Here is a 288,358-nt window from a genome sequence, read left to right on the forward strand (position 1 = left end):
TAATGTGGGGCTGGGTGATGATTTTGATTAGATGCTTGGGAATTCTCTCTCACTCATCTCCCATCTCTCTTACCTCTTCTCGGTGAACCCCACATCATATATAGTCCAATCGATGTCCAAACACCTATTATCATCTACATGCACTATTATGTTCTTATTCAATCTTTATGGTTAGGACAATCAAATCTAATGACTTTTAAGAGGGATGGGCAATCAAGGGTTTCGTAGCTTTTTTATTATTTTCTTTGTCAGATAGCTTCTTTCTCATGAAACGAATTCTCTTGAAAGGTGACATGATGATGAATTTCTATGAATGCCTGGGGTGAAAGCCTAAAAGAGGCTTTTTATAGGCTTCTTTATTCACATCAGAGTCTGGCCAAGTATAACCCCTTTAATAAATAGGTTAGTAGTGACACCAACTTGAGGTTGACCCGTGAAGAATCTAATCTATGCAGCAAAAGCCTCGGGATGGATGTAAACACGTCAAGTTAGGCTCTTTAAACCATTGGGATATAACATTCTATCACACTCAGTCGATGTTCATGGCAGCCCACTCACTTGGGCCTCTAATCCAAGTAGCCCTTTTTCAAGGTATGGCAGCTGCACTCTAGTTACTCAAGTATGTCACCGTTTTCATGCTGTGGCAGCTTTCACGATGGTCTAGGTTGCCCTTTTCAGAAGTTATACCTTATGTGACTTGAACATAGCATGTGATGTTGGATCTAATATCAACTTTTAAGAGCCTAACCAATATGTTGAAAATTCTAATATTGGTTGAACGCGTCAAAGCTAGGCTTTTTAAACCATTGGGACCGTAACATGACTTGTCTCCCAATGACCCGTGGTGTCAAACCGGGACGAGTCTGGTCAAGACTAGGAGCTTTGGTGTTACTGGCAGTGTGATGGATGATACACAGGTACTTAGAAATTGCACACGTGGCATATAAATAGTCAAATTATGGGACCCAATTTAGACTTATCATGAAACAAATTAAACCTATTTGATTATTTAAGTCTTGGATTGATGGATATTTATGGGTGGTTAAAAGTGAAAAATATCCAACAGTCCTATTTCCACAAACAAGTGTACAAAAATTAAAGGATTTGATTGTTCAACTAATCTGATCGTGGGATTGTAGCGCGTAGTTTATGAGTGCCTGTGCATCAGGCGTCATGGCAACCTGAGTATCATATGATGACTCAAATAAGAATATGAAACATCTCTTATTGGTGGTTGACAAATGCTGTAGTGCTCTCGCAACTCTAAGTTATAGTGCAGCTAGTTGCATCAGGACATTTGGACTGCCCAATCAATTGATCTGAACGGCCCATTAAATTAAGAGCATATTTTGTAGGCTACCATGAAAAATGGCACTGATCAAAGTATCAAAACCGTCCTTAATTTGGCCTCTTTTTTTTTTCTCCGTAGCCATCCTTTTTTCCAAGCCATGAATGGAATGGTTAAAATTGCCTAACAAAAGCCATTCTTTAGAAGGAAAATTGACTGTATTGACTTCGAAGTTTGGGCAAATTACTTAGAAAGCCAGGCCATTCCATATATCCTAAGAGTGACCTTCTGACAAGCTTTCGAAAATTACTTGGACCAAAATGTCATTGTCCTTATGTCAGTAGTTATACGGTTTTCTAGGGAATAAGAAGTTCGTAGTATTTAATGCCACAAAAGTGATGTATGCAGAACTTTTTTTTGCGCGTGGGCAAGGAAGCAACTCATGGGGCCCACATTGATATATGTGTATAATTCATGCCGCTTATCCTTTTTGCAGTGTCATTTTAGGGCTAGGGCCCAAATATCAGCCTGATCCAAAGCTCATGTGGGTCACATAATAAAAAATAATGGTAACAATGGAACCCACTGTTAAAACTTTTCAAGCTCACTGTAATGTTTGTTAGAAGTGGACATTGCTCAACTCAGGACTTTTTGGGCCTACAGTGAACTGGCCGATAAGGTGGACGGAACGGATCTTCCCATTGTTGGCCTTAGGCTATTGTACCAATGGCTATCCTTCCATTTGATAGTAAAGGAAGTGAACATGTAACAACTGCGACCCATATAACATGAGAACCACGACTCATATACCATGACTTATATAACATGAGAACCACGACCCATATAACATGAGAACCACGACACACAACCTTTATTACATTACAACCACGACCCTTACCACATTACAACCACGACCCAGGCATGGGTCGTGGTTGCCATGTTATATGGGTCGTGATTTTCATGAGGAAATGGTCGTGGTTGCCATGGGTCATGGTTCTCATGTTATATGGGTCGTAGTCTTCATTTTATAGGCCTTGGTAAGGATCAACTAGTGGAGCCTACATTGATGTATGTGAATAATCCATGCCGCCCATCCTTTTTGTTGTGTCATTTTATGTCTAAGCTCCAAATATCAGCCTGATCTAGAGCTCGTCATGGGTTGTAGTTATTATGTTATATGGATCCACAACCCATATAACATGAGAACCATGACCCATGATAACTACGACCCTTACCACATTACAACCATGACCCTTACCGCATTACAACCATGACTCGGGTACGGTTTGTGCGGTAAATTTTCTATAGTCCACGTGATATTCATTTTCTATCCATGCCATCTATCCATTTTGCGAGCTCATTTTAAGGAATAACGACAAAGATGAGACAGATTGAAATCTTAGGTGAATAACACAACATAAAACAGTAGCGATTGAACGTCAATCATTACAAACTTGTTGAGGGCCCAAAAGTTTTAGATCATGCTGATATATGTTTTTTCCTTTCATCATGTCTTTCTGACATGATCAACGGGTTGGATGGCAAATAAACATTTCAGCGGGCCTAGGAAGCTTTTAATGATGGGAGTTCAATCACCACTGTTTGTTTGGAGTGGTGTGGTCCACCTGAGATTTGATTCTTCGCAAAATGGATGGCAACGTAGATAAATGTGGTGGAGCAGACGGAGCTTTTCTGTGGTGGACGGTATCAATGACAAATCCGAGTCCGTCCAGAGTCCTATCTCCTAGGGAAGCATATTGGCTGGTGTACCTCACACCGGATGCGGACGCGGATTGCGTTCACACCTCACACCAGCTATATAACTGCTGTATTGACGTCAGCAAGTTTTGTGGGTCTGATCACGAGGTATGTGTTATATCCAAACTGTCCATCTATTTGGCAAGCTCATCTTACAGCTTGAGACGAAAAATAAGATAGATCTAACTATCAAGTGGACCACACCGCCAAAAGCAGTGGGGCATTGAACGTCTACCATTGATACCCTTTTTGGGGTCACATAAGTTTTGGATTAATATGAAAATTTTTAACCTCTTAATTTAGTTCTTCGTGACCTTATGAACAGATTGGATGGAAAATTAACACGGTCCTACTATTTGTTTAATGGGGAAAATCATTATCTCCACTACTATTTGTGGTGTGGTCCATGATCTTTGGATATAATTCATTTTTAGATAACGCTCTAAAATGATTTATTTTTATGGATGAACAACTGTGGAGCCCTGTAATTGTTCATACAACTCGGAGCTCGTGGAGCGTCTCTTTGCACGACACTACCGACAGTAGCTAGGTAGCTGGTGTGTGGTACACGGAAACGGATTGGCTACTCCCCGCCACCAGCCCAGTGGCTGGTGGTCGGTGCTATGTGGGCCCCACCATGATGTATGTATTTCATCCATTCCATTTATCCGTTTTTACATATCATTTTAGGCCTTGATCCCAAAAACTTGAGGGATATAAATCTCTGGTGGACCACAAAACAGGAAAACAATAGTGATTATATATCCACCATTAAACTCCTTCCTAGGCATATTGTACTTTTTATTTGACATCCAATTTATTGATTAGGTCATACAGGCCCAAGTGAAGGGATAAAAAACAAAGATCATCTTGATCCAAAACTTTTATAGCCCCTAAAAAGTTTTTAATGGTCGACACTCATTCAGCACTCTTTCCCATAATGTAGTTCACTTGAGATAGGGATATACCTCATTTTTTGTTTCATACCATAAAATGATATGGAAAAATAGATGGACGGAATGGATGAAACACATACAACATGTTGGGGCACACGGAGCACCGACCACCAGCCATTAGCTGGTGGGGGAGTAGCCAATTCGTTTATGTGGTACACCAGCCAATTAGCTTCGCATCCATCCGCAACACAGAAGCTATATAGATGCTATACGTCTGCAAGTTTTATGGGTCCCATCATGAGGGATGTGTTATATCCAAACCGTCCATCCATTTGGTCGAGCACGTCCTAAGGCTTGAGACTAAAAGTAAGACAAATCAAAAGATAAAGTGGACCACACCGGATGACAACTACGACCCAAATAACATGACAACCATGACTCGTAAAACATGATAACTACGACCTGAATGACAATCACTACCTAAATAACATGACAACCACGACCCATATAACATAAAAACTACGACACACGACAACCACAACCCATATAACTTAACAACTACGACCCATGACGACTACAACCCATATAACTTGACAACTACGACCCATGACAACCACGACCTATATAACTTGATAACTACGACCCATGACAACCACGACTATATAACATGACAACCTCGACCCTTCCTACATGACAACCACAATCCATTCGAAGGGTCGTGGTTCATATGCATAATGGATCGTGGTTTTTATCCACAAAAGGGCCGTGATTGATATTTGACTCTACTCCTAAAATGACACAACAAAAAGGATGGGTGGCATGGATTATTCACATACATCAACGTGGGCCCACTTGGGTCGTGGTTTGCATGGGTCATGTTGCATGATTCGTGGTTTGCAACGTGTTCACTTCCTTTTCTATCAAACCATTGGTAACATAGCTTAAGGCCCATAATGGGGTGATCTGATCCATCCACCATGTCGGCTAGCTCGCTATGGACCTAAAAAGTCCTGACTTGGGCAGTATCCACTTCTAACAAGCATCACAGTGAGCTTGGAAAGTTTCTATAGTCACCATTATTTTCTATTTTGTGACCCAAACGAGTACTGGATTAAGCTAATATTTGGGCCTTACCCCTAAAATGATACGATAAAAAGGATGGACGGCATAGATTACACACATATATCAATGTGGGCTCCTATGGGTCGTTGTTTGCATGAGTCATAGTTGTCATATTATTTGGGTCGTGGTTGTTATGTTGCATGGATCGTGGTGGACCACAACACAGGAAAACAATAATGATTGAATATGCACCATTAAAATCCTCCTAAGGCCCATTGTACTGTTTATTTGACATCCAATATGTTGATTAGGTCGTGTAGACACAAATGAATGGAAAAAAACAAATATAAGCCTGATCCAAAACTTTTATAACCCCCAAAAAGTTTTTAATGGTCTACGACAGTCATTCAGTACTCTTTCCTGTGACGATGTTCGCTTGAGATTGGGGTATACCTTGTTTTTGGACTCATACCATAAAATAATCTCCAAAAATATATGGATGACATGAATGGCATGGATGAAACACATACATGGTGGTGGGGCCCACAGACCGCCAAGCACCAGTGATTGGCTGGTGGTAGGGGGAGTAGCCGATCCGTCACTTTTTCAAGTTTTGAAAAAGAAGGTAATTTCTCATTCACTCCAGGACTGTACGACCTCTGAACTAGGGATAAGAGCATTTTCGTTCGAAACAATCTTAAGCGTTGTCAGGATGTCGGCAACGAGTTCTTTTTCTTCCTTTTTTGGTTTTTCTTTTCCTTAGTTTATTTTATGCTTTTATTTAAGAGATTTTAATCTGTTTATAACAGGCTAAACCTCTTAGTTAGGGCTAAGAGGTGAAGCTTGTAGCGTGATTAGGATGATAACTTTGCTTTGATTCATGGTTATTGAACTTTTATGGATTCTAGCTTGATTATTAAGGAATGTTTTTAGTTTTTAATGATTTATTGTGACTCAAATTAGAGTAGATCTGCAATAGCTTTGAGTATGTTCTTTTCATTATGAGATTGTGAACTTAAGAGGACATGTTGTTCACCATTGTCTCCTGGGCATAGTTGGGTGATGGAACCCTTTCTAACTTTCACAATTCTCTTGTGATTGGCTGTGAGATTGGTAAATTGTTATTGTTTGCCATAGTCTCTTGGGCATGGTTAGGTGACGGAATCACTTCTAAATGTTCGTCATTCTTATCTATTGATGATTAGGCTTATGAAAAGTTCAGAGATCTGACAAATCTCTTCTTACCAACTGGATAGGATATGACTCTAATTCCAGTTGTGTCCTTGAATCATTGCTAGGTAGCTTCGCAATTACTACAAGTGGATCATTTGCACCCTAGTTTTTTACCTTTAAATTTATAAGTTTTAGATTAATATTTCACTATTATTCCCTCATACTCACTTGATTTAGATTTCATCTTATTCTGGTTTTAGTTCTACTTAATTTCAGATTACATACAAGTTTCAGTCTCTTAGAATTCGACCTCGATCTCACCGAGTGAACAAGTTTTTGGCACTGTTGCCACTCTTAGGGTATATGAAAGGCCTAGCTTTGTAGGTAATTTGCCTAAACTAGGAGGTCAGCACAGTCCATTTCCCTTCTCTAAAATCATAAGCAATTCATGCTGGCGTGACAAATAGAAGTACCAAACTGTTGACTGGACCTATTTTATGTAAATGATCCTCACCGTCAATATTCACTGCTATTGATTAAATGGTTAATATTTGTTAAATTAGGCGTTGGACCTAGACAACCATATTAATCAATGGCTTGGATTGCCTCTGTGCACCAAGGCAACTAGGAGCAATGTAATTTAGTTCTCCCAGAGCACTGGATGTATTCGTTGCATATCCACGTCGTCCATCCATTTTGCTTAGGAAACAACAGTGAAACGCATATCCACGTCGTCCATCCATTTTGCTAAGGAAACAACGGTGATTTAATCCCCACTATTAAAAACTTCATAGGGGGCACCAGGATGCTTATTTGCCATCCTACCTGTTGATAAGGTGACAAAGATCTAGATGAAGAGACCACACAAAAATCAGCTTGATTCAAAACTTTTGTGGCCCACAAGAAGTTTTTAATGGTGAATTACCACTGTTTTTTTATTATGGTCCATCTGAGATTTGGATCTGCTTCATTTTTTCGACCATGTCCTAAAATGATTTTTTAATGCGGATGGACGGCGTGGATGTAGTCACATACCTCGTAATGGGGCCCACAGTCGGGGGTCTCACCCACCTCGGTGGATGCTGGGTCTCACCTAATCCGCTCCCCCCAACATTTTGACATGAGTCTGACTGGTTGAACCAGTTGATGTGCCTGCGGAGGCAGGGAAGAAAATGGAAGCCGATGGGCTAGTGAACCTCGCACCAGCTATGTATCTGCTGCATTGACGTCAGCAAGTTCCGTGGCGTATGGTAGATTATGGTTATATCCAAACGGTCCATCCATTTAGCGAGATCATCTTTAGTATTGAGACAAAAAATAAGATAAATCTAACTATCAAGTGGACCACACTGCAAAAGGCAGTGGGGGATTGAACATTTACCATTGAAATCCTTTTTAGGATCACGGAAGTTTTGGATCAATATGAAATTTGCTTTTCCTCTTAATTCAGGTCTTTGTGACCTTATGGACAAATTGGGTGGAAAATAAACGTAACGCTAGCCTTACGAATTGTTTAACAGCAAAAATCATTATCTCAGCTACTATTTGTGGTGTGGTCCAGATGATATTTGAATATGGTTCATTTTTTGGATAATGCTCTATGATGACCTATAAAAATGGATGAACGGTGTAGATATAACAAATACATCACTGTAAGGCCCATGTAACTTTAATCTCCTTTGAACCGTTCGTACAACTCGGAGCTCGAGGAGCGTCCGTGCTCGCCTTCTCACGACACGTATCTACAGCAGCTATATAGCTGGTGTGTGTGGTACACCAGCCAATCCGCTTCCGAATGGAATTGCCTGTCAGGAGGAAGCTATGTGGGGCCTACTGAAATCTCAGTGAGAAATCGACTCCGTCCATGAGTTTAGCAAGATCACGTCAGGAAAGGAGCCCAAAATTGAGGCAGACCCAAAACTCAGGGGGGTCATGCCACACGAAAACGGTGGGGATTGAATGCAAAGCGTTGAAACCTTCGAGAAGCCACGATAGTTTTGGATCTAGCTAATATTTATGTTTTCAGTTCATCCCAACGGGAATAACTTTATGAACGGTTTCGATGAAATATAAACATCATGATGAGCCGTGAAGTTTTCAACAGTGGAGGTTCAATCACAACTGTTTCTTTTCCTGTGGCTCACTTGGGCTTTGGATCTGCTAACTTTTTGGGATCCCTTACTACTGTAAAATTGCAAAATTGATGAACCGAGTGGATTTCTCACGGCCATCACGGTGGGTCCCACGTGGCTTCCACAAGGAGCTTCTGTCGGCGGGGCACAGGCGATTCACGTCCGAATGGCGGGTCAGTGGTTCAACGGGGGTTTATGAGATGACGCACCGAGATAGAGAAGGGAGAATTGTAAAAAATTCCTCTTAGTTTTATACAAATTTAAAAAACGCCCCTTTATTCTGGACTATTTTATTTGCCTCCCCTATTTTAGAGAAGATGATTGTATTAGCCTTCAACTGAGCAGACATCACATCACATATAATTCACAATATCAAAATAAGCATTTCACCGTACTTACTTTCAAATCTCTCCTTCAATAATTGATTTCATTTACCGTCATTTCATTTTCATGCATTCACTGTCGTCAACCTCGAAAGTCATTCACCTCTGTTAACTCCAATCCCATCTTAACAGCCCTATGCATTTTGCTTCTCAAATCCAATGGGCTAGACCACAAGGTGCAGTCAGCTAAGTAGATAACCTTCAAATTGTTATCTGCATGTGAAACTGAATCCTTTCAATAGGTCGGACCTGCCGGGAGGATTGCTTGAATAAAAAAAAAAAAAAAACATATCTACAGTACTTATCAAGTGGGCTACACAATAAAAACAATGTGTAGCCGTTGATAAATAGCAAAATATAAGTGTAGCAGCCTGAATGAGTGGATATGGATTTTTATTTTTATTTTTTACACAAGGCAATCCTCATGACGGGGTTAACATATTGGATGAACTGGATTGCACAAACACGAGAAAAATTCGAAGTAATTCTTTGGGTGGAACATACTTTGGTCCAACTGACTGTATTTAAGACCACCTCCCATTTAATTTGCCACTTACTCCTGCCATTTGAGGCCCGAGTCGAGTCAACTCAACTTCAAGAGGGTTTGCCTCTGCCCAAACCACCCCTATGTCCAATCCCATGGATTGGCTGTTGATCTGACTCTGTGGGCCCCATCACGGTTTATGTGTTTTATACACGCTGTCCATCCATTTTAGGGCATGAGCCCAAAAATAAGAGAATCTTGGGCTGAACAAGAGAGATATTAGTACATACAGTTGACACCTTTCTATGGCCCACCATGATATCTATTTGTCATCCATCATGTTTTACCTTTTTAATGCAGATCCAAAACTCTCTTAGCCTTCAAGAAGTTTTCAATGATAAGGGGTCGTTTGGCACCATGGGTTTGATGAGATTTCAAATCCCTGATTATTTGACACTATAAAGTAATTGGGGGTTCAAATCCAAGAGGTTCAAATCCCCTACAATAGAGAGTTTGAAATCCACTGTAAAAACTTGGATGACATTTAAAATCCTTTATTAGAGAGTTGCATGTATAACATGTGTATCACTAGGCTATTATTATATTGGGTACATGGCCGACTAATGATATACCAAAACACTTAGATTATTAATTATAGCACTTTAATTACTTTAATATGATGATAAGCGTTGTCCAAACATATTCTATGTAAATCAATAGTTAAAAATCATTGGTTAGTCACTCAAACATGATCCTATGCTTGTGGCCTATTCAAGACTTGGAATTTCATCATTTTTAGGTAAATCATATATTTTAGCAGACTTATTACAACCATTGTGTTAAACATTAGGTATGTTGACTAAATAGAGATATTAAAGTTGATTTAAGAATTAAATTCAAACCAGCATAAATATACCATACATAACTACTTTTAGATTAAAGTTGATTCCCAGTCCAGTGTGCAAAACACAATAAGGAGGATTTCGAATCCAGCTGGTTCCGAATCCAGGTTCGGAATCCATGCTCTCAAACTGGTTACAATGTTTCATGTGGTATGGTTCACTTAAGGTTTGGATCTGTCTCATGTTTTGCTCATGCCCTAAAATGACATGTCAAGACAGATGCGGTATGGATAAAAACACATACATCACGGTGGGCCGCGCCAGGACAATCTACTTCCCTAACATGGGAACATTTGAGAAACACTAGCGACTCGCGCGAAGAGCGATGGTGAACGTGAACCGCATGAAGTGGGCCACATGAGCGTTTTGTATATGAACTGTCCTCGATTCTCTTTTAACCGTCCATTATCTTCAAACTGATGTGAACAACCTCAGCTTATATTTTATTAGTCAACGCACATTCAAGGTCGCTCCATATAACTAGTGGTTAGAATCTCATATACGTGTGCAGCGACTTCCGCTTCCATCTTCAACGGTCAGATCAACCTTTACGAAAGAGCCCCTAAACAAATGTCTTTCTTCTCAGACGTCCTTGTATGTAATGACCTTTTAGTCCCTGTCTTAATGAGAAATGAAAAGAAAGACGTAGACGAAGACCCCTTTGATTTTGACGAAAACCCCCCAGCGTCTTTCTCTCTTCGAACAGCTCTCTGACAAGGTACCTTTTTGTATTTTTATTTTATTTTATTTTACCTTTCGATCTTATTTTCCTGCAATTGGGGGGTAATTTGTTTGATTTTATTTATTTATTTTATTTTATTTTTTGCTCTTTGTTAGATAAATTTAGGGTTTTTTTTTTTGCCTGAAATTTTAGGGATGTTTAGCAATTTATGTCGTTTTTTCTGGGCTGTTTTTCGATATTTAATTTTCCAGGATATAGGGGTTTTTACAGATTTTCTGGAAATTGAAGGGGGTCGTTGAAATTTGGAGGTTTTTTTTTTCTCGTTGTTAGGGTTTTGGCTTTTTTCTGAAAAATTCAGGGTGTTTTCTGGTTTAGGTTAGGAGCTGGGGTTAGGTTTCTGAGAACTCAGTTTAGCGTTTTTGGATTTCTTTTCTGTTCTCTTTTTAAATTTAAGGTTTGGGGTTCATGAGTATTCTGGGAGTTTTAGTTCTCTCTGCCTGATTAAGGTTTAGTTTTAGGGTCTGTTTGGGTGCCACTTAAAAATGAGTTTCGGTAAGGGCAATCATGATCTCTGATACATAATTACGATTAACTAAAATAAGTTGAACTCATTTTCAAGTGGCACCCAAATAGCCCCTTAAGGATTATCTGAAAATTTAGGCCCTGTTTGGTAGACGCCTAAAAATGAGTTCATCTCATTTTAATTATCAGTAATTTTGTATTATGATGTTGATCTCTAATACTTAACGAGTTCATGTTGATTTTGGTTATGTATCAGAGAATGAGATCTATTTACAACTGAAAAGGTATTGTACACGGTAAAACACAATGGTCGATACACACTCATGGGGCCCACTGCGATGTGTACATCACATTCAAATCTGTCCATCGTGTTCATTCCTTGATGCTTTCCTATGCCCCCCAAAAAACACAGCCTGATTGATCATCAGATGGACCACACGTGATAACATCCACCGTTAAAAACCAATCATCAGATGGACCACACGTGATAACATCCACCGTTAAAAACCAATCATCAGATGGACCACACGTGATAACATCCACCGTTAAAAACCTTCCAGATCACGTCCGGGACCTATTGTGATGAATGCAGGACATCCAATTCTTCCAATGTGTGCATACTTTGATGCTCTCCTAGGCCTAAAAAATCGAGCTCTTCTTGGTGAGATTTACCGCCACAAGCTCTCTGTGGTGTGAATACTTAATACATTGTAAATACTTTATAAGTTAGCCAAACACAATCTATTTACCTATTAACAAATTACCACTTAAAGGCCAAATGGAATAGCATGTAAAGAGTTTACTCCTGAAACTCTTTTAAAGTGTAAAGTGTTTACAACTTAAAACTTTACAAGCTTCCAAACAACCCCTTTTTGGTTTGGGAGTTTAAGACTATGGTTTTAATATAGCTCCAAAATTTAGGGTTGTGAGGACAAGTTATTTTTTTGGTTTAAGTTGCCTAGTAGTTGAGGAAAGAAATTTCGAGATAGCGATTTTCCAATGCTTTTGGAGTCTTAGCCCATACATCTAATCTAGTAGGTCGGGTGGGATTTAGGATTTTGAGATAATGTAGGAATTAGGATTATGCATGGATGATCTATCTTTAAAGGTTTAGTAGAGAGACATATACAAGGATAGAATAATTCATCTTAGTAGTTGTACGGATGTTGACCCTGGAAGTGGTGTTTTATCAATGAATTTGTATTTGAGAATTGAACAACTAAAACCAGTCTAGCCTAGGGGTTTGTTGGGCTTCTGGAATTTAAAAGGGCCTAAAGAATATGTTTCGAGGAAACAAAATCCCTGAGAAAAAGATTTTATTTGTAGTTTTGTGGGACTAAGAAATGGTGTTTGGGTGCTAGGAAAGAATTGATAGGAATTATATTCATCATTATTGTCATTTAAGCCTTATCCCAAGGTGAGCTACATGAACTGTTTGGCCATTCACTCTATCGAGGGCCATACCTTTAGTTAGATCATAGGTCATCGAGTCTTTTCTTACTACCTCCATCCATATCCTTTTTGGCCTTCCCCTTGACTTTTTAAAGCCTTCAACTTGTACCAACTCACTCCTAACAGGCACGGTTCTTGGTCTCCGGTGCACATGACCAAACCATCTAAGTCTACTTAACCTCATTACTTATTGGTGCCACTCCTAAGTTCCCTCACAGGCATTCATTTCTAATTTTATCCTTGTCTTGCCACTCATTCATCTCAACATCACCATTTCAACTATACATCCTATGAACATGATATTCCTTAACTATCCAACATCGTTCCATAAAGCATGGCTGGTCTCATAGCTATCCTATAAATTTTTCCTTTCAGTTTGAGTGGTACATGACGATCACATAAAATTTTAGATTCCACCCATCTTGAATTCTATGGGCGACATCCTTATCAATCTCTCCATTCAAGGTATTGAAAGTGGTCAATTTGTGAAGCTTCTTGGTCAACAATCTTAACTAATTCCTCATTTTCACTCCTATTGTTACTACTATTTTAGTCCGACTGTTTTAGTCTTAACTAATTCCTCGTTTTCACCCTCCATAAATCTAGCTTTGTTTTTACGCACTCCCTCATGTTGTCATTTAAAACTATGTTATCTGCAAACAACATACCCCATGGGATCTCTTCCTATAAATGCCTCGTTAGCTCATCCATAACAAAGAGAATAAGGTACATACTTAATGTCAACCCCTGGTGCCAATCTATGATAATTGGGAACTCACTTGTCTCTTTGCCAATGGTCCTCAAATTTGTTATCGCTCTCTCATGCATATCCTTAATCACGTTAAGATATCCTCTTGAAATTCATTTCTTTCCCAACATCCACTAGATTAACTCTCTAGGGACTATTATATGCTTTCTCTAAGTCAACAAAGGCCATATGGATCTTCCTCCTCTCCTTGTATTTCTCCATCAATTATCTAAGTAGGAAAATAGCTTCAATAGTGGACTTCTAATGCAGGGGCATTTTCACACCGGGCTCGAGTCGGGTCGCCTGTGGGATGCAGGGGCACACTTGGGTTGGGCGGGGCCTACACGAGAGGTCTCGTGTTCGAGACTCCTCACTGGGGGGTGATTAGTGCACATTTCACACTGGGCTCGAGTGGGGTAGCCTATGGGATGCTGGGACACACTTGCGGTGGGCGGCCCATGATTTGGAACCCACGAGGGGGGTTCGGCCGAGGTCCTAACCCAGGAGATGTGGGGCCGGGGCTATGAGATAAAGGGATTAATTCGTCATACTCTAGTAGTTCGAGCTTTTAGAGCAAGTGGTTAATTGTCTTGCATCAACTTCCTAGGCATGAAACTAAACTGATTTTTTTAGTCTTATGCCTTAGTCTTTGCTCATTCATTCTCTCCCAAAATTTCATAGTATGGCTTATGAGGTAATCGCGCAATAGTTTGTGCAACTCTGTATATCTCCTTTTCTTTTCTTATAAATAGGTACCACAATAATTTTCTTCTATTCGTCTAGCATTTTTTTTGATCTTACAATCTTCTTGAACAACTTTATCAACCAAAATAACCCAATATCTCCCATATAGTTCAAAACCTCCATTGGTATACCATTTGGTCCAATGGCCTTTTTTGTTTTCATCATTTTGAAGGCTTCTTTCACTTCAGATATCCTAATCCTATAAAAGTATCTATTATCTTCGACATCATTTGAGTTTATGCTTCCTTCTATCCTTGCTCTCATAGTGGTGGGACAAAGTTTGCAAGCCTATCAATGAAGGGGGAGCTGGCATAAAACCCTTGGCTAATATGAATACGACTCTCCCTTAGAATTAGATTGTCGATAGTTGAACGGGCTTCCTCTGCTTCTAAGCTTAAGGGGTGTAATATGGAATTCCTTGGGATGTAGTTTAGACGCCATCTCGACGTCCCTCTTTGCTGTTTTGCTCCTTCGTGTTGCTTTTTTTTTTTTTTGTTTGCTTTTGTTCTATTCTTAATAAAATTTTGTTATCTTTCAAAAAAGAAAAAAGAATATGGCTCTCTTAGGGAAATGGATATGGAGATTTAATGAAGAGGAGGGCAAACTTTGGTGCAGTGTTCAAATTATCTCCGATATTATCTTTATTTCCAGCTCAACGATACTAATAACGCTAGTAGCAATACTGATAATGCTGGTAGTATAAGATATTTCAGGTATTAGCAATGTATCACTAAGTATCGCCAATGTATCAATATCGCTAATGTAATTGCAAATATTTTTAACTATGTAAATTCTAGGTGTCTCTTGTATTGCCAATGCATCAATATCGCCAATATTTTCGACTATGTTAATTCTAGGTAATGCTTGTATCACAAGTTTATCAACGATATTTCAATAATATCGGCAATGTATTGATATCATCAAAATTTTATTTATTAGAAAAAAAAAAGTATTTCAATTTTTTTTTTCATGGGCACATGGTTGTATGTAGTGTTCAATTTTTCATTGATCATATTAATAACATCTCGATATTATCGATATCACAACATGCGCGATATTGAGACCACAATCTTTCGTTTCCTTTCCAACTGTTGATGATTTCTTGGCGAAATATCATGTGTTGTTGATATTTTGCAATATCAATGGATGTTTAGATGGAAGGTTGGATGGTTAAATAGGCCGGATGGGATGGTTGGAGTGATTTCTTACAATAACACATGCTTTTAAGGCCTCATTAAATGGAAACTTGTTATATATGCATTCTTTGTGCAATTTTTTATTTCTAAATATGCAAATATGTATATTTTAACTTCTCCTGAAGTTTCGTTGAAAATTCCACCGTTTTCCCCATGTTTCCTCGCATTTTCGGTTATCAGCGATATTATCGGCGATATCGATATTATTTTCGTATCCTTGGCCAATGAAAATTGTAGCGATACCGATACTTCAAAAACTACTTTGGAGAATCATGATAGCCACTAGGTATGGTTTGCAGGAAAGTGACTTTCTTGTAAAAACCTCTTTATATAGAGCATCGGGTGCTTGGAAAGCGATTGCAGGTATGCAACGCCTTTTGAGTAGGGGTATCTCTTTCAGGGTCGGAAAAGGATCTTGAGTCCGATTTTGGGTGGATGTTTGGTGCGGCAGTTAGGCGCTTTAGGACTTGTTCCCAAGGGTCGCTAGGCTCGCTTTCGACCGACTTGTTCGTGTGGTGGAGTGCTTATCTTGGGACGGCGAGAAGCATTTTGCAGGAATTTGGTAGATGATGAATTTGATGAGTTTCTTATCTTGTTGGATCTTCTAAAATCGATGAAGCTTGATATGCTAGAAGAAAGGATTGTATTTTAGGGCAAATCGGAGATGAAACTGAGAAGAGTGCTTGTTCTTCCCAACATATGCTTAATGTGCTTGGACAAGGAGGAGTCAATCGACCATCTCTCCATTCACCGTCCTTTTGTCACAAGAGTTTGGGATTATTTTCTTTGTGGTTTCACACTAATTGGGCCATGCCGAAGACTATGGAATTTTTGTTATGGGCTTGGCATGGAGGCAGAGTTGGCAAGCCTTGGAAAGCTATATGGTGGTTGGTAATCATGGTTTTGTTATGGAATATCTGGGGATCAAGGAATGGCCATTGTTTTCAGAATGAGAGTGAGGGGGTGAACGAGTGTATGTAAAGGTAGCTTCAATTGCCCTCCCCCTTTGAGATTTTCTGTTTTTGTTTCCTAGGTCTATAATCTTTCCTTGCTTATTGTTGTCAATCGAGACAGCATATATTTAGCCATAATTAGGTTATCTATTTATGGCATGATTGTATATATCTTGTACAGTTATTGATTGTATATATCTTGTACAATTATTGTTTCCTTGTTTGTTAGCCTAGATTGATGTTAATGGTTGCAATTCAGCCTTGTAATTAGCCTAGAGTTTCTATATAAACAGAGGAACGTCACAATGAGGACATTCAATCCAAAATATTTACATGGTATCAGAGCTTTCTATTACCTGTTCTGAGATTTCTGGGTTGGGTTGGGACTAATCTGTTGGTCTCCTTGGCTGTCGATACCTTCAAAGGAAGGTGTAGACAATTCTGGTGGGTTATAAACTGCTGTTCGGTAGTTTCTGTTGAGGGTAGGAAGTTTCTCTCTTGCTGGAAACTCTCATTTTGTGGTGATTAGTGGTTGTCGGTGTGTCCAGTTCTTGCTAGAAACTCTCATTTTGGTCTCCTTTTGTTTTGGGCTTGCTAGTTGTAGGCTTGTTTTTGGACTAGGGGTGAGGTGGATTTAGTATTATCTGTCTTTATTACTGTGTTCCAGGCACCATGTCTACTAGCAACTCGGATTCTTTTGGTGTGCGCTTCATGGGCAAGAATTATTCTGCCTAGGATTCCAATTTTGCCTATTTGTCCTGGGGAAAGAGTTATGGGGTCACATAGATGGAAGTGATTCAACTCCTACTGAACTTTCTAAATTGGCTTAGTGGAAAGTGAAAGATGCTAGAGTCATGACATGGATTTTAGGATCTGTTGATCCTCTAATTGTCCTAAATCTGAGGTTGTACAAGACTGCAAGAGATATGTGGGAGTATTTAAAGAAGGTTTACAATCAGGACCACACAGCCAGACGCTTTCAGTTGGAATATGAGATCGCCAATTACACTTGGGGCGATCTCTCCATACAAGATTATTTTTCTGGGTTTCAGAATTTGTGAGGTGAATTTGCTTACATTATTTATGCTAAGATACCAGCTGCATCTCTCGCTGCTGTTCAGGAGGTTCATGAACGGAGCAAGAGAGATCAGTTTCTAAGGAAGTTACAGCTGGAATTTGAGGCAACTCGCTCCAATTTGATGAATCATGATCTTCCTCCCTCTTTGGATGTGTGCTTTGGGGAATTACTTCGTGAAGAGCAGCGTCTTGCAACATAGACTACTTTTCAGCAGAACCACATGACCTCTAATGACGTCGCTTATGCAGCTCATGGGAAAGGCAAGGGTAGGGATATGTGGAAGGTCCAATGCTTCAGCTGAAAGAATTATGGGCATATTGCTGCTCACTGTGCCAATAAATCTTGCAATTATTGCAAGAAGCTAGGGCACATTATCAAAGACTGTCCGACTCGTCCCCAGAATCGCCAAACTAATGCCTATCAAGTTGCGGTGGGTACTTCTGCTTTTGCTAATTCCTCTACAGCTGGTGATCCCTTTGTTCTTGCTCCTGAAACAGTTCAGCAAATGATTATTTCAGCCTTTTCTGCCTTAGGGCTTCAAGGTAATAGTACACTACCATCTTTACCTTGGCTTGTTGATTCTGTTGCGTCTAATCATATGACTAGTTCCTCCAACACTCTTACCAATGTTCGGAATTATCATGGCTCATCGTACATTCAGATTGCTGATGGTAGTCAGTTACCTATTCATGCTGTTGGGGATATTAATTCATTAGTTAAAGAAGTTTTTGTATCTCCTGAGCTTTCTACTAGTTTCATTTTCGTCGGACAATTGGTTGATAACAACTGTAATGTTGGGTTTTCTCGTGATGGTTGTATTGTGCAGGATCAGGTGTCAGGGAAGATACTCGCAAAGGGGCCTAAAGTTGGACGATTGTTTCCTCTACATTTTTCCATTCCTTCTTGCGTTTCTTTGGCTTGTACTACTGTAAACAATAAGGGTGAAGTATGGCACAAACGTTTGGGTCATCTTAACTCTATTGTTCTATCTCATTTAGTAAACTCTGGTTTGTTGGGTAATAAAGATCAATTTTCCTCTCATCTCTCTTTTGATTGCTCAACATGTAAATTAGGTAAGAGCAAGTCTCTTTCCTTTCCCGCTCATGGTAGTCATGCTGAAAGCTGTTTCGATTTGATCCATAGTGATTTGTGGGGTATTACTCCTGTTATATCTCATGCAAATTATAAATATTTCGTCACGTTCATTGATGATTATAGTAGGTATACCTGGATTTATTTTCTTCGTTCTAAATCTGAGGTATTTTCTGTGTTTCAACAATTTGTGGCTTATTTTGAAACTCAATTCTGTTCAGGCCTTAAAGTGTTAAGGTCCGATTCGGGTGGTGAATATATGTCTCATGAATTTCATGCCTTTCTCAAGCAGAAATGAATTGTTTCTAAGCGTTCTTGTCCTTATACACCTCAACGGAATGGTGTTGCTGAACGTAAGAATCGCCACCTGTTGGAGGTTGTTCGAACGTTATTGCTTGAATATTCAGTTCCTTTTAAAATTTAGGTGGAAGCCTTATCCACAACGGTTTATTTAATTAATAGATTGCCTTCAAGTGTCTTGCATTTTGAAACTCCTTATTATCGTCTTCATCATCAGCATCCCAACTATCTTGATATGCATACCTTTGGTTGTGTTTGTTTTGTTCATTTGCCATCACATGAACGACACAAACTTTCTGCCCAATCTGTTAAATGCGCTTTTATGGGTTATAGTAATTCACACAAAGGTTATGTTTGCTATGATCCATGCTCTAACAGATTTCGTATTTCTCGTCATGTTGTTTTCTTTGAAAATCAGTCTTTCTTTTCTACTCATGTTGCATCCTTGCCTGAGATCAATGTTCTTCCTCATTTTGATGACTTGACTCCTATTCCTGAGCGATTCAAACCTGGATTTGTGTATGAACGCCGACGATCGACTTTGCCCCTTCTTGAGCCTGACCCGACATCTAAGCCTGTTCAGACCATTTCTTCTGCTGCTGATCCGAGTTCTGACATTGTTCCTCGTCGGTCTACTAGAGTTTCTCGTCCTCCTGATCGGTATGGCTTTTCTCATACATCTCTTCATGCTACTTTGTCCTCTATTTCAATTCCATCATGTTATTCCAAGGCTGTTGAGCATGAATGTTAGCGTGAGGCGATGGCCGAAGAACTTCGGGCTCTTCGGGATAATCACACATGGGATGTTGTTCCTTGTCCGACGAATGTTAAAGCCATTGGTTGTAAATAGGTTTACTCGATTAAGCTGCATTCTGATGGTACTCTGGATTGCTATAAGGCCCGGTTGGTTGCACTTGGTAACAGACAAGAATATAGGGTGGACTATGAGGAGACCTTTGCTCCAGTCGCCAAGATGACTACGGTGCAGATGTTTATTTCTATTGCAGCGTCCCAAGGCTGGCCACTTCATCAAATGGACGTTAAAAACGCATTTCTTCATGTTGATCTCAAAGAGGAAATTTACATGGCCCTGCCACCTGGCTCGACCTCCTCCTCTTCTTCTGATGTATGTAAATTGAAGCGATCTCTGTATGGGTTAAAACAGGCTCCCTGGGCATGGTTTGATAAATTCCGGTCTACCTTGCTTCAGTCTTCTTTTGAGCAGAGTCAATATGACTCCTCTTTGTTTCTTTGTAAGGCCTCTGCTGGTATTGTTCTTCTTCTTGTTTACGTTGATGATATTGTTATCATCGAGACAGATTCAGACTTGATCACTCGTCTATAGCAGCATCTTCAGGCCTCGTTTCATATGAAGGAACTTGGTCCTCTTACATACTTCTTGGGATTGAAAGTTCACATAGATCCTTCTGGTATCATTCTGAATCAACATAAGTATGCACAGGATTTGATTGCTTTAGTTGGTTTTCAGGATACTTCTTCTGTGGATACTCCTCTAGAAGTAAACACGAAGTATCGTCGTGAGGAGGGTGATCTCCTGTCTGATCCTACTTTGTTTCGATAGCTGGTAGGCAGTTTGAACTATTTGACTATTACTCGGCCTGATATTTCCTTCGCTGTCCAGTAGGTTAGCTAGTTCATGCAGACTCCATGCCATCTACATTTGGCTGCCATTCGTCGTATCATCCGATACCTTCGAGGGTCCCCTAGCCGTGGGTTGTTCTTCCCAACCGGCTCTCCTCTTCGCCTTGTTGTATATAGTGATGCGGATTGGGCTGGATGTGATACTTGACGGTCTGTCACAGGCTGGTGCATGTTTCTTAGTGATTCCTTGATCTCTTGGAAGAGTAAGAAACAACCTCGTGTTTCTAAATCTTCTACTGAATCCAAATACCGTGCCATGTCTGCTGCTTGTTCTGAGATTGTCTGGCTTCGTGGGCTTCTGGCTGAGCTTGGTTTTTCCTAGTCTGATCCTACACCTCTCCATGCTGATAATACTAGTGCCATTCAGATTGCTGCTAATCCCGTTTTCCATGAACGAACGAAGCACATTGAGGTGGACTGTCATTCTATTCGGGAAGCCTTAGACACTCGTATCATTTCTCTTCCTCATGTTTCCACTGACCTTTAGATAGCTGACGTATTTACCAAGGCCATGACACGACAGCGCCATCAGTTCCTTATGGGCAAATTGATGCTTCTTGATTGACCAACATCAATTTGAGGGGGGATGTCAATCGGGACAACATATATTTAGCCATAATTAGGTCATCTAATTATGGCATGATTGTGTCAATCGGGACAACATATATTTAGCCATGATTAGGTCATCTATTTATGGCATGATTGTATATATCTTGTACAATTATTGTTTCCTTGTTTGTTAGCCTAGATTGATGTTAATGGTTGCAATTTAGCCTTGTAATTAACCTAGAGTTTCTATATAAAAAGAGGAACCTCACAATGAGGACATTCAATCCAAAATACTTTCAAAATGTTGTTTTATATATATATATATATATATATATATATATATATATATATATATACACACACACACACACACCCAATTTTTATTAATAAAATCCTATCCCTTTCCTAACATCTACAACTTTATCCTTTAAAGTTGTATCTACCACTATCCCCACCCCATTTCTATTATCGTCCTTTCCTATTTAAAATATTGTATCCATCAATTTCTCTAGTTTTGGCCTTTTTCTGCTTGGTCTCCTGAATGTAGGCCTAGCTTTTGAATTTGTTGGACGAGGCCTTTGGGTTGGCCCTATTCAAAATTTTAATTTTGATGGCCTAAGCATAGCCCATTGCCAGCCTTACCCGAACGCAAGTTTGAACTCTCCTTCATTTCATCGTATTTACTAACTCCATACTCTTACCCGTTAATGATCCTATATATGTAGCAAGATGAATCCTATTGTCCTTGACTAGCTTTATTACCCGCCACATCCAAAATGATGCCGGAACTCTTGCTTACTCCTCATAGCAACCAGGCGTTGTTGCAGCATGTCGCTTATAGGGGACACCCTAAGCAACCCTTCCCCATTTCTCACTACACATGGGTTTAAATGCAGCACGTTGCTTACAAGGAATGCCCTAGCATGAGTTTGGAATGTCATATTGTTCGGATTCATGATGAAAGTTATGGCATAAGTTTGATGTTGGCTGCCAATCTGACGCAGCCCTCCTTTATCTAGGCTGGGGAATAGCGATGAGAGCACAAAACTCCCATAGGCCCTATGTAATAGACCATAGCATAGGTCGTTATAGGTCGTTTACAATCAAGCAATATCTTATAGACTATTATAAAGGTTGATTACAATCAAGCAACTATCTAATAGTCTATTACATATATTGAATACAATAAATGAGTTATGTTGGATAAATTGTTATACTTTTTCTTCTTTTTTTTTTTGTGGAATTTTGTCGAAGGGCACCTACCTTTTCGCTATGGACCAAAAACCTCCCGCTTTTAAATCCCACTTACCTATTTCATATACGTCCTGCAACCGCCTACACTAACGGATTGAGCCGTTAACTGCAGAAAAGTCTTTTTTATCCCTGCTTGTCTGCATTTATTACTGTTTGACCCCTTTTCATTACATTCACCAAATGACCATACTACCCTCCATTTTGCCCTCCCATTTTGCTTCGTGGGGCCATTGTGATGTCTATGTTTTATCTACACCATCCATCCATTTTTCCAGATCATTTTAGGGCATGATCCCAAAAATGAGGATATTCCAGGGCTCAATTGGGTCACACGATGGAAAATAGTGGGATCGAATGCCCGCCATTGTGGTTGTTTGACCATGGTTGTTTTCATCTTTGCATATTTTTCAATTGGTGTTTCTACCACTGGATTGTGGTTGTTTGACCATAGCTGTTTTCATCTTTGCATATTGACAATGCAAACCTTCTCATGTTAAAGATGTGTGAGAATCAACTTTGTTGTCCTAAATATGTGCACATTCAGAGCTAGTTTGTCCTTCCCTCTAGAAATCTAGTAATAAAAGAATATATGGACAACCTGGCCAGGAATATAGGGTTTTCTTGGGAATTTTGTCGCTACCATGAATTTGGGTGATAAACGATCATATTGTTCTTTGGGTTTCATATCTCCTTATTTGTAATTGACATTAAATTCCTCTTAGATTGCTTGTTCATAGGTAGTCGCAGTCGGAAAATGGGGAAAACTGTTGCTATTTGCCAGGTTGGTGGCGAGTTTGTAACAAACAATGATGGATCTATGTCATATACCGGTGGAGAAGCATATGCAATACCGGTTGTTCCCAACATGAAATTTGATGAATTCAAGTCAGAGATAGCTGAAATGTGCAATCGTGATATCGCTACAAGTTTCACTGGCCGGGAATAAAGATAAAATATTGTTATCACCAATAATATCGCCAATAACCAAAAATACGGAGAAAAGGGGGGAAACTTGTGGAATTTTTCAGTGAAACGTCAGGAGATGTCTAAATACATATATTTGCATATTTAGGAATCAAAAAATTGCAAAAAGAATGCATACATAATAAGTTTCATCCATTCATCCAGCCATCCCAACCCATCCATCCCTATAACCATCCATACAACCATCCATCCCATCCCATCCCATCCATGCATCCATCAAAAACTTTTGTGGCTTTAAAGAAGTTTTTAATGGTGGGCATTTAATGGCCATTATTTCTTGTGATGTGGTCCACTTGAGACATCAAATTTGTGGGCATTCATATACTTGTCCTACGTGACGTGAATAGCCTATCATTTGACATAAAGCATCTACACAATGGGTCCAATCTAGTGAGTGGCTCGGATCTCACAAAAGGATTCCATGTGTCAAGGACTGGTGCTATAAAAAAAGTATAAAAAGAAAGAAAGAAAGAAAGAAAGAAAGTGTACATGTTCCCATACCATGCACTGGAAGCAGTGGGGATTGAAGTCTTACGGTTGAAAACTTCTAGGGTCCATCGTGATGTTTATTTACCATCCAACCTATTCATTTAAGGTCACATAGACCTAGATGAAGGGAAAACATAAATATGATCTTGATCAAAACTTTTGTGGCCCCAAGAAGTTTTCAAGGGTAGGCTTTCAATCTTCACTGTTTTCGTGGTATGGTCCACTTGAGCCTTAGATTTGCCTCCTTTTTAGGCTTTTCCTAAAATGATATGTCAATATGGATGAACATGGATCAAATATATACATCATGGTGGGCCCCATAGATCCCTTGACAGACCATCTCTAGCTAGGTGTTAGTGGGGGCCGCACCCAATACAGGCCTCATAAGCGCCTGGCTTGAACCAACGATGTCGGGTGGACCCTAACCATAGGGCCCACCTCGATGTATGCATTGTATATCTAAGCCGTTCATCTATTTTGCAATCTTATTTTAATGCATGATCCCAAAAAAGCACATACAAATTTTATGTGGACCACACCACATAAAAGAAGTTATTGACCATTAAAAACCTTTTGTGGGCCACAAAAGTTTTCAATCAAGCTGATATTTGTTTAGTCCTTTCATCCAAGTTTGTGTGACCTTATCAATAGGTTAGATGGTCAAAAAACATTATGAAGGACCATACAATGTTTTTAATGGTGGGCGTTTAACCACTGTTGCTTCCTATGGTGTGGCCCACCTAAAATTTTTATATTCTTCATTTTTGGGACCACACCCTAAAATAAGCTGGAAAGACACGTGGACGGCGTGGATACACAATGTATGCATCAAGGTGGGCCCTATTGTCAGGTTGCACCCACATTGCTGGTTCCAAACTGCATCCAAGTCGCGATCAAATAAGGGAAGATATGTCTCCCGATTTCTCTCTCTTATCTCAAAATAAAGACAAATATGAAGGGGGGAAAAAAAATCGGCCTTCCAGTGAAAGCTGAAGGTATGTTTTGGAAATCTGACAATTGCGGGGTATTTTTGGGGAAAATTCCTTTGATCTAAGAAAAATATGATTTTTGGGGGGATTTTTTTCATATTTTCCAATTCCGACCGAACTAAGCTTCAATCCTCAATTTCAGCCCCACTTTGTGCTCGAATCCATTGATTTTGTAAAGCAGTTGCCGAATTTGTCTTTACAACTTAGATTTGTAGAGAGATTTTTTAAATCCTTCGTTTTTCTTCTTTCTTTCTTTTTTTTTTTTGAATTTTCAGTATTTACACAAGCTGCGAAATATCTTTTGAGTTTTGAAGTTTTTGGAAATCTTGGTGAAATAGTTCGAAAATTTTGACAAAGTTAGAATATTGAATTTTTGGGGATTTTTTTTTTTCATATTTTCCAATTTCAACTCCACAGCCTCATGTCGAATCCATTGATTTTGGAAAGGAGTTGCCGATTTTGTCTTTACAACTTAGATTTGAAGATAGATTTTTCGAATCCTTCGTTATTCTTTTTTTCTTTAATTTTTATATTTACGCACACCTGCGATATGTTTTGAGTTTTGAAATTTTTAAAATTTTTTTAAAATCTTGGTGAAACAGTGAAAATTTGGTCGATTATCCAAAAATATCGACTTGAAAATTTATGTGAATCTCGTCAATTTCCGTAAGAGAAACAAAAAAGTGACTATTGGTATTCTTTGGTTCGGCGATACCAATATTATCGCCAATAATATCGACATTTCGTCGACAATTTAATCTAGGCTTGCCCCTTTGTATCGGGAAGCCAGCTAAGCATTTATAGGACAAGGTTGTAGGGAGAATTGAATAAATCTTTAAAGATGGAAGTGTCGACATTTGTCTTTGGGAGGTCGCCTTACCCTTATCAAAGTGGCCTTCTCTAATATGTTGTTGTACTATATGCCCCTTTTCAAATGTTTGAAGTCCTTCCTAGGTCGGTTGGAAAAGTTAAGAATGATTTTTTTTTTTGCGGAAGGGGGTCGAGGCCAAGAACAAATTCCATCTCCTCAAGTGGGAAGAGATGTGCAAGCCGTTTGCCGAGAGTGAAGTGCATCAAGGATTTGGAAGCTATAAATTTGGTTTTGTTGGGTAAGTGGTTGTAGAAGTTTGGAACCGAAGAAGGTATGTTGTGGAGAGTTAATTGCATGTAAGTTTGGCACCCACCTTTGTGGTTGGAAGGCTAAGAGATCTTTGCTTTACCGCACCTCCCGTCTTTGGAAAGTTGAGTTGACATCAGTCAAATTCCATTAGGGAATCGCGTTTTTACGAGGAGATAGGAGTCGTATTTGGTTCTAGAAAGATGTGTGGTATGGGGATTAAAGGTTGCAGGAGATCTTCCCAATATGGCATTTGACTAATCTTGCAACAAACAGGAACATCACAATGGATTGTTGCTTTTCCATTTATGACAGTTCTGTGGTGTTGTCACGCCTTTGCTAAAGAGATATGACCGATGAGGAAGTCGAGGAATTGGCATCTTTTTTTAACACTCTTAGACATTTCTCACCCATGATTAGGGGAAAGGATTCTATGGTGTGGCACGTGCATAGGTCGGGTCGTTTCTTCACTCGTCCCTTCTACATGGTATGTATAATATCAACGATATTATGGATGTCACACAATACTGGTAATATCGGCTAATATTATCGATATCGTGCAATACCAATACAATATTGGGCTTTAGTTGGGACACTTCCTAGTATCAGTCGATGTATCCCAATGTATCACAAATCGCTATGTATTGCAACGTATCAATGATACCTTAAGTGTTATGTATCGCAATGTATCGCTATGTATCGTCAACACCCAGTGTTTTAAATAGCTGTAGCATGTTGCATAGCTTTCAACCCTCTATAGCGTGTTGCATAAGCTACATGATACTTCTATTTTTCAATTTAAAAATAGAAAAAAATATGATAAATGGTAAGGAAAAAACAAAAAATAAAAGAAAAATGCCTAAAAGATGATTCATTTTTTCAAGTATAAGCAATGTTCAAATAAGTTATTAATCATCATTTGTCAAAAACCAATTCACATACATAAACCAAATCAAATTATTATCACATCAACAACTTTTAAGCAAACTATAATTAATAATGTCTAATTAAAACCACAAGTCACAAGATATAAAAAGAAATTAAAATCTCATAGGTTGAGAGTATTAAGTACAAAATACAAAATATAATTGCCATTAAAAATACAAAATATAATTACCATTTAAAAAAAAAAAAGGTGTAGCAAACAAGGCGTAGCGTACGCGCACACTACATACGCTATGCATGCTACGACACACATATGCTACAAGGGATTTACACTATTTGCTAATGCTACGTAGCATCGTAGCTATGCTATGGGCGCTATTCAAAACACTGGACAATTCCTTAAGTATGTCAGTCCCCTTTGCGAAAATATTGGAAAATTTGCAACAACAAAAAAATCTGTTTTTTCTGTGTTTTTTTTTTTAAAAATTTTTTTTTAATTTTTTATTTTTAAATATTACATTCCCAAGGAAATCTTGACCACTCCTTTTTGATCGTTTGAAGAGGATAGGAGATTTGGTGGCGGAAATCAAGATTGGAGAGGATGCGGTAGTGGAACCCAAATTGTGAGTCTTTTTGAATTCCAATAATTTCTTCTTGTTTAAATTCCTTGGAATCGGTGGAATGAAGTTCATAGTTTATGTAACGATTTTGTGTGCTCAATCAAGGTTTTGACCTTCGATTTCCGAATTTGGGAAAATTGGGAGAAATTGTGGAAATTCGAAATTTCCTCCATTTCACCCACTCAACTTGCAATTTGAGGTTGAAAGAATCACATTAGTCTACTTAGAGGTCCAGATTGATAGAACTTTTTGAAATTATTTTAAAAAATATTCTTAATTAAAAATGTTGAAAATTAATTCAAAATAATTATATTTGAAAATAGTTAGATTAACCAGATGTTATATAAGCCCAATATTTTGTATTTATGAGTTTATATTGATCTTAACATCAACCACACTTGTTTATTTATTTTCAGAAATTAATTTATGTTTTAAATAAATGCACCATATATTGTAAGACATATTTAGTGTCAGTATTTAGTACATAAAATATGCTAATAAGCGATATGAATTATAGAAATATTAGTGATTTCTTTATTATTATTTTATATGAACTGATTTTAATACAACTGTATCACTTCTACTTGACAGCACATAATTTGGTACCCTATATAAAGAAAACTTGTTGTGTACTTGGTTTTTGTAATCATTTGAGTTCTAAGTGTGTAATGATGTCTTTTTTAATATCCCTTGAAATTTTTTACTGATTTCCCAATGTTTCCCAAAAACAGCGATACATTATGCGACACATCCGATATTTCCCATGTGATACCCAATATATTTCCATATCCCAAAGGTGTGATACATCTGCCATACCGATACTAAAAACATTTGCTTGCCACCTCTTTCGTTTTTTGTGTTACGGAGGTCCTCTAGAGTCGTGTCCTTTGTGTGGTTCGTGGAATGAAAAATGATGCTAATGATCGACAATCTTCAAAAGAGATCTACGATCCTTCATAACATATGTATTTTGTGTATGGGTGATGCAGAATTGATTGACCATCTCCTTATCCAGTGTCCCTTCGCTTGTAGGGTTTGGGACTGCTTTCTAGTTATCTTCAATGTGGCATAGGTGAGGGCGAAGTCGAGGGAAGATCTTTTATGGGATTGGCATGGGGGAGGGCCCAAAAAAGATGGTAAAGTGATATGGTGGCTAGTAATAATGGTAGTGTTGTGGGTGACTTGGGGGGAGAGGAATGGTCGCTGCTTCCGAAATAGGAGCACCTCGTGGAAGAGGTCGTTAGGAAGGCTAATTTTGATTTGGAGGGCTGAGCCTCCAATGTAGAAGCGGTGAATTCTGCCAATCTTTTCTCATTTTTTGGCTTTTAGCTTTGTGTTGTATTTTTTCCCTGCCTTGTGTTTGCTTTGGTGGGTTTCCTAATAAAAACTCTCTCTCTCTCTCTCTCTCTCTCTCTCTCTCTCTCTCTCTCTCTCTCTCTCTCTCTCTCTCTCTCTCTCTCTCTCTCTCTCTCAAAAACAAAAAAGGTTTATGTTATTTTTCCCCTTCTGTTACTCTTTTCAATTCTTGCCATAGGAGGTGATGGAGTTGATTGCTCAATTATGGTTCATGGCTTGGAATTTTGCTTTCCTAGATGTTTGAGGTTTCTTTTAGTAGGTTGAAATTTGCAATTGAAACTCTTATGGACTTGCGTTATGGAAAATGCATCCTTCCTATCTTAGAATTCTTTTTTCTATGGTCTCTTTGGGCAATAGCAAGAAATTTATGAAGAGGATCCATTACAAAAACAACTTTTTGGAAAATATAAAATGATTTGGGCCCAGCGAAACATGTTTTAGAAAACATCTTTTGATCAAAGGATGGAAAGCTAGTATGACTCAAAACTGGGCAATTAACTTCATGTAGTCAGTCTTCTAAGAGACTATTGTGTGGATCCCTTTTGGATACACATGGGCATGTTCTGCTTCTGTTTTGGTAAACCCAAAATACAGGTTTTTACCCCCTGTGAAGCTCATCTTGGATGAATCAAAGTTAGCTAAGAGATGTCTTACCTCAGGTCAAGGGACTGGTAGATTAGGTAAAGGAAGCGTGTGCTCTCACAATGAGGCCCAAAGAGCAGTTCTTCAATGTGTTCCTATCCGATATGCCATATGACCCAGTATTTAGATTCAGGTACCGATGTTGTGAAGAGTAACAACTAACAAGAACCTAAGATCCTCAATACAAAGGCTCTAACTAGGAGACTACATCTCTAGGTAGACCGCCAAGCCATTAGGTTCTCTGTCTATGTGATTAAATGATGCTTGTCTAGAGACCACATTATGTATATCGTTGAAAATAAAAGTGAGTATCCAAGGAATGGCCCACCGGATGACGTCCTCCAAATCAGCCTATGCAATGAGTTTCCGGAGAAAGACGAATAAAAAACCTGGATACACTGTTTTAACATTAAAGCTTACACCCAAGTCAAGTACCCAATACCTGCTCGGGACAGCTAAAGGTTTTATTAACAAGCCTAACAATCGATGGACTGTGCCCCAAAAATCTCCTGATTGGATGGCCTTTCTTCAGTTGAATGTGGACATTGGTGTCTGATTCTTCTTATCCGTCTATCTGCAGGCCACAAACTGAAAGATCAGGATTGTTTGCTTGAGGAGATTCTTTGTAATGGACCATTCACAGTTGGTCCCAACTAATGATTGGTCTGGATCACTGAATCATAGTCCTAACTCGTCCAAACTGAAAATCCAAGTATACTGTCCTATTCTGAGGTCAGGATCATCCTTCCATGTATTTAAAAAGTAGACTAGATAGTGTAGATTAGAAAAGAAATGATCATATTGTTCTTCGGGTTTCATATCTCCTTATTTGTTATTGACGTTAAATTCCTCTTAGAATGCTTGTTCATAGGTAGTTGCAGTCAGAAAATGGGGAAAACTGTTGCTGTTTGCCAGGTTGGTGGCGAGTTTGTAACAAACAATGATGGATCTATGTCATACATTGGTGGAGAAGCACATGCAATACCGGTTGTTCCCAACATGAAATTTGATGAATTCAAGTCAGAGATAGCTGAAATGTGCAATCGTGATGCGAGTACCTTATTCATAAAGTACTTCCTCCCAAGCAACAGACGAACCCCGATCACAATATCCAATGATAAGCAAATGCAGCGCATGATTAATTTTCACGAGGATTCAGCGACGATAGATGTTTTCGTTTTGGATGGAGAGACCATTTCTCAGAACACTGATAAAACAGATAACAACAGGTAACATTTCCTAGATCAACTCCTGTTTGTGACAATTACAGGGTCCTGCTCCTGTGGGGCCCATGGTTCTGTGATCAATATCACTGATTTTACAGGCCGCACTATGGATGGGTCACGCTCTGAAAATCCTCGTGTCTGACGATCCTGTTTGTGAGGAATTACAGGGTCCTGCTAATGTGATGCCCCTGGTTCTGTGATCCAGAACATTGATTTAACTGGTCTCACTGTGGGTGATGAAAATCTCCACATTGGGAGATCCTAACCCTTAGATCTTTTTACTAAACTCCCATTGAGTGGGGACTGTTCCTGCATTCTTCTGCTTAGTTGTGTAGGTGTAGACCATTGACTGAAAGGTTGGGATCTTCCAATCTGGAAGTTTTTTCAAGGCGGTCATCAGATCAATGGTTTTGATTACAGAACCATGGCCTCTTGCATCAGCGATATGTGATTGCTATGTGAATTATACTTTTTGCATGAAATTAAATGGAGTGCATTCTCTTGCAGGGCAAACAGAGCCACAAGTAGAACAAGTAGACCTGTAGGTAGGACCACAAAAAGGGCTGCAGCCATTAACTCAATCACGCAAACTCCTACAACCATTGAGAATGATAGGAAAGGAAGGAGAACTACAGTCACTGATCCAGTGGCTTCAAATGCTATCACCGTTGCCCCTGCCAGTCGTAATAGCATCGCAAGTAGGACCAGGAGCAGGATTACAGCAATTGCCGCTCCAGTCACTGACCCAATTACTACAATTGCCACCATCACTACCGTTGGCAATGATAGGCGGCCAGCACAATACAGTTCACCAGTAAACACTATCATTGACGTGGGCCAAGAATTTAGTAGTGTCAGTGACTTCCGTGATGCATTACGTAGGTATGCCATTGTAAAAGGGTTTGTATGCGTATACATTAAGAATGAAAATGCCCGTGTGACTGCCAAATGTAGAGCTGAGGGCTGCCCATGGCGGGTGCATGCTTCCAGACTTTCAACCATGCAGAAGTTCAAGATTAAAACGATAAACAATGTGCACACATGCGGAGGTGGGGTTGGAAAAGATGGCCATCCTTATGCAACAAGGCTCTGGGTTGCGAGTATTATAAAAGACAAGCTACGAGATAAGCCGCAGTATACGCCGAAGGAAATCGTGAATGACATATATCGGGAGTACGGAGTCAATCTGAAATATCATCAGGCATGGAGCGGGAAGGAGGTGGCCCAGGAGCAGCTTCAAGACTCCCAGTCAGACGCATATAGTCAGTTGCCTTGGTTCTGCAATAGGATCAAGGAGACAAATCCGGGTAGTATTGTAACTCTGACAACGACAGATGAGTTGAGGTTTCACCGCCTTTTCATCTTGTTCCATGCTTCACGGCATGGGTTTGAGAACGGTTGCCGCCCCCTCATTCTTCTCGACGGAACATCTCTAAGAGAGAAATGCCGAGGGACGTTGTTAGCTGCAGTATCAGTTGATGGGGATGATGCTATCTTTCCCATTGCCTTCTCTATAGTAGATTTTGAATCCTATGATAATTGGATTTGGTTTTTGACAGAATTGAAATCGGCAGTGTCAACAAATCGGACCATAACATTTGTATCTGATAGGCGCAGCGGTTTAGATGAGGCTGTGCCTCAGGTTTTTGAGGATAGCTATCATGCCTATTCTCTGCATCACCTTACTGAGGACTTCAAGCGGGTGTTGAAGGGCCCATCACAGCCAGTGAAGGATGCACTGGCTGATGAGATTAAACGTGCTGCGTACTCGTGCAGCATTACTGATTTCAATGCTTGCATTGACAGCATCCGGAATTTCTCACACGATGTTGCATCGTGGGTCTTGGAAAGCAAGCCTGATCATTGGTCGAATGCATTCTTTAAGGGCTTGCGATATGACCACCTATCATCGAACGTTGCAGAGTTGTTCTACGCTTGGATATCAGAGGAACGCGAGCTATCAATAATACAGATGATTGACATGATACGATGTAAGATGATGGAGATGATTTATGCCCGTCGAGAGGCTTCAAGCACATGGTCTACGATTCTCACACCTTCAATGGAGCACAGACTAGATTTAGAGATATACAACTCACACTCGCTCAGTGTGTTGTTTTCATCAGGGAGCGTGTTCGAAGTCCGTGATGATTCAGTCAACATTGTGGACGTCGAGACATGGGATTGTACATGCCAGAGATGGAAGATGTCTGGGTTGCCGTGCATTCATGCAGCTGCGGTTTTCGATCGCACCGGCAGAAATACTTATGATTACTGCTCAAGGTACTTCACAGTCGATTGTTACCGTTTGGCATACTCCGAATCCATCCACCCAATACCGGATATAGAAAATCCTGTAAGTGAAGATTCTAACACTGAACTGATTGTTCGTCCACCCCGCAGCCATCGTCCACGCCGTCCGCGCGGCAGGCCAAAATCAAAGCAGACAGAATTGCTTGATCCGAGCAAGAGTTTAAGGCTTCACCATTGCAGTAGGTGTGGTGGGTCCGGGCACAACAAGAAGAGGTGCAGAGAGGTGGAATAGGGAAATCGCTAGTGTTAATTTTAGTTGTATTTAGGAGCTATTTAGTTGGATGTAAATACTAATGCCTAGGGGTGATTGTATTGTTGTTTGAGTATTTAGATGGTAAAAACCAGATTGAAGATCGACCCTTGGATCTTTTGTCCAAAATGAACTTTGCACTCTTAATTGTGAAATATGGGACTGACTTTTCAGGAGTTGAGGCGCGTCTGGATTGTAAGTCGTTTTGATCCAGCTACTTGTGCGTCCAGTAGCTAATCTCAGTTTAACTTATTCAGTGCACAGGTATTTTTGGTAAACAGCATACTAAATCCAAAAAAGAATCCATAAATTACCTTTGCAACATCGCTTGATGTGGATAGATCCACCTTTGTTTTGGGGCCATTCATCATGTGGGGTCCACCTTTAATATCAACCATCCATCATGTGGGGCCAGCTTTGATGTGCGTCATTCATTATGATGGGTCCGCCTTGGGCCTATCTTCAATGTAAACCATCCATTATGTGGAGCCTACCTTCATTGTAGACAATCCACTTTGTAAGGCTCACCTTCGATGTGGGTTATCTATTATGCGGGTCCCACCTTAGATGTGTCCATCATGTTGGACATTGGATAATCATCCATCATGTGGGGCTCACCTTTAATATGGGCCGTCCATCATGCATGACCTGCCTTGACTGTGGACCAGCCATCATAGTCTGTCATGCTGGCCACCTTGCCGTCCATCCCATGGGGTCCACCTTGATATTAGGTGTCTATCATGTGAAGCCCACCTTCGATCCCCCTTCTCTCTTATCCCTTTCGTATTTCCCTTCGCAAAAGTAAAATAGTAAGGCTTTTTAGCATAGCCATAAGTAATTTTAAGATATTCAACAATTTTCAAACAAGATTTTATCAACCTAATCTTATGAAAATCCATGTGCATCGAAAATAGATAGATTGATGGTAGGACTCTAACCTTGAATTACAGAACATGTGTTTGCTGAATTGGACTGGTGACATCTTTTTTTCTTCTTCTTTTTTGGTTATGATGGCCATCAATCCAAGATCATTTGCTCAAGTATATGTTGTAGGTGGAAACCACGTACATTTGCAGGCAACAATTTTAATGGTTTGGATTGAAATGCAATTGCAGCTTGCATTGATCATGTGACATGGAGGCTAAGAGCTACTTCTAGTTATGAGTGAGTTGGTTCATGTTGAAGGTTCTAAAAGAGCAAGAGAGGCTACAAAAGACATGGGTGGAGGTATTATGATAAGATTTGATTGAGGATAGGGTCCTTCTCATGGTCCAATGCTGGAGTTGGATTTGTGTAGTCAACCCCGCTACTGACATGGCTTGGATGATTATGATGATGACTGCATGTGGTCCATAAAGCTCGAAGATTCGAGTAAGGGCTTAAGGCTGGATTGATGGAGGATTCTAGGATGATCTGAAATGAGAAGGGAGGGAGTTATTTATAATCAATTGGCTCGATTTTTCGATAATTAGTGAGAAGTTTAGGGGTTAAAAACGCTTTAAGGGTTGAGATCTGAGATTGCTGCATAATGGATTCTCAATGGTTAGATCAAGGGTATGGTTTGTAATTTAGGCAAAAGGGAGGACCCACAATCTTTTTCCTTTGCCATACACTTATGGTCGAATCGGAATAACCCCGCATGTTGTGCACCGTCTCCTGCCAAAGCAGAAAAGTTGCCGTGTGGTGGGCAGCACCTGGACTCCTCAGATGGTTTGTGGGCCTCTGGTAAGTGTGGGTTTGCTTTATGGTGGTTCTAAAGGTGAATGGACCTAATTTTGGGCTTATCTTGGGCTTGGCTTCTGGCTAGGGTTGGCTCTAATTTGGAGTAGGTACATGGGCTGAATTGGTTGGGTTTAATTGGGGTTGAGTTGACTGGGTATGACACGGTGAGTTGAGGTTCCGATAAGTTTATCAGCCTTGAGTGGGGTGTCTACAAATGCCCAAATTAGTATATGTGGTTAGGGGTGTACATCGAGTCGAGCTGGCCTCAACTCGACTCGGCTGGCCACTGGCTGACCTCAGCTCGAACTTGGCTCGACTCGATTCTTGAGCCTGACTCACTAGCTCGGGCCAAGTTCGAGCCAAGATCGAGCCAAGTTCGCCATTGAGGCATTTCTATAAACACCTGAACTGCGACTTCAAAATCTCACTGTTTTACAAATAGAGGCAATGGTTTTACAGGTATTTTATCAAACACCTTCTAAGCAATATAAAAACCAAAAAAAACAAAGAGAAAAAAGGTATTTGTTTCATGTACATACCTTCCTTGCCACCATCGAAACCAAAGAGGAGCAGGATCTGGCTACGGCCTTGAAACGGTGCTTCCCTGAAGGCATAGACATCTACTTTGAAAATGTGGGTGGACACATGCTCGATGCAGTTCTGTTGAACATGAAAGTCCACGGACGGATCGTCGTTTGCGAGTTGATATCTCAATACAATCTCACCCAACAAGAGGGTGTACACAACTTGTTCTGCCTAGTAACAAAGCGCATCAGGATGCAAGGATTCATCGAGCCCAACCACAAGCACATGTACCCTCAATTCCTTGAGCTTGTGATTCAGTACGTTAGGGAAAAAAAAATACCTTCCTTGCCACTAGCCACCTTTGTTGAATCATTTTATCAAACAGTTGGTGAGCAACATCAATGGCAAAGTAACTGAGTCACCAAAATAGTTCGATCCAAGTTCGATTCAAGCTGGATTCGATCCGAGTCGAGTCGAGCTGGGGCCTGCTCGAACTCATTTTCGAGCTCATAAAATCAGCTCGACTTGGCTCGAACTCAGCTTCGAACTGAGTCGAATCAAGCTTTTTCAAGTCGAGTCGAGCTAACCGAGCTAGCTCGGTTCGTGTACACCCCCTATATGTGGGATTTAACATAATAATAATAAAATTACTCGAACACACACCCTCACCCACACACACCACATGGGCACTTGAACCAATTACCTTAGTGTTTAAAGCACTCTTATCTACCACTAAGCCACGAGTAGGGATCCATTTAACATAATGATTATAATTAGCCTATTAAAATATATACTCTAGCCAAAAGTAAGGAAATTCGGAGCCTTGGGTGGACCATAAAAGTGGGCTCATTTTTAAAATTCCGACCCTTCTTGACAATGCATTCAAGTCTCAGTCTTTCAAGAGGATTCCAATTCACATGATTTTGCACATTCCATTTCACATTGATTCCAATTACCGTGGTTAACCATCAACCATACGGCCCTTTTACCTATGTACATCTATTTAACCAGCAATTACAATCATTTGCCATCAACCAAGCGACCCCCTTGCATAAACATCATGGAGGGGCGCACCCAAGCAGCCGACCCATTTGCTTGCACGCCCACCCACCGAGCCAAAGGTAGTGAAATGATAATTAATATCAATTAATAAGGTAACTTTTTGAAAACCTTTTTAAAAAGTATCGAAATGTAAAATTTATATTAATTAGGTAGCTTTTCATAAAAATTTCTAAATTTAACAAATAAAAACCCCAACCAGCTATTAGAGATCCCAAGAAATCAAGGTTTCATAGGTAATTGAGATTGGAAGTTTGACCAGAGAGTACCAATAGAAATGAGACTTGACATTCTCAATTCCACTCTTAAGGTGTGAAATGGTGTTACTATGGCAACGTGAGATAGGCAATTATTATAGTGGGAAATTATTTACACAATGTCCATGGTAGATTCACTTATATAAGTGTGGAAATGGAACTGCTTCATGTAAATTTTGGAGTTGAATTTCTAAAGTGCTTATAAAATAAAATTTTGTTGTACACATCCTATTTTAAATGAGATTAAAACTAATTTTCGACTTCAGTTAAGATTTAATCAAAAGCTAATCAGAAGTATACATATAGTTAGGCACTCATTGTACGACCATATGAACTCAACAAGGTACATCTTAGGACAAGTTTCAAAAGTAACTAGCAGATTTGATCGACCAACATTGGAGCAGGTGAATGGTACAGCCAAGAGAAACACCATGGCCCCGAAAGACCACAAAGCACCAAACTTGAGGGGGTCGTCGTAAAGGGCCCTTTCAAAAAATGGCCTTGACATATGGCAACTATGCGTTTACAAAAGCTTATGAAATAGCATGACCAATGAAGCAAAAAAGGGCCAAAAAAGGCCCATGATGGGTCGTTATTTGGCCAAATATGGACTATTTAAGGGGCATAGCTGTGAGCCATTCGAGAAGACCAAAGAGAGACAGAAGGCCGTTTGAAATCAAGGCCGTTGTTGGGAAAACTCCTAGAACTGTTTGTGAGTTATCCCGAGCTTAGCCGGGGTGTTAGCGCACCGACACACACTCGAAGCTATTCGCGCTGAAATCCATTGCAATCACATGCCAGCTCTAAAAAAAAGTCTTGACTGCATTGTTATGCATCCAACTAAGAGCACGAGTATTCCAAGTCAAAAAAGTTACTAAAGTCAAATAATAGCCTTGAAATCAAGGATTTCCGACCATCCCTTGTATATAAAAGGGTGTCGGGTTTTCTCTTTTCCTTCTCACATCTAAATTAACTTGCCTTTCAATCCACATATTCCAAACACATAGCATAGCACACATATTTACCTTTTAGTTTATTTCTACATTCTTCTTTCTCATCTACTTTATTTTTCATTTTATTTGCCTACTTGAGATCTTAAAATCTACAAAGTAAGGCTAAGTGTCTTTTATTTTCTTTTTGTCTGCTCAGAGTCTCAGGCTCTGCAAAGCATGGCTAAATGCCCTGATACTGAAATTTTGTGGAATCTTTAAAAAACTGTAAAATTCAGTAAAGTAGACATCGCACATTGTGTCGACGGAAAATTATACTTAACCCTCTCATTTTCCATAACCGATGTCTTTACTTAGAATCTACAACATAAACCAATTGCAGAAGGTATATGAGTCAAGAGATCTTAGAATTCCCTGACCTTTAATCAATTTTAGGATTTTTGGTCGACCGTAGATTCTAAAGCTTCATTTGACTAACGATAACTCCAAATCAAATAGACTTTTACCTTTGAGTCAATACCTCATATTCCAACTGCAACAAAACTAAACCAAGAGAGAGAGAGAGGGCATTTTGCGTCTTCACACGTGGGGAGCCATTCACATTTACACATGGACTGAGTTAGTTATAAAAATTTACTGCTTGAAAAATATGAATGTGTTAACTTGAAATAGTGAAATATCTATAAAAATTTAAGACTCAGTTCACTAAAATTCTTATAGGTTAAATCACATATATAATTTCGAATAGTGAAATATCTATCACATCTAGTAAAAAATATATCTAAAATCATGAAAAAGATTACTGTGTTTATAGTGGTTTCAAAACAAACGTGATGGTGTTAATTTAGTTATTATGCTTGTCTTATGTTATGTATTAAATAAGGAAGAGCTTTAGCCTCAAGAAGCATGGGGTGTGTATGCCCCTTGTTTTACAAAAATTAAAGGAGAACCATTTCACAAATTATTTGGTTTTTAAATTTAAAAATATTGATATCTTCCGAAAATCTCGGGTAGAGATTCAGAATTTTACTAGGTAACTTCTGGATATGGAGTGAAGCTCGGCCGTTTTTTATCTCTCCAACACTGTCGTAGCTGACTCTCCGCCTACTCTATTGGCCGACTCAATCCTTGAGTCGGACTAAAGCTTGGGTGGTTCTAGGGTCGACTGATCTTAACCTGTTGATTTAGGCTTTCCTTTATGAAGTTTTCGATTGAGCCTTGAGGTGCACTTCCTCTCTTAGAGGTCTCGCTTCGTGGCTTGGGACACTCAGGTTATGACTGGGTTAGGGACCTCACGGTCCGAGCTACGTCTCTCCATCCAGCGTTCGTATGGACTTTGGACCTTCTTCAGACTCGGCGTCTAACGAGTCCAAGCCATTGCTTCACTATTCTTTCGATCCTCTGGCCAACTCAAGGATTTGTTATATTTTTTCCCCTAACAGAAAACATTAATAAAACAAAAACTACTCAGTCTCTTTTCGTGAGGACTTTTCTATTATCTATCAAAGTAACCTGGTCCCACTGCTTAAATAAAAATAAAGAGATTTATCTTTCTTATCATTCTTTAATCAGTCATGGACAGGTGTTGGCGATGAGGTTGCGTCCTGCCGACTGTGGCAGGCAGTCCGCGTCTCCATACCATAAACATTTATTTTTAACACAATTGAGAACTGCTGGTGACTCTTACAACCCACTGCTATGTATCTGTTTATTCATGTCATCCATTCCTTCTATCATATCTTTTTGAAGTACCTTCTGGTAAATAGGCTGATCACGTTCTTGAGTAGACCACACCACAAATGACACAAATGACTCATACATTTAATACAACTTGTATCGAATGCTTCATGCATTTAATGCAATCCAAACTTATTTTATGGTTTGATCCTCTTGAGTGTTAGATTTACCTTGTTTTTTTGCACATACCTTAAAATGATAGGAAAAAGTGATGGACAACATGGATAAATAGATACATCGTAGTGGGCCCACCCATAGAACTGCCCATTTATGACTAGAGACGGGTGGTGTAGGATGCAATCCATGTCTGGACACCGAGTGTACCAAGTGCTCTTTGGGGCCCACTGTGATGTGTGTATTATCCATGTGAACCATTTATTTTATGAGCTTATTTTAGGGTATGATACTAAATTAATTAAAGCATATGCAAAGCTCAAGCTCAAATGGACAACTTAAGAGGAAATAATGGGATAATGATGTCCACTATTGGAAGGCCCGCAGTAACGGATGAATGGAAACACAAATATCTGTCTTAATCCAAAACTTCTGTGGCCCTTCAAGAAGCTTTCAACGGTCGGTGTTCAATTCCCACCGTTTGTTTCCTGTAGTTTATTCCACTTGAGAATTGGATATCTTTCAATTATGGGGTCATACATTAAAATAAGTTGATAAAACAGATGGACGGTTTAGATAAGACACATACATCCCTTTGAGCCCCACTGAGTTTACTCGGTACGCAATCCACTGTAGTTTGCTATGGGGAACGCATGTGAGCACTGCTGGCGACTCGCACGAGGAGAGAAAAAAGTGAAGCGCGACGACATGCTGTGCGACTTACCGAGCATGCGCCACTCAAGTGGGCCACATAAGCGTGTTGAAATTAACCAATGGTGATTTTTTCTGGAAACGGAGATTCGCTACTCCCCCTGACACCAGCCAGTGGCTGCTGGTCGGTGCTATGTGGGCCCCACCATGATGTATATGTTTCATCCATGCCGTCCATCTATTTTTACAGATCATTTTATGACATGAGACTAAAAATTAGGTATATCCCAATCTCAAGTGGACCACATTGCAGGAAACAGTGTTGAATGCGTTGATCATTAAAAACATTTTGGGGGCCATAAAAGTTTTGGATCAAGCTGGTTTTTGTTTTTTGCCTTCATCTGGGCCTGTATGACCTAATCAACAGATTGGATGTCAAATAAACAGTACAATAGACCCTAGGAGGATTTAATGGTGGATATCCAATCACTATTGTTTTCATGTGGTGTGGTACATATGAGACTTTTATCCCTCTCATTTCTAGTATCAAGCCCTAAAATGATCTATAAAAATGGATGAACGGAATGGATGAAACACATACATCATGGTGGGGCCCACAGAGCACCGACCATCAGCCACGGGGCTGGTGTCAGGGGGAGTAGCAAATCCGTTTCCATTTTTTCTGCAGCAGTTCATCATCTTGAATCGAATGTGGCCCACCTCAGCTTAATTTACCAGCATGTGCGTGTTGGAAACGGATTGGCTACTCCCCCGCCACCGGCCTCAGTGCTATGTGGGCCCCAATATGATATATGTGTTTCATCCATGCCGGCCATCTATTTTTATAGATTGTTTAATTGTATGATACCAAAAATGAGGTATATCCCAATTTCGAATTGACCACATTACAGGAAACAGTCTTGAATGAACGTCAATCATTAAAAACATTTTGGGGCCATAAAAGTTTTGGATCAAGCTGATATTTTTTTTTCCCTTCATCTGGGTCTGTATGACCTAATCAACAGATTTTGTGTCAAATAAACAGTACAGTGGGCCTCAGGAAGATTTTAATGGTGGATATCCAATCACTATTGTTTTCCTACGGTGTGGTCCACCTGAGATTTATATACTTCTCATTTAACTAGGCTCTAAAATGATCTGTAAAAATGGATGAACGGAATGGATGAAACACATAATTATGGTGGGGTCCACAGAGCACCGACCACCAGACACCGGGCTGGTGGCAGGGGGAGTAGCCAATCCGTTCCCGTGCGTGTACGACGTCGGCCTACCTCACTAATGGTTCGGATCTCATACACATCCCTCACGAACAGGTGTTACAGGGAGTTCGTACAACTCAAAGCTCTGTGGAGCCCACCGGCGATGCCCATGTGGAATCTACTCCATCCATCAGCTTCGCCAAGGAGATTGACTCCAGTGAGTCGCACCACAAGTAACGGTGGAGATTGAATGTCCACCGTTGAAAACTTCATGGGGCCACAGAGGCTTTAGATGAAGCTGATTTCTGTGCTTTCGTCCCTCCGTCGGAGTCTCTTATGAACGGCTTGGATAGACATCACGGTGAGCCCCTGGAAGGTTTCGACGATCAGCGTTTTTATCCTCACTGTTTCCTGTGGTGTGGCCCACTTTAGTATTTAATCAGCATAATTTTTGAGTTCTCGTGCTAAAATGAGATTTAAAAATTATGGACGGAATGGATTTGCATGTAAATCTCTGTGGGCCCCACAGATCTTTGGGTTACATGAACTCAAGTGGTGTCATGCAGCTCTTCAACGGTCAGGAGCTCTCTTTTTACGAAAAAGCTCCTAAACCCGATGACTTTGTTCTAGGACGTCCTTGCATGTAACGACCTTTTAGTCCTTGTTTTCAACAAACGAAAAGCAAAATGTAAATGAAGACCCTCTGATTTTGCCAAAAAGCCCCCCAGGGTTTCTCTCCCTCTTCGAAAAGCTCTCCTCCAAGGTACTCTTTCTTCATTTTTATTTTTTAATTTTTACTACCTTTCGATCTATTTTTTTCCATGTGCAATTGGGGGGATTTGTTTGATTTTTTTGCCCTTTCTTAGATTAATGGATGGAATGGTTTCGATTTTAGGGCTGATTTTTCTGAAATTTTAGGGATGTTTAGGGATTAAAGTGGTTTTTTTCTGGGTTATGTTTCGATTTTTATTTTTTAGGGGTTTATTTTCTTGGATTTAGATGTTTTTAGAAATTTTCTGGAAATTTAAGCGTTTCCTCGAAATTTTAGAGTTTTGGATCGTCTGGAAATTTCAGTGTGCTGGATATTTATTGTGGGATCTTGAAGCAATTCTGAAATTTTAAATTTCGAAAACTTATTAGGGTTTTCTTTCTGGTTTAGGTTAGGACCATGGTTTGGGTTATCTGGAAACTTTAGGGTGTGTGTGTTTTTTTTTTTTTTTTGGGGTGTATTTATGGGTTTTATGGTTTTATGCTTAAGGAGTCTTCTGGAACTTCTTTCCCTCATCTGAGGTTTAGTTTTAAGGAGATTCTGGAAGACTATGGTATTCTTTTGTTCAGGTCTCTGATCTTCTCTGATTTTTTTATTTTTTTTTTATTTTTAATTTTAGTCATCTAGCACTTGTGGAAAGAGATATGGAAGTAGTTTTTCCAATGTGTTTGGAACATCATCACTGGCATCTTGGGTGTTGGGCTAGATCTTAGGATTTTTGGATGTTGGACTCAAAAGATCTAAGATCATGCATGGTGATATGGTCCTTGTTCCAGGAGTAGGGACGAGTGCTTGATCCTCTTCAAGTGCACAAGACACTCAATGGTTTTATGGGAATCAATCTCTATTTTATTATTTGATAGCAAGACATACAGAAAAATTTAGGACCTATCCAAGATTTAGATATCCCAAAGATAGCGACAAATACAATATATCACCAAATATAGTCTATTCCTTATCCCACTACCCACTATCCAGCTGGATTTAATTTTTATTTATTTTTGTGTCAATTTTATTTTATTTTCAGATCCTACAACATGGCTTACCTATTTCTATGGGTTTAGTAGATAGACATATATGGGCATAGCAGAATTCATCAAAATAGTTGTATGGATGCAGATCCTTGTTGTGTCATTATATCCAGTGTTTTAAGTATCGATGATATTGGCCAATATATCCTACGATATATCTTATATCCCACATATGCAATACGAAACGCACAAGTAGTGCGATGTATCTCACATGTTCAATCCGGTGAACATTTTCGATTTTCAATCCTTTTTTTTTTTTGGAAAAGTAGTCGAAACCATTCCATCCATTAATCTAACAAAGGGCAAAAAAATCAAACAAATCCCCCCAATTGCACAAGGAAAATTTTCGATCTTTTTTGTTTTTTTTGTTTTTTCTATAAATCATGTTAAATCAGTGTCAAATTGTTTCAAATCCATAATTTTTCATGTTTTGCAAGAAAAATAATGAATTAGGAGCTTCAATTTCGAGATTTTAGGAGATGGGCCAAGTTGCGAAAAATTGAAAAAAAAAAAAAAAATTCAAAATCAAAATTTCCCAGTTTCTCTCAAATCGGTTGCAATCTGTGTCCAAACATAAAATAAAAACTGTATGTAACCTGATCTAGTGATTCTTCTTTTGCTTTTAAATATATTGCTTATGTTTCCATACGTCTTCTTATATTTATAAATTATATGAATAGACTTCGAATATATTTGCATCAATTCAGGTAGACAACCCATAGATTAAGACCCCATACAAAGAAAACCTATTATGTGCACTTGTTTTTTGTAATGTTTTGATTTATAAGTGTGTATTGATGTCTTTTTTAACAATCACTGAAATTTCATTGAAAACTTTGACCAATTTCCCAATGTTTCCCCATGTCTCCAACAACAGCGATACATTACACGATACAACCGATGTATCCCATGCGATAACCGATATGTATCTGTATCCCAAGGGTGCAATACATAACGCAATACCGATATTTCGAACACTGATTATATCCATAAGTTCGCATTTGAGAATTGCATAGATAAACCCAGTCTAGTTTACCTTTCAAATTAAAAGAAAAGGCCAGTCTAATTTAGGGATCATTTGGCGTCATGGAATTTAAAATGGCCTAAAGAATTTGTTTCGAGGAAACAAAAATCCCTAAGAAAGAGATTTTGCTTGTCATTTTGGACACTCCGAATGTTATTATGTGGAATCTAGAACACTGGAGAAGTCATGTGTCAAGTCCAACCTATCATATGTGGGTTTGCACACTCCAAATGTGATTGTGGAGTCTAGAAAGTGTTTGGGTATACGAGAGAGGGGAAATCCAGAATTTCCCAATGCTTCCTAATGTTTCCCAAAAACAGCAATGCATTATGCAATACATCCAATATTTTCCGTACAATACCCGATATACTTCCATATCCCAAAGGTGTGATACATCTACCACTCCGATATTAAAAACATTTGCTTGCGTCACATCCTTCACATTGATATTAAAAACATTTGCTTTCGTTTTTTGGTACTATGGAGGCACCCTAGAGTCACATCCTTTATGTGGCTCGTGGAAAGGAAAAGAGTGCTAACGATCAACAATCTTCAAAAAGAGATCAATGGTCCTTCCTAACATATGTATTTTGTGTATGGGTGATGGGGAATCGATTGACTATCTCTTTATCCACTGCTTCTTTGCTCGGAAGGTTTGGGACTGCTTTCTGGGTATCTTCAACATGGCATGGGTGATGCTAAAGTCGGTGAAAGATCTTTTATGGGCTTAGCATGGGGGAGGGCCTAGAAATTATGGCAAAGTGATATGGTGGCTAATCATAATGGCAATGTTGTGGGTGACTTGGGGGGAGAGGAATGGTTGTTGCTTTCGAAATAAGAGTGCCTCCGAGGAATAGGTCGTTAGGAAGGCTAATTTTGATTTAGTGGGTTGGGCGTCCAATGTAGAGGTGGTGAATTCCGCCAACCTTTTCTCCTTTTTTGACTTCTAGCTTTGGGTTGTATTCTTTCCCCACCTTGTGTTTGCTTTGGTGGGTTTCATAATAAAATTTTGTTCTCTCTCTCTCTCTCTCTCTCTCTCTCTCTCTCTCTCAAAGAAGGGGAAAAAAGGTTTATGTTATTTTTTTCCCTTTTGCTACTCTTTTCAATTCTTGCTTTAGGAGGTAATGGGGTTGATTGCTCAACTATAGTTCATGACTTGGAATTTTGCTTTCCTAGATGTTTGAGGTTTCTTTCAACAGATTGAAATTTGTAGTTGGAACTCGTATGGACTGGCATTATGGAAAATCCATCCTTCCTATCTTAAAATTCTTCTTTTCATGGCCTTTTTGGACAATAACAGGAAATTTATGAAGAGGGATCCAATGCAAATCAATTTTATCATAGTTTTCAACCATTCAATATCTATACACATGATACACTTGTACAAAATTCAGACTCCCCATCTTTTGGACCCTACCATGGATGGGTGTACTGTGAAAGTAACACTAACATTAGCCACTGATCAGAGGTCTCTTAATGATTAACACTATAGGATGCTAGGAATAAGGCCAAACAAAAGTTGGTGTTCAATGGTCGAAATTCATTCATTTGATGGCTACAATGATCTTATTGGCATGCTGTTTGGCATATGGCCTATCTACTGCACAGTAAATAAACAGTCTAGATTTTGCATGTGTGTGCCATAGAGATTGAGCGCTTGAAACTAAGATATTAGCGTTAGCATTGGATACTCTCATTTATTAATTACGTAAAATCCAAATTTATGAAGGAAAACCAGTAGCGGTCGCAAGTGTTACTTTTCCCTAACAATCTGGAAGAACCATCTTTTCAGCAACTAACATAAGATATTAGTGTTAGCATTGGATACTCTTATTTATTAATTACCTAAAATCCAAATTTATGAAGGAAAACCAGTAGCGGTCACAATTGTTACTTTTCCCTAACAATCTTAAAGAACCATCTTTTCAGCAACTAAGATAAGCATGTTGAGCCTTCAATTTTCATACAAGGTACTGCTTGTGCTCTTGTGATTATTTCACCATCAAAATTGCCATGAATATAGCGTGTTCTTGGGAATTTTCTTGTTACCACGAATTTGGGGTGAAAATTTTCATGAATATCATGTTATGGTATTCACCACAGTGTTTTCTTTATGATATTTTCCCCTGCAATACTCTTCATAAATTTCACTTTAGGTGGTGATGGGGTTGACTGCTCTGTTATGGTTCATGACTTGAAATTCTCCTTTGCTAGATGTTTGAGGATTCTTTCAACAGGTTGAAATTTACAGTTGGGACACCTATGGACTCACATTTTGTTACGGAAAATTCATCCTTCCTATCTTCACATTCTTCTTTTATCTTTTTGGGTGATAAGAAGAAATTTATGAATAGTGGATCAAATGCTATCAATTTATGAAAGTTATGGACCATTAAGGGGGTGTTTGGATCACAAGTTACTTAAGATAGGCTACTTATGCCTCAAGTAGCTTATCTTGGTTTCTGATTAAGTAACTTCACATAAAAGAAAGTTACTTATAATTGATCTTAAACCAAACTTACTTATCTCAAATAAGTTACTTATCTACTGCTGTAAGTAGAAAAAGTAACTTATTTGGTGGTATCCAAAAGGGCCCTAAATATTCATGCATGTGGTACAGTTATACAAGATCCGGACCCTTGATCTATTGGACCCTACCATAGATCGGTCTGTCATCGAAGTGACACTATCCCTAGCCACTGATTGGAAGACATGTGGGCTGCTAGGAAGAAGTCCAATCAATCGTTGGCATTGAATGGGCTAAATTTTTTCAATTGATGCTAGGATTATCTGAATGGTGTGATTTTTGGCATTTGGCTTTTCTCTTATAGAGTTCAATAAATGAAGAGTCTAGATCTTAAATGTGTGTGCCACTTGTATAGATATTGAGTTGTAGAAAGTAAGATATTAACACTAGCTTGGATAATGTCAGTTATTATTTATTCAAAAAAAATCTCAGTAATTATTTAATAAAAAACTGAATTTCTGAAGGAAAGCTGACAGTGGTTGCAATTGTTACTTTGTTGTAACATTCTTGAAGAGCCATCTTTTCAGCAGCTAGTGCAAGCATGTTGAGCTTTCAACTTTGATGCTATGCTCTTATGATCATTGCACCTTCAAAATTCCAAACATTTCATTCTTTTCTCTTTGGCATGCGATGCATTGTTCACGTCTACTTTGTCTTGACACTAGAAAGTTCTCCTTTTTCTTTTCTTTTTTTTTTCCTGAGTTGCTTGCTTAAAAACACAACAAAATGTCGGTACCTCTGATGAAGATTCCCCAACAAGGTCGCAATAACCAAGAAATTCTAGTTCATGATGCTTTGAGAGGGATTAGCATTTAGTATCCTTGCTCCCTGAATATACACAAGTGTGTCCTAGATTATTTACTAACTTATTTCATTGATTCCACTGCCCCAAAAATTCCTAGGGCAGGACAATCCAAATGATCCAACCATTGATCTTTTTAAAGTGTGTGTGTGTATATATATATATTATTGATCTTGAACCATTGATGTACTTTTTTCTTAATCATTGTATTTTGAATCATGTTCTAAATCACCAACACATTGGCCCCACCTGTACAAACTCCAGGTCTGAGGATACTAGACATATCCTTGGGCCTCGATTTACATGGTTCGTCATGAATTGACTGGTGATATAATTCATTTTAGTTGGCAGTCACTACTCAGAAGAACTGATTTTTCCATGGTTTTATGATAATAAGACTATATGTTGATGGCATGCTAAAGCATTAGGGATGCTTTCCATGTTGTTAACAATGACGGCACTAGAATCAATCTTTGTTTTAAGGCTAAATCAATTGAGGCCTCCACCCAGGATGGGTTGTATGAACATGTAGATCAAAGGCAAACACAATAATCCTGTTTTCAGATATGGAGACGATAAAAGGGCATTCAGCCTCTTAATTACCAAGGTGCCGTCAATAGCTAAGAGCTAGAATACATGTTTGATTGGCTTTCTAAGTCCAGCAAGGTATTCTGTATCGCTAACAGTGGCTATAACGATCGCCACCATTACCAATACGGGTATCGGCCATAAGGGTCGATATGGGGGTGTAACAATCATTACAGCCCCCATAGTGGTTGTTGTTGTTTGTTTGTTTGTGTTTTTTTTTTTTTTTTTTTTTGCCTGAAATTCTGGAAAATATCTAGAAAATCCAGAATAATGTAAATATTCCAAATATGTATTCATTTTTTCGTTTTGAACATGTCTATGGTAATGTAACGGTCCACTCTTTGGGGAGAGTAATATATCTAGCTATCTAGTGAATTTATAAACATGGTTATGTGTCTCTGATGTTTACACATTACAATCAAGTATTAGAAATAGAAATCAGAACAAAAAAAAAAACATAAATACCATTTTATTTTATTTTTTTGAAAAAATGGCTTTCAGAGCTTTTATTCGCCCAAATCGCTTCAACCTATGGTTTTAATCTTAAAAACTATGGTGAGAGTGGTCAAACTCTGTTGTAAAATGATCTAGGAAAGTTTTTGGAATAAGAAATGTAAGAGTGAAAGTGGTCAAACTCTGTTGTAAAATGATCTAGGAAAGTTTTTGGAATAAGAAATGTGAGAGAGAGAGAGAGAGAGAGAGAGAGAGAGAGAGAGAGAGAGAGAGAGAGAGAGAGAGATGGATTTAAATAGAAAAAAATGGCCTTTTTCGACCGTTATGTGGCCTTTTTCGACCGTTATGAGGGTAACGATCCTTATGCCCTCCTAACAGTTATTATGGCCTCGTAACGGCCGATACGGTCCTAAAAAAACCAATTGCCCCATTTTACCCTCGTATTGCAATGGTCACAGCCGTTACTGATATGTATCGGCCTTTATGGCTGTATCGTAATGGATATGGAACACCTTGAAGGTTAGACAAACTAGAAGCCAATCAAACTAACAATCACAGTTTTTGGAATCCTTTCTTAGGGACCGACTTCAATGTGACATATCCCCATCTCATAAAGATAGTTGGAGAGTATCTAACAAATATTTCAAATGCTAATATTCTAAAGCTCATTTTCAAATGTGTGTTAAGATTCCCACTCACCATTAGGGGTGAAAAAGGGTTGGGTTTGGGCTGTGTTAGGATATGTCAGATTCTGGCCCAGTTATTCATCGGGCCGAAATCTCAGGCTGTGGTGGGTCCATTTATTGAATGGACCTTTGATTTCAGTTCCAAGACCGCACATTAACATCATAAATAGGCCTGTACTTGGGCTGGGCCTTAACGACACTTTTGTAAAACCTAGGCCCATTTATTAATCGAGCTGCACAATTAGATCCATATCCAATGCACATACCTCTATTACGTGCCTTGTTCCAACATATGCCGGGAAAGGTCCTGAAACCCAATGGGCTAGCCCAACCTATCGCCACTCCTACCCGACATTAGTGGATGGTGGGAGATGTATGCCCCAACTTCCAGTGCACTGTGGTCATAAGCTTTTTCCTTTTATTTCTAGCATGTTTGGTACCAGTTTTGCCAAAAATAGCTGGTGCATGGAGTAGTGTTGGTTATTGCCATGTTTGAAGGGGTTGACGGGGCTAACTTTGTCTGAAGTTTGGACTAAGTTGGGGTGGAAAACAGTAGTAATTTTGCTGCTAGCCTATTAAGATGGATGCTTGAATTCATAGAAACTAGCGTATATATACATCTGTTTTGTTATGCACATACATATGTTTTGTATGAGAACATTTCATGTCATTACATTGCTTTTTATGTTAAACTTCCACATTGTATGAAGAATTGTACAATCCTTGCCCCAGAGTATGTACAACATATCAGGCTTCCGTTTTGACAACCGAGGCCCATGGTTTAGTGATCTAGACTTGTGGTTTTTTTTTTTTTTTTTTTAAATGATCGGTGAAGATTTACTAGGAAAACAGGAAGAGAAACAACCAACAAGAACTGAAGATCCTCAATACAAGGCTCAACTAGGAGACTCCATCTCTAGGTAGATACAAGGCTCAACTGGGAGACTCCATCTCTAGGTAGACCGTCAAGCCATTGGCTTCTCTGTCTATATGATTAAATGATGCTTTGTCTAAAGACTACATTGTGGATATCATAAAAGATCAAAGCAAGTATCCAAGGAATGACCCACCAGATGACGTTCTCCAAATCAGCCTATGCAACAAGTTTCCAGAGAAAGACATATAAAAAAAACCTGGATACACTCTTTTAACATTAAAGCTTACACCTAAGTCGAGACCCAATGCCTGCTCGGGGCTGCTAAAGGTTTTATTCAAGCCTAACTATCGATAGATTGTGCCCCAAAAATCTCCAGATTGGAAGGCCTTTCTTCAGTTGAATGTGGACATTGGTGTATGATTCTTCTTATCCGTCTATTTGCAAGCCACAAACTGAATGATCAGGATTGTTCTCTTGAGGAGATTCTATGTAATGGCCCATTCACAGTTATCCTAACCAATGTTCAAAGCATTGGTTTCACTGGCTGCGGGTACAGAAACAATATTGATATCTCGTCAATAATATCACGGATAACAGGAAATGCGGGGAAACATAGGGGAAATGGTGGAATTTTTCAGCGAAACTTAAGGAGATGCTAAATACACATATTTGCATATTTAGGAATCAAAAAATTGCAAAAAGAATGCATACATAATAAGTTTCCATTTAATGTGAGCTCAAAAGCACGTGTTGTTGTAAGAAATCAGTCCGATCAACCCATCCATTCCATCTATCCTTCCAAACATCCATCGATATTTTAGAATATGGATGACACACGATGTTTTGCCAAGAAATCGTTGACAACTGGAAAGGAAATGAAAGATTGTGGTCTTGATATCGCCCATGTTATGATAACGATAATATCATGATATTATCAATATTATCGTCGACAAATTGAACATTGCATACAACCATGCACCCATAAAAATTTTGAAATGAAATTTTTTTTAGCAAACAGATTTTGGCAATATTGATACATTGGCGATATTCTCGAAATATCGCAAATACACTGGCAATACAAGCAACGCTTGAAATTTACATAGTCGAAAATATTGGCGATGTATTGGCAATACAAGTGACACTTGGAATTTACGTAGTTAAAAATATTGACGATACATCGCCAATACCTAGAATTTCTGATACTAGTGTTATCGGTATCACTGAGCTGGAGATATGGATAATATCGGGGATACTTCAAACAATGGTCCCATCTAATGATTGGTCCAGATCACTAAATCATAGGCCCAACTTATCCAAACTGAAAATCCAAGTATACTGTCTTCTGAGGTCAAGGTCATCCTTCCATGTATTTAAATGCATGTTCAAGTAGACTAGATAGTCTAGATTAGAAAAGAAATGATCATATTGTTCTTTGGGTTTCATATCTCCTTTTTTGTAATTGACATTAAATTCCTCACAGAATGCTTGTTCATAGGTAGTTGCAGTCGGAAAATGGGGAAAACTGTTGCTGTTTGCCAGGTTGGTGGTGAGTTTGTAACAAACAGTGATGGATCTATGTCATATACTGGTGGAGAAGCACATGCAATACCAGTTGTTCCCAGCATGAAATTTGATGACTTCAAGTCAGAGATAGCAGAAATGTGCAATCGTGATGCGAGTACCTTATTCATAAAGTACTTCCTCCCAAGCAATAGACGGACTCCGATCACAATATCCAATGATAAGCAAATGCAGCGCATGATTGATTTTCATGGAGATTCAGTGACAATAGATGTTTTCGTTTTGGATGGAGAGACCATTGCTCAGAACAATGATAAAACAAATAACAACAGGTAATTTTTCCTTGGTCTACTCCTGTTTGTGATCAATTACAGGGTCCTGCCAATGTGATGCCCCTGGTTATGTGATCAAGAACATTGATTTAACAGGTGTCAATGTGGGTGACAAAAATCTCTACATCGGGAGATCCTAACACTTAGATCTTTGTACTACTCTCCCATTGAGTGGGGACTGTTCCTGCATTCCTCTGCTTAGTTGTCTACATGTAGAACATTGACTGAAAGGTTGGGATCTTCCAATCTGGAAGTTTTTTCGAGGCATTCCCCATCCTTGGTGGGGCCATCAGATCAATGGTTTCGATTACAGAACCATGGCCTCTTGCATCAGCAATACGCAATTGCTGACATGCTGGCCCCTATATGAATTATACTTTTTGCATGAAATTACATGGAGGGCATTCCCTTGCAGGGAAAACAGGGCCACAAGTAGAACAAGTAGACCCGCAAGTAGGACCACAAAAAGGGCTGCAGCCACTGACTCCATCACGCAAACTCCTACAACCATTGACAATGATAGGAAAGGAAGGAGAACTACTGTCACTGATCCAGTGGCTTCAAATGCTGTCATGGCTGCCCCTGCCAGTGGTGATAGCATCGCAAGTAGGACCAGGAGCAGGATTACAGCAGTTTCCACTACAGTCACTGACCCAACCACCCCAATTGCCACCACCGCTGCTGTTGGCAATGATAAACGACCAGCACAATACAGTTCACCAGGAAACACCATCATTGACGTAGGCCAAGAATTTAATAGTGTCAGTGACTTCCGTGATGCATTACGTAGGTATGCCATTGTAAAAGGGTTTGTATGTATATACATTAATAATGAAAATGCCCGTGTGACTGCCAAATGTAGAGCTGAGGGCTGCCCATGGCGGGTGCATGCTTCCAGACTTTCAACCATGCAGAAGTTCAAGATTAAAACAATAAACAATGTGCACACATGCGAAGGTGGGGTTGGAAAAGATGGCCATCCTTATGCAACAAGGCTCTGGGTTGCGAGCATTATAAAAGACAAGCTACGAGATAAGCCACAGTATACGCCGAAGGAAATCGTGAATGACATATATCAGGAGTATGGAGTCAATCTGAAATATCATCAGGCATGGAGTGGGAAGGAGGTGGCCCAGGAGCGGCTTCAAGACTCCCAGTCAGAAGCATATAGTCAGTTGCCTTGGTTCTGCAATAGGATAAAGGAGACGAATCCAGGTAGTATTGTAACTCTGACAACAACAGAGGAGTCGAGGTTTCACCAGCTTTTCATTTCATTTCATGCTTCACAGCATGGGTTTGAGAACGGTTGCCGCCCCCTCATTCTTCTTGACGGGACATCTCTAAGAGAGAAATGCCGAGGGACATTGTTAGCTGCAGTATCAGTTGATGGGGATGATGCTATCTTTCCCATTGCCTTCGCTATAGTGGATTTTGAATCCTATGATAATTGGATTTGGTTTTTGACTGAATTGAAATCGGCAGTGTCGACAAATCGGACCATAACATTTGTATCTGATAGGCGCGACGGTTTAGAGGAGGCTGTGCCGCAGGTTTTTGAGGGCAGCTATCATGCCTACTCTCTGCATCACCTTACCGAGGACTTCAAGCGTGTGTTGAAGGGCCCGTCACAGCCAGTGAAGGATGCGCTGGCCGATGAGATTAAACATGCTGCTTACTCGTGCAGCATTACTGATTTCAATGCTCACATTGGCAGCATCCAGAATTTCTCGCACGATGTCACATCGTGGGTCTTGGAAAGCAAGCCTGATCATTGGTCGAATGCATTCTTTAAGGGCTTGCGATATGATCACCTATCATCGAATGTTGCAGAGTTGTTCTACGGTTGGATATCAGAGGAGCGTGAACTATCAATAATTCAGATGATTGACATGATACGGTGTAAGATGATGGAGATGATTTATGCCCATCGAGAGGCTTCAAGCACATGGTCGACGATTCTCACACCTTCAATGGAGCAGAGACTAGCATTAGAGATATACAACTCGCACTCGCTCAGTGTGTTGTTTTCGTCAGGGAGCGTGTTCGAAGTCCGTGATGATTCAGTCAACATTGTGGACATTGAGACATGGGATTGTACATGCCGGAGATGGAAGATGTCTGGGTTGCCATGTGTTCATGCAGCTGCAGTTTTCGATCGCACAGGTAGAAATACTTATGATTACTGCTCACGATACTTCACAGTCGATTGTTACCGTTCAACATACTCCGAATCTATACACCCAATACCGGATATAGGAAATCCTGTTAGTGAGGATTCTAACACCGAGCTGATTGTTCGTCCACCCCGCAGCCATCGTCCACACCGTCCACGTGGCAGGCCAAAATCGAAGCAGACAGAAGTGCTTGATCCGAGTAAGAGGCTGAAGCTTCTTCACCATTGCAGTCAGTGTGGTGGGTGCGGGCACAACAAGAGGAGGTGCAGAGGTGTGTTATAGTGAAATCACAAGTGTTAATTTCAGTTGTATTTAGGAGCTATTTAGTTGGATGTAAATACTAATGCCTTGGGGTGATTGTATTGTTGTTTGAGTATTTAGATGGTTAAAACCAGACTGAAGATCGACCCTTGGATCTTTTGACCAAAATGAACTCAGCACTCTTGATTGTGAAATATGGGACTGAGTTCTCAGTAGGGGTGTACAACGAGTTGAACCGAGTCGAGCTGAGGCCGGTTCGGCCACTAGCTGACCTCAGCTTGAACTCGGCTCAGCTCGGCTCGGTCCTTGAGCCTGACTGGCCAGCTCGGTTCGGTTCAGTCAGCAGCTCAGGCCAGTTCAAGCTGAGTTCGCCATTGCAGCATTTTCACAAACACCTGGACTGCACCTTCAAAATATCACTGTATTTGAGACAGCAACAATGGATTTTACAGGTACTTTATTAAACAGCTTCTAAGCAACATAAAAATCAAGAAAAAAAAAGGTGTTGGTTTCATATACATACCTTCCTTGCCACCAACCACACTTCTTTGAGTCATTTCTTCAAGCACTTGGTGAGCAACATCAATATCAAAGTAACTGCCGAACTGGTTCAATCCGAGTTTGATTCGAGCTGGGTTCGATCCAAGTCGAGTCGAGCTGGGGGCCAGCTCGAACTCATTTTTGAGCTAAAAAAAATCAGCTCGACTCGCTCGGACTCAGCTTCGAACCGAGTCGAATTGAGCTTTTTCGAGTCGAGTCGAGCGAGCTAACCGAGCTAGCTTGGTTCGTGTACACCTCTAGTTCTCAGGAGTTGAGGCGCATCTGGATCATAAGTCGGGGTCATTCATCATGTGGGGTCCACCTTTAATATCAACCATCCATCATGTGGGGCCATCTTTGATGTGCATCATTCATTATGATGGGCCTATCTTCAATGTGAATTGTCCATTATGTGGAGCATACCTTCATTGTGGACCATCCAATTTGTGAGGCTCACCTTCGATGTGGGTTATCTATTATGCAGGTCCCACCTTGGATGTGTCCATCGTGTTGGACATTGGATGTGGATCAACCCTCATGTGGGGGCCCACTTTTAATATGGGCTATCCATCATGTGGGGCATAACTTTTAAGTCAGCCGTCCATCATACATGGCCTGCCTTGAATGTGGACCAGCCATCAGAGTCTGTCACGCTGGCCACCTTGCTGCCCATTCCATGGGGTCCACCTTGATATTGAGTGTCTATCATGTGAAGCCTACCTTCGATCCCGTTCTCTCTCTCTCTCTCTCTCTCTCTCTCTCTCTTTCCCTTCCGCAAAAAGTAAAATAGTAAAGCTTTTTTGCTAAGCTACGAGTCATTTTAAGATATTCAATAAATTTTAAATGACTTTTTATTACAGTTTTACAGTTTATGTAAAATAGTCAAGAAACCAAAATGTTATGTATAAGCTGAAGCACCTGTAATCATGTTGTCCGTAAAACGTTATTCAACAAGTTGAAGCATGTATGATCATGTTGTCCTTAAAATGTTATTCGCCTATTCTCAGAGTGATTGAGAATGCTGATAGGTTACAGGCAAATAACTTATAAGATACGACAAGCTTGTATATGTGGTTTTGGGTTCAACAAACACCAAAAACCATGAATGGAACTCTATGTGCACAAATTTCTTTCTGGCAGATAAATGAAATAAAATCCTAGATCATAGAGAAAATTAAAAAATTATTGTTAGTTTACACCACTACTTTGGTATATTTATGGAGGACTGCTGGCTAAGGTTTGTATTGAACCTAGTTGACTTGATCACTGGTCATTGTTGCTCATCTTCTTAAGTCGTATGTGAGAATAGTCCGAGTTGTTGGTGATGGTCTAATGAACCACTCAGGCACCGTTTATACAGGATAGGGTCATAACTTCATATGATTGTTTTTGGCTATTAGTGATGGTCCAACGAACTACATGTAACAGTTTAATGCTACATGTGTAGTTAAACCTTTCTCAAAGGTTTAGTTTTAGTTTTTATAGGAGACGGATTTTTTCATTCAAACCACTCACCACTAGCACGTCTCTACAACCACACCATCTCAACATGCCCATGCCCTTGCACCGAGCCTGTGTGTGAGTATTCCAATACTCAGACACGCAAGTCCTAATACTCTATGAATCTACCAAGCAAATGATAAAGTACTCCACACCCCATATATAACCACATTATTTTCTTCTACACGGGACTATTCCTAAAACACCAAAAAAACTAAAGTTTTTCGGACAATTTTTAATATACATATATATTTGTCTATTTAAAATAATTTTTTATCAATAATTTTCACAACATTAAATATGCTTTAATTTTGAGTTAATCCCATAAACTTAGCTGATAAAATGGATGAACCACGTGGATAAGACACAACTTATTACGGTTGCCCTAGAGTTTATTCCCATGCCTTTCCACTTACCACGGGGTTACAGCGGAGCCCACTTTGATTTACTTATCATGTACCCAAACCGTCCATCCATTTTTTTCATATCATTTAAAGACATTATTCAAAAATGAAGCATATCCAATTATCAGGTGGACCATACCATAATAAATTGTGGTGATTAACCATTAATGAGCCACTAAAGTTTTAGATAAAGCTGATATTTGTTTTTTACCTTTATCTAGGCTTACGTGACCTTATCAACTGATCGGATATTAAATAAGCCATAAAGAAACATTAAGTTACTTCCTAAGAAGTTTTTAATGGTAGTATAGTCAATCATCACTGTTTCTTATGTTATGGTCCACTTGATAATTGGATCTGCTTCATTTTTGGTGTTATATGTTAAAATGTTCTCAAAAAATGGATGGACGGTGTGGATACATGATACATCCCTTGAACAGGTGTTACAAGAAGTTCCTGGAAATGGAGTGGATTAAGTGAGACTTTGAATGATGTATGTGGAGCTCACAACGATGTATATGCCTCGAATGTGGGTGAGACCCCTGAATGTGAGGCTTATGGTGATTCATGTGCCTTAAATCCACACTGCCTAACCATTTTGAAAGATCTTTTTAGGTCATGAGCCCAAAAACGATGCTGAATCAAATCTTAGGTAGACCACACCACAGGAAACAATTGTGATTGAATCTGCACCGTTAAAAACTTTATGAATTCCACCATAATGTTTGTTTGCCATTTGATAAGATCACAAACACATGGATAAAAAGAGACCACATAATTATAAGATCTAAAGCTTTTATAGCCCACAAAAAGTTTTCAATGGTCAATCACCACTGTTTCCTGTACCATGGTCCATTTCAGATTCGAAGCTACTTCAGATCATGCCCTGAAATAAGCTTTCAAAATGAATGGACGGCGTGGATGTAGTCACATGCATCACAGTGGGCAGCACAGTCAGGGGTCCCACCCACCTCCGTGGATGCGGGGTCTCACCTGATCCGCTCTCGATCGAAGACTCAAGTGAGCCACACCACAAGTAAAGGTGGAGATTGAATGCCCACTGTTGAAAACTCCTTAGAGCCACGGACGCTATAGATGAAGATGATATTTGCGTTTTACGTTCCTCCACGTCGTAGTCACCTTATGAACGGCTTGGATAGCACAGATACCTCACGGTGAGGCATTTCCGTCCCCACTGTTTCATGTGGTGTGGCCCACTCCTGTCTTGAATCTTCATTAGTTTTGGGCTCTCATTCGGAAACAGATTGGCTGCTCCCCCTGCCACCAGCCTGGTGGCTGATGGTCGGTGCTCTGTGGGCTCCACCATGATCTATATGTTTCATCCATTCTGTTTATCCATTTTTACAGATCATTTTAGGGCTTTATGAAAAAAATTAGAGGGTTATAAATATCAGGTGGACCACACCACAGGAAACAATAGTGATTGGATATCCACCATTAAAATCCTCCTAAGGCCCACTGTACTGTTTATTTGATATCAAATCTGTTGATTAGGTAATACGGGCCCAGATGAAGGGAAAAAACAAAGAAAAGCTTGATCCAAAACTTTTATGGCTCCAAATTTTTTTTAATGGTCGACGTTCATTCAACACTGTTTCTTGTAATGTGGTCCACTTCAGAGTGGGATATACCTTATTTTTTGTCTCATATCATAAAATGATCTATAAAAATAGATGGACGGCATGGATGAAACACATACATCATGGTGGGGCCCGCAGAGCACCAACCACCAGCCATTGGATGGTGGCTGGGGGAGTGGCCAATCCGTTTCCCTCTCATTCTACATGAGCTGTAAAACCTGATGAACGGAGTGGATTTCCACAGGCATCTTGGTGGGCCCCACAGAGCTTTGGGTTACATGAACTCAAGTTGCGTCCCGCACCTCTTCAACGGTCAATTTCCATCTTTTTACGTAAAAGCCCCCAGACCCAATGACTTTGCAACAGGACGTCCTTGCATGTTACGACCTTTTAGTCCTTGTTCATAAGAAATGAAAACAAAACACACGTAAATGAAGACGCCTCTGATTTTGCCAAAAACCGCCCGTGGGTTCTCTTCCCCTTCCAAAATCTCTCCTCCAAGGTACTCTTTTTTATTATTTATTTATTTTTATTATTTTACTACCTTTCGGTCTATTTTTTTCCTTGTACAATTGGGGTTTTTCCCCCTTTCTTAGATTAATGGATGGAATGGTTTCGATATTAGAGCTGAGGGTTTTTATCTGAAATTTTAGGGATGTTTAGAGATTTAAGTGGGTTTTTTTCTCGGTTATGTTTCGATTTTTTTTTTTTTTTAGGGGTTTCTTTTCTAGGATTTAGGCGTTTTTTAGAAAATTTCTGGAAATTTAACGGTTTCCTCGAAATTTTAGAGTTTTGGGTTGTCTGGAAACTTCAGTGTGCTTTTCTGTAGATTTAAAGATATGGATTTTCTTGAATTTTTCCGCGAAATGATGGGGTTTTCTGGATATTTATTACGGAAACCAGAGAGGCTTTACAAAAAGTTTTTTTTTTTTTTTTTTTGGTTGTTGTTGTTTTAGGGCCTGTTTGGATGCCTGTAACTTTTTTTAGTTGTAAGAAAGTTATATGTAACTTACTTCGTGAAAGAAAGTTATAGGTAATTCTGTTTGGATGTAAGTTGTAACTTACAAACTTAGTTCTTGTGTTTGGATAACCGGTAACTTTGTTACATGTAATAAGTTGTATATTCATATTTAGTAGAGCTTGAAATAGGAAATTGTTGAAAAATCAGATTGATACATAAAAAAGATTGGATAAAATTATTCCATTTTATTAAGCCCATGTAAATTAATAGTTTGGCCGATTCTTAGGCTAAAATAATTAATAGGTGGGCCATAAAAGTGGGCCCACGTTTTCGAAATGTTTGTAATATGGGAAAAAAACTTGAGGTAACATATCCAAGTAAAAATTTTGATTTTCTTTATAAGATATGTTTACAATGTTGTAAGGGAAAGAAAGACAAACAAAAAACATCGAACTAAAGTCATTTATTTAGAAATAATGTTCTCCAACCATACATACATTTGGTTTGGGGACACATTATGAAGGAACCCATGTATAAGATTGAGTTGATTCGAAAGGAACCTAAAAGCCTTACACATTATGTCTTCATCAATAGTTATCGTGTTCTCCAACTCCTTCCATAATCTCATCATCATAAGTGCAGCATCAGTTGATGACTTGAGGGCGACAAATTTGTCTATTGACCTGCAAAGGCCATCAAATCTTTCTACGACAGTCGATTCGAAAGTAAACTTCTTTTTCTTCGATAGCCCTCGAGTTAAGGTTCCAGTCCTTTTACTACTTCCTTCAGATTCTTGAGTTTAAGATTGTCCCATCCTAAAATGGATAGTCCATGGGCGCGAATGGTGCATATGTTTCGGAGTGAATTGAAGACAATTGGATATCATCAAAGGCACGAATTAGGATAACATCTTCTTCATTAAGATCAACTGGAGTTCATGCATAACTCCCTTCCGTATATAAACTCGAATTGCTTAAACAATGGGAATGACTTATTTCTAATAATTTTATTTCAGGCTTTGCCTGTGAAAGAGGAAAAGTTCATAATTAAAATAATATTCATAAGTATATTTTAAGAGGTGTGTTAAACATTATTTTACCTTTATTAATTCATTCCAAACCGCTGGTTTGACAATCATGTATTTTCTTTCATCATCCCAGCCGAATCTACTCTTGCTCAGCGCAAGCTTATTCAACAGATATTTACTCTTCAACAGTCGTAATCGATTCCTACAGTTTTCATTACTCACCTGCACGAAAAATATTTTTTCCACTATTTTGCATACTTTATTAATTGTGACCTCTCTAAAAGTATTATCGATTTTTCTTCCTAACAATGCTTTATCAACTAGTACATTAGCTATACATTCATCCATATAGTCGGTCCAATTGATTTGTGCCTTTGGGCCTCTATTACTTGGATTTAAAAGTTATGCAATTCCTTACAAAGATATCACATTTGTAAATTACTTAACATATATCAATTGCAAGAAAAATGAATTTAAAAAAAATAACTCTAAATTGTACATGCAAAATATTACATTCGTATAAGAAGACTAAAATCAGGATATGAGCATTAATATTTGTTAAAAATAATTAAAAAGAGACATTTAATTATCATTATGTCATGGATTATAGTTTGTCCACATATAAGATGGGATGCACTTTACAATTTATCTGATGAATAAACTGGCTTAAATTTTTGGCAAGGCCTCTTTAGCCTTCATTCCGTTAGACCTAGTTCATTCCAATGGTGCATCCCGCAGTGAGAAGAGCCTTGTAAAAAATTTAGGCCAATTTATTTATCAGATAAATTACATCTGATATATGGGCAAACTATAATCCACGACATAATGATAATTAAATGTTTCTTTTTAATTATTTTTTGACGAATATTAATGCTCATATCCTGATTTTAGTCTTCTTATACGAATGTAATATTTTGCAGATGCAATTTAGAGTTATGTTTTTAAAATTCATTTCTCTTGCAATTGATATATCTTAAGTAACTTACAAATGTGACATCTTTGTAAAGAATGACACAACTTTTAAATCCAAGCAATAGAGGTCGAAAGACACAAATCAATTGGACCGACTATATGGATGAATGTATGGCTAATGTACTAGTTGATGAAGCATTGTTAGGAAGAAAAACCGATAATGATTTTAGAGAGGTCACTATCAATAAAGTATGCAAAATGGTGGAAGAAACATTTTCCATGTAGGTGAGTAGTGAGAATTGTAGGAATTGATTATGATTATTGAAAATCAAATATCTATTGAATAAGCTTATACTGAGCAAGAGTAGATTTGGCTGGGATGATGAAAGAAAATACGTGACTATCGAACCAGTAGTTTTGAATAAGTTAATAAAGGTAATGCACACCTCTTATAATATAATTATGAACTTTTCTTCTTTTCTAGGCAAAACCTGAAATAAAAAAGATTAGAAATAAGCCATCCCATTGTTTAAGCAGTTCAAGTCTATATACGAAGACGATTCTGCCACGAGGAGTTATGCACGAATTCCAGCTAATCCTGATGAAGAAGATGTTATGTCAACTCATGTCTTTGATGATATCTAATTGTCTCCAGTTCACTCCGAAACATATGCACCATTTGCGCCCATGGACTCTCCATTTTGGGATGAGACACAATTTGAAACTCAACAATCCGAAGGAAGTAGTAAAAGGACTGGAACTTCAACTCCAGGGCCATTGAAGAAAAAGAACGCTACTTTCGGATCGACTGTTGTAGAAAGATTTGATGGCCTTTGCAGCTCAATAGACAAATTTGTTGCCCTCAAGTCATCAACTGATGCTGCACTTGTGATGACGAGATCATGGAAGGAGTTGGAGAACATAATAACTATCGATGAGGAAATGATGTATAAGCCTTTTAGGTTTCTTTTAGATCAACTGAATCTTATACATGGGTTCCTTCATAGTGTGTCCCCAAACCAAAGGTATGTATGGTTGGAGAACATTGTAAAAATAAATGACTTTAGTTTGATGTTATTTATTTTTGTCTTTATTTCCCTTACAACATTGTAAAAATATCTTATAAAGAAAATGAAAATTTTTTCTTGGATATGTTACCTAAAGTTTTTTTCCCACATTATAAGCATTTCGAAAACGTGGGCTCACTTTTGTGGCCCACCTATTAATTAGTTTAGCGTAAGAATCAACCAAACTATTCATTTACATGGGCTTAATAAAATGGAATAATTTTATCCAATCTTTTTTATGTATCAATCTAATTTTTCAACGATTTTTTATTTCAAGCTCTACTTAACGTGAATATTCAACTTATTACATTCAACAAAGTTACAGGTTATCCAAACACAAAAACTAAGTTACCTGTAAGTAAGTTACAGCTTACATCCAAATGCCATTACCTATAACCTTCTTTCACCCGTAAGTTACATGTAACTTTCTTACAACTTTAAAAAGTTACAGGCTTCTAAGCAGGCCCTTACCTGTATCAAAGATACAAGTAGCTTGAAAAACGACTCAAGTGCCTGTATCATTTTCGCCTCTTTCTCCTATAAGAAAGTCACAGGTTGAGAGAAAATTACCTGTGACTTTCCTCCCCCAAACACCAACTGTAACAATCTCACCTGTAACTTTGTTACATTTTAGAAATGTTACCGGCATACAAACAGGCCCTAAGGGTTTTGGGGTTGATGAATCTTCTGGAACTTCTTTCCCTCATCCAAGGTTTAGTTAGTTATAAGGAGATTCTGGAAGACTAGGGTTTTCTTTTGTTCAGGTATTTGATCTTCTTTGATTTTTATTTTTTATTTTTATAGTTGTCTAGTAGTTGTGGAAAGAGATATGGAAGTAGTTTTTCGAATGCGTTAGGAGTCTCGTCATGTACATCTTGGAGGTTGGGTTAGATCTCAGGATTTTGAGATGTTGGACTTATGATCTAAGCTTTTGCATGGTGAGATATGGTCCTTGTTCCAAGAGTCGGGATGGGTGCTTGATCAATCCTCTTTGACTACACAAGATAATGGTCTGTGAATTAATCTCTCCTTTATTATTTGATAGCAAGATATATAGAAAAAATCTAGAATCTATCCAAGATTTACATATCCCAAAGATAGCAACAAATACAATATATCACCAAATCTAGTCTAGTCCTTATCCCACTGATCTCTATCCAGTTGCAATTTTACCTTGCATTTTATTCATTTATCTGTCTATTTTATTTTATTTTCAGATCCTACCACATGGATTATCTATATCTATGGGTTTAGCAGATAGACATACATAGGGCACAAAACAATTCATCAAAGTGGTTGCATGGATCCGGATCTTTGATGTGTCTTTTTATACGTAAGTTTGCATTTGAGAGTTACACAGATAAAATCAGTCTAACCTAGGGATCATTTGGGTCCGTGGAATTTTAAATGGCCTAAAGAATTTGCTTCCAGGAAACAAAAATCCCGAAGAAAGAGATTATGCTTGTCATTTTAGACACTCCGAATGTTATTATATGGAATCTAGAAATTGTGTTTGGGCACTGGAAAAGTCATGTGTTAAGTCCAAACTGTCTTATGCGTGTTTGGACACTCCAAATGTGATTGTAGAATCCAGAAAGTGTTTGGGTACGAGAGAGAGAGGGAGAGTGTTTGGGTACGAGGGAGGGAGGGAGAGTGGGTATCAAGTCCAACCAGTTGGACACCATAAGTTTTCATCCATCCAGCATATAACTTCCCACCTGTCATGTGTCAAGTTCAATCTGTCATGTGTGTTTGGGCATGGTGAATGTGATTCTGTGGAATCCAGAAACTGTGCTTGGGTACAGAGAAGGGGTGGGAGGGAAGGTACAAGTCCAACCGGTTGGACCATAAGTTTTCATTCACCCAGCATATGTCTTCCAACCTGTCATGTGCGTGCTACATCCAACATGTCCAATGTGTTGTCCCCATCATGAGGATCAGCTTACATGAAAAAAAAAAGCCACATCCACCCATCATATGGACCACACTTATATTTTGTTATCTCTATCAGAAGCTAGAAATTATTTTTCTATGGTGTCACCCACCTGATGAGTGAATAGGGCTGATCTTTTCACAAAGTGATACTCATCGATGCAACTTGCACCCACACAAAAAGTTGGAAGTTATTTACTGGGTCTTAAATCTATGTGCTAAAATTCCTCCACGCCTTGAAGTAATCTTTCTTCAATGTTTCTTGTAGTCCTTGCTCAGATCCCACGCAATATCTATGCCTCTATCTTGCTTAATGTTGTGTGAATTATCAATGAGAATGGTGTCACAAATCGTCTTTTTTTGTGGAAAATGTAGTATCCTTGTTATTTTGTTTGTCTACATTACCAATAGAGGATAGATTTTCCAAATAAATAAATAAAATAATTACTAAGATAATTATAAAGGTCTTAAAATCTAGGACCTAACATTCCACCAGACCTCAATATAACCTTTTTCTCAAAGATTGCTTCTGTCCCTGGCCTAGACGGCATGCAACTTCTACACCAGTGTCCTTGATGTTGAATGAAATCACTGATGATTAAAAAAAAAAGAAAAAAAAAGAATGTTGAGTTTTGCTATGGGGTCCTAAATCGATCTTTTTTTCTTTTTTTCTTTTTTGTCGCAATTGTAGTATATCCCCCATTCTCGGCGTTCCTTTGTTTGTGCTGGCGTTATCCTTTCAATTGGTATTCTGCTGCTGGTTGAAACTTTCTGACTAGCCATATTCATCTTTGGTTATTGTCATTGCAAGCCTTCTTGGGAATCAGTTCATTCTTTAACCTTTATAAAACTAGTAATGAAGGAAGATTCGGACAGCCAAGCCATGAATATAGAGATTTCTTGGGAATTTTGTTGTTACCATGAATTCAGGGTGATGAAGATGATGGATGCGATGTCAATTTAAGGAAAGATGTTTTCCATAGTTCTTCGTTATGTTTGAGGTTTCTTTCAACAGGTTGAAATTTACAATTGGGACACATGGACTTGCATTTTCTTATGGAAAATTCATCCTTACTATCTTCAGATTTTTAGTCTCTTTGGGCAATAACAAGAACTTTAAGAAGGGAGGATTCAATGCTATCAATTTTATGAAAGTCAGCTAGAATTCGATGCGGTACACTTGTACAAGATCCAAATCCTCCATCTATCAGACCCTAGAATGGATGGGTGTATCATGAAAGTCACAGTAACCCTAGCAACTTTGGCATTCAATGGGTAAAATTCTTTCAAGTGATGGTGAGGATTGTTTGAATGGCATGAGGTTTGGCATATGGCTTATCTACTGTAGAGTACAACAAATGAATACCAAGATCTTCTCTGTGTCTGCCACTTGTATAGAGTTTTAAGTGCTTGAAACTAAGATGTCAGCATTAGCATTGGATACTCATTTATTAATTTATCGAAAACAAAATTTACCAAGGAAAACTCATGGCGGTTGCAATTGTGTTACTTCGTCATAACAATACCTAAAAACAATCTTTTCAGCAGCTACACTAAGCTTGTTGTACCTTCAATGTTGATGCAAAGCACCATCTATGCTCTTGTGATTATTGCTCCATCAATTTCAATAATTTTAATTCTTTTCTATTTGGCATACAAATACAATACATGTCCACTTTGTGATGACACTAGAAAGTGCGACTTTTTTTTTTTTCATAAGATGCTTGCTCAGAGAGCATTTCTTCAATGTGATACCTGTTTGATGCGGCATATGACCCAATGTTCACACTCATGTACTGATGTTGGGAACCCATCAAAACCAGCCAAGAATAAACCATATTGCTTAGATAGACATCCAGTATCATGACAACCTTCCTAATGAGTTTTCCGGCAAACCAATATAAAGGAGGAATTGGTCACCAAATTTCTTTGCGACATTGCCTCAGATCCAATGCATTTTAGTTGGCTACAATGTCGAATCCATTGTATTAGAAATACAAGCCATATTACAAACCCATAAGATGCAAATGTATTAGAATGAGAATAGTTAGTTACCATTTTGCCATTTAAACAGAATATGTGTCTGATAAGTTAACATGTGTTTGATTGGCTGTTGGCCTTCTCTGCCTATATGATCCAGAGCTCGCGCCCACATTACGGAGATTACTGAAGATAGTAGTCTCCAAGGCTCTGAACTGGCTCCAATGCCTAACCATGACATTCCCCCCCCCCCCCACAAAAAAAAAAAAAGTTGACTCCTGGAAGGCCTTTTGTCAGTTGAATGTGGACCATTGCCATGTTATTCTTCTTATCTGAAAGTTCAGGATTGTTCTCTCAATGAGATTCTAGGTAATGGTCCATCCACAGTTGGTCCCAACTGAGCCATGGTCTGGATCACTGAAACATAGACCTTACTGGTCCAAACTGAGAACCTGAGTAATACTCTGCATATTTTAAGTTGAGTTCCTCTTTCATGTAGTTAAATACAGTGTTCGAAATATCGGTATTGCGTTATGTATCGCACCCTTGGGATACAGATACGTATCAATTATCGCATGAGATATATCAGTTGTATCGCGTAATGTATCGTTGTTGTTGGAAACATGGGGAAACATTGGAAATTGGTCAAATTTTTCAATGAAATTTCAGTGATTGTTAAAAAAGACATCAATACACACATACAAATCAAAACATTATTAAAAACAAGTGCACATAATAGGTTTTCTTTGTATGGGGTCTTAATCTATGCGTTGTCTAACTGAATTGATGCAAGTATATTCAAAGTCTATTCATATAATTTATAAATGTAAGAAGACATGTGGAAACACAAGCAATACATTCAAAAGCAAAAGAAGAATCACTAGATTAGGTTACATGCATGTTTGATTTTGATTTTTTTCAATTTTTCACAACTCGGTCCTTCTCCAAATCTCAAAATCGAAGCTCCCAATCCATGATTTTTCATGCAAAACATGAAAAATCATGGATTTGTAACAAATTGACACCGATTTAACTTGATTTTCAGAAAAATTGATCAAAAATAATAAAAAAATGTGCACCGGATCAAACATGTGGGATATATCCCACTACTCATGCGTTTCGTATCTCACAGGTGAGATACAAGATATATTGTGGGATATATCGGCCGATATCGTTGATATTTAAAACATTGGTTAAATACATGTACAGGTTGACTAGATTAGGAAAAACATGATCGTGTTGTTCTTTGTGTTTTATGTCTCCTTATTTGTAATTAACATCAAATTTCTCTCAGGATGTTTATTCATAGGTAGTTGCTGTCAGACAATGGGGAAAACTGTTGCTGTTTGCCAGGTTGGTGGCAAGTTTTTGATGAACAATGATGGGTCTATGTCATATACTGGTGGAGAAGCACATGCAATACCGGTTGTTCCCGACATGAAATTTGATGAATTCAAGTCTGAGATAGCTGAAATGTGCAATCGTGACATGAGTACCTTATCCATCAAGTACTTCCTCCCAAGCAACAGACGGACTCTGATCACGATATCCAATGACAAGAACATGCAGCGCATGATTGATTTTCATGAGGATTCAGCAACTATCGATGTTTTTGTTTTGGATGGAGAGGTTGTTGCTCAGAATGCTTTGAAAACGGTTAACAACAGGTATTTTTCTTGGTTGACTCATGTTTGTGAGCAATTACAGGGTCCTGCTCATGTGGAGCCCATGGTTCTGACCAAGAATTTCATAGGCCAATCTGTGGGTGGGGCATGCCCTGAAAATCTCCACATTCAAAAATCCTGTTTGTGAGGAATTACAGGCAGGGTCCTGCTCATATGGGCCCTGCTGTGGATGGGGAAATTCTTCACACCCTTTGATCTTTGTTCTACTTTTCATTGAATCTGGACTCTGGCTGCATTTCCCTGCTTAATTCTCTACTTGTAAATCATCGAACAAGAGGTTGCAATCTTCTTTCTGGAATATTTTTTGAAGGCATCCCCCATCCATGGTGGGGCCATCAGACCAATGGTTTTGATAACAGAGCCATACCAACATGCGTACAGGATCCCACACATCAGCATTACGTTTGCTGACATGCTGGACCCTGTACATAGTTTCTCCCAGGTAAAACCCATGAATTGTACTTTTTGGATGACATTACTTGAAATGCATGCTCATATAGGGCAAGAAAAGCTGCAAGTGGGACCAAGAGAAGGACGACGGCCACTGATCCAATCATTCCAACTGCCGCCACCATTTATACCATCAGTGGTGATAGGACTGCAAGAACTCTATCTGTCAACCCAATCACCCCAATTGCCACCATCATTACCGCCTTCGGCAATGATAAGGGGCCAGGACTGTCCAGTTCAACTGACAACCTTATCATGGGCGTGGGCCAAGAGTTTAACAGCGCCCATGACTTCCGCGATGCATTACGCATGTACGCCATCTCGAAAGGGTTCATCTTTGTGTACATGAAGAATGAAAACACCCGTGTGACCGCCAAATGTAAAGCCGCGGCTTGCCCATGGCGGGTGCACGCTTCCAGACTTTCAACCGTGCAGAAGTTCAAGATTAAAACGATAAACAATGTGCATACGTGTGGAGGTGGGGTCGGCAAAAACGGTCATCCTCATGCGTCAAGGCGCTGGGTTGCAAGCATTATAAGAGACAAGATAAGAGATAAACCAGATTATAAACCAGCAGAAATTGTGAATGACATATATCGGGAGTATGGAGTCAATCTGAAGTATCATCAGGCATGGCGTGGGAAGGAGATAGCCCAGGAGCAGCTTCAAGACTCCTGCGCGGAAGCGTATAATCAGTTGCCTTGGTTGTGCGAGAGGATAAGGGAGACAAATCCGGGCAGTCATGTAACTTTGATAATGACAGACGAGTCAAGGTTTCATCGCCTTTTTATCTCTTTCCATGCTTCGCAGCATGGTTTCGAGAATGGTTGCCGCCCCCTCATTCTTCTTGATGGGAGATCTCTAAGAGATAAATGCCAAGGGACATTGTTAGCTGCGGCATCAGTCGATGGGGACGATGCTATCTTTCCCATCGCCTTTGCTATAGTGGATTCTGAGTCTTACAATAGTTGGCATTGGTTTTTGGATGAATTGAAATTGGCAGTGTCAACAAATCGGACCATAACGTTTGTATCCAATACACGTAATGGTTTGGAGGAGGCCGTGCCACAGGTTTTCAAGGACAGCTATCACGCCTACTCTCTACATCACCTTACCGAGGACTTCGAGCGGGTGTTGGTGGGTCCATCACAGATGGTGAAGGATGCACTGGTTGATGAGTTTAAACAGGCTGCTTATTCATGCAGCATTAACGATTTCAATGCTTGCATTGAGAGCATCCAAAATGCTTCCCATGATGCTGCTACATGGGTCTTGGAAAGCAAACATGAACATTGGTCGAATGCATTCTTTAGAGGCTCGCGATACAACCATGTATCTTCAAACATTGCAGAGTTGTTCTTCGGTTGGATATCAGATGAGCGAGAGTTATCGATAATACAGACGGTCGACATGATACGGTGTAAGATAATGGAAATTATCTACACGCGTCGAGAGGCTTCAAGCTCATGGTCTACAATTCTCACACCCTCGATGGAACAAAGGCTAGAGATGGAGATATCCAACTCAAGCTTGCTCAGCGTGTTGCTCTCTTCAGGGAGTGTGTTTGAAGTCCAGGACGATACGGTGAATATCGTGGACATCGAGACATGGAGTTGCTCCTGCCAGAGATGGAAGATATCCGGGTTGCCATGCATTCACGCAGCTGCAGTTTTCAATCACACAGGTAGGAATATGTATGATTACTGTTCAAGATTCTTCACGGTCGATTGTTACCGGTTAACATACTTGGAATCGATCTACCCAATACCTGATATTGGAAAACCAGTAAATAAAGATTCCAACTCCCAGATGATTGTACATCCACCCCACATACACCGGCCACACCGTTTGCGTGGCAGGCCAAAGAAGAAGTGGACGGAATCGCTCGATCCAAGTAAGAAGCTAAGGCTACAAAATTGCAGTAGGTGCGGCGGGTCCGGGCACAATAAGTTGAGGTGCAGAGAGCTAAAACAGTGAAAAGATTTCTGTTGTATTCTATGTAATTGGATGTAAATACAAATGACTTGAGGTGATTGTATCGGTGTTGAGTATTTAGATGGTTTCTACTTTTCTTGCAAGTTTTTCAAAGTTGGTTAAAGGTCAGGTAGAAGATCAACGGTTGGATATTTTTATTGGTAAAATGTAGAATTTAAAATAATAATAATAAATCAGAATTTCCTGGTGTGTCTTGTACTACTGCTTTGTCCTGCACTGAAGCTGAAATTGGATAGAGTACTGAGTTACTCAGTAGGCTTTTATTGTACTGACTAAACTCTGTTGGGCCCACAGTGAATGTATGCCGTTTATCCACACCGTCCATCCTTTTTTCCAGCTCATTTTAGGAATTTGAGCCCAAAATTGAAGCATATCCAAAGCTAATGTGGACCACATCACAAGAAACAGTGAGAATAGTGATTTCCACCGTTGAAACCTTACTAGGGCCCACAGTAATGTTTATTTGTCATCCAAACTATTCATAAGATCACACAGATATGGATGAAGGGAAAACACAAATATCAGCGTGAAGCCTTGAACCAAAACTTCGGTGACCCCCAAGAATTTTTCAACGGTATATGTTCAATTCAAGTTGTCTCCTTAAAATTATATGGTAAAATCTAAAATGGATAGATGGAGTGGATAAGATACATAAATCAGTGGACCCCACAGAGTTTACTCAGTGCGGAATCCGCTTCCACTGAAGTTTTGTCCCATATCGGTGGGCCCACAAAGGACGGTGAGAAAATTTAACTCAAAAGATGATCTTAAATTTTTCAATGGTTCGCATCAAACTCTGAAAATCAAAGATTAGCATCTTCTCTGAAGCATTATTATCGGAATATAGGTTACTTATGGTTATAAATTTAATATGGGCGGTTGAAATTATTGTACCACTCGGCATGTGGGCCCCAGAAGCAGTCGCACAGACGCTAGATCTAAATCGCGACGGAGGCAGAGCGAACTCTTTGTTTTGATGCAACTTCGTAAAATTTTCAGAAATAATTCGTTCTTTTGCGCGTCACTTTTTTGTAAAATCCGAGCCGTGAAAAATGTGGACTGAGCTATAGTGATCATCACAGGTGAAAAACAGTATGGTCCAACCATCAGCAGTCCTACACCGCCTAAATCAGTGGTCAGAGGTCAGTTTGAGTAACTTTACGGTTTCAGCTATAAATAAATAGCTAATGTTTTCTATATATGGTATCTATAGTATGTCTCACCTTTTGGACGGATCCGATTCTCGAATCGACTGAAATATTGGGGACAAGAAAGCGTTGTATGTGAAAGTTCAAATACAACTTCGTATGTTTGAACATCTCTTTTTCCCGGCAAAAGCCCAGCTTCAAAATCAAACCCTTCCTCTTTCTTGCCTCCCTTAAATGTCCCTCCCAACACACAAATGGAACAAAAACAACCCACTCTTTCCCAATCTGCCCCTCCATTTTCCAAAAATCCCTTCCAACTCCTCCCAGATCCCTGTCGTCCTCTCTCTCTATATAACCTCAGGCCTCCTCCTCCATTCCCTCTCCAATCTCTTCTCCTACAATTCGATCATCCGTTCCCTCGCCGCGGGCCCCACTCCTCATCTCTCCATCTCCCTTTACAATCACATGCGTCGAAATTCTGTCTCACCTGATAACTATACCTTCCCCTTCGTCCTCAAATCCTGCGCTCGCCTCTTGTTCTACCAAAAGGGGCGAGAATTGCATGCGGTGAGCCTAAAATTAGGGTTTGAATATGATGTTTTTGTCCAGAATTCGCTTATTTATATGTACTCCATTTGTGGTGAAATTGAAACGGCTTGCCGGGTGTTTGATTTTATGCCAATTTGGGTCCGGGACGTGGTTTCTTGGAATAGTCTGATTTCAGGATATGTGCAAAGGGGACATTGTGGTAACGCGTTGGATGTGTTCGTGAAAATGTTAGGGGTGGTGGAGGGGTTTGTTAGGCCGAATGAAGTGACTGCAGTCAGTGTTTTGGCTGCGTGCTCACGGGTTGGGGGGATTGAGTTGGGTCGAAGGATTCATGCGTTTGTTGTGGGAAGTGGGTTTCTTTTGGATGTTTTCTTAGGCTCGTCTTTGATTGATATGTATGTGAAATGTGGGCATGTAGATGATGCAAGATTGGTGTTTGATGGAATGCCTGAGAGGAATGTGGTGTGCTGGACTTCGATGATTTCAGGTTATGCACAGTCGGGGAGGTTTAGAGAGGCAATTGAATTGTTTAGAGTGATGCTGGTTGTGGGTGTTGAGGTGGATGGAGCAACGGTTGCTTGTGTTGCTTCTGCATGTGCACATTTGGGTGCGTTGGATCATGGGAGATGGGTTCATGCTTATTGTGACAGAAATGGAGTTGAAATGAATGTTACAGTGAAGAATGCATTGATTGATATGTACTCAAAGTGTGGAGATATTGGGGAGGCTCGTCGAATTTTTGATCGGTTGTTTCGGCGAGACGTGTTCTCATGGACTGTGATGATTTCCGGGCTTGCAATGAATGGGATGTCTGATGAAGCATTGGATTTGTTCTCACAGATGCGGTTGTTGGGTGATGTCAGACCGAACGAGGTCACATTTCTTGGTGTTTTATCGGCTTGTAGTCATGGGGGGTTGGTGGATGAGGGATATCACCACTTCAATTGTATGAAAAAGATCTACAATCTCACACCTCAAATTGAGCACTACGGTTGTGTGGTTGATCTTCTTGGTCGTGCTAACCTTTTGGTTGAGGCTGAGAATTTTATCAAGAACATGCCTATTGAACCTGATGCAGTTATATGGCGGTCACTGCTTTTTGCTTGTAGGAGTAACAGGAATATTGAACTGGCGGAATTTGCTGTGAAACATATTCTGGAATTGGAGCCTGGAAGATGTGGTGTGCATGTTCTATTGTCGAATATTTATGCTGCGTCTTTGAGGTGGAATGATGTGAAAAGGGTTAGAAAAGGTATGAATAATCATGGGATTCGAAAGCAACCAGGATGCACCTTCATAGAAATAAATGGTATCGTACACGAATTTTTTGTTGCTGACAGATCCCACCCTCAAACTGAAATAATATACGATATGATCTGGGAGATGAATAAACTTTTAAGATCTGAAGGGTATGTCCCAGATACTTCATACTAGTCTTCCACATCAAGCAAATTGAACTGTATTATATGTTAAGGTGAAAGCTATTCCTGAGAATGTATTTTTTTCCCATGACAATATGTTTGATGATTTTGGTCTCATGTTGTGCAACATCTGGTCATAATTTTTCTCACATGTCCGATTCTTTAGATGACTGAAGTATGTCTTTGAGTGGCCCTTTTTTTTCTGAATGAATATCTTTGAGTGTGTATGCGTGCATACCGGCGCGCGTACATGCGTGTGTGATCTAAGACCTTGAATTGCATCTTACCAACAAGGCATATTAAATTATAGTCATGTAAACATGCTTCATGAAATTGCTTTTTGGATGTCCGTTGCACACAGCAAAAGACATTGTGAGAAACAATTAATTGATCGGCAGTAGCTACCGAACACATTTGTGGCAGATGACATGCTATTGCTTCAAAGTATTAGTGTTTCTGAGGTTGGCCCTTTGATCCATGCAAATGAAATGGTTACAATTGTCCATGGTTCTTGGTGAGATAAATATTATCATGTTGATTGGGATTTTCTCTTAGGGGTTGTTTGGATGCCTATAACTTTTGTAAAATGTAACAAAGTTATAGATAACTTTGTTTGGGAGAGGAAAGTTACCTGTAACTTTCTCTCAACCTATAACTTTCTTACAAGAGAAGTTTGCAAAAATCTCTCAGGCAGTGAGGCTGAGTTTTAAGTTACCTGTAACTTTGAAACAGGCTAATGGATGGAAATTTCAAATCCAAAAATGCTTGCGAGAAACGTAGCTGGCAGGAAGGACACCATTGATGAAGATCCACCGACCTGGTGCTCCTCTGCTCTCTCTCTCTCTCTCTCTCTCTCTCTCTCTCTCTCTCTCTCTCTCTCTCCAGCTAGGATTTTAAAACCCAGCCCCGTTTTCTTTGATTTGAAAATGGAAAGGGTTGTACCCTAGCTATTGTAGGAACTTCATGAGACATGAAGCTAGGTGGGGCCCACCATGATGTTTGTGAGAAATCCACTCCATCCATTTATTTTTTCAGATCATTTTAGGACATGGGCCAAAAAATGAGGCAAATCCAAAACTAAAGTGGGCTGCACAACAGGAAAAAGTGGATAAGGAAAAGCCTACCATTAAAACCTCCCTAGGGTCCACTGTGATATTTTTATGCCATCCATACCGTTCATAAGGTCATTCATACTGGGATGAACTGAACACGCATAAATATTAGCTTTATCCAATACTTTTGTGGCCCTATGAATGTTTCGATAGTGTACATTCATCTGAATTGGTTTCCTGTCCTATGGCCCATCTGAGTTTTGGATCTGCCTAATTTTTGGGCCCATGTCTTAACATGATCTGGCAAAACGGATGGACGGTATCAATTTCTCACAAAGATCACAATAGGCCCCACCTAGCTGTCGTAGACAATTTGCGTCGGTTGAAAATGGGGTGGCCCAATTCAGTGAGGCCGTGATAGTGGGGCCCATTGTCATTTATTGTATGCTTGATCCACGTTGTCCATCAATTTTGCCAGCTGATTTTAGGGCTTAGGCCCAAAAATGACAGTTTACTCATCATATGGCCCACAGTGTCCGAAACATATTGGACTAATTTTTAACCTTCCATTGTGATCAGAAGTAATTTTTCTTTGAGGAGTGTTTATGTTTTTCTTGGTTGCCAAGTTTCCGAATCTATTTGACATATAGCTTTTATTATTATTATTTTTTTAATAAATGAATGGATCATATGTCGATTGGACCTACTTTTGTGAAAATTTTCTTGACTGCCCATATTAATGGCTATTGATCAAATGGTTTATATTTGTTAGATAGGAAGTGATACTTGCATGATAGCCCATTCTGAAATGTGAGCAAGTAAACTATTACAACCCATTCTCAAATGGTTCATATGTGCATAATGCTTGCATTGATCAAATGGTTCTTATTTCTCTTCACTTCCATAGTCTTTTAATTTCCTCTACATTATAGGTATTTCAAATACGTGGGCCCACTTTTATGGTCCACCTTGATGCAGGACATGAAAATTAGATATGATGTGCAAGATTTCAGGCTTTAGATCATAATAATTTAGAAACAATCACAATAATTCCACATCCCATATAAAGTCAAGCATTCAACAAGGGGAATATATGAGGGTCCAAGCCTACACATGTTAGGGCAGAATCAATTAAAAATTATAGACCAAACAACGCTCAAAAGATCATAGATTCATCCGCACATGCAAAAGATTATTTCCTAATCCAAGGGATTCTCATGTTTCAATTTGGGAAAACCTAGGGTTTCAAAAGTGGAATAGAACTTGGGGATTTGAGATGATCTAGGGTTAGAGTTATGAAAACAAGGCGAAAGAGGAGTGAAATAGAGACGAGAGGGAACCTGTGATCAACCTACACGTGTGGACAGCAAACCGGCCTGACGCACGTGCATGAATGACGGCCCGCACATGTGTGGGGCTCACGAATCTAGAATCATAGCTAGGGCCTGGTCGGCCAGGGATGGGCTACCTTCCCTCCAAATTTCAGGTCAAACGGATGATCGGTTTGAACACGATGCTCCGCCGAAGTTTCAGCCCTCCAGTAGGGCTAACTTCTAGAAATCTGCTCTAGGGGAAAGATTAGCTACAAACGTGGGTGGATTTTATGAGGAGACAGTTGTGGGAGATGAGGAATATGGAGGGTAGGAGATGGGGGCGATTTAGGATGGGCGTGGCTTTGCACCATGGTAGTTAGCCCTTCGAAGAAGGGAGGGTTTCACACCCAATTAGGTTTCCACGACTCAGAGAATTAGAGAAGCAGGAAAATGCAGAATTTTATTAATCATCTTCAATGAGAAAAAAGACTGCAAGGGGTGCATATTTATAATAAAATCCGATACCCCAAAACTCGCGCCATGTGCGCAACCTATTACTTAGAGATGAAGTAACCACAAATAACAACTAATCAAAGTAATTTAGACCGTCCATGATGTTCCTATTAACAATAATAACCAAAACTCAAAGTGCTATATCGTTTGGAATAGTGGGCCATGATCATGAGAACCCATGATGGGATTCACATGACCATCGAGTCTACTCCAAGGAACCAAAACGCAGTCCTATAACTAGGAGGCCCTCTCTGGATGTCGTCATAGATCCAGATCGATGGTAGGGCTCTCCTCCTCCTTGCGTACATGCGTAGGTGGCGTGCGTATGCGCGCGATGTCCCCATCAACTCTCCTCGGCTGCGAAGATTTCGCCACTGGTGAAACAAAACTCCTGAACCGCTACAAGATGTCAGGATCAAGTCTCTGAAGCTCCTCCTCAGTGAGCCACATACTGTTTGAAGCTGGGCGTGACTTCCACTTGGCTAGGTACTTCTGAAACCCGTTGTCCGACGTCAGTACTATTTGATGGTCCTGGATATCCTCTATCTCCTCTCTAGGTGTGGGAATGGTAGGTATCGGAGGTAGAGGCTGGGAAGATGGGTCGGGAGGGGGTCATAGATCAAGGGAAAGGTCTGGGGAATCATGATGGTTAAGTGACAGGCTGGACAATGTATCAATGGTCCCCTTAAATGTAACTAGATCCTCCACATTGAATGTGGAACTAATTTCCATGGAAGGCGGAAGATCTACCACATACGCATTGAGACCGTTTCGTTTTATAATTTTGAATGGTCCAACGCTATGCACGTGTAATTTATGAACGGCTCCTTGAGGGTACCGCTTTGGCTTGATGCAGACCATCACAGAGTCCCCTACATTGAATTCCTTGAATCGTTTATGTTGGTCAGCAGGAATTTTGTAATGTTCATTTCTAGTATTGATTTTTCGCCTGATTTCTTAATGCAATGAATGAATGTGATGTGCAAAGGACTTTGCAGACTCTGATGGCGTATGGGACAGGGACATAGGGACAAGATTAATAGGCTTCCTGGTTTATAACCAGTAACGACTTCAAAAGGACTTAAACCTGTAGATCTATTGACAGAACTATTAAATGCAAACTCGGCGATAGGTAGTGCAGTGTCCCATGTCCTGATGTGCTCCCCCACTAAACACTTGAGCAAATTTCCCAGACTCCTATTGACCACCTCATACAGGTTTGGTAGAGTTGCCCTAAGGACTAAATCAATGACGTGCTGTATATCCCTCATAGGGGGAAGCTCATCCGGTAGATCATCGGAAAAGACATCACAAAACTCATCCACTACCGGAATGGCCTCAGTGGGTAACTCTGCACTAACCTCTAGTGCACTTTCCCTAGCCACGAGGGCATACACCATCGAGGCCGACTTAATCTCTTGCTCAAAGTCTTTGGCATTTCGAATATGGAGAGGCTTAGAATTGGACTTCAATTCCTCAACCAACTTCAAGTAATAAGAGAAAGGGAGGTATTTTTCCTTGAGAGTTTCTTTCATTTCTCCCCAATGGACTATTAGGAGCTTCCTCGCCCTTTCTTTCTTTCGCTCTACAATAGCTCAAAACCTCTTTGCTTGGCCCACAAGCTTCATTTTGGCGAATTGGATTCGACGAGCATCCGACCTGTCATACCACTCAAAATAGTGGTCCATATCCGCCAACCAATCTAGAAAGCTTTAGGGTTCAAGTAGCCATCAAACACGGGGGCATCTACTCTAACTCCCTTGAGGAGTTGCGCATCGGGGTCATAGTGGTCTTGATGTCCCTCACGGGGTGGGTGCACGGGTGCGAGCCCATAATCGATTCCTTAGCCACCTACATTCCTTGGTCTATCCTCTTGACCACCTGCCTGAGATTGGGCATCTTCCCCAATGGTGGGGTTTGCCCGGGTGGAGGTCTCTAATTGGGTAATGCGCACATTAATTTGTTTAAGGCGATGGTCAATACGTTGTTCCAAGCACTCACTCAAAGACTCAAACTACCGGGTTAGGTTGTCCATTGATTCTTACAATTGCTCCATGTTTAGCGTAGGGTGCAAACCAAAACCGAGACCAGTATGTGTGGGCATACAACTACTCCCCAACTCAAACACCCTCTAACACAACTATATGCGTCTAAATGAGACTAAATGATCCTACAAGATTCTATGATGAGAGTTAATGCAAACTAAATGTGAATAAACCAAACCCTAAACATGCAGTGCATTCCCCTATAAGAACCCTAGGCCCTGATACCAAATTTGATGCAGGACATGAAAATTTAAACATGCTATGCAAGATTCCAGGCTTTAGATCATACTAATTCAAAAAAAATCACACAAAATTCCACATCCCACATAAAGTCAAGCACTCAACAAGGGGAATCTATGCGGGTCCAGGCCTACACATGCTAGGGCTGAATCAGTTAAAGTTATAGACCAAACAATACTCAAAGGAGAGTAGATTTAGCCAGACATGCACAAGAATAATTTTCCCAGGATTTTAGACTTTGTAGACAAAATTGGTAGCAATTTAGGGTTTGGTCTGATACCAAACATGCAATGCAATCCCCTATGAAAAACCTAAACAAGCAATCAAAATTTTTTAGGGAATAAACTAATCATCTAAAGCCTTTGATTAGTTTATTCACTGCTAGCTCTGATACCAATTTATGCATGTACGCAAGGAGGAGGAGGGCCCCACCATCGATCTGGATCGATGACGACATCCATGGAAGACCTCCTAGTTAGAAGACTGTGTTTTGGTTCCTCGGAGTGGACCCGATCATCATGTGGATCCCACCATTGGATCTCATAATTGTGGTCTACTACTCTAGATAATCCAGTACTTTGAGTTTTGCTAATTATTGTTATTAGGAATATCATGGATTGTTTAGATTTCTTTGATTAGTTGTTATTTGTGGTTACTTCGTCTCTAAGTAATAGGTTGCGCACATGACGCGAGTTTTAAGGTATAGGATTTTATTATAAATAGTCATATCTTGTAGTTTTTTTTTCTCATTGTTGATCGGAATAAAATTTCTGCGTTTTCTTGCTCCTTTTTGAGTTGTGAAAACCTAATTGGGTGCAAAGCCCTCCCTTCTTTGAAGGGCTACTACCGTGGTGCGAAGCCATACCCATCCCGATTTGCCCCCATCTCCTACCATCCATATTTACATTTTCCTACAGCCATCCAACCTTCAAATCCATTGTTATTTTGCAGTCAATCTTTCCCTACAGCAGATTGCCAAAATTTGGCCCTTTAAGAGGGCTGAAACTTCGACGGAGCACCACGCCCGGGCCGGAACTCGGATTGGGCTGAAACTTGGTGGTTGTGTGGTCCAGCCCTGGCCGACCAGACCCAAGTTGAGGTTTTTTGGGTTCGTGGGCTGCACACACTTGCGGACAACCCTCAACGCACGTGCTTTAGGCCTGGTTGTTGTCCACACGTGCGGGCTGGCTTCTGGTTCACTCTCTCCTCTCTTTCACTCCTCTCTTGATTTCTCTAACCCTAACCTTTTATTGTCTTAAATCCCAATTTTTATGCCCCTTTCTTCGACCCTAGGGTTCCCCGAATTGAAACCTATGAATCCCTTGGGTTGGGGAAATATTTTTGTGTATGTGTGGATGAATTTACTCTCCTTTGAGCATTGTTTGGTCCATAACTTTAATTGATCCAGCCCTAGCATGTGTAGGCTTGGACCCTCATAGATTCCCCTTGATTGAGTGCTTGTTTTGAACTAGTATGATCTAAAGCCTAGAATCTCGCATATCATGTTTAAAATTTCATGTCCAACATCAAATTTGGGTAACGCGCACATTAATTTGTTCAAGGCAATGGTCAATACGTTGTTCCAAGCACTTACTCAAAGACTCAAACTGTCGGGTTACGTTGTCCATTGATTCTTGCAATTGCTTCATGTTTAGCGTAGGGTGCAAACCAAAACTGCGACCAGTATGTGTGGGCATACAACTACTCACTCAACTCAAAGACCCTCTAACACAACTATATGCATCAAAATGAGACTAGATGATCGTACAAGACTCTATGATGAGAGTTAATGCAAACTAAACGAGCATAGACCAAACCCTAAACATGCAAGACTTGGGCGCCTTTAAATTGCTACGTACGCGTGACTGGAGCTTCGGTCATCCTGACCTTTATCTCCTTGAAGGCCTTCGAGGTTGCCTTTGTCCATTGAAACTCTCCCTTTTTTATGCAATCCGTGATGGGAGCCATAATGCAACTGAAGCCTCAAATGAATCGCTTATAGAAGGTGGCTAAGCCGTGAAAGCTGCACACCTCGTGAATATTGCGGGGTTCAGGCCAATTGACAATGGCTTTGACCTTCTCAGGATCTGCTAATACGCCCTTAGTTGACATAACAAAATCTAAGAAGATAACATTACTAGACAAAAACGCACACTTCTTTAGGTTGGCGTACAATTTCTCGGTTCTAAGGATCCCACAAACCTGCCTCAAATGGTTGAGGTGTTGTTCCTTGGTCATGCTATAAATCAAGATATCATCAAAGTATATGACCAGGAACTTCCCCATGAAGGGCCTCAACACTTGGGTCATCACACGCATGAAAGTAGTTGGGGCATTAGTCAGCTCAAAAGGCATAACTAGCCACTCGTATAGCCCATCCTTCGTCTTGAAGGCCATCTTCCACTCATCACCAGGGCGTACACGGATTTGGTGGTAACCACTTTTGATGTCAATTTTTGAGAAGATAATAGCATTGGCCATCATATCCAACATGTCATCAAGACGCGGTATGGGAAACCGATACTTGACTGTGATTTTGTTGCTGGCCCTACTATCAACACACATCCTCCATGTGTCATCCTTCTTAGGTGTAAGAAGGGCAGACACGACACATGGGCTCATGCTCTCTCGAATGAAACCCTTTTTTAGGAGCTCATCAATCTGTCTCTTCAACTCCGCATGCTCCTTTGGGTTTATTCTGTAATGAGGGAGGTTTGGTAGAGTCGCCCCAGGGACTAAATCAATGGCGTGTTGTATGTCCCTCATTGGGGGAAGCTCATCCGATAGATCTGTAGGAAAGACATTACGAAACTCATCCACTACCGGAATAGCCTCAGTGAGTAACTCTACACTAGCCTCTGATGCACTCTCCCTAGCCACAAGGGCGTACACTATCTAGTCCGACTCAGTCTCTCACTCAAAGTCCTTAGCATTTAGAATATGGAGAGGCTTAGACTTGGATTTCAATTCCTTCAATTCTTTTGATCCGCTCACACCACTCTGTGTGGTGGACTCCTTTCCAATCGTGTTCTTAGGTAGAAGTGGATTTAGCTTGACCTTCTTGCCCTCAAACCAGAACGTACACACATTCGAACGACCAAATTTGGTAACGTCCCTGTCATAGAGCCAGGGCCTACCCAAAATGATATGGCCAACATCCATAGGAACCACATCGCACTAGAGTGTCTTTATATGATCCAAACTAAATATGAACAAGACAACGGTGCGAGACTGGAATGGAAGTCTCATCAACCTAAGATACTCTATAGGGTTGAGGATGAGCTTCGAGCTTCAAGCCCAAATGGCTCACCGTACCAGTTGATACCACATTGGCATAACTACCACTGTCCACGATCATCTTGCAACTCTTATCCCCACACTTCGCATAGGTATAGAAGATCGTGTTACGGCGCCAATCATCGATATTCTTTGCTTGAGCAAAGGCATAACGCACAACTGTTAGGGTCGTAAACTCTTGAGCTCCCTCTTCCTCATCACTAGGGGTTTTTGCTGGCTCATATTCTTCCTCCTCACTGTCACTTTCTGAGGGCACTGCTTCTACTTGCCTATCAATAAGGAGCACCTTGGTGCCCTCTCTCGTGCCGCACTGGTGGGCAAAGCGACCAAACCCTTGACACCTAAAACACCTAGTTGCTTTACTCTTACGTGAGCTAGACCCGATAACCTCTTTACCCTTATCATCCTTGGGCCTGGACTGAGAACTACTGGAAGGTTTGTTTTGGTACCCAATGCTAAGCTTAGCCCCAAAAGGGTTGTCCTTAGCGCCAGGATCGCGAAACTCAAACCGCCTTCCCATAGATGCTTTGAGGTATTGCTCGACCTCCGACACTACTTGATACATCTGTTCAAGAGTGTCTATGTCCTTGGCAAGCAACTCCCTCCTAATGTCAGAACGGAGGCCTGTCTTAAATCGAGCAAGGGTGAGTACGGCAGGGTGTTCGGTATCGGTTACGTATCGGCTGTATCGGTCGATACGTAATGGTAACAGTCGACACCGTGGCACCTCCCCACCCCCGATTTTGTAGCCATAACAACCTTGTAACGGGCGTTACTGCCCAATAACGGTCAGAAAATGGATACTTTCTTTTTTTTCTCTTTTTAAGCTTCGATTTTTCAATTTTTTTTTTTTTTTAAATATTTCTTTCTTCCAAACTCTTCCTAAATCGTTCTATTGCAATTTTCGACTACCCTTGGCTTGAAATTAAGGATAGCAACAACTTATATTAAGGATTTTCTTGATTTAAAGCTCCGTGTGCCATTTTCCAGAAATTCCTCAAAATTAGGTATTTATACTTTTTATTCAATGTGTTGCTGTTTTAATGGTAGAGTATGATGTGTTAATCATAGTAGAACATATTAATGTCCATTTCACAGATTTTGGATGTGATTTTACATTTTTTTCTATTTACGCACTATTTTCGGCCTTTTTTTTTTTAATTCGAAAAATCATTTTTTTTAATCTGTTATTGTTTTAATGGTAGAATATGATGTGTTAATCACAATAGAACATATTAATGTCCATTTTACAGATTCTTATTGTGATTTTATATTTTCTTATATTGGATGGGTTTTGGAGCTTATTAGGGTTTAGAACATAAAATCATCTTTATTGATTAGATTCTGAAAATTGTATATAAATTTAGAATAGCGAGTAGACTCACAATCTCACATAGATATAGGTCATATCTAATTTATATCTAGTATCTACCTGAAATGTTTGGGTCTGGCCAAAAAGTGAGGATATTGGATGGTAACATTGTCAGAGGGTTAGTGGTACTAGGCACCAAATGAAGTGCAACTATTGTGATAGATTAATAACTGGTGGAATTACGCGTCTCAAACAACATCTGGCACATCAAAAGGGTCAAGTTGCGAGATGTACTAGAGTACTGAAAGAGATAATGATTTTAATGCAAGCCAGTCTGGATGAGTCGAAGGGTAAACGTGCTGCTGGACAAAAGAAGAAAGATGAGATTTTGGATGCAGCTCGACAGGAGGTGTTTGGTCCTGAATATATGGGCGTTCGTGATGAAGATATTATTGATTCTGACGAAGATTCAAATTGGGAATTAACTATAGCTAGGAGAGAGCTTGCGTCTAACTCGTAAAGAGGAAGAATGTCGTCATATGTTTGGCACGAGTGGGTCAATACATGATACCGGGGTGGGGGGCAGTGGGACTGGGAGTGCGACTGCTTCTGCAAGTGGGGGTGGGAGGGGGGTAGGTTTGGGAGCTGATGAGAGACATCTTTACGTGATGCCCCTATACATTTGGATGAAGAAGTAAATGAGCCTAGGAGACCCTCTATTGGTCCAATCCTATTTAGAAAAGAATCAACTAAACAAAAGAAGATAAAACAAACGTGGAGTAGAAAGGTCAGCAGCAAAGTTATTTATACATGCCAACATACCTCTTAACACGGCCAATTCTCCATATTGGCAGGTGGTAATTGATGTAGCAGCAGAAGCAGGTGAAGGGATATTAGGGGGAAATGGACAGATGCAGAGTATGTGGATGTGAAAGCATACGTGGTTACTTTTAAACCTGTATGGTAGGCCAGAGGATGCATGATCATGTGTGATGGTTGGACTGGCCCAATCAGACGCAGCATGATCAACTTCATGGTATATTGCCACTTAGGAACTATATACCACAAGTCAATTGATGCCTCAGAAGCAACAAAAGATTCTAATTATATTACTGGACTAAAGGATAAAGTTGTGGATGAGATTGGAGAGGAGAATGTAGTACAGATTGTAACAAATAATGAAGCATCATATAAGCTTGTTGGACATAAGTTGATGAAAAAGAGACCACATCTTTTTTGGTCACCATGTGCTGCCCATTTTATTGATCTTATATTGGAAGATATTGGAAAAAAGAAGAATGTTAAGGAAATGGTCAAAAGGGCAAGAGAAGTGACGACGTTTATTTACAACCATAATCAAGTAGTCGCAATAATGAGGAAGTTCACGAAAGGATGAGAGTTGTTGAGGCCTGCGACAACTAGATTCGCAACAAACTTTATATCATTAGAGAGTTTATATCAACGTAGGGGAGAGTTGAGTGAGATGTTCGTTTCCTGAGATTGGCTTAACACAAAACATGGGCAGAAGACATCAGGGACACTGGTTGAAGTTGCGAACACCATACGGGACAATAAACGTTGGAAGAGGGTCAAGTTGATGCTAAAGGTGATGGAGCTAGGGTACTCCGTCTTGTTGAAACCGACGAAGCACCTACCATGGGCTTCCTATACGATGTCATGGATAAGGCAAAGTTGGCAATTCAACGTGATTGTAGAAGTTGGGAGTCTTATTGAAGGATGATCGACAAGAGATGGACAAGACAACCCGATCACGATCTTCGTGCAGTAGGTTACTACCTAAATCATAGGTACGGAAATGCCTAATCATTTGTTGCGGATAATGAAGTTTGTGTCGGGCTAAAGAATGTGATAAAGAGATTAGAGCCTGACTTAGATATTGTTGAGGGTCAAATATTGCATATTATCCCCCATTTATATTTTGGTTTTATGAACGTGATAATGCTTAATGTTCTATTTTACTTATGTTTGTGTCGCAAGGTGAATTTAAGAACTTGGATTGAAAAGGGTGCTAAAAGCATGGATTTGATGCTCAAGAGTTACCAAGGCAAGGTATGGATCTTAGAAGGCCAAGATTGAAGAATTCACATGCTAAAGATCCAAGAAAACCAAGTGAGGAATGAAGAGAATCAAATATTTGAAGTAAAGAAAAGGAATCCTAAAATTGTCTTAAAAACAAACATATTCCTGAAAGTGTCCTGACGAAGCATATTCTGAAACTGTAGGTCATTTTGTAAAATTGCGCAAAGTGAAGTCTATTTTGGAAAATTATGTAAATTTGAGTCAGTTTCTAGAATTTTCCAAGTCGGTGCGAAAGAAGGTGCTGCAAAACTATAAATAGGAGTCCTTAGGACGTCCCTAGGCATCATCTAGGGTTTGTGGATTGGAGCAAAAGCGAGGAGAAGCCGTCGCCAAGAGTTTTTCTTAGCTTTACTTAGTTATTTTTATGATTTTCTTTAGAGATTCTAATTCAATCATGTCTATGGTTGGCTAAACCTCTTAGCTAGGGCTAAGAGGTGAAGCTTGTAGTGTGATGGGATGTTTTTTATTGCTTTAATTCATGTTTAAGTTGAACTATCTTTGATTCTAGTTTGATTATAAGAAATACTTTTAGTTTTTAATAGTTTGTTGTGACTCAAATTACAATAATCTGCGATAGCTTTCGAGTATGTTCTTTTCATGTATTGAGATTGTGAAATTTGGCAATCCTGTTGTTTACCATCGTCTCATGGGCATGGTTGGGTGATGGAATCCTGCCTAATCTTCCCAATTCTCTTATGATTGGTTGTGGGATTAGTAAATCTTGTTGTTTGCCTTGTCTCCTGGGCATGGTTTTGTGATGGAATCACTTTCAGTTCTCACACCTCTCATCTATTGAGAATTAGGTCAAAGGAAGTTCAAATTTGATTTTACTGCGATATCTTCCAATTGGATAAGATGAGACTCTGATTCCAGTTGTGTCCTTGAATCAAGCATAGATCTCCCTGATCTCTACAAGTGGATCCTTGGAAACCCTAGTTATCACCTTTGAATTTGTTAGTTTTAATCACTTTAATTACAATTACTCTCATCAAATCAAATATTTCAGATTTAGATTTACATCTTTTTCTAGTTCTACTTCTAGTTGCTTTCAGAATACTCACGAGATTAGTCCCTGTGGATTTGACCTCGGTCTTACCAAGATTATTACTACATCGCAACCCTACACTTGGGGTTGTGAACAAATGTGCAAATAAAGACGTTGAATGAATTAGGTACATTTGGAAATCGTCAGGGTAGCTTTGGAGATGCTCTTGCACAGCATGCAGTATCTAGGTTGCAACCGGCCGAATGGTGGATGAATTTCGGAGAGAGTCCAAAATGCATATGCTGCGAAGGTCACGATGAGTTCACCCCGCAACCAGAAACTATCTCTCATCTCTTCTTATCTGGAGCACTAGCGGTAAAGGTTTGGGCAATGTTCAACACTCTATTCAATCTCCATATCCCCACCCAAGCTTTAGTCAGCGACAGGCTCAACTCATGGTGGAATGTTCAGCTCCCACACATTTCATCTTCCAGATTACGTCGCATCACGCCCTGCTTGGTTTTATGGGAACTTTGGAAAGCCAGGAATGCAGCCAGGTTCGATGGGATTAGCCCTACGGTGGGCAAAGTTGTGGCTCGAGTTAAATGGTGGTTGGCAAATTTAAAGATCAACCTCCCTGCCACCAGGCCCACCTCCATTTTTGTTAACTCCCTCCTCCACAGTCTAGGCATTCCGGTTAGGCCCACTGTTACTATGATGTCTCAGATTGTTAAATGGTCCAGACCAACCGCGGGATGGGTGAAGGTAAACGTGGACGGGTCAGCCCTTGGTAATCCTGGGCCCTCTGGGGGAGGCGGCATTTGCAGGGACCCAGCTGGGTCTTTCCTTTTTGCGTTCTCTCATGCGTACGGGACAGGTACAAATAATAGAGCGGAACTCCGCGCTCTGTATGATGCGATGGTTCTATGTGCGAATTTTGGTTATGATCAGATTTTGCTTGAATCAGATTCGAAATGTGTAGCTGATATCTTCAATGGGAGGTCCTCACCAACCTGGCGATGGAGATATTGGTGGACTCGGATCTCCTCTTTGAAGAGCAGGTGTACCTTTGCCTTTTCCCTGATCCCGAGGGAAGGGAACGGCCCAACTGATGGATTAGCAAAGGCAGAAGCTATGAGCCAGATTGATACGGTGTATGACAATGTGAATGCTCTCCCAAACTACATCAGGGGCTTGTACAGGTTAGATAAAATCGGCTTAGGGGCGCTCAGAAATTCCGTTAGGAGCATCACGTGTAGCTCTGCTAGATAGGCGGTCTTGGGGTTTTTTTATTCTTTCTTTTTTCTGGCACAGGGTGCCTGTTTTGTTGGGGTGTATATGATAGGCGTGGTCCTTATTTTTTTGTTGGGACCTGCTCGAATGTGTAGTTTCATCTTCAAATTTGAATGAATTTCTCGTGGCAAGAGTCCACTTAAAAAAAAAATCAATAAATAAAATTCGGAGAGAGTACAAAGGCTCTCCAAAAAATTGCAGTAAAAGTTTGGAGCCAGACAACATCTACTTCTAGCTGCAAAAGGAATTGGAGTTGTTTTGCGCTTATTCATTCAAAGAATAGGAACAGATTGTAGACTAGGACATTGCATAGACTTGTCTTCATACACTACAATATTAAGCTAAGAATGGGACGACATCATAGGAGTATTACAGCCGCCGATGACACAGACTATTGTCTAATAAACTTGAACAATATTTATGATGAGGATGACCCGCTTCTACCTTGGCTAGAAACAAGGGAAAAGTAAATTGAAGAGGATAGTGAAGAAATAAAAATTGATGACCCACTAATACACAGCGCTACAAGAGAGTCGTGCAGATGTGTTGGACCCAGTAAGAGGGGCAGCTTTTATGCCAAGTACGGCTCAAGATCAACAAAAGAGTACGAGCAGTGGTAGCGTGACCGTGTTAGATGATGGTGATGATAACGGCCCTACCCCTGGTGCTGGCACTTCTGGTGTTGCTCAGCACACCATACAACCGTCTACAAATCGCGATGCCAATGAACATCGACAAGATAGTACACGAGGTTGGACTCATGAGTGTATTGAATCACGATACAGCCAGCAGGAGGAGGGTAGGTCTAGTGGTGCATCGGGTCCGGGAGGTCCTGAACATTAGCAGGCTCATGGTCCTGGTTATTGTGATGGATATTCTTATGGTCAATTGGATTATGATTATAGTTATACTGAGCCCGTTCCATCACATTCATGTTGGAGTAATCATCTCGATCCATATACATATGATTATAAATATCCAGATCCAAATCTAAGTTACTCGTCACAGACACACTCTTAATCTCAAGATTCTCAACAGCCTAAATACAGGCACAATATGGCTATTCGACGGGCACTGGTGGATATCCTTACTCGGGGTCGAAGTCGTTGCCTAGTCAGGATTAGTCATCCTCTGGTTTCGTTGATCTAGTATTTCCTTCTAGCACTGGATATTATGGATATGCAGATGCAGCACCTCCACCTATTGGACGGCCTCAGCCTGATGATGACGATGACGATGATGTGGAGGTCGAGCAACCACAAAAAGGCAGATTTTCATTTTGGTGGTGACTTGTGATTGTAAGTATATATTTCTATTAAGGTAAGTATTTGTAGCAGACAACTCACAGAAGTATTATTGCAAGCAGCCAAGCACGCACTTGACACTGCCGAACTTGTATTTAAAATAACTCCCCTAACAACCAATCAAGTAATCCTTAATCAAGTTGCAGGGGAGTATATCAGACACTACTAATTTTATTTTATTTTTAATATTCTTGACTTGAGGATGACAGGTCAGAGGACAGGAATCACAGCCACAGCCACAGAGGTATGTTAAATTGTTAATAACTTAATATAGAATAAATTATGAAAAATAATTGCAAAAACTTACACATGTAAGATATTTTCATATTACATTCATTCTAATATATCTATCATTGATAGTAGATAGTTAGAAAATTAAATATATGAGTTTTGCAGTCAAATCCAGGTTGTCTGGTTCATAAATTCATCAGACAGTCCGATACAACTTCTCACCAAAGAGTGGACCGTTACACCACTATAAACATGTTCCAATTTATAAATGAATGCATATTTGGAATGCTTAAGAATAATCCGGATTTAATCCATCTGTTCTTGGCAAAAAAATAAAAATCACCATTACGGGCCGTTACGCCCCCGTATTGCCGTTACACCCCCGTAACCGTGTTGGTATCGGTGGACACCGTTACGCCAACCGATACCGTTACGGAATACCTTGGAGTACGGGGTCCTCATCAACTTCACAACGGGTCAAGTACTCTCCTAACTTTTCAATGTATTCATCAACACTCATGGAACCCTGCCGAAGAGACTGTTATTCCTCAACCAACCTTAAGTGGTAAGAAAAGGGGATGTATTTTTCCTTAAATGTTTCTTTCATTTCTCCCCAATAGACTATTGTGAGCTTCTTCGCCCTTTCTTTCTTTCACTCTATAGTAGCCCAAAACCTCTTTGCTTGGCCCACAAGCTTCATCTTAGCGAATCGTACTCGACGAGCATCCGACATGTCATGCCACTCAAAATAGTGGTTCATATCCGCCAACCAATCTAGAAAAGCTTTAGGGTCCAAGTGGCCATCAAATGTAGGGGCATCTACTCTCACTCCTTTGAGAAGTTGCACATCGGGGTCATAGTGGTCTTGATGTCCCTCGCGGGGTGGGTGCACGGGTGCACGCCCATAACTGATTCCTTGGGCACCTCCATTCCTTAGTTTATCCTCCCGACCACCTGCCTGAGATTGGGCATCTTCCCCAATGGTGGGGTTTGCCCGGGCGGAGGTCTCTAATTAAGTAACGCGCGCATTAATTTGTTCAAGGAGATGGTCAATACATTGTTCCAAGCGCTTAACCAAAGACTTAAATTGTCGGGTTAGGTTGTCCATTGATTCTTGCAATTGCTCCATGTTTAGCGTAGGGTGCAAACCAAAACCGCAACTAGTACGTGTGGGCATACAACTACTCCTCAACTCAAAGACCCTCTAACACAACTATATGCGTCTAAATGAGACTAAATGATCCTACAAGACTCTATGATGAGAGTTAATTCAAACTAAACGTGAATAAACCAAACCCTAATTATGCAATGCATTCCTCTATAAGAACCCTAGGCTTTGATACCAAATTTGATGCAGGACATGAAAATTAGATATAATGTGCAAGATTTCAGGCTTTAGATCATAATAATTTAGAAACAATCACAATAATTCCATATCCCACATAAAGTCAAGCATTCAATAAGGGGAATCTACGAAGGTCCAAGCCTACACATGTTAGGGCTTAATCAGTTAAAAATTATAAACCAAGTCTTGCATGTTTAGATCATACTATATGGGGTTTTTTTCCATTGAAGATGATTAATAAAATTCTACATTTTCTTGCTTCTCTAGTTCTCTGAGTTGTAGAAACCTAATTGGGTGTGAAACCATCCCTTCTTCGAAGGACTAACTACCGTGGTGTGAAGTCACACCCATCTCAAATCGCCCCCATCTCCTACGCTCCATATTCCTCATCTCCTACAGCCATCCCCTTATCAAATCCATCACGTTTGCTGCTAATCTTTCCCCTACAGCAGATTTTCATAATATGGCCCTGCTGGAGGGCTGAAACCTCAGCGGAGCACTGTGTTCAAACCGATCATCTGTTTGGCCTGAAATTTGGAAGGAAGGTGGCCCATCCCTGCCTGACCAGGCCCTAGCTTGCCGATTCCAGACTCGTGGGCCCCACACACGTGCGGGCTGCCATCCATGCACGTGCGTCAGGTCGATTTTCTGTCCACACGTGCGGGCTGATCACGGGTTCCCTCTCATCTCTATTTTACTCCTTTTTTGCCTTGTTTCCATAATCCTAACCCTAGATCATCTCAAATTCCCAAGCTCTATTCCATTTTTGAAACCCTAGGTTTTCCCGAATTGAAACGTGAGAATCCCTTGTATTGGAAAATAATCCTTTGCATGTGTGGATGAATTTACGATCCTTTAAGCATTGTTTGGTTTATAATTTTTAATTGATTCAGCCCTAACATGTGTAGGCTTAGACCCTCGTAGATTCCCCTTGTGGAATGCTTGACTTTATGTGGGATGTGGAATTATTGTGATTGTTTCTAAATTATTATGATCTAACGCCTAAAATCTGGCACATCATATCTAATTTTCATGTCCTACATCAAATTTGGTATCAGAGCTTAGGTTTTTCATAGGGGATTGCATTGCATGTTTAGGGTTTAGTCTACTCGCGTTTATTATACATTAAATTTCATCATATAGGGTTGTTTAGGACCCATCATTCACAACATAGATTGCTGAATTTTCTATTGTCAGAAATTCCCCAATTTTCATTGCTGAATTTTCTGTTAACAAACTGTTTGGACAGTTATGTTGCTGGAATTTTAGGAGCGTTGCGTAGTTTCCCTCATGTAGAGTCCTATAGGAGCATTTAGTCCCATTTAGACGCATATAATTGCATTAGAGGACCTTTGAGTTGAGTGGGTAGTTGTATGCCCACACGTACTGGTCACGATTTTGGGTTGCACTCTGCACTAAACATGGAACAATTACAATAGTCAATGGACAATATAACCCGGCAGTTTGAGTCTTTAGGTAGGCGCTTGGAACAATGTATTGACCAACGCTGGGATTAGCTTAATGTGCGCGTTAACCAACTAGAGACCTCCGCCTGGGCAAACCCTGCCATTGGGAAGATGCCCAATCTCAGGCAGAAGGATATACAAGGGAATAGGGGTGGCTAAAGAAACAGACATGGGCGCTCACCCATGCACCCACCCCACCAGGGGCATCATGATCATTATGACCCAGATGCGCAACTCCTCAAAGGAGTTAGAGTAGAAGCCCCTGCGTTTAATGGCCACTTCTAAAGCTTTTCTAGATTGGTTGGCGGATATGGACCACTATTTTGAGTGGTACGACATGTCGAATGCTCGTCGAGTCCGATTTGCCAAGATGAAGCTTGTGGGCCAAAAGAGGTTTTGGGCTACTGTGGAGCGAACGAAAGAGAGGTTGAGGGAACCCCCAATAGTCCATTGGGGATAAATGAAGGAAACTCTTAAGGAAAAATACCTCCCTTTCTCTTATCACTTGAGATTGGTTGAGGAATCGAAGTCCTAGTCTAAGCGTTTCCATACTCTAAATACCAAAGACTTTGAGCGAGAGACTGAGTCGAACTTGATAGTGTACGCTCTTGTGGCTAGGGAAAGTGCACCAGAGGCTAGTGCAAAGTTACCGACTGAGGCCATTCCGGTAGTGGATGAGTTTCGTGATGTCTTTCCCAATGATCTACCGCATAAGCTTCCCCCAATGAGGGATATACAACACGCCATTGATTTAGTCCCTAGGGCGACTCTACCAAACTTGTCTGAGGTGGTCAATAGGAGTCTGGGAAATTTACTCAAGTGTTTAGTGGGGGAGCACACCAGGACGGGACACTGCACTACCTATTGCTGAGTTTGCATTTAATAGTTCTGTCAATATATCCGCAGGTTTAAGTCCTTTTAAAGTCGTTACTGGTAATAAACATAGGAAGCCTATTGATCTTGTCCCTATGTCCTTGTTCCATGGGCCATTAGAGTCTGCAGAATCCTTTGCACATCACATTCATTCATTGCATTAAGAAATCAGGCGAAAGATCAATACTAATAATAGACATTACAACATTTCTACTGACCAACATAAACGATTCAAGGAATTCAATGTAAGGGACTCTGTGATGGTCCACATCAGGCTAGAGTGGTACCCTCAGGGAGCCGTTCATAAATTACACACATGTAGTGCTGGACCATTCTGAATTATAAAACGAAACGATCTCAATGCGTATGTGATAGATCTTCTACCTTCCATACGAATTAGTTCCACGTTCAATATGGAGGATCTAGTTGCATTTCAAGGGACCATTGATACATTGTCTAGTCTGTTACCTAACCATTCTGATTCCCCAGACCTTTCCCTTGATCCATGGCCCCCTCCCGACCCATCTTCCCAGCCTCTACCTCCCATACCTACCATTCCCACACCCAGAGAGGAGATAGAAGATATTCTGGACCATCAGATAATATCGACGTCAGACAGTGGATTTCAAAAGTTCCTGGTCAAGTGGAAGTCACGCCCAGCTTCAGACAATACGTGGCTCATTGAGGAGGAGTTTCAGAGACTTGATCCTAACATCTTAGAGCGGTTTAGGAGTCTTGCTCGCTAGTGGCGAAATCTTCGCAGCTGATGAGAGTTGATGGGGACATCTTGCGCACACGCACGCCCCCCTTACACACATACGCAAGGAGGGCCCCAACTTCGATCTGGATCAATGACGACATCTATGAAGGGCCTCATAGTTAGAGGATTGTGTTTTGGTTCCTTGGGGTGGACCCGATCATTATGTGAATCCCATCATTGGATCTCATGATTGTGGCCCACTACCCTAGGTGACCAGGACTTTGAGTTTTGCTTATTACCGTTATTAGGAACATCATGAACGGTTTAGACTGCATTGATTAGTTGTTATTTTTTATTACTTCGTCTTTAAGTAATACTATGCGCACATGGCGCAGCTTTTGGAGTATAGGTTTTTCTTATAAATTGGCAACCCCTTGTAAGATTTTTTCATTGAAAATGATTAATAAAATTCTGCGTTTTCCTGCATCTCTAATTCTCTGAGTTGTGGAAACCTAATTGGGTGTGAAACTCTCCCTTCTTTGAAGGGCTAACTACCGTGGTGCGAAGCCACACCCATCCCAAATCGCCCCTATCTCCTACCCTCCATATTCTTCATCTCCTACAGTCATCCCCTCATCAAATCCACCCACGTGTGCAACTAATCTTTCCCCTACAGCAGATTTCTAGAATTTGGCCCTACAGGAGGGCTGAAACTTCAGCGGAGCACCGTGTTCAAATTGATCATCCGTTTAGCCTGAAATTTGGAGGGAAGGTGGCCCATCCCTGTCCGACCAAGCCCTAGCTGGCCGATTCCAGATTCGTGGGCCCCACATACATGCATCAGGTCGGTTTGTTGTCCACACATGCGAGCATATCACAGGTTACCTCTCGTCTCTCTTTCACTCCCCTCTTACCTGATTTCCCTAACCCTAATGCTAGATTGTTAAAATTCCAATTTCTTTGCCTCTTTTTCTAACCCTAGGGTTTCCCTGAAGTGAAACTTGTGAAGCCCTTGGATTGGGGAAATATTTTTGTGCATGTGTGGATGAATTTACTCTCCTTTGAGCATTGTTTGGTCTATAACTTTAATTGATCTAGCCCTAGCATGTGTAGGCCTGGATCCGCATAGATTCCCCTTGTTGAGTGCTTGACTTTATGTGGGATGTGGAATTTTGTGTGATTGTTTCTGAACTAGTATGATCTAAAGCCTGAAATCTTGCATAGCATATTTAAAATTTCATGTCCTGCATCAAATTTGGTATCAGAGCTTAGGTTTTTCATTGGGGATTGCATTGCATGTTTAGGGTTTAGTCTACTCGCCCAAGTCAGTAGATGGCGCGTTTAGATGATTAGTTTTTTCATTGCTAGCTCTTCATATGGTTTATTCACGCGACTTCTGGATTTTTCGAGAGTTTTAAAATTTTTATAAAATTGCGCACATGGCACGTTTAGATGATCCTACAAACTTTAGATTCCTAGCCAGTGGCGAAATCTTCTCAGCTGAGGAGAGTTGACGGGGACATCACGTGCACACGCACGCCCCTACGTACATACACGAGGAGAAGGGCCCCACCATCGATCTAATCGATGACAACGTCCAGGGAGGGCCTCCTTGTTAGAGGACTGCATTTTGGTTACTTGGAGTGAACCCGATCGTCATGTGAATCCCACCATGGGTTCTCATGATTGTGGCCCACTATTCCAAACAATCTAGTACTTTGAGTTTTGGCTATTATTTTTATTGGGAACATCATGGACAATTTAGATTACTTTGTTTCAAGCGCCTACCCAAAGACTCAAACTGCTGGGTTATGTTGTCCATTGACTCTTGTAATTACTCCATGTTTAGTGCAAGGTGCAACCCAAAATCGCGACTAGTACGTGTGGGCATACAACTACCCACTCAACTCAAAGGTCCTCTAATGCAACTATATGCGTCTAAATGGGACTAAATGCTCCTATAGGACTCTATATGAGGGAAACTACGCAAGCCCATGATGTCCCCATCACACTTGATGATTAGTTAGCTTAAGAATTGGCTCAACTATTCATCTAGATGAGCTTAACAAAATGACAAACTTGTATCCAAGCTTTCTTGCATGTCAGTTTGATTTTTAAACGATTCCCTACTCCAAGCTCTGGTTGGTGTGAATATAGAGTTTCTTACTTGTAAGTAACTTGTTATCCAAATACAAAAACAAACTTACATGTAAGTAACTTACAACTTACATCCAAACAGGACCTATAAGTAAGTTACCTGTAACTTACAACTTAAAAACTTACATGCATCCAAACACGCCCTTATTTAAGTAGAATGGAAGAGAAGTGGATTAGATGGATCTTCGAATATGTTCCTATAGCTTTGTTTTCCATTCTTGTTAACAGATCTTTGTCTAGTTATTTTGCAAGTTCCAGAGGTCTAAAGCAATGTGACTCCCTTTTTTTATTTTATTGAGAAGGCTTCTAGTAATCATCCCTTAAAAACTGTTTTGTGGTTGGAAATTTGGAGATTGTGGTGATCCACCTTTAGTTTCTAATGATACTCATCATGCGTGATGCCTCTTTGGAGCTAAGAAAACACTTCAAAGACTTTGGCAATTCGTGGTGATCTTTGGTATCCATGTTAATGTGAGTAAAAGCGTTATGGCAAGGGTTGCTTCGACTGGGGAAGTTGTTGAAGATTTGAGACAAAATGGTGTAAAAATATGACACTCTCATTCACTTCTCTTGGCTTACTGCTTGAGGGTAATCCTAAGGCTGCTGCTCTTTTTTTTACCCGATTATTGAAAGAATAGATAAGTAGCCCGGTTAGAAAAGGAAATTTCTATCCTTGGGTGGTGACGTTACACTTATGAATTTCTAGATGCCATCAACATTGATTACTAGGATTCAAAAATTTGCAAATATGTATCTTGTAGGAAGGCAAAGGTTTGGGGCATAAATCCCATCTTGTAATTGGGAGTATCGAGGTGCACAATTATTTGTTTGAGTTGGGTTCTATTAAGGAATGGAATGGTGGTTTGCGTAAGAATCTAACACCTTGTGGAGGGAGGTTATCCTATGTAAGTACAATTATGAGACAAAAGGGGGTTGGTTCCTTGGGTTTGCCAATGGGAAGTGTTTTGTTAGACATTTTGGAACTTGTGAAGGTGGGTAAGGGCTTTGGGGCCTTTCATAGAATCATTTCTAGCTAAGTGGGTGCTTTTTCTTTTCTTTTTTTTTTAATTTTTTTTTTTTTTTTTTTAAGGGAGTGGGATGGAGGTTTGAGGAAGAATCTAACACCTTGTGAAGGGAGGTTATCCTATGTAAGTACAATGAGACAAAAGGGGGCCGGTTCCTAGGGGGGTGTTTGGCACATGGAATTAGATGATATTAAGTGGGATGGAATTCCTTTTTTGCAATAAATGTACTTGTCTATGGATTCTCTTAATGCCATGGGAGTGAGCCAATTCACTTTGGTGTTTGGATCATATATGATGTAGGGCTTAAATACTGTTTTGATTCATGTAGTGCTTGGTTGTACATGGAAAACAACTACCGATCTCGAAAATCGTGTTTGAAAACTACGGTGAGAAGTAAGTTGGGGCCTACCTTGATGTTTGTGAGTAATTCACCCCGTCCATCCGTTTTGTGAGATCATTTTAGGACATGCTACCAAAAGTCAATCAAATCCAAAACTCAAGTGGGCCATACGAGAGGAAAGAGTGGGGAAAGAATTTCCTACCGTTGATACCTTCCTGAGCTCCACCTTGATGTTTATATGTCATCCCAACCGTTTGTAAGTTCATTCCTTTTGGGATGAATTGACAACATATAAAACTTTATCGTAATACAAAACTTTTATGGCCATATGAATGTTTCAATGGTGGTCGCTCAATCCCCACTATTTTCTCTTACGTGGCCCACTTGAGTTTTAAATCTACCTCATTTTTGGTCGCTTACCCTAAAATGATCTTGTAAAACAGATGGTTGGGATGGATTCCTCACAAATATCAAGGTGGGCCCCACCTCCCTTACTAGCGTAAGAACTTCCTAGCTCATGCTTTTAGGAGGAAATCCCATGGATTTTGCAAATCCTGATTGAATCGGGGAAAGCCCTTCCTATCCCTCCCTACTCCATGCACAAGATCCAATGTTGGAAACCTATGATGAACCAAACAGGGATGATTTTTCAAACCAAGGGATTTGAAGTTCCATCCCACTTAATAACATCTAATTCCATGCACCAAACACACCCTAGGGTTTGCCAATGAGAAGTGTTTGGTCAGACATTTTGGAAACTACGAAGGTGGGTAAGGGCTTTGGGCCCTTTCATAAAATCCTTTCTAGCTAGGTGGGTGCTTCTTTTTTTTCTTTTGAAAGGGAGCTTCCTTTCTACTAGGGATTGAACCTTGGATCACACACACACACACACACACACACACACACTACATTGTCCTACTTAGGTGGGTGCTTTATTTACTAGAGGTGACCATTTTAGTAGTTGTGACTTGTAAGGGGTATAAGGTGAGTTTTTGGAAATAGTTTTGATGCAAGACAATTAACCACTTGCTTTAAAAGCTCAAACTGTTAGAGCATGACGAATTCATCCTTTTATCTCATAGCCCTGGCCCCACATCATAGGGGTTAGGACCTCAGCCAAACCCCCCTCGTGGGCCCCAAATCACATGGGTACCGCCTCACACGAGCCACCCTGCCTCACACGGGCCACCCACCCCGAGTGTGTCCCCGCATCCCACAGGCTACCCCACTTGAGCCCGGAGTGAAATGCACATTAATCACCCCGGTGATGAGTCTCAAACATGAGACCTCCCCCGTGGGTTCCAAATCACATGGGTCACCCACCTCGAGTGTGTCCACGCATCCCACGGGCTACCTCACTCGAGCCCGGTGTGAAAATGCCCCTGCATTAATTACCCCCGGTGAGGAGTCTCAAACACAAGACCTCCCGCTCTGATACCAATTTGATGCAGGACAATTAACCACTTGCTCTAAAACTCGAACTGTTAGAGCATGGCGAATTAATCCTTTTATCTCATAGCATAGGCCCCACATCGCATGGGTTAGGACCTCGGCCGAACCCCCCTCGTGGGCCCCAAATCACATGGGTACCGCCTCACACGAGCCACCCTGCCTCACACGGAGTGCCCACCCCAAGTGTGTCCCCGCATCCCACAAGCTACCCTACTCGAGCCCGGTGTGAAATGTGCGTTAATCACTCCGGAGAGGAGTTTTGAACACGAGACCTCCCCCGTGGGCCCCAAATCACATGGGTCACGCACCCCGAGTGTGTCCCCGCATCCCACGGGCTACCCCACTCGAGCCTGGTGTGAAAATGCTCCTGCATTAAGTTTTTGTTGATGAGACATAGTCAAACCTTTCCCATCTTTGTTTTGTCTCTCCTATTGCAAAGAACCCGAAGTGATTGTGTTTTAAACATCTCTTGAAGTTTCATCGACAAGTTCCACCATTTTCCTAATGTTCCCCTCAGGTTGAGAGTTGAGACACATTATCTAATAAATGTTATATTTCCAATTTTTCCCACTATATTTCCATATCCTAAGGGTGCCATACATGATGCGAGATCGGTACATTAAACACTAGACATGATATCTTTCAGACATGTGTGGGCTTAGCAAATCTCCCCATTCTTAAACCCGAGTTGTGTCATGCCTGGTTGGTTCCCAATTACAGTTAAATGGGTTGGTTGGGCTTGATGAGTTGTAAGTGGATTGGGTAAGACCACAGGGTAATGGGACTCGTGGGTCAGGTTCAGACCAGAATTCTTGGCCCATTTACCACTCAAATTGGCCTTGGGCTAAACCTGACACAAACCCAACCCAACCCATTGCCATCCCTTGATCTCATAAGGCGAGATATTGGTTGAAGATGATGCCTTTGTAATTTTGTGGGGGCTTTAGATGGAAAGGAACATAAGGATTTTTTACAATGAAGTCTTGTCTGCCGATTGTATTAAAAGAAGAATCACTTCCATGATTATCGTATGGGCTATTGCCACCTGAAAACTCAAGGGATGAAAAAGGGGAGGTAGTCCTTGTGGATTGGTGGGGCAATCAAAGCCTGGGTATCAACTCTTGGACAAGGTATTCCAAAACAATTACATAACAGCCATTATGTAATGGTAATGGTGGTAACTATTATGAGTCACAGGATCATAACGACCATTATGGAAAAAATGACCCATAACAGTCTTGTAATGGTCCAAAATATATTTTTCGAAAAAGAAAAAGAAAAAAAAAGAAGAAAAAGAGCTGTATCGGCTGTTATGACGGTAACGGCGGTGGCCGCTACGGAATTCCTTGCTCTTAGAGGACTGCATATTATGACCTCTCAACAAGTTTTTCAGCTGGACTCTGGAAAAAAAGGTTTTCCAGTTCGTGTTGGGCATCAATCCAGGGCCTTAGAGGCTCAATTCTCAATGTCTTACAGATTAAATCGCCTGGGATCCTTGTGGCTTTGCTTTTCCTTTATCTCAATGGTTACCAATGAGGTATCCATTACATCACCAATGATGAAGTGGCGAGAGTATCACTGGCTATTGGTCCCTTGTTGCAGCCTTTGTAGCATTTTCTTTTGTTTGGTTTAATGGAGAGATGCATTATGGAATTAAAAGAGTGGCACTGCTTTTCTATTCTTGTGCGCAAAGCTACCTAACAGCGCTATTTTCAGTCTCTTCATGGGTTGGGGGATAGACCCTTTTTTCCTGTGTTAATATTATTTGGGAGTGGGTGCCACCTGCAATTCTGTGGGGGATCTGGAAGGAAAGAAACCAAAGGACGTCGGAGGCAAAGAAATATAGACTGAAACTAAGCTTCATCATTCTCTCGTGGTCTGTTTTTGTGCCTTAGATGGGGCTTTCCACGCCTTTCATTTTTTGCTTTCACCAGGGCACTCAGGATGATCCCTCATCATCATTTGTTTCTTTCACACAGTCTTTCTATTTGTTCTTGTTTCTAATAAATTTTCTTTGCCTTTCAAAAAAAAAAAGTTAACTGAGAGAAATATTTTAACTGCATTTGTATAGATGGAGGTCAAACATTGTAGAATTTTCCAAGGGACCAACTAGATGTGCATCATGAACAGATAGCTATCCTTTTGAACAAACATAGATAATGATGCTGATGCATCCTTCTCAGCTTGAGAGCATGAGATGGAGTTAGGTTATAAATCTTCATAGATTTGTACATCAATCCCTAGAGTGGTAGAGTTATATGTTTCTGTTTATTTTAGCATAAGGAACTGATATAAATATCCTATATACCTGGTGGTTGACATTGAGAATCATTTCCCCTCTCTTCTGCACTGGCTTTCTTGACAAGGATACAGTCATTCTATCATCCATCACTCACCTTTATTCGTATCATTCTGGGCATTTGGCAGTCAATCAATATAAGTGCCTCTTCAATTCAGATTTCCCTCTGTGAGATACTTCACTTGCATTCTTCTGTCTTTCCAGCCAAAAGGGGGGAGGCTATTACACTTTTCATTTAAATTCTGTCATTTACTTTTAACTTACAGATTTTTGTTGCTGAGGATGGCATATGAGGAACTTCATCTCAGATCTCATATGTCATTCCAACCCTGAGCAGCCTAGTCCGTGGGACTGACATAACTTTGTCTCCTTGCGTTAGGTTTCTTCTGATGAAATCGTAGGCATAGTTGATAACTATCTTCTTGAAAATGGAGGATTTTTGTTCTGCCACCACTTCAGTTTCACCTAAGAGATATACCACTCCATGGTCCAGTGCTTTCTGAATGAACTGCATCTCTTCTTCAGCTCCTAAGATTGGCCCGCTGATAATTCGGCCAGAAGAGTTCGTTGATCGAGTAATGATGCCTGCATGGATGGATCCTGAGGAAAGACGGGCTGTATTTAGCTGTTGCAGCGTTTCCTCAGTGTGCACGATGGCCGATCCCAATTTCCATGGCTTGACATCTTTTGTTTCAAGAATGTAGCCTGTGGCATTAGCTGCCTCAGCCTGGGCTGTTGTTGTTTGTTCAAGAGGAGCACTTTCTAGGAAGAATTGTTCCTGACGGACAAATTCTTTCAAGTGTTCGACCAGCTGGCGCTCAAACTCCTCAGATTTGTCCATAATGTCATTATATCCATAGCGCACCACACAGCGGAACATCCTGTACTCTCTTGGCTCAACCTGCCGGAAGAGGAAGCGCTCCTCCACTGCCACTTTACTGATAGGAATGGACTTTATCGAAATAAACACTAGAACTGAATGGATGGATGGAATGCTTGCAATGAAGTGGGGGAATATGGGTGGGATGCCCTGCACAAGCTCTGAGTATAGAAATCCAATTCCAGGCACCCTACTTAGATTTCGGTTCATGCCCAAATCTCTTATGTAATCACTAGAAACCTTGTTTTTAAGCTCAAACATGTATCTTTTCTTGTGAACGTAATGCCACAAGCTCATTATCATCATCAAGATAAATGAAAAGGCCAGCGGAAGGTATCCACCTTGTTTGAATTTGTATAGGACTGAAGATAGATACAGGAGCTCTAATGCACCAAACACTACAAAGAACAGTCCGATTGCCCAAATGCTTGTCTTCCATATCACGAGCATAATGAGAGTTACCATGAATGTTGTTATCACCATGACAGCAACCACTGCAATGCCTGTACAAGAGGCATAGATGTCATCTTTTAGATACTTAAGATAGAAAAACATTTTAAATTGCAATCTGCCTGTTCTTATTGGTTCCATTCCGGTATGTCTGTGTGTTGATGGGTGTGGGCAAGGTATTCAAAAACAATTACATAGCGGCCATTGTGTAATGATAATGGTAGGAACCGTTACACATTACAGGGCCGTAACAACTGTTAATGGAACAAATGGCCTGTAACAGTCTGCTTTAAGGCCGCTATAGTTTTTTTTTTTTTTTTTTTTATAGCCATAATGGCCATTAACCCGTACAATAATGGTAACAGCGGTGGCCGTTACAGCCACCAGTACCGTAATTGAATACCCTGGGTGTTTAGGTTCTTACTTCTTATCTCATAGTGTTGGAGACAACTGACTGTTATTGTTCTAGGTTCCACACTTCATTGTGTCTAGAATTGTTCTTAGGCTTTTCTGTACCAAAGTGTCGTGCTATGGGCTTTCCAGGTTCTTTCACCCCCAATGCGAAGATGGGGACGTGTGGGCTTCAGTATAGTGGTTTCAATGGAATGGGTTTGTTAGTTACTATTCTCATTGCATTTTGTACTTTGAGACACTAAATTAGCATCTATAGCATGGTCATCTAGCAGAAAATTAAATAGATATTGCTCGCTTGCTTAGGCTCTAAAGCATTACACTTACCATATGCATTGCCGATCTTTTCTGTGGTCCTGAAGCCAATCGTCACTATCAGACAGCCAATCATGAGTAGGTAGTTTATCTCAGGAATGTAAACCTGCCCTTCATACTTAGCAGATGTGTGGATAACCTTAACTCTTGGAAAGCAGCCTAGAGCTAGGGATTGAGATATAATTGCGAATGCACCAGATATCATAGCTTGGCTGGCAATAATGGCAGCAGCAACAGCAATGACGAATGTTGGCCAGTAGAAAGGATCTGTCATCAAGTCCAGATAATCATGCAATGAACTATAACCACTGAAGTGACTCAAAATTGAAGTCTTCTGAGTTCACATGACGTGACTTACAAGGAATCGATTTGTAGAAAGAATCCAAGGCATTTTCTGGAAATTTCATAAGGTATGCAGCTTGCCCACAGTAAGCACATAATAATGAAGGGAGCACCATTGTGGAGAAGCTTACCTGCAATTGCATTGCAAATGATTATGTTTCTAAATCCAAGACATCTGCTGGAAGTTTGTGTTATTTTACATACTTGTATGGCTTTAACAGAGAAGTGGCCCAGATCAGCAAACATGGCTTCAGTGCCTGTTTGATACAACATTTTAGTCACATGTCAGTAAAATGATGTGGCAGTATTGATGAGATTCCAAATAAATGGGTCTTTTAGAAGTTCGACTAGTTAGGTACCTGTAGTGGCTAGTACAACACCACCTAGAGAGATCCATCCTTTCTTACCATTTCTTTTGAAGTAGTCTATTATGTATTTTGGATTGAATGCACGCAGAGTGGTTACATCATGCTTGAATAAGTTATAGACTCCACTAAGGCTGATGAAAGTAAACCATAAAATGATGATAGGGGCAAAAGAGTAACCGACTTTGTCCGTGCCAAAACGCTGAACCATGAATAGAAGGATCAAGATTACGGCAGAAATTGCTACAATGGCATCTGCAGAAACATAATGACGAAAGAATTTAAGAACCACACTTTCGCTATGTAACAAGAATACAAATGAGTTGCTAGTCTCAGAATCTAGGATAGGAAGTTAAATGCAATGTTTTAAATATCGACGTTATCGGCTGATATATCCCCCGATATATCTTGTATCCCACCTGTGCGATACGAAATGCACAAGTAGTGTGATATATCCCACATGTTTGAACGGACGAGCATTTTCAAATTTCAATCATTTTTATATAAATTATGTTAAATCAATGTCAAATTGCTATAAATCCATGATTTTTTTTTTTCATATTTTGTATGAAAAATCATAGATTTGCAGCTTGAATTTCGAGATTTGTAGGAGATGGGCCTAGTTGTTGAAAATTCAAAGAAAAAACAACAAAATTTCTCAATTTCTCGCAAATAAGTGGCAATCTTTGTGTCCAAACATAAATTCAAACATGTTACGTGTGTGTCACCTAATCTAGTGATTCTTCTTTCGTTTTTGAATGTATTGCTTGTGTTTCCAAAAAATTTCTTTCATTTATAAATGATATGAATAGACTTTGGATATACTTGTATCAATTTAGTTAGACAACGCATAGATTAGGACTCCATATAAAGAAAACCTATTATGTGTGTCACGACCCTAAATCTAGTGTTGGTAATCCATGATTACGGGACACCAAATTTTGGTTGACAACCTCCGTAGAACTCCGATTTTGGGACTTCCAACTATCACATCCTAAGTCCCATAAGCGAGGCTCCACAAGGAGGATTTCTAAAAGTAAACAAAAAGGACAACTGGAGTCTATAGCCTCTACTCCTGCAGCTCCCTACTCTCACCTGTAACCAAAAAAATAGAAAGGAAAGCTTGAGCTACTAAGCCCAGTGAGTGCGTGTGTGTAGTGAAAATGCATGTTTCATGTCATGCTCCTCTAATGCACATGCTTTCTTGCTCGATAACAATAAAATAAAGATACAATGCCTACTCTTTCAATGTTTCCACAACTTTCCATATTTCTCAATTGGATCACCAGGGTCTAAAACAGAGGTGGGACTCGCATATGATTACTACCCACTTGTGTAGACTTTTCCACCGTGGTCAACTACAGAGGTGGGACTACATAGTTCATGGGCCGAACTAGTTTAACCCACTTGTGTTAAACCTCACTATCTGCTTAACAGCGAGAAGTAATAAGTCGCCTGGCAAAATGATAGTAGACAATTTACGAGCTTGTCACACACAACCTATCTTTGCTTGCCCATAAGCAGGCAGGTCAAACCTCTCAACCAATCGACACGTGTCGATGGGAGTCGCTGCCTACTTTGGTATTTCGGCATTCTAGCGCTTTGTTCTTCCACCCGGTCTAAGCATTGGTCGCTCCCAATGGTACCAATCGGGGTTTAGGGACTTTCACCCACGGACCCTCTAATCATGTCCTGTCGAATTACACATTTCCGGTGTGGTGTCCAACTCAAGTTATAACAAAGTCTGTTTCATCGCATTTACAATTACCATATGCATAAGTCCACATACAAGCACAATATGTCATGGTTTTCAAGGCAAACATGGGACGGCCTTCCTCATATGGTCTCCTCATACATTTAAGTTCCACATTTAAATTCCTCATAAGGGTCTCATGTAATACATCATGTATCTAGACGGTTTACATACTCATCATAGACACATCGTGTGTCGCACCACAACCCACTATGATCACCATATCATGATATGAATCATTCACTCTCAAGCATGCAATGATACAACAACTATGAGTCATGCATATGATATGCACATGACTTAGCCAATCTAATTCCACTTCGGGATTTATTCTGCTATAAGACTTTATGCTACAAGCATGCTTTTTCTCAAGAAGTAACTACATTAAAAAGATGTAGGATTTTTCTTTGAAACAATTTGTCAAACAGATAGCGGGCGGATGTAAGGGACAGAGAGAACTCGTTTGTAAGGGACAAAGAGAGAATCCGTTTGTAAGGGACAAAAAGAGAACCCGTTAGAAATACGTATGACTTTTATCTAATCAGCCATTAATAACCTAGTCAACTAATGTAGAAAATCCATTTTCATCTAATCAGCCATAACCTTAAGAAAGTCTAGCAATAACCTAACAAATTTAAATCAGCAATGCTAGTCTTCTATAGGGTTTTGAAAGAAAATCCAGCAATCTATTAACCCTAAATACAAATCCAACGAAAACCTAACCCTAAAACAGATAATCCAGCAATTATTTAACCTTAAAACAGAAATTTCATGAAAATCCAGCGAAAACCTAACCCTAAAACAAAAAATCCAGCAATTATTTAACTTCAAAACAGAAATTTCAGCAATCTTCTAACCCTAAATGAAAATCCAGCAAAACCCTAACCCTAAAACAGAAAATCCAGCAATTCTCTAACCTTAAAACAGAAATTTCAGTGATAGGCTTTTGAAGAAAACCTCAACGTACACATATACGTGCTCCTAATCTATACACTCACCTGGAACTATCAAAGGAGTGACTTGCAATCTCAGCTTCTATTTCCTTATTCTTCTTCTTCTTCTTCTCAACTTCACATTCAACAAGAAAGAGTGCTGAAAAATAAAATCCTGTAAGAGGGTTTTCATATGTGTGGACTTGAAATTGGTTTTAAAGGGTTATGGGATGTTTTGTGATGATTTTGAAAAGTTTCAGCTTATAGTAGCAATATAACAATGTTATTTAAGTAGTTGGAACTAACATATTCCAAGGAGTTTAAAAACATCGAGGTCATTTGAGTATATTTTCTCAAAATATACATGTACATATCTATGCATAACTTACACTCCGGGTGTCCTATTGACATGCCGTTTTCGCCATTAACTCCGTAACTCGACTACGGTTACAACGGTTAGGCTCTCGAACCTAACGGATTTTGAAAACTCGATGGTGGGGCTCCGCCAGATAAAATAAGGACATTATTGTCATTTCTTAGATTGTTTAATTTTAAGTCCATATCTTAAATTCGGACATCGGGTTGAAATACGGCTTGCGGCTTGATAACAAAACAACATTATGATCAAGTCAAAACATTCTCGAGGCCAATGGACCTATAGTCAACGACTATCCAGTGTATAACGGCTATCCAGTGTACAAACCAGATTTTGGGGTCACGGGTCTTACAACTTTTTTTGTCACGGGTCTTACAACTATTTTCTATCACGGGTCTTACAATGTGCACTTGTTTTTTTTTTTTTAATAGTTTGATCTGTTAGTGTATTGATGTCTTTTTTTTAACAATCACTTAAGTTTCATTGAAAAAATGGACCAATTTCCCAATGTTTCCAATGACACGGGTACATTACGTGATACAATCGATATATCCCATGCGATAACTGATACGTATCCATATCCCAAGAATGCGATACTTAATGCGATACCGATATTTCAAACACTAGTTAAATGTATTGAAGGTTTCAGAAAAATTATGCAATCAATGTCTTAAATGATTTTCTTTGCCTTACATTTTTGTATTTCTTTTGGTAGTCTCTCCAGCTAAACTATGAGATGTGAGTTGCTCTGAAGGCCAGAATTTACTATCCTCTTGTTGTGTGTATCAAGAAACCAATTTCAATTGGAAATAGCTCAGGGACTACCTCTTAATCATTTCTCTCAAATAGACTTCTTGTGAGTGTTACCAGGGCTCACCTTTGTATATCAGTACGTCATAGTGAATCACCATAATTGGCTTGCTAGTTCCGAGAGTTGGCGCATCATTCTTGCGCTTGCTATTCAGCCAGCTGTTACCTGCTGTTGCATTGGAAGCTTTTCAGCTAGCCATTGCACGCTGGAGAAGGATGGGGTTAGATCACAACAGACATCTTCCACCACCCATCTTGATAACGCCCAAATGTGTGCCGAAGTCACTGAATGGACAAGTCGCCAATCTCAGAAATCTCTATGTAAGGGCCCTATTAGATTCCTGTTGAGGAGATCTCTTTTCTCAAAAGGCTTAAAGGGGATTACTTGAAAGAGTTGACACAAGGGAAGACACTTTTTGCTCAGATTTCCTCAGTTTTAATGGTTTCCCTTGTTTGCGAAAGACAGGAGGATTGAAAAAATCAATTTCCTTTTCTTGAGATTTCCTCGATAAAGGGCCAATTTCTTTTCCACTCTCAGACTAAAAGAAAAGGAAACCTTTTCCTCTTCCATAGTTTTCCTCAGATGTGATGTTTTCCTTTCCTCTTCTATATTTTGTTTTTCACCAATCCGAACAGACGATGCCCCAACAATTGTGGAGATGGGGGTTGGTTTGACTGTTCTATCCTTAATCTTCATTTCACAAATTCTAAAGAGAACCTTTATTAACAACATCATCATCATCTTAGTCTCTCTCCCATTTTGGGTTGGTTTTCAAGTGGTAGATTGGGCAAAGTTCTATGATCAGCTGCCCACCAGGCATCAACCTTCCTCTTTTACTACCTAGGCTCGTGGAACTAGCCATGACAAAGGGTCTTTGATACCACACTCTTTCCAACATGATCTCACCTAGTATTGACCCTGAGTCCAACTATAACATGCACACTAAAGGGGGAGTAAGCAAAGTAGCTAATGGAGGAGCAGCTGCTAAGCAATTTGTTAAGCATGAGCACCCACACACATGAGAGGTCATGCTCGAGTAACTGGCTGTACACAAATGTACCACCATTGGAACAAAGTGGAAAAAATGTGCTCAAGTAGTTGGCTGCATGCATTGCATGTGCCAGTTGACTAGTCTTTGTTTAAGGAAAGGGGAAAACAACTGACTATCCAGTTGACTAATTTTGAGAAACAAAATTCTATAACTAATCAGCATATCAACAGTTGCATTGAGTGACAAAAATATTCAATTTGTAATAATTCTCTTACAAATGGACGTATAGCAGGATATGGAAAGTTACAAATATCAATAAGAAAATATTGCATTTCGAACACTTAAATTTTCAGGTTTACCAAACTAGAAATTATCCATCCTTTGTATTGTGCTCGTTCAAAACCAGCAAAGCTAAATTGAATTGACAAAGTGACAAACATAATGGACATCATCAGATTGTCAGGATTCATGAGTAAAAGATGTGGCCAAACTGCTTAAGTTTGACACCAGCAGCCAACCTGACCCAACACTCCTTTATTCAGGATTGAGACCGGCAGTGAGAGCTTATAATGGACACATGGGACAAAAAGGTTACCAGGTAAATTCACTGGGTTCTCTTTTATGATTAATTTGTTCATTGTGTTGCGGAAGATGCATCTGATCCAATGTTTCAACAAACCAATCAATAGTATTAATAAAATGTAACTCTAGAATGACAAAAAGAACATTACACAAAACATTCATAGGCAATTTAGGCACACATTCAAAAAAGAGTATGCAAGATACCACGTGATCTTTCCACCCAGAGCAGCATTTGCAGAATTGAGTAATTAGGCCTAAAGATAGCAGGGCTAACTTTTAGACCTATATAAGAACAATGCCCTGGACACATTCCTGGATTGATAACGACCCAACCACAACCAAACTCCTTGGCAAGAGGATGGAATAGTGAATACTCATCTTAGAGTCTCAATGAGTGCAAAATTCCAACCAACAGGAGGCCCTAATTCAAGTAATCAAGAAGAGAGTGTGAACGTGATAAAAAAGATAGAACACAATAACTCCAAACTTTTCTTTTAGCAGTAACAAAAAACAGCTTATCGAAAGTAGGGACTGGGCATTTTAAGTTGCAACACCATGAAACCTGATAGTAATAGTGTTATAAATCTTTTAGCTTCATTTCCTGTGTAAGAGTTTAACCTTTGTGAGTGAGACAATCAGATGAAAATGTCAAGAGAGAATGACATTTGCATGTGGTTTAAGCAATGAGAGCAAACTGTTGCTTCTGCAAAAAGTGTACCTTGATTGAGGGACGTGGCGGACTCCTTGATTCCACTCACTGCTGAAAGCACTGCAAGACCAACCAAAAAAAAGGATTTACTTCCTGATCAAATATTTTGTTTGATGGTTGGGTAAGCCATAACAACAACAACCCACCCACACACGTGCTGTTGTATGCACAAATCCTTTAAGAAACACTACATTCATATTTGCCAAACAAGAATCAACATTTCTCTACTCGCAGGATTGACTATGTTTAATGGATGATTCGTTATAAGAATCCAGGAATTAACTGGAATTTCAGCCCATCTTGTGATCTGTGTGAGATGGAATATGTGTGGAAAACTATTTGTATTTGAGTCTTCATATGGAAGCTGAAAAGTTCCAAACTTAGCTTCCTCCAAGTTGGATATTTGTCTGACTGCCACATAAATGAAAAGCTAGTGGTAGTGGTACAAAACTATAATTTTCAAGAAAAACGATCATGGACAGCTGGAAATTCTTCATCTTGTCATGTAGCCGCATCTTTCTCACCAACATGCCACTTGTCTAGGAACTCGGTACAATGCAAAGTACAATGGTGGGCCCTACCATTAAGATCACTTGCATACAGATCGGGCGGATATGGTTATAAAGTGTGCCACACTGTTGGAATCAACGAAAAACCGATTATCTGACTCAACCCATAGGTGTGAGTGACCCACTTGATGAGTTAACCTGCCTGATTTTTGTACCAGGTGATCTTGATGGTGGGGCCTACCGTTCGCATGGTACAAATTTCCTTCACATGCGGCATATATTGTTGGCAGGAAGATGTGGTTGCATGTCAAGTTAACATACTTCAATCTGTATGTGACCAGTTTTCAATTTTCAAGTGATTTTTTCTAGTCCTCTACACACAGCATGGTTGTGAAATGTCAAAGTTGTGTATCAGGTGCTTGTATTGATGGCCTGGCTGAAAAATCAGGCTGGTTCATTCATCACGAAAGCAAAACATTCAGGTCAGCTGCTGATTGTTGGCAATTCTTTTGAATGTTCCATTGTTTTCTAATGTAGAGATGAAGATGAAATTCATGGTCTGTCAATACAATGAAAGTATATTGATGATGATTGTTTTCTAATGTGTGGCCCACCTGATGATTCAACTTATCTTAGCTTTGGCCTATGCTATTTACATGGTGGGTCCACCTTGTGCAGTGCTCGGATCTTCAACGGGTCGGCCCATGTGCCTGTAGAGGTGTGTGTGGGCTTAGCAAAGCTCTTTCAAGTTTTCCTAGCAATACAGAATCTTGATTCCTTTGATACTTAAGTGTTGCTCTTTTGTCCAGGACAACCCCTGTTATATTTTGATTTTATCAAAAACCCTCAATTTTGTTCAGAAAAATCAAGGTTCTATAAGTGGTGAAGGACATGCAGTAACTACTTACAGACTCGATTAATCAATGTTTCTGTTCCGACTCACCTGAGATACATGGAGTCAGAATCCCATCTCCAATCACCATGGAAGTCCCTAAGACTGTGACAAGGAAAAGCACAGTCTGAGCTGATTTACTATTCTCCAGCTTTTCCTTTATCTTTTGAGCCCTCTTCAATTGGTTTGATGGTGTGTGAAGCCTGTAGTTGGAGAGTTCCCTATCCTCCACCTGGTGATTTGGAATCAAGCTCACACTAGCATAGCGGCATATTAAGGAATAGAGAGCAAATGTTCCTCCTGCAGGCGTAATGGTAGCCAGTCAAGTCTAGTCATGAAAATTGTAAAAAAGAGAACAGTTTACCCATTTATTCTCTGATTTTTTAACCTTACCTTCACCTATAATTCTTCCTTTACATGTTCATCGCAAGGGTTGCAAGTGGGCTGCTTGCCCAAGCCTGGTCCGTGTCTGTGTTTAGGTCTGTGGATTGGGCTTGAGCCTATATGTTCAAGCTCATTGCTAATTGGGCTGAGTCTGGGTCTAGCATGCTAGAACCAAGGGCCCAGTCGAGCCACAATATAGTTTGTAAATTATTGATATTTGTTACTGCAGGCCGAGTTTCCTATTCATTTTGCACAGGGAAATTCCCTGTGCGAAACTCATTTTGTAGATTTGGGGCCCGTGGTTGGTCTATCCAACCATTGATCTGATAGCCCTTATGGATGGACCATTCCCAGAAAAATCTTCCAAATCGGAAGATCCTAGCAATTGTATCTTTGGTCTTTCCTCCATCAAATGTTTCTTGTTCATGCATTTTTTTTAATCATTTATTTGCATGCCATTAATGGAAAGGTTAGAGTTGATTGATCGAGGGGATTTTTTGGGAATGGTCCATCCATGATGGGGGCATTCAGATCAATGGCTTGGATAGAACAACCATGGCCCCAAATCTACAAACTGATTTTAGGGAACTTCCTTGTGCAAAATGAATCAGAAATTCAGCCTCTTGTTACTGTTATTAGTGTGTGAATATTTACTATTACATGGTTGGAATTGGATTAGTATAGGGTGGAATCAGGCTGTGTTTTGTGCTCAGTCCTGGGCCAATGAGCTTAGCAGTTGTGTTGAGCTGGGCTCAGGTGTCTTTTCCATGCAACAGGCTGGCCCTAATGCTGGCTTGTGGTAGGCGCAGGCTTTGGTTGCATTTGAGCTTCAGTCCCAGTCCCACGGGTTGGAAACTTGGTATGGACCAGCTCCAGCTAGGCCCAACCCTGCCCATCTGCTACCATATTCAGCATTGAATTGTCTTATCCAGATTTTTTTTAGTATCTCTTAGCAAAGGCTTGTATTGAAAAGAAGAAGAAGAAAGTCACTGAGTTGACCCAAGCCAGGTTGGGAACTCGGTTTCAAAAAACCAAGAATACTCATTTAAGCACCAGCAAAATTCAAAATTTATACTACAAATGTACAACTGTAGCTTTTAAATCTGAAAAGAAATTTTTCGAGTTTAAGTTGACTCAGATTCAAGCCCTCATCATTCTGTGTTTGAATTTTGAGTCTTAACACTCACTTTGAATGTTGATCGCGATTGGAAGATGGCTGCACAATATGCCATGGTTGTAAACTATTTTGGAGATATCAGATGGCTTTACTGGAGCAGCAGTCAATTTCTATGCACCGGGTTGCACCTTTGGGATTTTTGAAATTGTTCATTGGCCATCAATGAAAATGCTTTCGGGATAAATGTTAATTTTGTGATTTCATTCACTGCTGAGGTGTTCATGAGCAGGTAATTTCAATGAATGGCTTTTCGTGCTTCGTAAGCCCATGACTTTTCTCATCCATTACCAGAAAATGCCTCTATGGTGTGTGTGTGTGTGTGTGTGTTTCTAATTATGTCTGTTCACTCCAATTTATAAAAAATCTAAAGGAATTAAGGAAGTTAGTCGCTGTAGTTGAACTCACCATCACCATTGTCATTAGCCCGTAAAACAATAAAGACGTATTTGATCAACGGTATGAGAATCAGGGTGTAGATAATGAGAGACAAGACCCCCAATACATCTTTTGTGTCATTGATCCCATCAGTGAAAGTGCTTCCATAGACATAGAGCGGAGATGTCCCTATGTCCCCATACACCACTCCAACGCTCTGGAATGCTAAACTCAATGTGACCCCCCAACCCACCTGTTTCACAAACCACAGAAGTTTGAAATTTTAGATACAAACAAACTTCATGAAAAATAAATAAGTGAGAACCTTTCCCTTTTTCGTGATGATCATTTTATGATGGAAAAATATATATCTTGAACACTTACCGAGTGGAAATTCAGTGAGTGTTTGTGTTAGTGTTCCTACATTTGGAACCAAGATGTGCACTTATGAAGGAGGTTCAAGATGCATTTGCTTCTGATATGTTGAGGGATTTTTCTTTCTTTCTTTCTTTATTTCTTTTGGTGGGAACTGCTTCCACACAAGTCTTTAAAAATGAATTTGGCAGGAGCTTTATGAGCAATCAGAGACTTTTGGGGGATTTGATTGGTTAGAGATGAGAATGGAAAAACAGAAGAAAAGGTGTGGTCAAATCTAGAGATGAAGGGATCCTGAAACACTTCCGTTTTCAGAACTGATGAGTGTTGTCCACTTTTATCTCTTCTCCGGATATAAAAAGCTCTGACATGGGATTTCTTTTTCGATATCAACACTGTCGAACACTATCAACCAAAACAAACACTGACATGTGTGCCCCTTGATTTTTGAAATGGTACGATGTCTTAATATCTTAAAAAATAGGGCGTTTTTAGAGAAAACTTTCAAAATACCAGAATTCTCATGAGTAAAATCCAGATATAGCTTTCCTAAAATATCAACTCTTGTATATCAAGTTCTTTGCAGATATTCATGAGAAAAATGAGATCCCTCAGAAATTGATTCTTGTTTAGTTTTGAAAAACCCAGTTTTTGAATTCCTTTAATCACTGGGTTTTCTTAAAAATCGATAAAGAAAATCAGGTAGTCTTATTTGTTGCTAAAAAATCAGTTTCCTGGTCATTTTTCTAGAATAAAGAATATTTACATATTTACATGAAATCCTTCCTTCTTATGGGTGTGAAAAGCAATGCAAAGCTCAGAATTTCAGACCTTGGCAGCGTGGGTCCCCATATGCGAAACTCTTCCTGCCTCTAGGTTAAGCGAATCAACACGACGAAGCTTTGCCCATGAGAACTTCCGCTCTTTTACTGCTTTCTCTGGTTCTGTTGTCTCTATGTCTTCACCTCTTGCTTCCTCATTTGCCTGAACTGAATCAGCCATCTTGGAAGCTTGTTCTGTGGGATTGCATCTTACTCACCCTGCCTTCTGTTTTTATAGGCACAGGAATTAAGCAAGCTCCTGGTCTATAGATTATAATAATCAGAGGTGATTTGTCTGTAAGGACATGGACGTGTCACTGAGATTTTGGGTGTAACAATCAAGTAGCAGGTTGATGAAAAATCGTATCTATTTATTTATTATTTAGTATTGAATTGGTTAGTTCCATCAACTACTTTGTTTTTTTCATCTGATATGTGCATATATGTTAATATATTCACAAACTTTTTCTTTGAATTTCTAGGTCATTCTGCAGTACTTTTTTAAAAAAAATTATATGCCAGAACCTGTTGTTATCCCTTCTATGTGTTTTCAGTTGTGTCGGTAATCATGTCTTGGCAGGTTCACTACTACTTTACCAGCCAACCACTCAAGTGTGACCTTCATTGAGTGCTTATGGGGAGAAAGGAATGGGTGTTGCTTCACAAAAAAAGTCCTGCTCTTCGTCCAAGGTCATCACTAGGGTGAATCTTTGTATCAGGGAGTGGGTGCCTTGAGTGGCTGCATGTATTTGTTTATTTATTTACTTATTCTTCTTTGCTTTTTTCTTTTCTTGTCTTTGTTTTCTTTTTGGCCTCTGGCCGGGAATAAAATCAGTATCTTTCAAAAAAAGTGTGACCTTCATGTGTGTGGATTCTTTGTACTTTGCAGTTTGCCTGGCAATTGCCCCTCTATGACCCTTCTGTGCTTGCTCACCTTACATGTGATAGTTAGTCTGGGGTGATTAGTGGGTGGGACTTTTGTTGTCGATGTGAGTCTCTGTCATGATTGGTTCCAAAATCCTGGTTAAAAGAGGAAGGTTGATGTCCAGTGTGCATCCTTTTATATAACTTTTGCCATTCTACCAATTAAAAGGCAACTGCAAATTGTTGAGAAAGGCTATGATGCTGATGATGATGATGGTGATCGAACCTGTTGCATTGATGCAGATATTCCCTTGTAATGGTAAAAAGAAGAAGTTATGGAACCTTGGATATTTAAGATTTTCAATTGGCTTCATCATGCTAGAACCTCTCGCATTGATGCAGCGACATTCCCCTGTTATGATTAAAAGAAAAAAAAATAAAAATACAGAACCTTTGGATATTTAAGATTTTCAATTTGCATCATCATGACATTTGGTCTTGGAGATATGTTGATACGTACATGATTTTTATGCATTTGCAGGACATCTGTTGATTCTTCTTTCCCTTTTGGTAGCCAAGTAGAATATGGAACATTGATTGTTCATATTATCAATGCTATTTGAAGCCTCAGAATGCAGTTCATTGGTGGGAGCTTGCCCCCTAATCGTTGCTGTTTTTCTCCCACTTGTTCTTTATTTGGTTGATGTCTTATTTTAACATTTTTAAAAAAGTTCCACAGGCCATTAATAATGTTCTAGACTTTCTAATAATATTAATTATATCTTATTCTTTTTTAAATCATTGTTCCCGTAAGTCCTTGGTTCCTGGCCTTTGGAGTTCTGAAACATCCTCTATCAATCAAATGTTCTGTACTTCATAATTTCATACATGTATGAATGCATAGTGTTTGACTTTGTGGGTGAGTGAATGGTATTGGTAGTACACAGCCATGCATTCATGCATACAAGACACATGTACTTACTAATTTAATGTTCTTCCTGTCACTCGATTGGCGTTTTAGTAAGATAAGTTCCAGTTGTTTGTGCATCGTTGGGTGAGCGTGTGTTCTTACATTCATATGCATTGATTTTACTGTATGTACACACGTATGCATATGCATACATGTCACATGTGTTTATACATGTATGTGTCTACAAACTTTACACAAGTATGGATGTATGTATCTAATTTATTTATTTTTCGTTTAAAAGAGAGATAATCCTGTGCTCTGAGAGCACTATTAGTTACAGTGCTGTAAGCTGCCTAGAGACACATGATACTCAAATCAATCAATCTGAATTGTCCATTAGGTCCATCCCCCACATCATGGGCCACCATGCAAAAGTCACATTGAAGGGTGACCCTTTTTTATGGCCATTCATTTTACAAGTGATGGATGGAGTGGCTAGGATCATTTGATCAATGTGTTCCTTAGGACCATATGCAATCCACAACGGACTCTACCTAATGGATGGTTTGAATTGTTGAGTGGGACTATTTTTCCATGAACTATATTGACCATCCAGATTATGCAATGATTAGATGGTTGGAATCACCTGCTTACCGTAATTTTTGCTCAGAAACCCATGAAGTGTGGCCTGGACATAATGAGCAATCCAGATTGATTGATTGATTGCATATGTACCTATGCAACTAGAATCACTACACCTTGTAGTACTCTGCGATAAGACTCTTATCTCTACAAGCAGGGAACCATATCTCTTTCTAAAATTTCACCACTTTGTTATGGTCCCTAATTACATTTTTTTTTTCTTTTAACTACCCTGTATGTTTACACACACATGCATGCATGCATGTGCATGTTTGTCCACATGGTTTGGAACATATTTGTATAGTCCTTTTGAACATTTCATCACAAAGGTATATTCGGTACCTACATTTTCTTTAATAATATTATCAGTTGTTAGAGTTGGCATATTCTCATTGCTTTTTATATACATGATTGATGAAAGAATGAGGAAACTGCCTCATTTGGCTGGTTTGACAATTTTAGAGCTCTATTACTGTTGAGACTCAAATATTGCATAATTTTCCCCATTTACATCTTGGTTTTATGAACATGAATCAGCTTAATGTTCTATTTTACTCATGTATGTGTTGTAAGGTGAATTTAAGAGCTTGGATTGAAAAGGGGTGCTAGAAAGCATGATGCTCAAGAATCACCAAGGCAAGGGATGAATCTTAGGAGACCAAGATTGAAGAATTCACATGCCAAAGATCTAAGAAAACCAAGTGAAGAAAATCGAAGATTTGAAGTGAAGAATCCTGAAATCGTCCTAAAAAAGTGTATTCTAAATCTCTGAGGTCTATTTTGGAAAACTGCGAAATCTATTTTAAACAAACTGTGTAGCGATAAGTCTATTTTGAGAAACTACATATATTTGAGGCAGTTTCTAGAGTTTTTCAACTTTGTACGAAAATTAGAGTTCCCTACTTATAAATAGGGCTTCCTAGGGCATTCCTAAGCATCATTCAAGGCATCCCAAAGCAAAATTTAGGATTTTTAAAGAGTTTTTAATTTTATTAGAGTTTTATAAGTTATTTTTTTGAAAGATCTTTTCTATTTGCATTTATTTCTTTCTTCTTATTTATTTTTTTTCTTATTTTATTTATGTTTTTTTAAGTTCCTTCTAGCCCAAGCTAGAAGTGAAGCACATGGGTTTAATAATTTTTTAAGATTATGATGATTGATTGTTTTAATGATGAGAAGAATGGTGTATGCGCTCATTTAGGTTTTATTTTTTAGCCTCTTGTGAGATTCATATGTTTCCATCATATGAGATCCACATTGGTGGATAGGCTTACCCTAGATCAATCAAAATTCCTAGATAGGAGAGGTTCTCAACCTGTTATATTTCTTTGATTTTCATTATCTCGTTGATATTGAATTCTTAAAATCACTGACGCTTGAGAATATATATCAATGGTGCAAATCCATGAGTTTCTAATATTTTATCACTTATTAAAATATTTAAACTGTTTTATTTTTCAATTAGACTGACCATAGTGCTCAGATCGTAGTTCTGTTATTCAAGTCATCATGATTTTGGAACATTAACATATGTGTGGAACTTTGAAGCTTGGGTGTTATTTTATTCAGTTACATTACATCCATTTAAAAATCTCAAAATCAAATCATCAGTTTAGTTTTTATTACTTAGTTTGTTTTGCATTTGATTTTTTCCTTCTCACAATTCATCTCCCTGTGGGATCGACCCTGTATTCACGGGATACTACTTACAAACCTCTGCACTTGGAGGCAAACAATCAAGTTTTTGGCGCCGTTGCCGAGGAGAGACTGAGATAGATCAGATCTGTGCAAGATAGCTAAGGTAAGTTCTTTTCTAAGGTAAGTTCTCTTTTAAACCCTCCAAATTTTCTGTAGATTTTTTTCCCTTTGAAAGTAAATTCAGTTGGGTCTTTCAACACTAACTATGACATAAGGTTGCCATGCTTGAGATTTTCTCACCCAAGTGCTATGGTTGTCCTACAGTTACTGTTTGATCACAAAGATCATCCGCTGGATCTATTTTCCAGATTAGCATAGTTTAATTTCTGAATTAGTTTTACTTTTGTTGATTTATTTTTTTTATTTTTTTTCGTGGACTGAACCCTCATGGTCGGCCCTGCTGCCTAGGTTGTTGATTTATTTTTGCTTTGTGGACTAAACCCTCATGGTCAGCCATGCCACCTGGGTTGTTGATTTATTTTACTTTGTGGACTGAACCCTCATGGTCGGCCCTGCCGCTTGGGTTGTTGATTTATTTTGCTTTGTGGATTGAACCCTCATGGTTGGCCCTACCGCTTAGGTTGTTGGTTAAGTTTTTATTTTTATTTTAAGTATCATACTTGCTATTTGAATTAGTAGTATTTGTTGTGTGGTGTGGATGGTTTATGTCCTATTGGAGTAGAGATTAAAGCAATCGACTCTCCTCCGAAGGCGGGACTAATTCCAGGCCTTGATCATTCACTTAGAAGAGGCACTCAACATCACTTGGATTCCATGGCAGACCCAGTTGATAATCCAAATCCAAATTTGTCAGATCCAACTATAAATCAAAATAGAGAAATCAACCTAATCCTCTTCTTGAGGATGAAAATGAAGTTCATAGGAATGTGTTAAACTAACCACGGACTTTATGTGAACATTTACACACTGAAAGATCAACTTTACCATCTTGCATAGTGTTCCTTGCTCACACAGGAAACATTGATTTTAAACCAAGTGTGCTTCAATTAATTTCTAAATTTCATGACTTGGATTCTGAAAGCCCCTACTTGCATCTTAAGGACTTTGAGGAAGTAATTGTAACGTTACAAGTAAACAATGGCAATAGAGATGTACTTAAGCTTAGATTATTCTCATTTTTTCTAAAAGATCGGGCCAAAGAATGACTCAACTCTCTAAGACCTAATACCATCACTTCATGGCAAGCCTTAAGTATAGAGTTTTTGAAAAAGTTCTTTTCCGAGCACAAAACAAATGCACTAAAATAAGAAATCATGTCATTCTCCCAAAAGGGGAATGAATTGTTTTTTCAAGCTTGAGAGCACTTCAAAGACATTCTAATTACTTGTTCACATCATGGTTATGAACCATGACACGTGATTGATGCTTTCCGAAAGGGCCTCACCATGGATACCCGTCAGTTCATAGAGATGATGTGTGGTGGAACCTTTCTTGACAAAGATCATAATGAGGCTCGGAATTTTCTAGATATGTTAGCAGAGAATACGCAGACATGAGATGTCTTTGCTAAATTAGACCAAACTAGACCCATTCTTAGAGAGAAAACAGGGATGTATGTCCTAAGAGAGGAAGACGACCTTAATACAAAATTCGCTGCATTGGCTAGAAAGGTCGAAGCCTTAGAAATTATGAAGGTTATATGGTTAAAGCAAACACTTTCTTAAGTAATTTTTGTAGCATTTGTGGTGGTACAGACCATGACACAAAGGATTGTCCAATAATCTCAGTTGTACAAAATATCACGCATGAGCATAATCAAGCAAATGCTATAAATAACTACCAAATGTTAGTTATGCAAATAATGGGAAACACATATAATCTAAATTGGCGTAACCATTCTAATCTTAGTTGGAGGAATGGACCACAAATGAATGCGCCCAATGCACCTCAAATGTATCCACAAAACAACTTCTTTGGAGCACCTAACAATGCACCATATGTGCTCCCACCAAAGCAATCATCTGTGGTGGATGCATTGACCGCATTCATGAACTCGCAAGCTCAAATGAATCGGTCTCTAATCCAATCAAATCAGGAATTAAAGACAATTGTGGCTAGGATTGAGACTCAACTAAATGCTAGGGAAAAAGGCACCCTTCCTTCTCAACCTGTGCCAAACCCTAGAAACACACATTTCATTGGAGACTCAAATCCAAATGAGCTACATTATGAACAAGCTAAGGCCATCATTACCTTGAGAAGTAGAAAAGAGGTTGATAACAAGATAATGCAACCGGTAGAAATACCGGAGGATGAGCCACTGTCTCAAGAAAATGATGAACCGGCTATGGTTCAAGAGTCGCAATAGCAAAAGAATAAAGAGACTAAGTCATATAAGCCTCCAGTTCCATTCTCATCTAGACTTCGGAATCCAACTATCCCCATGAAATATCAAGAGGTGTTGGATGTGCTCCAAAAGATTACTGTCAATATTCCTCTGCTTGATGCCATTAGACAAATTTCATCATATGCTAAATATCTCAAGGACTTATGCACCGTAAAGAGGAAATTAAATGTGCACAAAAAGGTCTTCTTTACTGAGAAAGTGAGTGTTATCATTCAACAAAGGGTTGTACCCAAATATAAAGACCTGGGAAGTCTCACTATTCCTTGTATTATTGAAAATTTTCAAATTGAGCATGATTTGCTAGATTTGGGTACAAGTGTAAACTTAGTACCTTATTCAGTTTACAAACAAATGGGGTTAGGCAAGCTTAAACCAACTACGATTACACTCCAACTCGTTGACCGCTCTATTAAGGTACTACGGAGAATTTTAGAGGACGTGTTAGTCCAAGTGAAGAAATTCTACTTCCCCGTGGATTTTATTGCACTAGACACTGAACCATGTGTAAATGTTAGCGCTCAAATTCCCATCATTTTAGGCTGCCCATTTCTAGCAACTTCAAATGCAATCATAAATTGCAGGAATGGAATGATGAACTTGTCTTTTGGTAACATGACTATAGAGTTAAATATTTTCAATCTATGTAAGCAGCCCATTGATAATAATGAGATCCATGAGCTGAATTTCATGGACTGCTTGATAGAAGAAGAGGAATTGGAACCTAGTCTGACTGAGGAATTGATTCAAGTCATTGAAGACTTGAAAAATTCTAATTTAGAAAAAGTGTTTACTGAAATTTATGATGATAATGAGAGCACTACCACCCAGGACATTGGTATGTACCAACGGAGACCGCACACTCAAATCCTATCTATCGAGGACTCGCGACCTCTACCAGTACCAACCAATGTTCCAAAGCTTGATTTAAAACCACTACCAAATGAGCTTAAGTATGTATACTTAGGTGAAAATAAAACTTATCCTGTAGTGATCTCTTCATTTTTAGAGAAGGATTAAGAGATTAAATTATTGAAAGTTCTAAGGGACTACAAAGGAGCCTTGGGCTGGACTATTTCTGACATCAAGGGTATAAGCCCTTCCATATGCACCCATCGGATCCACCTCGATGAGGACGCCAAACCAATTAGACAACCTCAAAGGCGTCTCAATCCAAACATGATAGAAGTTGTAAAAAATGAGGTGATCAAATTATTGGATGTGGGAATCATCTACCCAATATCCGATAGTATTTGGGTGAGTCCAACTTAAGTAGTCACAAAGAAATCCGAAATAACTATTGTGCAGAATTCTAATAATGAACTCATACCAACACGTGTCACCACTGGTTGGCGTGTTTGCATTGACTATAGAAAATTGAACTAGGTCACAAATAAGGACCATTTCCCTCTACCATTTATTGATCAAGTTTTAGAGAGGGTAGTAGGTCATTCCTTCTATAGTTTTCTTGATGGATATTTTGAGTAGAACCAAATAAGGATAGCCCTGGAAGACCAAGAGAAAACCACGTTCACTTGTCCATTTGGCACGTTTGCTTTCAAACGGATGTCATTTAGATTGTGTAACACCCCAGCAACTTTCCAACGATGCATGTTAAGTATTTTTTCAAATATGGTTAGGAAGTTTCTTGAGGTTTTCATGGACGACTTATTTGTATTTTGGAGTAGTTTTGAGAAATGCCTCAACAATTTATCTCTTGTCTTGTCTAGGTGTGAAGAGAAACACATTGTCTTAAATTGGGAGAAATGTCATTTCATGCTTCAAAAGAGAATTGTTTTGGGTTATGTTATCTCCAAAAATGAAATCAAGGTAGATCGCTCAAAACTCAACATTATAACTAATCTACTTATCCCCCGAATTGTTAGAGATATTAGATCACTTATAAGGCATGCTAGTTTTTATAGAAGATTCATTAAGGACTTTAGTGCCATTACGAGACCCTTGACTAATCTTCTTCAAAAGGATGTTCCATTTAAGTGGACAGATGAATGTGCAAGTGCCTTTAATAAATTAAATCATCCCTTACCAGTGCACCTATCATGCGTCTACCAGATTGGACACTTCCTTTTGAACTAATGTGCGATGCAAGCGATTATGCCATAGGGGCTGTTTTGGGCCAAAGGAAAGATAAACGGCCCTACATTATTCACTATGCGAGTAGAACTCTAAACTCGGACCAAGTGAACTACTCAACAACTGAAAAAGAGTTACTTGCAGTAGTTTTTGTTTTGGATAAGTTTAAGTCCTATTTGCTAGGATTCAAAGTGGTCATTTTTATGGACCACTCGGCTTTAAAATATTTGTTATCTAAGAAGGATGCAAACCCGAGACTTTTGAGATGGATCCTCCTACTCCAAAAATTTGACTTAGAAATAAAAGATAAGAAAGGAGTAGAAAACGTAGTAGCCGATCACCTTTCTAGATTGGTGTTAGATGATTTCACTGAGGAGATGCATATTCAGAACACTTTCCCTAATAAACAATTATTTGCGATCTCTAACTTGCCTTGGTATGTGGATATAGTGAACTATCTTGTAATGAGAAAAATGTCATATCATCAGAAGTTACAAGATAGGAAGCGTTTTAAAACCGAGATTAGGAACTTCTTCTGGGATGACCCGTATTTATATAAATATGGGACTAATCAGATTTTTAGATTTTGTGTCCCAGAGGATGAAGTTCAGAGTGTTATTTTCTTTTGTCACATGGAAGCATGTGGTGGCCATTTTTCTGCTAAGAAAACCACTGCAAAAATCCTGCAGTGTGGTCTTTACTGGCCCACCATGTTTAAAGACGCCCATGTTTTCTGTGTTGCTTGTGATAGATGTCAAAGGTTGGAAAGAGTGTCCCGACGCAACATGATGCCTTTATCCCCAATTTTACCATTGGGAATTTTTTATTGTTAGGGTATTGATTTTATGGGCCCATTTCCATCTTCTTTTGGATTTCTTTATATATTAGTTGATGTGAACTATGTTTCAAAGTGCATTGAGGCGATTCCAAGTAGAACTAATGACAACAAAGTGGTCATACGATTCATCAAGAAAAATATTTTTTCTAGATTTGGAACTCCAAAGGCCATCATTAGTGATGGCGGGTCTCACTTTTGCAATAGGACATTTGAGGCTTTGATGAAAAAATATGGCATCAAGCATAAAGTGAGCACCCTATACCACCCACAAACGAGTGAGCAAGTTGAGATTTCTAATCGGGAAATCAAACACATTTTAGAGAAAACTATAAGGCGAAATAGGAAGGATTGATCCCTCAGACTATCCGACGCTTTATGGGCTTATAGGACTGCTTATAAGACCCCGATTGGAATGTCTCCATACAGATTGGTATATGGGAAGGTTTGCCACTTGCCTGTGAAATTGGAACATAGAGCCTACTGGGCAATAAAGAAATTAACCTTTGATATGGACCAAGTAAGTGGACAAAGAAAATTAGAGTTGAATGAATTAGAAGAGCTGAGGAGAGATTCCTATGAAAATTCTAAAATTTACAAAGAAAGGACTAAAGCTTTCATGACAAAAATATCCAGAGGAAGAATTTTGAACTTCAGCAAAAGGTCTTATTGTACAATTCCTATCTTCAGTTCTTTCCGAGAAAGTTAAGATCAAAATGGACAGGTCCCTTCATTGTGAAGAATGTTTATACTCATGGAGCTGTTGAAATTGTGAATCCACGTATGGTAATATGTACAAGGTTAATGGTTAGAAATTGAAGCCTTATGTGGAAAACTTTCATTTAGGAGAAAAGTCTTTCCCTCTTCATGAGCCAGAATATTCAGAATGAAGCTCCTAGTCTGACGGAGCATTTCTGTAGGATTTGTATAATATTCAATTCTTTTAAGTGCCATATAGCAGGTGAGTTTTTCATGGTAGGTACCATCCACCCTTTCTTTTATTTTTGTTGTTCTCTGCATTACATTATCATTACATTTGAGACAATATAGATTTTAGGTTGAGGGGTGTGGATAGTCATCCATGTAAAGGTTTTTTTTTTTTTTTTGAGTTTCAGTTTATTTTATTATTATTTTTATTATTTTTAGGTTTCAGTTAGGTTTAAGTTTATTGTTTTAGGCTTATGGGGAAATTTTTTTCAACATTTTCAAAACAATATTTTTATATACAAGAATGTGAACATGAAATTTTACGAATTCCAAATGCAAAGTTAATACTTAGTCTAGGTTGATAGTAGTCAGAAATCTGATAACTGAAAATTATAGACTTGAGTTCAATTATCTAATCAATAGTCTAAAGTGAGTTGTAATTTGATGTACTGAATTCAAAATACAGCCTAGCTAACTAAGTGAGGAATATGATATGTGAACTAGAATAATAAATTTTGATTCAAACAAGGTTGAATGAACTAGTACCATTGATATATGATTAAAAGAGAGAATATTGAAGGAAAAAGAAAATTTTATTATAAAGCACGAATGCAATTATCATAGCAATCGTGTCAGTAATCCAGAATAAGGATACCTAAATATCCATTACTGTTACCATTACAAGTACGATACCTTATGTTATGAAGCAAACCCGATGGGAATCTTCATCTAAGAGTGGTCTATAATAATGAGGATATAATAATAAAAGAAGAAATGTCATAAAGAAAATGAGATAACTAGAGATTTCATATTCTTGGGATGATTGAAAGGAGTTAAGATAGGGAACATGCATATTTCTCAAAGTTAGATTAGTGTCACGGAACACGTAAGGATATTGGATCATAACTATTCTAAATTTTGATTAGGTCTCTGAACTTAAAGATGTAATGGATTAAAAAATTGAGATTCTAACTAACTTCAAACTTAGGGTAAGTATTATTTTGTTTTGGAATTTATATGATGAATGAAGGCAAAATTGTATAAATTTCTGAGTGTTGAACTATTTTTTATGTTTTCAATGTTTGTGGGTAATATTTCTGGAAACCCTCACAAGACTATAACTCGTCCACTAGAGAAAACTTAGGGGTTTAAAGGCTTGTTGCATATACTAAATGTAATCGAGATTACCTATGAAAGTTGTGTAGTTAGAATTTTGTTTTCATTTTAATTTTGTTTCTAGAATTAATTTTTATTCTTATTTTTATTTTTCTTCATTTATTTTGCTCGAGACTAGCAAAATGCTAGTAGGGGGTATGTTGAGACTCAAATATTGCATAATTTCTCCATTTATATCTTTATTTTATGAACATGAATCAGCTTAATATTCTGTTTTACTCATGTATATGTTGCAAGGTGAATTTAAGAGCTTGGATTGAAAACGGGTACTAGAAAGCATGGATTTGATGCTCAAGAATCACCAAGGCAAGGGATAGATCTTAGGAGACCAAGATTGAAGAATTTACATGCCAAAGATCCAAGAAAACCAAGTGAAGAATGAAGAAAATCGAATATTTGAAGTGAAGAATCATGAAATCGTCCTAAAAAAGTATATTCTGAATCTCTGAGGTCTATTTTGAAAAACTGCATAGCAAGAAATCTATTTTAAACAAACTGTGCAGCGATAAGTCTATTTTGAAAAACTGCGTATATTTGAGGCGGTTTCTAGGGTTTTTCAATTTTGTATGAAAATTAAAGTTCCCTACTTATAAATAGAAGCTTCTTAGGGCATTCCTAAGCATCATTCAAAGCATCCCAAAGTAAAATTTAGAGTTTTTAAAGAGTTTTTAATTTTATTAGAGTTTTATAAGTTTTTTTTATATATATAGATATTTTCTATTTGCATTTATTTATTTCTTCTTATTTTTTTTTTCTTTCTTATTTTAATTATGTTTTTCTAAGTTCCTTCTAGCCCAAGCTAGAAAGGAAGCACATGGGTTTAATAATTCTTTAAGATTATGATGATTGATTGTTTTAATGATGAGAAGAATGGTATATGTATGTTATTTATTATTTAGATTTTGTTTTTTATCTTCTTGTGAGATCCATATGTTTCAATCATATGAGATCCACATTGATGGATAGGCTTACCCTAGATCAATTAAATTTCCTAGATAAGAGAGGTTCTCAACCTGTTATTTTTCTTTGATTTTTATTATTTCATTGATATTGAATTCTTAAAATCACTGATGCTTGAGAATACATATCAATGGTGTAAATCCATGATTTTTGGAGGCAAGCAATCAATTACTATTATCAGTATTCTTTGGTTGTCACTGTCATTTTTTCTTTGGTAAAATTATCACCATTAGGGGTCGGATCATGACAGCCACGTTAATTTATTGGGCCTGAGTTCAAGACAGGACGTGCTCCAAGTCCCGGTCAGGGATAGCCATAAATAGGCCTTGACCTAGGCTTGGATCGGGTCTCTATCACAATTCCAAAACTTGCTGAGTTGACTTGAAACCTGGCCGAGTTAACTCAGCAGGATTTAGAGCTGAGTGCTGGGGAACTCGGTACTGGGCCTAACCTCGCCTGGACTCGAGTCAATTCGGTGGGTTGGTCAACTTGACACAATTTGGCGTGACTTGAAACAAGTCACTTACCTCCTGGATGGAGATTTTATTAAAAATAATGGTGGGAGTGGGATTCGAACACCCACCCTTAACCAGTGAGGTATCTTTGTAGTTGTTGATTTGATTTATATTTTGTATTCTACTTATACTAAATTTAACTATTTTTTCAATAATTAAATATCAAGTCGAGTTGGGTCAAGTCTTCGAGTCAACCCGGCCCAGTTGAACATCGAGTCGAGTTTTCCGGCTTTTGAACTATAGTCTCAATCGGAAGAAATCGTCAACATCAGGGCAGAGACTGGGTACAGGTCTGGCACATTTCAAATCAGAACCAGGCTCAAGTCCTGGGTCTAAAAGTGGGGCCGAATCTGAGCCCATCAACACCTACCTTTTTTTCAATAGACACTGTTGCTGTTATTATCATCTATGTTTTAAAATTCTCTAGTTGCCTGTGACTCTTTTTCTACTAATACCAATGATTCTCCTAATTTAATGTGAAATTCTGTAATCATCCGACTAGGTAAACGGCCTACACTTGCTACCCATGTCGATTTAAACTTTTTCTTTGTGGCCGGTATTTATTTCTTTATCAGCTATTCATTTTCTTATTCTGCTTGCTTAAATGAGATTGGTTTTACTTACCTTTTCTTTGATTGACTTCATCCATTTGTTGGGTTTGTCAATGTTTGAATCTCATGCCAGGACAATATTTAGTACTTTCTATGCAAGCCTCCGTGTTGGGACCCAGTACTGAATGATATTCCCACAGGGAGATGATGGCTGGAATATGGCAGAGTGACGCATCAATCTGAGCCATCCATCTACTGATACATATCATGGATGGCCTATGTTTCAAAAGTCACATGTACTGAACAATTATTTCCATCTCTTTTCTTTACTTTCTCACATTAAACACTGACCGCTAACTGTTTTTATCTGCTACCATTGCTTTGAAGGCTACCGATCTAGTGGATAGGATCATCTGATGGATGTGTAGTTTGAACCATTTACCATCTGCAGTAAAAAAAGCTAAATGGATGGTCCAGATTGACGCCAACCTGCCATGCGTGCAGATTCCTTTACCATGTTCCGGACCTGCCAGCTCCGGCGTTGCGCATCATCTACCATCTGTACAATGAATTCTAGGTTTCCACATTCCAAGGAAAATGACGCTATATGCTGATGCATGCTACGTGTGCTACTCTCCTATATCCGCCGGTGGCCCGACTTGGACACGCGTCTTCACCTCATTGCAAGTGGTATGTTCTTTTGTGATTTTTGCAATTGCATTATTTTTAATATTATATAGTTTAGTTGACCGATATTTTAAGTGGTGTTATTGTAACATTTTCTTGAGCACCAATAATTAAGTTTTGTATTTGTTTCATACAGTTGACTCTCCTTGGTGTGAGGAGGATTTAAGAAACTTAAAGAATAGAGTTTCAATAAAGAGATCCAGCTAGAAAGGTTTGTTTAATACTTTGATTTTTATAACAGAGATTTCGACTTCTGGGTCATGGATGGGAAGCAGTGGTACCAGTACCACCAGGCAGATGTGGGTCCACGTTATGTATTCACACCATCTGATCCATCTATCAGATTCATCACCTCAGAAAACCTCAGAGGACCCAAAACTCAGAACGCCCCCCATTGAATTTCTTAACCCCATGTGATTCGCAAAACAATCTGAATTTTGGCCTGACCCTTCATCATCTCGATTGGATGAAGTGTTGGATGGTCTTGATTACATGTTCAAATTACAGTAGGCAACCCACGCTAGTCAATGGGTGGGCATTCCCACTCAATATGCTCCTTGTGTTATCACCCATATGAGTTTCTGATCATGCTGGAATATGGTAGAGCTATCCCTATATCAATCAGGACTGGCCATCTAGTGAGCATTCTCATGGATGGCCTTTCTTTCAAGAATCACACCTATAAAGAATTCTTGGCTCTCACTTGTTTTTAAAAGCTTTCCATCACTGAGTTTTGACTGTTAAGTATATTTGAAGGCCACTGATTAGATGGCTGGGATCAGCCAATCTTTGTAATTTAAACACCCTTAATCCACAAGAGGGCCCACCAAATGGATTTCCTGATTGATACATCAGTCACATTGGCACGTATACTGCGGAAGGATAGCTTGGGCTTATTTTGGTTGTTATATCATCTCCCTTATGTTAGGCCCCCATCTCAGAAGAGTATTTGCAAGTTGGCCGTCTCGGATCCTTACTCTTGCTCGGGTGGCAGACTCTCAGGAGTTTCAACACCTGGTCAAGGGTTCGAGTATCCATAGGTGGTGAAATTCCACTAGCATAAGTGCGTGGGTGTGTGCGTGCGTGCGTGCTTATAACCAAAAAAAAAAAAAGTTGGCCTGGTTTTCAACTATTCAATAGTGTCTTAGAACCAGTTGCAGACCCGACCGTTGGATCTACTTGGGCAGGAACCCGACCTGGTGTAGGCCAAAAGTGCTATAGAATGGGGCCAGGGCCCTTTATTTTTCACTCCAATGTTTTAAAAGCCGGACCAGAAAATGATCCATTTTTGTGGACGGTCCAACTGGTCGAAACCGCTTGGGCCCAATATCGGCTTCATTTGAAGTAATGAAGAAACAAAATGAATTTTCTTTGGTTTATTTCGTTTCTTTTAATCCAATAATGGTAGTCCATCGGCTCACATTATTCAAGCTCAGAACTTGGCAATCAGAGTCGTTGAATTGCTGCGACTTTTGGCCTACAGTCCATCCGCATGGTAGCCCATCAGATCAACGGTCTGGATCACGACATGTTTGTGCTGTGCAGTTTGAGAACAGCGTCGCATGGAACTTTTATCCACCAAGCGGTGCATAGTGGTATGAACCAAATACAGCTTTATTCCTTCAGAATCCAAGATTTAAATGTGAATGTTTCTCCACCCTGCCCATGAACAGGCCAGTGCATTTACTAATGTGGCAAACATGTGCAAGATCTGAGCAGTCCCTCAGGTGGGCCACACTGAGGCTAATCTAGCACCAAAACAGGCCAGTCTACTCATCAGGTGGGCCAGTGTATTGAGTAAGTAGATGGATAGAAGGTTTTTTTTTTCTTTTTTCCTAGCCATCCACTTGTTTTATTCAGTGACCCACCTGATAGATAAAAAAACTTCCAGATTTTCCGGCTGAGAGATCTACAGAGCGTGGTGCACCTGATGGACAGCTCAGAACATTGGCGTGAGCAAGCATATGGGCTTAGCAAGATTATTAAAATCATAAAGATATAATTGTTTACATGCATTTTCTCGCAAATTGGAATTTGAAATTGAGCTGACGGTAATGGAAGAATATACAAATTGAAGAAATGGCCTCCAAAAAGTCTTGTTTTATTCATAGGCTAGCAGTGTGAATCCATTTTCAGCTTTTCTTTTGCGCTTTTACATCTCCTATTCTTCTTCTTTTTCTTCTTTTTTTTTTTTAAAAAAAAAAATGGTTGAAAGTGAAAAAAATTAAAAATTAAAAATTTATAGATTTTTTTTAAGGTAAAACAAAAGTATATTATCAACACAGGCCTGGAGACAAATGACTATACAAAGATAAGTCCAATACCACCCCAACTATTTACATGAAGAAAGAATAATTAATTCTCATTTTTCTCTTCAAAACCGGAGGTTCATTTAATAACTAGGCTTTTGAGTTTCAACATGACCCAACCTGACCAGCGGCTCAAATTTTTAAAACACTTCTCATTTCTTTAGTCCCAAATATCCCAATTCCCTGCCAGATTCATCCTATGTTAAGGTATTAAGAATAGATAAATAGAAGCCAGGTAAGCCTAAGACATTTTAGAATGAGGATAGGATACTATTCCACAAAAAGAATGCTACTGGTCAGTGCAAATGACGAGGATATCTCGTGCACATGCACGCCTCCCTATGTATGTACGCAAGGAGGAGGAGGGCTCCACCATTGATATGGATCGATGACGACGTCTAGGGAAGGCCTCCTAGTTAGAGGATTGTGTTTTGGTTCGTTGGATTGGACCCGATAGTCATGTGAATCCCACCATGGATTCTTATGATCGTGACCCACTATTCTAATTAATTTAGTATTTTAAGTTTTATTTATTATTGCTATTAGGAATATCATGGACGGTTTAGATTACTTTAATTAGTTATTATTTTTTATTACTTCGTCGTCAAGTAATAAGTTGCGCACATGGCGCGAGTTTTGAGGTATAGGGTTTTATTATAAATAAACACCCCTTGTAGTCTTTTTAATTCAATAAAGATTAACAAAAATTTTACATTGTTCTGCTCCTCTAAATTCTTGAGTTGTGGAGATTCAATTGAATGTGAAACCCTCCGTTCCTCAAAGGGCTGACTATCGTGGTGTGAAGCCACACCTATTCAGATTCATCCCCACCTTCCATATTTCTCTTTTCCTACAAGCATTTCATCTGCAAATCCATCAATATTTGCAGGCGTTTTTCCATCTACAGTATATTTCTGAAATCTGGCCCTGCAAGAGGGCTGAAACTTCGGCGGAGCACCACGCATAAACCGTGCATCGGATCAAACTGAGATTTGGGAGTTTTGGAGTCCATCCCTGGCCGACCAGGGCCAAGGTGGTATTTTTTTGAATAGTGGGTCCCACACACGTGCAGCCGGGATCATACGCATGTGTGTTTAGGCTATTGTTGTTGTCCACGCGTGCGGTACTTCTCTGATTCGTCTCTCCTCTCTTTTACTCCACTTTCACCTAAAATCCTTAAACCTAACCCTAAATTACTTAAATCCCCAATTTTATGCCCTTTCTTCAACCTTAGGGTTTCTCGAATTGAAATTTCCAAATCCCTTAGATTGGAGAAATTATTTATGTGCATGTGTGGATAAATTTATCCTTTTTTTATTCTTGTTTAGTCTATAATTTTGATTGATCCGACCCTAACATGTGTAGGCCTGAACCCGCATAGATTCTCCTTAATTGAATGCTTAAACTTTTATGTGAGATATGAAATTTCGTGCAATTGTTTCTGAACTATCGTGATCTAAAGTCTAACAATCTTATACATTATATTTGAATTTCATATCCTACATCAGCAAAAAAAGATGATCAATTGCTTTCGCATTCGCCATGTACATCAAACAAACATTTAAGATATCCATTCTCCGCTTCTAACCTGCCTATTCAAATTGTTCACCTTATACACATCTAGTGTAACGCCCTGAAATTCGGGGGTCGAGCATAACTCAGCTTCCGAGTTTCAAAACATCACTTATGCAACATATGCAATGATGGATGTATGTTGTCTGTATGAGTGCATAAAACATAGAGTAGATTAAGCCAAACTGCAAACATAATCCAGGGATATGTGAAATCTGCAAGCGGAAGACTGAAGAAACATATACGTGTATCTATCTATCCATTACAAAATAAACCCAGAATCCCGTAGCTCAGGACACGGCTCACATGAACCCGCCTGAGAACTGTATAAAAGAAAACGCGTTCTCGTCATCCTCATACTCCTGCTCTGCCTCAGGGGTCGCATCATCATCTGCATCTAAGACAGAGTCTGGTTGGTGTTGAAACACCGTCCCAGAATGTGGGAGTGAGTGATCAACTCAGTGAAACTATACAGTAAAAGTTAACATATTATCAATTCAATCAAGCAGTAATGATAAGGCAATACAATCAAACACATCCTAATTACTCTTGTTAATGCAAGGATGTATGCAGAAATGATGCATGCTCTCGCCTGCACTCCCTCAACGTCTTCATCTTACGGTACGCATGACAACCTCACGCAGTGCTCCACGACGCCAAAGCACATGCAATGCAATGCATGAACATGATTACCAAGTTGTTATTAGTCATTTTCATACAGCAGGATTGGGAAGCTAAGGTACCTTCCTCATATCAATTCTCAAACGGTGATCCATTCTAGGGTCATCAGTCCTAAACAATCTCATACGATATTGTGGTTCTAGGTCGCTGCAAAGGACTCGTCACCAATCAATGCATGCCTATCATACCTTAGTTACTACCCTAAGGCTCGTCGCCTCAACGCAGTATCAAGGTATGCTCAAGGTCACTACAAAGGGCTCATCACCAATCAATGTAGGCCGACAGCACGAATATAGTGTCCCATACCACCATAATCGGCTCACGAGTCTGAATTGCTCACTAGTCACTACGGGGAGGCTCGTCACCCCAGCGTAGGCCGACAGCTCGACTACGGTGTCCCATACCACCATGTCCGGCTCATGAGTCTTATCGGATCGAGGTACCATAGTTAACGGGATTACACTGGTAAGTTTAGTACCCCTAAATTCAAACAATAGCGTCCATACGTGGTGCACATCCACCGGGACAATCGGGTTACTTGACGAGCTTGACTAGCACGAGCGCACGTTGAGTTGAACGACATAGAGTGCGCAAACACCCCGTGTGGCCAAACCACTGTCGACAACCCTAATACGACTCGGGTTCGTCAAACACGTCCTACGTGGCGAAAACAACCTCGACCACGAACTCAAAGTTTGTTACCGATTCCTTGGTCTACTTCATAGTCCCAAGCACATTCAAGTATAACAGATATTCATACCAACAATTCAGAACAGTAATGGATCAACAATTCTAATCATACAAGCATGTGAGCATTTGTTGAATATTAACTTAACATGAATTTACACGTAAGTAATGTCTAAGTTAAACAGACAGAATATAGATTGCATGGAGGAAATCATACACATCATTAAGTTAGTTGAGAATCTCTTCTCAACGCCCATAAAAGTACATTATATGACACACTTATTCATTCAGACATTTCTACAAACACTTAAGCTACATATTCCAACATATATGACGTATGTTGGTGATAACTCACCTTAGGACAATTTCTCTTGCCAATGAGTTATTACACATACAACTAGTATAAACATATGACAATTAATCATGGCAACCACATACTCATATTACATACGTATACGATACTTTCTACATATACATGGAATACATAAATCTCAATATAGTTCATATATATCAGAAACGCAATACGAACATCGCATTTGGCATGTGAAATTGCACTCACAACAATAATAAACCATTAACCGACATTGAAAGCCTTGAAAACCATAACCTATACGAATATAGTCCGCACCTTGAACCAGAAAGTGCGCAACAGATCTGATTCAAACGATATGTCTTCGTCAACGGCGACTAGATAACATAAGGCAAGATTGAAATGAGCTACATCAACACTTAGACTATTCTAAGCTCCAAAACAGGTTAGGGTTTGATTGGCTTACCCAAGAATGAACTTAGAATCGCCGAAATAACGATTCAGATGCGATAATTTAAGTATGCAGAGTAACAAGGAAGAATCTCAAGATGATTCACCAACTTCTCTCTCACTTTCTCTCTCTTTTCCTCTATCTCTCTCTCTTAGCTAGGGTTTGAAAAATTCGTATGGAATTTGAGAGTGAGGGTTTAAGGTCTTTATATAGGCCTAAAATTGATGAAAATAGCCCTAGGGCCAAAGTATACTTAGGTTATAACTAATTCGGGTCTATTTCGGTCCAACGGAGCACTTTTGGTAGTCCCTTTTCCACGTGCGGTCAGACTTAAGCTCACTGACCATGGATCGAGGTCAGGCTGAGTTTTTGTACCGATCGGATTTACAGATCAGCCGTGGCGGACCAGTTTCAATTCAATGGTCACCAAAACTCGATCAGGTCCACCGGCACTTTGACATGTATGGGCCATCTTCCCTGATCCGAGGGTAAATTTGGGTCAAATTCTGACGGTCAGAATGCTTAAAATCGGCGCGCAAGCGACACGACTCAGATTTCTTAAATTCATATTTAATTTCTAAATAATTTCACCTTTCTCACACTCCTCACTCCGGACTCAAGCAAATCGTCTCAGGACATCATCTGGACTTGATTTTTGAGATGATTGTCAAGCCCAACAAGGTGATCATAATTGTCTAAGATCATTGCTATCGGACTTTCGACGCGCGGTCCAGGTCCGATACAAAGTTTTCAAGTACTCCCGAGAGCAACTGAATTTAGCGTTGAATCCTAAATTTCAGGGTAAAATAGCGCTAACGATTCTACAGGTTTTGAATCATGCAGATCAAATTTAAAGTAATTGGTGCTAATTTCACAGGCAATCGAGTTTAGCGCTAATTAACCCACATTTAACTTCTAAAGAATTTGAGGTAGTACTCAAGTCTTTGCACGAAATTTTCCGGGTCATTACATCTAGCCAGTCCACATAAGAGAATATCAATAATCTTGTTCAAAAGGAATCACTTTATGATTTCGAGTGCATGTTGGATGATATATCCCCCTTCCACAAACCCCTAAGTGTTGATGTTGTTTAGTGTAAACCCTGCTCGTGAGTGTGATATTTAGGTTTGATTTAGCTTAAATCCTTACGGGAGAGCTTAATTTTAAAAAATTAGACTTTATTAAAGAGCATCCGCTTCTACCCAGACGTGGATTGCCTACTGACATGCTCCATGGGCCCCACCAGGATGTATGTGTTTTATTTACGCTGTCCATAGATTTTTCTAGGTCATTCCAAAAATCGAGGTAGATTCAAATCTCATGTGGACCACACCACTGGAAAAAAGCCTTTAAAAAATAAATAAATAAATAAAAATAAGGGTGCATTTGGTTGCACCAAATATTATGAAATTTCATTATTAAAGTGGATTTCTTGAAAATGATGGCTATTTGAAAGAATATGACCCGTTGTGGTTAATGGGCTGAGCTGAGAGAGATTATGTCCGAGTCTGGCTAATGAGCTAAGGACCAGAGTCAAGGTTGAGATGGGACCATCCCAATACGGCCCATGTTAAATAAGTTTTGTGGGCTGGGCTATACTTTTTGGACCACCAGGCACCTCAATATAATTATTTAATTATATTTAATTAAAATATAATTAAATAATTATATTTTAATTCTAATTAGGTGCCTTCTAAATTCATAAATCAACATTGCAAAATTGGCCTTTTGAAATCAAAACTTGTGAATTTCTTATATATTCAATCATCTTTCGAATAGCAACATGTGCACCAGTTCTCAGTGAGTGATGTGCACACCGACACAACATTAATAACATGATTAGAGTTTTAATTCTCTCTTTATTGTTAAAATGGTAGATTAGGAGATGGATTCTTCTAAGAATGGATGGTGTTTGGATGCACCCCGAATTGCAATTGGATTTGATAATAGGGTGGAGCTGAACATCCAAACGCACCCAAGTGCACCATTACAGCATATGATGCATGGAAAGTAGGAAGGGGCATTTGCCAACATTTTCAATCCATGTCCATTGACTTCTTTTTATTATTATTATTATTATTATTATTATTATTATTGTTATTTTTTTAAAGTATGATTTAAATAATAATGAGATTAGTTTAAGGTTCCTGGGCTCTAGATTTTATGCTGTCATATTATTTTTAATGAGCTTTTCTCACCCGACACGCACCTACCACGCAGCTTCTCTAGATGCCAGATTCACACATGTGACATCGTCATGCATGGGTGTGAGATCCAAACCATTCATCAGGTGGATTAGATGCTTTAAAATGAGTTGAGTTGACTCATTTTAGTTAATAATAATTATGTATTAGAGATTTTGATTATTATATATTAGAGATTATGATATCTAATAAGTAATTATAGTTAACTAAAATGAGATGAACTCGTTTTTACATGGCCATGCCCTATCTTTGATAGATCCCTTTATTTCAACAATACATGTGTACGGCATGCGCACCATGGTAGAATGCGTTAGAGATCTTAATTATTATGTATAAGAGATTAATATATCTAGTAAGTAATTATCATTAACTAAAATGAGATGAACTCATTTTTATGGGGACATGTCCCATCTCCGATGAATCCCTTTATTTAAAGAATACATGCGTACTGCATGCGCACCATGGTAGAATGCTTTGTTATAAAGTTGAACTTAGGGATTTTAAAATACCAACCATCAATTCAAAAATAGATGTAATAAGCGAAGTTATCTAAATGAAACCATTTCGAGTCTTGACCAATGGTGTAGTGGGCGCATGGTTGGGGGTTGAAGAAATCATCGGTCTTCGTCTAGTGTGATAACCTTTGAATCCACGAAAAACCTTAAATCTACCGGTGAAGAAAAAAATATTTAATAGAGTATTATTGAGAATAATAAATAAATTTGTTTGTAAAATAATTGATATGACTTATATAAATCCTACGTCATAAATTTATAACTTTTTTGAAATAATAAACTTATTAAAAATACTAAATATCTTTTAAATTTATATTTTTTTCCATACTAAAAATACTAAACATCTTTTAAATTTATATTTTTTTCCATAACTTTGTAAGGACTTTAAGGAGTTGTTTGCTTACCACTTAATATGCTCCTAAAAAATGTTTTCGCATTTTAGGCACCTAGCATGCTATTTTGGGTTTTTGTTTTAGCACACTTTAAAATAGTCCTTAATAGAATTTAATCGCGGGTTCAACTATGAGGTGGTGCATGCATGGATTTTAGTAAGCGGTGACTTCGAGATGCGGTTAGTGGCTTTGCGTTAATTTTTTATTTTTATTTCTAAAAATGATAACTTTGCCCATTCGAAATAACTTCGGGTCAGGGTTAATTGGTATGATGTTGTGTGGGCGTGACAAAGTTCACTGGACCCTATCATGATGTATGTGTTATATCCATCTTGTCCATCCATTTTGCCACTTCAATTCAGGGCGTGAGCCAAAAAAAAAAAAAGTAAAAAAATGAGGCAGACCCAAAGCTCAAGTGGACCACACCATCGAAAGTTGTGGATAAAATGACAGACACCATTGGAACCTTCCTAGGGGCCACCATGATGTTTTTTGGCCATCCAACCTGTTCATAAGGTAACACAGACCTTAATGAAGGAAAAACACAAATATCAACTTGATCCAAGACTTCCATGGCCCCAAGAAGTTTTCAATTGTAGGCATTTAATTTTGACTTGTTTACATTGTGTGGTCCACTTGAGCTTTGGATTTACCTCATTTTTGGGTTCATGACCTAAAATGATATGAAAAAATGGATAAATGGTATGGATCTAACACATACATCATGGTATCATGGTGGGGCTCATAAAACTTTACCACGTCAACGCCTAGGTGACCACTGGTTGCTAAGGCCCGTTTCCTGCCAAAAGGCTTTCGCATGAAGTTTTTGGGCAGAAATGATTTTCAGAAATCCACTCCATCCATCTTTGACGTGTATATGCATCCAAACTGTTTGTAAGGAAATTCTCATTAAAAACTTTTGTGGTCATACAAATGTTTCAACGGTGGTTATTAAATCCCCCCTGTTTCCTCTCATGCGGTCTACTTGAATTTCGGATCCACCTCATTTTTTTTCAAATATCTTAATATGAGCTCTCAAAAGGTACAGCCGAAGTGAATTTCTCACAAACATGACAGTCGGCCTTGCCTAGCATCCTAGCACAAGAAATTCTTATGAAAGGCTTTTACTAAGAATTCACACAGAGGACTGTGAGGAGTAGATTAGGTGCTCCCTGGCCTCACCCAAGATGGTGGGGCCCTTACATGGGGCCCACCTTAATGTGCGTATTCTACATTCACACTATCCATGTTTTTTCATATCGTCTTAGGGTGTGAGCCCAAAAATGAAGTAAATCTAATTCTCATGTCACATAGACCTAGATGAAAAGAGCAGACAAATATTAGCTTGATCCAAACCCTTTATTTCTCCCATAAAGTTTTTAATGGTGGGATTTCAATCCCTGAGGTGTGGTCCACTTGAGATTAGGATCTTCTTCATTTTTGTGACCGTATCCTAAAATGAACCAGAAAATTGGATGGACTGTGTGGATATACAACACATACATCAAGGTGGGCCCCATGGTCCGAATGCCTAATTCACTCCAGTTTGGAAGGACACCAACTAGGTGGACCCGTCCTGATGTCCACGAGAAATCCACCTCGTCCATCCATTTTTTAAGATTATTTTAAGGCAAGGGCTCAAATAGAAATTTTTGGATTGGTGCTAAATTTCAATGTTCATAAATTTTTTTCGGTCATTTTACCAAACAGGCATTATAGTACCTATCGGTCCCAAAATTAAGTACACAATGAATCCATTACTTAAATTAATTTCAAACTTTTTTAAATTCAATTTACCAAACGCATCCGAAGCATAATTGAATTTCTTTAAACCTTAATGCATTAAAATAACAAAAAATATAACTAAAAATATTAAATTTTACTTTAAACACATAACTAATTAATAAAAAGACTTTATTTCGGAAAGCCATTCAAGAATGCCTTTGGCATTAGCTTTTTATTATTATTATTTTTTGGTTTTTGGGTTAGCTTGTTAGTACACACCCATGTCAGTACACACTCCATGTTAGCCACCCCCACTAGGGATCGAAACCAAGTCCTCAAGTGTTGAAACGAGGTATCTCCACTCAAGTTTTATGTCCTTTGGCATTAGCTACCAAGACCTCAAGCTCTATGTCCTTTGGCATTAGCTAGGACATAGAGCTGGTTAATAATTTTCAATAACACACTATACATACAAAATAGGTATCTTGTATCTATGTTATGGCCTTAGGAAGTTATAGTGTGTGTTAGACCTTAGATTGAACTTTCTAAACTGATTTCTTTCAATCCTGATCATTCATTTAGATTGAACTTTCTAACCTGATTCATTTCAATCCTGATCATCCATTTAGATTGAACTTTCTAACTTGGTTTCTTTCAATCCTGATCATCCGTGATATTTACCTTTGTCCTACATACATCAATCATCTAATATGCAACTAATGGAATTTAGAAACTGAAAGATCCAACCATTCAATCTAGACTATCCATTCGATTAAATACACGTCTCATGGGCTATCATAAGAATATTAGATGGACCTAACAATCTTAAACTTTTGATTAATAGCTTCTAATATGGACGGTCAAAATCGTCGGTACAAAAAATAAGTCCAATCAATAATGTGGTCCATCTAGTCTTTGGCGCCCATCATGTGTTGCTTATTCTAAAGAATCACTCCCATCCATGGCCTGAAAAAAAAAAAAAAGAAAAGAAAAAAAGAGTACAAAATGAGATCAAATGAAGGATGGATTGGATTGGATTTGATCATCCAATGAATGAGATTTTTGGATGGTGGCCCATAAAATGTATGTTAGATTAAATGTACGGTTCAGATCGATCGATTGGAATTTCAAGAAAACCAATGGAACTAGGAGTAATATGATTCAAGAATATAAAGTTGTGACATATGTATGATAGGATGCACACGTTTCTCATTAGAATATTTGGCTATCATTGCTACTTATTAATGGAACTTGGTTGACTATAGATATATATTGATCAAATCCAATCTCACATCAAACCTCTAATTTACTTTTTAAATGATCCATTAGAAATTCATTAACTTTGCTAATCAAATAGTCAACTTGGTGGACAAAAAATGATAAGTGATCCTGTGGAGCATTGTAAGTTATGGTGCTCCTAGTTGTATCGGGACACTTTGACAGTCCGATCGTTCGATCCAGACCGTTGATTGGGGATGGCGTGTGTTTTCATGGGTGTCCGTGCAAAAATCACACCGACGGTAGTATCCTATCCATCTGTAAATTGGCCTTATTTTTTTATAGCCGTTCATTTTCCCAGCCATGGATGGGATGTTTGGGATGGTCTTATATGAGTAATTCTTAGGAAGAAAAGCAATCCATAGTAAGCCCCAATGAGTGGATGGTTCAAATTATTGGTTGGACGTGATCTTGTACGTTCATTTTATAGGTCTTTGATCAGATGCTTAGAATTGTTTGGTTGGTTTGATTTTTACATGGTGGCACATGAAATGCATGTACACATAATGGACAGTTCAGATCGATTGATTGAACTATCAAAGTGTACAATACGCTCGTGTATGTCTAACCAGAATATCCAAACGTTGGGGATATTATCTATGGGGGCATATCTCTAAAATCACACTAATTAAGAAATCTTAACCATTCAATTGGTGGCTATGAAATAGATGGTTAAAACTATAATAGTGAGTCGTCCAAATTCCAAAGGCAAGATTAGTTGGTTATTGTAATCTACTCAGCCTATTGTTTTTCATTGTGCTTCATCCACTCTCTTGGGCCCATTTGGATAGATTATGGTTCTAAAGACTCATTTGAATCAGATGATGTTTACTAATCCGTTCTTCAGCTTGAAAAAACCAACGGTTAGGACATAAAAGGTGAAAATTTTGACGGTTAGATTCTCGCAATGGCATGATTTTCACATGTGTCCTATGAGGAGTGGGCTTGATCATATGCATGGTTTGGATCATTGACTTGGACCGTTGGATTCCAAAAATACGATATGGATGCACCATAATTCCGGTGCACCACCAAGTGCTAAAAAATATCTAATTTGCAACAGCCCATAAGGAAATCTACCACAGGAGTTTGGTTGGAGTTTTTAAGTTTGAGAAATGGTCCAATGCTTTCAGAGAACTTATATGTTATAGTGCTCCCAGTATAGGTTCACTTGGACAGTCCAATCGATCGATCTGAACTGTTCATTAAGTCCAGAACACATTTTATGGCCCACCTACTGAAAAATCGTGCTGATTGGACAATTAAATCTACCCTTGATTTGGCCTTATTTTCAATAGCCATCCTTTTCCAATGCGATGGATGGGATGTTTACAGTTGCCTCACAAAAGTGATTCTTTAGAATCATAAGCTATCCATGATAAGTTCTAACAAATAGATGGATCAAATTGTTGATTCGATCTATTTTCGTGTAAATGATCTTATCCGTCCATATCAAAAGGAAATTGATCAAATCGTTAATGTTTGTCGGATCATTGTACTATTTGTGTGGTAACCCATGAAATGTGCACGGAATAGTCTAGATCAGTGGATTGGATTGTTTAAGTGTCCGATGCAACTTGTATCACTGTAACTCGTAGTGCTCTGAGAGCAATGGACGGTTCCGATCCATGCATCTCCATGGCACGCATATCCTGACCATAAGAGTAGTGGCAATGAGTCGGTTGGACCAACGGGCTAACTGACCCGACCCGATTCTAGCCAATTTTGGGTCATGTCGGGTTGGACCCGAACCGACCCACCCATATCGGATATTGGTGGGCCCTTCTTATCCCTTGGTCCACCTGATCAAAAGTGGGACATTTGGGCAAGTTTGCTTTTGAATCGATCAAAGATATCGTTTTACATACATTTCCCATCTTTTGGGCTTTGTACGGAAATGAGCTGAGCCCACCGATGCCTCTACATGCTGGCATACATACACGTGTTGGACATCCAAGCCACGGATCAGGTGAGCCCCACAAGTAGATAGGTGACCTGGCCCCAAAATAAGCTGATGAGGTAATAAAGTGGGCCCCTCTTGTACAAAAATAACGTATGGTTTAGCAAAATTTTCCAACTGTCCATGTGTAAGATGTATGTGTGGACCGCCTGATGAGTGGATTCGTCTGAGTTTTAGATATGGTCATATCAATGGTATGGCCCATGTGATGCACGGATCAGATATTCACACAATGTTGCCACGTCGCCACATTTTCAGGTATTTTCCGCTTGGCTAAAACTCTCCAAGGTGGGTTTAAGCTGGAACTGGGCCGCAGGAAGGCTCGTGGGGCCCACCATGATGTGTGCAAGCACACCTGCGCCGTCCATTGTTTGTGTCAGCTCATGTAATGATGTGAGCCCAAAAATAGGCCGATCCAGAGCTCAAGTGGGCCACACCACAGGGTAGAGTGGGGATGGGAACATGTTAGGACATGAGCCCCAAAAATCAGACCTATCCAGGACTCAAGTGGGCCACACCAATAAAACAGTCGGGATGGGACGCCCACCATTGAAACTTCCTAGGGCCCAACGTGTTGTCTACATGCCATCGAGCCCATTTGTAAGGTAAGCCCCACCAAATAGCGTCTGATCCAAAACTTTGGTGGGCCGCAATAAGGCATCCTATCTCCACTTTTGCCTATGGTTTGGCCCACTTAAGTTTTGGATCAGCATTTTTCTTGGAAGCGCACGTCCTAACATGAGCCAGCTCATATGATGGATGGAGAAGTAGATATCACGCACACATCACTGTAGGCCTCACAGAGCTATTTGTCAGTTGCAGGAAATATGCAGCCCTAAAAGAGCAGTGATTAAGGGTGTCAACAATCAGCCAAGCCCGTTGGATCATCTGGCCATCATGGCTGAGGGAGCCTCTTAAAGGTCAAGCCCAAATAGTAATTATATTGGGCTTGGCTCAAGGTCATTTGTTCGTCGGCCAGTACCATGACAATAATAAAGTTATTCCTACATGCTAACATTTGAGTATGGATAAAACATATAAGGTATCATTTTGTAAGGATTATATCACCACTTTGAAATAGTAATTCAAATATAAACTGCTCGATATCTACTTTGTTGAAAATGCTAGAATTTGTGATGATGGGTAGTATCTCATCATGGAATTAAATGGTGTAATTCATGAAATTTTGGGGTTTGTTCATATTTCTAAAGTTGATGATTTTCAAAATTTTGGCGTGGACATTTGGTGCTGTCAAATAAATCTGATTTGTGAGAAAACGATTTTCTTAAAAAGCTTGTTTTAAATAAATAGTTTCCAAGATTAAAGGTTGCTCAATGTAGGTCTAATAAGAGTAAGACTTTCATTCTGTGGGTGGGTCACTGTTTATCAATGTCTTGATTGGTTTGGCCATTCAATCTAAAACTATATAAGTATTTTAGTAGGCCCCACTAGCAGTGATCATGTAAACATGATTGAGATACAAACATTATCTTTATTTGTTATGTACGACGAACCACAGTGAGAGTGCTATTTGTTGGAGCAGGAGACTTGGAAAAAAGAGTATTAATTATCTCTTAGGTTTAAGACTCCTTAACATATGTATGTTAATCTTAATTTAATATTTTTCTCATCTTTTGGCACTTTATCATTTTGAGTTGTCAATCTGAACTTATTCAGCTAACTTGATATAGTTTCTGCTTGAAAACCTGTACAAGAACAATAACCTCGTGTCCACCTGTGGAATCGACTAAAACATCAATGATGAGAGTTTTGTAGAAGAATAGGCCAGGAAGAATTCAGCTCCCTTATCATCAATGTTAAATCAATGGCAATTTTTTAGTTAATTTTGGTTGCTGTTGTTTTAGTTTTTTTTCTTTTTTTCATTGGCTTGCCAATTTCTTAGTTATAAAAACAAAGAGAGAAAAAGAATAAATAAATTTAAAAAAAAAAAAAAACAAATGAAAGAAGTTTCATTTGCATTGAATGGTTGGTTTTCCACAAAAAAAGGAAAAAAGATCACCCCAACTTTTAACTAAGAATTAGAATAATATTTTAACAGTAGATTGAAAAACTTCAGAACTGCAATAGAATTGCAGACTTGTTCCATAATTTACTAGAAAATCAGCCTTATCAAACAAACAAAGCTTAATCATTTTCCCAAAAACTGAGTCCAATTCTTACATTAAATAAGAGATAGAAACCAAACATGCAGTTAAACCCTGTAATTTGGAAGCATGGAAGATCTTTTGAAGACTTGAATTTTTTATCAGCACATGTCCACTGGTTTGGTCATGCTTATGAATGATCCAGAACGTTCAAGAGGTAGGACCACCATGCCATGCTCATGGGCAAACTACGAGCAACCACGGACGCAGAGAATCATGAAATGGTCCATGGTCTAAAATTAATTTCATTTAGGACGGTCAGGATCATTTTCACGGTGGGTCCTACTACTGAAGTGGGTTTTACACTAAAAAGCCCCCATGGCTGATTACGAGGACTAACAGCCCTTAACCGTATACGGAGAGAGTTCTCCAACTATGATTCATACATTGGTTTCAAATTTTCAATCATGACGAGTAGGGCTTATGGTTAGATAATTCAGATGATTGGATTATTGGGTCCCACCGTGATGTAGGGAATCGACATAACTTCTCTGGATTCTTCACATAAATTACTCGAATCCATGAATAAAAAAGAAGAATAAAAATAAATATGAATTTCATTAATAGATAATAAAAATGAATTTATGCCAAATCGATATTAAAATTTGTAAGAATTTTAAAAATCAAACTCTAACTTAAACTCTTTAAAATTCGTAGCTTACCATAAATGATAAAAATTGCAATAAAATGGATCTTCAACTGATGGAATCTAACATGATATGTCAAATAATTCACTCCGGTTTGCCAGATACACATGCTTTAAGTTTACGACGGTCGACATCACTTTCATCTTGGACCGGGCCTGCTCATGTCCAAGTGTCCGCGACCTGCTCTACATCACACCTTGGATGTACAATGTCCCCAAATCCAGGAATATCCCATCATCATGAATAGGACCTTTGTGGTTGTATTTCTCTTTAAACCGTCCATTTTTACCCCACAAGATGAAATGCTAAGACTGTTGTAGCAAGTGAATCTTTGGTTAGAAGTCCATCAACGGTCGAAAACAATAGATCCATGGTCTGGATTGCTCAAACATGGGCCCCACTTATCAGAATTGAAAACACGTGCATGACGTGCAAAGACGTTGGCTACGTATCATTCCTCAAAAGGTCAAAATCCTTCTTCAGTCTACTCCCGGGGTTTTGAACAAGAGCCGCTGAACTGCCGCCATTCCAACGAATTCGAAAACCTTTCTTTTCTTCTCCTACTCGCTCTCATGGGAAGGCAATCCCTCCTATACAATCACATCCGTCGATTTCGACGCTCTTCCATCTTTCATTACCATCTCTCTGCCCTCTCCCAAAACCCTAATTTCTTCCCCTCCCCTTCGAACCCCCGCAGCTTCTCCAATCACAGCCGTCGATTCACCCCTCCATTAGATCCGAGCATTCTCGTCTCCTCGAATTCTATCCCATTTCGATCCTTCTCCTTTCATTCTTCTGCTGGAGATCCGGATCGTGTCGATAGTAATAACGTCGTCAAACACTCAGGAACTGAGTCGGAGTCCTTCGATCTAGGGTTGGTTAGTTCGGATGTAGCGGATGGAGAGGATGGCGGGGGCCGGTGGTATTCTCCAGTTCGAGCAGTTATTTCTTTGCTGGATGGGGCCCATGATCTCACCGGTCTCCCTTGGTAAGCATTGGAGATCCAATTTTCATAGATAATTTTTCAATTATGTATTTTCCGTCATTTTCTTTTATCCCTGTAGTTTTCTTCTCTGTGGCTTCTTCTTCTTCTTCTTCTTCTTCTTCTTCTTCTTCCTCTTATTTTTAATATATGTAAGAGGAATGCTCAAGTGACAGTCCATCAATCTGGATCGTCCATCATGTTGAATGCACTCTTCATGAGCAACCATGAGATATTCAAACATTGGCCTTTATTTATTTATTAAGGGCAGTTTTCCAGGCCATGGTTTTATCATTATGGGCATTTGATCAAAATGATTCTTTGGATGCATCTTCTTCGTGATTGGCTCATGCCAAAGGAACTGAACCGTATGAATCATCCAGATTTACGACCACCAATGTTCACATGTATAATGCCATGAGGGTGCATTTCAGCATCATTTCTCTTTAGTTTATTGTAAATTGTATTACGAAGAAGAAATAATCTCACTGAAAATTGGATGGATTTGTAAGAGTTTGTTGACATTTTGAACAACATTACAGGTGGGCAGTCATTTCTACCTCTACTTTGGCTCTCAGGATGGCACTACTTCCTGTGCTTATTTTGCAACTTAAGAAGCTTGAAAAGATGTCAAAATTAATGCCAAAATGTGAGCACAATGATGTTCTTTTGTTGTTGGCCTTGTAATCCATATCTTGGCTTGCCTTCTTCACAATTGTAATTGTTTTTCGAATATAAAATGAATCTCGTCACAATTCTTCCTTTAATCAGTGATTTTGGTTGTGAATTTTATGATATGTCCTTATTTGCATCATTCTTTCACTCACACACGCACACACATATATTTCTGCTCAAGCGTAAGTATACTAAAACTGGAAAGAGATATGTGCTGAAGCATCCAAATACAAATAGTTCATAGTGGAGTTTGGCAGGTCAAATATCCAAGTTTGAGGAGAGTGTTTTGATACCTGGAGCATCTGTCATTGCTTACGAAGTAGCTTCTTGCAATTGATTACTAAATTTGTCACCTCCCATGCCGGCTTCAAGACGTCCTTGATTTTGTTGATTACCACTAAGGAGTCCCCTTTAGTTTTCAAGTGGCTAATCCCTAAAAGGACTAAATTGCAAAATGGACATTTTTGGTTCGTTGGGTTTCCATTGGCTCCTCTTATTATCCAAAGCCTCCATGTGTGCATTCCTTGGTTGGAAAGATGCAATCTCCAAGGGAACAATCTTGTTTCTAGGGTGTTTGCTACACGCTTGCAAGCATTCCAAAAGTGAGAGAAAACTATTCCTGAGGTGCAGGCCCCCTGAGACGGTAACATCTGCGATGGTGAACATGAATGGATGGGGAGGTGCACTAGATGGTGAACATCAATAAGTGTGTGATCACGGCCCTAGCTAGAAAGAAGTTTGGCTTGTAGTGGGGCATGAGGTATTGCTTGGCCCTAGCCCACGACTCACCAAAGTTGATCTCCTCTAAATCCTCAAGATGGGTAAATCAGAACAACAAAAACTCACTTGCAATTATCTTTTGTTCTTTTCTGTGCTTTGATATTTTTCCCACAATTCATAGCCAAATTCATATAAATGTATGTGTCGAGGTGTGCCATAACGGTCCCCACTGATGCCGTTATGAGGGCCGCAATAGCCGTTACACTCTTGTAAAGGGTTTTTTTTTTTTTTTTGGTAAAAAAATTTGGAAAAATATAGGGAAATTCCCAAATATTTAGAGGATTCCAATTTTTTGACCATGTTTATGATGGCATAATGGTCCACTCTTCTGTGAGAATGCTGTCTCGACTTGTCTGAGAATTTTATGAACTTGACAGCCTTGAATTGATTGCAAAACTCTAATATTTAATCTTTTAAATATTTAATATCAATGATAAATATATTTGCATGAATGTAATACCAAATATCTCATTTCCAGGGTATTACTATTAAGTATTACCTATCTTACGTACAATTGCTAAATTGGTCTAGACTTTCGCCATGTCCTGTCTTCCTTAAAAATAAAAGAATTAGTATTATTTGATTAATTTGCGAGTTTCATGATTTGATTATACATTCCTTGATGGTTGTTTAGAGGAGTTATTTAACGCACAAGTTTGACAGTATGTGCTTGGTGAGCGGTGTACTATGAGTGAAAAAGACTTGTATGTAAAAAAAGTATTTACTAAGGAAGAGAGATTTTAAGTGAGAACTCACCAATCACTACCAATAAATCACCACTGTAATGAAAATCTTGTTGCATGTGGTTGTTCGACCTCCACATCCTAGTCATCACCAGGTTGCGATTGGGGTTGTGGCACTAGTACACCGTGTGTCTATCCATAATAGCTAGAACCAGAGGGAAAGACCAAGTCAACAAAAATCGAGGATGACTGATCATGATCCTCACTAGGTATATGTTGTGTTGATCCCGTCCCTGAGTAAGAATATCCACCAGGCCCACCATAGTCATACTATATTGCAACTATCCCTAGTTTTGTTGCTCGTATATATTTTGCCGAGACTAAGAGTGAGACTGCGACAACGAATAACTTGAATTTGGATCCGAATGTGTATCCATATGGAATGTATCGACCGCAATTAGGCTAATATGAAAGTGGCTTAACGGGCTCCCTATGCTATCGATGGTCATATCCATATTGTTTGTAAGTTGTTTGATGTCTTAGACTTCCGGATGCTTCATCTCCTCCCAATGCCACTACTGTCAGCCCCCTTTGGTTGTATCATGACTTCGTATGCTCACAAGTTCTGTCTCTTTTACTCCTTCAATCCTCATCAGCTTGCGATTTGCAATACTTCCCTGTGCTAAGCAACACTAAAAGCAGGTGCATCATTACCATCATCACCATGATCATCTTTGTCATCTTCGAGAAGTTGTGCCTTGTCTTAAGCAAGCCCCCCAAGCTTTGTTTCATTGTTCCAAGGTTCTGAATATCAGTGATGTAGGATGCATGTGTGGATGTCATGTTTCACAGGAGATTATTCAAAGGACAATTCAAAGCATGCAGGTTATGGGCCAAGCCCACTAAACAATAATTTCAGCAGAACAGTTCACCAAACAGTAATTTCAGCAAGCAAAAATGCATGTCACTTCATTAGAAATCATCCCCAAATTCACACATTCATATAAAGATTAAATGGCAGGATGTCAAGGTTGTTAGAACAACCCCTTAGAACATAATATCAACAAAATACTCCAGGGAATTTACCATACTTATTCACCACATTAACTATATTTAGAGAAGATGAAGATCACATGAGATATGAGGTGGGATAAATCTGTAATTTGGGAATTGAGGGTTGTGGGAGGAAATTGAGAGAGGGTCTAGGGTAGGTTTTATGTGGGAAGTAGGGACATAGGGTGTCGAGGTTTTGGGCGCAATGGATTGAAGGATTTAGGCTAGATAGGATCAAAGAGGTGTTTTTAAAGGAGTAGAAGGAGAAGGAAAGACCATACCTTGCAGAAGATAAACACGTGAGTGAGTCGCATGCCCACAAAAAATAGAATCTCACCACCTTGCTCCAAGTCTCATGGAGGGTTCTTCCAAGTCGCATGGAAGAAAGAAAGGCTTCTCTTTAGAAAACAAACATGTACTCTTCATTACCCTAGGGTTGGACGTTTCTCCCCCTTAAATAGAGTTTTTACATTAAAAGTAAAATGACCAACATGCCCCTTTTAAAATCTAGCAAATTAGGGGCCCACTAAGAAATCCAAACCAATCAAAATGTGTAGAAAAATAACAAAACATAAATGGACACTAAAACTGAAAAAGGACTCGATCACATGGTGGGCCCACCATGTGATCGGACGTGATCCAACGGTCGGATCTCAACCAGAACTCTCAAAAACTATCCTAACACTCCAAATAATGCAGCCCATGTGCATCCTCCCATTTGGGGCCTTCATGATGCACATCGTATGCACATGGGGTCTTCAAAGTGGCCCATGGGCCAGGCCCAAGTAGTGATCACCCAAATAAAGTGTGGGCTGGGTTGGGCTAGGGCCTGGGGCTCTCCTATGGCGACGCTGGTACACTCTGATGTCCGCATCAACTCTCCCCAGCTGAGAAAGTCTCGCCGCTGGTGAGACAAAACTCCTGTAACACCCAAATAAAGTGTGGGCTGGGTTGGGCCAGGGCCTGGGGCTCTCCTATGGCGATGCTGGTACACTCTGATGTCCGCATCAACTCTCCCCAGCTGAGAAAGTCTCGCCGCTGGTGAGACAAAACTCCTGTAACACTCTAGTAGATCGTGGTCAAGCCGTTGTAGCTTTGCCTCTGTAATCCACGTGCAGTCTGATGTAGGTCGATCCTTCCACTTGACGAGAAACTTCTGGAATCCACCGTGGCGGGTAGACATTATCTACTCATCCCAATGTTTAAATTATCGGCGATATTATCGAATTATCGCCGATAATTTCGGTATCGCTAGAGTTGCGACACCGAAACTCCCTTTTTTCGTTTCTCTTCCTAATATCGCTGATTTTATCGATTTTTTGCGAAAAGTCCAATTGTCACTCAGTGTTGGCAATATCGGCCGATAGTATCGGTATCGCAATCCAACGATACGAAACACGTTGGAAGAAATATTCTGAAAAAATTGGAAAAAAAAGGGAGGGAAACTTTCAATAGGGTGGATTTCCGCACCTGCAAAATAGATTGCCCTGATTGGAAGCTGTATTTGGTGGGCCATTTGAATCGAAGCTCGCCATTCATAGGTTACCGTAAGGAAAATCTCGATTCCCTTTTTTCCTTTCTTCTATTAGATTGTTACTTGAAAACGGAATTGATTTAGGAAGAAAATGTAAAAAAAAAATAAAAATCCAGAGAAATCCGGAGATTTGGGGAAGAATCCAGGGTTTCAGGGTCTCTTGGATGAAAAATGGGTTTGGAGCCCTTTTTTATCGGGCGCGGATGCGCTACTGATGGGTTGAGTAGCCAACTCGCTACGGAAGTGATGTCACCAAGTTCCGTGGGTCCCACCATGATGTATGTTTTGTATCCACACCGTCCATCCACTTTGAGAGACCATTTTAGGTCATGAGCCAAAGAATGATTCAGATCCAAATCTCGAGTGGACCCCACCACAGAAAAAATAGAGAGTGACGCTCAACATTAAAAATTTCTAATGGCCACAAAAGTTTTCAATGCCTTATTTAATGTTTGTGTTAACTTATGAACATATTGGATCTCAAATAAACATCACGGTGGACCTGAGGAAGGTTTCAACGGTGGATGTAACTCCACTGTTTTCCGTGGTGGGGTCCATTATAGTTTTGGATCTGCCTAATTCTTTGGATCATGCCCTAAAATGTTCTCTCCAAATGGATGGATGGTGTGGATACAACACATACATCATGATAGGATCCACATAACTTGGTGACGTCACTTCAGTAGCGAGTCTCGCTACTCAACCTGTCATATAGCTAATCTGCATCCTTTTTTATCAGGCACGGCTACACGAGGCACGTACGCATCTTTTCACACGTGTAATGGGCCTCCAATCTGAACGGTTCATGTGATGTGGCATCCCATGAAACTCCTAGGGACCAAATTTTACCCTGATCTAAAACTCTGGTGGGCCATAGCAAAGAAAGATGCAAATCAAGGGAGAAAAATGTTTTCTTTTATAATGGCCCAATGAAGTCTTAGATAAAAGCAAAAGTTGAACCATAGAAGTTTCATGAAGTGCTGCATCACTTTGACCGTTTAGATTTTGGACTTACATCACATATGATGAGTTCTCAGAAAGTTCCCACAATAACTCCGCAGCGGGGAAAATCTACGTTGGCGCGGATCAAGAGCCTAGAGATGGATGGTCTGTCAGGGCTTTGTTAGGCCCACCATGATATAGTTGTTTTATCTACACCATCCATCCATTTTGATATGTTATTCTAGGGAATGAGCCCAAAATGTAGCCAGATATGAGGCTCAAGTGGTCCACACCACAGGAAGTTGTGGTGGGAATGATATCCACCGTTGAAGCTTTCCTGGGGCCTATCATGATGTTTTTTTTTTTTTTTTTTTCCATCCAATTTGTTCATAAGGTCTAGCAGACCTGGATGAAGGGAAAGCATAAATATTAGCTTGCTCCAAAACTTATGTAGCCCTCATAATTTTTTTAATGTTTGCCATTCAATGATCACTTTTTCGTGTGGTGTGGTCCACCTAAGATTTGGATTCATTTCATTTTTTGGCCCATACCATAAAATGGTTTGTCAAAACGAGTTAACAGTGTAGATACCAAATCATTTTAGCTTATTATCCAAAAAATAAGTACATCCAATTATTAAGTGGACCATACCAAAGGAAAAAGTGGCGATTGACGATTAATGGGCCACAAAAGTTCTGGATCAATCATATATTTGTTTTTTTTCTTGAAGTTCATTTACTTTTACATGTCTTAATTACTGTATGCTAGCTGCATTTGTAATATATAAACTCAATTTGGTTGCTTTTAAAGTGATTTTTTATGGCATCGCATGCTTTTTGGGTCCCATTAAATGAAAACTTATTATGTAATGTATTCTTTTCGTAATTTTTTATTCCTAAATATGTAAATATGTGTATTTAGCCATGTCTTGAAGTGTCACTGAAAAATTCCATCGTTTTCCCCATGTTTCCCTCTTTTTCCCTGCATTTCTGGTTATTGGCGAAATTATCGGCGATAACGATATTATATCTTTATCTCTGGCCAGCGAAACTTGTAGCGATACTGACAACTCGAACATTGGCTCATCCAGAATGTCCTCGATCTACTCTCTTATGTGTATAGATGGTATGGGGGGTGCAAGCTGAGGGGAAGGCTCGGGTATAGGCCATGGGTCAGGGGACTGATCAGTGGGAGGCTCAAGGTGTAGATCATGAGGTGGGCCTCTAAATGGCACGAGATCTTTCACGTTGAATGTAGAGCTAATATTTAATGTAGGTCGAAGCTCGAGAACATACGCATTGAGACCCATACGGTTTAAAATTTTATATGGTCCTGCGCTGCGGGCATGTAATTTCTTAGCGGCACCAGATGGTATCCGTTCTGGCCTAATACAGACCATGACCTCATCACCCACTTGAAATTCCCTGAATCGACAGTGCATGTCGGCTTGAAGTTTATAATTTATATTACTTGAATTAATCCTTTGTCTAATCTCTGTGTAAATCATGCATGTAATATGCAAAGGACTCAGCAGACCCAGAAGGACGACGTGACACAGACATGAGAATCAAATTTATAGGTCTCCTAGGCTTATAACCAAGAACAATCTCAAATGGACTCTTACCCGTAGACCTATTTACTGAACTATTATATACGAACTCTGCAGTTGGCAAGATTGCGTCCCAAGTCCTTATATGATCACCAACCAGACATCTCAACAAGTCGCCTAGGCTCCTATTCACCACCTCAGTCTGGCCATCAGTCTGAGGATGGTATGCCAAAGAAAACTGCAGATGAGTTCCCATAATATGCCAGTGTCTTCCAAAAACAGCTCACAAACTTGACATCCCGGTCATTTTGGTAAACCATGCAATCGAACAACCTCATCAAAGAAGATCCGAGCAATGTTTGAGGCGTTCTACCTCTTGGAGGACGCAATGAAGTGGGCCATTTTGGAAAAACGATCCACCACGACAAATACGGAATCGTGCTTCTTGATAGTCTTGGGAAACCCCAACACGAAATCCATACTAAGATCGTTCCAAGGGGCATATGGCACAGGCAAAGGAGTATACAATCCTATATTCTGTTTCTTTTGCTTTGCCAGCTGACATGTACGACATTGCCCTACAATTCTAGCCACATCTCGCTTGAGACTTGGCCAGTAAAATCGGTACTCAACAAGGGTTATCGTTTTATCCCTTCCAAAATGACCAGCTACACCACCTGCATGTAGCTCCCATATCAGGAAATCCCGTAGGGACGTGCGAGGAATGCAGAGCCAATCTCCACGAAATAGGTAATAATCATGAATGACAAACTCATTGTCTGTCCTCGTGGGATCCTCTAGGGGCCTGTTTGGATTCGTGTTTTGGGTGAATTGTATTGTATTCGGGTACTGTTCATGTATACATTAGGCGATATTCAGAATACATCCATCAGAAACATGCCACTAACCAATGTTTGGATAGGAGGTATTGTCCTAGTATGTATACAATTTCTAGTACAGATTAATGTTTGGAAACGACGTATAAGGGCCACACATTGTATATACATATAGATATTGGTAGTTTGTGTACTATGAGAATTCTCATACAACCTACCTCCCACAATACAATTGGAAGAAATAATATTAAATTGAGACCATCCATCTAGTGTCCCTGCCAATGGACGGTGGGAAATCAAGAAACAACACTGATCAGAGAATTTCAGGCATCTTTTTTTTTTTTTGCTGTTGTGTTGCAACCGTTCAATTATTTTGATTTCACCATGCATTTAAATCCATTAATCGGATGCCTGGTATCGTGGAATGCGCCTTGATTTTGTTCATCTATGAAGAACGGATGGTGTCAATCAACCACGTGTACGTTTTAGAGATAAGATGCATGGGATTTCCAATACAACCGTGGGCACCGTACCGTTTCCCTCAGAATTCTGCTCTTTTGTGAATGAACTGAAGGCAGTGCTAGGAGATCTCTCTCTCTCTCTCTCTCTCTCTCTCTCTCTCTCTCTCTCAGGAAAACCCAGTAATTTTCTTGTCCTCTTCAAGATCTTCTCCCTCACAAAAACCCTATTATCTGGAAATGCCTTCAATCGGCGACGAACCAGAACCCAAAAATAGGGAGAATCCGGAATTTCCTAACGGAAGCGAGCTGAATCTACCTACAAAAGCCGATCCGGATCCTGCAGTTGAAGAAGAGACCGAGATTAGATCGAACGACATGGAGAAACCCTCATCGTCTGATGAGATCGAGTGTTCTGAGATTGGGAACGGCAAAGAAAACCGGACTCTCATGATGAGGGAGCTCTTGAATGAGTTGAAGGAAGAGAAATCGTCGGAACGAAATGAGGCTTCTGAAAAGCGAGGGGGATTGCGTAGGAGCACGCGTTTACAACGCAATGAATAGAGTATATAGATGGCAGCGGAGGCCTCTGACAGTACAATACCACCGGTGAGAAGTTTTGGTTCGACATTGTATTCGCGCGCGTGCTGATCCATGGTCGGCTACTCCGAACCAAACGGTGTTCATGTCACATCAGTCCCATTAATATAATACAATACACCCCTAACCGCGAATCCAAATAGGCCCTAGAAGTGACACATATCTCTCTGCAAAGTCCGGACACTCAGGATATTCATCTTTTAACCGCTCAAAACCCGTAACCTCTACTCTCAGAGAATGGAGAGTCACAACCCTATGACTAAGGGCATCCGCGGGTTTGTTCTCGACTCCGGCCTTGTGCTTGAGAACAAACGAGTACTCTTGAAGAAATTCGACCCATTTGGCATGCCTAGGGTTCAACTTCTTCTGAGAGCCTAAATATCGCAAGGCCTCGTGGTTAGAGAACAAGACGAACTCATGCGGGAGTAAATAGTGGCGCCAATGCCTCAATGACTACACCGCATAAAATTCCTTGTCATAGGTGGAGTATTTCTGTTTTGCCTCATTCAGTTTCTCACTGAAATAGGCAACTAGGTGTCCCTCCTGACTTAGTACTCCCCCTATTCCCATACCTGAGGCGTCACATGCCACTTCAAAGACTTTAGAAAAATCTGAAAGTCGCATGACAGGGGCCTCAACCATCTTGCCCTTTATGTCTTTAAAGGCCTTAGAGGCTGCACTGGTCCTCTGGAACTCCCCTTTTTTGATGCAATCGGTAATGGGAGCCATAATGTTACTAAGGCCTTTAATGAACCGACGATAAAAGGTAGCTAAGCCGTGGAAGCTACTCACCTCATGAATGTTCTGTGGTTTTGGCCAACTCACTATGGCCTGGACCTTTTCAGGATCTGCACGCATACCCTCGGACGACACTATGAACCCTAAGAAGATAACTCGATTTGACATAAAAGCGCACTTCTTCAGGTTTGCATATAATTGCTCCATCCTAAGGATGTCCCAGACCTGCCTCAAATGGTGGACATATTGTTCCTTCGTGGTACTATAAATGAGAATATCGTCAAAATAAACCACCAGGAACTTGCCCATGAAGGGCCTCAACACCTGGGTCATCACTCGCATAAAAGTACTTGGGGCATTAGTCAACCCAGAGGGCACCCGCCATTCGTACAACCCATCCTTTGTCTTGAAGGTCATTTTCCATTCATCACCTGGGCGAATGCGAATTTGGTGATACCCTCTTGAGGTCAATCTTCGAGAAAATCGTGGCACCAGCCATCATGTCGAGCATATCATCAAGCCTCGGTATAGGAAACCGATACTTGACTGTGATCTTGTTAATTACTCGGCTGTCCACGCACATGCGCCACGTGCCATCCTTCTTGGGTGTGAGGAGTGCAGGCATGACACATGGACTCAAACTCTCTCGAATGAACCCTTTTCTTAACAACTCATCAACTTGCCTCTTCAACTCGGCATGCTCGGTCAGGTTCATTTGGTAGTGATGAAGGTTCGGGAGAGTAGACCTAGGGACTAAGTCAATGACATGCTGGATGTCCCTCATGGGTGGAAGTTCATCCGGTAAGTCCTTAGGAAATACATCACTAAACTCCTCTAGAACTGGACTCACCCTAAACGGGATCTCTGCCCTAACCTCTAGTGTAACCTCTCTTGCCACTAGGGCATACACCTCCAAACTCTCTGTAGCCTCTTTCTCAAATTCTTTCGCATTAATAATGTGAAAAAACTTAGTTTAGGATTTCCTTACTTTTTTTCCATCACCCTTCTTGACGTCTCCCCTTTTTGCGTGGGTGTTCTTGGGAGGTAGAGGCTTCAAAATAATCTTTCTGCCTTCGTGTAAGAATGTACACGCATTTGAAGGACCATATATCGTGACATCCTTATCAAAGAGCCAAGGCCGACCCAAGATGATGTGTCCCACATCCATGGGCAAAACATCACAACACAGTGTGTCTTTATAGGATCCAAACTCCAAAGGCACCAGATAACACTGGGACACTGGCATGGAAGAGTCGTCAACCCAAGAGACTTTATAGGGTTGAGGGTGGGGAGTGGGCTTCAGGCCCAAACGATCCAAGGTGCTAGCGTAGACCACATTTGCACAACTTCCACTGTCAACAATGACTTTGCAATTCTTTTCCCCACTTTTGGCGTTAAGTATGGAAAATAGTAGAACGACGCCAGTCATGCTGTTCCTTAGCCTGAGTTAGGATACGTCTGACTATAGCAAGTGGGATAGTCTCCTCACCGTCTTCATCACTAGCACCCACATTAGGGTGATTCTCTTCTTCTTCATAATCACCTTGGTCATTATGATCTTCCCCTTGATCTTTAATCAGGAGGGCCTTTCCTCGCACCTTTCGGGGACACTCACGTGCGAAATGACCTGTTTTGCCACACTGGTAGCATTCTGTAGGCTTACCTCCTCTTGAGCTAGATTCCTCAATGGCCTTACCCTTGAAATCTCTAGGATTGGGTCGACTAGAGGAGGATGGTTTGGACTGAGTCTCATAATTAGGTCTCATACCCTGAGATGGAGCCCTAGAACTAGGGTCTCGATAGTCCATACGTCGAGAACGTTGGAGTGCTACATACCGCTCTAACTCAGGCACCAACTGGTAGGCATGATCCAAGGTGCCAACATCGCGAGTGGGCATCTCGTGCTGAAGATCAGGTCGGAGCCCCATCCTAAATTTGGAGAGCTTCACAATGGGGTCCTCCTGGATGTCACACTGCAACATATGCTCATCAAATTTAGCAATATAATCTGTGGTTGACATGTTCCGCTGGCAAAGGGACTGCCATTGATCCATGAGCTTTTGTTGGTATGACAGGGGAAGATACTTCTTCCTCGGCCTCTTTCATCTCGGCCCATAGTGTGATGGGAGGTTACCTAGACCTCTCAAGTCGGCGCTCATAGTTCAGCCAAAAAGACTTAGCCTGACTAACAAGCTTCATCTTGGCGAATTGCACTCGACGGTCGTCAGGCATGTCATGCCACTCGAAAAAGTGGTCCATGTCTGCCAACCAGTCGACAAAGACTTTTGGGTCCAGCCGACCATCAAAGCTTGACGCGTTGACTTTCACACCTCTCATGACACGGTCTTCAACATCATGTCGGTCATGGTACTCAAACCAGGGTGCTTGAGGACGCACCCCTGCACGGCCAACTACTGGGCCATGCCCCCTCACATAATCCCTGACAGTGTCTCTGAGGGGTAGGACGTGCTATGGGAGCCCTAGCTGGCTCTACTGGGGGCATGGGATCCCTCCTAGCACCACGCTCCAATACCTCAGCCTGAGGCTCATGCTCGTCATTAGGATCCTTAAGGTTAGCAAGGCGCCGCTAATTGGATTCTGTCGCTGTGCGCTGCTCCTCGACGGCTGTTTCAAGACGATCTAGCCTAGATGTGATGGCTTGTAGTTGTGCTAGGATCTGTTGAGATAACGGGTTGGGATCACGACTATTACTTGCAGTTGCCATACCGCGACACACCTAAAACAACTTTAATGTAAGGGCTCACTCAAAAGGAAGAAACTAATTCTAGGACTGACACGAAAATTGATTCGATGGGGCACGGGGTGTACCCAATGTAACCCTAGACTCTAGTTCAGATTTACTATCCTAATAGTGTGGCCTAAACATTATATGAGATGCAATCTCAACCTATATGCATGCACACAAAAGACCCTAACTTTATATGAGACTTACAAATACTTTATGCTAAACCTGTCTCTGATACCAAAAATGATGTAGGATTCATGTGTGGATGTCATGTTTCGCAGGAGATTATTCAAAGGACAATTCAAAGCATACAGGTTATGGGCCAAGCTCACTAAACAATAATTTCAGCAGAATAGTTCACCAAACAGTAATTTTAGCAAGCAAAAATGCATGTCATTTCATTAGAAATCATCCCCACATGTACACATTCATATAAAGATTAAATCGCAGGATGTCAAGGTTGTTAGAACAACTCCTTAGCACAAAATATCAACAAAATACTCATGGGCAGATTCATACACACAGAATTTACCATACTCATTTACCACATAAACTATGTTTAGAGGAGATGAAGATCATGCGGGATATGGGGTGGGATAAATCTGTAATTTGGGAATTGAGGGTTGTGGGAGGAAATTGGGAGAGGGTCTAGGGTAGGTTTTATGTAGGAAGCAGGGACATAGGGTGTCGAGGTTTTGGGCGCAATGGATTGAAGGATTTTGGCTAGATAGGATCAAAGAGGTGTTTTTAAAGGAGTAAAAGGAGAAAGAAAGACCATACCTTGTAGAAGATAAACATGTGAGCGAGTCGCACGCCCACAAAAAGATGAAATCTCACCACCTTGCTCCAAGTCTCATGGAGGGTTCTTCCAAGTCGCATGGAAGAAAGAAAGGCTTCTCTTTAGAAGACAAACGTATACTCTTCATTACCTTAGGGTTGGACGTTTTCCCCCCCTTAAATAGAGTTTTTACATTAAAAGTAAAATGACCAACATGCCCCTTTTAAAATCTAGCAAATTAGGGGCCCACTAAGAAATCCAAACCAATTAAAAATGTGTAGAAAAATAACAAAACATAAATGGACACTAAAACTGAAAAAGGACTTGATCATATGGTGGGCCATCATGTGATCGAACGCGATCCAACGGTCGGATCTCAACTAAAACTCTCAAAAACTATCCTGGTACTTCAAATAATGCAGCCCATGTGCATCCTGGTTTGGGGCCTTCACATGGGGTCTTCAAAGTGGCCCATGGGCTAGGCCCAAGTAGTGATCACCCAAATAAAGTGTGGGCTAGGTTGGGCCAGGGCCTGGGGCTCTCCTACGGCGACGCTTGTACACTCTGATGTCCGCATCAATTAGTTTTTGGGGGCGTCTCTGCCAGCCCAAAATTGATACGATACATGCTGTATCGGACTCATGCCATCTCAGCCAACCTGTGTTTGGTTTATCGGTGGTAAAATCATAATAATTGCATTTTTACATTGCTTTAATGTCAAATTATTACCAACATACATTGATGTCGCTATTTGGATTCGAGATTTTCATGGTAATGCCAAGAAAAAATGCAATGATTACAACTTCCTTTACATGTCTCTTGAATACATCTACATTTGATTGATAATTCCCGTGTTTGGTTTGGCAGTGGTAAAATCATAATGATGACACAATTCCGTTACATTAATGTAGTAATTGGTGAAATAAACACATCCTTGGGGGAAACGAAAAAAAAAAATACAAGAACCTGCATTTAAGAAAAAATAAAATAAATAGTTTTAGATATGCATTCAATGATGTATTGGACCATTCATCTTAAGAATGTTGTTTGTTGGTATGACTAATTGAAAGTTGAGTTCTTGAGTTTTTGACATCTAAATTTGGTGTTAAAGCATTTGGGAAATGGCAATTCTTTGGTCGATAGTCAATTCTTATTGTAATGGGATTTGGCATAAGTAGTTTTTAGTCGAATACTGGAATCACCACAAATGATCTAAAATTAAAATATCCGTGTGTAGTTTACAATCACAAATACTGTGAAATCACCACAAATGATTTCAAATTAAAATATCTATGAATATATTACTATCACGAATATCGTGAATGCAATGTAAAAGAAAAAAAAAATACTACTATTAGTAATTATATGCATGCAATCCCAACTTAGTCCAAGATTAAGCAGAGCACTCCCCCTGCTTATTTTGCCATATATATGCTATTTGACTCTATAAAAGAGCACAATTTATCTGTTTAATGTGCACAATTCTGATTATTGGAAAATCAGCCGAGCATAGTTGAAAACGTGAAATTTGGGGAAATAAACCAAATTAGCCTAATTGAACACAAATCAAGCACGATTTGGTGGATTAGGGCTAATTATGTTAAATGCAACAAAAAGAAGAAAAAAATGGTGTACCTGTTTTTTCTTATTTTCCCCATAAAGGTCAACTATACTTCAACTTGTCCATCCCTGCTCTGAACATTTGTTTTGATCTCCAAAATAGGCCTAGAGGCTAGATCTTGTAGAAATGGGTTCTTAAGCTTCCTGTGAGGTTTAAATGATGGAAAAGAAACAAAAAAAAAGTGAGAGCAAAAATTTCGGAAAAGGGATATTTATAGGCATATTGGCTACAACTGATTCGTGGTTGATTCATTGAAGTTTATCCATCTCAACTCTTTGGGGGGGGGGGGGGGGGGTGGTTTCTCTCATTGTTTGTGGTGATATGATCCTCATTGGAGAGCCTCTCGCTTATTAAGTCCTTCATTTGTGTTCTTGCCACATAATTTGACATGAAGGATCTTGACATTGAAGTTGGAGATTGTTTTCCTAATGACAAGCACTAGCAAATTATTATTATTATCTTAAGCCAAGTATGCTCCTGATCTTCTTTCATGACCAACCTGGCTGATGGGAAGTCTCTTTCTTTTGTTGTTGACTTGTTGCCCGTACTAAATTTGGTGCTTCTAGTGGGCAGCCTTTTAGTGAACATTGTTAGGGGAATGCAATATCTCACCCTTTCGCTACTGGATCTCCCATTTGTCATTAATCTAGTGGCAGTTATGCATGTACCAAAGATGGTGCATTGCACATGGCACAACACATCCTTTGTTATCTCAAATGCATTCTGGGTCATGAGTGTCTACCGTCCTTGGAGGGCCAAGAAGCAGCTCATAGTGTCTCATTCGAGTGTCAAGGCTGACTATGGTCTACATATCATTTGCTTCTATAACTGCTGAAGCTGCATGTTTTGCCTTATGTTCAGACTTCTCTATCTTCCCCTTTAGCCTAGTAACACTTCCCATACTTCATGCTTGCCCTAGCAGAGAGAAATTAGTTCACGAAAAGGCTTCAACATGGGTGCTAGGTTTCTGTTTGTTCCTACAGCATATTGACTAGCATATATTTTCACGGAAGCCTGACTAAAGAAAGACTTTACTAGCTAAAGAGCAAGTTGACCACCTCTTTAGAGACATTCAACCTGATGGTGAGTGTCAAGAGATAGAATATCAGCCCACTAATCTTTTTGTTGCTTATGTATCTCTGGGGTTATTGGTTGTAAGTTCTACAGAAGCAGGGTTAGTTTTGGCATTTCACCCCTTCATTTTTAGGGGATCAAAATCTCCACGCATATTTGTATCTCTTCGTTGGTCATGTGACCTTAATGCAATGCTAAGAACTCTCTTCTTCACATGTTAGGCCTTTTTTTTTTCTTTTTTTTTTTTTTTTCACTTTTGTACTCTTTTCTTCATATAAGAAAACTATAATGTAGAAAAAAAAATACTTTGGAGTAACATTGAATTATATTTCATGCATGCGTAGATTCTAGGAAATGATTTCATGTAGGTGCAACATTTTAATAGAGTTTCATTCTGATCACTTATTGAACTATTGTCTCAATCTTCACTTTTATATGATATCAATCCATTAAATAATTCCATATTATCACCATATTTAATTTTTATCACTCACCGGAGCCTGTACACCCATCTGACATGTATTTTTCTAATCGCATTTATGTGGCTAATTATATTTTAATTTGCGGAGTGCAATAAGATTTGGAATGGTTACATGTCTAGTAATTTTCAGCTGAACATTCTTCAGAGAATAAATAATGAAGTATCGTTCGCAGTCTTGCATAATGGTGTCTTGATATGCATGTACAGTATGTGTAGATATGCCCTTATTTTTTTATCGGCATTGGTATGGTCCATATTTCCTATGATTGTTTCTCCTTCATGATTAAATTTCTTTTTGATGGACATGTTATCATGTAATTTTTTATCCTCCTATTGGTGGTCACTGTCTACAAAAGAACTCCTCTGTTTAGTGTAATCCAACAAAGTAAAATGCATTGTACGGTCATTTACTAACTTCCACATGCATTTCTTAAAGTGCCTCCTCCGTTGCCACCACCTCTCTCAGGAAGGAGTTTTCGAAAACAATTTTTGTTGTTCCAGAAGGAAAGGCGTGCGATTGGGTGCCCCTCTCCTTTGTGGAGCCTTGCATCCTTCTTTGTCCAGGTAATGCTCACTCCTTTGCCAGATAAGAATGTAATTTTAAGTGGCAGAAACTGTTAGAAGACTGTTCCGATGTGCACAAGGTATCTTGTGGATTGCACTTAGTCAATTTAAGCTTTATCCTTGCAGTCTTAAGATTAATATAAATAAAGAGTATCCTACACACACACAAAGGGAGGGAGGGCCCGGGCATGCCGCTCTTGCTTCAAATTGTTCTTCAGACTCATGGTCGTGCGCCTGCTCTACTTCCTAGTTCCTTGCTTTTTTCTACAAATATTACTATTAGCAATGTATCTCTAAGTATCACCAACGTATCAATATTGCTAATGTAATTGTCAATATTTTCAACTATGTAAATTCTAGATGTCCCTTGTATTGCCAATGCATCAATATTGCAAATGTATCGCCAATATTTTCGACTATGTAAATTCTAAGTAATTCTTGTATCACAAGTGTATTGAAGATATTTCAATAATATCGCCAACGTATTGATATCATCAAATTTTTATTTATTAGAAAATTTTTTATTTCAAATTTTTTTCATGGCCACATGGTTACATGTAGTGTTCAATTTGTCATTGATAATATCTCGATATTATCGATATTGCAACATGCGAGATATTGAGACCACAATCTTTCGTTTCCTTTCCAATTGTTAATGATTTCTTGGTGAAATATCATATGTTGTTGATATTTTGTAATATCGATGGATGTTTGGATGGAAGGTTGGATGGTTAAATTGGCCGGAGGGGATGGTTGGACTGATTTCTTACACCAGCGCATGCTTTTAAGGTCTCATTAAATGGAAATTTGTTATGCATGCATTATTTTTGCAATTTTTATTTATTTCTAAATATGTACATTTTAACATCTCCTGAAGTTTCGTTGAAAATTCCACCGCTTTTCCTATGTTTCCCTGCATTTCCGGTTATCAGCGATATTATTGGCGATATTGATATTGTTTCCATATCCCTGGCCAGTAAAACTTGTAGCGATATCGATACTTCGAACACTAGATACAACTAATACAACCCGTGTGATAACTGACATGTATCCGTATCTCAAAAGTGCGATACATTGCGCGATAATGATACAGAAAACATTAACTGATGACAGATGACTTTAATATTGTCCCAATAATTGCTCGACAAACTAAAACTTCGAGCAGAAAAGGCACCCTCTTTCATGTAAAGTAGGATGGATAACTGATGCCTCTACCTGTTTATGCATGATGGGAGAAATACTACACTCACACCGATGAAGGATTCTGTGGAGAAGAAGTTGCCAGGGTAACAATAATTCTCTTCGGTTCTCACTTTGCAGAAGATACACGAAACTGACGGCAGAGCTTCAAAGGACAACCCACCGTGCCATGCAAGCAAATGCTCTGCCAAAGAAGCAGTGGAAGACACTGCTAAAGACACGGGCAGCATGAGTACCTGCAAGGAAGCATCATCAACTATAACACTATCCAAGGAAAGAGGTGCCAAGCATGAAAATTAACCTTCATGCTAAGTACCTGTCAAAACCAGTGTACAAAGCAAACAGGCAGCAAGTGGAGATTGCAAGCAACAACTCGAGGACAACTTTGTCTGCCATGGGGACTGATGCAGGACCACATCTGATCAACAACTGGGTCAGCATGGATTCTGCAGCCTGCTCAATTGGCAGTTAATGCCATCACATCTGTCCAGGGGCCTGTCAGCAGTTTCAATCACTTTTCGAGTCCCACATTGGTTGGCCCCAACAGCCTTTAGATCACCAAGTGTGGGCCTTACATGTGATCCCATACCTCTCGAATTAAGCCTACAGAAAACTTTAAGCTTCTAAAGCCCATGTCATTGAGTTCAAGAGTCCCATTTTATTGTGTTTCCTTATTTATTTGTTCCTTTCATTTTGTTGTACATTGAGTTATTTTTTGACTAGGTTTCTTTGCATAGCAACAGGTCCTATTGGATCCAACAGCTTTCGTATAGTTGTGTAGATGATAGAGATATAATAGAGGCATTTGTATGTCATATAGAGGTATTGGCAAGAAGTATTGTAAATAGCTTACGCTACGTAGCATTTGGCTTATGCTATGTGTGTGGCTTGGGTTTCACACTATGTAGCTCATGAAAATAGTTAAGTAACATTTAGCCTATGCTACATGCTAATTAGCATACACTACATGCTATGTAGCTTACGCTACATCATTGTATGTCAAAATGGTTATGTACGGCTGTAATAGAAAAAAAATAAAAAATGACCCGTAACGGTCTCACAACAGTCCCAAAACAGTTTTTTTTTTTTCCAAAAAAAGAAAAAAAAAATGTGCTACATGCCATGTTAGCTTACATAACAAGTTATTTTCACTAAACCTTAAAATTAATTAATGTTTTCAATGATTTCTTTTTTTCTATTTTTCTATTTTCAATAAAAATTAGTTAATGTTTTTAATGATTTTCGTGAAATAATTTAATCAACAGTATTAAATCAATTCTGTTGCTATTTCTTTATCTTTATAGTCGATATTTACCCTATTTTTCCTATTATTTTAGGATGCGTTTGGTTGCATCAAATATCACAACCAGGCTCAACCTTAGTTAAAAATCTAGAACATAGCATGCAACTTAGGGTACATGCTATGTAGCTTACATCACACTCTTTGGAGGGGTGAATGCTATGCTACACACTATTTGCTTTTTAAAATGTTGTTGACAAGTCTGACACACACACACACACACACACACACACACACACACTTTTTAATTTCATGATAGTGAGAAAAAGAAAAAAAGAAATCTTCTAGAGTTGAGCTTCTTCAAGAATATGAGGTGTTAAGGGGGTAAGCTTTCTCTATTTTTCTTCTTCTTGTGGTGAGAGTCCAGAAACTTTCCTCCTTTTCCTATCTGTTTCTTGAATCACTTTTTGTATTCCTGGCTTCCTTTGCTGTTCAGGAATTTCTATTAGCATTAGGTTTTGACTACAAAAAAAGTTGTTTTGGGGTTCGTAATAAGAGTTGATGCTGTGATTTCTTTCTTTCTTTCTTTCTGAATGAGTGTTTGAAGTTCGGCATGGATCTTGTGTGCCCTTCTCTCCTGCATATGATGTGTGGCCTCTCTCTATGCTTCTTCTTTCTCGGGTGGTGTCGTTAGATCTTCATTCTTGCATCCAATCTGCTACATTAACTATCTCTCTAAACTCTTAAGATATGGGAGACGGCTAACATCGCATATCTTCTCCAATGCATCATCAAACCTTTGCTAATTGTAATAGTAATTGGTCTTGGTTCCTAGTATGATTGCATCTTCTTGACTCGTTGTGGAGGCCACTGTTGCACTGCTGTTTCATCTTGCTTGATTCATAATTTCTTGCAGGAACTGTGGCTTACTTTTGTTTAATACAATCTACTCAGTGCAAAGTTGTATTTGTTTGAAATATTATCTATTTGTAATTCTCTTCAAGCTGCTTCATTCTACTGCTGATACCGTTTTTATGGTATCCGCTGATGACTTGCAAATGCCATCTCATTATCCATCTGCAGGTTCCTTGCTTCATATTATGGATGGCTAGCGTTCGGAGGATGTCATTGGACCATCACCCAGGGTTTGATATGGTAAGAAAGAAAACAAGTCTGTCTGTTTGTACAGCATTGAGCACATTTCATGCTTTTAATCGTGAACTTCAAATACTTGCTTTTCATCTGAAGTCTTCTAGTAAGGACTGGATCTATGCTCATTCAAATTGTTATTCCCTTTCTATCTTGTAAGCCAACTAAAACTCACAAATGAGATAAATAAAACATAAGGGGTGGAGACATGGCTGATTGAAGAGGATTAGGATGAGCACTAGATTATATTTGTATAAATATTATCCGGAGATGCTGCAGCATGCATTCAAATGCATCCAGTGAGCTTAGTTTTCTGGTGTGTGCTCATTTAGGGGCTGTTTGGGTACATGCATAATTATGGAATTGGTTAAAATGTAGACCAGTAACAAAAAAAGAGTTAATTTTTTGTCCCATACAAAATTTTAACGGTCTGGTAACCACATTCTGCTAATTTGGAACAAAATTGAACTCATGGGCTATTCCGGAACATATACAAAGCACCTTCCATCAGATTTCACTTTGTTTGTTAGTTTATAATCCATCTAAAGTGGCCCCCACCTTTAATTGCCCATTCCTCATTAAATTTACTTTGATACGATGATCCTAACCATCTGATTAATGTTGGAAAAATGGGCGGTTTGTATTGATTACTATATAGAAGGTTAGATCAACGATGCAGACCATCCATCGTGTGTTACTCACCTTTGATTGCCGATGCCTTCTAAAAATCACTTTGATAGGATGATTCTCACGATCCCTAAATGGCTTTGAAAATGGGCAACCTACATCGATTACAATAATAAAGGTTGGATTAGCAATGTTGTTAAATGGCATATGCGATCGTGTTCGATTGCATATGCCTGTGCGCATATGCGATCGCACAATCGCATATGCGGTTGCACACTTTTTTTTCTTTTTTTTTTTACATTTTTCAAAAAATTTTTAAAAAAAATCAGAAAAATAGGGATAAATCAAGAAAAAATGAATAAATTATTATATGTCATTGGCCCTTGAAAATTGAAATACATTTAATTTAAGTAAAATAAAACCAATTACATTTACATAATGAATTAAATATTAAGTCATCATTCATCAATAATTTTACATTCTACAATATAGTTAACTTAACAATTAACAAATATGAAATATTAATATTCAACATTCAACACTACATATACATTTACAAATAACAATCAACATCAACACGCTTAGTAAACAAAATGAAGAAGTTATTTATTTATTATTCATCTAATCATATACACTGATCTAGTTGCCATTGTGGCATATCACCACTAGGTCCACCACCACCACCACCACCACCACCACCATCATCATTCGAGTCATCTCCTTCTTCCACATACACTTCTTCTTCTTCCGTTTTTTCTTCATCATCTGTACGTACTAATACTTCATCAACATCCAATGGTGGATGATCTCCAGCTTCATTATCACCATCTCCTTCTTCCATCTCCTCAATCTCTTCAACGGGTTGACGGCTACTACTCGCCCCCCGACTCCCCCCATCCTTCGCCTTTGAGTGGTACTACCTTCACTAGGTGTCGATCCGTATGTGGCATCTTCAACTTGTGCCTATGTTGTCCTTTCCAGCAAATACCGGGCCCTCCGTCTCTACGAGCCACTCATTATTTACATCGAACTCATCTAAGCAAATAGGGTAAAAGAAATCGGGCTTTTCTTTCCTAATTTGGAATCGTTCTCGCAATTTTTTATTGTATTGAACGAAAACTAAGTCATTGAGCTTTTTTTGCTCAAGGCGATTCTTTTCTTGGTATGAATCTGCAAGAAAGAAAGCGCATTTGACATTAGCTATTTAGGCAATTAATTTAGCTTAGGCCTTATACTTAAAAAATTGAAGTTTACAATTACTAAACAGTCTAAACTTATCGCCTCGAATGTGCTCCAATTGCGCTCGCAACCACTAGCAGAACACGTGAGTCCAAGAATCCTCATAGCCAGCTTCTTTAGAGTTGGATCCTTCCTGTTCGGCTCCACTCCATAGGCAGCCCACCAGTCAATTGAGAAAAATAGTTTTAAGTAGGTTAGAGACACTTTGTAGAAAAACTATTTGTAAGACACTAAGACTGACATTCATAGTAGTACTTATTGGGTATTTTCATTGTTCGATGCCTTATTACGATATCCCTTGAGAATATCCCCTCACTTTTTGTGTAGAAGTCCAACAAAGTTGAGATCGTGTCCTGTTCTCGTCTATATGGAATCGTTCTTTCCAAGACATCAATAAATCCAACCATATGCATAGTTAGTGCTTCTGTTGGATCAGCGGAAGCGAATAAACAGGCCGAATTAAGGATGTAAGCGGCCGAATACAATGGAGATGACATTTGATTGCCCCATCTTCTTTCTATAATATCTAAAATTGGCTTGTAATCACGGTCTCTATAGTTCAAATGGTCCATGATCTTATTTTTCGCCCTCTCCATCGCATCATATATGTAGCCCATTGCAGACTTCTCATCCCCATCCACCAATTGCAACACAGTGACTAATGTCTCGGATGCTTTTAGCGCCTTTACCACTTGTGTCCAAAAACTTTGAGAAAGGATTGTTTGTTGAACCTGTTTCCCTTCAGCTTTCTTTGACCAAGGCCCACTTGTAAAATCGACCGACACTAAGTTCTGATTTCTTTGCATGTAATCTTTGTAGTGTTAAAAAGGCTGTAGCGAAACGGGTGAATGCTGGATGTAATAAGTTACCCCCAATGTGTTTTCTCTTTCGACTGAGAAGAAGGGCGTGTTTGTACATAAAGACTGTGATTCTTCTAGCCCTTGCAATCACATTTATAAATAATCTACCATATCTTCTAACATAAGATCAACACAATAGGCCGCACAGGGGGTCCAAAATCAACGTCGCCTCTTTTCCATAAGAAGACGACCGGCCATTCCATAAGAGGCTGCATTGTCTATAATTACTTGTATAACATATTCCTCACATATTTCTTCAATTACACTATCTAGTAAGCTAAACAAATATTCTCCTATGTGTGAATGGCCTGATGCATCCACGGACTTCAAGAACATTGTCCCAGTTGGACAATTTACCAAAAAGTTAATGAGAGATGGACTGGATCTATCAGTCCATCCATCAGTCATTAGTGAACACCCATATGTTTTCCACGATTCCTTATATTCAGTTATGAAGGATCATGTATATTCAACTTCAGTTTTTAGGCATGTCTCCCTCATTTCATGATATGAAGGAGGTTTAAGCCCAGGTCCAAATTGACCTATAGCCTCAACCATTACTTTGAAGCTTCTCGATTTAATGGCTTTGAAAGCAATGCCAGTTTTGTAAAACCACTTGGCAACATATTGAATAGTGGTTTTCCTATCTTTTTGTTTATACCGATTCTCTAAAGTTGTTTGAGCCGGCCCTTTCCCTCTACCCCTTTGGTCGATCACATCCTCAGGGTGTGGTCTACACCATCTATCCATGGGCCCATGCCCTCGGGCTCTTTTCGAGACCGTTGGTTGTACTTGTAGTCTAGATTGGTATGTCGAAGTAGGGGGAGTAAGACTAGCTTCATCTACATTAACTACATTTATATCTTCATATGCATCTTGTTCCAAATATTCCTCCTGACGTAGGGAACTATCGCATCTCTTTCTTGACTATTTTTTCATATACTCCATGATCTCCCTTCAGATTTCTGGAGTAATTTTGTCGCATACTTTTGCATTTGATCCCGTTAAATGTGCAAGGTGTCGCTTGTGCCTTGCAATGCCACCGGAACTCACATACCCACATAACTCACATACTATGTGAGTCTTTTCCATAACACTACGGTAGTGCCCATACTTCCAACCCGAGTCATTCGACTTGGGTTTCAAAGAGGAAGATTGGGAAGAAGACATTATGTTGGTGGTGTGTGTATTGATTGCTAGTAGCCTAGTGCTAAAATGTAATTAAAAAGTAAAAACTAAAGTAAAGTAAGAGACTAAGAGTAAAGAGACTAAAGAGATGGGACTTGGGAGAGGGAGAGAGTTACACACACACACACACACTTACACTAGTAGTAGACTAGTAGAAACTAGAAAGGGAGAAGGAAAAGAAAAGGAGGGAGAGAGAGAGAGAGAGAGAGAGAGAGAGAGAGAGAGAGAGTTGAGTACTTGAGTTACACTTGTAGAAAGGGAGAAGAAGAGGGAAAAGAAAAGGAGAAAGTGATAGAGAGAGTTGAGTTACACTTGTAAGCTTGTGGAAAAGAGAGAGGAGAGAGAGAGAGATTTACACGGAAATAAAATTACAATTACAAATTTAAAAAGAGGTTCCAAATTCTTCAATCTTCACTTTTTGTCTAAGTTGTCTTCTCTTCACCTTTGCCTTGAGTCCTTAACCCTTGACTTGAGTCTTGATCTTGATTCTAGAATTATGTAGAATGTAGACTTGTAAAGTTGTATTGTTGTAACTTGTAAGTTGTAAGTTGTAATTGTAACACTAAGTCACTAACACAACACTAACTTGTAACTCGTAACTCGTAACAAAGTAACAAACAAACTAAAAAAAAAAAAGTTAGCTTTGAGAGAGAATGAGATAGAAAGAGGGATAGATAATAGATTAGAAACTAGAAAGAGAGAGTGGTGGGTGTGTTGTGTGAATATTTATAACATGGAAAAATTAGAAACTAGAAAGAGAGTTCAATTCAATGGATGGAGAGCTTGGTTGTCTTGTAATGTCTCTTGAATCTTGATTCTTGAATCCTTGTGGATGTATGAACTTGTTCCTTGATTGAAACTTCAATCTCAATCTTGATTCTTGAAAGAAATATGGATGGAGGAGTGGAGCTTGAGGCTTGGAATTGTGTAAGAGAGAGTGTGAGAAAGCAAAATAGAGATAGAGAGGGAGAGATTGAGCTTTGAGTGCATGTAGGAGTGCTTAGAATGCCTTTTTATAGAGGAAAAATTGGATTTAAAAATAAAAATAAAAATTTGCAACGGCCAGAAAACGGTCAGATTTCTGACCATTGGCCAGTATGCGATCGCATACATCGCATATGTGATCGCATATTATGGCACATGTGGCATATGCGATCGCATATGTGCAGTGATCGCATATGCCACTGTCACATATGCGATCAGTTCACATATATGCGCATATGTGATCGCACATGACAACACTGTGGATTAGTGATTTGGACCATCCATCATGTGTGGTCCACTTTCCATTGTCCATATCTCTTAATAGACACTTTGATATGATAATCCGGCCATCCAATTAGTGGCTAGGAAATTGGACAATCCATATTGATTATACTAGAGGTCTGGCCATTGATCAAGATTGTTCATCATGTGGAGACCACCTTTGGTTGTGTCCCTCTTAAAAGACGATCTGGATCCTAACCATCTAACTAGTGGCCAATAAACTGGATGGTTAATATTGATTTTACTGAACAGTATTCAATGAGTGATTTTGATGGTCCATCATTTGGGGCCCATCTTCGATTTTGCATCCCTCTCAAAAGACACTTTGATCTAGATGATCCATGCTAATTATAAAGAGAAGCTCTAATCATTGATCTAAACCATATGGGGCTCATCTTTGATTGTCAATCCCTCTAAAAAAATCACTTTAGTTGGATGATCCTAACCATCCAATCATTGGCTAGTAAAATAGACAATCCGTATTGATTGTAATAGATTACCTCTATTATCTATGTGGATTGCCTATCATGTGGGGCCCATGTTTGATTGCCTGTCCCTGTTAAAAGGATGGTGTTGGTTTTAAGATTGATGGGAAGGAGAAGATCAAATGGAATAATCAGGTAAATAAAAAAACATCACTTCTCTTGGTTTAATAATGTAACCCAAAAAAAAAAAAAGGCCCCTTTTGGTTAAAATTTTAACCTAGTTAAAAACTTTTCCCTCCCTTTGCATTTGCAAAACGTGGTTAATCTTTGGATAACCAGTTAAAAATTTAGCCTAACCTGTTATCCTTGTATTCAAATGGCCTCTTAGTGTAGCTTGCAAACAACTGGTGTTCGAATGGAAGTAAGCAGCTCCTATGAATGTGTTTGCAAGTGATTATGTATGTATTTTTTTCTTGGCAATGTAATAACTCTGTTCCATAATCCATTGGATGACAACCTTCACATTATGCATGAAATGAAAACAAGCCATTTATTTATCTATATTACTATATAAAAGCAATTATAGCTTATTTTTGCAGGACTTCTACATCCCTAAAATGCCATTGTTATTTTAAGGAAATGCTCATTCTACAATTGTGTGTATTTCAACGAAATACCTTTTCTACAAATCTTACATCTACAACTACAAGTTCTGCGAGTGGGGCCCAATAGTGTGTGCAAATGGCATCCAAACCTTCCATTAGGTCCACCCCACCATGAAAGTTGGATGCCCCAAAAATCAGGCCAATCCACCCTTCGCACGTGCCATCACATGAATTTGTAGGCTGGATGGTTATCCATTGTTTTCTATTGTAGGGCCACCATGTTGTTTATGTGCCATCGAAGACGTTCATTACATGAGCCCCCACATGGATTGTGGGTTGGCCCAAAAATCATTAGGTGGGCCTAACATTGAAAATAATGGACAATATTCCCAAGACATCCAAATTCATGTGATGGCCCACATTGTGGTTGGATTGGCTGGATTTTTGGGATGTCCACATTTCATGGTGGTGCAACCATGATGAATGGTTTGGATGTGATAATCAAATGCAGTTAGAAGTTTTCCCCTGACGTTGCAAAGGATCGGCCTCTAGTTCTACTAGTACCAACGGTGGTTACCATGTGACATCAACTCAGTCCATCAATTTAGCCAGCTCATGTTAGGCTGTGTATCTGAAACTCAAGTTGGCCACACCATGAAACAATGTCCCGAAATACCCTGATCAGATAGCCTCACCATCTTATTTTACACAATGAGTTTTGGACACACTATCGTATAACATGTGGTACCATCTATGTGGCTGAACTTACAGATTTTGCATCTTCAATTCACTGACAACACCATTCTCTTCCGCGACATAGAGATGGAAATGGTGAACAACCCGAGGAAATTGGTGAGATGTTTCAAAGTGGTCTTTGGCTTAAAAGTGAACATCGAAGACTGGAATGTTGGAGGCGTGTACTTCCAAGGAAGAGGGGCATAGATTGGTGGGGTTTTCGGGTGCTAGTCTTGATTGTTCCAAACGACATATCTTGGGCTTCTGCTTTGCATTGGTAAGTTCACAAACAGTGTTCGAGTTGTCGGTATCGCTACAAGTTTCGCTGGCTAGAGATAAAGAAACGATATCGTTATCGCCGATAACTGGAAATGCGAGAAAAACAGAAAAAAACAGTGGAATTGTTCAATGAAACTGTAAGAGATGACTAAATACACATTTCTTTTTCATATTTAAGAATAAAACATAATAAATTTCCATCCATCCACCCAACTGTCCATTCCATCCATCCAGCTGTCCAATCTATCCATCCAATCTACCCACCCATCCATCCATCCAACCTCCTAATCCATCCATCCAACCATCCCATCCAATCCACCCACCCATCCATCCATCCAACCTCCTAATCCATCCATCCCATCCCATCCATTCATCCTCCCATCCATCCATCCCTCCCTCCCTCCCTCCCTCCCATCTACCCATCAATCCAAACCATTCATTACATAATCCATGCAAATAGATTTTTTAACTGTTTTTTTAGTTATACATATTATTAATTTATTTTTCAAAAATATTTAAAAATAAATAATTTAATCTTTTATTTTTCTTTAAATAGAACCAATGGATCCTAATGGATCACTTTCGGTCAGCCTATCCTCATCATATGGCAAAATGGGCCTCAATGAGCCCCATTTAAAGAAATAAATGAATAATTTATTATATCCCAAAAATATATTTATTTTAATATTAAAAAATACAAAAAAAAAAAAAAGAATTTTATATGCAGGTACTTAGAAATTGCACACATGACAAACAAGTAATCTAATTAAATCGTCCAAATTATGGTACCTAGTGTAGTAATATCATAAATCCAAAGTTAAGTATCAAATTGGTGTACACTAATTGGACGGTTAAAATAAAAGAAATCCAATGGTCCTATTTTCATAAACAAGCATCTATGAGTTACCGGTTATGATTGTTCAATTAATGTCCATGGAATTGTGACACGGGCTGCTCACTCTGTGCAATTTAAATTAATACATTTTAGGGGGAATTATCTGGGATGAGGATTGCTTGTGAGAGCACAGGAAGCTGGGTGGGGCCTACTATGATGTTTGTGAGAAATCCACCTTGTCCCTCAATTTTTCCAGATCATGTTAGGACATTGGACAAAAAATGAGGCAAATCCAAAACTCAAGTGGGCCACACGACACAAAACAACGAGATTGAATGTCCACCATTGAAACATTCGTAGGGCCGCAAGTTTTAGATTAGGTTAATATTATAGTGTTTTCAGTTCATCCCAGCAGGAATGACCTTGTTAATGGTTTGGATGGCATATAAACATTGCAGTGGAGCCCGGGGAGGTTTTAACAGTAGACATTTCCTTACCCACTTTTTCCTGTCACGCAGCCCACTTGAGTTTTGGATATGCCTCATTTTTACGCCCATTTCCTAACATGATCGAGCAAAACGATGAATGGGGTGGATTTGTGATAAAACATCATGGTGGGCCCCACAACACTGAACTAGCTTCCTAGTAAAGGAAGTTCCTGGAGTGGCTTGAACCAGCAAGTGGGTGCGACATGGCAGTGGGGCCCACCTAAACGTATGTGTTGTATATCTATGCCGTCCATCTGTTTTTCCAGCTTATTTTAAGGCATGGGCTGAAAAATGAAGTAGATCTCTCATGTGGACCACTGACCATACCACAAGAAACAATGGTCATTCATCATTAAAAACTTTTCGTGGGCTATAAAGGTATTGGATCAAGTTGATATTTATGTTTCCCCTTCATCAAGGTCCATGTGACCTTATGAACAACTTAGATGGCAAATAAACATGACGGTGGACCTTAAGAAATTTTTAACAGTGGGTGCTTAGTGACCATTATTTTTTACCGTGTGGTCCACCTGAGATCTGGATTTGCTTCTTTTTTCGACCCATCCCATTAGGTGACATGGAAAAACAAATGGACGGCCTAGATGTACAATGCGTGAATTGAGGTGGGCCCACAGAATCACGCGCATGACACTGCACGTTTTGAAAGCCGCAACTTTAGTTACGTTTGGAAGATGTAAACAAAAGGGGAAAGTGGGAACAAACCCCGACTATTTTTCAAACCCTAAAAGGATGTTAGGAGGCATCTTCACCAGGAAACGCAAAAATCGGCGATTCTTTCCAAAAAAGTAGAGGAATTTTTTTTCGACGGAAAATCCCAACAAGATTGCTATCCAGCCACCGAAATCTTTAAAATCCCCGAAATCGAAGATTTTTTAGGTTATTAGAACAAATGTTGTGCCGAAACTCCTTGCAAGGTGCTGAAAAAGATTTTTTCAAACAGATTCGATAGGAAAAAAAGGTATTTTCTTTTTTTTTTTCGGTTAAATTTTTTATTTTCCAGTTTATAAGCTGGACCTTCACTCGATGTTATCGCCAAAGATCAACGAAAATTGAAAGAGAAACAATATTTGTGGTTTCGGGTTTCGTTGAGCTAGCGACAACGAAATTATCGGCGATAATTCGATAATATCACTGACAATAAACACTGTTCACAAAGTACATGTGCAATACAGGTATAGAAAGGATCGAAATGAAGTTATCTAAGTGGAAAAGTCGGCATCTGTGTTTGGGCGTTAGGCTTATGTTGATCAAGGCCGCTTCATTGAATCTGCCTCTTTACTACATCTCTTTTCAAGTGCCCGGTGTCATTTTTAAGTAGGTGAAAAGATTTGAGGGAATTTTTTTTTGGCAAGAGGCTGAAGTGAAGCAAAATATTCATCTCTTAAGATGGGAAGATGTTTGCAAGCTATGTTGAGAAGGTGGAGCGGGGATGAGGAGTGGAGAGCAGGAGTGGAGAGCATGAATTCTACGCTTCTTGGGAAATGGTTGTGGAAGTTTGCCGTGGAGGAAGGAAGGTTATGGAGGGAAGTGATTGCAAGCAAATATGGAGTTTAGGATGGTGATTGGTGGGTGAAGGGTTTGTCGTTGTATAGATTGTCAAAGTTGTGGAAAAGGGTCGCCAGGTTGATTAATAATTTAAGGAAGGTGCCTCGCTTCTCTTATGGTGATAGTAAGAGGCTCCGTTTCAGGAAAGACTTGTTATTTGGGGATAGACCTCTTTGGAAAAGTCTTTTTGAGGCTAGCTAATCTGGCCTTGGATTTGGGTGCAACCATCGACTAGTGCTTCACTTCTTTAGGCAGCGTAGTGGTGTGTGCTCTCCCTTGTAGAAGGAATTTGACGAAAGAGGAAGTAGAAGAGTTAATGCAGTTCTTAGAGTGCATTCATGGCTTCACACCCACTCCAAGTGAGAGGGATTCGATGGTATGGTCTTCGGACAAGTCCAGTCATTTTCGGTCCTCCCCTTCTGTAGTATGCTCAATAGTTTTGTTGAATGCAAGCAGTGTGCCTTTTGTCTTGTCTTACGAGACCCCTTCCAATAATCGTGCGTCTGCATGGTTGGCAGGGAGGAATCGAGTGCTAACGATAGATAATCTTTAGAAGATCGACAGTGCTACCGAAGTGTCACATGATGTGCATGTAGGATGTGGATATGGTGAACCACTTGTTTATTCATTGTTCCTTCACTCAAAATGTGTGGGAGAGAATTTTAATCTCCTCTGGTATGTTATGGTTGATGCAGGGGACCACTGGAAGTCTCTTCTTTGCATGGGATGGGAGAGAGGGTTCAAGAAGGAGATAGTGATATAGAGGTTGATGAGGACATCTAACACCATACCAAAGGGCTAAGCCAGTCTCCTTATGGCTAGACGACCATTACATGGGGCCCACTTGGCCCAATTCACCTTCCTAGCCATGTTGAAGACCCCATGTGCATGTTCATGCATCTTTGAGGACCCACCCTAGCCATTATGCATGTTATGAATGAAAGAGATTTCTCTTCTCTTGCTTTGAGATTGAGCAAAATTTCATCCTGTGATTGGATTAGTGGTGCGAAGCCACGAGGAGCGACTCTCTAGTTATCTTTTCTACTTTTCTCTCTTCTCAACAAGGTATCATCTTCTCTCAACTTCCTTTTTTTCTTCCTTCTTCATCCCTTCCTTTCATTTCTTCTTTGTTACCATCCAAAACCTAAAACCCATCCCCAATCTTCTCCAAAATCCATCTAAACCTAGACCTCCCTACACTATACCACTGTACGGACCTCCACATGTGACCATACAATTGTACGGGCAAGACTGTATGACCGTCCGTACGACTAACCCATCTCCTCTCTTTTTCCCTCTTTGTTCCTTGTTCCTTCCTCTATAAAATCCATAATCCTAAGCCTATAACCCACCATTCCAATCCTAGAACCTAGATTTCCCAAAACCCCACATCCCAACCCTAATTTCCCAAAGCCCTAACTGTCAAATCCCTACTTCTCCATAGCCCTAGTTCCAAATCCTAATTCCCAAATCCCCAAAACCCTAATTCTTAAGCCCTTTAACAAAACCAAGAGATTCCCTTTCGAATTAGATCAATCCCTATGCTAGATGGAAGTCCTAACTTCCATAGGTCCTATTTAATCATGCTTTATAATATCTAACTGTAGGATTGTGATTTAGTCTTGAATTTGAGTATAATTAAATACTTGACTTATTTAAGTTTGTGATAGAGTAGCATTATTTTATGCTTTAAATTGTTTAAGTTAATTCGTTTATGATCTCATTGCATCATTCTAGGTTAGGCCATTCGTCCTGTATCAGAGGTTAGACAAGCATGTTTATAAAAGAGCATGGCAACATCCTATCTTAGGGATTTTGGCCTGCTTCCTGGGCTTTAGTTGATGTCATTCTTTGAGCCTTTTGCTCCTTTAATAAAATTTCATCACCTTTCCAAAAATTCAAATTTTCAAAAAATAAATAAATTTACAGGATGTTTGGGCCTTCCACAAACCATCTAACTCGGTGTCACTCCCACCTCGAACAAGTGGGGGCGCATGGTCGAGTGGTCCAAAACATTGACATTTTTGGATTCACAATGCAAATTTTTTATTTATTTATTTATTTATTTATTTATTTTTTTTTTTGGGGGGGGGGGGGGCACTCCATGGTAGTCACAGAGGATGTCATATGTACTAAGAATTCCCTAGTTAGAATATCCTACCAATAGAATATTTGGCCTTTTGTTTTGATGGCTGGGAACCATTATGCATTCTCTTTTAACTGTCTATGTTTGTGACCACCTATTGAAAGGTTTGGGACTTCTCCATCTGGGAGATTTTGATCCATAGGCCATTCATAGAGTATCCCATAGTATTAACATTTTGCATCAATAAAAAATAGGCTCCTCTCTTACAAACTGAAAGCCTGATTTGTACTGTTCATTCTCTTGGCCTGAGCATTGTATAATACCACTACAACTTGTGGTAATGAATTATACTTTGCTTGCCGTTGAGAGGAATGAACACATGCTTTGTGAACACTCAATAAGGATCTAAATTAGGGTTGGATATTAATCAAATGAAGAGAATCTAAATTATGGTCCTGAACTTGGTGTTTATCTCTGTAGTTCAATTGGAAGCAGTATCCTGCATTATGGAGTTAATAATTATGAACTGTTGGAATTTGTTGAAATGCCTACAGTTGATTGCTTGACTCTTTCTATTGGATCTGAAGCTAGTATCACATATATATATTTTTTCAGGGTGGCATGCTATGGTTCCAGAATTTGACCGAATTTCCACATGGTGCTTTAGGTCTGGTTTTTCCTATATCGATCGCTGCCCTGCATTTCATCAATGTTCAGGTATTTGTTTGCATTTATTTCTCTTTTCCTTGAAGTTTGTAGTGTCCAGATATGTTTCCTCACACTCCAAAGCTAATGCTATATTTCTATATTGTATCTGTATGACTGACTGAGATACACGTGCACGTGAGACTTGAAGACACCTTCATGACAAGAATTCAAGTATTCCTTTTGATATGTAAAAGAGGAAAATTGTAGAGGAGTAAAAGGAAGCAGTGAGTGGGCAACACCATAGTCTATAAACAAATCAGAAAATGACAACACGTTTTTGACTTCCAATTGACAATGAGGATCCAGAAACACCCTCTTTGGGATTGTCAGCCTCCTTAAGCATGTTTTGGAAGGAGATGTTTAGATCCTACAACTATAAAGAAAGTACAAATAGTTCTTCACTTGAGTCGGTGAATTTCTGTGGGATGTAAGGGGGCCTCATTGATGTTTACAGTTCAGGGGAGCTTGAAAAGGTACTTTTTCCTTGAAGGAAGCAAGTACCTTGGCTGCATTTGAGTAGCTAATGGCAATGAGTCCAAAAAATGAGTTCCTTTCCCAAGATATTTCCTATTTTGGGGAACCTTTTATTTCAGTAAAGTTTAAATTTTCAGGAACCTATTTCTGGATTTCTTTTTTTCTAATTTAGGATAGTCAGGAGGTTTGAAGTACGTCTCAACTCTCAACATTGAGGTCTCGACTCTCGGGTTCGATCCACCTCAAGGCGGCTGCTGGGGACGGGTATAGGTGCGTAGCTGACGTCCTGGCAACTAGGTGATTATTTAGTGAGTCAGTCAGAACCTTGGGTGATCTTCTAGGCCCATAGGCCTATGCAGTCCGTTATGGGGCTGATACCAGTTTTATTTTTATTTATTATTTTTTGAAGGCTGTTACGGTCCATATCATAATGATAATGGCCACTACCGTTACCGTTATTGAATACCTTGCGGCATACTTGTTTTGCTGCCTGTAGGGACGCACATTAGTCTTGGTTGCATAGGATAGCACTACTATATAATAACAAATGAAGCATGTATTCATGCATCATGCAAATACATATGTTTTGGCCATAGCCTATACCCATACACTTTCTGTGATTTTTGGTAGACTTAGATTATGAGGACCGGTTGGTTCAGCACCAAATTGGTGCGGCATCTTGTATTAGAAAATTATTATGTCTTCACTTTTTGCATTTTTATTCATATCATTCTTTCCTGATACCTTGGTTTTTGTATTTTATTTTGTTTTATTGGGTGTCTAACAAGGCTCATGGTTGTTTTGTTGTAAAGGGATCTTCTTTGAAGACTAAATGTGTCACTTTTGTTTCTAGTTTTTTACTAAAGATAATTAGTTACATGGATGTGTAAACTTCCTTTAATCCATTTAGCTTGCATTAGAGGAACAATCGAGTTTACAGACAGAAATTCTGTAAATTTTGAAATACTAAACTAGAGGATCTTGTTTTTGGTGTGTTTATGCTGATATATATATATATATATATATTGGCTCTGTATGTGTGCTTTGCTTTCCAGTTATCTGTTCCTTTCCCCATGACCAGATCCATTGCATTTTGGCACACCTCATCATTATATTTCACGGGTGCAATGCCTTGTGAATATGTTTGTAGCCAGTGTTCGAAATATCGGTATCGCACAATGTATCGCACCCTTGGGATACAGATACGTATCGGTTATCGCACGGGATATATCGTTTGTATCGCATAGTTTATCGCACTTTTTGGGAAACATGGGGAAACATTGGGAAAATGGTTGAATTTTTTAATGAAACTTTGGGGATTATTAAAAAAGCCCTTAATACACACTTTTAAATCATAAAGTTTCAAAAAAGAAGTGTACATAATAAATTTCCTTTATATAAGGTCCCAAGCTGTGCGCTGTCCGATTGAACTAAAACAACTATATTCAGTATCAACCCCGTTCATCCGTTTTTCCATATCATTTCAAGACATTATCTAAAAAATAAAATAGATCCAATAATTAGGTAGACCATACCATAGGAAACAATGGTGATTGACCATTAGTTGGCCACAAAAGTTTTGGTTCAGGCTAATAATAGTTTTTTCTCTTCATTCAAACCATAAATTTATCTGGTAAAATGGATGGACGGAGTGGATAAAATACATGAATTATAGTTGGCCCACAAAGTTTACAAAGTACACTACTCATTAGGGGATCCACTTCCCACCACACTGGGGGTGGGGTGCTGCTACCAAGTTCCTTCGCTCAAAACCTATGTGGGGTCCACTATGATGTTTGTAAGAAATCCACCTCGTCCATTCATTTTTTGAGATCATTTTAGCACTTGAGAGCAAAAGTGAGCAGAATCCAAGACTAAAGTGGGCCGCACTAAAGGAAAAGGTGGGTAGGAAAATTCCTATTGTTGAAACCTCCTTGGGTCGTAGGGCCCACGATAATGTTTATTTTCTATCCAATCTGTTAATTAGGTCACACAGACCTGACCTGAATGAAGAGGAAAAATAAATATCATATTGATCCAAAACTTCCGTGACCCTCAAAAGGGTTTCAATGGTAAACGTTCAATCTACCACTGCTGTTTGCAGTGTGGTCCAGTTGATCTTTGGATCTGTCTTATTTTTCGGCTCAAGCCTTACAAAGAGCTCACCAAATGGACGAACGGCCTGGATATAACAAATACCTCATGCTGGGACCCACAGAACTTGGTGACGTCAACACAGTTCGATCGCGCGCAGGACGCGGATTTCCTGCGAAAGGCTTTCGCAGGAAGTTCCTGCGCTCGGAACCCAGGTGGGCCTCACTGTGATGATTTTGAGAAATCCTCTCTGTCCATCCGTTTTTTGAGTTTATTTTAGTACATGAGGCCAAAAATGAACCGTACCCGATTCTCAAGTGGGTCAAAAATGTGAGAATTAAATTTCGACAGTTGAAATATTCGTGGGCCACAGAAGTTTTAAATCATTTAATATTTATTTTTTTGAGTTCATCCCAGTAGGAATGAGGCTATTAACGGTATGGATGGCGTGTAAAAATCACTGTAGAACCCAGGGAGGTTTCAACGGTAGGAATTTCCCTAATCACCTTTTCCTTTAGTACGGTCCACTTGAGTCGTGGATCCTTCTCAATTTTGGTCTCACAGCCTAAAATGAGCTCAAAAATCGGATGGACAGGGTGGATTCTATACAAACATCATGGTGGGCCCCATATGAGTTCCCAGCGCAGGAGCTTCCTGCAAATGGCTTTCGCAGGAAATCCGCGTCCGTGCGCGCATGGGCGGGATTAGCTAAGTAGCGAGACTCGCTACTGAATTGACGTCACCAAGTTCCGTGGACCCCACCATGATATATGTTTTGTATCCACACCGTCCATTAATTTGGAGAGAACATTTTATGCCATTAGCCTAAGAATGACTAAGATTCAAGGCTCCAATGGACCCCACCACAGAAAGCAGTAGAGAGAGTGACGCCCACCATTAAAAACTTTTGGGGGCCACAAAAGTTTTCGATTAAGCTGATATATTTTTTCCCCTTTTATAATGCCTTTTTTAACTTATTAACGGGTCGGATCTCAAATAAACATCATGGTGGACCTTAGGAAGGTTTCAAGGGTGTATGTCACTTTCTCCACTGTTTTCTGTAGTGGGGTCCATTACAGAATTTTATCTCCCTCGTTATTTGACTCATGTACTAAAATGATATCTCCAAATGGATGGACCGTGTGGATATAACACATTCATCATGGTGGGACCCACGTAACTTGGTGACGTCACTTCAGTAGCGATCTCGCTACTCAACCTGTCAGTAGCTAATCCGCGTCCGAGAAAAAAGGCTCGAACGGCCTTTGGTTTTCAAACAGAGAGGGTTCCGGAAACCAGAACCCTAAAATCTCCCCCAAATCTCATCGGATGTCGCCGGATTTCTCTCCAAAATCGGAGATGTTATTTGCGGTAACTCAGGAATGGCGCTTCAATTCGAATGGCCCACCAAATGGAAGCTTCCGATCATGGCGATCTCTTCTACAGGTACCGAAATCCACCCTCTATTTTTTTTTCCCGATTTTTTCGGATGATGACGTCGATGTCCGACAATAATGGAGAGGAAATCGCGTGATATCGTCAAAATATCGTGCGATATCGACGATATATCGGCCGATATCTGGATTTTGAGTTTTTTGGTATCTTCCGGGGGTTATCGTGACTGTATCGTCTCGCAGGGGTGCGATAACGATAATATCGGCCGATATATCGGCCGATAGTATCGATATTTCGAACACTGTTTGTAGCTACCAAAGTTCACATGGACCTTTTTACTCGAAAAAATAAAATAAAATCCTTTCTTTTCTAGTATCTTATTGACTAGCCCATGCTATGTTACTGTATTCATTTCGAAACAACTCCTGCATCCAATTTGACCTAAGGAGAGGATAGTGGAAGTTATGCAAATGACACATGTTTAATCAGAAAGTGCTAATTATTGATATGCATGTTGGAGTTATTGCTTTATATTTGTGTTGCTTGCTACATATATAACTTTATTCCACTGAGAATTTATTTGGTATTTCTTGGATTATTATACTATCCTTCAGCTAGTCATTCATCGAGACCTCAATTGAGATGATGGTTTACCTTGTAATATATTCTCAGGTTTCTTTCAAGATCTCTGCAATTAGAAAGTCTCCTGGAGTGATTGGCTTATTGGCAAAAGTGAGTTGAGAAAAGCTATTCTTCATGTTTAAATCTCTTGAAGACTTCAATTCTGTGGTACTACAGCCTTTCTAGAATTACGACTCTTGAGTTGGCATGTGTCCTTGAGTTGACATGTGTCTGACTTGCCACCTGGTCTAGCCTGTATATTTTTGACTTGCCAAGTCTGTCTCACCCTTATGTTGCAGACATAGACTTCTGCATCTGGCAACACTAAATCGATGTTTCTGTTATTGGAATTATTTTCACCAGGTTACTAAGTTTAATGTTTGTACGAATGAATTAAATGCTAGTCCAGATCTCAATTAGAAATTCCACAGTGCATGCATCTTATAAGCTTCCATTTATATTAATGTGACAATTGTATTTATATTTTAGAGTATCCTCATGTTTTAATTGAAATTCAAACGACTTAGTTTTGCTTCTTTTTTTCCCCCAGTACTACAAGCTATATTTGGATATTCTGACCATGCCTATACTTCTGATTGCGTTTTCTGTTCCCCAGGTATGTTGGTTCTTTGTTCTTCACGTTTCTTGTTATCTAAGACCTTGTTCTATTGGATAATATACTTTCTATTTAGGCATTTCTTCTGCATAATCAAGTAGGAATATGCTGATGTTCTTCAAATCATCATCTTTGTCATCATATGATAGCCTTGTCAGAACTATTTATGATTGGCTTTACGAGTCCTATGTTGCCAGTTGTTCCTAAGGCCATATTCCCAATAAGTGAACTCCATATTCCCAATAAGTGAACTAGCCTTCTTATTGCTTCTCACCATTCAATCCATGTCCTTTTAGGTCGTCTTCACATTCTCTTTTCAGGACTGTCAATCAAGGTTCTGAATATCAGTACTGGAGGGCATATATTCGTGGCCAAAAAACAGTAAAATACAGGGTTTATCGGACTGTATCGGTGTGAATTTTAACAAAAAAATTGCAGAGAACATAAAAAAGGAAAAGTTGGAAAAGTAAGAATCTATCATTTTGTTTTGATATGTATTCAATGGTGTAAGAATGCTGTCTATCAACCTGACAAATTGAAAACTAAGTTTTTGAGTCCTTGACTTCTAAATTTGGTATTGTTTGGGAATGAGAAATTTTTAATTTTTAAATTGATATGATATTATCAACTGTTGTCTGCATGCATAAACTTTATGTAAATAAAATATCTCTATTTGTTTGAAATAAGTTACTAAAACTTTTCGTAAGTCATTTGCCCATATAGCACAAAAGGTTAATAACAGGGCATCTAGTGTATCCTACCATCAATATGTTGTGGCTGGAGCACTGTAAATGAGCCCTGCTACAATATGTCGTAATGTAGTTAGGTGTGGGGACTATCTGTTGGATGTCATGTTTGGTGGCCCAAACCGTTGATCCGATGAGATACAAAGATCGTGTTTGCCTCAGAGATCTTCATGATTAGAAGATCTTAAACTTTCAATAAATAGCTCACACAAAATAATGGTTAAGGAGATGATCCATATTGAAAGGAAAAGGAGTTAAATGATCAAAGGGTTGCATATTCCATCGTTTGGCCCTTTTTCACTGTTCATACAACTATGTGGATAGCATTTCCTAGATATGATTATTTATGATGATTAGAATTTTGATGATAAATTGATAATGGATATATCGTGTTTGGCAGTGTCACTACTTATCTGGATAAGCATGTGTAGATTGTGTGGAGTGTTTAATGTTGGATACTTTTCACATCACCTTGTGTATGGGTGTCAAGTGTAATTTTCCATTTATACTCCATCTGTAGGTCATTTAGCATTCTGGATGGTCTGGGTTATCTTATAACCATGGCCCTTGTAAACTTTTATGAATGCATGTATATTGATCATCATATTCCACAAGCACACCTAAAGTGCCCTTCCCTTATGAAATCAAGAACTCAACTGGTTGTGCCTACTGCTGAGAAGGGAACTTCTGTGCGTAAGATCTGTGTCATCTGTCAGATGTGTGGCCATATTTGGTCCTGATACCGGAAATCAAACCGATCCAAAACTTAGGTGGGCCAAACTCTGGGAAGTAGTGTAAATGCCTAAAACCTCTAAATTCATATGGCGGGGCCAACCTTATTTTTGAAATGACCTGATTTTTGTCATGTCCTTTCATCTTGGTATGGCACGTCAAATGAACGGATTGGATGGTATATACACACCATGCTGGGCCCCACAGACAACTAATGGTAGGCATCCCCATCCCAATTTTCCCTATGGTGTGGCCCACCTGAGTATTGGATGGAATTGAACTTTGGGCCCCAGGGTAAAGATGAGGCGGCGTAACTAATTGACTGTGTGGATCTCATGCATGTTCCCTCCTTCCAGTTTCTATGCAAGGCGAGCTAGAAGAAGTTTTATAAAATAGCTGGGTTCTACATTTTTCTCGGAGTTCAATTGTTAGCGCAAGGTCACAATTAACACTAGAAATAGGGCATAGATACTCTATCGAACGTCCAAACATGTGATTGTCGATACTAATAGCAATATTTTTCTAATGCTAACAGCGTTATGATGTGTGCACAATAGGCTCATAGAGTTTTTTGTTTTTAGTTTTTTTTTTTAAAATAAAAAAATTAAATTAAATAGCAGTATTTTGTAATGTTAATAGTTTTATGATGCATGCCCGACAGGCCCATAGAGTTTTTTTTTTTTTTATTTCCTTTTGTTTTTTTGTTTTTTGTATTTCCCTATCCATGGTGAGGCCCATTGTATAAATGGTTTTCATCATTGAAACATGACCCCAAATATGATGGATATAGTCTAGACGTATCTAACCCCAATATGTGCCCAACGGGCCCATAGATTTCAGCTTTTGCTTAGCTGGCTGGGCGAAATAGGATCCTCACCATCGAGAACCAGCGTAATAGATCCGTTATTTTGCCCCATGCGTGTCCTCTTTGTCTTGGCGTTGAAGAGTCGGTTGACCACTTGTTCATCCATTGCTCATTCTCCCGCATTCTCTGGTCTGCCATCCTGAGGAATGTTAGCCGGGTGATGCCGCTCTCAATTGTATGTTTATTTTGGTTTTGGCACCATGGTGGAGGTGGTCTTCTTGGAACTATTAGGTAGAGGATTGCCCTCCTAGATGAATGACTGGTGCTTTCGTAACTTGAGAAGCTTTGCGAGTGGGATCAGCAGTCGAGTTGCTTTATATGTTAGGGAGTGGGTTCCTTGGCCTTTCAGGTTTTATGTGATGCAGGACAATTAACCACTTGCTTTAAAAGCTCGAACTGATAGAGCATGACGAATTAATCCATTTATCTCATAGCCTAGGCCCCACATCCCATGGGTTATGACCTCGGCTGAACCCCCCTCTTGGACCCCACATCACATGGGTACCACCTCACACGAGCCACCCGCCTCACACGGGCCACCCACCCCGAGTGTGTCCTCGCATCCCACAGGCTACCCACTTGAGCACGGTGTGAAAATGCCTCTGCATTATTATGTTTCTGGGTTTGGGTAGGCATGTATAGGTTTGCTTCTTTCTTTTCTTTTTCTGTTTTTGTTTTCTTTTGTTTCCTGTTTTTGTTTTTCTTCTTTGCCTTCTGGTCTTTAATAAATTTGCATCTTTCAGAAAAAAAAAAAAAAAACTAATACAACTATGCAATGTTCGAAGTATTGGTATCACATCCTTGGGATAAGGAAATAGTGTGAAAAACTTTGGGAAATATCACATGTATTGTGTTAATGTATCGTGGTCTGAGAGGATGGTGGAATTTTTTATGTAACTTCAGAAGATGTTATAAGTCACATGGTCACACACTTTGAACTGAAAGCATTACAAAAAATCTATGCACATAGTTCTCTATTGTTTAGAGGATTAATATGCCCTGACTGCCATAATGCAGTTACATCCAATATGAATTCGTATAATTTAATGTTATACAGTACAAGCAATAAAACACAAACAATACAACCAAGTTAGCATGAAGGGAAGTGTTGTTATCCAAGGTTGAGTGGCATCTTCTCATGAGTATGGGTGTAACCAGGGTAGACTACAAGGTATTATTAGTTTTTTTTTTGGGTAATTAGAGATTAAAAAAAAAAGAAAAAAAGAACAGATGCAACAAGTCAGTGGGCCAGCTGAGAAGGGGAGGGAAACAAAATATATCCTATCCCCACAATAATCCCCAACAAGACTGTTATTGGATCTTACACATAGCCATTTTCCACACTTTTCAACGCTGATCTGGTAGCACCTTCTTTGGCAAGAGAATCAGCCACATTGTTGGCTTCCCTCCCATTTAAGTTGAAGCAAATTGCCTGGCTTCTGCACAAGTCTAGAACTTCATATATCGGGGGGGACCAAACTACGAGGTATCAGTAGTTGTAGGATCTTATGGAGCAAATGTGTCACAAATAAAAGGGATAGAATGTGGTATGTCAGATTGTCCATTGGGAGAAACAATAGAAGCAAGGAAAGATGAAAATTGAATAGAGACCTGACACCTAAGTATTAAGAGAAATATTGTTAGGTAAGTAAAAGAAAGAAATCTTCTGAGTAAGAACTGGCAAATAGTATTAGTGATTAAAAGTTACTTCCATGATTGAATGATACTAAGAAAATGAAATATGAAGTAGAGAATATTAATCAATAACCAATTTCATTATCTAAGTGGAAGATGCGAGAGGGAAATATCACAGTTACCGTTGGAAATTTCTCAGATATTGCGATATATCAGTGTATCAACGATATTATTGTGGATCCATTGGATTTTTTTATGGTATCATATTGTTGACTAGCAATATTAGCTAATATCGCTGATGCATATAAAACTACGTTGATTTATTGTTGCAAAGCCCTTGTGTAATACCTCTGTAGTGGACACACATGCCCCTAAAAGTCTGTTGATGGGAGATGCGTCAGAAGGGGATGCTATCATGACCCTTTGATGAGAGGAAGCACCAATGATGGTAGAGGAATGATGCCTGCACATGCACATCTGCAGTCTGCAAAACACCCCAAACATGACCAGCTGCAGCATGTCCTGACCCAAAAACCAGGTTGGTTTGCTTATCAAGTTTGCCATACACGATCATTTACTGTGGACTATATAATACGTATTGAAGTTCCTCTAAAAACTTGTGGGCCCACATAATTAGCAGACCTGCCCGATTTTCCACCAACAACAGGATCCACATGACCACCAACACTGCACAAACTTAGGAGAAAGAGATGAGTGGCAGTCTCGTCTTGATCATGATGGGATTTCTTTTTCTTTTTGTTTTTTGTTTTCGTTTCGTTTTTTTTTTTTTCCAGTGAAGTCCTTTAACACCGTCATCAGGCAATTTGGGCAGGTAAGCATCATTGCCAATGGCTGACATTTGGCATTATCAGGTCCTTGAGGGTTATTGCATTTGGGAAGCTGATGTAGGGATAAACTCCTCACCACTAATTGTTTGAGTAGAAATATGGTCATTCATCATTTTTGTTATCATCTAAGCCTTATCCCAACTAATTGGGGTTGGCTACATGAATCTTATTACTCTTATAAATATGGTCATTCCAATGCTTATAGTTTCTACCTTCATAATGGGGACCCAATAGATCATTTGTTTTGCATTGTGAGATTGCTGGTGAAATTTGGAAGGAATCTTTGGGTTATTTGGCACAGATTGGGTGATGCCAAGGAGGATTCATGATTTCTTCCAAATATGGTGTGGTATGCTGTTGGAGATGTTGATGGACTGTGGTGATCTTATGTGGCCCACATCATGTGCAGCCCTCCTCATAGATGTGCTGTGGAAATCATGAGTGTCCGACATTGAGCTTTTCCATGTTGGTTCTAGTTTTTATGGGTGTAAGGTTTAGATTAGGTATGATATTCTTTCGTCTATATGCTTACATAAGTTAGGAGGGGCATATTGACAATTTCCTTTGTAATTATGAAAACCCTAATAATATTAGAGAGTAGGGTGTGGGCGTGAGACCTAATTGCTATTTTGCTTTCTTTCTCTCCTCACTCTCTCTTTTTTCTTCTTTTCTTTTATTACAAGAACATGAGAAAAGCAAGCAGTTGTTGTGGTATCTTGCAATGCTTTCTAGGTTATGGTCATTTTGGGCATTTGATGACTTCTTGTTGCCCTTCTTGGTGTTCCTAGCCATTTGTCTTTCTGTAGTTACTAGTTACCTTCTTTTTTCCTTTAATAAGGTGTAGTAACCGTTTAAGAAAAGAAAAACGGAAAAAAGAACTGGAAGGTTGTGTTGATATCTGTTGATTTTTGGTTCCTTTTTTTCTTGTTAGGGTTTGGTTCCTTTATTAATTTTTTGTAAAGTTCCTTTTCTTTTTAGTTACCAGTATACATGTTACTGGTTACTGAAGCTTTATTGCATTCCACTCATGATATGGAAAAGGTACTATAGCAAAACCTGAGTTGAGATAAATGCAGTTGTTTGAGAAATATTTGAAGGATGATGAAGATAACCTTGAAATGGATTCTTTTGAATAAAATGTAAAACTTTTTCTGGTTTAACTCATAATATTCACCTTAGAACATTATGAAATTGTACCTGGTTCTAAAATCATTCTTGTGTATATCCACGATGCAGTATCAGAGAGCTAACTAGGGACATCTTTTGCGGATGCCTTTGCAGCTAACCATTGTATCTTTTTTCCTGAGTTAAAAAAAAAAAAAAAGCACAAGCAATGGTTGGTTGTTGTAGGGTAGTATATGTGGTACTCAAAAGAGCTCAAGCTAAATTTAAGATATGACACAATACGCAACAATCTACAAAAGAACAGCAGATGTTTGATCTCCATCCTCATCCTCATCAAAGCTTTGTCCCAACTATTTAGGGTCGGCATTTTTTGACCTTTATGGAATCTGTAATATTTAGAAGCAGTTGCAACATGCAGGTTTAAGATTTTCAGAACTGTATTTCAGATTGTCAACGAGCACTATTAATATTATTTTTTCATTGATTGTGTTTGCCTTTTGTCTGTGACTGCTTAAATGGTCATGCTTTATTCTACCATCATGAACTTTTTCTTTGCAAGAAGAGGCCATCGGTCTACATCTTTGTTTCTTCTTGTTTCCAGGGAAGTTTAGTCTATTGGCTGACGAACAGTTCACTAAACTTGGTTCAGGTATGTTTCTCACACTTCCTCTCCTCCTGTATTGATGAAAAACTTACCTGAGTAGATTCATCATCATCATCATCATCATCTGAGCCTCATTCCAATTAATTGGGGTTGGCTACAGGAACCTTGTTCTGCCACTCCACTCTATCAAGGGCCATATCTTTGTCTGAGTAGATTGACTTGTTAAATTAATTGATTGTTTACCCCTGAAAAATGCTGGACAATGATGGATAAACAATGGAAAAAATAAATTTGTATTTGATATTCGTTTATATTAATAATAGAAGAAAAGTATGTTAATCCAACGAAATAAACTAAAAACCATAACTTACCAACGAAATAAACTAAAAGCCATAACTTATAAAGTCAGTTATGATTTTGAGATTAAAAGAAGAAGAATGCCCAGGTAAAAGAGGTACATAGACCCTGTACCATTTGAGTCACCATTTGTAGATCCTCTTTTTAATTGATTTGTTGTCCCATTCAATTTTCTTTATACGAATAGGGAGGTTCCCTGGATATAGAGGTGGTAATGAGCTGTATTGAGCCTGGTTCAAGCCAGGTTCTGACTGGGCATTGGTACTTGGTTCCGAAGCAGATGTGGCACTTTGTGGGGCTTTAAGGCAGAAGAGATTTCATATCTAATTTCCCTTTTGCTTTAGTAGCTGCAGATGCAGATTGTTTACCAGATAGGGTGTGCTTAAATGTTCACAACTGGTTTACCACTTGGTTGCATTGCGCTCTACAGCTGTTATCTGCACACATAAACATGCTATCATTTGTGGTCTCAGTTCTCCAAGGCCATTTCCTCACATTCCTTGTATGCATGATTAGAACAGTGATGAGGCAATGGATCCATTTGGCCACTGGCGTGGCTCGTCATATAATCTCTAGCCATGATGTATTCAAATCATGACTGAAATCTTATTAAGACAATAGAATACAGTGGAGCTGAATGTCGTTTATTGATTGTTCTGACCACCCAACCCATCACATGCCTGTCCAAAATCACCTATCAAATTGTCTTAATAATCACATATCTTTCTTTTTCTGCACCCAATGAGTTATCATATTGTGAGGCACATTTTCAATCCCATTGACTGATTCACCGTGTGCTTCTTTAGCATTGCTATGCCCAAACATACAATTGTAATGATACGGCTATATTACTAATCAAGTGGCAATGGGTTTGGTTTGGGTCATGAGATGGGGTCAGCCCAGTCTGACCTGTTTGCTAAACATGTCAAGAAGTCAATCCTGATACTGGGCCAAGAAATCAAACCCTAGCCTGACCCACAGCTTTTGAACCATAATCCAAGCCTCTGCTAAATGGGTGATGCAACAAGAGGTGAAAATCCTACCCAAACTTGAGGCTGGAATATATGTGACACAATATGGGCTTAAGCGGGAGCTGCAGTGGTCTTTGGGCAGATGTAAGGCCCCAGGCTCTGATGGATTTCTTATTGCTTTTCTCCAGATTCTTTTGGGAGGAGGTGAAGTAAGATTTCATGGCTTTTGTCCCAGATTTTCTTATTGGGACCTTTCTGCAGAGTTGGGAGCATTGTTATTGCTTGTTCCTAGGAAAGAAGGTATGGAGCGTCTTAAGGATCTTAGGCCTATAAATTTGATTGGGAGCCCTTACAAGATTTTGGCTAAATTCCTAGCATCCGTGTTTCGCAAAGTGCTGGGGAATGTCATTTCCAAGGTGCAGGGAGCTTTCATTTACGGCAGACATTTTGGATGGGGCTTTGGTCACTTGTGAATGGACAAATTCTTGCTACAAGGAAGAGAAAGGGGTATCATTTGTAGGTCTTGATATGGAGGAAGCTTGTGATCACGCGGACTGGCATTTCCTAGATTATATGCTATCTAGGTTTGCATAAGGAGAGAAGTGGAGGAAATGGATTCAGGGTGTGTCCAATCTGCTAGGTGTTCTGTTTTAATGAATGGTTCACCTAAACACTCTTTTAAGGAATGGATAGGTCTTTGGCAAGGTGATCAGTTATCTCTATTTCCATTTTGTTGTTGTGGTGGAGGTGCTTAGCAAAATGTTGGAAAAACGGGGAGCAGTGAGTTTAGTCAATTGGATGAAAGTAAATGCAGATTTCTGATCTTCTCAATTTGCAAACAATACACTCCTCTTTTTTTTTTGGGATGTAGAAGTCGAGCAGGTGAGAGCATGAGGAAAATAACTGGATGCTTTGAAGTTGTCTCAGGGTGGGTTGAAGATCAATATTCACAAAAGTGAAATAATGGGAATTAGGTTGAAGGAAGAAGTTAACCAATGGTAGAATATTTGAGTGCAAAGTTGGCAGTCTATCTTCTACATGCCTGGGTTTTCCATTATGCATTGGCAAGCCAACGAAGCATTTGTGCACAAGGTGGTCGAAAGAATTAAAAGAAAATTATCTAGTTGGAAGAGCAAGTATCTTTCATTGCAAGAAAGCAAATCCAGACAAGTCAATTCATTCTCGAACATATTAGAAGCAGAAAGCTAACTTTCAGATCAACCAATTGATAGATTTGATGCAAGGACTCCAGTCAAATTTAACAAATAATTGGCTGTGAAACTAGTTTGACTGTTGATAACAAACTGAGACCTAAACATATGATGCATGAAACAGATTGTGCTGAAAACAATTAATTGAAGTACAAAAACCCAAATTGCTAAGTAGCAGAACTTTCACTTATACCAAAATTGACACACCAAGAAGAGAGTTGTTCCCCAACTTTAGGTTAGAATTTACTTGATGCAAGATAGGCCTGAGTTTGTATCTAAAATGTTATGGTGATGGAGACCACCATCTTGTGGAGTTACGTCTCCTACTGAGAGAGGATTTCTTTCTCTCTAATGTGTACGTACATATGGCATTTGTAAATCCTAGTTCTATTAGAAATTTTCAACGCGCTCTCTCATGTGGTGTTGTCTATATAAGGACCATAGGTAGAGAGGCATTTCATTCCTATATCATCTTCTGGGGTATTCCTTGGTGGGAAGTTCTTGTATAGTGGGAGAGAGGTGAGTCTTTACTTCCGATATTTCTTATTTTAGTGAAGAAGAAAGTTGTATTGTTCCCCCGTGGATTAGGCATATTGCCGAACCACGTAAATCCATGTGTCTCTTGTTATTTTTTCTTCCCATTGTCTTTGGTATTCGTTTTGCCATTTTCTTTTGTGGTTTTGGCTTGGCTTACATCTATCACGCGAGGATGTTTTCCCGCAACAATTGGTATCAGAGCCAAATGTTGAGAAGCCTTTTAACACAAGATCGGTGTTGATGTTTGTGTTGTAATTGTGTTTCAAATGGTTGGATCAAATTCTACCAGATTTGAGGTGTCGAAAGTTTGATGGATCTAATTACGAGTTGTAGAAACCGAAGATGAATGCGGTGTTGGTGAAGGAAGGTTGTGCAATTGTGATAGAAGCAAAAGAAAATGGCCAAACCAATACTAAATATGAAGGGAATGGACAATAACAAAAGGCATGGGGATTTACATGATTCAGCAATATGCCTACTCCACGAGGCAATAACACAGAGCTTTCTTCTTCACTAAAATAAGAAATATTGAAAGTAAAAAACTTACTTCTCTCCCATTGTACAATAACTTACCAATAAGGAATACCTTAGAAGATTATATAAGATGGAATTACTCTCTTTACCTGTGACCCTCCTTATATAGACAACACCATGCGAGAGAGCACGTTGAAAAAATCCTAATAGAACTAGGATTCACATACGCTCTATGTACGTTCACACACACGCACGCACGCGCGTGCACACACACACACAAACTTAGTAGGAGAGTAACTCCACACGATGGTGGTCAGTAGTCTCCACTGCCATAACATTCTCCCACTTAAAAAACTAGTTTCTCCAATAGTGTGAAAAGCACTCCTAATAACAACTACCTAGCTATCACCAAACACTAAGTAACAACAAGCCCAAGAGGTCCTGCAGCAAACAAATTTCTCCCATGCAATAGGCTTCATAAGCATATCCGCTTCATTATCGTTGTCGTGAATCTTCTACAATGATATATGTCCATCTTCCACTACGTTATGTCTCCTAATAAGAGACAATTTCTCTCTTAGCTATACGTATGTACGGTGTATGTGAATCCTAGTTCTATTAGGATTTTTTCAACATGCTCTCTCACGTGGTGTCCTCCATATAAGGTAGACTACAGGTAGAAAGAAAGGCATTTCATTCTCATATCATCTTTTAGGGTATTCCGTGGTGGAAAGTTCTTGTATAGTGGGAGAGCGGTAAGTCTTATACTGCCGATATTTCTTATTTTAGTAAAGAAAACAGCTTTGTGTTGCTACCCCATGGAGTAGGCATGTTGTCAAACCACGTAAATCTATGTGCCTCTTGTTTTTGTTTCTTCCCTTTGTCTTTGGTAATGGTTCGACCTTTTTCTTTTATGGTTTTGGTTTGGCCTACATTGATTGCATATAGGTGTTTTCCCGCAACACAAAATAAAGAGTGTGAAGGAATTGATGCAGCAGAAGATTGAAGTAATTGTTACAGAGATTCTTCCAAATAGAACCGTCTTATTGTAAAAGTCACTAAGAATAGAAGGAAAATGAAAGAAAAGGGGCTATTGAATGAACTAATATGATCTACTAGGGCATCACACCATTAGTTTGGATAGAACTAGGGCATCACACCACTAGTTTCGGGACAATCACACCCCTTAGTCTTCAACTCTTCATCCATCGTAGGTTAAATGAAAAGAAGTCTTTAATCATAAAAAGATGGCCATGCCTCAAACCCTGGATATAACCTTGAGTATACACTGTACAGGCCACATACCTCTTTCCTAATTCAATCATATGACCACTTGTTTAAACCATAAAGAAAACTACCAACAAAAAATATTTTTACCCATGCATCTATACAGATGAGCAATGTGTACATGCAAAAACTGCACGTGTGGATAGTGGATGGATGAACAGTGTACATGTGGGAACGTTACGCACTTGTGAACAGTGCACACATGTGAGGTTGATAAACTAATCGGATTACCTGTGGGGCCCACCAATCTGATTGGATCACTTCTGGTGCCCACTGATCTGATTGGACAAACCTTATGTGCATCATGAGGCCTCTTTTGTTATCCATACAAGCCACGTGGCCGTCTCTTGCTCTGAGATGTGATGGTGGGTACCAGTTGCATCAGAGGGTCTATTCCTATGGTCCAGCCCAAAACAAATTTTTTTTTTTTTGAAAGATGACGATTATATTTAAAAAAGGGGGAAAACAACAAAAGGCAGGTAGCGATTACACGCCTAAAAAGAAAAAATCACAACCGTTAAGACCATCAACGTAAGTAGCCCACTCGATTAAGAATCGCTTAGCCTTAGACGAAACCACCCCTACCGGATTGGAGGAATTCCTGAAACATCTATTGTTCCTCTCTCCCCAAACCGACCACCAGACTGCAAGAATGGCCATCCTCCAAATCTTCGTTTTAGCCTTCCCTAAGTAAACACCATGCCACGCCTGAAGGAGCAGGTTAACATCATGCGGGAAGCACCAGCTTATGTTGAACCGAGGCATGAAATCAGCCCATATGGATTGAACGAACGAGCAATGCAGGAGCAAATGATCAACAGTCTCTTCTTCCCGCATGCAGCATAAGCAAATATTGGGAAGAACCATCCCTTTCCTCCTCAAATTATCCATAGTTAAGATTTTCTTTTTACCTACCAGCTAGCCAAAGGCAAGAATTTTTGGGGGAGCTGCATATTTCCAGAAAGAAGAGAAATGAGCCAAGGGGACGGACTGTTGCAGGTGCATCTGATTGTATAGGGATCGAACTGAAAATGTGGATGATTTTTCTGGTCTCCAAAAAATGCAATCTTCTGACGTGGGATTTGGGAAAGAACCATAAATACATTCCAGAAAGTCCACAAATTCTGAGATCTCCCAATCTTGAAGGCCCCTTCTGCACTTCACGTTCCAAACGATTTTACCGCTAGCTAGCTCATAATGATCGGCCACGAAAGATTCTTTTGTTGAGGCGATAAGATACATGTTTGGGAATCTTGTTTTAAGCGGCAATTCCCCAACCCAAATGTCTTCCCAAAAATGGATTTTGGCTCTGTTACCAAGAACGAAACCAACATTGGAAATGACCTCTTTTTTCATCTTCATAATATCTTTCCAGATAGCAGACGCCCCGTAGGATGACGAATCCTTTGACCACCAGCCACCAGGAGATCTCCCATATTTACACTTGATAATAGAATTCCAGAGACTCCCCTCTTCAGCCCCAAGCCTCCAAATCCACTTGCCGAGTAAAGCTTTGTTGATAGCTTTGAGCTCTTTAAACCTGGCTCCCCCATCAGCCACATGAAGACAAACTTTTGACCATTTTAAGAGATGAAACTTTTTCCTATCTTCTTTACCGCACCATAGAAAGTCCCGCCTCAATTTATCGATGATGGCCATCACCGAAGACGGGCATTTGAGGAGAGACATAAAATAGATTGGGAGATTGGATAGGGCAGCTTTGATTAAGGTGAGGCGGCCACCTAAAGAAAGATACCGGCGCTTCCATCGAGCAAGAAAAGACTAAAATCTGAGAATGACTTTCTCCCATAGACTTTTCGGAGGCGTTCCTACGCATAAGGGAAGGCCCACAAAAGGTGACGGCAGGAAGGCAGCCGCACAGCCAAAAACTTGAGCGAGAGATTTGACCTCCTCTCTTTCCATATTGATCCCGATAATTTTAGATTTCTCCATATTCACCTTCAACCCAGAAACAGCCTGGAAGCATCGGAGAAGATTAAAGAGTCGTCCACAAACTGAATATGGGAAATCGACCTTGGCATGCCTTTGATACTGATCCCGCTTAAGATACCCTCCGATCGACCTTTAAGTAACATTTTAGACAATGCCTCCCCGGCGATAACAAATAAGAAGGTTGAAAGAGGGTCTCCTTGCCTCAAACCTCTTGAGCTCCTGAAGAAGCCCTTAGGAGAGCTGTTGAGAAGGATAGAGAAGTGAGCAAACCCGATACATTCTCCCATCCAGGCTCTCCACTTTTCCCCAAACCCCATACGATTTAGCAAATACAACAAGAATCCCCAGTCAACATGATCATAGGCCTTTTCGATGTCCAATTACACATTATATTCTTCGAGCCCGATCTGAAACTAGAATCCAAGCACTCGTTAGCGCTGAGGGCCGCGTCCACGATCTGTCTGCCTAAGATGAATGCACGCTGATTCTCTGAAATAAACTTCCCTATAACCTTCCTTAATCGATTCGCCAACACTATCGCCAAAATCTTGTAAGGCCCTCCCAACAGGCTGATCGGCCTGAAGTCTTTGAGGGAGGCGGCAGCAGGTAATTTCGGAATTAGGGCTATGAATGTAGCCCCTAAACCTTTGGAGATCCTACTCCTGTTGTGAAACTCGTTTAAAAATGCCGTAACATCAGTATGGATCACCTCCCAAAAGTGTTGGAAAAAGGAAATTGGAAAGCCGTCCGGTCCTGGGGCCTTGTCAGCACCAAGAGAATCAACTGCCTGCTTGATCTCTTCCCCAGAGAAGGGAGCTTCTAACGTTTCAGCCTCCACAACTGAGATTCTGTTGAACTGAATGTCATCCAACAATGGCCTGCGCCACTCTTCTCCCCTAAGCAGGGAGCTGTAGAAAGATACCATCTCTTTAGCTATGGCATCTTTATCTTCTATACGTATCCCGTCCGCCAAAATATTGCTGATTTTGTTGTTCCTAGCATGCATGGAAAAAAACGCGTGTTCCTAGCCCAAAAGCAAATTATTAGGCCCAAGCCCCACCCAGCTTGAGTTGTTTACTCTGTACACCATATTTAGGCTCATCAGTTCTTTTGTTAGAGGTTTGTGGTTTAAACTTTCTAGTGCTGTGTATAAACTTCTTATAAGTTGGCCTGTTGGGATCTGCTCGAGCCCAATCTGGGTCTCATTTTTTGGCCAAAACCTGACCCATGTCACATTAAGTGTGACCCAAACCCATCTAACAAGAGTCTAACCAGCTGGTCCATGGGCCGACCTGGCCCATTGCCAACCCTAGTTATTAGCTTATCTTTTGCTTCGTTCTCTCTGGGCTCTATTGCATAGCCATCCATTTTCCTTAGATTTATAGAGAGGTTTAAGTGATGGTATGCAAGCATTAAATGCAAAGTCTCATTAACTTGGTAAGCAATTGATTCTGCAGCAACTATCTTTCAAGAATCCTTACTTTCGCCGTAAGGTGGGGTTGCATCCAAACTATGTCTCGGCAGAGCATGAGCATGAAATGCCTGAAGGAAATCTTCCACCGGCTGAGAAGCTTCATGTGAGTATTAAAACCTAGATTGCAACAACTATTACTTGAATAGGAAATAGATTTTTTGTAAATTTTCTCTAATCATTGTTGCAGCCACTATCTCTCAAGCATCCTTACATTCTCCAGAAGTTGGGTCTACCTGCGAAATATGTTCCAGGGGACCATGATTCTTCAACAGGAAATCTCCCCCCTGATGAGCTGCTTGATGTAAGTAGTAAAGATGAGAAAGCACCATCTATTATTTGGAATGATACATAAGTTTTGTAAATTCTCTCTTTTATTTGTGTCTGGGGCTGTCTACAGCTGGCTCTTCAACACCTGGCAACAGGAGATCAAGATAGAGCATTTCCATTACTAAGGTAGTATGATTTCTCCTGTTCTAGCAGCTGCTTGGGATCTACAAATGCATTTGAAACGAAAGATATTCTCTATGTGTTTTGAAAAAAAAAAAAGAAGCAAAAGTAACTGAATATTTTAGAGGCCTCACTACATATTGGGTTGTAAAAATTTATTTTCAAGGATATTTTGCTCGATCTTAAAATTTTCTCAGTTTTCCATCATATCCATAGTCTTATATTACAAATTTTGATTTAGTTCAGGAAAAATTGAATTTGGCTTTTTCTGTATAGTTTTATCTGTTTTAAGCTTGATGCTTGTTATGGAAACTAGAATATGTTAAGATCACAGGAAATTTAGTTTTTTTTCTTATTTGTTTCTTAGAAATTGACACGACAGATAAAACTGAGAAGATGCAGGGATACATTTGTAGAACCTGGTAGAGAGATTCGACATTTCTGAAAACTTCAAACCTTTCTTGAGAACAGATATTTGAGGTGCAGAGTGAAAAGTGGTCTGGCAATTCAACATTGTTGGGCACAAATTGAATTCCTTCTGGCATCAATATATTTATGGAATCACTGATAAACAAATCAATATGCCGGAATCGGTTGTGGCGAATCACTGGAGTGATTATTGTTTCATCTTTTTGAGTTGGTGCCAACATTAAGAAATACTGTGTTGACTTTATGGGCATTTTTCTCTGTTGTGTTGTCAGGAGATAGGAGTTACCTGCAGTCTGTTGGGCCAAAACCATCCAATGCCTCGTGGCCCAAGTGATCCATATCTAGGATTGTAAATAATAATAATAAATAAGTAAAAATAAAAATAAAAATAAAATTCTAGGACTGTCCTGTTTTCTGTATACCTTGTAGTGAAACCTTGATTCATATCTCTATCTCATTGAGTTCACTTGCTGTTTTAAGCTGGTCCGATGGAAGTTTCTCTGTTCCATTCAGTGTGGAATGGGGTTTTTACATTTTCCAGACAAAAGCCAATTTCAATGCAGTGCCGTTTAGTTAGGGTTCAATTGCAATTTGTGCCCTATGCAGTGGAGCTTTAGCATCATTCACAGATGTGATGGTACTGGGGTGCCATCTGTAGTACTTTCTTTCAAGAAACCTAACTTGAGAGTTCTTTGTTTGTCTTTGTTTCCTGATCTCTCAAGGACTTAACCATAGGAGCTTTTTTGTTCTTGATCTTTCAAAACCCTAGGAAACTTTTTTGTCACAGATTGGCTGCTGAAAAGGATCCTGAATTGGCGAGAGCTTCAGTTGCCATGGGAATGCTGCTATTCTCAAGAGGATTGCTGACAGAGGCTGCCGAATATTTCGAGCATGCCATTTCTAAGGTCTAAACTTCTTGGGTGTCATTATCTGTTTTCCCTTGATTTTTTAGAAAGAGGTTAGGATAGATATTGATGATCAAACTATTTTTCCTTGGGCCTTTTCATTTTAATCAGAACTTGTCACATCCTACATGCTCTTGTTTTGGCTGACAGATCAAGGACGATGATGTTACTCAATTGGTTATTGCATCTTTTGGGGCAGGTGTTTCCCTTGTATCGCAGGTGAACTTTAGGAATAAATATTTGTATATTTATTATTTAATTCATGTTGCTATCTATGTTGTAAAAAAATCCGCTACAATTGAAACACATAACTGGGTTTTTAACCCATGTTACATGGACTTAAGTATCGGATGTATCACTTGTTGGTAGAATAATACTGCGGCACGAGTACGGATTCTTGGGGAACACTTCAAGATTCTTCTCTCATTCAAACCCTATTGAAATAACTGTTTAGAAACCTAAACACAAGAATCTTCTCACCATATACTTCACCGGTCCTTTATATCATTGAAAGATCTTAAGAAAGAAGGACCGTTTTTGAAACTGCAAACAACTTAAAACTTTTTACTGTAACTATTCCTAGCGTGCGCTTAAGATATGTACGAGAGAGGGGGTAAATACAAAACTAGAATTGGAGGGATGATTTAGAATCTAATGGTTTTAAAATAAGTCAAACAAAAACAAAGTATATGGAATGCAATTTTATTAACAATAGAAGTGGAAATGAGACTAGTTAAGATTGCTGATTGACAAAAACCAAAAATGACCATTTTCGATATCTTGAGTCGATATTTCGTGAGAGTAGAGAGAGTGAGAAGGATGTTGCTCATAGAATTAGAGCTGGGTGGATGAGCCTCTAGAGTTTTATGTGATTGCCACATACCAATCAAATTGAAGGGAAATTTTGTAGGATAACTATAAGACCAGCCATGTTTTATGGGATAGAATGTTGAGCAACTAAGGATGACATGTTGATAGGATGAGCATAGCTTAGAAAGGATGTTGAGATGGATGAGTGCCAAGACAAGGAAGGATGGAATTGGACATGAATAAATTCAAGGGAACTTAAAGAGTAGTGCCAATAGATAATAAGTTGAGTGAGGAGGACATCAAACCATCATATAGGGTCTAGCAGAGGAGGAGGAGGGCGTAGACGACATCCCCAGTTTCGTTATGGATGGACGACATCTATATGGGGCCCAGCGGACCACTTTGAAGACCCCACATGCATGGATCGTGCATTTGGAAGACCACATACTAGGAAGATGCATGTGGGTTGCTATTATAGGAGCATTTAACCGTTGGATTGTGACCGTTGCCCCATTTGATCGTTAGATCATTATCTGCTGGCCATTGAATCGCTGGTCCACTTAGATTTTGGACCACATGGGTCCCTAGTTGTAGGCACTTTTATTGTGGACATGATTAATGGTTTGGATTGGGTTTTGATGACTTAGATTCATTAATTTTTAGTACTAAGGGCATTATTGTAAATTTTACCTTTTGAGACTATAATTTGGGGGGGGGGGGGGACACCCTAGTCCAAGAATATTAAAGAAAAGGAAAAAAAAAAACCTTTTGTTGTCTTTTCCCCTCCTTGCATGATATTTGCAGGTAAAGATCTAGACTTTCTAAGAATTGGAGAAGAGGTGTGAAGCCTCGAGGGTGATCCTCATTTATCCCTTTTCTTCTTCTTCGAAGGTCAAGTCCCAATCTCTCTCTTTTCATTCTCTTCCTATTCAAATCTTAAACCTCATCTCTTTTCTCTATTTCTTCATCCTTTCTTCTCCTCAATCCTCCAAACACCCGACCCATCCAAAACCATAAGTCATGCACCCTTTCTTGTGGCCGTACGCACCTACACATGCACGGGCGTGCAAGGCATTTCATGTGGGCAACCACTTCCCCTTTGTTTTTGCTTTGTTTCTCCCATAAAACCCTAACCCTAACGCCCTATTCCTTCCCTCTTTGAAACCCTATCTTTAGGTATCCTATTTTGTTGAACCCTTAGTCCCAAATTGTGTCCAAGACTTGAAATCGTCGATCTAGTTTAGTGTTGGGACTATCCTATGCTAGAACTGGATTCCCACATCTTGTAGGGACCAATCTTTCATAGTTTTATATTGATTATACATGGTTGATGATAACTTTGGCTAGAACGTAGCTAGTTAAATCTGATTTTTTCTGTTTTGTGGTTGAGTACTTGTTTTTTAATGCTTGATTTAATTGTAGTAATCTAGAAATTGATTTCATTTATCACTTTAGCTTAGACAACCATCATCATGCATCAATTTTGGTATCAGAGCCTAGGTTTAGCGTAGGATAGGTGTTTGACGAAATTCCTAACTTATTGTAGTGCATGTAGGCATAGATAAGTTGCTGAATTTTTCTGCCTTGGTATTTTAGAATTCCCATATTGCTGGAATTTACAGATTTGGTGAATTTTAAAGTCCATGGAATTCATCATATATAGAGCATAGGTGCATCATATTGTAGTGTCTAGGTATAAAAGCTATCTTTTGTCATTGCATAACCCTCGTCCTTGTCTAGAAGTCCTTAGGGTGGTGTTTAGTAGAGTTCTTAGTGTATGCACACTGGCACAGATCATGGCTTTGGACTTTCTCCCATGATGAACATGAAACAGCTTGCCGAGGCTATTGAAAATATTGAGAATAACTAGCAGACCATTGCCACCTGGATAACTGTTAGTGCCCAACGCATAGCTCAGTTGGAAGCGTCCCATACGGCTAACCCCAACATTGGGAAAGGTCGTCATTCTCAAGCTGAGGAATAAGTTGAAGGTGGGTATGATAGGGAAGAGCTTGTTAGGGGACGTGTGAGGTACCAAGGTCAGGGAGTAGGCCATGGATGGGTGCTTTGCCAGCGACCTTGCAGAGAGTTTCAAGATCACTATGATCCCAAGGATAGGGTGATGAAGAGTGTTAAGGTTAACGCTCCTAGTTTTGATGGTCGCTTGGACCGCAAATTTTTTCTAGACTGGCTAGCAGACATGGACCACTTCTTCGAGTGGTATAATGTCTGACTAACATCAGGTCAAATTCGCTAAGATGAAGTTACTGGGTCAAGCAAAACTGTTTTGGACTAACGTGGAGCGCACCATGGGAAGGTGTGGAGAAGAGCCAGTTGTACACTAGGTCGAGATAAAAGAGCTCCTGATGGAAAAGTACCTTCCACTTTCCTACCACCAGAAACTCTTCGATTAGTGGCAATTCCAAAGGCAGGGAACACTGCCCGTGACGGATTGCATCGCTAAATTCAACAAGTATATGATGCGATGTGACATCGAGGACCCATTCGTGACCTCATCTCAATTTAGGACGGGTCCCAGATCCGAGCTTTAGCGTGAGCCCATTCTTCACAATGTAAGCAGTAGAGCATGCCTATCAAATGGTGCAAGAACTGGAGTAGTATGTTAAACCCCAATTCATGAGGCAGCTTGATACGAATACTAGGCCCACTTCTTACGGAGCTAGGCCATGTATTAGTAATCAAACCAAGGCCCTCACTGGTACGCAACCCAGTCTTTTAGAGATGTCAAAGGAAGAGGGGTAGCTAGTACTAGTGCTACGGCTAATGAGAATTCCCAATGTTTCAAGTGCCAAGGATACAATCACTTTACGCATCATTGCCCCACAAAAGAGCGCGGTAAGGCACTTGTTATTGGAGAGGCGGATGATGAATAACAGGGCAAGTATGAAGAGGAAGTGCATGAGCCTATTTGAGGTGCTAGTGATGAAGTGGAGGAATATGAGGCCATGCCTCTTGCAACTGTCAAATGTGCCCTAGCACAGGCTAAGGGTAATGATGATTGACGCAAGAGTACAATTTTCTATACTTACGCCAAGTGTGGAGAGAAGAATGCAAAGTGATCATAGATAGTGGAAGTTGTTCAAATGTGATCTCCACTAGCACCCTTGATCGCTTAAGGTCGAAAGGTAGCCCTCATCCTGAGCCCTATAGAGTATCTTAGATAGATAAGTAAGATTTCTCTTTCGGTTTCCTAGTAGTGTCAGGTTCCTATTGAGTTTGGATCTTATAAGGACACGCTTTGGTGTGATGTGTTGCCCATGGATGTAGGTCACATCATCTAGGCTAGGCCCTAGTTGTTCGATCGTGATTTGACAATATTCGGCTGCTCAAATACTTGCCCATACATACATGAGGGTAAGAAGATCGAGTTGGGCCCTCTTCCACCCAAGAGCACCCCAGAATAAAAGGGGGGGCATTAAGAAAAGCGATCCTAAAGTGTCAAGGAAGTCCCACCCTAAGTCTATGTGATATAACTATCTAGTTTGTAACTAACTTGCAGTAAGTTGCATATTTAATAATTTCAATTTGAATGGATGGTGGTTACTCATATCGTATGCATATTTATTTTTAATTAAGAATGAATGTTGGAATACGGGTGCGCTGCCCTGGGGATGTCCCTAAAAGGCATAAGCAGGTAGGGCGATTGTGTCCCTTGAGTGAAAGTCCCTAAATCCAGCAAGTAGGGCGATTGTGAAGACCCTAAAGCTAACAAGTAGGGCGATTGTGTCCCTTGGGTGAAAAACCCTAGAACCCACTGGATCCTTTGAAGTCTCTTTTGTGTACGACGAATGAGTACAATTGTGCACATGAACATACGCTAGAGGTACAACTGGAGCAGGAGTCTGACTAGCTAACGTATAAAGGGGTCCCTCACCTCGAGGTACTAGTGTGTGGGTGTTAATGCAACATGGCCATCCACTTGGGTACGGTGTTGCAAAAGATAATGGTTGTTTAATTTTGTTATTTATAGAACTCATGGAAAGTTTGGCATTCGGAGCATCTTTACAATTCCTGTATTGCATTCATCTCATCTTTTAAGATTCAATACTTTAATTCGCATTTTAAAATTTAAACAAAGTATTTTCATTATTTGTACATTTTGTATAATTATACAAATTTCATATTTGGGTTGGATATGATCCCACGAGCTATTATGCTCACCCCTACATTAATAGTGTTTCAGGACTCACCAATGAACAAGGTCTTAACAATTGATAACTTGAGGAAAAGGGGCGTGGTTCTCACCAATGTTTGTCTGTGCTGCATGGCCAACACAGAATCTGTTCATCATCTTTTCGTTCACTGCTCGCTCGTCAGACATATATGGGCAGCTATCCTCCCCCTTTTTGGTATTCTTTGGTCTTTTCCTAAATCCACTGAGAGTTTGTTCTCAACGTGGCAAGGTACTGATTTAGGAAACCAAAGAAAGGAGATTGAAGAATGAACCTTCTCGTTATCTGGTGGACAGTTTGGGAAGAAAGAATTGGGAGATGTTTCAGGGATATTTCAAACTCGGCAGATTCTCTAGTTAATAGGGTGAAATTCCTCTTGGTGGAATCGACCTCTAATGTTGTTTCTCTAAAGGGTTGTAATTTGTCTTTTTTAGGTGGGTAATCTGCTCGCTATCTCAGCGGGCCGATTTCCCACTTCTTTTGTAATCCATTCCTCTTATCAATTTAGAATCGTTACCTTTTAAAAATTAAATTTTTTTTTTTAAAAAAAAAGTGTTTCAGGACTTAGAGATTAGTCAAGGGTGAAATGGAGCGACAATCTAATCATTTGTCTAGTCATAATGATCTTTTCTATTTGTGTTAGAAAAAAAATGTGTACTGAAAAAATCAAACGTGAGTCTAAACATTTGTATTGGATGAATATTTGATTTATTGTAATGTAGTTTTTATTAGATTTGTGGTTGATAATGTTTTTTAAAAAATTAATCACAACTTGGGATTCGGAGTCGGGTCTGGCCAACTCAAGCACCGAATTTCGGGGAGTGACACCTAGATAGTTAAATATGATTTTTTCTGATTTGTGGTCATCTCATTTATCACTTTAGCTTAGATAACCTTCATCCCTTCATCAAAGAGGGTAAGTAGACTTAGATGGTTCTGCCATTTGCAATGGAGACTAAGAACTGTGCTGGTTAGGATGAGTGAGTTGGGCCAAGTTGAAGGCTCTAAATGGGCAAGGGGAAGGCTTAGGATTTGGGTGGAGGTGGTAAGAAAAGACTAGATGATCTATTGTTAACTAAGCATATGGTTGTTTATAGAGTGTAGTGGCAAAACGTGTTTCAAGTGGCCGACCTTAACTAGTTGGGATAAGGCTCAAATAATGATGATGATGTTATGACTCCTAAGTTATGTGTGAATTGAGGAAAACCACAACGTGTAGACAAAACATATGGTGTAGAGATTTCACCACTGAAGACATTCTCAAGTATAAAGTGACAGTCTACTTCACAATGTTTAGTTCTTTTATGATTGACTGGATTGTTTGCAATGTGAGACGTTGCCTGGTTATCACAAAACTGTTGCATAGGTAGATTCACTACAAACCCTATTTCATGCAACAATTTCTTAATCCACATTAACTCACAAGTAGCATAAGCCATTGCTTTATATTCTGCTTCGGCGCTTGATTAGGCTACAACACTTTGCTTCGTATTCTTTCACATGACTAGATTTCCGACCACAAACTTGCAGTACCCAGTAGTAGACAACCTATTTGTTAAAGAGCCTGCCTAGTTTGCATTAGAGTACCCTGTGATATGAAGATGATTGTTTCGTCTGTATAGAATTTCCTGCCATGACGCTCCCTTAAGGGACCACAGAATCTGAACAACTCCATCCATATGAGGTACCCTCAAAGAGCTCATAAACTGGTTCTCCTCACTCACATCATAAGATATTTGTAGCTGAGTGATAGTTAAATAGATAAGTTTCCCAACCAATCTTCTATACCTCCCTAGGTCTTCAACTACATCTCTTTGATTACTAACAAGTTTGTGATTCAGATCCATTGGTGGTGTATCAACTAACTCAGTACTGAGAAGACCTGTCTTTATGAGTAAATCTAAATTGTATTTCCATTGAAACAAATTAATTCCTTGGATCTAGTAACTTCTATACCAATAAAGTTTTAAAGATTGCCAAGATTATTTGTGGGAAAATGCTTTTAAAGAAACTTCTTAAGATCCTCAATACTCCTATGGTCACTTCTTATAACGGTGATACTATCAACACATATCACTAACACAATAAGACCTGGGTACCCGATGCAGGACAGAATGATCTAACCATTTATGATGCCATGAAATTAAAAGACAGATTAACTAGAGCAATAGAACAACACAATAAAGGTAATTTACCATAAATTCAGAAATTTCAGATTCATGACATGTCCAAATTCAAGCCTACGACAGTCCCATAATGCAAATCTCATAAAGTACTGATTAACCGGAACCTACGGGGATAGCACTCCCATCCTAGCATAGGGTTAAATCTAAATTCAATGGAAATCATGTCATGTAAGAGTTTTGGCGTGTTAGGGTTGTTTGAAGGCTAGGGAATGTGGGAAATGGGTTTGGGCCTTGGGGTATCTAGGCTTAGAGGAATTAAGGTTTGGAACATTAGGGTTGAGGTCTTGGGAGGTTTCAGGTTAGGATTTCAGTTTTTGCGTTTAAGGGATTTATGATTTGGACAAGGGATTTTCAGATTTTGGGGATTTGGGTCCAGAAATTTTGGAGATTTTGGAATTTGGGAATTTTATGATTAGGATTTGGTGAAATTAGTTTAGAGGTTTTGAAGAGGGAAGCAAAGGCAAGGGACAGGCATTCGTGGCGAAACAAGGGGGCATTGTACAAGGTCGTTCGTATGGACAGTCGTACGTACATGCATGATGCATCCGTACATCCATATGGACAACAAGGGATGGCCGGCTGTGGTCGGTTTGGGCTTAGGATGGGTCGATTTAGTTTTGGATGGTAACAAAGAAGAAAAGAAAGGAAGAGAAAGAATGAAGAAAAGAAGAAGATGAAAGCAAAGCAGTGCTGATTTTAATAGGTTGAAATATGGCAGACTTTGGGGGGGTTTTAATGGGCTAGAATGGGGTTGATTTTGGGGTTGTAATGGGCTAGAATGGTGCTGATTTGGGGGTTTTAATGGGTTGGAATGGGGCTGATTTTGGAGTTTTAATGGGTTGGAAAACATGCCTGATTTGGGGAGTTCTAATGGGTTGGAACGTGACTGATTTTTTTTTTTGTTTTTTTTTTTGGATTTTAATGGGTTGGAATGGGGCTGAGTTTGGGTTTTAATTGGCTGAATTATGAAGGTAGATGGCTGAAAATTTTTCGACAGTCTCCCCTTGTCAATTGTACTTTTAGGCTTTGTAAAAGAAAAGAAAAATAAAATAAAATAAAAATGAATAGGGGTAGGAGGGATGGATGCAATGAAGAAAAATAAAGAAAGAGAATTTTATGATTAAAAAACCCGGAAATAATAATATCGAGATTGTTGTTGATTTAAGACTTCAACCCAACCATTGGAACCTGTCTCTAATACCAAACCGGTGCAACTGGCTGATGGGAAGGGTCTGCCCAAACGTAAGCACATTCAATTCAAGAGATATGATTCAATTCAATGTGCATTTATACTACTATCCCAGGCCCTTACATAAGCTTTTTGAAGTCTACATATAAGAAAAATAAATAATGTCATTGACAACCAATGACTTATTACAAATATGGTAAAAAGCTAAAAGAGATAAAAATGCATTAAAAATGTTTGACTAATGGATCATTCATAACTAGCTGATTGATTTTGATAGCTAATTACCTAAATAACCTAACTACCTAAATAGGAGGCTTGGACGTCCTTATTGATGGGTCGGCTATTGGGCTTTGGCTTAATGGGTCTAGGCCTGGCCCATAGGTTGTGGGCCTTGATCAGCCTGCATCAGTCCCACAGATATTTATTTTGCTCACGCTACCTCAGTCGCATTAATATACAGAGGAAAGGATGTGTATCAAAATAAGGTGGCAAATTGTTGTAGCATTACTCTTGGGGTATAGCACATCAGTAATAGGCATCATACAAGAATGGTCTAGATCACCCATGAGAGTGACATGTACCCAGATTATGTGCTTGATATCTAGCTTAAAGAGACCTTGTAAATTCAAAATTCACATGCCTTTTCAAGTCACAAGCTATGAACGTGATGTTTGCATGCTAATACTCAAGCATTCCCAAATGCAATGCATCATACACCTTGCTAGTTTGTTAAAGAGCAATTGGAACATGCCTTGCTGAAAGTGAAAGGGGCCTTTTTAATTGACCATGACTTCAATGATCCCAGGGAGCCCCAGGAGTCATTGCCGTTATTATTCCCTATCATTTACAATGGTGGGAAACTACAAGCCTTTCAAATTTTGGATCTTTGAAAGTCCATATGGAAATGTGTGTTAAAGATTCCCAACCTCCATTCTTTGATGGTGGGGAGTTTGTACAGATCTTGGTGCACACTGGGCATGCGCAATCTTTCCCTTTCCCTTTTATTAGTTTATTTGACTTAGAGCAGTTTTATTTTTTTAATTTGTTATACTTTTGAATGCAAGATTCCTTTTTCCTTTTTCTTTTTTGGTCTAGAAGAATATGATCCTCTGTAGTAGTATTGGATTCTGACACTGGTATCCATGTCCATGCAAATTGGTTTTAACTCTTGTCAATCACCTTCATTAGGTACTGTCATTTTAGTTTGGGGGCAACATTATGTTTAGTTGGGGCCCACTTTTCTGCAATCATTTTCAGGCTGTCCATGCAGTGGAATGATGGACCAAATATATTTCAAATCAGATAATCTCGACTATCCTATCGTTGGCCTGCACATGAATCCCAGGGATAAGAGGACACCAATGGTCCATATGCAACAGTAGAAGTCAACCAATCAGATGGGTAGAACTGTCAGTGGAATGAATTGCTGCATTGCACATCCAAGGTGGTGCCTTCCAGATGAATATTTCTGGATCAGTTCAGAGATGGCCCCATGTCTACAGAATGTTGCTCAAACTAAAACATCGTGGCCGAAAATTCTAAATTCTTTCAATGAAGAAATGCACCTAATATTCTTCTCCAACTACACATCCCTCGAACGCTCCGAGCATTATCCCCTCATCTTCATTCATTCAATTCCTGATCGATCTCATCATTAAACTAATTTTTGAGGGTAAGAACTGTTAGTAGGATAGACAACAAACCTACCATATATTGTTGTACCATATATTGCTGTAATTAAGGGCTGTAATTAGGGGATATAGATGCTGCTGTTATGCTGTAATTAAGGGCTGTAATTAGGGGATATAGATGCTGCTGTTATGCTGTAATTAAGGGTTGTAATTAGGGATATAGATGCTGCTGTAATTAGGAGATATTATGCTGTAATTAGGGGATATAGATGTTGCTGTTATGCTGTAATTAAGGGCTGTAATTAGGGGATATAGATGCTGCTGTTATGCTGTAATTAAGGGCTGTAATTAGGGGATATAGATGCTGCTGTTATGCTGTAACTAAGGGCTGTAATTAGGGGATATAGAGGTTGCTGTTATGCTATAATTAAGGGAGATATTGTAAGTAGAGAAAATGATTTCTATATAAGAAAAGGACCACTCGATTGAGGGTCATTGAGCAAATCTGACTTGGTATCAAAGCCACTCTTTGCAACCTTGTCTTTGGTCCAATCTTCGTGGTTTTAGGCTCTGGTTTTCTAGTTTCTTGGTTGCGGGTTTTGGTTTGCAGTTTTTTTTTTGTGCATTTCAAGAGATTCTAGTTATGGCTTACAACTCCAACTCAGAAGTCTTTCAAACTCGGTTTACAGGGAAGAATTATGCTGCCTATGAGTTTCAGTTTCAACTTTTTATCATGGAAAATGAGTTGTGGGGTCATGTTGATGGGAGTGATCCTGTGCCTACCGATCCTATGACGTTGGTTCAATGGAAGGTGAAAGATGCTCGCGTGATGACTTGGATTCTTGGGTCTATTGATCCACTGCTTATACTCAATTTAAGGCCGCAAAAGACGGCTAAATTGATGTGGGAGTACTTGAAAAAGGTCTATCATCACGATCATTCCGCCCGGCGATTTCAGTTGGAAACTGATCTTGCTTCCTATTCCCAAGGTACACTCTCTGTTCAGGAATATTTCTATGGTTTTCAGAATCTTTGGGCTGAGTTTTCCGACATTGTGTATGCCGACGTGTCGACTGAGTCCCTCTCTGCTGTTCAAGCAGTTCATGAAGTTAGCAAAATAGACCAGTTTTTAATGAAACTAAGGCCAGAATTCGAGTCTATTCACTCCAACCTAATGCAGAGGGATCCTTCACCATCTCTTGACGTGTGTTTTGGAGCACTTCTTTGAGAGAAACAACGTCTTCTTACTCAATCTTTGCTTCCACAAGAGAATGCTGTCGCATACGCTGCTCAAGGCAAAGAGAGGGTTCGAGACATGCGTACAATTCAGTGCTACAGTTGCAAAGATTATGGGCATATTGCTGCCCATTGTGCTAAAAAGTTCTGCAACTACTGTAAACAGAAGGGGCACATCATCAAAGAATGCCCAACACGTCCTCAAAACCGACCCGTGAATGCTTATCATGCTACTGCTACTGGCCATACTTCAGATGGGGTAACCAGTACTCAAAATTTCACTCCAGTGTCATCTTCCACTACTGCTACACCTGCCCTTACACCAGAAATGGTGCAGCAAATGATTGTATCGGCATTTTCTACTTTAGGGCTGCAAGGTAAGGGTACTATACGTACTATACCCTCTCAATCTTGGCTTGTTGACTCCACTGCATCCAATCACATGACCAGTTCTCCTGATATGCTTAGCAATGTTCGTAAGTACACTGGTTCTTCTAATATTCAAGTTGCTAATGGCTATCGTTTATCGATTACTGGGGTTGGTGATATCGCACCATCACTTACTAATATTTTTGTATCACCTGGGCTTTCTACGAGTCTTATCTCGGTTGGACAATTAGTGGATGATAATTACAATGTTCAGTTTTCTCGTGATGGTTGTCATGTGCAGGATCCGGTGTCGGGGAGGACAATAGCGAAGGGGCCTAAAGTTGGGAGACTGTTTCCATTATACTTTTCTATTCCTAGTATCATTTCTTTGGCTTGTACTACTGTCTCCAATAATTGTGAAGTATGGCACAAACGTTTAGGCCATCCAAACAATGTTGTTTTATCTCATTTGCTGAATTCTGGTTCGTTGGGAAAAAAAGATTCTTCTTTGCCTCATGCTTTGTCTTTTGATTGTTCTACGTGTAAAATCGGAAAAAGTAAGATTCTTCCCTTCCCTTCTTCCGGGAGTAGGGCAAAGAATTGCTTTGACCTTGTTCATAGTGATGTATGGGGCATTACTCCTATTATTTCTCATGCTCATTATAAATATTTTGTGACATTCATGGATGACCATAGTCGGCATACTTGGGTATATTTTCTGCGCTATAAGTCTGAAGTCTTTGCTGTTTTCAAATTGTTTCTAGCATACGTTGAGAATCAATTTACCACTAGCATTAAGACTTTACGATCTGATTCTGGTGGAGAATATATGTCTCATGAATTTCTTGAGTTTCTTCGTCACAAAGGAATTGTTTCTCACCGCTCGTGTCCTTATACGCCTCAACAGAATGGCGTGGCTGAGCGCAAAACTCGACATTTGTTATATGTTGCTAGGACTTTGTTACTTGCATCTTCTGTTCCTCCTAAATTTTGGGTTGAAGCTTTAGCTACAGCAGTATACTTGATTAATAGGTTGTCTTCTAAAGTGCTAAATTTCGACTCTTCATTCTATTGTCTGCATAAACAATACCCTAGCTTTCTTGACTTATACACTTTTAGTTGTGTCTGTTTTGTGCATCTACCTCCACATCAACGTCACAAACTCTCTGCGCAATCTGTGAAATGTGTCTTTATGGGATATAATTTATCTCAAAAAGGATTTGTGTTATGATGCTTCTTCCAATAAATTTCATATATCTCGTAATGTCGTTTTCTTTGAACATCAATATTTCTTTCCTAGTTCTATTACATCATCTCCTGCAGTTTTTGTTCTTCCTCACTTTGATGATTTGATGTGCCCTCCTGAACGCTTCAAGCCTGGTTTTGTGTATGAACGACGTCGACCAACTCTACCCCTTCCGGAGTCTGATCTACCACCTGATCCCGTTTTGCACCCTCCTCGACGATCTGGCCGTACTTCTCATCAACCGGATAGGTATGGTTTCCCTCATACCTCCTTCACGGCTACCTTATCAACTGTGTCGATTCCTAATTCCTACTCACAAGCTGATAAACATGAGTGTTGGAGAAAGGCTATGCAGGAAGAACTTCAAGCTCTTCAAGAAAATCAGACTTAGGACATGGTCCCTTGTCCTTCTCATGTCAAGCTAATTGGGTGTAAGTGGGTTTTTTCTGTGAAACTTCGGCCTGATGGGTCTGTGGACCGTTATAAGGCTCGTTTGGTTGCCCTTGGTAACCGCCAGGAGTATGGGGTTGACTATGAGAAGACTTTTGCTCCTGTCGCTAAAATGACAACTGTGCGTACTATTATTGCCATCGCAGCCTCTCAGGGATGGTCCCTTTGCCAGATAGATGTGAAGAACGCATTTCTTCACGGTGATTTACAGGAAGATGTTTACATGACACCTCCTCCTGGCCTCTGCTTGTCATCAACGTCAAATGTGTGTAAGTTGAAGCGCTCTCTGTATGGTTTGAAACAGGCTCCCTAGGCTTGGTTTGATAAGTTCCGGGCTACCTTACTTCGATTTTCTTTCATCCAAAGCCAGTATGATTCTTCGTTGTTTCTTCGAACGACTTCTGTTGGTATCGTTATTCTTCTAGTTTATGTCGACGACATTGTCATCATTGGGACTGATTCTGCCCTCATTGATCAACTCAAGCAAAATCTTCATGATTCATTCCATATGAAGGATCTTGGTCCTCTCCAGTATTTTCTCGGTTTGGAGGTTCAATCCGATTCCTCTGAGGTTTTCCTGCATCAGCATAAATACACGGAGGACTTGATTTCCTTGTCTGGTTGATAGGACTCCTCTTCAATGGATACCCATTTGGAAGTGAATGTCAAGTATCGACGTGAGGAGGGGGATCTCCTTCCTGATCCCATGGTGTTTCGACAGTTAGTTGGTAGACTCAATTATCTCACTATTACACGGCCTGACATCTCCTTTGTTGTCCAGCAAGTCAGTCAATTTCTGCAATCTCTTCACCACCTTCATCTTGCCGCAGTCCGCCGAATTATTTGATATCTCCGAGGCTCCTCTCACCGTGGCTTGTTCTTCTCTACTGGTACTCCTCTTCGCCTTGTGGCTTTTAGTGATGCTGATTGGGCAGGATGTCCTGATACTCGCTTGTTTGTCACTGGGTGGTGTATGTTTCTTGGTTATTCACTTATCTCTTGGAAGAGTAAGAAACAGGATCGTGTTTCCAAATCTTCGACCGAGTCCGAGTACCTTGACATGTCGGCAGCCTGCTCGGAGATTATGTGGCTCCGTGGCTTACTTGCTTAAATAGGTTTTCCTCAGTCTACTCCCACTCCTCTTCATGCTGATAATACGAGTGCTATTTAAATCGCTACCAATCCCGTCTATCACGAGTGTACCAAACATATTGAGGTGGATTGCCATTCTATTCGGGAAGCTGTTGATACTCGGGTTATCTCTCTTCCACATTTCTCAAACGATCTTCAGATAGCGGACGTCTTCACCAAAGCTATGACACGACTACGTCATCAATTTCTTGTTGGCAAATTGATACTTCTTGATCGACCAGCGTCAATTTGAGGGGGGATGTTAGTAGGATAGATAACAAACCTACCATATATTGTTGTACTATATATTGCTGTAATTAAGGGCTGTAATTAGGGGATATAGATGCTGCTGTTATGCTGTAATTAAGGGCTGTAATTAGGGGATATAGAAGTTGCTGTTATGCTGTAATTAAGGGATATATTGTAAGTAGGGAAAATGATTTCTATATAAGAAAAGGACCACTCGATTGAGGGTCATTGAACAAATCTGACAAGAACTGCTATTGATTTGCTTCTTATTTTTCCTTTTAGCCCGGAAGGGAGTCTGAAGGAATTGAACACCTGAAAAGAATAGCAGATTTGAAAGAGCCCGAGAATCCCACGGACAAATTCTGCTACTTCCAGGGGCTGGTCATGTTAGGAAGGTATGATTATGAATGCTGGGAATTACTCACATCTGAGCTTTACTGATTGCATTTGTACATGGTCATTCTCAGTTGTTTGGCTAACATAGTCATAGGACTGAACACAAAACTGCTTTTTGCAGCACTTTATTCAATGAAGGTCGAAAGGCTGAAGCTGCAAAGTATCTGCGCAGAGCAGCAGCTTATGATCCTGCTGTTAATAAGTACGTAGAAGAATGTGAAAGGGATGAGGACGTTAGAAGCAGTTGAGGATTTTATTGAAGAACAATCCTTCTGAGTTCTGACTCTAGGAGGTGGTAAGGGGTATCTGGGCAAAGAAAGAATCCTTGTTTTTCCTTGCTGGATGGAATTCTAGAAAACATTCAAAAATCTACTACTCACTCATTCGTGGTAGCAGGAAGACCATGCAATCGCAGTGGAGTTTGGTACCACTGTATTATTTCTAGAAACCAAAGGTTCATTAATGTATTAAAGCCATTGATTGAGTGGAACTAAGGTTTCATATTTGTTACATGGAGTTTCAGGTGTGCTAAGCCCACAGGTGCGTACAAGGTAGCCCATCTACACACCAATATATGCCAACCTGGCATGCATGTGCATGATCTATGCTGTCCATTGGGTGTTTCTCATGTATATTGATATACCATCTCAAAATCAGGCCAGGCACTCATTAGGTTGGCCAATGGTCAAAATAAAAGGATGGTTAGATTGGTCAAAATAAATGGATGGCTAGATTGGCCAAAACAAATGGCCAGCTAGAGAAAATTTTGACAAGTTTATTAATGCCCTTGATTTGTTTCAAAAACTGACCTACCTGACGAGTTGAATGGTGTGATTTCAGGACATGAGCATTTATGTTGTGCCAGCCCACTGGATGGGTGGCTTAGATTATGCACACATGTTCCAGGTCTGCACATGTGAAGTGTAGATGTTCTCGTTTATAGTGCCTGTATGTGGGCTTAGTAAAGCTCATGTACCATATCAAATTAGTTTGAAACAAGATACTCATGTATATGTTCCTTTTCTTTATGGAGGATAACTGAATATTTAATAACTCAAGCAATTTGCTTTATTTCAGTGTTCAAAATAGACATGCTTCGTTGGTGATGTATAGGTTCTCATGCACTGTGCTTGATTAACATTTTTGGAACCTTTTTTTTTTTTTTTTTGGTTGATGCATAAACAGTTAGTTGTTAGCTTTGTTTGATTGCGATCGTTGATGATGTATGGCTAGATAAGTTTTTTACTGTAATATTTTGATGTTAAAAAGCTTACTCAGGCACCCTGGAAATGCAACACAACACAAGGCCGCATTGACTGCTCCAGCTAAGGAAGGGGGAGAGTTTCATGTTGACCATAATAGTTCCACTGGTCATTTATTAGGTCAGTCCGTTTGGTGGATTGATTAGTGCACTCTCAGGTTGCTTTTTTCCAACCAAACATCAGCCTTAGTCCTTTACACAGGATCTTGGAACCAGCGGCAAAGGCTTACATTCACACCAGTAATACGCCAGCACTGTTGATCACCATCTGCTATTTTATTTATTTATTTTGTTTTTTAATTTGTTGTTGTTAGCTTGTTAGTACTTCCCACTGTCAGTTCACACATCACTGTTAGCCACCCCCACTGTCAGACCACCATCTACTGCGTCTACCATGTGCGTGTGCTCATATGATGGCAGAGCTGGCATGATATTGCTAACATCACCAGTTGTCCGCATATAATTCACAATACCCACCTAATAGTGTAAAAATTTTGTTTTGGATCTTAGCTCAGTATATTATTTTTGATAGCCCCATCTGCACCTTTCCAAGAAAAGTATTCTTTTGGATTGGCCCATCTGCTAGAGCTGTACACGAGCTGAACTGAATCCAGCTCAGCTTGTTCAGCAACTCAGGCCAACTCTAGCCAAGTTCGAGTTCGAGCCTACAAGCTAGGTTCAAGTCTAGGTTTTACAGTTTTTAATATGTATAATATATATTATATATTATAATATATATAAATATTTACAGTATTAAGTGAACCGGAGCCGAGTTGAATCAATTCAAAATGAGTCGAGTTCGAGTTCAGCTTGGTCTAGGCCGGACTTCAAGTTAAAAAAATCAGCTCAACTCAGCTTGAACCCAGTTTCAAGCTGAGTCGAGTCAAGCTTTTCCGAATCAAGTCAAGCAAGTTAACCGAGCTAACTAGGTTCATGTACAGATCTACCATTGGTCATGGTTTAACCTAAGAATGGGGCATACCATATGACCAGCTGTTGTTGATTACTCAAGTCTAATGTCTCTTCTTCTTGCTCGCTTTTATGCAACACAAAATAGTTGACTGTTCCTACCAGATCATCAATCAAAATGAGTGATCAAGATTCTCAACATTGAATGTCTGGTCCATTTCAATCTGACACAGAAATTTTTAAGAAGAAATCATTGTCCACGTACTGGTATGGCCCAAATGCCCAAGATCATGTGGAGGCCAACCATGACCATGCCTTGGCCAAAGGAGAGGATGCTCCTCTTATTAGGTTTTCCTTGTTAATATAAAGGCCATTTTTCAATTTTCTAAACATACATCTCTCTTCATGGTGCTGTCTCCCAGCAATTTTGCTATCAGCTATTTTCATGATATTGTTGGGCAAAAGTTCAACAACTTGTTGCCTGCCTGACATCAACCCGTCTCTTTTATCTAGGTTTGAGACCAGCTGGTGCACAACAAAGCAAGAGTTTTATAAGATCAGGATGCTCATCTTATTAAGTTTTGTCCATACGCTTCAAAATAAATAGACCATTTGTCATTTTTCCATTATGTACATTTCTCATGAGCATTGCGGCACAGATGGGTCTCGAGTAGGCTACTTTCCTCATTGCTTGGGTAAAGTTAAAAACTTGCTGACTAACCTTTACATCCAACCCTCTTTTTCTGTTATTTATTTCAGATGAATTACATAGAAATAATGTCATTATGATACCGCAGGATGATCTGGTTGGACTGCCTATAAAATCGAGAACACGCATCCCACTCGCAAACTGAAAGCCCATCAAGCCCCTTTTGTAACAACAAATCCTTAGTTCTCCAAAATGCATAGGCCCCACCACAACAACCCAGTCCTCTAAACTCAGGCCCATCTACTCATTAGCTAGGCCATACCTGTATGCGGATTATGACCGTTAGTTTTATTGATTACATTGGTGGGGCCCAGCTCATAGACAAGACTGTGGCCTGCTTCTTATGAGGGGTAATCTTCAGGTTTGTGGGCTACCAAGAGATGGGCCAGAATGACAATTTAAGGTGCCGGTGTGCATAGGTGATGAAAGGGATATTTAAGAGGGCACATGACACACCATGGTACAATAACCCTTACTAATAGCAGGAGCAGTTGAATTGGAAAGGACTATTAAAGTTGACACTAAGCTTACAGATTTTTATACAAACGCATCTTCCACCTGTACATTTACATCCCTCTATTCTAGAGAGAGTTAGGACTGCCATCCACTTCTCAACTCCTTCCAAACACCCTGGACAACAACTCCCAACTAACTCACACGCTGGATAGACAAAAGGCTAGTGATGGATGGGCCTCAAGACTCTGATATTTACAAGACAAAAACACTCTCTGGAAGGAATTACTAATGGAGATTTCTAACACTGTGATCCTGAAAGAACATAGCCAACAAGAGCTCTAGTGGCAGGGGGGGGGGTGGTGTCTCAAAAGGTGAACAGCAGGAGGCTCCCGAATATGGGGACAGAGGCCAGGTCAAGCAAGGGCGGGGACGAAGCATTGAGACTTAGAGCTCCCACAAGCAAAACCTTCGATCCTGACTATGGGAGTCCCACCAAAAGAGGACCCACATGAGGGGACTCTTTCTACCCTTGACGTAGAAGGCTTTCCCCCATGGGAATTCCCCAAGGGAGATGCAAACACCTGGGCCTGCATTTGCCTGCCAAACTGCATGTCATGGACTAGTGGATTGTTTGTGCGCACCGGAGGGGAACCACAGTAGAAGCCTGCTTGGTTGCTTCTATCCAAATCATCTCTCGGATCATCCTAGAAAAAGAAAATTACAGGAGAAAAAATCAGATATTTCAGGTTCATATTCATTGGAAGCAACTGACAGCCAGAACGAGAATGACAGAGAAACTTACCTTGCTCAAGACTATATCCAAGATTTCCAACCCAGCATCTCCTTTTTGCATGGATAAGTTGCTGCAGTTAATGTGGGATGGTGCATTAGAAACTCATGTACTCTTGTGAATCGCTCAGACAGCAAAATAGAAACTACATGCTTTTTCCATCTTTTGAATAAAACCCACTTCTTAAGTTGTACCAGTTTGTTCTATATGTTCCACGGTTTAAATTGCATAAAACATGAAGGAAAGCGGCTGCTGTTTGGGTTTGCACAAGGTGGAAGAGTCTCTTTTAAAACATTAGTTAAGTACAAAAGGATGTGGAGGCAGGAGCCCAAAGTACAATCCATAGCAGGAACAGAACTTGTGTCAAAGTTCTGACACAATTAATACTTTGGATTGAATTGTATGATAATATACTCAAAATGATGATATGCCTTATACTCCAGTATCAAGTTTTTACAAGTGGAGCCATCATTCATCACCATTGGCTCTGTTGGGACAGGCAGTGGATGTGTTCCAGAAACTGTTCTTGCAATATCAAGAGAAGAAACATAAACATTCAACTAATGAATTTGATTAACAAAATATTAAAACAGGGAAGTAGAAACACCAAAAAAAAATGGAGAAAACAGGAGCCTACTAAGGCAGTGGTAAAATGGAACCATAAACAGACAAGACCTAGAGAGATCCAACAGGACCTGATGATTTCCAGTAGAGGCCCACACAACGGCAATCCCTAGATTCAAGGAAAGGAGTGACCCTGACTGGAACTTGCATCAACTAGGCCAAGTCGCAACCACAGATACACATTGCACCAGAAAAGACAAGCCTAAACAAGGTGGTGAATAACAGTACAATGAAATCTATCAATCTACAAAGAAGATAGCAGAGAAGAAACCTCCATAGTACTCTTTGGGTACTGCATTTGGCTCATTGCCTTTTTCAGACTAACTGATTGCCATTTTGGCAGTGGAGCAAAGTGATACCCTTTTTTGTTAAATGATTGACACACGGTCAGGAGTGGAAAAAGTAACTTGTGATTGTGGTACTTCTACTCTCAGTAAATCTCCATAAATTCACAAAATGCGGCCCTTTTGTATTGTATTCCAAAAGAAAGAGCTCTTTCGTATCCACACGAGTATCATTTAATGATACTTGGAAATTTCACTAGAGTAGAAACCCAGAAATAACAACCAAATGCATCCCTAATCATTGAGATAAAGAGGTCTTCAATTGAAGAAACAGCTCTCACCTTTTTGGTCTGTAGCAAAATCTATCAAGACCATCCAGGGTATAAGGAACCCTTGCAGGCCGACGAGGTGCAGGACAGATTACTTCCTTAGCACTAGGAACAATTTGATTGCCAATATGTCCAATTCCATTCATATCCAGTGCACACTCCAGATTATCTACAGAAATTTGTTCAATGGAAATGATTCTCCTCAAGCAATCCATCTTATATGATTCCTGAAAACAAAAGGTGGAACTCAATGAGTTAATGGGTAAGAATACTGATAGATGGTGGGTTGAGCCTCTAGCTCAATGCAGAAAGCTACTCTAAAGACTTGATACCAAGATCATAGGAAATTTAACCAAGTTATCGATAAAAGAAGAATGTGAGGGGGGGAAAGAATGATATTAATTTCTAGTTCTGAAAATTCATGATAGAGAAACAGGATAGCCAACAAGTTATCGATAAAAGAAGAATGTGTTGTAATACTCGCTGACAAGTATTACAACATCAATATTGTACTAGAAACAAGATAAAATCGAAAGTTCTCAAATTGCAAATGGAACCTAGTGCTAGTTTCAAAGCCAAAAGCACAAATTCGATAGAAACATTCACTGAAACTAGTTTGATGCAAAACCTAAGGCAAAGTAACACAACCTAATCTACTGTTCAGATGCGAGAACACCCTATAAATGAAGAAAAATAAAGTCTCAACTATATATAATATTTACATCCGTGGGTGGTTCTTTCAACGCAATTAATTTTTGAAGAGTCCTAAACTTTGGATTAAAAAAGGACATGGGAAGGGATCTGAAACAAAGGTAAATGGTATTCAGGTATTGGGAGGTGCTTGGCTGATTTGCAACACATGGTTTAGAATTTACCAGCATGGACGCACTACATCGGGGCATCATTGTCATTTTAAAATGTAGATGCAAGTGTCATACTCTATATCCACGTCTTGCAAAAGTATCCAATAAAGCGGCATTCTCTATCTCCACATCTTGCAACTGTAAAGTGTCACAACATATCTCCACATATTGCAAACGAATCCTATAAAGCATTATACTCTTATCTCCACATCTTGCAAACTGCTTACTCTCTTCATGTGGGTTGCACTGCATATGCCATGCGTACTAGTAATTGCATACAAGATCTTCACAAATGACACCAATTATAAAGTTAATAAACTAAAAATAATCTAAAGAGCCTGTATGTCATCCGCAGGCATTGATACAAAATGAAGCCAATAGCCGGCCTGCAAATATGATAGGCCTCATAGTGGACGGAACATGCACCTAAACTAAAATAAATTAGAAACGAAGAACGCAGCCACCCATCCAATCTCTGACCTTTTTCTTGTCTAACTAGGACCACTGAGGTATACTTTGGTTAAATGTCTACTTGCAGGCCACAAATCTTCCTACGCAGAAATTTTTTGGGGCAAGGCCCATGATATCAACAGTTAGGATCACTAAACATTGGGTCACACTTCTAAATACCCTCAACATGAGGACAGTATGGATACTAATGGCCATCCAATCTCTGACATTTTTCTGTTGAACAAGGACCATTGAGGCATATTTTGGTTAATTGTCTACTTTCAGGTCACAGATCAAAGGATCAAAATCCTCCCACACCGTAGATTTTTTTTGGGGCACGGCCCAATCAGATCATCGATCTGGATCACCAAACCAAAGGGTCACTTTGCCACCCCCAACATGACACACAATAACGTACTCATGGAGGAAAATATCAAACACAGCTACAAAGAGATCTAGATCTCAGGACAGTTATGCAAATTGGGTGGGGAAACCTAGATACAAAGACATGATGACTGCTATATACAAAATTTTCTTACAAATTCGACAAATGCTCCCATAAAAGCAAACATGAAAATCAACCAAAAAGAAAAATAGAACTCCCACTTAAGGTACAGATCTCGATAAATTAAAATAAAATCAAGATAAACAAAGAAACCCAAAAAAAAAAAAAATCGAAACCAAAACCAAGCATTCCAACGCAAAATACCAACTATAAACAGAATTAAATTATTAAAAAAAAAGAAAAAAAAAAGAAAAAAACCTCAATCGGACCAAAAACAAAAAGAAAAGGATAAAGTACATAAAGAATCTCAAGAGAGTTCTCAATCAGACGTAAGAAATTCGAAGATGAAACCTAAAACCACAACCAACGCTAAAAAATCCACAAACAATATAAGTCAACATCTTGATCTCTTGCCAGAAATTCAAACTAAAAAAAAAAACCCTAGAAAAACGTAAAACACGATATCAAAAAATTAAAAAAAATTTAAAAATTTAAAATAAAATTTAAAAAAAAAAAACCCTAAATCTCATAATAACAACAAACGCAAGCGACCTCGCTCTTTCACCAGAAATTCGAATCGAAAAACGCAAAAAAAGAGAAAAATCACGATAGAAAAAAAAAATCCATCGCCAGCAAAAATTTTCAAGATCTTGATATCTTACCAGAAATCCTTTTTTAAAAAATTAAAAATTAAAAAATTAAAAAAAAAAAACCAAAATATTAAAAAAACCGTAACAATGAAAACGTAGATCTTACAATAACAAAGCTTACAAGAGATAGATCGCTTACCGGAAATCGAAGGTCAGAAACCCTAGAAAACCTTCTGATCTTCTTCCACGGAGAGAAAGAGAGAGGGGGGGATGAAGAAGAAAAAGGAGGAATAGAAAAGCAGAAGAGCTGAAGGAAAAGATCGATCACTGCTCTCTGCCTCTCCCTCTCTCTCCTCTTCTTTTCTCCGCCTTTTTCTCTCTCAAAGCGCCAAACGCTCCCCTCGCGGCCTTTTAACGCGGTCTTCCCCGCTGCTTCCTGCGACTAACCCAAATACATCCAGTGTTATCACTTGTACCTTTTTTAATCACCCTCATCCCTACATATTCGTAGCCATATCAGATCAAGATCGTTCATATGACTGTAACTCCAAAACATAAACTATAAACTATCATATTGTAAATGCATTTTTCGTAAACAAATAAGAAAATTTTTAAACGATGGTCTATATTTCATATGAGTCTATGCTCGAATCAGAAAATAAAAGTTCAATGGCCAATCTTAAGTGGATCCCTATGAATGAACGGTTAAGATATTAAGATATATTCCATTTTCAGAGATTTTGAATGATGGAAATCGAAAGTAGTGTGCCAGCGTTTGTACTGGATCTTTTGAATTAAATAAGAAAAAATAATGTCATTTACACATAGGTTTGCTACAATACATCTGGATGTACGATTCTCAGATGCACCGCGAGTTTATTATCTGGATCTGGAGTAATATTTCAATCATCCAGACGGTTGATATGATGATCCCTGTCTTACATTAGGTAAATACAAAAAATAAAAAATTATTTTGAATTATTTTAATCCTTCAATTATTGAATATTCAAGTATCCAAATCACACCAGAAGAAAAGATAAATTTGAGTTATTATTTTTAATTTGAGACAATAAATGTGAGGCGCATCATATAAACGGTTGGGATCATTTAAAAATGACCCTAGATCCAAAGGCTAAAGTGCCGTCGTATCGTGTAAGTTTACGTCGGGAAGTATTGTAATAAACCTCATTTACTTAAACGTGGATAACTCCGCCTTAATCGTGATTAATTAGCCTTAATTACAAGATTAATGAAGCCTGTTTTTCTTCTTTCTTTCACCCGCTTTTTGTGGTGGATGTGGAATTAATGACCGGATTCCGACTCCAGACCGTCTGTCATTTAACATTGGTGACAGCTGTAGCCTGTAAGATCTCGTTTTCCCTTTTACTTTTCAAAGAAGAGGAGTTATTTCTATACTGAGGGAGTATGATGGTTCGTAATCATGCACTTAGATCTTGTATAACTGGCCCATATATCTTTGAATCCAGACCGTTAGAATAGTTGGAACTGAGTAATTATTTGAGATAAGGCTAATTTTTTGAATCCAGGCCGTTAGAATAGTTTTCTGTCCATAGTAAGACTTTGATCATTTTTGAAGGGTGTAAATTTATTTATGGCCCACCTATAATGGACGGCATGATTTGACGGTTTAGATTGAGGTAAGTGTATGATAGATTGAGAATGGATAGCTGCATCTGTATCGTTCGTTGTGGGTCCCCAGAGTTGCAGAGTTTTCCTTTTTTAAACACTCTGAGCGCGCGAGTGCACTTTACAAGTATTCGTGCTCGCACGTGTTGAATTTGCAGGTGCGTGAGATCCAAGCAGCTCATTAGACGGACAACGTGTAGATTCCCTGACAAGAGCTTTTAAGGGATGCAGCGAGTAAAGTGGGCCTCTATTGCACAAATTAGAAGAATTTGACCAATGGTTATGTTCCACGTGTATCCATGATCCAAGAGATTACAGCACTCATCTCATTTTGATCCACTGCATCTACACCGTGCACCCCAAGTGATGAACGGCTTGGATTTATCATGCGTAGACCAAATTGGGACTTGCGAGTGGTGAATTTCTTACATGTCTGTCATCCAAAAAGGCACGTCTTCACGCTCACAATAATTTCAACGCGAGGTCATTGTGGTGAAAAAATATTGTGGTGTGAGTGTGTGGGTGTGCATCTAATCACCAGCTCTCATCAAAGCCCTGTGGGCCCACCATGATGTATATGTTTCATCAGTGCAACTATGGGCCTACCATGATGTATATGTTTTAGCTATCCGTATTTGTGGAGATTAAATGTCAACTGTTGAAAACTTCTGGGTCATACTAATTTTTATGTTTTTCCTTCCCCTAATTTTAGCTGAGTTTATGGGCAAGTTGGATGGCAAATAAACATCCACGTGTCTCTTTTAGGAGCGTGGATATAGAACTCTTTGGATTCAAAACTTTTGAAACCCCCTGAATCTGAAATCCCTTGCACGGTTTGGTACCCTGGATTCGTAATCCCTTTTGAGTCAAAAGTAGCTATGGATAATATATTTATAGAGGTTTGAATTTAATTACTAAATTAATTTTAATATATATAAAATGTTTGACACAATGGTTATAATAAGCTTGTTGAAATATATACTTTACTCAAAAATAATGAAAATTCAAGTCTTATATGGGTCACAAGCACAACATCACACGACTAATCAATCATTTTTAACCATTGATTTACATGGATAATGTTTGGACGGTGTAGATTATCGTATTTAAGTAATTATAGTGATGCAATTGATAATATAATTGTTTTATGATATCATCATGGGTCATGTGCCTAATAGATTAATAATCTAGTAACACACATGTTACACATGCAACTCTTAGAAAGATTTTAGATATGATCCAAGCTTTTACCTTTGATATCAAACCTCATCTTTGAGGTGATTTGAAACCCCTGATTACTTTTTGGTGCCCAACATACCATGGTATTTCAAATCCCCTCAAACCCTCCAAAATCTATGGTGTCAAACTATCCCTAAGAGCTTGTTTGGGAACTAGATTCAAAGACCCCTAGATTTGAAACCCCTTATATTTGAAATCCTCATATTGTGTTTATCATCTAAATTCAGAATCCTCTATAATCCAAATGTAGCTATGCATATTATATTTGTATGAGTTTGAATTTAATTACTAAATCAACCTTAATATCTTTATTTAGTATAAATATGTAATGTTGTAAGAACTCTATGTGGTGAGCTTTATTGATCAACGGTTTGGATTGTCCTATCAATTAGACTATGTGATTGAGTAAACTGATGGGCCCCACTTCAGGTGATACGATGCGCAGCCTATCTGCACAGCTTTGCATATTAGGGCTGGAATGTTATAACTGTCTTACGCAGACTGTAATTTGAGTTGAACTAGGATGCAACAATGTAGAGCGTGGGAGAAAGAGAGAGTTGTGATGGGCTTCAAACTCTCGTCTCCACACTCTATATAAGAGAGAGCTGGGTCCCCGATCCAACACAAGTAACAGAACTCGTAGTCTCATCTGGTATTCTGTATCAGGGTGTGAAGGAGGGGAAGACTCCGACTTTATCGTTTCTGGTATTCTTATCCAATGGCGTCTCACTTAGGTAAGTCATCTATACCCTTGATCTCCATATCCTATGCACAGGTAGATCTTTAGGATTTCCACATATAGAAAATCTTACAAATGTTTGACACAATAGTTGTAATAAACTCGTAGAAATATATACTTTGCCTGAAAATGATGAAATTTCGACTCTCAAATGGGCCACAAGCACAAGACCACATCCAAGTGACTAACCAACAATTTTTAACTATTCATTTACATGGATAATGTTTGAACGACGCAAATCATTGTATAGAAAGTAATTATAGTGATGCAATTGATAATCTAATTATTTGGGATATCATCAAGGGGCCATGTGCCCAATAAATTAATAACCTATTAACACATGTTACACATACAACCCTTCAAAGAATTTTAAATGCAATCCAAGCTTTTATCTTAAATTTCAAGCTCCATCCTTGAGGGGATTAAAAACCTCCGTTTGCTTTATGAAGCCAGACACTAAGGGATTAAGCTTCGTATCTACCTATTTTTTTGGGTCAAATCATAAGATGAGCTCAATGGTGTGGATAAAACACATACAACAGACTAGGCTCAAAGAGCTTTTCCAGCAGCGAGCTGGTACTAAAGGGTCATTATCGAATCCGAGTCTAGTTTCCTAATTCAGATTATTGCTATGTTGCATTGAACCTTGGATGCGTCGTGCATAAAAATTCTTTCGGCCTGAAAGAAGAAAGTTGATTAAATATAAACGGTTGTTGTCTTTCTCATCTTAACTGTCTCTTTGAAGCCAGACACTAAGGGATTAAGCTTCGTATCTACCTATTTTTTTGGGTCAAATCATAAGATGAGCTCAATGGTGTGAATAAAACACATACAACAGACTAGGCTCAAAGAGCTTTTCCAGCAGCGAGCTGGTACTAAAGGGTCATTATCGAATCCGAGTCTAGTTTCCTAATTCAGATTATTGCTATGTTGCATTGAACCTTGGATGCGTCGTGCATAAAAATTCTTTCGGCCTGAAAGAAGAAAGTTGATTAAATATAAACGGTTGTTGTCTTTCTCATCTTAACTGTCTCTTTACAGGTTACAATTCCAAAGGTAAGATTTGTTTTATTAAAGTATTTTAAATTTTCATTATCCATCTAGAGTGGGTTCTAACAATCTAATGGTTTGAATAACTTAATCACATGCCCTACATTTTCAAAATGGAAACTCGAGTATACTTTTCAAATCATCCCTACACTCACACGGATCTTAAATGTTCTGACCCACTGGATGAACTCATTTCAGTGGATGGTCCGTACACTATCTGTGGTAGAAGACGTTTAAGTGAACTTGAGGAAGTGCACCTTTTAACATGCTCAACTCTCACATATGGTTGGTTTATGTACTTGAGAAAGATCTAATTCATTCATCATATGGGGCCTAGTTTTTAAAATATGAATCTAGAAAAAAAATATTAATATTTTTATTATTTTAAAAGTTGGAAAAAATAGACGATTAATTGTGAAAAAAAAAAAAGAGATGAAAATACTCAAGGTACATAAATGGACCATTTTTTTTTCATAAAAATGGTGGGCCCCAATAGATAGAAGTTACAGATCTATTATTCATTTTCTATTATTCACCAATCCGGCAATGTCCTATATCCATATCACGCCCGCGAATACGCGTTAGGATCCGTTTTGTCTTTACTTCTACAATTCTTAGGTAGTTGACTCGTTAAGTCCTCAATCATCATGCTGACTTACAGGGTAAAAAAAAAATTATAAGATACTCAACCTAAGGACTTGCACTCTATACACGGGCTCTCATTTATCTCAAACGTATTCATAATTTCTTGATCTGGACCATTTGTCTGTTTCATCTCTCCGTTTTTAGATCACTTGCCAAAAATCAGAAGATTCTAGCAAAAAATAATCGAACTTTTTTGTATTTTGATGCAGACCATTGCTCGTCCAATTTGTTACTTTGAGGCTCGATACTAAAGGTGAGAACATGAACATGTAAAAGTGGGCCCATGGTCATTGGTCTTTTGAGTCCAATCATAGATGAAAGGTGCCGAAAGTTTTATCTATAAGATGATACTAACCATTGAATTAAGAAGCCTAAAATAAACGGCCAAAATGAGTTCGGGTCCACCGTTGAAACTCGGGTCGGCCAAACCGAAACAGTGGGGATGGCACGTCCACCGTTTAAACTCAACTGGGGACCAGCCAAGTTTAGCATCTGGCTGATATTTATACTTTACCTTCATCCTGGTGGGACTTACGTTATGAACGGTTTAGATGGAATATAACCATCATGTTAAGCCTTAGGAAGGTTCTATAATTGTAACACCCCGAATTTTCGCTATTTTGAATTACCAAAAAAAAAAAATTCTTAAAAAATTCTTTTTTTTTTTTATAACTAGTCACGTCATCACTTACTGACCCTTGACACTCGAGATGGGCTTATACACGGCTGGTACCGATAAGAACCGTACAAATAGGATTGATCGACCGTAAAAGACCAGTGAATTCAACCGATCACTTAAACATCGAGTTCAGCCCCTTGATCTGTTCACATAGGGCCCAAGTCTAACCAACCTGCCACCCACTAATCAAACTACCGTAACTTAATTAGAGATCTTGCCAAACCCAAGCCAACTATAGGTCGAACCTTAATTAATAAACCAAATCAACCTAGTTACTCTTTTAACTTAAAACCGACGGTTTAGAGTAATCATGACCGAATCACAATTTTCAATAATTTCGAATAAGCCTACTATGAACTTAGTTAATCCATACCTCAACCACTGCGCCCAAGAAATTTTCCTACCCAATTTATTCCAGAAGTACCCTAATTACCCGAATAAGCTCTAGATCGCTCGTTAGTGGGCCGCTAGTTCTAAAATTATAGAGTAATGTCCATCTCACTAGGTTTGCGGTCCATCGCGGAAATGGACTCAAACGATGCCTGGAAACAGACAATTTGTGTCATCCAGTTGGCACTTGTAAAATGCAACTTTCCCAAGTATTGGCGAAAAATCTGAATTTTAAAACAAATGGCCGCCACCACTTAGGATAATAAATTAGGACATCTTAGCCATCGGATTCCATCCAAATTTGCACCATATGTTGAAAATATTTTCCTATACTCGTTCGTCAAATCTGACCCTCGATCGAGAAACGGTGACCATTGATCGCAAATCAGACTATTACGAAAAAACCCCGCATTCGTTTGTTGTCAAACTTTGCGTAGCCCTTCATCGGACCATGGGACACTCATCCCATGAATTAAATGGGGCAGGGGGGCATAAGGGCAGCCCCAACAGCCATATATGGGCCCCATAAGGTCGTCTGAAGCACTTAACAGAACCTCAGGGCCATCTGATTTAATTTCAAGGTATATAACCCATTTCAGCCTCTTTTTCTCATTTCTACAACCATTTCCAACAGCTGAGAGAGGAAAGAGATGAGACAGAAAGAGAGGGAGAGAGAGTAGTGTGTGGGTGCATGTTGTGCTTAGGGACTGGAATTCCCTGCACAATCATCTCCACATTGTCAGGAATTTCTACTTGATCACCATAGGAACGAGCCACGTTCAGTCCAAGGTAAAAATGTGAACTCTCATCCATCTCTCCCTAGCTATAAACTACATGCATGCACCTTATAGCAAAATTCGTATGATGCAGGGTTCCGACATGTCAAGTTTGCGGACCCGTCGATGTTAGAGCAACTCCAAGGACCCCCAAACGACAATAGGTACGGACCATTACCTTTAAGCGGCCAATTATCATGCCTAGCATAGAATTTAGTGAATGTGTGTGGTTTTGGCTCCTACATGTTGTTGAATTTTTGAATTTTATGTTTGGGACCATAGATTTAGGATTTTCCAAAAATGTGGTAAGGGATTTAAGCCCTAACACCCCTAATTATGTGGATTGTTGATTGCATATTCATTTAGGGTGTAGACATTCAATTTTCCTCAAATATTGCTAATTGTTGTGGAGTCATTGTTGCATATCAAACATGCTAGGAGTTGAAGGCTTCAAATGTTGTAAATTTGTTGATTTATTGACTAAATTGTATTTAATTCTCATTATGTGACTGATTTATATGATTCATGCTGGCCCATGTAAGACTGAATGATGTGAATAGGTGCATGGCTGTCCATATGGCTAAATAAGTTGGAACACGTTGAACATGATCCGTATGGTTTAGCCGAATTTAATATATTATTGTTCATGTATTTAAATTGCTGAATTGTGCTTGCCATGTGTCACTTAGTCCTGAATTTAATGATACATGTTGTTTGCTAGTGAATAGGCCCCTTATGGATTGGCTGATTAACTGGAATCACTTGAGCGACCTTCCGTTGGACCTGCCCACGAGTAAATCTAGCCTGATTGGTTAAACTGTAAGTTGTCGGCCGTAGTTTGACTACACGAGACATCGTTCTCAGGGCGGTCAGTTTACAGTTCAGTTTGTCGGGGTATATTAGCTCACAAGTCTATTATCCTTGTATGTTAACCCTGTTTGAACACGCCTTTATGAACCCGAAGTACCCTAAGACCTTTGCGCCCATTGTCAACTGTTGTTCACGACCCACAAGACTTGTGAGCCAGGGATGGTGGTATGGAACACTATACCCATGTTGTCGGCCTACGCTGGGGTGACGAGCCTCCCCATAATGACCATTGAGCACCTAGACTCGTGAGTCGGGGACGGTGGTATGGGACACTGTGCCCATGTTGTCGGCCTATGTTGGGCTGACGACCTCCCCGTAGTGACCGCGAGTAGGACATTAAAGTCCTAACTATTTTTCGTTTGAGCTTAAGAATCATGGGATTGACGAACCCACGAGGGCTAAGGATCGCGAGAGTCACATGACCACAACCTTTATGTCGTGTGATCGAGTTAGGGCAATGTTTCTGCTAAGGGTATTCTGATTTTCCCAATCTACCGAGTGAATGAATCTAATTAAATCAACTGAGCTAACATGTTACATGACATTGCATTATCTATTGTGGCGATTCGGCAATCGAGGTCACAACTAAGGGAGTATTGGTCATTGCGATCGTTAGATGTCGTCGCTTGAGGGAGTGTTAGTGGTGAGGGGCATGCATCATATCATTAAATCATGCATTGCATTAATCAACAGTACTTAGGATTATATGATGTATGCTGCTCACTAAATTTATTCTATATATGATAATTTGTGTGGCATATTGCTAATAGTACCACTAAGTCAGCTACTCACTCCCACTCTAGGACAGTGTTTTAAAACACAAACAAGAACTTGTCATAGATGCAAGGTCGATATAGTTGGATGCGCTGGAGGATGTGGGCATGGACGATGAGGAGGAGCAAGCGTACATCAGACTTTCGGCGGTTTCTTCTAGTTTATATTTGGATGGTCACGGGACATGGGCTAGGGCCTTAGTTATTTTAGGATATTTATCTAGGTAGGACTAGTTCCCGGTTTGAATTTTTTTGGCACTGTATTTTGAATACCTTACACGTTTAGCGGCTCGTATTTACATTTTATGATATTCTCATGCTTATGGTTTGCTTAACTCCTCATTGCTTATGAATAAACACAAATGTATTGGAATCCGGAGCCCATTGGGGCACACATGGCACCCGGGAACTTGGAAGCCAAGTTCCTACTCGGCCCCTGAAATTCGAAGCGTTTACAATAACTAACCATCCCCGTCTACTATATTATGTGGTGTGACCCACTTGAGTTCGAGGTCTTGTCTTATTTTTAATATAACCGTGCCAAGATGAGATGGCGCAAAGTAAGGTAGCAGATTGCGTCAACCCCTTCCTATCGTTGAGGCAGGGCTCCGTGAGGCCCACTATGATGTATGGGTTTTATCTATGTTGTTAATTCATTTTTCAGTATTATTTTAAGATATGAACCAAAAAATGAGGTAAGTCCAAGGTTCAAGGGAACCATGAAGTGGGGATTGAACTCCTACCATTAAAAACTTATTGCAAGCCACAAAAGCTTTTGGATGAATTTGGTATTTGTATTTTTCCTTTATTAAGGTAACAAGCAAATGTAAAGGTAGCCCTTATGAAGGTTTCATTGGTAAATTTTGTTATCTTCGTCGGCGTCGTGTAGTGCAGTCCGAGCTATTTAATTTTTAGACTAGTATATTAAAATGATCTGAAAAAAAAAAGAAAAAAAAAGATGAACAGCATGGGTAAAACCCATATATCACGATGGGTTCTACAGAGCCCTTACATGGACTCATTAAGCATTTAATGCGTCTAGGAGATTTGATTGGACTGCAGCTACATAGTGACCTGAAACACGTTTAAGAGTTGTTTCGTAACCATCATCTAATGAAAGCTCACTGAATAACAATCACATAGCAATGCAAAGCATGTTTGAAAGTTGTTTGACTATGTTGACGCATTTCTAACAACAATCTAATATCTAATCAAAGCTCACTACATCCATATATCATGGTTGTACCTAACTCACATCTTGTTAAGTAGGTATTTGGTGGGCCCAATTTCTGATATGGGCACATAGCTCAGTAAAATCTTGTCATGTCCCAACACCACCAAACTCAATGGTGTTACGTGACATGCAACCATGTCAGACATAAGAATATGCGGTTTACATTGGCTTTCAGTTTGTATAAGTTTGCTGCCAATGGTTGAATGATTTAAGCTGTTGATATGACAGCTCCCTCTCAACATGGTCCATGGACAAATATTTTCAGCATTAGAAGATCCTAAATACCAATCTTTGACTTGGGGACATTGTTGTCCATCTACTAGCCCCTCAATGAAGGGTTAGGATTTTTCCATATGAACATCTTTTTTTTTTACGTGGTCCATCAACTCAACAATTTCAATAACACAACCTCACTCGACTAAAAGATTGTAATATATTACTATGAATTTGGTGGACCTTACATTGGATGGCCCACATACCAAAAGTTTTCCAAGTCGAATATTACTAACCCTCAATCTGGTGACCACCACGGCATGTTTTTCGAATGTGAATCATTGGAGTGCACCATGATGTCTATGTATAATCCACTCCATTCATCAGTTGCATCAGCTTATATATAAGCTGTGAACCCAAAAAATCACAAAGATTCTCAGCTTAACTGGCTTACACCAGTTTTATTGTCCAAGGAATACCTAAGTTCCTCCACCTTGTTGGGTGTCCTTGACATAACACCCGAGCTGGCCCACATGTGGAGATTGCTAGAAAAATGTATCTATTGAATGTGCTTATGGAAACAATCTAGTATCACTAGGTGTATTGTGGCCTAAGCATTGGATGTTTGTGATAATCAATTCCTTCTAAGCTACCACTAACTTGTCATTGGACAAACATCACACGCATCCCCCTATGGGTGTGTTTGGTAACATTACTAGAGGCTACTTTTGACAAATTTTCTAATATAATAGAATATATTCTAAAGAATAAAGTATTTGAAAACATTTCATTACAAAATCATTTTTCTTGAGAATTTGAAATGGACTAGAAATATTTTTCAAGAGAAGTGATACATATTTCTCATGAGAAATAACTATCTCTCTCCCTCCGATTGAGCAATTGTTGAATCTACATTGTTAGAGTTATGCCTAGGAAACCAATGTGAGCCCTAATCTAATAGCCATGTGGATGAATTGGGGTTGATCTCAATCATAAATTATGATGACCATTTGTCCTTAGTAGATAGTTTGATATACCTTAATACATGACGTCACCTTAAACTTATATGGACAATGATTAAGTTGAGAAGTGATTCATCAATTAGTTAATGGGAACCTGAGACGAGACATATTGATGGTATTGTTAATTGGGGAGAGTTGTGGTTTATGGATATTGGTACCATGATTAGACCATGACTTTCACAGGTACATGGGACATAATATATTAAAAAATGTATGGTTATTCAATGTGAGTAGACTAACTTGAGTCAAGATGAACAATCTCCACCATCGGGGAGCCAAGTTGGTGTGAGTGTGCCTATGCCCTTATGCCACATGAGAGTGTGAATGTGCCATGGATACAGATCCTAATCCAAACCTTTGGACACTTACATTGGTGGAGTGAGTCCATGTCAGTAATCGTAAAACCCATTACCCTAAGATAATCATGACTTAATGTTGCATGAAAGATGAGCAATCCTTAGACATGAGGACGTGCAAATGTCATAATTTGGATTAGTTAGTTTTGACTATTCTTATAAGGTTATTGTGTGGGCATTAAAAGTGGATATTGTTAGGCACTTCAATTAAGATTTGTTGATTTTTGCTCAAACCAATAAAGGATCTGCCAAGTTTTTACCTGGGGCATGTCTGGGTTCAAAAATAGGTTGAAAATTTATTATAAGTATGTAATGATTATAAGTTATATTATATGTCTCCTTATGTCAAGGGATATTAACTTTACGAGTAAATTATTTGTTTAGAGTGAAATTATAGGATATGGAAAAAGTAACAATGATTCAGGTGTTTGTTTTTATAATGTAAATGATAATACCATAACCATTATAAATATGGTAGTCTTCCTTATAAAAAGAGAAATTACCATCTAACGTGTTTGGATCCTTCTCTTGGTCCCCATCTCTAAACACTGACATCAATGGCCAACTACCAATGTAGCGTAGAATTTATAATGAAAATGTGAGTCAATGACTTCCTACTAAATAATACGTTTTAAGCCCCACCATGAATTATGGTAGTAATCAATGTTGTCAGTCCATTTTGTATTCTAATTTTAAGGCACGAACCAAAATATGACAATGTCCAACAAATCGGGTGGACCACAATACAAAAAAATATTATCATTAAATTGCTAGATATAAAAACTCCTTAGGATCCACAAAAGATATGGATTAAGCAGATATTTAAAACTTCCTTACATTTAGGTGATGAGAGACCTAATTAATAGGTTAAATGGGAAATAAACATTACAGTGGGCCCATAGGAAGTTTTCATGGTGAATGTTTAATCATCCTTGTTTTCCAGTAATGTAATGTGTTTAACTAAGGATTCAAATCTGTCTCATGTACATTAGAATGAACCTAAAAATGAATTTACCAAATGAATGGATGGTGTATATTAAACCCAAATATCATGGTAGAGAGGATGAGATACATGCATGGAGATGCAAGCCTTTTACCCAAATGATCAAAGGAGGAAGACGAAATTGGCGGATGACGATAAGGGATGAGAATGTGTACAGAGAATAACCCCCCATATAAATGGAAACAATCTATATCTCATAAGGAATAGGGGACATTGTAATGGAGATAGTAAAGAAGATCATGAACATCTCACTACGTTAAAATGAGTGTTATAAATGGCTGGTGATGCAAAAACACCATGGTGTGGTGGACTTGCGAGCTAATAGACCTTAAACGGTCGGAAGATGGGAAGAAAATTGTCTGTACATGCCCATGTTTAAATTTTCATCATTAATCATTTATTTCTCGTGACACGCCGTTAAGGGATTTAACTTTGTAGAGATTTCTGCGATACGACATCTTCTCAGCCATCACGCCCCAAAATCTGACACCCAAATATAGGGACTTTGATCTTGAATTCATAGGTGTGTGATAAATAATAAATGAATATTTAGCTTCTCACATAATTTTTTTTTCACATTCATATCTACAATTATATTCATATTCACATCCACATTCATCCATTACTTATATTAATATATTAATTTATATTAAATCATTCTAATTATAATTGAACTTAAATCATCAATCATTGCTCACTTAATCAACTTATAAACTCCTTAAAAATTAAATTCAATGGTCGACTATAAAGATCTCATTACATCAATTCTTCTAATAAACTTAAGATTAGATACTTATGAGATGAATCTTCCAATATCCTTCCTCCTCTTGCAAGTTCTCCTCTAGCTCATCACTTGAAACTATTTTTCCATAATAAAGGAGTGAACTAAATAGTAAGATAGAGTTACGTATTTTACCACATGTAATAAGAGTTTAAAAATGAATAAATAGTCTTTTATGAAAATACATATGTAAGTATGCATTAATTATCTCAATATTGTTATCAGTAAAACATCCAGGGTCAATTTAATCCAGTTGACTTACACTGTTAATCGAATATTTGTAAGTCTGCATAGAGGTCTTTTGTACACACCTGGGGTGCTCACCTTATCGGCAATAACCAACATCGTTGATATACATAGGGGTCTCTTACATGGTGCTCACTCAACTACCCATAACCAACATTGTTAGTTTGCATAACGACCTTTTTTTTTTACATGCGCACATACACACCCCCACATACTCACATGGTAGTGGGATTTCACCACCTATAAATACTCGAACCCTTGACCAGGTGTTAAAAGTCCTGAGAGTTTGCATAATGACCTCTTGCATGATACTCACCCAACTAATCACAATCAACGAAAATATCCACCGCCTTGCATAATGGTATCTTACACGACGCTCACATAACCAGCCAAAACCAACACCATTAATTTGCATAACGGTCTTTTCCACACACCTGGGTGCTCACCCAACTGGACACAATCAACACTGTGGTTTAGTACTCACTCAACCAGCCATGACCGAGTTAGATCTAATTTCCATAGTCGGATTGTCCTTAGAGTTGTAAGTCAAGGGTTCTTGGAGTTCCTCTAGGGTGGCAAGGCCTATATGTATGTTTAGTCTTTCAAATCGATGATGAGATCAAGGTTTTATAAGGTGAGGGTGCGTGGTGGAAGATGTACACGCAACTAAAAAATTCCTTTTCGGTTTTAAAAGTTGGAGGTTGTGTAAGATTCTTCCTAAATGATTTGAATGTACAAAAAAATAAGTACAGGTATATCTCGATGTGAAAAATAAATCGTTAGATTTGTCGGGAGCTGCGTGAATCGAAAAGATAAGTGGTGTATGACTTTTAGGCATGTCATTTAACATATATGATGTGAATTTTGATGGACGTTTGATACTATGAATCAGATATCGAGGTTAAAGATGTACGATTCAATTGGCTTGAATAGGCAGTGGTTAAATTTTCTTCACGATCGAACTCATATAAATAAATTTTCTGAAAAGCAGTACTTGATATAAATGTGTACACCATATAAAAATTTAAAAGATCAATGATATATTTGTAACCATTTGAATTAAACTTTAACGACATAAAATACACCTTACTATATCAGGATTAAGATGTAAGGTTCAGAATCATTGATGATCTCACATCTTTATTTATTTAATGATGATATGACAACCTAGATTAAAAGTCTAAGGGTTGGATAACTTATTCTACCCATAAAGAATCATCTTAACAGTTTGATTGATGAATAATCGAACATACGAGTAGATACGAAGATTACTTGAATAAATAGCTTGGATCCATGATTAAGCTGGAAGATTTGTAAATGTTGATTAAGGGTAAAATCGAGGGATCGATTCATTTTCTCAATGAAGTTGTTTTGGATAGTTTAAGTATGTTATCACACTGCTCAAAAGGCTAATCTACATTGGGTTTAACGGTCATTAGTGGTGCAAGTCTATTATGAGGATCACATGTCAATCAAAGGCATATTGATTTCAAAATTTATGAGTTTGCTATGGGTTGATATAGCTCAAAATTAGACGAGTAACATGGGCTGATTTGATGCATGGATTAGGAGTTATGATCGGGTAAATTTAATGTAAAATGATTATAGATGAATGGGTAGTCTTACGAGTACAAGAGATAAAAATTAAATAATATACACTCAAATTATACAGTTGATGATTACATTAATCAATAATTCACATTAAATAAATTGATTAAACATATCAATAATCACACCTTATATGGGTTGATGGATCTACACATGTATGCTCTCTGCTCGTTACATTAACCGTTGTAATCAATAACTAATAACGTATTTACGGATAATTATACCTTATTTCCTGATAATTACGCCTTTAATTATGGATCCAAACGGTGCCCTAGGGACATTGTGAACACCCCCAGGCTTGAGATCTCGAACCTGCAAGAATTTTGATCCGTCCATCATCCATGATGAGCCCGGTGGCATCAACGGTATGGATCACTGGATCATGTGCATCACTTGTATGGAATGGGTGCGTAAGGACACTGCCGCTTTCAACCGATAGTTCCTCACTTATATGGTGCACCGGTAGTTTCAACTAGGCAGCATACTCGCGCGTAGAGCTGGGCATCAGACCAAGTCGAATCGGATTCGGTCCAACTCGACTTGGTTCAAAATTTGTAGGGTGTGACCTGAACTCGATCCGATCCGGTACCGGATCCTGGTCATCGGATTCGAACAGATCCGAACTTTGCTGACTTAGAACCGATCCGAGTCCGACTCAGTCAGGAAACCCGGGTCGGATTGGATTGGGCAAGGTTCGGATCGTTCATTTTTTCAACGGTATGAGAATCATTATTCTCATTGTTTCCTATGGTGCGATGTACTTAAAATTTAGTATCAACCCCTAAAATGATATGGAAAAACTGATGGACGGTTTGGATAAACCAAAAAATTCAAGACGGCCCCCACACAAGCTCACACCAGCTTATAGCTTCCTGAAGAAGCTTCAAGTCTCGTAGCTTCTTGAAAAGGCTTTAATTACAATGCTATGAATAGGGTGTACTAACAAGCTAACAAAAGAAAAAAAAAAAAAAAACAACAACGTACAGTGTTACTGCTGCTTAGCTGACACCGGCTATAACAGCTCTAGGTATGTGTTATGTGAAGACGAGCACTGACGCTCCTCGAGCTCCGAGTTGTACGAATGGGTGGGTGGCGGATTAGGCTACTAAAGTGACATCACCAAGTTATGTGGGTCCCACTATGATGTATGTGTTGTATCCACACCGTCCATCCATTTTGAGATATCATTTTAGAATACGAACCAAGAATGAAGTAGATAAAAATTTGTAGTGGACCCCACCACAGAAAACAGTGGGGAGAGTGATTCCCACTGTTGAAACTATCCTACGACCCGCCATAATGTTTATTTGAAATCCAACTTGTTCAAAAGTTAAAAAGGACATAAAAGAAGGGAAAACACAAATATCAGGTTGATCTAAAACTCTTGTGGCTTTTAGAAGTTTTTGATGGTGGGCGTCACTACCCCACTGTTTTCTCTGCTGGGGTCCACTGGAGCTTTGGATTTAACTCATTCTTTGGATCTTGCCCTAAAATCATATCTCCAGATGGATGGACGGTGTGGATACAAAACATACATCATGTGGGGCCCACGAAACTTAGTGGCGTCACTTCAGCAGCGACTCTCACTAACCTGCCAGTAGCTAATCCGTGCCCGGTTCAAGTCATCGATTAGACTTAAATAGACTGTCCAATTTCCAAATACTCATCAGATGCCCATAAATAGCACTCTGATCAAAATGGACGGTCCAGATCGTTGATTAAACTAACAATAAAACCCTAATGCCGATTCTAAGAGATTTGAATAACGGATAGAAAGCTGGAGGAAAGCGCAGAGATTTTTGAGTATTTTTTAAATTAAAAAAGGGAAAAAAGAAATGGATATGAGAAATTATGATAATAACCTTGGTGATAAGTAATAGCCCTGTAGGAGATGTATGCTTGGACGCCATTACCCAATTTGACAGGGTCAGTTACGGAAACAGATAAATATGCTTGCGTTGAAGGAGATCTAGGGCTTTTAATGACCCTGAAAGGCTTCTTTGCTGGAAAAAAAAAACAGAGAGATTTCCATTTCAGTCCCTCAATTCTGGCATGCAGATACGAATGCAGGAGGAGAATATGGATGACAGTATCGTAATTACCGTGGTAGTAATGCCACAACGTGGATATTTGTCAAAACAGATCTAGCGCTCGTCCGTCGTCGGGGTTTGGTTAGGGTAAGAAAAGATGGGAAAGGGAGAGTCGGTAAGAAAAACAGACGGTTAGGAAAGTTAGGGTAAAAAAAATAAAAAATATATTTTATACTACCCGCCCGCCGTTCGGTCCGGGTCTGTTCAGGTTTGGTCGGGTCCATTCGGTTCGGGTATCCGGGTCGGGTCGGTCCGGACAGAGGTTTATCCGGACCCGACCCGAAAAAGAACGGATCTGGAAATCTCTACCCAATCAGGCCTGATTTTGGCCGTCGGTTCTGTTCGGAACGGGCCGAATCGGGTCGGATTAGCCGGATCGGGTCACAAATGCATAGCTTTACTCGCGCGTGAGTTCCTGCAAGTGGACCCTTGAGTAGAGTGACCTAGACCGTTGATCTGATAGGCTATACCATTGCATAGATAATGTAGAAAAAATATTTTGATACTGAAATGTCTCAGATCTCCGATCTTTTGTCATTTTCCATAGAACGTGGCTGTTGCTTTATTTTTATTAACGGTCTATTTTAATCCACCATTTGAAGGGTTAGGATCATTATATAGGCAGATTATAGATCAATCCACATTTGGATCCATCAGATTAACGGTCTAGATCATGAACCAGATGCGCCAGATGTGGGGAAAAAAGGGCACGAGTGTGCTGTGCATTTCCTCGAGGATCATACAAATCCCAAAAACCATATGCACGTTACCATGGGAAGCGGATTGGCTAGTGTACCAGACACCACCGACACGGCTGATGTGTTGACGTCACCAATTTATGTGGGTCCCATCATGAGGTATGTGTTATATCCAAACCGTCCATCCATTTGGTAAGCTCGTTTTAATGCTTGAAACTAAAAATAAGACAGATACAAAGATAAAGTGAACCACACTTCAAAAGGCAACGTGAGATTGAACATCTACCGTTGAAAACTTTTGGGGGTGATAGAAGTTTTGTATCGATATGATATTTGTCTTTTCTCTTCATCCAGATGTTCATTGCCTATGAATATATTGGATGGGAAATAAACGTTGTGTGGGCCCTACGAATATTTTAACGGTGAGAATCATTGTCCACACTGCTATCTATAGTGTGGTCTACTTGAGATTTGGAAAAGACTAATTTTTAATATAATGACCTAAAATGATCTTGCCAAATGGATGAACGGTGTGGATATAATAAATACATCATTGTAGGGCCTATGAAACCTTGATCTCCTTTGAACCGTTCGTACAGCCGGGAGCTCGAGGAGCGGTGGTGTGTGGTACCCCAGCCAATGAGGTGGGCATCGGACCGAGTCGGATCGGATTCGGCCCAACCCGACCAGATTCGAAATTTGTAGAACCTGATCCGTACTCGTTCCGATCCGGGACCGAGTTTGGATCATCTAATTCGAACAGATTCGAACGTTTGTTTTCCTGAATCGATCCGTGTCCGACCCGGTCAAGAAAACCGAGTCGGATCAGATTGGGGAAAGCTTGAATCGTTCGTTTTTTCCAACGACATTAAAATCATTATATCAGTGTTCCGTATGGTGTGATCTACTTGATTATTGAATTCACTTAAAATTTAGTATCAACTCCTTAAATGATCTGAAAAAACTGATGGACGGTGTAGATAAACCAAGAAAATTCATGATGGGCCCACATAGTTTACCCAGTTGAATAAAGCCTATTGCTGTGTAGCTTCTTGAAGAAGCTTCACATCGGTGACATAGCTTCCTAGAGAAGCTTTATAAATGCTTTTTAATGCTATTTGAGGCAGCACCAGCTAGCCTATTTAATGCTATTTGTAGCTAGCACCAGCTAGCCTAGGAAAGGTCCGTGTAGTATACTCTTATCGTGCCGAGTAAACTAGGTTGGGCCCACTGCGAATGCATGTGGTTTATCCACGCCGTCCATTCATTTTTCTAGATCATTTTATGGGTTCAATCCAAAATTGATGTATACACAAAGTTTAAGTGGGCCATACCACTGGAAAAAGTGAAACTATTGATTGCAACCGTTGAAAATTTTTTAAGGCCCTCAGTATGCTTATTTGTCATCCAACCTGTTCATAAGATGAGAAGGACATGGATAAATGAAAAACACATATATCACCTTGATCTAAAACCTCTTTTGTCCCCAAGAATTTTTCAACGGTAGATTTTCAATTCACACATTTTCCAGTGGTGTGGTCCATTTGAGGTTTGGATATAATCCATTGTTGGCATAGAGATCTAAAATTATGTGTTAAAAGAAATGGACGGAGTGGATACAACGCACGAGTGACACAGTGGCCCACGGAGTTTACTCAGTAAGCTTACCGTACTGAGTTACTCAGTACGCAGTCCGCTTCCCTACTCCTGTGCGAAGACAGCACTGACGCTCCTCGATCTCCGAGCTGTGAGAACGGTTCAAAGGAGATCAATGTTACATCTTATGTGGGCCCCACAGTGATGTATTTATTATATCTACACCGTTAATCTATTTTTAGAGATGATTTTAGAGCATTATCCAAAAAAATGAATCATATCCAAAGATCATCTAAACCACACCATAAATAGGAATAGAGATCATGATTTTCACCGTTAAAAAATTTGTAGGGCCCACTATAACGTTTATTTTACATCCAATCTGTTTATAAGGTCACAGGTAACCGAATGAATAGGAAAAATAAATTTCATAAGATCTTAAGTACCAAATGAAGAGGAAAAACAAAATTTGATCCAAAATTTAATGTGACCTTAGAAAGGGTAATTACCTACTAATTTTTGAAATGTGGTCTAGTTGAAGGTTAGATCTGTCTTATTTTTTGTCTGAAGCCTTAAAATAAGTTGACCAAATGGATGGACGGTTTGGATATAATACATACCTCGTGATCAGACCCGTTACACCGGCCGATCCAATCAATCTACTTCCATCGACTTCGGGTATGACCGTCAACCTGCTACGAGTACGACTCTCTCTCTTTCGAATTAAACTATACACCACTTCTCTGTATATATTCTTCTCCAACAGAGAAATATCACGAAGCTACAAAACCCAACAGCAAAAAAAAAGAATTTGATCTATCAAAGAATATTTAATTAGCCTTCTTCTTACTTTTTTTCTTCAACTGAGACAGAGGGGCAAATATAAAGAGAAATAGATAGATATAGAGATAGAGTTGGGTGGGACATTTTGGCGCCGAACGAAAAGCCTAGGCGATGAAATTTTTTTTTAGATATATATTTATATCCGGGTCGGGTTGGGTCGGGTCGGGTCGGACCATTTCGGTTCGAGTTTTCGGATCGGTTCTGTCCGGATACACCTCTATCCGAACCTGACCCGAAAATGATCGGATTTGGATTGGTAAACTCGATCAGGGCCGATCTAGGCCGTCGGTTCTGTTCGGAACGGTACTGAGTCGGGTCGGATCCACCGGATCGGGTCTAATATGCCCACCTCTACCAGCCATTCTGCTTCTGTTACCATGCACTTTTGGTGGGACGCGGCTTGGGTGGATCGCTGACCCTGGGCCACCATGATACACGATGTCTTATATCCACGCTGCCCATCCATCTCGCCAGATATTTTACGATATGAGCAAAAAAAATATCAGATCCAAATCTCAGATGGACCACACCAAGAAAACAACGGTGATTAAACGCCCACCAATAAAAACTTATTGGGGCTACCGAGAATGTTTATTTGCCGTCCAACTCGTTGATAACGTCGCAAATACTTGGATGAAAAGTTCACAAAAATATCACCGAAACTTTTGCGTCCTCTGATAAGTTTTTAATGGTCAATCACCGCTATTTCATGTGGTGTGGTCCAACTGATATTTGAATCTGGTGTATTTTTAGGTTTCATACCCTAAAATAATGGGACAAAACAGATGGACAGCATGGATATAAGACATACATCCATAGAGGGATCAACGAAGCGGCGTCCCTTTGTCTTGAGGCACGGCTTCAATGAATCCCTGACTGTGGGGCCCACTTTTATATATTTTACTTACATCTACGCCGTCCATACGTTTTAAAAGCTCATTTTATGGCATTATGTAAAAAATGAAGAAGATCCAAATATTAGGTGGACCACACCACAGGAAAAAGTGGTTATCAGATACCTCCATTAAAAACTTCTTGGGGCCACTGGAATGTTCATTTTCCATCCAACCTGTTAATAAGGCCAAAAATACCTGGATGAAGGGACCACACAAATATCAGCTTGGTCCAAAACGTTTGTGGCCCACAAAATATTTTTAATGATCAATCACACTGTTTTCTTGGCGTGGTCCACCTGAGATTTTTATCTACTTCATTTTTAGGATCATAACTGAAAATGAGCTATCAAAACGTATTAACGGCGTGGATGTAAGTAACATACATCAAGGTGGGCCCCACACTAAGCGGTTCACCCACTTAGGTGGGTCCCCGATCCACTGAATCCGCGCTCTTTTTCTTGAGGCCACGTATACCAATGCATCAAGGCCGTGCATCAAGTGGACCCCACTCACTGTCTCATACATGTGTGGCCCACCTGATAATGACCAGATCGATTTGTAGGGATGTCATTTACATGATTGACACAACCGCCGACCGGTGCCATTAGCGGCGGTCCTACACACGTGTCACGTCAGCATTCGGGAACACGTGCAGAGGTGCGTACGGGCCTAGGAATGCTACTGGGTCACGCAAGAATCACCGAACCACGTGGTCACGTAGAAAAGGCTACCGCTTCCTATAAACAGAGAGGATCTGGTGGAGAACCGGAGGTTCAATACATTCCATCTTCCACCATACACGTGGAAGCTTGAATAGTTAATCGGAACGGTCCAGATGGTAAGACCGTTTTGGATGGCCCACAGAGAAAAAATCACACTAATTAGAGGATTGTAGAGATCAGATACTTAATTTTCATATTGATGGTAAAAGCCACAAAATGTACAATTCTAAATTTAACCGCGAATCCGATGGATAAGATTCTCCAAACCAGTGTGGTTTCTGAGATGGGCCATTGGATAGACGGTCCGGATGGACCGACGAGAGACCGGTTTGAAGGTAAGTTGCACGGAATAGATCCACCGAATGGAATGCCTTTGATTTTTTTTGTTCTTGTTCTTTGTTTTCGTCACGTTGTATGCTAGGCGTTTGGTGGGCCCACCATTGTCCAACGCTGGAAAGGAGGATCCATTACTGGACATGCTGGGAACTTTCTTTTTCAATGCCTAGAGTTAAATGATGCTCAGGTGCACAGCACGCTTGATGTGCGGGCACTCGGAAACTGTATACGTGACATGCGTGAGCTCGAGTTAAACCCACTAAATTGTGGAGCCGATTGTTAAAAAGTGACAGTCCCAAAATCATATTGAGGAGAAAATTCTAACGTTGTATTTTTGAACATTTTTTCATCGAAATATGACCGTTGGATATTTTTAAATTTTAACTGTCTAATAAATGTCCACCACAAAGATAGTCAGATAAAAAAATGAACTTAAATTTTTGTTCATGCTATATCTAGACTAGAAATCATAATTTGGATGGATTAATTTGACCATTCGTGCATGTTAGAATGCATTTTCTAAATACTTGTGTATTATCCATCATACTCCATGAGAGTATCAAAGTTTTTCTTGCGGAAGGACAGTTTAACACATGTATTTTTAAAGTTGTGGTGCCTCATCCATATCATGCCTGTCATCCATATATGACGATCCAAACCGTCCAAATCATTGCCCCTATATCGAATATTGCATTAAAATGGACGACTGTTAAAAAAATATATAACTTCTAATTTCACCATGTGAACGTGGAACTCTGATCAGTTATTTTTCACCGTCCATTTAGAGCTATGAAATGTTCGGTTATGATAGTTATATCAGAGTGATTGAAAGATTATGCTTCATACAGAAAGGTCCCTGCATTTTGACAGTATGGATCATTAATACATCCAAGCCACATATACTGTGGACGAGACACCACAACTTAAAAAAACGGTGACGAACTATCATTGTAGACATGTTCGAAGAGAAAAAAAGCCTCTGGGCGACAGCTGGCAACTGGCAGAAGCCTCTCGGCTCGTGATATCGGTACTTTCTATGTGAGTTTCAAACAACTTAAAAACCGGTAATGACCCTTCTTTCTCAAATGCAGTACTTATGCAGGGCTATCCAGACCGTCCAAATTGTGTGTCCTCCAGGGGATGGAGGATAATGACAATTGGCAAGCTATCGGACGGTCTATATTACCCTGGGCCTATGCCGCGTATAATGGTCAAAAACTAACATGTGAGTCTAACGTGTTGGGATGGGTTTTGTTAGTGGAAGTAGATGCGAAATTCCGTTTGGAGAGCTGCTCACTTACAGGCACTTGTATCACGACTCGTGGTACCGTACCATCTTTTTCTCAAACATGAGAATTTTTAAGGGAATCGGTACCGTTAAAAAGGAATTCCCCACCATGAAGATCACTTATATCGAGAATAATATTAATTCGCTGACTATATTGGTCACATCAGTATCTCGTTTCCTACCGTTGGTTTTCCTTTGATTCCAACAGTGAGACCCAATCAATGGCCGTTAGGGTCTGAATTTCATTCCAGGTCATCTTCATGGCGGGGGATACTGTTTCAATGCTACTGATTTCTTACATAAATGGCATCTTTAAGGCTTTGCCGGAAAGATAGTACGGTATCACAAGTTGCGGTACGTTGCCGGTAGGTGATGGTTCTCTCATCTCCCCTGGGTTTTCCCTACGGAAGTAATATCTGACACGTGTCACGCTCTTACAGACAATCAGACTAGATATTTTGTCGGGACGCGGATTAGGTACTACCCGCCGTGTTTCGAGCTCGGAACAGGCTCGATCTATGAGGGGTCCACCGTGATGTATGGATTTATAAACACCGTCCATCCATTTTTCGATATCATTTTATTATCTAATCACAAAAAATAAAGCAGATCCACGGCTCAAGTGATCCACACCACAGGAAGAGCAGTGATAATGTCACCCACCGTTGAAACATTACCAGGGCCCACCGTGATGTTTATTTTCCATCCAACCTATTCACAAGGTCACATAAACCTGGATGAAGTTAAAACACAAATATCAGCTTGATCCAAAACTTACTTATGAGACTCATAAAATGTTTTAATGGTAAGTGTTTAAATCCCACTGTGTGGTCCACTTTTCTTTTATATCATCCTAATTTTCTTTAATATAAACTAAAATGATTTGGAAAAATGGATGAACGGTTTTGATAAATCATACATTATGGTTTGAACCTAATAGGCCCAGCTTGTTCCAAGTTGGTGTCAGGCGGCGGTAGTACCAAATCCTCGTCCGTTTGTCGGGCGCGTATCAGCGTAGGCAGTGGTAACAGCTCAGTGGGTGAGGTCCTGCCAGTGGGGCCCACCTATATATTTTTATTATATATCCAAGCCGTCCATCCGTTTTTCTAGATCATTTCATATTATGGTCTTAAAAATTAGATAGATCCAAATCTGAGGTGGACCACGCCACAGGGTGATAATTAAACCCTCTTTGTTAGAAACTTTCTAAGGCCAATGGACATGTTTATTTGCCATCCAACCTGAAAAACACAAATAGCATATTGATCCAAAACCATTGCGACCTCAGGAAGTTTTCAACGGTGGGATTCAATCCCACTGTGCGGTCCACCTAAGATTAGGATTATCTCATTTTTTGGACCAAGCTCTAAAATGATGTTGAAAACGTGGATGGATTGCACTGATATGGCACATACATCGACGCACGCCTGTACTCACCCATCTAATTAAGGAAACGGACTGGCTACTCTACTTCCCCTGCCATCAGCCCGGTAGATAGTGGTCGGTGCTCTGTGGGTCCCACCATGATGTATGTGTTTCATCGTACCGTCCATCCATTTTTACAGATCATTTTAAGGAATGATACAAAAAATGAGAGAGATATAAATCTCAGCTGGACCACACCACAGGAAAACAATAGTGATTGGAGATCCGCCATTAAAATCCTCCTAAGGCCCACTGTACTGTTTATTTGACATCCAATCTGTTGATTAGGTTATAAAGAACCGGATGAAGGGAAAAAACAAAGATCATCTTGATCCAAAACTTTATGCCCCCAAAAAGTTTTTAATGGTGGACGTTCATTCAACACTATTTCCTGTTATGTGGTCCACTTGAGATTGAGATATACCTCAGTTTTGGTATCGTACCATAAATTTATCTAGAAAAATAGATGAACGGCATGGATGAAACACATACATCATGGTGGGGCTCACTGAGCATCGACCATCGGCCATTGGCAGGTGGCAGGGGGAGTAGCCCATCCGTTTCCTCTAATTAATGCCTTTGGCCCAGTGATAAGGATTTGGTGCCATGGACTAGCCATGTGGGCCCCCTGACCACCAACCCACCCATCAATTTTTAATAGTGGGTGTTCAATCACCCATGTTATGTGGTTCACTTAATATTTGGATCAGTTCCATTTTCTAGCATCTGCTTTAAAATTAGGGTTGAATGTCGGATTGGGTTGGATTTTTACTCAACCCTAGTCCAACCCAAGGTTCCTGTACCTCAACCCTAACCCAACCCAACTCGACATCGGGTTGAAAATTCTCAACCCAAGCCCAACCCAAGTGGGCCCAGTCGGGTTGGTTGGGTAGATATATGATAATATTTTCATTATTACATTAGTTTATTATATTTTCAATACGTGTCTTATTTTTTGTACCGATAATTTTATTTATTATATATATATAGTTATTTATATAAAATTCATTTTTTAAAACAAACAAGCTAAAATATAAGACAAATACTTCTTTAAAAGCCGTATTGTGTATCAAGCAACTTATTTGGGAGAGAGAAATCCGGTGTATCTTGTTAGCTTGAGTCATCGGAAATGATGTAGACCAATGAAACCCCTTGGCATTGAAATTTCCTGTGCTTTCAACATAGACAATTTACACTTAATTATAATTAATTTATAAGGAACTTGTATATCGATTGGGTTCGGGTTGACTCGGGCAACCTGAGACCTTAGCCCGAGCCTAACTCAAGTTTTGTCGGGTTGGTGTTTGTATGGCCCAAGCCCGATACATCTGCCCAAGCCCAACCCAATGTTGGGTCGGTCAGGTTGAACCCGCCCAACTTTCAACCCTATTTAAAATGAGTTGGCAAAATGGATGGATCACTTTAATATAAAACATATACATTATTATAAGCCCCACAGTCATAGAACGTCATGTGCTTTATATCCCTTACGCTTACCAGTTTTGTGGGATGATTTTAATGTATGGTACCAAAAATGATGCAAATATAAATCTCAGGTGAACTACATAGTAGAGATTAAATTTCCATCATTAAAAAGTTACTGGGCACAAAAGATTTAGAACAAGCTGTTATTTGTAATTTCCTTGAAGGTGGGTGTGACCTTTTCAACATGTTGGATGACAAATAAATATTAATGTGAATCTTAGGAAGTTTTTAATGATTAGTGTTCAATGGCCACAGTTTTGTTTGTATGGTCCACCTGAGATTTGTATTTGTTTTATTTATGGGACAACGCCCTAAATTGAGATGGTGATATGGATGGACGGCATTGATATAGAAGGTGGCTCCAGCCGCACCTGCTCGGCTGGATCGGCGCACCAAGTCCACACTTTTTATCCTGGAAAGGATTGGGTGGTGACCGGTGAGGGGCTGGACCGACTCGGTTTTTGTAAGGGGCTCTTTTACGACCCACCTTATGGTTTTTATTCACGCCTCCCATCCATTTATCCAGATTATTTTAGAGTATGAGCCCAATATTTACATAGATTGAATGCTCAAGTGGACCATAAAATGAGAATTGGACACCTACCTTTAAAAAATTATCGGGGGTGTTTTCCCTTCGACCAAGTCTACGTGACTTTATGAACAAGTTGGAATGTCATAGTGTGCCTTAGGAAGGTTTTAATGGTGGGCATTATTATGGTCAATGTTCCTGTGGTGTAGCCTACCTGAGCCTTGGATTGCCTCATTTTTGGGCTCATGCCTTGAAATGATATGAAAAATTGGATAAAACCCATACATCATGGTGGCCCCATAGAGCTTCCCCTGGATTGAGCCCATCTAGGTGGGTGCGGGACACAATCTGCTTCGGTGATGGGTGGTGTTGAGCTGTGGGGTCCATCATGATGTATGTGATTTATCCACACAGCTTGTCTATTTTTCCAGCTCATTTTTGGGCAAAAGCATAATAGAAGAGATAGAATGCTAACCCTTAAAAGTGGTGATCCTAGAGCTCCTAAAAGCTTTAGGTTAAGCTGAAATTTATGTTTTGCCTCCATCCAAGTTTGTGTGACTTTATCAACATGTTAGATGGCATATAAACATCACGATGGGTCCTAAGAAGGTTTTAATGGTGGGTGTCATTATAATGGTTGCTTCCTATGGTGTGGTCTATTGGAGCTTTATATTTTTTTCTTCTCCTCGCGCCCTAAAATAAGCTATGAAAATAGATGAATGGCAGGGATACAAAATACACACATCATGGTGGGTCCCCAGGTGCTCAATTGGGGTAACCCTGATTGGCTTCATTGGTGGTAGGACTGTGAGACCAGTGTAATGTATGTGCTTTATCCACGCCATTCATCTGTTTTGCCATCTCATTTTAAGGAATGTGCCTACAACTGAAACAGTGGGGATGGTGACATCCACTGTTGAAACCTTCTTGGAGCTTGCAGTGATGTTCACAAACTGGAGGAAAGCAAAACACAAAAATCAGCTTGATTCCGCCTTAAGAAGTTTTCATTGTTAGGTATTCAATTGCCACTGTTTCAAGTGATATGGTCCAATTGAGCTTTAGATATGCTTCAATTTTAGGCTCATGGCTTAAAATGAGCTATCCAAAAGGTTGGATGGTGTGGATAAAACATATAGTTTATGGTGGATCCCATGGAGTCTTGCTACCATGGAGGTCAGTGTGGCTAGGTTAGCACCCAATCCGCGAATGTTCATGGCTTTTCTACCAGAAATAAATTTATTCATTTCCTGCATAAATGTTCATAGCTGTTTTAAAAGAAATAAATTTATCCATTTATCAAGAAAAAGTTTAATCATGAAGATGAATTTTCATGACTACTTTTTATGTAATTGATAGTTGAAAAAATAAAATAAAATACTATTTATTAAAACAAATATAGAAAATTAACTCAAAAAGAAAAAAAGAAAAAAAAGGAAAAGTAGCTCACACATATTCAAGGTAGCTATGGAAGGAAGAAGAATTTGAATTTGTTGCCAGGGCAAGGCGTGGAGACAATCGTTGTTTTTTAGATAGTCATCATCCCTTGGTTGATTAAACTGGTGTAGTAGGCTTTATAGGCACTATCTTCAAAATATAACAGTTAGTGTAATTATTTCCCGCATACACGGACCGTAGATGAACCCAACACCTAACACCAAGTGTGAGTGGCTTGTACGCCCAATTTAAGAAAATGAAAAAAGGCCATCTTTTATGTCCAATATGTTGTTGTTGTGCTGGTGAGATGATTTTCAAAAACTCAGATAATGATGGTTTACTTAGGGAGTGGGTTGTTATTAGAAGGGTCTCATTCATGAATATTCAAACATTTCTTATTATTATTTTATTACAATGATGGGTTAGGGCATTATGAGATACGATCCAATCATTAGTGGGCCTCATCAAAAGCAAAAGAAGAGACAATGAAAAACATTTGAGCATTAAACTGATTTTCAAGTTTTAAATGAGTTTGAATAAAAAATTTATAAAATAAAAAGGGGTGAAATCAATTTCCATAGCTATTTTTAACATAATGGACAACAAAGATACTATTTGTTAAATAGATATGAGAAATTAACTAGAAATAAAAGCAATATATGCTAAAACCTCGCTCCTTTTTAAGGTAATTGTAGGAGTTTGAATTTGCTATTGGGGCAAGGTGCAGACACAGTAATTATCTTTGAGAAAGCTCAAGCCTTTTGATTGATTGAATTGGTGTTGTAAGCTCCCGACGCCCGACCTTCACGATACAATGCTCAAGCTTATTATTTCCAATGTGCATGGACCGTTGATGAACCCAACACCCAATACTCAACACCCAAAGCAAGTGGCTTGTATACTCAATTTAAAAGAAAGGAGAGTTTATTATTTCTGTCTGACATACTGCTTGTGTTAGTGAGACGATTTCCAAAAACCTAAATGACCTTTTATATGGACCCAAGAAATGGATAGCTGAGAAGTGTTTCATTCATGAATGGTTAGACGTTTTTTACCATTTTTTTAAATTTTTTTAAATTTTTTATGTTTACAATAATGGGCCAGGTCATTGTGAGACATAGTCCAATAATTAGTGGGCCTCATCAAACGCAAAAGAATAAACGATGAAAAACACTCAAGCATTAAAATGAATTTTTAATTTTAAAATATTTTGAAAAAAAAAAAGAAGAGAAAGCCAAGGGTCCGGATTATGCCATATGGGCCAAATCCTTCCCCTCAGTTGGATTGCATTTGTTGGATTTTCCCTTGAGGGCCTATAGAGATTTATGTTATATCGACTTCTACATGCTTTAACATAATTTGCAAAAAAAATCACTTTGTATCTTATGTTAGTTCTATGCTATTTAAAAAATGGCTTTGACTTGTAGAGTTTGTAATTGGTGTTAGAGAAACTATTTTTGGATACACCGAAAAATAAATAATAAAATAAAATTATCACTAGGCTGAATCACGTATAAAATACGCTGTCCTTAAAGCGTGATTCGCCCCCTTATCAACTGCTCCTAGATAAGACAAGCCTTATCTGGATCCATCCAAGAATCACGATAGGTCCACTATGGAACAATTTTAGCGCAGTAGATTCTTTCAGACTTAGAAGCTATGGACTGTATCTGATTTGATGGGGAGATGGTGTGTTGAGATGATGAAATCGGACTGGAATGGTCCAGTTTATATAGGCCTCAGGTTTAGACCTGTTGCTGTGTGGTATTCAACGGCCCAGAACGTTTGAAAAACGTTTCTGGCCATTGTTCATTAATATCAGACATTTCTGGTCATTAGATCTGTAGATCTGATCGTTGGATCATCCTGACCCGTCCGTTTTCGGACCGTTGTGGCTTTTAAGGTAGTTATCCGTTTAAGAAACGGCTGGACGTTTCGGATTTAAGATCCGACCGTTCTCAATCACCTATAAAACCCAGGCTCATTTCCAACATTTCAGATCCATACCGCCCTAAGGCTCTGACCAGACCCATCGCACCGAGGTCGCACCGAGTGCAAAGTGCGCCATCTAGCGCCACTACAGCCACACTGCCCAGGCCCAGGCCCACGCCTGTGCCCGAGCGCGCGCGTGCGTGTGTTCCATCTCTTCCAAAAAAGCTCCAAGTAAGAATACCCTTCTCAACATCTCATATAAACCACAAAACTTTTCTCTGTATTTTCGATGTGGGACAAAGTACACACACTGCACTTTTTAATTTAAAAATTCAAAAAGGTGTTTTGGCAGGAAAATCCCGAAATTTAGAAATTTTGAATTTTCATTTTTTAATTATTTTTTTAAACCACAAAAAGGCAACAATCGGAGCAAAGTTGTATCGAGACGAGTGAGAGTGCCTATATATGGTTTGTTGATCTCTCTGTGCATATAACCAATGCACTTTTGAATAAATAGTCATAGTTATATAGTTATTAAACTTGCATTAGTTGTCTTGGGTGGAGAGATGGAATTAAGGCTTATCTGAATGGCAATAAAAGAAAAGAAAAGAAAAATTATAATGATTTTTTAAGATTTCTCATGATCATAGATTCCATCTTTGGGAGTCTTGTCGAGATAACAAGTAAAAATTCAAAAAAGCTTTTACAAAAGTTACCTTATATTTTATGTATAATAATTCGATATGATATTTGGACAATGATTACATTTTTCCATTCATTTTCTTCACTATTTGGATATTATAAAACATTGTACTATAGAAAAATTCATTCATTTTTCCTTGGGGATGTTTGTTTTTTCATTTACACATGTAATTATTAGTAAATGGGCAACAATTATTTACCCATGCAATTAGGACACTGGTCTCAAGGCTGACATTTATGGTGAGCTTGTTTGCAAAGCTTCCCATTCTAGAGAATTAAATTCATACATTTTCACATGTAAAAATTATGGGGCCCACCATGATATATGTATCTTATCCACACCATCCATCCATTCCACCAACTCATTTTAGAGGGAGAACCAAAAATGATGCAAATTTGAAGCTCAAGTGGACCACACTATAGGAAATGGTGAGAATTGAAAGCCTAACATTAAAAATTTAATGGGCCTACAAAAGTTTTGGGTCAAGCTAATATTTGTGTATACCCTTCATACATGCCCGTGTGATCTTATAATGAACAAGTTGGATGATAGATATACATCCCCTTGGGCCTTACAAATGTTTTAATTTTGAATGGTGGATGTCATTACCCTCCTGTTTCCTGTGGTGTGGTCCACTTGAGCTTCCAATTTGCCTCGTATTTTAGCTTATGCCCTGTAATGAGATGGTAAAGTAAAACAAATGGACAACAAGGATCACACACATACTATTGAGAGACCCACAGATTTTGATGGTACCAAAACTTTGTTGCATTTGACCATGCATCTGGACCTTGTGTTCAAGGCGTAATTAGGTGGGTATTTTCCTCTCAAATAAACACCCTTCAAAAGTCATTAGTAGCTATTTACCACTATTTACATATGTAATTTAAAAAACAAACACCCCTTCTCTTCTTTTCCACCATCCAAACACTTTACTATTTCAATGCAAATGAAGATCAAACTTAATCTCATGCATGCCTTACAAGTTAATTTCAAAGTGATATTATCCAAATTCAAGCATCCCATGCGAGCACATATGCCATCATCAATATTCAAGCACTCAAAAAGTGCAACATATACATGCCGACTAATTTTTAACTTTACCATGTGAAAATCTATCTAGTAAATGTGTCGAGATAAAACAATTAGTTATCGACGTGTACATGACCAGCTAGCCTTGATTGCATGCCATCGATTAGTAGACTTGACACACCTACCAGATCCAAAGAGAGCATGCTAAAGAGACACACTACATGACTGCACCTCAATTCAGATCATCAAATCATTGAACCAATTGTTGATGGAGTATAGCCTGAAAATTAGGCTAAGAAAATAATATTAACCATTTAGTTTCTCTTCCCAATTGGACCACTCACTATTTTAATTTTAACCACCCATTTGATAGCCATTAATTAGACAGTTGGGATTACTTGATTAGTGTGTGTAGTCACCTCACCAAAATGAGAATAAACTACTCTTCATGCTTTAGTTGGACTTCGATAAAACCTTCTATGGACAACTAGAGAACCGTCATGTATGCAAATTGATAAAATTGGTAAGACCCAACATGTTATGAGGATGACCAACGGTCCTGTTAGGCAAAATTGAGACCCAATAAATTAGATCCTACCGATAAGATTATCTAGAAACCTATTTATGCTTTATTTTGATAAAGTTGTCTCTAACCAACCCGTAAAACATAAAAAATCCAAATGGGTCACATTGAAGGGGTTCCTAGCTTCTCCTGCAAGCAACAAATGGACTCATTGGCAAAATGAAACCACATGCTTGCTGTGAGCTGATGGTGGTGTTATCCCCCTTTACTTTCATTTTTCGCTCTGATCAGTGTTAATGAAGACACTTTATTAAAGGAAAAGATGCCAAGTGGACTGTTAACTTGTCTTGAGTCAACAACCACCCTGGCATGATTTATACCTAACCGGCATCCTATCCCAGCTTCCCAGATGCCAGAATCTCAAAGTAGGAATGTGTCGCACTATTGCACTATTGCCTCACCATGAGCCAACTGTCTCAATCTATAAATACAACACAACGGCTGTCACTGCAAGGACCGAGGAACAGAGAGTCTGTGAGAAGTTAAGAAAGGCGTTGGGGAGAAGAGAAGTTAAGAAAGGCGTTGGGGTGGGTCCTCTTCTCCGAAGGCTTTAGAAATTTTTGATTAACACAGGTTCTGCCTGACTTAGGAGGCCGGCTCTAGAAAAATGGTTTACTAAATAGCTAGTAAAGTCAAGAGTAAGGTTGAAATTAGTGATATTTGACCATCCGTTTTGAACAAAAATAATGTTTGATCACCAAGTTTCCTTCTTACATCCCAATCAATCACAAACTGCATTTCATTCCACACATCCCAGTTACATCAACAATAATAATCTTTATTTTATTTATGCTATTAATTTTTTCTACTTGCTTTACTGTATATGCCTATCTGAAGTCATTATGACTCTATGAAGTAATGATATGATTTTTTTAATTTTGCTTGCCCAGCCCCTTTATGAGTTATATGAAGTATAGCTAAATACATAATGTCGAAAATTTGTTAAATTCTTCTACAAGTTATAATGTACCGTAAAATAGAAACCGTACCACACAGTGTGCCGGTAAAGAATGTGCCTAACCCTTTATCTTTTGTCATCGAAACCCTTATTTTGAATCTCTGATTACAAATCAACCACATGAGTCACTTGAATCGGAGAGTCTTGTAGTTCCACCATCCGTAGGCGATTCTATGATTTTTAGCTGATCATAAATTCTAAGTTTTACCTAGTTAGAGGTGATTCAAAAAATCAAATACATTTTTCATGCTTGGAATCAATTCTACAACCCATCTACAAAATTGAAAGTAAAAGTGAGGGAGAGCAATTGCATGGACGTGTTCATAATGCGATTTTGAAGATTGGTCATGTCCACATGGTCTTAACAGCCATATTTCAATGCCACATGTCAGGAGGATGAGTCATTACCATTTCTAAATAACATGAAAGTGGCAAGGGAGCGGATTAGGTGTGGTTGGGCAATAAATTGCTCGCTTACAGTGGGGCCCACCTTGTTGTATTTGTTGATATATATACAACACCGTCCATCTGTTCTTCCAGCTCATTTTAGAGCATAAGCCCAAAGATGTAGCAAATTCAAATATCAGGTGGACCACACTCATCAAACAATGGTGATTGATCATTAAAAACTTTTAAACGGCCACAAAAAGTTTTGGACCAAACTGATATTTGTGTTTTTTCTTCATCCAGATTTGTGTGACATGGCAAATAAACATCACGGTAGGCCTCAATCACCACTGTTTCCTATGGTGTGGTCCACATAATACTTGGATCTGCTTTATTTTTGGGTCATGCCCTAAAATGAGCTGCAATAACGGATGGACAGCGTAGATATACAACACATACATCTGGGCCCACTCTCATGGGCCTCATCCAGAAAGCCGTTACCCCAGCTCTCCTAGGGGAATGTTCCGTGTCGAAATGTACCGTAACTCCCACACGTGCTCATAAGCGTGCAACGTGCGAGCGGGTAACAATTTTTTTGCTGCGAAGCAGATTGCGTACTGACAAACAAAGTACACTATCGTGTACTAAGTAATATATTTGGGACCCACTGTGATCTATGAATATCATCCATGACGTCCATCCGTTTTAACGTCTAATTTTTTGTTATAATAGAAAAATTTAAATACATATAAATATCAAGTGGACCACACCAAAGGAAACAATTGGGATAACGAAGTTCACCGTTGAAACCTTCCTGGAACTCACAGTGATGTTTATTTATCATCCAACCTGTTCATAAGTTCAAAAAGACATGGATGAAGGGAAAATAATATATCAGATGGACACAAAACTTCTTTGGCTCCCATGAAGTTTTCAACTTGAGGCATTCAAATGACACTATTTCATGTGGTGTGGTCCACCTTAGATTTTTATATATTTCAATTTTAGAATAATACAATAAAAGGACCTATTAAAACGGATGGACAGAGTGGATAATACACATACATCACGGTGGGCCCCACAGAGTTTACTCAGTACGCTATAGTGTCCTGAGTTACTCGGTCGGTGGAATGTCAGGTACCATTGGGTGGACACTAACGTACGCCACCTCGCCCTCTACGCCCCTTTCAAATTCGAGATCGAGAGATCGAGAGAGAGAGAGAGAGAGAGATCTTGCTGCAACTGAAAACTCCATTGTTTCGATTCCTGCTTGCAAAGAAATCGACCAGATTCCGAAAATTATAAAAGTTGGAAAGATTATAATGTTGAAAGAATCGCAATCTCCTTTTACTGCCGTCCAATGGAAATCTAACATTCTCATCGGACGGCCCACGTTCAACGATTCTTGCTCTCTGCATTTCTGAGATAGTATTCGGCGTTCGATTTCTCGATGGAAGTTTCGGTAATTACCCGAACTTTAAAGGCGATGATTTCTTCAATTTTCTTTTTCCAATATCCATTGTGAAACAGTAATATCTAAGCACTTGATCCCCGTACATATGGACATTTATATGAGATCCAGACCGTTCATCCATTGCGCCCTACTGTGGATGGGCCATATGTCAAAAATCATACCCGTATGATGATCCTAGCCTTCGATTGGACAGCTTATGCTGATTGAATATTGACCGTTGGTTGGGGTTCTCCTAAGCATTTTGATCTTCAAAAGTCCTCTAACCAATGTCTAGGATTGTTTGAGGCATGGCTCTTCCATGGTGTAGCCCATTAGATGAAAGGTCCAGATCTCACACATGTATATGAACACTGAATGCTTGTAACTGACTTGAAGAATATTGATAGGACTGTATTCTCTCCATGTTAACTATGATGGATTATATATACAATGCTCTGGTGAAGAGTTTCTATGATATGTTTTGGTTTTCAGTTTGCGCAAGTGCGGACCCCACGGTTTGTTGATCAAAACCGTTGATGCACATGAATGGACCCAGTTTGGGTGGCCCATGCATTAGAATGTCGCCTAGGCGGGAAATGTGCCTAGCAAATAGATGGTTAGCACGGAGGTCATGGGTTCGAGTACCCATTGTGGTTTGTGTGGGTGTGTGAGAGAGTGTGTTAAAAAAAAAGAAGATGGTTAGCAAAGAAAATACAACATTGGCTACACATACAACCAAAACGAGGCCTAAGGAGTCGTTTAGATGCATGTAAGTTCGTGACTCATTGGGGTTGTTTAGGAAAAGAAATTCACCAGTAAGTCACTTACAACCTATAAGTCACTTATAGGCAAAACTGCTAGGAAACTTCATGGGTTCAGGGGTGAGAAGTCACTTCCCTCTAAGTGACATATAGTTGACAGTCACTTTCAGGTGAAAGTCACAACTTAAAAACTTACAGGCATCCAAAAAACCCTTAATATTGGATGGATATGATTTTCCTTATCTGGTACTTTTGGTTCACCTTATTGGTCTAGCCTGGTAAGAGAAGGCTTGATGAATAATGGTCTAACTGAAGGTTTGATCCTTGATAGAGTGGAATGGTGGAATAGGATTCATGTAGCTGATCCCAATTAATTGGGATGAGGCTTAGATGATGATGATGATGATAGTGAATTTGTGGTTCATGGACCATCACAATGGGATCATCGTATAACGGTTTGGATTACTGGACTGTAGGCCTGCTTTCACAATTAGAATACCAAAGCACACTATATAAAGTCTTGCCCCCAGCACTATAGAGCACCTCATTAATTGTGGAAATGTTTATCTTGTTTTCCTTGACCAAATGCACACTTAGATGCATGCTAAATGCATACATGAGCTATGTTATATTAATCATTGTTTGAACTCTATTTGATCTTTAGGTGATTAGCATTGTTGAAACACCGACACTTAACAATGGCATTTTATCAAGCACTTATTGGACATAATAGGCCCGTAGTAGCATGTCCATTTAGCTCATAAGCTTGTCTCAATGCTGTGTTGTAGACTAGAGTGGCTATTGTGGTGGCTGGTTGCCCGTGAGGCTCGCCTTAGTGACAATTTGGTAAATTGATTGAAAATACAGCGGATATGATTGGACAACACCTCTGGTCATGGCCGGTGGATAGGCCAGTAGAAAATGCTTTTGGTATATGACAAGAGGAAGCAAACTTTAGGGTAGGATGTTCAATGGCCTTGCAGTGGTTGTGCATATGTGGGCCTTGAGGTGCCCAGAGGAGCCCTCTTGCTTTGCCTTGATGTTGAGCAAGATGACTTCAAGACGTTGAAAAATCACACTAGACTTGAAGTTGAGTTTGTGGAAGGGAAGGATGCCTTGGGCCACTAAGCACGACTATCGTAACATTACTGGTGCATTTGGTTTCTTATAGATGTGCAGAGGTCTCAAGGAGTGGGGAAGCATGACTTAGAGATGCTACATGAGAGAGTCGCATGGTTGCCCAGATATGGATTAGTGCTGGGTGCGTGTGGTAGGAACTCGAGGGAGCTATTAAGCATTGGGGTTGGCGTTTGCACCACTGACTTCAGGCTCTCAGATGGGTGAGTTGCGACCTGAAGCCTCGTATTGAGATGCATTTGGTTACTAGTTCAAGATATGAACTCATGGCTTCTTGTGAGGTTGAGGTTGATGTTGATGGTGGAAGGCGAGTGACTTCTCAGATGTTGAGGCTTAATTGCAGAGGTACAAATTGGGCCAATCAGGCTATCAAATATGTGTGGTAGATTACCTGCTCGAGGTTTGGGTGAATGGCTAGCGCCGTGGGTTTGCTCCCCACAGACGTGAGTTCAATTCCCCTCCCCGTGATTTACCCGATGCACGTGGTTTGTGGATGATTGCGTGTATCTGTAGGGAATAGTCTCGCCTTAATAAGAGGCGGGGACACCCTGTTGTCATAAATATATAAATACACACAAACAAACGTGGTAGATTGCAGATTGAATTGATGTAAGGACTAATGAGTTGGTCAAATAGTTGGAGCAATGAGGAGGAAGAAGAAAAGGAGAAGTGGTTTATTCTTCTTACCTCTTACAATAATGGGAAAGTAACCAATTTATGTATGTTAAGCCACAAGCATCTTCATCAGTTGGCTCATAGCAGATGAAGGTGGTTGGAATGAGCTATGCAGGCTGGCTCATGGCAAATGGAAGTGTCCATGAGGCACAACTTTGTTGGTTGGTTTGTGGTGCATTGAGGTGCCTATGTAGATCGTGGTTGGTGAATTATTTGATTGACCGATTCGGATTCCTGACAAGCATCTAGGGATGTGGTGGGTGTGAGAGGATGGAATATTGAGGGTGTTGTAGTTGGTTTACAGCTTTACACATATGGGTCGGGCTCTTTAGTTGTTTGGCACAAGGATTGGTGAGTGAACCAGGCCAGTATGTGCATTTGTCAGGGTGCTTTCAAGGATCATAGGGGCTGAAAATGTTACCCTGTGACGACGATATTGACAAATGTCATATTTTCTTCGGAGCATCAAGGCGGTCCATAGCCGAAGTTATTATTTTGATGCATTTGATAATTTGTCAAATCTCAATGCCCTCAAGGATGGGGGTTCAGGATCAAGTCATGCCATGGCTTTACCTTTTCTAGGCTTCAGTCTACCTGGACCAACTTTACCTACTTCTCAAGGTTTTAATGATCTGTGTCAAAACCTCATTTAGATTAGTTATATACATAATCAGTATTGAATTTTATTGTTGCATTGGACATTGTTAGCACATATTTGCTAGTGACCCCAATGAACACTTATTCTCACATTTTATATCAAAGCATGTAGTTTGATATTTAATGTGATTAGTTGAAAATCTATCCTTTTTTTTTTTTTTTTAAAAAAAAATTTTAAAAATATATAAATAGGACTACAAGAATTCACAAATTTTATATGGTTGTTTGATTTTTCATGTGTTGTGTGGGAGAACAAATTCACCTTGAGTTACATCTGGTATTTAAATCCCAATGTCCCAAGCTACTCTTGTGGTGTTATCATTTTCGAATCCCATCCTTGTGAAGCCAACCAATCTCAATCATTTGTTGTTAAAAGCATCTATTGCTTCGGTGTGGTATCTGGTTTTCAAGTTAACTTCTCAACAATTGTGTTGATGGGGTGATAGAAAATACATTGGGATGTTGAGGCTATGGTAAGGCCCTTGGAGGGAGTCCTCTCATCCCATGACTCATATCAGCCTACCATTGGGGTCTAAGCCTTGGATCTCCTCGATTTGGGACCCAATCATTGAAAAAATTGAACAAAAACTATCATCCTCGAAGAGACCATGTCAATCTTTTGGGGGTCGGGTTACTCTTATAAAGGCTACATTAGCCAATCTTTCCACACACTATCCGTCTCATTCAAAATCCTTTCCAAAATTTCTAACTGTTGGAGTTAATCAGCTCTTATCTCACACCACTATGATGTAATTCCGAGCCTCAACAAACCTGGATCAACCCTAGGTATTAGAAATTCGGATCTAATACTACTGTCAATTCGTGGGCTTTGCAGAAGCACGTTCAACGAAGATAGAACATCACAATAACTAGAATAACGAAAAACAATCAAGCAAGCAAACACAGAACACAAGATATTTGTGAAAAACCCTTGTGGGAAAAAACCACGGCACAAAGCGATAGAGATCTCCATTATAATCAAAAGCCTTAGAGTTTACACTACTCACCTTCTTCGATTACATGATCACTTGATCTCCCCTTGTGATGCGTACCTAGGAAAACCCTAGCCCCTTGAGAAAATCCATTCCCAAGCCCTTATAAGTGTAAAAAACCCTCTCACCTCACAAAACCTTTGGCCTTAGAGAGAACATTCGTAATACCGAGTCTGAATCGTAATTAGGCTTAAGTACCCCGATTTGTGCAAAATTGCATCACTAAACTGGAGTCCATCGGTTGGACCAACCGCATGTCGATCGGACCAACTTGGATTGATAGAACACTGTTCTGCATCTGAGAAAACTCGCACTCTGTGGGTTGGACCAACTTGATCGAACCAATTTGTGTAGAAGCTATGAAACTTGGAATTAGTTTGATCAACTGAATGCCACTAAGAGAAGGCATAAAGGTTCCTTCTTATCATTTATACAGTCATAATCTAAACCTGACTCATCCATCCATATTTGAACAGTAGCCCATCCCTGCATTAATCTCTGCAAACTAGCAAGGTGATGTTGTTGGTCTAAAAGCATGGCATATGTTCGAGCATCACATATAATGTTCTTTAGCATTATGTGATGTGTGAGCCTTTCTTTTTTAAAGAATAGCAACATTGCCAATATGATTGGATATCAGTCTTGTAAAGTCTATTTCGCGAATGGTATGTTACTCCTTCCATAATTCCATTGTGCTGTTGTTCTTACACCACTTTGTTCATGCTAGTTTATTTCCACTTGTTTTGATGACGAAATAGGCATAGATAATTGTCGCACAATGCTGCTTGTCGGTTTATATTTAACACAAACTACTGGCGCCTTCTTTTATTCTGATTGCTACTTAATTTGGTTTTACGATGCTTTACCCTTTGAAATACTATTCCCTGGTTGATGGTATATTGTGGTATAATGACAACTGCTTTTCATGTCTGATGACTATGCAGGTGTGAAAATTATCATACTCGTAACGGAATGGAGTTCATCCCTTAGATTTTGCAAGCTGTCTTCTGTCACTAGATCAGACATGAATATGAATAATGGCATAATTATAAGGTAAATCAGAGCTCACCTCTAGTTTTTGCAAACTGAGCCTTTTGTTGCTAGATCAAATGTGAATGTGGATAACTGTGCCATTTTCGGCATGCTTTTAGTTTAGAAACTACTTCAGATGACCCGTGGCATTTTCCATATTATCCTTTTTCCACTGATGGAGAACATTCTTCATTCATGCATTTTCATTGCCTTTTTTGCTTTATATTCCTATCATACCAATCAGCTAGTGTTCTCTGGCGGCATGCATAGAGAGCCAATGGCATGGATAGAGCCCGCATAGATGCTTTAGGCCATTGGCTTTCCATACAATTGTCAAGACTCAAGATATACAACATAAGAGTTGCTTCTGCATCAGTTGATTTTTGCAGCTAACCTTTTTTTCTGAGTCTTGTGGGAGTTTTTGTTCATTTTACTATCTTTCTGGTGGGATCCAATGTCTGTGCTACTTGGATTGTCATGTTTTTTCTTATGTCTCTGATCTACAGGTTAAAGTGCATGTGAAAACAAGCATTCCATAATCTATATCATGTATAAACAGGGGTTTTGAACCATTTTTTTCAGTTTTCTATTTGCTTATGTGGATGGTTACCTAATGAATATTGATGATTAAAAAAGCAGAACTTTTAATGTTGGTTTTGTCAAAATGGCTGATAAACATGCTGCATCATATGCTAAGGTTCTGTACATGACAAAGTCTTACGGAAGGCCTCAATTATATTGCCTCTAGTGATTTTTTTTTTTTTTTTTTCAGTTTAAGTAAGATTGTGCTTGAGTTTCATTCGTCAACATTATCATAGTTCCTTAAAACAATTTTGACTTTTTTTAATTGTTTGGGTTTGTTGGAATCTTTTCTAAGTTATAACTTGTTTTTCGAAAGGTCACTAAAATTTGTTGGGAAAGAGAACACAAGAAATACAAGAAACCAAACGACCAAGACACTCAAATGGGACGATGAGGAATCATCTCGATTCAAGGCCAAGGCTGCCCCTATCAGGCCTCCAAAAGAGAAGGCCCATGAAGAGAATAAATCACCACCACCCATCTTAGAATTCTGCCCCAAACCCACCCAGAAGTACTCTCAATTGAGGGTGCCCTGTTAAAAAGGATTCTATTATATCTGTCTTTCCAAATAATTCAAAAACACAATCATAGCGGGACACCACAGGTGCCTTTATCTTCCCCCAGACATGGCCCTTCCCACATATGAATGAAGTCCTGAATCTGCACTAAGCATCAACCAATATATCCCAAAAACGGTCAAACAGTAGGGCTGGCAATAGGCGAGGCCTGGGCCGCACAATATCAATATTTCAAATAGGCTTGGCCTGGCCTGATCAGTTCAAAATTCGGGACTGAAGCAGCCCCAGACACCCCTGTCGCCAGGCCTATCAAACAGCGGCCACTCTGTTTCTCTCTCCCCAAATGAAGAAATAAATCATATAGTGTTTCCTCATTGTGAAGCCACAGGATGCAAGTGTTAGGAATGATCGTGTTCCTGCTCCTTAGATGGTTGATAGTGGCCTTGTCCCCCTCACCAACCAACCAAATGCAATTACCCTGGAAGGATCGAATAGTGCCAAACAAATGATGTTGAAGCTGGTTCTTGCCTTCCCCATGATCCTGAAAACAACTCATTGAAAATTTTGACAGAAAAGAAGGCTCTTTTTTCCAACCGCTAAATGTGACTCTTCTTCTTCTGGTTTTGTGATGATTTAATCTTGCCAAAAAAAAAAAGCTGAGTGAAATCCTCTGTTTCATCATCATTTTGGGCCCTCCTGAATGTCAGCGACCACACAACCTGACCTCTAAGGGTGGAACAGACTTGAGCCATATAAAAAATTCCTTGTTGGAAGTCACCTGGTATGATCTTGGTAAAACCCAGTGCAAAGGAATGGTGTCGCACCACACATCTTCCCAATATCGTAGCGGGTTTTGCAAGAAAAAAGTCTATCTGTGAGAATGTTGCACTCTTGTAGGTCACCAAATGCCTCTCTTTTTAAGATAGATTATCACTGTTTACCAATGCGAACTCAAGGAATACCTATCCCGACTCATTTCTTTACCAAATCCATGTCCCCTCATGTACTCTGTCATACCTGCCACTAACCTTGCCCACATGTCCATGAAGTCAGCTACCCTCTCCATGTCTAGCAATCCGAGCATTAGCTCAACCAACACTGCCCAAACAGTCTTTTACTACTTCCTGCTTGTCCAACCTGAGGTGTGTAGGTAGGTATTAGTGCTATTATCTTCTGGTCCAATATCAATTTGCTTCCTAATTCTCTTAACCCCCAATGTGTTATCATTGTGTCTAAATTTCAACTATCGCAACTCTATTCCCAGTATCATCCTTTCCTGTATGCAACAAGTTGTTGCCATCTCCAATCTCTTTGGCTTTTGCTCTTTTCTACTTTGTGTCCTGAAAGCTTGCTCTGTTAACAAAGTTCCCACATTCTGATTGGCAGGATAAAATTTCCTCATTTGAACTTGCTTCTGTACGTAACCCATCCAGTTTGGTGTGGAAACTCTTGCCCACTTTCTAGAACCACTAAGCGTCATTGATTGGAAAATATCATGATTGTCCTAGAACAAAAAAGTTGCAAAATGAAAAGTGAATGAGAGACGGATGTTTAAGAATCAACGACGGGTTTCTACAAGTGAGATGGTCACATGTATCTCCTGAAGTGTTGAAGGAAGCAATTTCCATATCCAACTGGTATGAATTGGTTTGTGGTTCGGACCTTTAACAAGCAAACTGCACAGCCTGCTTGTTTTGTTGTTATCTCTAGTTCTTGGAGGTGGCTTGAGTTGGATTCCTGATGTCCTTCCGAGATACTTTATTTGCACCCGTGATCATGTGATACTCCTTGATGACGAGAGGAGTTTATTGAGTGCAATCGGCAACTGATAGAGGGAAGCGAGGGTATGTTTTCAATTTGGAGATGTTTAATATGGACTGATGGTATTTATTATACTGTGCATGCCTGGGAGTTTGTACCATACACTCAGGTTTTCAGTTGTACAAGTGGGATTCATAGTTGGGTGATCCAAACTGCTGATATGATGGGCTCCGCTGTGGATGGTTCATTTACCAAAAATCTCCCAGATGGAAAAAAAAAAGCCTAACCCTTCAATTGGTGGCCGGAAAATCTCCCAATCTGGGGAACTTTTGGCATATGACCCATCCACGGCGAGGACCATCATTCAAGGGTCTGGATCAGTGATCTGACCATCATTCTAGGGTCTGGATCACTGATCCAAGCGCCCTGCTTATACAGAATGAAAGCCCAAATATACTATAGATACTGTCAGCTCAAGTTGTATCATGACTCTTAAATATGCATTTACGCTTTTTTTTTTTCCCCCTTTAAGTAGACTTCATTGAGAGACTGTAATTCGTGAGGATATGGGGTGGCAGCGGTACAAATTGAGTGCGTTTTGTTCACAGGAAAGAGAAAATAAGAGAGGCCAAAATGCTTCATGTTATCTTCCTTGCGCATCTCCAGCTTCCCTCCAGTTTTGATCTGTAAGGATAGACTACAGTGATAATTCACCACCACTTCTTTAGCTGTGTTTTCTCATTCAATGTAAGGGTGGGTTAGCTGTTTTGTCCCCTTAAACTGTCCACGTGGCATGCATTCATGGTAATCCCGACCTTTCGAATTGGGATCTCACATTGTGGGTGAGTAGAAGAATAAGAAGAAGAAGAAGAAGCCCTAAGAGCACTTGGGCTCTAATGCCATGTTAATAAGGAGAGAATTTGAGAGAGACAGTAGGGCTAGGATGTCGAGCCCTTTCTTATTTATAATAATAGAATAAAAGGTACAATTACACATATGCCCTTATATGAAGGAAAAACTATAGGAAGGCTATGGTTTAAATAAGAAAAGAATGAAACAAAGAAAAGAAGGCTGAAAAATTAAGGACAAAGGCCCATAACATATAAGACCTAGGTATATGTACATGTAGACCTAATCATAGGCCCACATGCATGCATAATGTTCACACCCCAAGTATAGGGTTGTGATGTAGTAATAATCTCGATGAGACCGAGGTCAAGTCCACAGGGATTGAACCTTATACGTAATATGAAAGTAACCATAACTAGAACCAGAAGAAGATGAAATCTAAATCACGAATAATTGAAGGAATAATGGTGAAATATTACTCTAAAACTTATAAAATTCAAAGGTAGGAAACTAGGGATTCAAAGGATCCACTTATAAAGATCAGGGAGATCTACGCTTGATTCATGAACTCAATTGGACTTCGAGTCCAATCTTTATCCAGTTGGAAGATATATTACTAAAACTCAATCTGAACTTCTTTTGATCTAGTTTTCAAAGAGATGAAAGGTATGAGAATTAGAATTGATTCCATCACAAAACCATGCCCATGAGACAAAGTAAACAACAGAATTAAACCAATTCACAACCAATCAGAATATGTATGAGTGTTAGGAAGGGTTCCATCATCCAACCATGTCCAAGGGGCAATGGTGAACAACAGGGCTTCCTAACTTCACAATCAAAATAATGGAAAGGGAATACTTAAAGCCATCGCAGATCTATTGTAATTTCAGTCACAACAAACCATTAAAAACTAGAGGCATCCCAATTAATTAAACTAAAATCAACATCAGGTCAGTCTAACATGAATCAAAGCTGTAGAGCCATTCCCATCACACCACAAGCTTCACCTCTTAGCCTAGCTAAGAGGTTTAGCCCAACATAAATGGGCTAGATCTCTCAAAAATCTTAAGAAGACTAATAAACCCAGAAAAATCTATAACTCTCTCTCTCTCTTTCTCTCTCTTCCAGACTTCTGAAGATAGGATCCTACTCTCTCTCATGTCTCTTTCTTTTGTAGCTGATGGAGGTCCGCTGGGAGTGCGTAAGGGGTGCTGGAGTCGGTGGAAATCAGACGTGGACAGCTGTTTACACAGAGTCTCTGTTTTATGCAGCGAAAGGGTGATGAATGCATGTTGTTTGATTCTAAAGTAGCTCATTAACCTCCTGTTTTTAGAAGCAATTTGCCCCAACCCCTGACTGCATTGGATCCATCTCTTGAACGTCTCTGATCACTGTGAGCTGACCTCTGGCCCACTAAATCGGTGGTCCGATCAAGCTGATTGCGCACAGCTTTGCAACCTGCGCTAGAACATGTTTAACATGGCAAAACCGCCCCTCTAGTTTCCGCTTTTTCTTCTGGTCCTCTTGGGCAAGGTCGGTCCAACCTTGGGACGATTTTGAACGGCTAGGATCATTGGACTGATCTTGGCAATGGGCGCAAAACGGCCCGGATTAACCGGACCTCGAACACGCGTATAAAGCCTGCGCAAGTCCTTGCGTTGTGTGATGGTGGGGCCCACTTTGCTGTTAGTTGAAAAATCCACACCGTTTATTAGATTTAGCTTGAAAAACAGGTCAAAGATGGACGATTGTGGATTGGTTTCCGTGTGGCCCACATGGTTTTCTACTCTGCCGTCCGTCTTGCGTTTGGACGGTTGAGATCGGTTCTCTACTACCGTTCGAAATACTACCACCTAGGCCTGAGTGAGAGGGGCCATGTGAGTCTCATGAACGGTCCGGATCGGACCGTTAATGCACGGTGGTGGCCCACAAGACCCAACCGGTTGCTCTGTTCGCAGCAGCAGAGAACGGTGATTGCCGTTTTTGAATTTGTAGTCAGTCAACAACCTGTTGACCGTCTTCACTAGCTCGGTGCACAGCGGTTGTGCACCGACTGTGCACTCACACCCATGAATGTGGGGTCCACCTTGATGTAAATGAGAAATCCAAGCCATCCATCAGTTCTTTCAGCTAATTTAAGGGGTCGAGCCCAAGTTTGAAGAATATCTAGAGATCAAGTGGGCCCAAAATCGATGGTTTATGGGCTGATCTATCCGTTGGGCCACTTCCCTAGGGATCCGAGGGCTGAAATTCGACGTGTATGGTTAATTTATGATCCTTAGGCCAGATATAAAGTTTCAAGCCGAACGGATGGTAAGAACCCTATGATCTTGCATTTAGGATGACTTTCAGGCCTCTTTAGCATGAACTACTTGATTTTCTCGAATCTTGTCCGTGTAAATTCATCGATCTCGGTCCCCCAGAGTATGTCCTTTGCCTTGGTGATTTATGAGCATTAAATCTATGCTTTTAGTACCCTTTTCCAGTCCAGGCTCCTAAATACACCCTGCATCATAAACACAATTAAAATAGGACATTAAACAGTATCATGTTTGCAAAATCGAGTAATAATTGGGGTCTAATATGCAATATTTGACCCTCAACACAACTCCCAACTAGCATTTTGCTAGTCCCGAGCAAAGTATGCGAAAAATAAATTGAGAATTACAGGACAATTTTTAAAAACTTGAGTGATTTTTGAAAACAATCCAGATACTAAAAGTCTAAGATTAATGAATGTTGGGCATTACGTTCTCCTTTACTCAAGTGCACGGTAGACTTCATAATCAAGATCAAAGTATTAATCCATCAATTAGAAAAAATTCTAAACAATAGGATCCATGAATGTATAGTGTAATCTCGGCTTATCAACATTATGATTCAATTCGTTTTGTCATGATATCATTGGTAACCAACAAGAGCATTCAGGACAACTAAAACCTCAACCAAAACTTGCCTCACAGATCATCCTTTCATTCTACCAACTTTCGATTTTTCCATTAAAATTGAGGGGAATCAAATCCTCACCTATAGGGAGCAAACCCATGGTGAAGATTAGTCGCCCATCCCTTTTCGAATGTCAACCTTGGGGAATCGAACCTTCACCTACAGGGAGCAAACCTATGGTGAACATTCGGCCAACCCTTTCAGTTCTTCTTTATAAGATGATGGACAAACTCCCCAGGTTGCTTCCTTTCATGCTTAGTGATCACCAAATTAACCCTTCAATATCGAACTGAAACCTTAATGTGTAAGCGAGATATGACATGTTAAATCATGATTCAATCAATGTTTAAAACTTCTAATCATGGATTGATAATGCGAACTCAACTGTGGAATCTATCAGACAGCGAAATCCAAGAGACGTAAATCCCCAACACTCTGTATCTTATAATTCTAAATCAACAATGGCCGTCAAAATCACTTCGAATTCCCAAGAATTTCCAGAATTTTTTTTTAAAAAATTTCACAAATTTTGCTCAAGACTAAGAAAATACTGATTAGGTGACCTAATCGCCCACTCCCAAACAAAAATCTACATTGTCCTCAATGTAAAAGAAATAAGCATGCAATGCATATGGGATAACGAAAGTAAAAGAGGAGTGATGGAAAAATAGTACTTAGATGAAAGAGTCAAGAGGCTTTCCAAAGATATCAGCGTGAGAGCGGGTCAGCACAAGAGAAAAACCAACAAAAGCAAACTATCCTAAAACAATGTAGAAAGCAAACTACCCTAGTCCCATGAAAGCAGGAAACCTACCTATACCTCCATCAGACTAGGAGATCAATCCTGGTAAACAGGATCAGTTAGAGGCATGGACATGTCCTCCACATCAAATTTATCGACAAATGGCTTTAGGCGATGTCCATTCACTTTAAACTCATTGCCATTGTTTGGATTCCGAATCTCAACAGCCCCATGAGGATAAACATTGATAACGGTGAAAGGGTCGGTCTAACGAGATCGAAGCTTATCCGGAAAGAGATGTAATCGAGAATTGTACAAAAGGACTTTCTGACCAGGTGTGAATGATTTTCGTAGAATATGTTAGTCATGAAATGCCTTCATCCCGTCCTTGTAAATTCTCGAGTTCTCGTACGCGTCATTTCGGACTTCTTCGAGTTCATTCAACTGAAGTTTGCGTAGCGAGCCAGCATTGCCCAGATTGAAATTCAGATTTTTGATTGCCCAGTAGGCTCTATGTTCCAACTCCATAGGCAAGTGGCAAGCCTTCCCATAGACAAGTCTAAAGGGAGACATTCCAATAGGGGTTTTAAAAGCAGCACGGTAAGCCCATAAGGCATCGGTCAATCGGATTGACCAATCCTTACGGTCAGGGTTAACCGTTTTCTCCAAAATGTGTTTGATCTCCCTATTGGAAATCTCAGCTTGCCCACTTGTTTGTGGGTGGTATGGGGTGCTCACCTTATGAGAGACACCATATTTCTTCATTAAACTCTCAAATGGCGTATTACAAAAGTGTGAGCCCCCATCACTAATGATAGCTCGAGGCATTCCGAATCAGGAAAGGATGTTCTCTTTTAGGAATTTAATGATCGTGCGATGGTCATTATTCCGACACGGAATCGCTTCGACCCATTTAGTGACATAGTATACGGCGAGCAAAATATAGATTTCCAAAAGATTGGGGGAATGGTCCCATGAAATCGATGCCCACGCAATCAAATGCGTTTATGATAAGATGGGATTCAAATGCATCATATTTTGACGAGACAATGCTCCCAACTTCTGACAACGCTTACAAGTTTTGCAAAACTCATGAGTGTCCCTGAACATAGTGGACCAATAAAAGCCACACTGCAAAATCTTGGCCGTGGTCTTTTTAGCAGAAAAGTGACCACCACAAGCCTGTGAGTGATAAAAGGAGATGACACTCTGATGCTCATCGTCTGGCACACATCTCCTTAAGATTTGGTCTGGGCAATATTTAAACAAATATGGATCGTCCCAGAAAAAGTTGCGCACCTCGGTGAAAAATTTCTTATCTTGCGCAGTCCAATGTGTCGGTATGAAACCTGTGGTAGGATAATTAGCAATATCAGCGAACCAAGGTGAATGGGAGACCCTAAACAACTGTTCATTAGGGAACATGTCATTGATATGTGTTGTCTCAAGGAAATCAGAGAGATCAAGGTGAGAAAGATGGTTAGCCACTACGTTCTCTACTCCCTTTTTATCTTTAATTTCTAGGTCAAATTCCTGGAGTAGGAGGATCCATCTTATCAGGCGAGGCTTAGCATCATTCTTAGACAGAAGATACTTGAGCGTCGCGTGATCTGTATAAATAATGATCTTGGATCTGATTAAGTAGGACCTAAATTTGTTCAAAGCGAACGCTACGGCCAAGAGTTCCTTTTCCGCAGTCGAGTAGTTCACTTGGGCAGAATTTAGAGTCTTACTCGCATAGTGAATAACTTAGGGTTTCTTATCTTTTCTCTGGCCTAGAACTGCCCCAAGAGCATAATCAGACAAATCGCACATAAGTTCAAAAAGAATGCTCCAATCGGGTGGCTGTATGATGGGTGCACTGGTCACCATGCCCTTAAGCTTAGTAAAAGCTTCCTGACATGACTCAGTCCACTCGTATGGTGTATCTTTTTCAAGTAGATGACATAGAGGATGAGTGATGAGACTAAAGTCCTTAATGAATCTTCTGTAAAACCTGGCGTATCCTAAGAAGGATCGCACATCCCGTATCTTCTTGGGTGGAGGTAGTTTATAGATAAGATCGATTTTTGCCTTATCCACCTCGATTCCTTTGGACGAGATAATATGTCCAAGGACAATTCCCTTATGAACCATGAAATGACACTTCTCCCAATTAAGTACCAAGTTTTTTTCTTCACATCTTTTCAGCACACATTTAAGACTTTCTAAGTACTCGCTGAAAGATGGACCGAAGACAGAAAAATCGTCCATGAAGACCTCTAGATATTACCCCACCATGTCAGAAAAGATACTCATCATACATCGCTGAAAGGTGGCAGAGGCATTACATAATCCAAATGGCATCCTTCGGTAAGTAAAGGTTCCATAAGGACATGTAAACGTAGTCTTTTCCTGATCTTCAGGGGCGATTTCTATCTGATTGTAGCCTGAACACCCGTCAAGGAAACAATAATAGGAATGACCAGCTAACCTTTCCAAGATCTTATCAATGAAGGGTAAAGGAAAGTGGTTTTTCCTTGTAACGGTATTCAACTTCCTGTAGTCAATGCGCATTCTTCAACCAGTAGTAACTCTAGTTGGTACGAGTTCATTATTGGCATTGGCTACGATGGTGATTCCAGACTTCTTAGGAGCCACCTGAGTTGGACTTACCCATTGACTATCGGATATAGGGTATATGATACCCACATCCAATAGTTTAAGAACCTCTGCCTTAATCACTTCTTTCATGTTTGGATTTAGTCTACGTTGTGATTGCCGAGTGGTCTTCACATTATCCTCAAGATAAATGCGGTGAGTACAAATCGATGGGTAAATTCCCTTGAGGTCTGCAATCGTCCATCCAAGGGCTCCCTTATGCTCAAGGAGAGTAGATATGAGCATACTCTCTTGTTCTTTCTCAAGGTGGGCAGAAATCACCACCGAGTATGTCTCATCTTGACCTAAATATGCATATTTTAAATCAGAGGGCAAAGGTTTTAGGTCAAGCTTCTGTGGCTTGAGGTTAGACGGTAGAGGCACTTCATCAGTTTGGGGCAACTCTTCAAATTGTGGCCTCCACCGGTTAACTTCAAGCACCGGCGCAGCATCAAGCATGACACACGTCTCTCTAATCATGTCATCATCAAACTCATGGGAGTGGGCCCGGCATATCTCTAGAGGATCAGAGGATAAGGTAAAAGGTGTCTCATCTTTCACAAAAGTGTCAATCATGTTAATGTCATGGAAATCGTCATCATCCTCTAATCGTCTGCCTGTGTTGAAAAAGATATTCATTTCTAATGTTATATTCCCGAAAGACATACTCATGACACCATTCCTGCAATTGATGATTGCGTTTGAAGTGGCAATGAATGGGCGACCAAGAATGACAGGAATCTGAGTGCTCATGTTGACGATGGGTTCGGTATCCAGGATGATAAAATCTACAGGGTAGTAAAATCTGTCAACCTGGACCAACACATCCTCAATTATCCCTCTTGGTACACGAACAGAGCGATCAGCAAGTTGTAGTGTGGTTAGGGTGTTTTAATTCACCCAAACCTAACTGTTTGTATACCGAGTAGGGAATCAGATTGACGCTCGCTCCTAAGTCAAAAAGTGCTTGTTCAATTCGATACTCCCTGATTACACATGATATGGTTGGGCTACCGGGGTCTTTGAATTTCTGCAGCACATATTGCTTTAGGATGGCACTCACTTTCTCAGTCAGGAAGATTTTCTTTTGGATATTTTGCTGTCTTTTGGTCGTACATAAATCTTTCAGGAATTTGGCATACGAAGTTATTTGTTTCACGGCATCAAGTAGAGTAATGTTGACCTTCACTTGTTTCAACACCTCTAGAATATCCTGAGAGTTAGAGAGAGGTTTTGGTGCAACCAACCGTTGGGGAAATGGAACAACCGGCTTCCCTTGAGGTTCCGGTTCTAACTCCGGTGGGGCATGGATAGATCCATCTTCTTTGTCCACTTCCGGGTCCTTCGGCTTTTCAGCCCTAACCGGAATGGTTTTGTCAATAATCTTCCCACTCCTAAGAGTGGTGATGGATTTAGCTTGCTCCACCTGATTTGAAGAGCTTGGGTCGCTAACTTCGTATTGCGGTTTAGGATTGAGAAGAGGTTGAGCTAGGAAGCTCCCCTTGTTCCCAATCGTTTTTTCAGCCTTAAGTCCTTATATCTCTTTTGTAAGGTCTTGAAAGGCTTGTAGCATACCCTGATTGAAAAGTTCTTGCTTTTGAAAGTGTTTTAAAACTAAATCCTCTTGAGGTTTCTCTTGAATTGGAATTTGATTTAGGAAACCTTGAGGTGTAGCGGTTTGTCCATTCCTCCAACTGAAGTTTGGATGATTTCTCCAGCCAGGATTGTATGTGTTAGAGGTGGGCCCACTGAAAGGTCTTTGGTAATTGCTTACGGCATTAGATTGCTCATTTAATACCTCTTGAAAGGCAGATATAGTTGGGTAATTTTCAGTAGTGTGAATGTTGCAACCACAAATACTGCAAACAATTTCCTTAGCCTTATCCTTCTTTAATTCCATGGCCTCGAGTATCCTGGTAAGATTGGCCACTTTAGCATTGATATCATTATCCTCTTTCAGGAGATACATTCCACCCCTTTCCTTGGAATGAGTCGGCCTAGACGTAGTATTCGGTATAGGGGCGATGTCCCATGATTGTGTGTTCTCAGCAAGCTTATCAAAGTAGTCCCACACCTCATCGACACCTTTATTCATAAACGCCCCATTACACATCGTCTCGACTAATTGGCTCATGGGAGATGTCAGTCCATCATAGAAAAAGTTCGTGATGTGCCATGTTTCAAAACCATGTTGTGGGCATGAACTGATAAGATCCTTGAACCACTCCCAACATTGGAAGAATGTTTCATCTTCCCTTTGGGCGAAGTTCATAATCGACTTTCTAAGGGTGTTCATCTTATGGTATGGGAAAAATTTCTTGATGAACTTCCTTGTCATGTCATTCCATCTGCCAATAGATCGAGGATGTAATGAATGTAACCACGTCTTGGCTTTCTCTTTCAAAGAAAAGGGAAAGAGTTTCAACCTGACCGTGTCATCAGACACATTAGGAAAGTATAAGGTAGCTATGATCTCATCAAACTCTTTCAGATGTAAATATGGATTTTCTGACTCAAGCTCATGAAATTTAGGAAGGAGTTGAATCACCCCTGGCTTGATATCCATATGTCCTGCATTCTCAAGAAAAACCATGCATGAGGGCGTACACACCCCCGCCAGTTGTAAATAATCTCGTAAAGTACGAGGCGGGGATGCTTGATGCACCTCATTCTCATCCTGGATGTCCTCCACCCTAGGTTGGGGTAGAAGAGGTTGGTTTTCAGCCATCACTTCAATTAACTCGGGATTTCGAGCAGTGTCTAGTCCTGTGATGCATAGTTAACCCTTTAACCAATCCTCCTTCAGTCAAGAGACGTCGAGTGTTATTACGAGCCCACCTGGGCATGAAACACCCACAGCCCTCAATCAGATTCTAAACCTAAACCTAAAAAGAGAGAAAATAATAGAAATCTAGGAATGGAAAGAGAGAGAGTTGGAAAGAAGTTACCAACTTGGAGTCCCTAAGTTAAAAACCTGCAAAACAAACCAAAACAAGTTAGTTTCTAAAAATAGAAAGTTCCTAAAACTTAAAATAGAAAGCAGACTAGTTTTTAAAAAAGGAAAAAATTGTAAAAAGAAAAAATAGAAAGTTTCTAAAGACAAATTAAGAAAGTTCTAAATCTAAAGTAAAGAGTAAGAAATTTCTAAAAGAAAACCTAGAATTAGAAATTTTCTAAAAATAAAACCCTAGTTCTAAAAATAGAAAAAGTAAAGAAATTAGAAAGAGTTTCTAAAAAGGGAAATACTAACCTAGTTTCTAAAAATTAATCAGGAAAATTTCAAACTAGAATTTGGAAATCCAAAAATTAGAAAATTTCTAAAAAAAATTGAACAAAATCCTAAAAATAGCAAATATAGTGATCAGGAAGAGATTACCAATTTAAGAAGTTATATCAAAATCCTACAAAACAGGATAGTTAGATTAGTCTCTAAAAATAGAGGAAACAAAATCCTAAAAACAAAAATAGAAAGTTGAGTTAACTTCTAAAAAAAAAGAGGAAAGAATTAGAAAATTTCTAAAAATAGAAAACCTAAACCTAATCTTAACCTAATTCTAAAACTAGTCAATTTCAGAAAAACGCAACCATCAATCCCAGGCAACGATGCCAAAAACTTGTTCACACCTCAAGTATAGGGTTGTGATGTAGTAATAATCTCGGTGAGATTGAGGTCGAATCCACAGTGATTGAACCTTGTACGTAATCTGAAAGCAACCAGAACTAGAACCAGAAGAAGATGAAATCTAAATCACGAATAATTGAAGGAATAATGGTGAAATATTACTCTAAAACTTATAAAATTCAAAGGTAGGAAACTAGGGATTCAGAGGATCCACTTGTAGAGATCAAGGAGATCTATGCTTAATTCATGAACTCAACTGGACTTCGAGTCCCATCTTCATCCAGTTGGAAGATATATCACTAAAACTCAATCTGAATTTCCTTTGATCTAATTTTCAAAGAGATGAAAGGTATGAGAATTAGAATTGATTCCATCACAAAACTATGCCCATGAGACAAAGTAAACAACAGAATTAAACCAATCCACAACCAATCAGAAGATGTATGAGTGTTAGGAAGGGTTTCATCATGCAGCCATGTCCGAGGGGCAATGGTGAACAACAGAACTTCCTAACTTCACAATCAAAATAATGGAAAGGGAATACTTAAAGTCATCGCAGATCTATTGTAATTTCAGTCACAATAAACCATTAAAAACTAGAGGCATCCCAATTAATCAAACTAAAATCAAAATCAGGTCAGTTTAACATGAATCAAAGTTGTAGAGTCATTCCCATCACGCCACAAGCTTCACCTCTTAGCCCTAGCTAAGAGGTTTAGCCTGACATGAATGGGCTAGATCTCTCAAAAATCATAAGAAGACTAATAAGCCCAGAAAAATCTAAAACTTTCTCTCTCTCTCTCTCTCTCTCTCTCTCTCTCTCTCTCTCTCTCTCTTCCAGACGTCTGAAGATAGGATCCTACTCTCTCTCACGTCTCTTTCTTTTATAGCTGATGGAGGTCGGCTGGGAGTGCGTAAGGGGTGTTGGAGTCGGTGGAAATCGGACGTGGATAGCTGTTTACGCACAGTCTCTGTTTTATGCAGCGAAAGGGTGATGAATGCATGTTGTTTGATGCTAAAGTAGGTCATTAACCCCCTGTTTTTAGAAGCAATTTGACCCCAACCCCTGACTACAATGGTTCCATCTCTTGAACGTCTCTGATCACTGTGAGCTGACCTCTGACCCACTAAATCGGTGGTCTGATCAAGCTGATTGCGCACAGCTTTGCAACCTGCGCTATAACGTGTTTAACATGGCGAAACCGCCCCTCTAGTTTCCGCTTTTTCTTCCGGTCTTCTTGGGCAAGGTCAGTCCAACCTTGGGACAATTTTGAACGGCCAGGATCATTGGACCGATCCTGGCCATGGGCGCAAAACGGTCCGGATTAACCGGACCTCGGACACGCGTACAAAGCCTGCGCAAGTCATTGCACTGTGCTGATGGTGGGGCCCACTTCGCTGTTGGGAGAAAAATCCACACCGTCCATTATATTCAGCTTGAAAAATAGGTCAAAGATGGAGGTTGTGGATCGGTTTCCGTGTGGCCCACATGGTTTTCTACTCTGCCGTCCGTCTTGCGTTTGGACGGTTGAGATTCGTTCTCTTCTACCGTTCGAAATACTGCCACCTAGGCCTGAGTGAGAGGGGCGATGTGAGTCTCATGGACGGTCCGGATCGGACCGTTGATGCACCGTGGTGGCCCACAAGACCTAACTGGTTGTGCTATTCGCAGCAACAGAGAACGACAATTGCCGTTTCTGAGTTTGTAGTCGGTCAACAACCTATTGACCGACTTCACTAGCTCGGTGCACAGCGGTTGTGCACCGACTGTGCACTCACACCCATGAATGTGGGGTCCACCTTGATGTAAATGAGAAATCCAAGCCATCCATCAGTTCTTTCAACTAATTTAAGGGGTCGAGCCCAAGTTTGAAGAATATCCAGAGATCAAGTGGGCCCAAAATCGATGGTTTATGGGCTGATCTGTCCATGGGCCACTTCCACAGGGATCCGAGGGGCTAAAATTCGACGTGTACGGTTAATTTATGATCCTTAGGCCAGATATAAAGTTTCAAGTCGAACGGATGGTGAGAACCCTGTGATCTTACATTCAGGACGACTTTCAGGCCTCTTTAGCATGGACTACTTGATTTTCTCGAATCTCGGCTGTGTAAATTCATCGATCTCGGTCCCCTGGAGTCTGTCCCTTGCCTTGGTGATTTATGAGCATTAAATCCATAATTTTAGTACCCTTTTCCAGTCCAGGCTCCTAAATACACCTTGCATCACAAACACGATTAAAATAGGGCATTAAACAGTATCATGTTTGCAAAATCGAGTAATAATTGGGGTCTAATATGCAATATTTGACCCTCAACACATAAATCTCTTCCTGAAAGCTGTACTTCTCCTAACAGGTGGAAAGAGATCCCCATCCAAATGCAGTGAAATGGATCTCACAGAATTATCCTTCCTGCTGCTGAATTGTGTTGCCCCAAACGCACCCTATTCCTTTGCATAAATCAGTGCCCAGTGAGCATTGATATTATTTTATTGTAACAACTGGGGCTGCTCTTGTGCTCTTGTAACTGATGGTGAAATAGTGCTTGAGGTGTTTGTAGATATTGAATCTAAACTGCAAATTGGTAAGGCTGCATTTGGATGAATGAATTGAGTTGAACATTCACTTGAATCAACTGGAAATGACAAAAATGCTGTTTAAGGAACAACTGTCAAATTGCAGTTATGTTTCTTTCAAGTCCCACTTGAAGTTAACTTCATTGCAATTTAGAGCCCAAACTCTCAATATGAATGCATGGAAATTACTATTTAGCTACTCCCCCTTTGTTAGACTAAGTCAACTCATCCAAACATAGCCTACCATATTTCCATGGGAGTCTTTCAAATGATAATTGGAGGTCAAGATCTGTGATGACTGCCTTTGTATGGGAGTTAAGCCAGAGGGGTTTTGAACACTGAAAGTGGTTTATGTGTGCCTTGGGAAAATTATTGAAATTTTGGAGCGGAACACCCTCATTCATATTTTCTTTATCTTCTGAATTTTGACATCAACTAAAGATGCATTAACGGTTCACACTTTGTATGGACAGGTGTGCCGAACATGTCTGACGCAGCAATTATTTAAAATATGTGGAATCCTCAATACATTTATATTAGTATTTAATTGCATTATTTTGACCATTTCACTACCTTCCTTTGCAATTCATTTGCTAATTTCCTGTAGTTATTATATGGCCACTGCTCATTGGATGACATGTCCAAATTCATGTGAATCAAGATGCAACCTGTGGAAAAACATGTTAATCAGGTCTATTTTTGAATCTTTAGCAATGAAGCAAAGTCCATGGCCTGTGTTATTTTATTTCCTTGCAACTGGTTCCATTCTTTAGAAAATGGTTTTCAAAGACAACGAGTTAGACCTGTTTTGGACTTTGATATTTAAATTTTCATTATGTCGAGGGTTCATTTGTTTTTCTAATGATCTTCTTGCTTGAAGTTGAGCTTTGCTTACTTTAGTCATTTGAGTGTTGAACAGGCGTCCATAACGGTCTCAAAGAAAAGGAAAGGCAGTATAACCCAAAAAAATCATCCTTATTTTATCCTTTTTTTGGTGGGTCAAGTTGGGGGAAACTGATGTCTCTGGTGCAGCAGAGAGGGAAAGCCTCGTGGACTATCATCTATAGCTAGGCATCAACAGTAGAACAAGGAGCTAGATGTATTGCATAATTGCCACCTGGCAATATTGACTGAATACTTCCATTTGAAATCTGCCAAATAAATACTCTTATCTCAGAATATGTCCTTGAGAAATCTGACAAATATTACATTTTAGACTAGGAACAAGGGTCCACAAGAAGATGGACATGATCTAGACACTGGGTTGGTAGTGGACCCTAATTGCCATGCATTTTTCTTTCTTGAGGAATTCTTGGATCCTGAGCCTCAGCAATCTTCTATTTCTAGGCTACCAACCCAAGGCTTAGAATCTTTCAATCTGGGAGTTTTTAGGGGTGTCCCTAATGCATGTTGAGTCCCATCCAGTCAAAGGTCTGAATCACAAAACATGGGTTCTGCATGTATCGAATTGAAAGTGTTAGCAAACTGTGCATTTGATGAGGATGTGGACAGTTTTACCTGCCCCACAAGCACCACACCTTTGCACACAGCACACATGCCGAACTATCAAGTGGGACATCCTAGCGGTGCATATTGTTGAGTGTGGAGTGGACTTTTTGGCAAGTTTTTTAAAGTATTCATTTTTTTTAATTTTTTTTTATATAGTCTTGGCCCAACTGATGAGTGTACCAGCCTGAATTTTGCTTATGCTATCTTCATGGTGGGGCCCACTTCATGCATCGGTCAGATGTAAACCTGTCCTTAAAAACTGTAACAAAATTTAAATGAGAAACTTGGGCAGCATATAACTGAACAATGATGAAGAAATAACAGGTGGGACAGGTCGCATGTTCTTTTCAGTTAAGAAGTGAAAAGGTTCAAGTAGTTCCCCACATCAATAACAACAAAAAGGCGGTGGCCCCACCTTAATTCTTGATGGGCTACTGTTAGCAAAATCCCATCCATGAGATTACAAACACAAGAGACGAATGAAAGAGCTGGTAAGTTACAATACTGTAGAATCAAAACTGAAAAGAACACATCTTTCTCAACAGTTGTTATATCACATAAAAATAGCAAACATATCTTTCTCAACAGTTGTTGACCTAAAAAAAGAAGGAAATTGTGAAATTACTGAATGGGCTCTATATTATAAAAGAAATTTGAGCTGATGGTGTGACTCCAGTGCTCTTATTTCAGGCACTGCAGCTGAGACACAAGGTGAACGATCTTGTCAGCACTGGGTGGGGGCGATGCTGGACATCTACACATCAGGACTCCCTCTATGAGGTTATGGAGCGCCCCTTTGACTCAGGTACCCATACAAAAAAGAAAAAGAAAAAGAAAAAGGTATCCATACAACAACATATGCATTGTATTTATATGTGCACAACAATCTGCAAACACTTGGGTTGGAAAACATTTCTTTCCAACCCATTTCAGTTCATATCCCTGTCTGCTGAAGCTGTCCTGTAAATTCACCTGATTTTTGTCTGTTTCCTTCTATCCTAAAGAAATAATACTTCTTACCTGAGCAATGTCCACCCTCCACTTTGTCACCTCTCCTGATACTGAATGGGATTCCTGCAAAGCATTTCGACTCAACGTCCAAACAATCTGCCCATGCCATCTAGAAAGTTGTATGTAGAATGTTGATGACAGAAACCCAAAGGCAGAATAGGCAGGTGGTGTGCTAGAACTCATAACATTCGGGTCTTTGAAGTTATCTCAACCATCCAAAACCCTTTGTTAGATTCCCGCCACTTCGGATCAGTATCTACCATGATCTTAGTTTTCTGCTGTTACCAGATTATCAAACATTGGGAATGGAGTTTAGAAGTACGAAGATTGCTTTGAGATGACGTCCATCTGTCTAAGAATCAGTGCAGCCTTCTTCTTGAGTGATTCGTCATGGAGAAGTTGAATTAGGATGCGCTCTGACCTCCGGAACATTGACTTGATATCGATGTGCTCGGAAATCTTTTGCAAGAGGTCAAGGGCCTTTTCTTTGGCAGGTAGTGATCCCTTCTCCAACACCTCAAGAATGCCCACCACACCCTGGCTTTTCACTATCTCTGTGGCTGCGCGCAAGAGTGTGTTGTCGTCCTTGAGCAGGGACTCAAGTGCCAGCAGAGCTGCCTCAGCCGCACCAGACTCTGTCTCACTCAGCGTTTTCACTAGCGGTTTCACTGCATTAGCCTTTATAAGGCAGAACTCGTGCCTTGATGAACACACAGATCCGTGGACAGAGCACAGGCCCCATTGCCACGCAGGGCTGGAAGAGCAGCACCAAGATGTGTTTGGGAGGTGCCTGGTTAGCCACAGCAATGACATGAAGCTATCTCTTGTTGAGACTGTGATGGAAGAGCTGGAGACGGATGAAATGTCAGATTGGGATAGGTGGGCCAGCGCGGTTGCAGTCCGCTGTTTGGCGATCGAGCTGCCCCTCGAGAGCACACGGACAAGTGATGGGTACAGCTCGAGCTCACTCAGCTGCCTTCGTAGGTCTGGCTTGGTGGGTTCCGTGTAGCGGAGCAGCGCTGCTAGAGCATTCTCCAACAAGGACCCGTCCGGGGCCATGGACGCATTGAACCCCATATCCCTGTCATTGTCGGCAGTGCAGATCACTTCACGGATGGCTTTCAGGGCTTCAGACTTGCGGAGTATGCCGTCGATTGCGGTGTCATCAGCCGGAAGCTGGCTGATGATTCCCGCAGCCATTGATCGGTCTTCGTTGTCAGGTGACCTGGTGAAGATGGCTACAAGGGCATTGATCGCAGCCTCCTTGGCAGGTGATGGTGGGAGAGGAACCCCATCAGGGTGGTTGTTTGCAATGCAGTATATGAGCTTCAGTGTCTGTCGGGTGACCTCGGGATGGTCCTCATTTAGGGATGAGAAGAGGTGGGCCATTGCGCTATCATCAGTCCGTATCAGGTTCCTGGCCGTCTCTGACTTGTTGCCAATCATGAGTAACAGGCGCCAGAACTGAGCCTTGGTTTGAGGAACAGAACCAATTGCAAAGTTCAGGAAGACGCTGATGTTGTGCTCCGAATGCAACTCTTGCAGCTTTGAATTCGTCTGGAAATCAGAGAGATCACTGGCCTCAACAAGGGAAGTGATGGCCTCTGCAGCGATCTGCTTCCACTGCTGTTCTGAGCTGTAAATGGAAATGAGGCCAAGCAAGTCCGGAATTGTGGCATTCTCTGCCAGAATCTGCTTTGCTATTCCAGGATAGACGGAGAGCTTCTTGATGGTCTGAAGACATGCAGATTTGCAGGCAGGAGAGCTCGAGGAGAGCAGCCGAACGAGCGGGCCCACAAATCGCTTGTCCTCAAAGATCTTCATGCTGTTGTCATCAAGCTGCATCTTCAGTAGGGTCAAAGCCATCGAGGCTTGGGTCTCCTGAGGCCCTGAGAGAAGAAGAAACCAATGACATGAATCACAGAGCAGATTCATCAGGTGCGCTGCACTGTAGTTTTCGTGGCCCCAAGAATCAGGCCAGTACAGTCATCAGTTGGGTTATCATGTACGTTGAGTATGGACTGTTGGTGAAATTGTCCATTTTCTCCATACATGTGTGGTCCACCTGATGATGGACCACACCGGCCCAATTTTGGGCCGGGTGCATACACGGTGGCCACTAGGTGAATGACACCAGGTTTTCTCATGCGCATGCCACATAGCAGTGGTCAGATTTCTCTATATAGAGCAGCATATTGGGAAAAGGATTTGTTGTTGTGGATCTTTTTCTCACCTTGGCTGAAGCGGATGACGAAGGGCTGGAAATGCCTGGCCTCGGCCATCTTGATGACGAAATGGGTGTTGTAGGAGAGGTTCTCCACTACCTTCTCTGCTTTCTGTGAGATGTCTGGGTTGCAGTTTTGGAGTAGAGAGACGAGGAAAGGAATACAATCTGTGGCCTTCCCGATTTGCTCTGCCAGTGCTTCTTTCTGTGACAGCTCTATCAAGACGCTGACTGCATCAGGTTCCACTTCGCCCCTGTAAAAATGCTTCATGATGTAGCGGATGGCCCCCGCTTCGGCAATGGCTTCCTACGGATTGTCCCAAAACAACATTAAAACTCTCAGTTGTGAGGAAGAGGATGATTTGTTTGGGCCAATCGATGTGGGTCCCACCTTTAGTGATCCAAGTCGTTTATATGGTGAATCGGGAGACACCCCAAAAATATCCCACATTGAATCATCCGAACCATCTGATCCGAATTCGGTTAAATGTGGGCTATTGGTTGTAGTTGTCCATTTCCATCCCATAAGGGAGATTTAGGTCATGGCACGCTGGGTCCTACCAGATGAACGACTTAGGTTGTGGGTCATGGGTCTTGCCCGCGCGCAAGAGAGGGAAGATACCTTGTTGTCATCGCTGTAATTGGCAAGGTAGCAGAGGCATTTGAGAGCTGCTTTGGTGGTTACATCGCTCGTGCCTTCCAGCAACTCGACAATCCTGGGGATGATCTTTTGTTCCGTAACTGCAGCTCTGTACTGGGCTGCCTTCATCAGATCTTGAAGGTCTTCTAGGGCTTGGTTTACCACATCGGGATCATCGGAAGCAATGGCTGCCACTGCATTATGCAGCTTCGCATCCATGTCCCGCTGCCTCCATTCCTGTATAGTGCTTCGGAGAGTGTGGTTCGGTATCAGATCCAGAGACTGGAGCTCCTCCCCGCAGATGGGACATGTTCTCTCTCCTCTATCAAAATGCTCCAAGATCACCCGTCTCTCAAAGCCATGACCGCAGTTGATGACGACTGGGTCCTCCATCACCTCATTGCACAGAGGACACATGAACGGAGTAGGATCTTGTAGGCTGCTTGCGGCGGTCCTCTCACCCCTCCTGCCTGAGGCTAGTCCTGAGCTGTTCAGAAACTGCATCAGCTGTGATAGCTGGAGGGCCTCAGCCTGCTTCTTCTGTGCTTCCATCTCTTCTTTCTCTTGCTTCAGCAGCTCCAGCTCGGTCCGCACCAGCGATGCGTTCTGGCCCACCCCAACGGCTTCCGCAACCTTCTGCAGGAGCCTGACGGTGTGTTCACGGTTCCGCCCATTTTGGGCCATCAATCTCTCAATCTCTGATACGATGGCTTCTGTCTTGGCTGCATACTTGAATTCCATCGACTGGAGGCCACCGACGATCTGATCAATCTTGGATTTGAGGCTAAGAACTGTATTGAGATTGGCTGTGCCCAACAAGGAGACAGTGTTGGCAATCTCCAGTGCCAATTGCCCCATCTGTGAGAGCACAGATTCGCAATTCAGTAAGAGCCGTAGCCGGCTCCCGGACTTGTACTTTTCGATGATCTTGCAGGCTTCCCTGAGCTGAGACTCCAAGGCCTGTAGGGTTTCTTTGGTGGATGTTGATCCCACTGTGGCCTCAACTCTCCCAGCATGTAACGTCTGTA

At 39.7% G+C, this 288,358-nt stretch overlaps 8 protein-coding genes, 1 long non-coding RNA gene and 1 other non-coding gene across 32 annotated transcripts in view; 6 read left to right on the forward strand and 4 right to left on the reverse strand.

Annotated features, from left to right (window-relative positions):
* Positions 1-10,549: 10,549 nt before the first annotated feature.
* LOC131246544 (uncharacterized) lies at positions 10,550-33,357 on the forward strand. Of its 3 annotated transcripts, none has more exons than XM_058246783.1 (3): positions 10,550-10,796; positions 30,249-30,621; positions 31,126-33,357. In XM_058246783.1, the coding sequence occupies exons 2-3, from the start codon at positions 30,281-30,283 to the stop codon at positions 33,161-33,163; spliced, it is 2,379 nt and encodes a 792-aa protein (XP_058102766.1). In that variant the 5' UTR covers positions 10,550-10,796; positions 30,249-30,280; the 3' UTR covers positions 33,164-33,357. The 3 variants fall into 3 exon arrangements, with proteins under 3 accessions (XP_058102766.1, XP_058102767.1, XP_058102765.1); XM_058246784.1 differs by having other exon boundaries at positions 30,264-30,621; XM_058246782.1 differs by lacking the exon at positions 10,550-10,796 and adding an exon at positions 30,018-30,154.
* An 8,667-nt stretch (positions 33,358-42,024) lies between these two features.
* LOC131246548 (uncharacterized) lies at positions 42,025-70,705 on the forward strand. Of its 8 annotated transcripts, none has more exons than XM_058246794.1 (3): positions 42,025-42,179; positions 51,654-52,026; positions 52,442-54,607. In XM_058246794.1, the coding sequence occupies exons 2-3, from the start codon at positions 51,686-51,688 to the stop codon at positions 54,480-54,482; spliced, it is 2,382 nt and encodes a 793-aa protein (XP_058102777.1). In that variant the 5' UTR covers positions 42,025-42,179; positions 51,654-51,685; the 3' UTR covers positions 54,483-54,607. The 8 variants fall into 8 exon arrangements, with proteins under 8 accessions (XP_058102777.1, XP_058102778.1, XP_058102780.1 ...); XM_058246795.1 differs by having other exon boundaries at positions 42,028-42,179; positions 51,669-52,026; XM_058246797.1 differs by lacking the exons at positions 51,654-52,026; positions 52,442-54,607 and adding exons at positions 67,680-68,052; positions 68,571-70,705 and having other exon boundaries at positions 42,045-42,179.
* Positions 70,706-71,732: 1,027 nt separating this feature from the next.
* On the forward strand, positions 71,733-128,185 carry LOC131246551 (pentatricopeptide repeat-containing protein At1g08070, chloroplastic-like). 11 transcript variants are annotated; one of them, XM_058246804.1, is made up of 4 exons: positions 71,733-73,464; positions 109,144-109,199; positions 110,817-110,883; positions 115,831-116,087. In XM_058246804.1, the coding sequence occupies exons 1-4, from the start codon at positions 71,898-71,900 to the stop codon at positions 115,869-115,871; spliced, it is 1,731 nt and encodes a 576-aa protein (XP_058102787.1). In that variant the 5' UTR covers positions 71,733-71,897; the 3' UTR covers positions 115,872-116,087. The 11 variants fall into 11 exon arrangements, 10 of the variants coding, with proteins under 10 accessions (XP_058102787.1, XP_058102789.1, XP_058102788.1 ...); XM_058246806.1 differs by lacking the exon at positions 115,831-116,087 and adding an exon at positions 128,163-128,185 and having other exon boundaries at positions 71,734-73,464; XM_058246805.1 differs by lacking the exon at positions 109,144-109,199 and having other exon boundaries at positions 71,734-73,464.
* On the reverse strand, positions 100,797-114,621 carry LOC131246549 (potassium transporter 5). Its single transcript, XM_058246799.1, has 9 exons — positions 114,436-114,621; positions 113,260-113,482; positions 111,345-111,593; positions 109,902-109,952; positions 103,733-103,993; positions 103,578-103,630; positions 103,390-103,504; positions 103,044-103,298; positions 100,797-102,358 (listed from the first exon to the last, which is right to left on the reverse strand). The coding sequence occupies exons 1-9, from the start codon at positions 114,604-114,606 to the stop codon at positions 101,280-101,282; spliced, it is 2,457 nt and encodes an 818-aa protein (XP_058102782.1). The 5' UTR covers positions 114,607-114,621; the 3' UTR covers positions 100,797-101,279.
* A 17,809-nt stretch (positions 128,186-145,994) lies between the features above and the next one.
* On the forward strand, positions 145,995-218,092 carry LOC131246552 (ALBINO3-like protein 2, chloroplastic). Of its 2 annotated transcripts, XM_058246810.1 has the most exons (15): positions 145,997-146,533; positions 147,070-147,176; positions 163,512-163,639; positions 167,163-167,234; positions 180,043-180,144; positions 184,771-184,830; positions 185,270-185,335; positions 191,888-191,935; positions 200,138-200,257; positions 200,342-200,455; positions 200,552-200,607; positions 201,818-201,935; positions 202,086-202,154; positions 216,908-217,020; positions 217,143-218,092. In XM_058246810.1, the coding sequence occupies exons 1-15, from the start codon at positions 146,118-146,120 to the stop codon at positions 217,267-217,269; spliced, it is 1,716 nt and encodes a 571-aa protein (XP_058102793.1). In that variant the 5' UTR covers positions 145,997-146,117; the 3' UTR covers positions 217,270-218,092. The 2 variants fall into 2 exon arrangements, with proteins under 2 accessions (XP_058102794.1, XP_058102793.1); XM_058246811.1 differs by lacking the exon at positions 185,270-185,335 and having other exon boundaries at positions 145,995-146,533.
* Positions 164,654-191,601, reverse strand: LOC131246553 (uncharacterized). Of its 3 annotated transcripts, XR_009171420.1 has the most exons (4): positions 191,359-191,601; positions 167,931-168,010; positions 165,156-165,442; positions 164,654-165,075 (listed from the first exon to the last, which is right to left on the reverse strand). XR_009171420.1 is itself a non-coding variant. In XM_058246812.1 (3 exons), the coding sequence occupies exons 1-3, from the start codon at positions 191,372-191,374 to the stop codon at positions 164,851-164,853; spliced, it is 321 nt and encodes a 106-aa protein (XP_058102795.1). In that variant the 5' UTR covers positions 191,375-191,601; the 3' UTR covers positions 164,654-164,850. The 3 variants fall into 3 exon arrangements, 1 of the variants encoding a protein (XP_058102795.1); XM_058246812.1 differs by lacking the exon at positions 165,156-165,442; XR_009171419.1 differs by lacking the exons at positions 167,931-168,010; positions 191,359-191,601 and having other exon boundaries at positions 165,156-166,838.
* Positions 218,093-220,391: 2,299 nt separating the features above from the next.
* LOC131246555 (uncharacterized) lies at positions 220,392-225,226 on the reverse strand. The gene is made up of 4 exons (XM_058246813.1): positions 224,991-225,226; positions 222,396-222,610; positions 221,159-221,219; positions 220,392-221,060 (listed from the first exon to the last, which is right to left on the reverse strand). Exons 2-4 carry the CDS (start codon positions 222,596-222,598, stop codon positions 220,770-220,772), a joined length of 555 nt encoding a protein of 184 aa, XP_058102796.1. The 5' UTR covers positions 222,599-222,610; positions 224,991-225,226; the 3' UTR covers positions 220,392-220,769.
* Positions 225,227-260,208: 34,982 nt separating this feature from the next.
* LOC131246557 (uncharacterized) lies at positions 260,209-266,294 on the forward strand. The gene is made up of 3 exons (XR_009171421.1): positions 260,209-260,461; positions 265,619-265,727; positions 265,951-266,294. It is a non-coding gene; the product is annotated as an uncharacterized LOC131246557 (long non-coding RNA).
* Positions 266,295-277,930: 11,636 nt separating this feature from the next.
* Positions 277,931-278,037, forward strand: LOC131247569 (small nucleolar RNA R71). Its single transcript, XR_009171848.1, has one exon. It is a non-coding gene; the product is annotated as a small nucleolar RNA R71 (small nucleolar RNA).
* A 6,261-nt stretch (positions 278,038-284,298) lies between these two features.
* Positions 284,299-288,358, reverse strand: part of LOC131246556 (U-box domain-containing protein 44-like) — a 4,891-nt gene continuing 831 nt past the window's right edge. Inside the window, exons 1-3 of the mRNA XM_058246814.1 lie at positions 287,313-288,358; positions 286,700-286,997; positions 284,299-286,355 (exon numbers count right to left, since the gene is read on the reverse strand). The exon at positions 287,313-288,358 is cut by the window's right edge and continues 831 nt beyond it. Of these exons, the coding sequence (XP_058102797.1) occupies positions 284,779-286,355; positions 286,700-286,997; positions 287,313-288,358 (2,921 nt within the window). The 3' untranslated portion in view covers positions 284,299-284,778. The remainder of the gene's footprint in view (positions 286,356-286,699; positions 286,998-287,312) is intronic.

Source organism: Magnolia sinica, chromosome 5 (assembly GCF_029962835.1).
Source record: "Magnolia sinica isolate HGM2019 chromosome 5, MsV1, whole genome shotgun sequence".
Taxonomy (NCBI): Eukaryota; Viridiplantae; Streptophyta; class Magnoliopsida; order Magnoliales; family Magnoliaceae; genus Magnolia; species Magnolia sinica.

What these genes read in the sequence shown, in the direction of transcription:
- LOC131246544 (XM_058246782.1), top strand. An exon ending in GATAAAACAGATAACAACAG is followed by an intron (nt 30,622 to 31,125) that starts GTAACATTTCCT and finishes ATTCTCTTGCAG; the next exon opens with GGCAAACAGAGCCACAAGTA.
- LOC131246548 (XM_058246791.1), top strand. Translation starts at nt 51,590, where the DNA reads ATGATCATATTGTTCTTTGGGTTTCATATCTCCTTTTTTGTAATTGAC. An exon ending in GATAAAACAAATAACAACAG is followed by an intron (nt 52,027 to 52,441) that starts GTAATTTTTCCT and finishes ATTCCCTTGCAG; the next exon opens with GGAAAACAGGGCCACAAGTA.
- LOC131246551 (XM_058246802.1), top strand. Translation starts at nt 71,898, where the DNA reads ATGTCCCTCCCAACACACAAATGGAACAAAAACAACCCACTCTTTCCC.
- LOC131246549 (XM_058246799.1), bottom strand. Translation starts at nt 114,606, where the DNA reads ATGGCTGATTCAGTTCAGGCAAATGAGGAAGCAAGAGGTGAAGACATA. An exon ending in TGTTGTACTAGCCACTACAG is followed by an intron (nt 103,631 to 103,732) that starts GTACCTAACTAG and finishes TGTATCAAACAG; the next exon opens with GCACTGAAGCCATGTTTGCT. An exon ending in TTTCTACAAATCGATTCCTT is followed by an intron (nt 103,299 to 103,389) that starts GTAAGTCACGTC and finishes ACTTGATGACAG; the next exon opens with ATCCTTTCTACTGGCCAACA.
- LOC131246552 (XM_058246810.1), top strand. Translation starts at nt 146,118, where the DNA reads ATGGGAAGGCAATCCCTCCTATACAATCACATCCGTCGATTTCGACGC. An exon ending in ATCACCCAGGGTTTGATATG is followed by an intron (nt 167,235 to 180,042) that starts GTAAGAAAGAAA and finishes ATATTTTTTCAG; the next exon opens with GGTGGCATGCTATGGTTCCA. An exon ending in GTGTTTCCCTTGTATCGCAG is followed by an intron (nt 202,155 to 216,907) that starts GTGAACTTTAGG and finishes TTTTCCTTTTAG; the next exon opens with CCCGGAAGGGAGTCTGAAGG.
- LOC131246553 (XM_058246812.1), bottom strand. An exon ending in GAAGGCATCGGCAATCAAAG is followed by an intron (nt 165,076 to 167,930) that starts GTGAGTAACACA and finishes GCTTCCTTGCAG; the next exon opens with GTACTCATGCTGCCCGTGTC.
- LOC131246555 (XM_058246813.1), bottom strand. Translation starts at nt 222,598, where the DNA reads ATGGATTGCTTGAGGAGAATCATTTCCATTGAACAAATTTCTGTAGAT. An exon ending in TTTTGCTACAGACCAAAAAG is followed by an intron (nt 221,220 to 222,395) that starts GTGAGAGCTGTT and finishes CATTAACTGCAG; the next exon opens with CAACTTATCCATGCAAAAAG. An exon ending in TGGATATAGTCTTGAGCAAG is followed by an intron (nt 221,061 to 221,158) that starts GTAAGTTTCTCT and finishes TTCTTTTTCTAG; the next exon opens with GATGATCCGAGAGATGATTT.